The 247,340-nt window shown below is 37.9% G+C and overlaps 4 protein-coding genes across 13 annotated transcripts; all 4 read right to left on the bottom strand.

Annotated features, from left to right (window-relative positions):
- Positions 1-21,786: 21,786 nt before the first annotated feature.
- Positions 21,787-156,222, bottom strand: prkcbb (protein kinase C, beta b). 2 transcript variants are annotated; one of them, XM_079394292.1, is made up of 17 exons: positions 155,855-156,222; positions 154,872-154,903; positions 127,564-127,646; positions 106,240-106,351; positions 102,813-102,941; positions 94,590-94,746; positions 94,316-94,450; positions 86,578-86,674; positions 70,134-70,274; positions 66,192-66,365; positions 59,392-59,483; positions 53,875-53,937; positions 50,829-50,967; positions 49,699-49,779; positions 49,063-49,170; positions 41,049-41,189; positions 21,787-22,542 (listed from the first exon to the last, which is right to left on the bottom strand). In XM_079394292.1, exons 1-17 carry the CDS (start codon positions 156,022-156,024, stop codon positions 22,384-22,386), a joined length of 2,013 nt encoding a protein of 670 aa, XP_079250418.1. In that variant the 5' UTR covers positions 156,025-156,222; the 3' UTR covers positions 21,787-22,383. The 2 variants fall into 2 exon arrangements, with proteins under 2 accessions (XP_079250418.1, XP_079250417.1); XM_079394291.1 differs by lacking the exon at positions 21,787-22,542 and adding an exon at positions 28,667-31,142.
- A 6,478-nt stretch (positions 156,223-162,700) lies between these two features.
- LOC306851990 (SWI/SNF-related matrix-associated actin-dependent regulator of chromatin subfamily E member 1-like) lies at positions 162,701-177,104 on the bottom strand. 8 transcript variants are annotated; one of them, XM_079388545.1, is made up of 11 exons: positions 176,904-177,104; positions 176,005-176,057; positions 175,649-175,692; positions 173,953-174,051; positions 173,142-173,222; positions 172,484-172,615; positions 172,224-172,395; positions 164,282-164,454; positions 164,108-164,209; positions 163,765-164,002; positions 162,701-163,679 (listed from the first exon to the last, which is right to left on the bottom strand). In XM_079388545.1, exons 2-11 carry the CDS (start codon positions 176,009-176,011, stop codon positions 163,465-163,467), a joined length of 1,263 nt encoding a protein of 420 aa, XP_079244671.1. In that variant the 5' UTR covers positions 176,012-176,057; positions 176,904-177,104; the 3' UTR covers positions 162,701-163,464. The 8 variants fall into 8 exon arrangements, with proteins under 8 accessions (XP_079244671.1, XP_079244669.1, XP_079244668.1 ...); XM_079388543.1 differs by having other exon boundaries at positions 173,130-173,222; positions 176,904-177,084; XM_079388542.1 differs by having other exon boundaries at positions 173,130-173,222; positions 173,947-174,051; positions 176,904-176,950.
- A 555-nt stretch (positions 177,105-177,659) lies between these two features.
- ca10b (carbonic anhydrase Xb) lies at positions 177,660-206,823 on the bottom strand. Its single transcript, XM_079380635.1, has 10 exons — positions 206,772-206,823; positions 206,410-206,612; positions 204,224-204,298; positions 189,629-189,771; positions 186,477-186,662; positions 183,713-183,808; positions 179,868-179,940; positions 179,245-179,399; positions 178,661-178,832; positions 177,660-178,446 (listed from the first exon to the last, which is right to left on the bottom strand). The coding sequence occupies exons 2-10, from the start codon at positions 206,465-206,467 to the stop codon at positions 178,424-178,426; spliced, it is 981 nt and encodes a 326-aa protein (XP_079236761.1). The 5' UTR covers positions 206,468-206,612; positions 206,772-206,823; the 3' UTR covers positions 177,660-178,423.
- Positions 206,824-207,013: 190 nt separating this feature from the next.
- On the bottom strand, positions 207,014-245,281 carry LOC306846916 (integrin alpha-3-like). Of its 2 annotated transcripts, none has more exons than XM_079380616.1 (26): positions 245,221-245,281; positions 225,999-226,126; positions 225,374-225,471; positions 225,031-225,268; positions 224,848-224,940; positions 223,180-223,399; positions 222,881-223,074; positions 222,571-222,659; positions 221,471-221,607; positions 221,201-221,278; positions 219,996-220,063; positions 219,704-219,846; positions 219,395-219,544; positions 219,170-219,267; positions 218,750-218,918; positions 217,608-217,685; positions 217,267-217,346; positions 216,750-216,827; positions 216,452-216,554; positions 214,948-215,124; positions 213,884-214,003; positions 213,601-213,714; positions 211,559-211,654; positions 211,266-211,391; positions 209,781-209,934; positions 207,014-209,049 (listed from the first exon to the last, which is right to left on the bottom strand). In XM_079380616.1, the coding sequence occupies exons 3-25, from the start codon at positions 225,434-225,436 to the stop codon at positions 209,824-209,826; spliced, it is 2,823 nt and encodes a 940-aa protein (XP_079236742.1). In that variant the 5' UTR covers positions 225,437-225,471; positions 225,999-226,126; positions 245,221-245,281; the 3' UTR covers positions 207,014-209,049; positions 209,781-209,823. The 2 variants fall into 2 exon arrangements, with proteins under 2 accessions (XP_079236742.1, XP_079236741.1); XM_079380615.1 differs by lacking the exon at positions 245,221-245,281 and adding an exon at positions 242,375-242,754.
- Between the last annotated feature and the right edge of the window lie 2,059 nt (positions 245,282-247,340).

Raw genomic sequence — 247,340 nt, 5'->3', positions numbered from 1 at the left:
GGTGAAAATGACTAAAAACTCTGTACTATGCATGCCAGACCAGTAGTTGGCGATGTCACATTAAAGGAAACATGCCTTTACACAGAGGCGATAATGGTATAATTTTTAAAAACTTTCACTTTTAAAAAAAATAACATTTTCAAAAGTTTGTTTTCGGGCCCCCAAAACGCAGTTGTCATCTCGGCCAAAACACATAAAAAGTTTTCTGTTTCTAGTCAAAAATGTTGAAAAGTTGAAAACGGTGTCATGAAAATACCATAGTATATATGGGCCTGAAATAAAGCCCAGGGCTTTAATACAAGCTCAAGATATTTTCATGTTTTATTCTAAGACATAAAATACATAAGAAACACCTCTTTGTGATTTTCTTATAGTTTAATTTGTCTTTAAAAAAGTGGTTGTTAACAAGTGTCTAAATGAGACTACAGAGGTTTTTGGGGATATTAAACATCATGATGCCAAACAGGAAAACTTTTCCAAACTTCACGGCCTCCTTTGTGTTTGTAATTGCACTTCTGGAAACTTCTCTAACTCAAACTATGAGGATTTTTTTTTTTTTTAATAAAGACTGAAAGAGTTCCCAGAAGCTTAGTGATGATGATATTAAAGTCATGCGACTGTAGTATAGTTCATTTATGTTTAGCCTCTGACAACTCTATTTGGGCTTCAAAACTCATAAAGTTGTTCACATGTGAAGAATATCATGATGAACAATACGCATAAGAATCATAATCTTTTATTGGTCACAGAGCTTATTTTCTGAAATTGATGTTTTTACTAAACAGCTTTATTGCTTGCAAATGTAACATTTTAAGCAAATTTAAACCATTTTAATACCATTTTTAATTTATTCATGTTATTCTCTAGCAAAAATAAGCAAGGCCGTGCTTAAATGCACTAGGTCAGGGCCCATTTTTGCACATTATTTCAAGTTGTGAAATAAATGAGCAGATGAGAAACATAATGTGACACATCACCTCCTGCACTGTGTGAAAATCAGATCAAAGTCTTCCTCCCACTACAGCACACAGTTACATGCTCTCTCACAGAACCACCCTTCGTTTAACATGACATATGCATCTTCACTACCCCTAAATATAGCCTGGAAATGACATTTCTGTTTTACTTTATTGTTATCATTCACTTGGTCCTTACAGTGCATGCATAGGATGGAAACACGCTAGTGTGATTCCCGCCCTTTTCATCAAGAAGAGATGAACAAGCGGGAAGCAGCTTTATCCCCCAGCCTGCTTTTCCTGCTTTCCTCCGACGGAGCCAGCGTCCCCGAAGAACACTGCAATAACAAGACATCAAGCTTTTGAGATGAATCCATTTATTCACCATGTGCCATTTCCTGTGAAGTGATTACGATAACCCCTCTGTTCACATCCCTCTTTAACCTCTCATTCACAGTGGTTCCCCACAGAGGCACTGGGCTTGATTGATCTGGCACTGTATGAATGCACGTGAATGAGCTCCAGATTGTCTTTAAATGGGGATGTGGGGTTTTATGTTAGAGGGACCAGCGCCATGAAGGTCAGTTCACATAGCTGTGTCATTTGCTGATGGAGCTGGAATGCGGTGAGATCGCTCAGCTTTAAGGGTGACAGAGAGGCACAAAGATTCTGTTCCTTCAGTAATAAAGCCAATGACTGAAATAAAGAATTTTATAAGAAACCGACAGCAGAAAAAATCTGTGTATTATGGGCAAACATCGATTTCTCCACATGCAAGCTTTGACTTTGACTGGCTAATTTCCTTATTTTTGCCTTCACTAAATAAAAAGCTGTAAATGAAACGTAAATGTAAATAAAGATTTTCAGAGTATGTTTTACAAGAAAACACTATTTCGGTCTTTCTACTTCAAAATGTTGTGTTTAATTCAACGTGTTACCTTCTGTGTTACATTTTTGAGAAAGACATTTTTGTACATTTTGTACATTCTTGTACAAGTTGTACATTTTATTTTCTGGGTACCTTACATACATTATGTTTTATTTCTTATGTTGATTACGTCCAACTAGGGTTAAAAAAGAAGAGCTAAAATATTTCTTAACATCAATAATAATAATAAAATACATTATTGATTCATAATTTGAATGATTAAATTCACGCTGTGTGGTTTCTGAAATATCTAGCTGTTGTTTTTCATTGTATATCTGAGGCAAACAGTACAAGTTATCGTGTCACTCACAGCATGATATAAAGCCTTCGTCTAGTCAAGAAATTAATATTCATTGTGACTGTGTTTCTGACAGTATAGTGAGACTCTCATTTTGTGGTTTTAATACTCCTTTCTCCCTTGTTCTTGAGAAGACAATCATAATTCTGCTCTTGGTTTGAGGGATAGCAGCTCTCTTTGCAGATATTTGTCACATTCACCATTATATCAGCATTTCATTAGCGTTCATTAAAATTCTCCTTTCAACCCTTTCTTATGGGATTGCAAACTAAATGCATTTTAATTTGCTATGGCAGACCCAAATGCCTTTGAATGTCAAAGACTTTGGCTTCAGCATGCATACTAAGTTACGTCTAACAGTAATCACAGTCGGCTAACATGACGGCGAGTCCTAGTGCAAGACAGTCACCGTGGACAAAACACCCAATCTGGATGGCAAGGACAACAAGAATTTCCATGCTGTCAGAACAAGGTGGCAACAACACCTGCTTCCAAACTTTCTAGTAATTTGTCACATTTAGCAGCTGCGTAAAATAAGTTCTGATGCATTCAAAGGCAGGTTGTACTATAAGGGGGAAATAATAAAGAACGAACAAGAGACAAGCCCATGCAGCAGCTCATGTCGTCCAAGGTGTACCCGGAACGAGTAGAGTACGACATCATCTCCATTAGACCCTGCCTATGTTCTTGGGCATTGTTCCACAGCATCTAATGCCATTAGACAGGAAAAGAAAACCTTACAAACAGTTAAGCTGACAGAATCTGAATGAAAGTGAATGAATAAAAGATAAATATCCGCATGAACGGATAGACACAGAGGGCAAAGCCGGCAGCCCCTCTCATCATAAAGTCTGTGTTGGAGAGGCAGCCCTTGCTGACTGTCTTATCTTATTGAGAGTCTCATTAGCATAGAAATTACTTCAGGCAGAGGAGAGGCAAAGAAGCAGGACCCAGCACAGGTAACTCTCAACTCTCTCTTTCCATTAGTATGGAGAGAAACAGAAAATGTGAGGGGAGGAAAAGTTGAGTAAAAAGACAAAAATGAAGACTGGCAGAGGGCAACGAGAAGGAGCGAAGGGGAGGGGGAAAAGGAACAGAAAAGCGAAATACAATGTAATTTGGATAACCAAGCGATTCCTGCTCTCTTTTGATGGTTTTTTCAAGCCTGCATAAACACTGCAGCCAGCGACCAGTTCTGTACAAGTAGTTCTAAGGGAGAAGTTCTGCAGGAAGATAAAAGGAAGTTACATTTCGTCAAAATAATTGTAAAGTCAGCACAAAATTTTAAACCAAAAAAAGTTATTTCCATGTTGTGCGCACAACATATTTTTAGAAGATATCAGAAAACACTAAAATTCACCTTAAATGTCATTCAATACATTTTTTCCAGGACATGTACAATCTTTCAATGATATGCACTGTAAATATATATATATATATATATATATATATATATATATATATATATTGTAACTTTAACGGTAAAATACAAACAATTTAGTTTGTAAAATGATATTAGTTCTCTTACTATATTCAGTGAAAAATAAACATACTAAACCTTATAGGACATTTCATGTAATTTTGCAGTGGAATACTGCACACACACAAAAAAAGACGTCTTATAATTTACAGTGAAAAACTGTAAATTGGCATCCCTGTGTGATACTGAATATTTAATGTTTGATGGCTTTTATGTTACATCTTATGTTGTAAAATGAATGATTGTTGCATTATTTTAGGGTCAGGTGAGTTACCACGATGGTGTTTTGCCTTTGTGTACACGACACTGTGTGCACCTTCAATATTATTTGTAATGTACTTGTATCTAGCTTTGATTTGGGATGGTTTTTGGTGGTTGTCAGTGTATTATAATGGTTCAAACAGATTTTAGAACTTTTAACCACAAAGTTTTTACTAGAAATTTAAATGCTACTGTATTTTTTATGGTGAAGTTCTGGCAACCACAGCTGCCAGTTTTTTACTTTACTTACTTACTTACTTTTGTCATTTAGCAGACGCTTCTGTTCAAAGCGACTTACAAATAAGAAAAAGTAACTAAAACTAAAAGTTACAACTCTATAAATACTATATACCCACATATTTAAGAAAATAAAGAAATTAAATAAAATTGACACATGCATATAACAACATTTCAATAATAAACATGTAAATGAAAAAAACTAAAATAAAAAGCGATACTTCTATCCCTTGCCGGTGTCCCTGCCCGGTGGAGTCTTTTCAACCATAAATTTCAGATTTTTTTTTAGTCAATGCATTTTGTCCATGAAACAGATTTTCTGGAATCAGATCATCAAATTTTGTTCACATTTGTTTTCCTTTTAATTTCATTTAGGGATTTTGCATGTCACAACATTTCATCAATAATTTTGCCCATTATGTGAATGAGATCTAGAACAGCTTCTTTCAAAGATGAACATTTTTATCGTCAACACCAATGCATTTTGTGACATAGTGTTGACGAAAGGTATTTTCTGAAATGACAAATTTATTCAAATATAAATGGATTAATAGTTGGCATATACTTTCTAAATTCCCACGCACTGAACCCATGCCTGTGGCATTGTTAGCATCATGCTGTACAGCATGAAATGAAAAGTTCAAAATAGTTTTCAGAGTTCTGAATTTTCAACTGATGGAATGCAACTAGAGTATGTTCTTTTCTTGTCACGTAATTCATTCAGCCAATAAATCTAGTCATACTACACATTGCACCCCATACATCTGAAGCTGACTTTGGTGATGAACACCTTCTTAACTTAGAGTTTATGAAGACTCCAAGCTATTACCAGGCAGGCCAGTCTATATCCAGTTTGACAGAGAAATGGGTTGCATGAAGCTCGGTTTAAAGCAAATGCTCTACAGAGGCATTTTGAAGATCTCCATCGAGAACAGCAGTACCCATTCCAATTAGTGCCCCAAAATGGACTCTGTAATGAACATAAACAAACCAGTTTAAAAAGTGCTGTTAGCCTTAATATTTGCTGTAACATGATAATTAATAAGGAAAGACAAAAAACTGCTTTATATTTATCTTGTTAATTATTTTTAGAACCCTGGGGGAAGGTGCCTGTGTCAGAATCATTCATTAATTCTGGGCTGTGGCTTGTAAAGTAGTTTTAGTCACTGCAGAGTGAACATGATAAATAAAGCCACAGGTAGCAGTCAGGTAAAGCCCTGCGGATGAGTCTGCGCTTGCTGAAAGCACCGGAATACAGCCTCTGCTCACCCACACAATCAAAGACCTTCAGAATCGCTTCAGTCTGCGAGCCAACATGTCGAGCAGTGAGAACAAGGGGGACTGGAGACAAATTTTGTCACACAGCGCTGTGCCGTGTAAACACTTTATGTAAGATGTTAAACAGAGCTTCGGTTCAGAAAGACTATAACCTTCATTAAGGTCAAACATCCACAAAAACAGAGCTAAATTTGCATTTACATCGAAAAATGCAGCGTTCCCACGCTGCTTTAGGACAACAGGCTGCCTCGGTCTTGGGTGGGCTCAACCGAAGCACTGAGCTCACTGCAGTTAAGGATATTAACCATGGAGTCTGTCATCATTTGTGAAGTGCATTGACCCTGGACTAAACACACATGCCCTAGTATTGCTCAAATTCATCCTTGTCACCTGCAATGGATGGTTTCTGAACAGCCTCTGATGCAGCGGAGCATCACAGGCCAGGCCACAGGCGGACTGCGCCACTGTTCATTATAACTGCAAAAGTGGAGGGGGAGAAAAAGCATTGTGTTAAGAGAGACAATACAAAGCACTGATGTACCTATTTAATCTAGTATATATATATATATATATATATATATATATATATATATCACAGTCTAGTATGTGACCCTGGATAGCCAAAAATACATTGTATGGGTCAAAATTATCCATTTTTCTTTTATGCCAAAAATCATTAGGACATTAAAGATCATGTTCCATGAAGAAATTTTGTAAATTTCCTACTGTAAGTATATTAAAACTTAGTAATATGCATTGCTAAGAACTTCATTTGGACAACTTTAAAGGTCATTTTCTCAATATTTTGATTTTTTGCACCCTCAGATTCCAGATTTCAAATAGTTGCATCTCAGTCAAATATTGTCTTATCATAACAAACCATTCATCAATGGAAAGCATATTTATTCAGCTTTCAGATGATGTATAAATCTCAATTTCGAAAACTTTACCCTTATGACTGGTTTTGTGGTCCAGGGTCACATATACTATTTAAAATCTAAAGAGGCTTTAGGGCCCAACCACAATAATTATGTATGCAGTAACAGAATACTTAGCTCAAAACTTGTGTCCAGGCCTCATTCCTTAACCCTCAAAGAGCAAAACACTTTAGATGTTTTTAGGAAGTCACCTCCAATAAAAATCGATGATGTATGTATATGTAATTTTGGCTTTAAAAAAGTGAGATGGCAAGCTGAAAGTTTAGTATGTTCCCATCTTTCCACTGGTTACTGAAGATCATTCACAATAGTTCATCTATGATTTACCAAATGGCACCTGTTGTGTGAAAAGGTTAGACACAATTTTCTGTCTTTTATTCATTATTGTATTCATATTTATCCAAGAACTTCAAAGGAAGAAAGAAACAAACAAACAAAGACAGTTTGCTATTTGCTATTGAGCTGCAAGTGTTATAAAGCCGAAATTTATATATATTTAAAAACACCTACTCCACTATACCACAACATTACAAGCCTGCAGCTTTCAGCCAAGAGGTCAGTCTGTGATGTTTAGATCTTAGTTTTTAGTCAGGTTAGACACCACATTAAAGTGAACTCAGATGAAAGTGAGGCTGTGAGGGATAGTTTTAGTCTTTACAATGGCACGCACTATAAAAGTGTTAGATAATGTAATACTCACCATCTTACAATTTTAAAAACTGTTTTCTGGTGTTTTTGTCTAATGATTTCTTTTTTCTCAAAGACGTTTTGTCAGCTGAACAATCTATATATTGTTAAATAACAGTACAATCCATTGAACGCACATCTGTCACTCACCCTGACTGAAGTCTATTGGACAAATGTCTTTGCATTATGCAAATTTGCAGGCCTCCAAACCTTCACATTTGATTGGAGAAAAGTCTTTGTAGTGCTGGATCAATCAACGATATTTTTGGTCCATTTTCCTGGAAGAGAAAGTCGTGACTATTTTAGACTGCAATTTTAAGTGTGTGTATCTAAAAAGTCACTTTTAGTCAACTTTTATAAGTACACTAGCATACAGATGATGTAAAACCTATAGTAAGTATAGTAATTTTTCATGTCAATTTTTTTTTAATGGGGTCTTTAAGAATTGGTGACTCACTGAGGTCCACTGTTCCATTGTTGCAATAGTTTGTAAAAAGAAAAAGAAAAAAGAAATATATACACACACACACACACACACATATATATATATATATATATATATATGTGTGGGATATAATATATGTATAGAAGAAACACTTACTTAAAATTGTTAAATTTGATCCAAAACAGTAAGCTATGGTGGATGACCAAAGGCAGAGACCAAGTTGTGTGATTTTGCTTGTTGACGTTATTGTTGACATTGACAACTTGCCAACATGCTTAATTCAGAACGCCGCAGTTAGACTACGACTTTTCACTATGCAGCTACCTCTGGATGACTAATGGCTATAATGATTTGATGATAATTAAGTGATTTTCACTCGCACAGTGTTATGATGAAAGGGATCATGAAGATAAAAGAGCGAGCGCTGAAAGAATACAGGTAAAAATGTTTCCAAGCATCTCCTGGGAACACAACACGAAGACACCAAAGTCCCAGCGTGTCAGGATGAGCAGAGAGAAAGCCCTCACGCCAGTGTGACAAAAGAATATGAAACGTAGGAGGAGAGCAGAGGGGGGCCGCGGACAGAAAGGGCGGTCTGGAGCGAGATGGCAGCAGATAGGAACAGTGATGGTGAGTGACAGGCTCAGACAGAGGGAGGAGAGTTCACACAGGGATGAAAGGACACTTACATAATCAGAGGCTGGATCATGATCAGGCAGCGCTCGCTCTACCTCGCTGCCTCTTCAGCACGAGCTGCTGTCGGAGAACAACTACATAAACATGAAGAACGCCAATTAAATGTGCCGGAAAGTTTAGGACTCCTCAGAGAGGAGGAAAAAAGAGAGACAAAGCCAGGCTTCTGCTGGTGTATTCCTTCTGAATAACTTATCTATTCATTCTGTACTCTGGGAAATATTTATAGAATAAAAAAGTTTCCTATGAAGTTTTCTATATTTGATGAGTGTTTTTATAATTCAAAAGCTCATAGCTGTACCATGCTCTCTGAAGATTACCACTGATTGACAAACATGGGTGTGCGAAGGCAAGTAATTACTATTCTCTCGCTGTATCATTTTGGGAGTTATGAACTAGACCCCTATAAAAACACCAGTAATTATCAGTTCCAGGGCTCGCAGTAATTAGCATCCCAGATGTTTCATTACTGATCACAATAGCGGAAAGGATCGTTTCTCTCCTTCTATACCTCGCATGAATCCCTTGTGCTTTAAGGGGAGGCGCAGCACAGTGTGCTTGATTCAGATTGCCGAAGCGGCTGAAGTCACTCTGGGTTAAAGCTTCTCAGTGGGTTCGTGATGATGCCATATTATTGAGTTTGCTGGAGGAGAGGGCAGTGGAGGGGCAAGAGCCACTGAAATGGAACAGAATGTCCACGATCAGCATCTCTCCATAAAATACCACTAATATAAGAGCACATCAGCAGGAGAGGAGAGCACTTTCATCCATCTGTATCTATAATGATGCTCAGAGAAGCATAGAGATAAAAACCTCCATTCTTACTCAAAAGAATGTCTCTAGCTAAGCTATAAACAACTCTATTGAAAACAATTAGCTAATATAATCTGAATGTTACCCTAGAAAAAAATAGGTAGTTACATACATGGAAAAGTAATAATATTCATGTGCAATATATTGAATATAGTAAGATGTGATGTGTTCAGATATGCCAACTTATTTTAAAATAAAATCTTTAAACAAGAATAAAAACCTTGTCTGTATGTTGAGAAGCTGTCATATTATCTCATACATATCAAAACACTTTTACAGGACTAATTATGAGAGTATACAAAAGATGTGTTTGTTTGTACTCACGCTGTTGGGAGAACAGGGTTGGGTGATGGAGTGAGTCATTTATGCTGGAACTGCTCCTCCCGATTCAAAACTCAGCTTGAGTCTTTGATTATTGAGACCAGCTAGACTGATCACTGAAAAGAACCGACTCAAATCAGTCCTTGTTCTGATTCTAAACAGCAGACAGAATGCCACAACAGGAAGTGGACAATGCAGTTTGTTCGGACGTTCCAATTGAAAGTGAAAAACCAAATTCCTTTCAGGAATGACCCTCCTATGAGACCGTTAAGGAAGGGTTCACGTGATGAGAATTTCAAGGAAGTAATTTTACCGTTTATAATCATGTGTTCCTGATGGCGCATCCTGGCGATTGGTTTTGAGCACTGAAGTAGGCTAATTTATTTGACAAGTTACCTTACAATTGAGCCAAATAAACCCCAATGTGAAATATCCCTTAAATATTTGGACATTTTTATGTTTATGGTTTTCAAATGAAGAGACGTAAATATTTGGAATAAACTGGAATTAAAAATGCAAGTCTATTTAAAGCAAAACTTAATTTCAACAACAACAAAATCAACTTCCACAAGTTGATATGATTCTTTAGGGTCTTAACAAAAAGTATATAACATACTTTGGTTAAAATTTCTCAATGGTAGTGTAAAAAACACCTTTTTTACCCTGTCAAAATCAGCTCTGTTTTCAGCAAGCCATTCTTGTCCATGTTGCTTTATATGCTAATGAGTTCTGCTGACCCCGCCCCTCTCTTCCGTGGGGTGACGAGCAGACTGTAATCTTTAGGCAAAACTGGCTAACTAGCACATTATTAGCAGGGGCGGTTCTGGGGGTGCCCCCCTGTCAACAAGCTTGGCCCCCTCTTTGACCCCCCTAAATTTGGAATCATGTCACAGCAAACAATTTTGAGTGAAATGCGCAGTTTGTCCTGTAAACTATATATATATACATAAAGAAAAACATCACCAGCTGCTAAATTCAAATCTGCGTTCGCTGGCTGGCACAGAGCCAGAGACGCACACATTTTTAAAGCACTGCATTATAACCAATCACAATCACAATCACATACAATTCTGTTGAGCTTATGAATGCAAGGACCAATCAGTGTTGTTGAATTCTCTGACTAACGTTAATTGTCTCATCAGAAACAACAAAGTGAAGATGAAAGAATGTAAGTAAGATATTAATTTCACAGTGTAAACAGCTTTAGAGATTATTATGGCAGTTTTTGAGAGTGCTTGATCTCCCTGGACTGAGGTGAAAATGTTCTTTGATAATGTAATGATAATGTTCTTTGCTTTCTTTTTCTACAGTGAAAGTGTTATAGGCTAATTAACTTACAGTGTTTTGATTAAATTCACATTAAATACAAAGTCAGTGGTATTAAAAGTATTTTATGGCATGATAACCATATCTGTTACTTAAGAAAAAAAAATGGGCTTTTATGCGTAGTTAATAGATTACGGTATTAGGCTACTTTGCCTATCGCCCATTATAGACCAAATAACATAATCTATGCATTTACTTACACATATTTGAGAATCGAGATATTTCATGATGGGATATATTGAATAAAAAAAAAAATTAATAAATAAAAATAAAACAAATAGAAAAAAAATAAACAATAGACACCATTACAAAATTAGTAATGGTTTTACTGGTTATCATGGGATTTGTATTGGTTTTAGTGGAAACTGTAATGGACCCTGTTTGTCTCTACTGGTAATTGGTTGCCTTATTGGTGGCTTGTTAAAACCAATAAAACCTAATGGAATATTAAAAACACACTACAGAAAACCATTTTTTAATGGTTAAAAGTTGATGGTTTGTAATGTTTGTAATGGTATTTGTAGTGGAAACCATTAAAATGTTCTGTGATGGTTTTATTGTTTTTTTCTTACTGATATAAGCCTATATCAGTTATACAGTGGTATTGTGGCTGCTGTATGTCACATGACAAGCATGAGAGCCCCCCCTTCTCTCGTGCCCCCTCAAAAATAATGAATGCATGATACCACTGACACTACAATACAAAATTATTTGTCAAATAAATGAAACATTTAATATTTAATTTAGTTGAAACTGTTATAGATTACACTCTTAAAAGTGCCGGGTTATTTCTGTAAACACATTGTTGGGTTAATTGTGCTGGGTCATAATTCTGGGTTGTTTGAGGTACTGTAAACACACAGTTGGGTTGTTCATGCTGGGTCAAAAGGACTGCAAGGGGTTATTATGACCCAATCGGTTTGTTTATTTTACCTCTTCATCGTATTTTCTGGGTTCTTCACTCGTCTCGTCGTCAGACGGTCAAGCAACTTGCAGCAAGCAGGATTATAAGGTAAATTAATATGATGATATGATTATTTACCTCTATTTTTAATAAACTGTAGTAAGAGCACACTGATTTCACGGTTAATGTGATATTTGATCTGTCGCTGTGCGAGTTAACGTTAGTATTATTCTGTGAATGAAGTAGCCGCCTACATTTTTTGTTGACAAAGGCCTCAACAATCTCTTTATCGTTATATAAAAGTTTATATATTTATATATATCATTATATATTTCAAGTAAATGCCTGCGACGTGCCGAATCCAACAATAACTTATTTTCGTGTTCTTTTTTCCTCAGGTAAGGTTAGCTGCATTAGCTACCCTTGACGTTAAACCACGATATTACAGGCATGTAATATTATGCTTAAATATTGTTAAATGTAATGTTGTCTACAGTATGTAAAGTTAGACTTAATCTCTCATGGTATTCGAGGTCCTTTTACACTTCCTCTATTTTAGTGAATGCTTGTGTTGCTTTAATCAGGTCAAAAGAGGTTTACCCAGGTTAACAGTAAGTTAGAGAGGCCATGTAAAGTGTTCTTTATATGTTACTGTTAGAAATTATCATTTGTATTTGAGATTGATGAATAATAGGCAGATCACTGGATTTCTAGGGTGGCATACTGTGTGGTTTTGCTAGTTTTTAACCCAGTTTTTCATCCTTATTTTAAAGAATCTGTTTTGCCTCCCAAAAAATGGTGGATTTGCAGCAATGGGTCTAAGTTACAAGCATCCCAGAAAACTTGAAGGAGTTCCCCAGGCTTCTAGAAAAACTTGACATGGTAAGAAGTAATTTTTATTTTATGGTTTCTTTTACAGAAATTTGAAATGGTTAAATTGTTGGTGGGGTTGTGCAGATAGACGACAGAGTGTATTGACGATAGTCAGAGATATCGCTGAGAGCTGATGTCTTTGTCGATGGTCAAGGCGATATTTCAGGAGCTGCCCCACATCTTTAAAATCTGAGCACATTGTTTTCTGTGAGTGTACACAGCAGCAGCACCTCTGCCAGAACGCCACTAACATCTACATATTCCTAATAAATTATATTATGTTTGTCTCAGGAATCATTCATGTAGGCTGACTAAGCCACACTTCAGCCATGCCATTGTCACTTGGTCTGCCTGTGTCATTTGTTTCTGATCCAATCGATTTAAATCCAATCCAATCCGATCCAAGCTATTTAAAGGAATGAAGACATTTTCACAGGTAAAGTGTTTCAATATATCATTTTGATTGGGAGATCAGTTTCACAGTTTACACTGTATTCTTATGGTTTAGATGCTAAAAGGGAGAGTGCTTTCAAAGTCCTGCCCACTCTGCTTCCCCAATCAATATACGAGAATGGAGGAAAGGTCTTCAGACCCACAACCACAGAATCCTGGAAGTCATTCATTTGATGTACAACCTGTAAGTTTTTTTTACTTTTTCTACCCTATACACAGTACTGTGCAAAAGTGTTAGGCCACTAGTATTTTTAACAGTTATTTTTAACTGTTAAAAATACTAGTGGCCTAACACTTTTGTTTTAAGTCAGTTATTTCTATCTTTTTGCTGTAGTGTGTCAGCAGGAAATATCAGTTTACATTTCCAGACATTCATTTTGCCATTAATTGTAATAATCCAGTGAGATTTTAGTGCTCCACACAGAGATCTGATCTGATCATCATCATCAGTCTGTCTGGAATGACATGATGAAATAGAACAAACTGAGACAGACTAAATCCAGAAGAACTGTGGCAACGTCTCCAAAATGCTTCAAGAAACTTACCTGCAAAGCTCATGAGAAACTCTGCTCAAGTGCACAGAGGACAAAAGCTGCTTTAAATTTAAAGGATGATCACACCAAACATTGATTTAATTTAGTTAATAGAAGTTAATTGATAAAGAAAATCTATTTATGACATTATTTTTGACAGCATCCTCATTTTACAGCATTTTTGCACAAGTGTCTAAAACTTTTAACAGCACTGTAACTTTGCAGGTAAGTTTGCAGTGATACATGACATGGTGAAAAATGACTGAATTAATAATACGTTAGGTTAAGATGAATTTTAAAATTGTGCCTGCTAAACGCACAAGGGCCCCTGGCAGTTAACGTGGTCTAGAACCGCCCCTGATCATTAGGAAAGGCGATTTGCAAAGATTCATAATAAATCCTTTTACTCACTTCTTCTTTAGGTGAGGCTGGATCACGAATGATTCGAGCGAACATAGACACATGTAGGCAAATCGGGATCAGCGCATTCCCTTCAAAAACAAAAGTAACATTAATCCTCTGGGTCTTCAGCGGCTCAGATGTCGGGAGTAAATAACGACTGCTATGTTCATTATTACATCCAACAACTAAACACCTCAATCGATAATCCGGGACATCTGCACCGGAGGCAGACAACTCACAGCTCACTCAGGGCGGGTCTAAGGTAAGACGGTCTTGTCAATCAGCTATTGTGGGGGGGTGGGGCTGTACAGAACTACGCCATTCTGACAGGAGTCTCAGAGCAGTCTGATTTGAGAAAGGGGATTTTTTAAAAAAAATTACTTTTATCATTACAGGAAGGATGTGTACACACACTTCTAATACACATTTATGTTCAAACATCTTGTAAAGTGAAATTTGCATCCGATGACCCCTTTAACAGTTGGAAATTTCTTAAAATAGGCTATAAATTTTCACTGTTGTGATACCAAGATAGCTGAATAGGCCTTTTTTTTCACTGTTGCCACGTTTTGAAGTGACACCCCCTCCCTGGATTTTGATAACCAATTTCCCCCAGAATGCGATTGGGCTAATTTTGAGTTGAAATTGGGCTGGTTTGTTACACAGACCAGGCAAGCCTGGTGACATATAACTTAGGGTAGGATCTGCTTAAATAAAAGCATGTAAAGGTGACAAAAAATATAGAAAATTAAAAAATAACGCATAACACTGGGGAGGAAAAAGAGGCATGTTTTTTTAAATGGATGTCAGAGGTGAATCTTCAGTATAATAAACTGCTTTTATGAGGAAACAGCTTAATCACGTAAAGGGATAGTTCATCCAGAAATGAAAATTCTGTCATTAATTACTCACCCACGTCGTTCCAAACCTACAAGACCTTTGTTCATCTTCAAAGGACACAACTTAAGATATTTTTGATGAAATCCGTGAGCTTTCTGACCCTCCAGAGAGATGTAACTGAAATGAACAGAAACACAGTAAGGACATCGGTAAAATAGACTATGTGACATCAGCGATTCAACCGTAGTTTTACGAAGCTGCAAGAATACTTTCTGTGTGCAAATAAAACAAAAATAATGACATTATTCAACAATTCTTCTCCTCCAAACCATGTCTTCCACCACTATCGAGAGTACCTCTGCACGTAAACAACTCATGCGCATGATACTGCTGATGTAGAATATGAGCCTGAATGCTGTAGAACGCTGAGCCTTGTTTACGTGCTGAGGAAAGCAATGCGCATGCGTCGTGGTACTCTTCATAATGGCAGAATATGTGATTTGGAGGAGAAAAATTGTTGAAAAAGTCATTTTTGTTTTGTTTGCATTCAAAAAGTATTCTTGCAGCTTCGTAAAATTACTGTTGAACCTCTGACGTCACATGGACTATTTTACCGATGTCCTTACTACCTTTCTGGAAACATTTCAGTTGCGTTGCTGTCTATGCAGGGTCAGTGAGCTCTTGGATTTCGTCAAAAATATCTTAATTCTTAATCTGTTCCGAAGATGAACAAAGTTTTTACGGGTTAGGAACGACATGAGCGTGAGCAATTAATGACAGAATTTTTGGGTGAACTACCCTTTAATGAATACACAACCTATCAGCTAATCGCCATCATGTTTACGAGAATCATCAACATTATTGATTTATTTTTGTTTGCTTTTATATTTTGCACAGAGAAAATGCAGTTTTATAATAATATAATAATATAATATAATAATAAAGAAAAATCTCATTTAGAGAATACTGAACTCACATCTGTATTGCGGTAAAAATATTATTTAACTACCCAGCTACTTAATCACTATAGTTTCACTGAAAAGCTACAATATGCTACCACCTCACTACTGAGAAATACAGTTCAAGTAATAGCATTGCTACTTTTAGCAACACTGCTGCCTATTCACTGTCTCCTGTGCAGTGTGTTGCAAATATAAAAAGGTAAATGAACATGCTGTTAATGGTTTCCATTTTTCGTCATGTGCTCACAGCCAGTGAAGCCCTCCCCTTCCACACCACGTCTGTGACTGTACACAGGACGTGTGGAAGATCCCTGGAGCCTCTATAACAACTCTCTCGGCTTCATTAGCTCCATGCAGGCCCGCATGCTTGTTTTCATTAAAACAGGAGATTGCTTTTTAAATTGTTTTACCTCTATACGACAGGACAGCCGGAGCACTTATCACAATTAAAGAAAAGAAAAAATGCAAGACTTTCTCTCTCTCTCTCCACGTCTCTATAAGCGAGTGCTACCAAATCCAATAAATCCTTCCGTCATGCATTTCTCCTAAACGTTCTCTAAGATCCAATGAACGAAATAAATATCAGACGCTGGGCCTTTGTCTTTTTTCTTCTCTTCTTCAGAACGAGAGTGCTCTCTGTGGAGGAGAATATCTCTGTGCTTTGGTGTTTGCCATGTGCGAGAGAGCAAATTGTTTTGCAGTTAATTAGGGATCTTCTTTAAAAGCGAGAACAAACAGCACAAGGAGAGAACACTAATTGAGGAAGAACAAAACCAATTCAAATCAATAGCGGCTTTTCTCCATTTGTTTGCTCACCGCACGGGGAGTTGCTGGGAGAATTGAGGGGCATTTAGGGGGGTGGGGGAAGTGGGAGGGAAGCCACCGCTGGGATATAAAGCTCGCTAAAACACACACCATGCACCCGATGCCGCTTTAATTACATCCCATACAAAAAGTGGGAGAAGGGGTGCGTTTATTGGTCTGTAAATCTCACTGCAGGGGCCTGCTAGGGTGTCATTAGAGGATGGATAGGGGGCCGTTGCACAAGGCCCACACACCATGCACTGTGACGCTTAAAAGAAGCATCGTCTATATAGTGGTTGTGCGGTTACATTGTGTACAGCAAGAAAAAAAGCTAGGCTGTGCAGGTAATTACATTAGCAACAGCAGTGAATGTGATGAGGTGAGAATGTGACTAACCTGGCGTGGATATATTAGGAAACTTATGGATATTATATCATATTTACGAATTGAACGCACACGAACATCAGCAAAGTCATAAATACAAGTGGGAATCTCAGAACTTTCTTTAAAAGGTTTGTAAGATATGGTCAAAAAACACATTCTCTTACACCAGGTTATTGTTCATTGGCTACTACAAATATGCCATTCATGGGTTTATCTCCCCTAAAAGTGTAAGCATTGAGCATCCCAGACAAATTTTTTAGAATGTTCCAATCAGATCGGTCAATCTCTTTCCAGCTCAATCAGTAGCAAGAGTTTGCGGCATGGTTACTGTAGCAAGCTTAATTCAGAGGGTGTTTATCTGGTTAACATGGTTGACGTGTTACATGCTATAGTTTTGATTTGGTTACAGAAGTCCAAGCCAAAATTAAAAGTGTATTTTTTGGTTTCATTTGAGACACTGAACTTGTGAAGTTTCTTACTGAGAAGTTAGCTAAACAGAAGGTTTTTTTTGCCACACTTGTAAGCTCTTTAGCTCTTAATTGTCAAACCCCTGATAACATGGCAAGATATTGGAAGAATAATAATAATTGTGTGGGTGTGATGAGTGTAAGGGGTATTTGCAAAGGTTGTCTGAAAATATGCTTCATTTTTATAAATCCGCTAGGCAACACATAGCATATTTCACTTTAAACCCAGGGTTTCAAAGTTGGGGGTGTGTCAGTGAGAAAATATGACAGACATAATCCACCTTATTTTACAACCTTATTATGATTATCTGCCAGAGTTGTGCAACAGTCAGTCAATCTTTGTGGATACCATAGGAATGAATGAGAACAAAACTGAATTCTACCTGCAAAATTATATGACAAAACAGCATTTTCAGTGTAAACTCTAAGAATAGTTAAATCCCAAACTGATGGCAAACATGTAAAAGACTAGCCTACAGATTGTTGATTCATTAAATTACAAACTGTTTTCCTAAGCAGTATACTCAGCGCAGGGAAGCCCTTCCTTCATTGATACCTCAGGTCTCCCTTCCTGCATATCACATTGTTTTTACTAACCTTGGAGGCATGCCTTAAAGCGGCTTTTGGTGCTTCTGGTTCATTTGCAACTAAAGGTAAAACTCTAGAAAAATAACAAAGTGTGGTAAATGGTAAAAATATTTCACTACAAACCATTGTGTTTGTAATTACAATACAATGAAATAAGATAGCATAATGAGCTGTTTTGTACAGCTAAAAATAACTGTAATGGGATGCCATTGGAAGCCTTGCACAGCCTTGAATTTTTTTTTTTCATTTACAATAAAACTAGCTAAATTGCATATACAAAATTCAATAGCATTGTAGAGTTATGATAAAACATCTAACATTTAAATTTACAACACCTTCATAAATTAATTTAGAAGAACAAAAAAGTAAAAGCACACTCAGTGCACATTCTTTACTCAAAATTTAGAAACAGAGTAAATAAATAAATCTTGCAGAATTTTTTGAAGGTACATTGCCATCTTGCTCCGACCAAAGTGACTCGAACGCCCCTGACATTGTAATTACAACTTACCAACTTTTAAATACAAACTTCCCAGGTGGAGTTGAATGCACAATTAGTATCTGTTGTGGATGTGCCAAGCTGATTGCACAAGTAAGTGGGGAGAATATATGGCAATCTCTCTCAAACTGTATGCTGATAAATGACTTGTGGGATGTAGCCATTATGAATCTTATTATTCCATAGCAAGCTTTACTTTGCTGTTTTGTCTTCGTCCATATGTTCTCTTTTTTTTAAGGCCAACTTCGGTCTTTCAGATGGCAGATTCTTTGTCATGGGGGATGATTTTAATTGGATATATATATAAACTCTAAAGGGGTGGAAAAAAAACAGTAAGAGAATAAAAAAGATCAGAACACAGCAATCCCAGACAATGCCTTTGAGGCACATAATGAGCTGTTGTCAAAGGAAAATAATTTCATTAGCTGTCACAATGAAAGCTAAACCAAAAATGCTCACTCAGCACCGAGCCTCAGAGAAAGCACCAAGATGACATTTTGAGAATGAAACCTCCATATTCTCATGTACACACACATTATAGCATCATTATGATTGTGACAGGAAGAGTAGGATTTGGGGTAATTGTTCTCATTCTTGTTTATACCGTTTTGTTTTATCCCAGTCTGGAGTGCTGGACGTGGGTGAGGGAGATCTTCTTGAAGGATCAAATCATGTGGGAGTCAGCTCTGAGTGACGGCAGGCCAGGGGAATAATTTGCGTCCACAGATTGCCCATGACTCCGGTCGCATCATCTCATTTCCCAAACATGAATTTCGGTGGCTGATAAGATGGGTCATTTCTTTGGCAGATAGCATCTTGTGCTTAGCAAAACGCTCACACGGGCCACAGCGTTTCACATGCCTGCAAATACTGTATGTTTGTGTGAGTCATCCAAATATTAATACCTCAAATGCGGTGAACACACGCACACACACACACACACACACACACACTGTACTGTTTTGAATTTTCAAGGCCAATTTAGATGTGACTCCACATTGAACCCAATGTTAACAAGGAAATTGTGTTTTTTATTTAATAAACTAGATGTGTCATGAGAAATGCTAAAGTTCAACTTAAGTGCAAATTATTTATGAACCTTTTAGACAAATTGTCAAACTTTTCTATTCACCTTTTAAGCTACAAGAGAGGAAAACTATTTATTGTTTTTTGAAAAGAAAAAAATATTTTTAAAACCATAAAACCAAAGCTATACAGAAAGACAAGTATAAAATATCTCTAGTCTTTCTCTAAATGGTCAAAATCCAAACAAACTTTATGATTATAAATATCAAGGTATTTTTTTGTTTTAAATAACCACCAGAATGAGCTCATGATTTGATGTCCAGTAATGATATCTTTTCAATTTCATATTCAAAATTGCAAATAGCAATGTTTTCTAGTCCAGGGGATTTAAACTGTTTGATGCCAAGGACCCACTTTCTATCATATAATATAATATAATATAATATAATATAATATAAATGAGAAAAAAAACAATGAATATTAAATATAATTTCATATATTTTAGATGTTATTTTCATATATAATATCTAGTAATATAAGGAGAATAAACACTGAATATTATGTGATATTTATTATAAATACTAGGAAATTATGGCCACGCTATTTTAAGGCCCAATTCTCCCTATTACCAAACTGTTAACGACTTCTGCCTCAAACTCCTAATTTGCTGCTTATTAATGGTTAGTTAGGTAGTTGTTAAATTAAGGTATTGGGTAGGATTAGGGATGTAGAATATGGTCATGCAGAATACATGCTTTAAGTATTAATAAACAGCCAGTATGTGAATAACAGGCATGCTAATAAACAACTAGTTAATAGCGAGAAGCGGTCACTATACTGAAGTGTTACGTGAATTATTAACACAACACTAAATAACTGGATCTTACATTGTCACAGTTTTGAAGCCAGAGTCACAGACTCCCTAGAATCCCCTTGGGGTCCTCAGACCACATTTTAAAGACTTTGTTCTGGTCAACACACACACACACACACACACACCATTACAGAAACCGGACAAAAACACAGTTTTACATTGAATATCTGTATTATAAATAGAACATATTACATATTCTCTCATAAATACATCAATAAGTTATAACTTTAATGGTTTAACTAGCGTCTCATTCAGTATCTATGTGTTTGTGGCTTCTGAGACCTCGCATCCTTTATTCCTGGAGCTGACCTCGAAGTCATAAACTGTTCGGCTGGCAATTAAGCAGACACTCTGCACCCTTAATAATAATAATAATTCATTACATTTGTATAGCGCTTTTCTCCTTAAGCTCGTGAAATTCTCCCTCTAAATCACCTCGCACTCACCCCACGCTCCACAGTGTCAACTGATATATGCCTTTTATTTCTCTTTTTGATAATTGTCCAATCGATACGCAACAGCTTAACTTTTTTCTGCATTATGGGATAGCACTACCTGGCAGCCACACGGTGAGTAAAAAATGAAGGCTAGTGACACTAAGCCCAATCAAAACACTGCAACTATTCACCTCACAGAGACAGCACCGCTACACACACAGCACTAGAGAGGTTAGGAGCTGTACAAGAGTAGGCAGAACAGATCAATCCAGCGCCGCTTATTCAGGAGAAGGCTATCGATTTGTGTGTATCTAATCTCAAAGTCGTTTTCATTAGCGGTTTGACCAGGGATCTTTGAGACACATGAATATGTTTACATAGCTTACTTAAAAAAAAACAAAAAAAAAACAAGATGATGCAGGGGACAAATTACAAGCCATTAATGTGTAGTGATAAATCTGAACATGCAAAACCTTAATAACAGTATGCCTTTATCTTTTAAACGAATGAGAAGGTAGCTAAGAAATGTTTTTTTTTTCTTCAGAAAGTGCTTAGTTACATTATTTACACAAAGCCTATGAGTCATCAGTGCACATAGGTGGCGGACTCGAATCACATTGCTATATACGACTGATCTATAACAAGCGTTTGGAAATGCCAGTATGATTTTTCTGTGATTGAAAACCAGTCTTTTCGCCTGAATGATAGATACATCCAAAAGTATTATGCCTAGAGGATAAACAAACTATTGCAATCATGCAAATTAAGCATTTGAAATCACAGGGATGCTGAAGTCCCTTAGAAAATGGCACATTGTGTTTCGTACAAGGTGCATAGATACACAGTTATGTACTATTTGAATTCTGTATTGCAAGACGGCGTCGACTGCGTTTGATCTATCTGGCTGTTTCTAATCCTCATCCTCAAGGATACAGAAAAACGAACTAGTAGCTTTACAAATCTCCGCTCTGCCCAAACCCAGTGATATGAATCTTCCAGAAATACAGCGTTATGAATGATAATGTCATTTTCACTTTGCAACCATCTTTACTTTTTTTTTTGTTTGTTTGTTTCTTGTTCCCTCTCCCTGAATGTCACAATAGTGCGGACACTTCTGCCAGGGATTCAGCACTTCGCACAGGCTGCACGGGAGTGCCGGCTCAAGTCATGTGTGGGAGGTAATAATATTTTGGTATAATGGGTTTAAGCCACTGAATTAAACATTAGCTCATCTAAAATACAGACCAAACAGGGGGAACAATAATTAACCGCAAATAAATAATTGAAGCACTGAACATTGTTGTTTTTCAAATTGCTCACTCGGGGTTAGTCGTGTTTGTTCCTCGTTTGTTGCATAGGCCACGCTTACTGTCGTATAAACACCAAACACTGAATGCAATCTCAAGCTGGAGGAGAGTTACAGGCTTTCCTGGAAGTGTGAAAGCCAGGAAGAGGGAAACGTTTGACTTGTGGTGAGACTGACTGCTTGAATTCTGGTCCCTTGGAATCATGTCCGAATACCGCACAGCTATATACTGAGGTGGTCCACCTGAGCCCTTTGGTAAAATCCTGTTACAGTAACATGGGTGAGCTTTCATGACCCTGAGCATACATGTCACACACATACAGGCAGACAGAGAGATACACGACCAACAGTCTCTAGTACGCTTGCTCGATTAACCCTGAGTGGGATTGACATACTCCGGGTTGGTGTAGGAGAACCCCAGGAACTCGTCCTGGTCCAGATTCATGATAAACAGCTTGTCGGTGGGTGTGAGATCGATGGCCATTTTTGTGAACTCCCGGTCAAAGTTGCAAGTATCTCGGCTGTTTCGCTGGAAAAGAGAAAGAAGATGGGAGTTAGCTGCATTTACAACAATATTTATAGCTTAAAGGGATCTTAAAGGGGTAGTTCACCCAAAAATGCCAATTCTGTCATTATATACTCATCCGCATGTTGTTTACAAACCTGTTTGATGTTATTTTTTCTACTGAAACACAATGGAAGACATTTTTGAAGAATCGTAATGCAGCTTTTGCCATTTGGTCACATCTGTCAAGCTCCAAAAACACCATAAAAGCAACATTAAAAAGTATCACTCATATCAGAAGTCAATAACACAGAACGTCATTGGTTTTCAGGTGACAAAATTATGTTATGATATCAGACTACCAAGCTATTGTGTGACTTCAGAATATTTGGATTATAACAAATGATCTTTTTGGAGCTTGACAGCACATGGTGATTATGAACTGCCATTCAGAGAAAAAATATTCACTACTCTTCAAAAATTTGGCTTCTGTAAGATTTTTCAATGTTTTTGAAAGAAGTCTCTTATGCTCACCACAGCTGTTTATTTGTTCAAAAATACAGTATAAACTATAACAGTATTTCACAATATTATAATTTAAAATAACTGTATTTCCAGCAGTCTTCAGTGTCACATGATCTTTCAGAAATCATTCTAATATGCTGATTTGCTGCTCAAGAAACATTTCTTATTATTATCAATGTTAAAAACCAGTTGTCCTGCTTAATATTTTTTATACATTTAAAAAATGCATCAAATATAAAGATACCAATTTAAATATAAATATTTAAATAAATATATGCTTATATAAATATAATATAATATAATATATAATAAATATTAAATATAGATATGTGCATAAAAATAACAGCAAATGGCTTTGGATTAACATGAGGAGAGTAAATAAAGACAGTATGTTCATTTTCATCTGAACTGTCCCTTATAATCCACAATTATCCACATTAAATAAGAAGCTGAAAAGTAGACTCCAGGCAAAAGCCCAGCTGTGTTAAAGACTGAAGAGGAATTATGTGCCAAAGAAGAAGGGATTCCGCTTCAGGAGAAGAAGCTATAACACGCAAGCTCTTAAAAAGACGCCCAGGCCACTGATGAAACTCATATCTCACTGACAGTCCCCATCTAGAGCTGCTGTGGGAGACGGCTCGCTGCATTGACACACTGTGCGTTACCATTTCTTTTATGAGATGCTAAAGCGTAGGTACTGCTGGCCTTTCTCTTGTACTCTATATGCCTCTGTCTCTGTCTCTCTCTGCGAGAGGAGTCTAAATGAAAGGGGCAGACAGTTTGTTAGGCCCACAGGCCTGTTCTTACTGGGAGAATTCCTCTCTGCTGCGCTACTGCTGCTGTGGCCTTGTGTGCAAGCGCGCCCGAGGGAAGAGCCAGCCTGGCTCAGAGGACACACACACACACACACACACACATACACATTCAAACACACTGAGTGGGAGGATGGCGAGGGAAAGAGACAGACTAAAAGAAGGAAACAAAGGAGGGAAGGTGGGTCAAAGTTAGCTAGAAAGGGATGGAGGGAATGTGACAGAAGGTGTGGAATAGATGGAGGGGATGGAGAGAAAAAACAGGGAAAAGGAGAGAGGACTGAGCCTACTCTGGGGCTAGACATTGTTAATGCACTGCTTGGCAATGTAAATCCATAAAGGCAAAAGAAAAGCTAGCGTGGGGGGAGGGGTTGCGCTCAATATGCTAAACATCAGTGGAGCAAGAAAGCTTTGGCGACGCAAATACTGCGTACCAATACACAAAATGTACACAGAGCGCTAAGCTATGTTGTCTTGAAGAAATATGTTTGATATAGGGTCGTGGGGCTGTCATCTCAAACTATTGGGGAGAAAAAAACATATTTCTGAATGAACGCCACTACATTGCTGTGTTCAATAAAGTCAATATGGAAGCCTGTTTCTGCCTCAGAGTAAAATAAATGAATAAAAATACATAAAAAGTAACAATTTCTCATACAATTTTGTTCTCACAATTGCATCTTTACATCTGACCACTGTGACTTTCTTATCATTGTGCATTCATATCTCACATTTGTGATTATTTCTCACAATTTCAGCCTTTTATGCCACATTTGTGACTACTTTGCACCTCACTATTTTGACGTTTCTCATAATTTCAACTTTATATCTCAAAGTTGTTACTGTTTCTCATAAATGCAACTTCATATCTCACTATTTTGACTATTTCACACATAACTGTGTTCATCTTGCAATTGTAACTGCTTCTCATAATAAAATCGCCTTTAAAGTTGTCCAAATGAAGTTCTTAGCAATGCATATTACCAATCAAAAATTAAGTTTTGATATATTTAGGAAATTTACAAAATATCTTCATGGAACATGATCTTTACTTAATTTCCTAATGATTTTTGGCATAATTTTGGCCCATACAATGTATTTTTGGCTATTGCTACAAATATACCCCAGCGACAGACTGGTTTTGTGGTCCAGGGTCACATATCTCACAACTGCCACTATCAACTCCGATTTTGTAACAGTTCTGACTATTTCTCATAATTGTGCCTTCATATTACACAATTGTGAACACTCCTTGTAATATCGACTTTATTTCTCACAATTGTGACGGTTTCTCATAGTTGCAATTTACATCTTACTATTTTGTAAATTTCTCCAGATTGCACCTTCATATCACACAAATGCTACTATTTCTCCGAATTTTGACTTTATCCACTTTATTTTTCAATGCGGAAGTAAGCCCTTTTCTGTGAATGTATGAGACTTCAAATAGTCACATTAGCCGCTGTAGGGAAATAACGAGAAGAATAACAACGTGCAATAAAAAGTAAAACTGTTTGCACTACAAACCAGTGTGTTCATAATTAAGATAAGACACGTATCTGCAATATCAAGCAACAAATCGAGCCATTTTGTACAGCTAAAAATAGCTGGAAGCAAATGACACCTGAAGCCAGACCCATAAAATTTACAAATGGCCGCGTCTGCTTATATGGGAAAAACAAGGTGGATCTCTCACAATTTTGGCTATTTCTAGTAATTGCAACTTTATATCTGTATAAATTCTATAACTACAACTTTATTCGTAAGAATTGCAAGACCAGTAGTATAACTGAGACATGCGAGTAAAATGTATTATTTACTCTGAGGAAGAAATAGGATGACTTACTTTCTTATTGCGTGTTCCTGGTCGTATTGTAAACAATTAATCAATGCACATTATTCTGAACCAAAATATTTTTTTTGTCATAATCTTTAATCAAAATGCAATAACGTGCTCTTATTGTGAAACTGTGTTCCTTTTTGCCAATGCTGCAGGCTATTCCAGAATATTTTCTTGTTGAATATCCTGTTTCACTTGAAAATATGTCACGTTCTGGATGTAAAATTGCTTGCAAATGGCAGTTCACACTGACTTTTAGACATCAAGTGAAGCACAGAGAATAATTATGGTGGCCCGGTATATATAAGAGTGCTAACCTTTCTCACAAATTAATCACAGTCTGTTGGATGTTTGCTTGGATAATAAGGCCAAAATTGAAGCCTGTCCTGGAAAAACAATGCAATTCAGTTAAGTTATTATTTCCAGCTAAATAATTCAGCTTTCTGGTCAGTGGCGGGCCTGAGGGAATTGTGGGAAGTGCAGAGTTGTTTTAGGCAGCATAACGCTTGGTATTAAAGAAGCATTCAGTATGTTTTGAAGACAATAAACCAGCAACGACAAAGCAGTGTGATCTCTTTTTTTAAAGGCAATGAACACACCACCTTAAAATGACAAAGAACAGAGACAAGTCGCTTTCAGGTGAGCAAGACAGAGAGAGAGATGAGAGTGTGTCAAAGCACAGCAAAAAGGATTTACAAACAACCAAGATCACAGATGCAGAGAAGACATTTGACTCCAAATATTGGTATGCAGATCACATCAAACAAGAGAAAACTGGGGAAGTGAGACGGTCCAGAAGAGCGTTTGAGATCTCCTGGCACCCCGCACACGGATAAAAACAGCTACAGACAGAAAGAATACAGTAGACAGGAGGAAGATATATGATACAACAACAGAAGCACATTTCCTACCTTATGTCCATTTGCTGGTTCAAGCACACCACAGCACAGCGAAGCACACAAGCCACAACTCCAGAGTGATGGCCACTAGATTACCTGGGCTCTCAAGAGCCAAACAGTTCAGAGAAAAATGGCACTGGGCATTGGCATGGAAACCTCAGGACTGTAGGTCAAGGCAGACGAGATTCTGAATGACTAGTTCTAAATCTAGTAATTATCCTGCAGAGTTAATGAGTCTATAAATCTGGCTACTGTTCCATGTATAAGTGTGATACATTATAAGATACAGTGGGGTCCAAAAGTCTGACAGCCTACAAGCCTGGGATACAAAATTTACTCTAGAAATCTCTAGAAATAAATCATGTTCCTGAATTTTATAAATGTAAACATAAATATAGGAATTAATAATATAAAAACAAAAATATCTAATGATAATAAAAAAATAAAATTATTTAAATTAAAATAACAAAGTTCAATAATTGTGAAAAAATAAATAAGAAATCTGGAAATAATTTAGAAATTTTATATTAAAAAGTGCATTATTAATATAAAAAAATTAAAAATAAATAAAATGTACATACATATTAAATGGCATAAGAAAACAAACAAATAATAAAAAAAATCAATTATGCTCTATTCTAAAATCAATCAGTTATGCTGATAGTATAATTTGTAATGAACAGTATATTCTTCAAAGCACTAAAAGATGACATCACAATTAGCGTCACTCATAAATCCACATTTAGATACCTAAACGGGTAATTGACCTTTGGAGGTATGTGGTGCTGTGTAGTGTTGGGTACCAGGAACTGAAAAAATGTGTGAACCGTTAACATCAGAATGGATATAACAGATCAAAGAGCGTAAAAAGAGCATCCAACAAAATATTTGTCATCCTGAAGCTTCACTAAATGATAAATGACACTAATTAGAGATGAATGATGGTCTCAGTTGACAGGAATATCCATGCTAGCTTGCCATGCTGATGCAGGCCAGTGCCATTCTGTGTTGATTAGATACAGGTCTGTTTGACAAGATGAGATTAGCACGGGCGCACTGAACAGCTCGGTTTCCATAAACAGGCTATGATGCACATTGACATATAAGATAGTGGTGGATGACAGCGGAACATGGGACGTCGACTCGTTGAGAATACCAGGATGAGCCCATTTGAATTTTTCATACAGATATATAGCAGAGATAGAGTTTGAGATGCATGCTGTACCAAAAGCCCCGAAGGGAACGATAATAAAAAAAACAGCTCTCAGGTAGGAGAGAAAAGACGAGAGACATCCAAGGTGTTCATTTTGCCAGACTTTAATTCCAATCGTGATTCTGTAATTTTGTGCGATACTAAGGCACAGAGATTTCTATAAAGGAGCGGATTAGCGGCGAGCTGATGTCAGCGCAAGAAGAGAACAGCAGTATCAAACGCTGACCTGTTTTCAGCTGATAAGCCGCACACACTTCGTGCTAACCGACTCATTTAATTTGAGGCTGCGACATTCAGAATTAATTAGCACTCTTGTGTGGAACACAGACTCAACTGTGTACCGCATATATGTAAACCAGCAAGTTTGAACGATCTCCGAGACCCCCATGCTGATTTTTACGGTGCTACTTACATAAGCAGGCCAACCACCACTCTAATTTTCACAATAAAGGTTCGCAGCATGTTTAATATGGCATATAAAGCGTCTCTCTAGTTTTCACCCACCCTTATGCATGTTCTTCCCATATGTCATTGGCTGAATGGTGGTGGAACAGGATGAAATGTTCTCATGTTACGTAGCAGGCATGAAATATGCAGAGCTTAGCGTGGGCTTGTGCTGCACACAGTCCAAGTTGGTTTTACACGGGCGATGCTCTGAGCAAATTGACAAGACTTCCTCTGCCAAGCAGTTCAGAAACACATACAAATAATGCTTTATGTGATCGAATAAAATGTCGCATCAAGGTCTTAGAATAGAAAACAGTCTTTTGTGTTTCCAGAGTTCACATTACAGGTGAGTTTGAATTTCAAGGGTATATGCACTCAAAACTACAATGAGGGAAACAACGCAAAACCAAACAAAGGCTATTGATGTTTCAGTTTTATTTAAATGCATACTCATGTTTTTTGTGGAAAATACTTTGGCACAAGAAAAGCATTGAGGATGTATGAAGCAAAGCACACAGAAAGGTCAAGAGCACTCGCTAAAACACTAGGTTAGTTTTCTGTAATTCATGCATAAATCTTCTATGCACATTTTATGGTATAGAAAACACAAAAATCCCCCTTTTTCATTTATTTTTATCTACAATACTGACCACATAAAATTCATGACATTTAAGCACATTTGACACATTTTATACATTTTATTTGCTTATGTTATTTTAAGACACTTAAAAAAATTATATCAAAGCCCTACACTGAACTGCTCGCTATATTTTTTTTTGGCAGAAATTACAAATGCACAACATCTTTTTTGTTTGTTTGTTTTAACCAAAAGTGTCTTATCCTGCAAACCACAACATCTGGAAACCTTTGCCATTTTAGAGAGGTTATCCCTTCCCTGAAATTCTATGATATGATGAAGATATGATATGAAACCCCAGTGGTTTCCAATAAAAACCACTGGCCGCTAGTCAGCACGGATAACCTCTCAGGGAACTCTGTTGTCTGAGAGGATCTGACCTGTTTCTGTGGATGTGTGGCTCTTGTGGCCTTTCCAGTTCCATTTAGTGATATGGTATCTGTTCCACACAGGGACTTCGCTGCTGTTACCGCTGACATGAACAGGGCTTGCATTTCTAGACCGACTGTCGTATTGGAGTTGTCAGCATTCTAAATTAGGACACCATATTAAAGCACTGACCAGCCCGTGTTGGACCCATTAACACAACAACAGATAGCTTAAACGGACCCCTACTGTCGCTTATGAGCAATGTTTACACGCTTGAATTGTTTTATTTCCAAAGCTACACCGTCTAATTGTGATGCAATTTATTTGTCGTCTTTATATCCTGTTCTTCTCTTCGCCTTTGAAGCACGATATTGTGTTCCACACAAACATTGTGGTATTCTTTCAGAGTTTTCATGTAGAAAGTTTCAGCATAATATAATGCGGCGAGTCTCTATTGACAAGCTTCAAGATGGAATCATTCAAGCGAAGTGAAGCTATATCAATGCGTCCCAACTAGACTAATTTGCTCATACACAAGCTCTTCAATGAAATCCAGGGTAGAATTTTGAGATATTACCCATGGGTGACTGCTCATTTCTTTGTCATCGTAAACCTCAATGATGTTGAAAAATGCTTCCAGATCGTACCCATTGAAAACATGCATATCTAACAAAGTCCGACAGGTCTTTTAAAGGTTATTGGCTACAGCGCTAGCTCGTTTCTGATATTAGCACTTGTTCTCTTGTCCTGTCTCAATCTGTAATTGTCTCAAGCAGGAGGTAGTTGATATTTAATGTGCCTGTCAAATACCTCTCGATTAAATCCGGCTGACCTTTAAGCAGAAGTCAAGTGTTAAACAAGGAAGAGCCAACAGGAACCATCACAGGAGTCATGCTTCCTGTACATGGGTGAGTGTTTGCTCATGGTGTGAGATGATCAGGCAAAAACAGCAGATCACTACCACAATCAGGCACATCCATTAAGCTCTATTGGCCCATACAAACACGCAAACAGGATACAGGCATCCTAAAAAAGTCAGATTTACTCATGCTTCCAAAAAAAGAAAAAGAAAAACTTTGGTCAAATTCTGTTATCTACTAGTCTGTTCAATGCAAGTCAGAGATTAAAGCAAGACTAGGGTTCACTACGGAGCTAACTAACGACATATGTATCATAAACGTTCGGGCAAAACAAAAACGTCATGCAAAAACCTTTTGAGTTTGCATTCCTTTTGAAACAGGCAAAATGGTTTGAGTATAAAATCAGCAGAATATCACGGTCACAGGCTGGATAAGGAGAGCGAGGCTAGCCGTTGTGCATCTCATATGCGATTCATGCACCTTTAGTGCAAATGGCTGAATCGGAACACCGGCGGTGTCCGAAACACACACATCTGAGGATAGTTTAAAAGAGAGCTATGCAATACACACCACATTCAGGAAAGCTGTAGAGAACAAATAGTATAAATACAGCCTTCAGATTGGAACGTTCCTCCAGCATGGACACACTCAATGGAATGTCGTGAAAGCCGACAACGACCTTCAGGCTAATCTACGAATATCGAAATTTTGCATGCATATGTATATAGATGGTTTAGTTTCTGTGCATGGCTGTTTATATACATACACGTGCCCGTTTTATGGAGTGTATGATACATAAACGTAAGGAGGTTTGATGAAGAGGGGGTTTGATGGAGGGCTGGGTTAGTTTTAGGAGGTCGCCCTTAACTCTGGGCTTCCATGGCAGGGTATTCGGGGTTTATGAAGGAAAAGCCCTCGAACTCGTCTTGGTCGAGGTTCATGATGACCTCCTGGTCTGGAGGGGTGAGAACCGGTGGATGGCGGGTGAAAAAGCGGTCAAAGTTCTCTGCATCCCGGCCACACTGCAGGAGGGAGAGAAGAAGAAGAGAGGCATGTAATGGATGGAGGATGATGAACATGGTCAAGTAGAACGTAAAAGAGAACAAATAAAAGTATGAGAATGGATGTGAATGTAAGGGCTGTGACAGGTACTGTGGATTATTGAACAGCATTTCTGGATACATGGATACCTACAGCATGCTGTGGAATAGACCAGCATACTGTATGTCCCTAAAAGGCTGCTCGAATAGCTTTAGGTGATTGTTTACACTCTTAAATATAAAGGTTCCAAAAGGGAATTTTCAGAAGGATTCCACTGAAGAACCTTTCAGTGGATATTTCTAAAAAGAACCATTTTGTCTTAGTGTGAAAAACTAACTTTGTCAACTAAAAATAACCTTTTGTGCAATGGAAAGATTCCATAGATGTAATTCAAGGGACAACAAAGAACCTTTATTTATAAGAGTATACTCCAAAAATTGAAGTCTGTTATGATTTACTCCCATTCATTGCAGAGCTGTATTTTTTTTTTTTTAAATACCTTCCTCTAAAACAGCAAAAAGCATCATCACAGAATCATACAGGTGGTCCAAAACATTTAAGTGCTATATTTGAAGCCATTTGATCGCTAGAGAAACAGACCGAAATTTAACTCATCATTCACAGAAAATCTTGACTTCACTGAAAACTCTTGAAAAGTACTGATATCTGATTCATGTATAAATAATCATTTCAGACAGATCTTTTATTTATTTTTGAAAAATAAATAAAAAGAGAGTAGAAAACTGATAGGCTCACTGATTCAAAGATCTGTTTGCAGTGGTTAACAGCTCACTGGAGGGGAAGATTATCAGTGAATAATTAATTCAGTTTATTCATCAAGCAATCATACTGCATCCAAAGCCATATGAAAAATAGTGCACGAGTTGTATATTATTCATTTTATGGTGCTTTTATATCTTTTTTCAAAGCTTCAAGATTCAGTCCCCTTTCATCGCAAAAGAGCAAACAGAACATTATCCAAAATATCTTCTTATGCATTCCACAAAAAGAACAACATGAGTAAATGATAACAGAGTCAATCTGACCTAATGAAGCACATTGACCAGCATTTTTTCACTGGTTCACCAGTTGCACCAATATGGGAATTCACATGAGCAAAATTGGAAAAAGCCCAAAACTGGTCTTTTCATCATGGCATTGGGTGAAACTTGGAAAAATATGAATTCATGGAGGCGTGTGTGAGACCTTTACACTCATACTGATACAGAAATATGTTCCAGATGTCAATGGCGTGTTAGGGTGTCATTCATGATGCTTTTGAAAACAACAACAGTGAAAACAATAACAACAGCATTAATGCCACCACAAACACATATGCTTCAAGTCAAATGTCAGCTTTTGAAATTGCACTTCCAGTGACATTTAAATAGCTTGCTCATCATAATGGTAAAAAAACAGGTAAGTCCACGCAAGCGAATCTGTAAATGAGAGTGAAATCCTTTGCACTGTTCACTCATGCGGACCCCTTTACATGGAGAGCATTGATCAGTGGCAGTCCAGCACGATATTAAAACTCACCTTTTACAGCCCGTCATGCAATATTCATGAATAGGACTCAGAAGCAAACCATGAGAAAATTCCAAACCTGGCCAGGTCTCTACCTCTGGCCCATGATGAGGTATCTCTGCACCCTCTCCTTTGGCAAACAATACTGTTGGAGCAGCCACAATGAAAGAATAAAAGCTTAGAGCTGAGGCAGCTCACGATGTGATGCATATTACTGTTCAACATATGCATTATTTTATAACAACATATTGTGGCTGCATATTTTGTGATGTACCATGCGGTCATTAGTGGAGAATCAACACCAGCACTGTAGATCAGACATTTTACATACAGACCCACTGCACAGGACAAAATCACAAGCTTTTGACTTCACAGGAGTTCATGATTTCCACCAATCAGAGTGAAGACCTTGTGAAAGTCTATATAGGGTTCTGCTTCTAAGAAGTACAATGGGAGGGCAATCAACTTTGGGTCCATTCACTACAGCTCCTTCAAAATGGAAGAAATTTACTTGCACAAAACACGTCACAATATACTATGTTTTCCCGTTTTCGCATGTTTTCAGTGTCACAGTATTACATTTAGTGAACTTAAACTTTTTTACAAAAAAGAAAAACATTTCAGAAAATAATGGCACCTATGTAACAGACAGTTGAGTAATTCCATGCCGTAGCACTTAAACTAATGTGAATGCTCATTTCTAACCTCTAGTGTGTGTGACAGACTACTGTTCAAAACACTGGGGTCGGTAAGATTTATTAATGCTTTTAAAGAAGCTCTTATGCTCACCAAGGCTGCATTTATTAGAACAAAAAAATTATTACATTTTAAAATAACTGTTTTAAATTATTTTGAAGTGTAACTTATTCATGTGATGACATTACTGATTTGGTGCACAAGAAAAATACGTCTTATTAATTTTGTGGAAACAATGATACTTTTTGTCTTTCAGAATTCTTTGATGAATAGACGGTTCAAGAGAAAAGCATTATATACATATTTTATAATAAAATTGCACAAATAAGTTAATCCATCACTGCACGATTTTTATTAAGGTTTACAAAAACATGTTAAATGATCACTTTTAACAAGTTTTAAATACAGCCTGTAATAATGTCCTTAAATACAGCCTGTACCTGAAAGCTAGGTAAACAGAAGCATTAGTAACACCAAACCCCTTCAAATAAACACTCCCTACGCCACTGGGCAGCCCAACAAAAGCCTAAGCCTTTAAAAGCCCCATTTCATACAGCATGAAATGACCTCATTTTCTTGACTGTACCATTAGCCCAGAATCCTTAGCGTGGACCTGGCAGCAAACACAATAGCTTTAGATGTGCCTCTGAATTTTCAGCAAGAGGATTCCGACTACCATGTGAATGATTTACAACCAATACATCTTATATAAGACAGAGGTGCAATCAAAGCTCAGACTTTCATGGCAAGTTCACTCACTACCTCTAAATACCAAACAGCCACACACACACACACACACACACAAACACACACAGAGTGACAGACAGTGAGAGCATTGAGGCATATAACATCTGTGTGTGGGAACCATTAAATCACCTCGTGCAGCATCTGTGTACCTCTGCATTCAGAAACCTCTCTAATTTAAACTCAAATAATGGTCCCATGCAGTAACCACCTGACCCCTGTCGCCCCGCCACAGATGCATTAGTATTTCCAAACATGATCAGGGGAGGCTGCGATTTATGGATCTGCCTGCTCTCTTCCATACATGCCATATGCCACCTAGGCAAGTGACCCCACAGAGAGTCAAACAACCTGCATCTCGTTGGCCCCTGAAAATTGAGGGAAAAGCTTTTTGGTGTCCTCCTAAAATCACCTGTCCACAGTCATTAGCATCAGGGGGCCACATCCACTGTGAGCAGCCCTTGCTATTAAAGACACACATGTGACAAGCGGCTTTTCTGAGGACTGCTGTGTTAAACACTGGCCATTTACAACTCGCTCTCTCTCACATGCGTCCATCGCTCACTGACGCAGACCTATTCTCTCTAGCACACACTCTGCTTTTATTTGTGAGAAAAAGTGTTTTTCCTCTGCTGGCTCATATCTCTGAGTGACTGCTGCACATGGGGATGAGGGGAGAGGGAATGAAAGGGAGAATAATTTTCTTTAAAGCAAAAGCTACCGAGCATCACGCTCACACAGCCCATAGTTGTCATTTCTGACTACGACATGCTCTTCAACCTTCACTCTGCACAAAGCCTGTTCAAAAGACCATAGCTCGACCCCAGCGTGAAATGATGGAGTCCTGGTGGCTCCTCAAGATTTCTTTACTAGCTTAAGCCATAAGATGCTTTTATCCATAGCCATTTACAGTGCATTTATTACAGAGACAGTCTCTAGAGATACCAGAGGTTATGTATACACACACACACACATTTTACTTATTATTTTCTATATATATATTATGTACTTTAAGTTTATTTTCATCAAGGTTGCCGTAATATTATGAAATATTAACACAATTTTTAATAATCTTTTTTTCAGTTTTAATATAGTGTAAATGTAATTTATTTCTGTAACGCATCATTACTCTAGTCTTCAGTGTTGCATGATCCATCAGAAATCATTCTAATATGCTGGCTCAGGAAACTTATTATAAAATCTTATTATAATCAATGTTAACAATAGTTGTGATGCTTAATGTTTTTGGGTAAACAATGGTACATTTTTTAAAGATTTTTTTGATGAATAGGAAGTTGAAAAGAACAGTAACTATTTGAAATTGAAATCTTTTAAATGTTTTTCAGTAAATTTTAATCCATTTATAATTATTATAATAATAAATTGATCAAAAGTGACGGTAATAGTTAGAGAGTTAAAGTATTTTATTAATATTTATTTGTGTGTGGATGTGTATATATACACTGTATATCAAACCTAAATATAAACTAAATCTAAATTATAATTCAGTTAATTGACAGAAAAAAACCACACTCACCAGCATTTGCTAGCATGGAAGCCTGCTGGTATAAGCTGGACTTTTCAGAATGAATCTGTCACTCTCTTCACTTGGCTTTGATTCCTTTGCACCTCCACCCATCACTCCTTTGTTCCAGCATGAACGGAGTATGAGGGACAGTGTGTGTAAATGAAAGGGTGAGGTTAAGGTGACCGTGTCCAATCTGCACCGACACCGAGAAGGTGCGGGGTGACATACAGGAAGTGAGAGGCGCTGGCAGCAAAGAGGCTTTCAGAGATCCACCCTCCCGTGACTGGCACACGCGGGCCACCGCTGTCAGTCTTGTACCGCACAGGCAACAACAGTCCATCTGCTGCAGATACAGCCAGAGGCATTCCACCTAGAGCTGGCTGACATCCCAAGCAACAAATCAACAGTCACTTCTCACCTGCCACCAGATAATTCAACAGCACCAGCAGAGAAATGAAGAGCTCCGTATGGTGGCCTTCCCCTCGTTCTGCTCCAAACCTGAGCTGTAAAGTCACTCTGACTGTTTCGAGGCCCACATCCCTCTTCACATCCCCTGGGTCCGATTCCCTAATCCACCACAACGCAGTGATCCCTTGCCAGACAGTGCTGTCACGCTTAATTTCAGAGCCACAGGCTGTGATGTGTAGAGGGACATGCCATCCAAATCCTACGTCAGACTACCGTGTTTCCCAGCGGAGTGAGATCTGGGTGAGGAGGTGCACAGCAGGAATGGGGCAGAATCTAGGGAACTGTCCTTAATGACCAGCCTGACTTCAGCTCTTTAACTACAGGCTCTGGAACTTCAAACGCACATAATAGCTTTGAAAACAACACCTAGTGAGATTCCTCATTGCCTACATAGGCAGCTGCCTTCTAAGGCGGCACTGAAAGTAAGTGATTTTGAAAACTACATACATAGGAATGCGCTCAAGTATCACATGGAACATTCATCTCACACTTGATAGAATAAATATAGACGACATGAGGAACAATGTGACACTTTAATAAGTATAACTACAACATTTTCTGGGTAAAATCATTTTGAATTATAAGCTTATATCATAATCATAGGCCAATATTAGTGATTCTTTTTTAGTTTTTCATTTATTTATGGGGTATGTAATTTTGACATTCATTTGCATTTATTTTATATTACATTTGCCATTATTCACTGATTTAAAGGGATAATGATAAATTATAGTAAACTGTTTTTGGACGTGATTTTACACCTTATTTCAACTCATCTGAAAGTGAATTAACCATATTTCACAGTGTATATTAGTTTGTTTGGATGCCTTAATTCACAAAACAACACTGATAATTTTCATGTTTAATGTAGTATTATTCTTATCTGTGGACAAAATTGAATTTTTAATATTGACCATCTAAAAAAAATATTTTTGATACCGATACAGATAAATGAATTTAAAATTGTGGGGCGAATAATCGCTGCAAATTATTCTGTGGATAAACTGTTTGAATGAATCAAACTTAATCACAAACAATTTCAGACCTTTTTGCAAACCGTCTTTCGGATGAGACGTTAAACCGAGGTCCTGACTCTCTGTGGTCATTAAAAATCCCATGGCACTTCTCGTAAAGAGTAGGGGTTTAACCCCGGTGTCCTGGCCAAATTCCCTCTACTGGCCCTTGTCTATCATGGCCTCCTAATAATCCCTATACGCTTGATTGGCTCTATCACTCTCTCTCCTCTGCACCTGTAGCTGGTGTGTGGTGAGCGCACTGGCGCCGTTGTCCTGTGGCTGCCTTCGCATCATCCAAGTGGATGCTGCACACTGGTGGTGGTTGAGGAGAGACCCCCCCCACATGATTGTAAAGCGCTTTGGGTGTACAGCAATACACAATAAAAAGCGCTATATAAATGCATCATTCATTCATTCATTCATTCATTCATTCATTCATTCATTCATTCATTCAGTTTGGCCAGATAGATTGAGGATTTATCAGTAATATTTTTAGTGGGGCACAGTAATATTTTACTGGGGCTCACAAGGGTCTAGCAACACCACTGCAATGGCATGAAAACAAAGATACCTATTGGAAATCATTTTCAGTGCATTCCTAATTTTTAGTTTTGAATGAATTATATTTGTAATAAATCACATTTAACTTGCATATTCTGACATCCTGCATTTCTTTCTCACTGTGTTTGTTGCAGTGCATTCTGGGATTGCCTTATACTCCTTAAAATGCTGCCCATGAATGCCTCTTACTGTGATTTGGAACAGAGCTAATGTCTGCATGAATTTTTGGTCTCCAGATGAGAAAACACGAGTCTCATTCAGATCATAATTGCCTGAGTTTGTAAATCACAGTTATTTGAATGTCCATCAACCATGCGGCCGTCGTCACGAAGAGGGTCTAAAATCATCCGTCTTTCTGCTCAGCTAATGACACCAGCACACAAACATCCATCTGCTGCTACACAGGCAGCCAACACCACATGAACACTACCCAATCACACACACCTGAACAGTGAGCTATGTATACCTCACTGCTGTTTCAAAGTATAAGTAAGCCTGCAAACTGGGAACAGATTTAGAGAATTTCAGCATTACATCACATGGCTCACCAATGGATGCTCTGCAGTGAACGGGTGCCGTCAGAAAAAGCTATGAAAAACATCACAATAATCTACAAGTAAGTCTAGTCTATCAATTAATGCCTTGTGAAGTGAAAAGCTATGTGTTTGTAAGAAACAAATCAATCCTTAAGGTGTTTTCACTGTAAACATCGCTACCAGTCCATAATCCATAATAATGCTTCCTCCTCTGTTCTGCTTTAACATCAAAATCACATCAACATCACATCAACATATTTGTTTAGAACTGTTTTGGATGGTTTTTGCTTGTAAATGGTACTTGATCTGTGCATATTTCTCTCCCAATTCAGATGGCACAATGTTTTCATTAAAGAAAGTATTCATTGAGAAAGGACACATATTTTAGTCGCAAGCAAAGGTTTTAAAATGTCTTGATGGATTTCTTTATTGCAAACAACTTTTTGTTTCACAAGGTGCTAACTGATGGATTGGAGTGAATTATTGTTCTTTATTGAGAGTTCAAACATGTTTTTTTTTTTATCAGCTGTTTGGATTCTCATTCTGACGGCACCAATTCACTGCAGAGGATCCACAGGTGAGCAAGTAATGTAATGCTAAATTTCTCCAAATCTTTTTTAAAGGACAAACAAACTCATCTACATCTTGGATGGACTGAGAGTGAATAATTCAAATTTCGGGGTAACTATTCCTTTAAATTATCTTAGAAAATATAGTAAAATAAAAACTGAAATTAACTACACTATATACAGTACTGTACAGTAGCATTGTGTTACAACTGGTTACGAAACAAGCAAGAACCAATGAGGTTTGATGTCAAAAATGTTGCTCTGTCAAAAACACTGGCTCAACCAATGATGTGAATTTGGAAGTTAGACTATCTGTTTGCTCCTCCATTGGCGGTATGAAGGAGTTTCAAGGAAACCTGTTTGAAAACCATAATTTTTACAATTCCGTTTGGTGACACTAGTGGGACAGAAATTACACACTTCTGCCATTTCAACTAAAACTAACGCATTCAATTCAAGCGCTAAAGTAAACTTCAGATTTTAAGGTGAAGATGAAGTTAACGGCAGAAGTGAACTCAGTTTTCTAAAATCAACAGGACAATCTGTTCTCTATGAGTGCACCGAGACCTCAATGCCAGGGAGGCGCTGCAGGAAGGAGATCACGTTTAACAGGCCAGTCTGAGTCCGAGTGGGAGGTCAGGAGGGTTGATGTGGAGGGAAGCACTACGCAGCACTGCCCGGGCAATGCCTGCTCCATCTGACAGCTCACACACACACACACACACACGCACACAAGAGAAGCTGTACTCAATAAGGATCTGACTGAGACTGACAAACGTGTCTCAGCTCGGCCGGAGCCCTGGCGCACATGGCACTAATGAAGCTAAGATGCTGCTGTGCCTCTTGCTGTGGTGTGTAAGGAGGACACACAGACCCCTCATTACACCCTACTGCTCTCCACAGCCCTGAAAGTTTGACTTGTCATCTCTGTGCTACTGTACAGAAGAATTTGACTACTTTGACAGTCTTCGAAAACTGTGTCCAGTCAGCCAGTTTGAGCTTGCGCTGTTACAGGTCGCTTAATGTGATTTACACAAGTAAGACATTTTCCTGGATCAACATCTTTTGCTGGTCCTGAGACAACATTCCTTTCAACCAATCACAGCCCTCTGATATTAGGGTTAGGTTTATAGACTGCAGGGTTGAGTGAAATTTAGAATTAGAGAAAAAATAATTAAATTAAGACCCACAGGATGTTGAAATGGAATTTTAATTTGAATGACATGAAGAATTTACTGTTGCAATTCAATGAAACACATATAGCATATTCCAATGCTATAAATATAATACTCATAATACTAATTCAATCCAGTGCAAATTTTGGTTACATTTTATTTTAAGGTGTCCTTGTTACACGTTACATGTACTTACTATTATGATAACAATAATAAATTATGGATAACTACATGCGAGTAACCCTAAACCAAACCCTAATCCTAACCCTAACCATATAGTAAGTACATGTAGTTAATTAATATCACTCAGTACTTATATGTAAAATTACACTGCAACAGGACACCTTAAAATAAAGTGTAACCCAAATTTTGTGACAAAACATAACTGATTTAATAATTAAATGTGTAATTATGCCAATTTACTCCCTGAAATACTTTTTCTAATGTCTACCAACTTTACACAGATAACTAAACTGATCCTAATTTTGCCTTTAATCAAAAATAAATAAACAAAATTTCAACACTATTTTTGATTCAAAACAGATTTTTACTTTATAAAAATATATGCTGATTATTCCATGATCTAATATTTCTAAAAAAAATAGCCTGTATGTTGTATGAACATGATTATGGGTAATTTATACTGAAAAATGTATAACTAAATACACTTACATAAAATACAATTGTATTTTTTTGTAATTGAATTCCCTTTCGATTCTACTTACTGAAATTCAAATTGTAATTTAGTTCAAATAGATTAACTGATGAGTTTGAATCAAGTTAGGTTGAAGTTGGATTGGGGTTAGAACGTTTTTTAGGATTAAGAACATCAATCGGGTTATGGTTGTTGATAGGAATATTTTTCCATCTGTTGATGTAATGTTGTCTTACTTTGGTAAACCATGCCATGCATTATGTGTTAAGTATCAGGCTAAAAAAGATAAAAGGTAATGAAACTCGAATTAAGACTCAAATCTGAAATAACCACCAGGGTTTTAGATAAGTAAGAGAGAGAATGTGTGTGTGTTTGTGTGTGTGTTAGAGGTGAGGTGACTGGCTGGACTTACGGCTTTTGGTTTAAACGGTGGCTGAACTTCCTTGTTCTCCAACTTTTCCCAATCCATGTAACGGAAAAAGCCGTGTTCCCTGATGTCCCGCTCACCCTCAGGACCACAGCCCAGACGCTTGCCTGGGTGTTTGGTCATCAGCTGAAACAGAGGACAACACAATTATGAGAGGACCACTGGTATACAGTTTGGCTGTCAAACAATTAAAAAAAATCTAATTAAATGCATAATACATAGAATAATGAATCAAGTTAATCAGAATTAATAGCATATAATCTATTTTCTAACAGGTTTTATTTACATTACAGCATGAGACAATAGCAGTTTCCACGTTATCACATAATTTATGTACAGGGCATGAGAAATTCTTCATTAATATATTTAAATGAATATAGTATAAGTGTATTAATATATTAAAATAATATCATTAATATATTAAAAGTGTATAGTAGATTAATGTTTAACACTAAGAACACAAATATTTAGTTCAAAATACAGCCAGGGTACCTGCTTGCCCTACTCCAGTAGCGTTTTGTTCAATAATTTTGTTTTATGGGTCAAAAATACAAGTTGCATTAACATCCCTGGAGGGGGTAAAACTAAATCCACAGAAATGAGAATGTCATTACATTTTTTTTTAGGTCAAATAATTTTTACTTTGCAGTTTCAGCACAGCCTCTCCTCATCAACTTCCTCTGCACACCCATCTCTCTCCCTTTTTCCCCTTCACCGACAGCTGTTTTATTCCCCAGCAGAACATGCTATGTTGAATATAACAAAATCGTTTGGCTATTTTATTCCAGTGAGTGACTTTAGCGTGTGTAGGAGAGATTAGGCGAGGGGAAAAGCTCAACAACTTCCCACTTTTTCTTCAGCGCCTCAGTGCGCTTGAAAAATGGATGGCAGCAGAGAAAGTCTTTCCAGGCTCTTGTAAGGCATAGTTGGAGGTGGAGGAGGAGGGGGGGAGATGAAGGTCTCTGCTGACTGGTAGAGCCTTAACCCTCACTGGATCAAGAAGGGACTGGGCCGGGGCCGGTCTGGCTGGGTTGGATCAATCCCTGACCCTGCATGCCTTCTGGACTCATGGCGCTTGCTAAGAGCTGTGTGCTCCACTGCCCTCTGAAGCTTTGTCATCATTGTTGTCATCATTGATGTATACAGCAGAGGCGAGGACACGCTCACTCGCTGTGTGGCAGCTGGGCCATGCTGCCACAGAGACGCAGCTGGCTAATTCTCTCTCTCCATGCATCCATCCATCCAAATCTATCGGTCCAAAAACATGGCTAATTATCTATCTGTAAAATATATCTATAAAACATTATCTGTATTAACTATCTATGCATCTATCCATGCATCATCCATCCATCCATCAATCCATCATTTTCGGCTTGTTTCTGTTTCTGTACAGCTGACTGCTCATATTTCACAGCTGTCCTGCTCTGAACGACAGAGCCGCAGTGTAATCTGACAGCGTGATTCAGGAGAGGCTCTAGAGGCCGAATGGAGCCAAAAACACAAGTGACCTGCAGCATCGGAGTCAAGTCAATTGCTTTATCTCTCCCTCCTGGCCATCTTCAGCCCACTACACACAAGTGTGGCAGGAGTGCTCTTCAGAGAATTCAGCACTGATGCTCTTAAACTTTAACTCAGAGTTAGTGATGGTGACTAGGTTGGTCACATGAAAAACAGACAGCCATATACACTTATGATAATTTATGCCTCATCACTATCCTGACAAATGAATCTAAGATGGTTCATGACCGCAGGTTCAATCTTAAATTAAACGTTTATTGAATTTCCATGGCTATTAGTCTTTCATGGTTACTGGATATGAATTTATATTGGATAATCATTAAAGCATGATTGCAGTGTTTTTACTGGCATGTTAATCTGCATAGAATTTTTTTTAAAGTTACTTTTAAAGTAAGGTAAAAATTACTTTTTACTCTGAAGACTTTTTGGCACATGTGGGTGTGAATTTGGGTGTTCACACTTGGGTATATTTGTTACAATTACCAATCAAGCCTCTTACAGTAACCATAAAAACTGGATATCATACTGTACACTAATGACTGAGGATCACACACTACCAGAATTTCAAGTCATGCTGAAAACAACAAATTCACACAGAAACATGCCTTGTTGCTATTTGATGCATGACAACATTTATAATATCCACCGACTGGATAAAATAATTGTCTGAAGTGAAAAAATGGCAATTTGTGTCCATAATACACAAGAACTAAAAAAATCTAGCCAATAAAATACTATGAATCTGCAAAATATGCAAACAACTATCCCAAAACATAGGATTTTACTTATTTTGAACATGTTTCCACATCTGGAAGTCATTTTTTGGACGCAAGGTGCTGAGCATGCACCATGTTCTACACTCAGATGGCTTGACAGATGGCTGGAGATACCATTGTAATGTTAGTGTATGGTGACAAGCGCTTTCACAAATACAGCATATGCAAAGAGAAAGAGGAAAGGAGAAAGAGAAAGTGAGCGAGAGTCTGCGTGCGAGCTCTAGATTGGCCTTAGTCATGGCGTATCAGCCTGTATCAGGCTTGTGTCCCAAGCCTCTCTCAGCAGTGTGCTGGGCTGTGTTCCATATCAAAGAACCACAGCATCCCACTTTAATCCTCCCCTATCAGAGCTGTACACTCCATCAACACTGATAATACTCTTCAATTAGCACTCAGAGCACCGCAGTCGCACATATCTGCTGTTACTGCTGCTGCACGAGCGCTTCCTGCAATACACCATCCTCTGCTTCTGTCAGCTTCATTAAACAAGTCCTTAAACGCCTCAGGCAGGTTTTTCTTTCTTTTTTTAACACAATATAATTCAGCTACTTTATCATCCTCAGATGCTGTGTTTCAAAACTCAGTGAGTTGTCTATCTATACTTGCCAAAATGTGGAGGTGATGGTACCATACCATAATTATGGTCTGAAACATTGCTTTACATTTATTCGCTATAACAGACACTTTTATGCAGAATTTATCTTTGCTGTTCTACCATTTGAGGTAAAGGAACACGTTTTTCTTACGTTGGGATTAGGATTTTATTTTATTTTTTTCAATTAATTTATACTTTACATCAAGCATGGATTAAATTGATCAAAAGTGACAGTACATATATTATGCTGTCTATATTATATGATGTTACAAAAGATTTAATAAAATTGTGTTCTTTTGAGTAATCTATTCATCAAAGAATACTGAAAAAAGTGAACAAAACACTAGAAAAATATTAAGCACAAGCTGTTTTCAGCATTGATAATAATAAGAAATGTTTCTTGAGCATCAGATCAGCCTATTAGAATGATTTTTGGGATCATGTGACACTGAAGACTTGATAATAACTGGTAATAACTGGTGAAAATTTGCAAGAATAAATTACTTTTTAAAAATATATTACAATAGAAAGCGGTTATTTAGTTTTTTAGTGTATTTTTGATCAAATAAATACAGCCTTAATGAGTATAAGAGACTTCTTAAAAAAAACATTCTTACTGAGTGCATAACATTGTAATAAATAATCACCAAATTCATTTACCATGGCAATTACATGTTTTTTTTTAAAGATTATCATGGTATTACCATGGTATATTGTCTGAAAACCATGAAAAAAATTTGTAATCAGTATTTTTATGCATTACAAATAAACCTATGATGACCAAAAATGCTGTCTAGGTGGGCAGCTCCCTAAGTTTTGGTGCATCAATATACAGCATACATCACATCTTGCAGAGAGAGAGTTTAACACAGTCACTGTGCTGTTCTCTGCATCTGTCGATTTAAGTGGCACAAATGAATATTCCCTCAGCTGATGTTCTGAGCATTAAAGCCTATATCCCCTCAATCCAAACCCCCAGGCTCTACAGAAGTGAAGGGGAGGATTTTCTTTTGCTTTTTTATGGCAGAACAGAGCATCAACATTTTGATTACGACAGGTTCAATTTATCCATCTGTCCTCTGAAAGTCACAAGGCCAGACTAAATTAATCATTCAATTACCATGCTGGAAGAACGATTGCTCCGCTTGGTTAAGGGAAATACCTAATTTATATTGCATGGCTCCATTGTAGCTTTCCTGGCAGGGCGGGTGGCAGCGCCCCGCGCCTAAAGCCGCGCTTGTCCAAACTTATAGGATTTTCCAATCTGTCTTAAATGTCAAGGATTCATTTAGTATTCCTGCTCTATTTTAGGAGATTGTTGGGGAGAGAGCCCTCCAGGATTTGACACACTTACTGCACTGCAGAATTAAGCTATTAGAGAAGTTCAGCAAGCACTTACAGCAGATCCTATGAAGAAGAGAGGAAGACTGAACTCATCAGGACAATGAGCTCTGCAGACAAGCTGAGGAGAAGACAGAGACAGTCAAGGAAGAAGCAGAGAGGACGAGGGTTATGCGAGGGTTATATTTTGTTTATCAGGCTTTACCCAGAAGCATGCTGCATTTTCATGAAGCCAGTCAAAGAGGGGCAGCATTCAGATTCTGAACGCAGAGGGTTGATTCATTATTTAATGTTCACATTAGCATGAATGTATTAGTGCGCAGGTCCCTCTGGAGACACCTGCTCTCACATCTCTCTTTCCACTTTATATTCCAGAACTTGTTGTCCTTCCAGTACCAAAGATTTCCATTGTCCTAACTCAAACAAAATGGGTCACTGCAGCATGCTACAGTAGGCAGAAGATCAGCAAAGCCCAGCAAAAATCGACTTCACACGTCAAACGTCACATTTCACCCCAAAATCAAATGGAAAAAAGTACAATTAATTTGGCAACACTTTTAATTATGCATAAATACATGCAAGTAACCCTAAGCCAAACCCTAATCCTAAAGCTAACCATATAGTAAGTGCATTAATTGATATTACTCTTAAATTTGATATTAACTTAAATGTATAATTACACTGTAACAAGGACACCTTAAAATAAAGTGTAACCATAAATGCTTGCTTTGCATAAAAATTCTATGCATTGTGACTTATTTTCATGCCAATTGAGCATTTTTATTGTAATTTTTATTACTGTAGTCATCCTCTGTAATACTGGTAATTACACATGTAACTTCATGATGCTTTAGCATAATTTTAGGCAGCACAACAAATACTACCATGATGTATACACACGTTATATTTTTATATTAGATCAACTTGGGTAATAAAACAATTAAACATTATTAAACAAAATAATTTTATTTTATTTATTTATTTTTGCATCATGGTAATGCAAACAGGGAAATTGAAAAATAATATCACAATGCAAAAGAAAATCTTAATGTCCACCCAAAATATTAAAAATATATTTAAAGACTGAAAAAATAAATGTTTGAAAATGAAAATCATAATCCAATGCAATATATACATATTTTTATTAATTTATTATTATTTTTTTTATTGCATTACAATAATGACAACTGGGAAGGTTAAAATAAAGGTCTTAAGGTCTTAGAGCGCTACAATTGTCTCAAGTTGTCATATTTTGGGCGGGGTGAAATATGGCCAAGACATGTTGACAGGTGAGATTCACCCGAATAACAGATGTTTCATGTCCCAAGCATCATAAGAATATACCCACACACAAGCCTGGCTTTCATTCTTCTACAAAACACTTTTCTCCTTTTCTCAGCAGCCATATGCTCCACTCTGGCACCGCAGTGACAAGGAGAAAGAACAGAAACATGTAAAGAATAAGCAAATAGGAGAGAGCTCCGAGAGAGCTCCCTTTCGAGCACTTTTTAGGGAATGCGTTATACTATTTACTAAGATGTGTCATGATTTTGTCACTATTTTCTGTTAAACTCTTATTTTGTCAACCAGCACCCAGCTTCTTGTTCCTGATCTCTTAATTCCTTTTTAATTATCCTCATTGGTTTCACCTGTCTCACTAACTATATAAGTCAGTCTCACTCTTACCCCTCTTCCAGATTGTCTCATCAGTTCATTGGTGAACATTCCAGTCTGTTCCTGACTCTGATTCCTGAAGCCTGTGTGAACTCGATCCTGTCTGGAATCTGATTTTTTCTCTCTGCCTGAACCCCCATCAAGAGTCAGTAAGTTTGACTCTTTTTATCTGCTGCTCTGGAAGCTGGATTGTCAGTTCATTTTGCATCAGGATTTTGGATTGTGGAATTATTGTTTGGGATTTGGGACTGGAAAAGAATAGAGGAAGTTGGATCGTCTTTAGTCCTGTTTGTTCTTTACTCTTCTACTACTCTTCAGAACATCTTCTAGAATCCTTTGATAGACTTTACTGTGTGGAGCAGTGGACTGTGCCTCTGTCTGTCACGTGGTGGACTGGGGTTCAGTTCCCAAGCCGGTCACCCCATCCACCTCAAAAGACCATCTAAAACCTGATCAAGGTGATACCAGTAAGCCAGTTCTCACAGTTCCTGCTTGGAAGCGCTCAACTAGCTTGTGATCCTCCAGATCATCTACTCCCATCACTAGCTATTGTTCACCTCACTGTTGCCTGGAGAATACTTGCAAGCATCCTGAGAACTGAAACATTAAGGAAACTGAAAATAAACTCTCTAAAACTTATCCATTTGTGTTTGTCTGTATTTCTGGGTCCACTATAAATTCCCTGACAAGATGCCCTGGGCATTCTGCGGCTTTTGTCTGGTTTTGTTGGGGCAAAAAATCCCAATAAAAAAACATTCATATTCATCCAAAACCAGGCTATCTGTGCTCCAGTATAAGCCTGCAACTAACAGAGCTGAGCTCCTGGGTCCTGCACACAGCCAAGAGTCATTGGCATTCCCACTAAGTGCTGTCTAAGGCCGTATGTTTGTGTGCTTTTATCTGCAGGAGAGAAAATCTCTCAAATAAAGAATTAGATCATGCACTCGCTGCATCACCTGCCAGCGCTCGAGTCTGGAGCAGCACTGGCCTCCTAATAACAAGACAGAGTGAATGAAAGATAGTGATGGAGAGACAGACAGAACTGGCGATTTCTGAGAGGGCCATGTTGATAGGATATGTCAGAGGCTGTGGTATTTTTCAAGGTTGCTGAGAGAAAACTGCGATGACCAGTGCTGCAATGAATATGTGATTCATAATGCATCACATAAAATCATATAATAACTGGACTTTTTTTCATTCAAAGCCACTTGCAGTATGTGAACTGCCGAGACAGTCACCTTGAAAAAACTTCAGTACTTTCTCAGGGACACGCTGATGAGATGGATTGTATCTGCACCTTTCCGGGCCATTAGTCACTCTGAACTGAATTTGATACTTTGGGTTACCTCAGGACAAGGGGACAAGGTGTGACTTGTTAGCATTACCCTGCTGGTAGGTGTTGTAACTACACCATTCTGCTGCATCTCTCTCCATTGACGATCATTTAAAAGAAGGCATGTATTTTGATCAAATAAATTGATGCAATTCCTAATGCATTATGGTCATGAAAAATGGTTAAATAAAAAGTAATTTAAATAATTTATATTAACGTTTAAAGTTTCAGTCAGTAGGATGTTTTTGGAAGAAGTCTCTGTTGCTTACCAAAGCAGAATTTATTTGATCAGAATACAGTAAACGTGTAATTGAAATGTTATAACAATTTAAATTAAATATTTTCTTTGTTTATAAAATGTAATTTATTCCTGTGATTCAAAACTGAATTTTCAGCATCATTACTCCACTCTTCAGTGTCACATGATCCATCAGAAATCATTCAAATACGCAGATTTGATACTCAAGAAACATTTCTTATTATTAAAAATGTTGAAAACATTGTGCTTAATTTTTTTCAAGTTCAACAGCACTTATTTGAAATAGTACTGATATGCATAACATTGCTAAATATTTCTATCACTTTACTGTCATAACTGCAACCTTGTTGAAAACAAATCTGAAAAAATAAATAAATAAATTGAACAGCACTGTATGAAAATGATAAGAATAGTAATCTTCATCAATTCATCATCAATCATCATTAAATTGTGTTGGACATGTTGATATGGTTTCAGGAATTTGATGTATACTGGCTGCTCACCCCTTTGCAGATGGCCACTGCTTCTTTGGACATGGATTTGGGATAGGACACATGATGCTCCATGATGGACTGAAACAGCTCATCCTCATCCTCACCATCAAATGGAGGCTTTGAAAGAGATAGAGAGAGAAGAGACAGTGAAGAAGAGAGGACAATGCTGTTTACTATAAATGGTCAACAATAACAACATGGATCTTGTAACTTGCATAATTTGCAGTTTTTCCATTTGTGTCCCTTTAACACTGGAAGTTTGAAAGTCATCACCATAAAAATGCCTTTCAAGTCTTGTTTGTTTAGCAAAGACTAGAAAAGAGAATTACGACATCCTTTTGTCAGGACAGTTCAGCAGTAGCAGTCTCCGCTGGAAACAATTCAGACTTTTTTTCTTCAGCGTTCAAAGCTTGACTTGTTTCATAACAATTCATAAATAATTGACTGAGCCCGATAGGCATGAAATACTTGCTGTTAGTCTCGGGAGATTTGCAGAACGTAATTAATAAAAACTGACCTTGAGATAGCAAGAGGTCAATTACTGCAAGCAGCAGAGAGGAAATGAAACAGAGCGAATGAGAGAAGGCCCAAAAGGCACAAACCCCTGTCTTGGGCCTTCTTGATCTGGGTTATCCTAACTCTTACCTGGCCAGCCAGCATCTCATAGAGCAGAACTCCAAAAGCCCACCAGTCCACTGACTTTCCATAAGGCTGGTAAGCGATGATCTGAAACAGACACACTCAGAGCGTAAGGCGTAAAAAAACAATTACAAACGAGTGACACTCCAAGGATCTGTAAATATTAAAATCAGTCCCGCCGTGCACTCTGTCAAGAGTTTCAGAAGTGATTATGGTGCTTTCAACATGTGTTACAATGTGTTTTATGTACAGTAAAGTGTCTTTCACACAATAAGAAACATGCAGCTTAAGCTTTGAGGACTAGATGAACTGAAATCCCTTCACTCTTACAGCATGTTGTGTCTTGGTTTGGGAGTGTGTTCACATTTGTTGGCGAGTAAACTCATTTAAAAAATGTAGACATTTTTATAAACTATTTATGTGTTATGTAGGACAGAATTGAGTTTCATAGAAACAACACTGTACAAATTTGTAAGGTTACATGAACTTAAATTAGTCTAATTACTGAATGGTAAATGTGGGTATGTGTGAGATCAAGTGCAGGTACAGTAGTGAAAGCCCTGGGCTACGTTTCCCAAAAGCATTGTAAGCTTAAGTACATCGTAGACCCATTGAAACCAATGGAGTTACGATCAACTTAGGCTTACAGTGCTTTTGGGAAACGCAGCCCTGGTAGATCCGCAAATGTCTATGAAAGTAAAAGTAAAAGTGACATGTGGCCAAGTATGGTGTCCCATACTCGGAATTTGTGCTCTGCATTCAACCCATCCAAGTGCACACACAGCAGTGAGTAGTGAACAAACACACACACCATGAATGCACACTCAGAGCAGTGGGCAGCCATTTTCTTGGGAGCAGTTGAGCGTTCGGTGCCTTGCTCAAGGGTCTCACTTCAGTCATGTTATGGAAGGTGGAAGGTGGAAGAGAGCACTGGACATTCACACCCCCCACCTACAATCCCTGCCGGTAGTGAGACTTGAACCCACAACCTTTGGGTTACAAGACTCTCTAACCATCAGGCCACGACTGCCCCGAATTATACATGCATGAAATATGTAGGCCACTGGTTCTCCTTTTTCATCCAACACTTTGGCACTCATCAAAACACATGTACAGGACCGTCCTCAAGCACTCACCTCAGGGGCGATGTAGTCAGGGGTCCCACAAAAGGTCTTGGTGGTGACTCCATCAAGCATGTTCTCCTTGCACATGCCAAAGTCAGCAATTTTGATATGACCCTCCATGTCCAACATGACATTATCCAACTTTAGATCTCTGATGCACAAAGATGTGAGAGGAGTCAGTGGAGAATACAAACGAGCAAGGAACGACTGTGAAAAGTGAGTGTTACAAATAAATTTTTTTAAATAATTTTTTATAATATACTATATATTTTACAATATCAATATATATATATATATACACAGTATCTCACAGAAGTGAGTACACCCCTCACATTTTTGTAAATATTTTATTATATCTTTTCATGTGGCAACACTGAAGAAATGACACTTTGCTACAATGTAAAGTAGTGAGTGTACAGCTTGTATAACAGTGTAAATGTGCTGTCCCCTCAAAATAACTCAACACACAGCCATTAATGTCTAAAATGCTGGCCACAAAAGTGAGTACACCCCTAAGTGAAAATGTCCAAATTGGGCCCAATTAGCCATTTTCTCTCCCCGGTGTCATGTGACTTGTTAGTGTTACAAGGTCTCAGGTGTGAATGGGAAGCAGGTGTGTTAAATTTGGTGTTAGCGCTCTCACTCTCTCATACTGGTCAATGGAAGTTCAACATGGCACCTCATGGCAAAGAACTCTCTGAGGATCTGAAAAAAAGAACTGTTGCTCTACATAAAGATGGCGTAGGCTATAATAAGATTGCCAAGACCCTGAAACTGAGCTGCAGCACGGTGGTCAAGACCATACAGCGGTTTAACAGGACAGGTTCCACTCAGAACAGGCCTCGCCATGGTCGACCAAAGAAGTTGAGTGCACGTGCTCAGCGTCATATCCAGAGGTTGTATTAGGGAAATAGACGTATGAGTGCTGCCAGCATTGCTGCAGAGGTTGAAGGGGTGGGGGGTAAGCCTGTAAGTGCTCAGACCATACGCCGCACATTGCATCAAATTGGTCTGCATGGCTGTCATCCCAGAAGGAAGCCTCTTCTAAAGATGATGCACAAGAAAGCCTGCAAACAGTTTGCTGAAGACAAGCAGACTAAGGACATGGATTACTGGAACCATGTCCTGTGGTCTGATGAAACCAATATAAACTTATTTGGTTCCGATGGTGTCTAGCGTGTGTGGCAGCAACCAGGTGAGGAGTTCAAAGACAAGTGTGTCTTGCCTACAGTTAAGCATGGTGGTGGGAGTGTCATGGTCTGGGGCTGCATAAGTGCTGCCGGCACTGGGGAGCTACAGTTCATTGAGGGAACCATGAATGCCAACATGTACTGTGACATACTGAAGAAGAGACTGGGTTGCAGGGCAGTATTCCAACATGATAACGACCCCAAACACACCTCCAAGACAACCACTGCCTTGCTAAAGAAGCTGATGGTATAGGCGATGGACTGGCCAAGCATGTCTCCAGACCTAAACCCTATTGAGCATCTGTGGGGCATCCTCAAACGGAAGAGCGCAAGGTCTCTAACATCCACCAGCTCTGTGATGTCGTCATGGAGGAGTGGAAGAGGACTCCAGTGGCAACCTGTGAAGCTCTGGTGAACTCTATGCCCAAGAGGGTTAAGGCAGTGCTGGAAAATAATGGTGGCCACACAAAATATTGACACTTTGGGCCCAATCTGGACATTTTCACTGGGTGTACTCACTTTTGTGGTCAGCGGTTTAGACATTAATGGCTGTGTGTTGAGTTATTTTGAGGGGACAGCAAATTTACACTGTTATACAAGCTGTACACTCACTACTTTACATTGTAGCAAAGTGTCATTTCTTCAGTGTTGTCACATGAAAAGATATAATAAAATATTTACAAAAATGTGAGGGGTGTACTCACTTCTGTGAGATACTATATATATATATATAGTACACTATACTACACACTATACTATAATATAATATATATTGATTTTTTTCAAATAACTTGAAAGTTAAAAGTACACACATACATAGGTAAAATAAACATCAATATTTACCAACACATTTGCATGTGAATCATATTTGTGAATTTGTGTATCAGTCCATTGCAATGAACATTTTAAAATGAACTGCAGAAACTGAATGAATTTGCCACTCCATCACGGTTTTTCAATCCCAAACACTAACATCTTTCTCAAGTTGAAAAAGTTTCTCAAGTCCAACAATGCAGACCTAATGGTCAAACAAAAAGTGTATAAAATCACTGCAATATTCACTAGCTCATTTCATTTCACCAGCAAAATCATCCCAAATACACCATTAATATTCATTGTACCGGCCAACCCTAGCAGCTTTATGAAGAGAAGCACGGGTGAGCTTGATGAAGGAGAAAAAATTGCTCTGTAAAGAATTCATGAGTGCTGTCTGTTTGTAGTGAAAACATGCAATGGAGGTTTTCTGTTAACAGCCTGGATTACAGCTCTACTTCCTGTTTAGGCCACCATCCAGGGGCTCACTCGCTGCACTTGTACAATGAAAAACAATAATGTTTTTTGTAATGCAATGAAACACAAGACAATTCAATACACTTAACTGTTTTATAAAGTCAGAGATACTGTTTAATTAATCACAGCTCAAGATGTCCAATGTTGAGCTGTGATTAATGTAAAGAGCTGATAAAATGTAAAAACTGTAACCTGAATGTAAGTCGCTTTGGATAAAAGCGTCTGCTAAATGCATAAAATGTAAATGTAAAATGTTCTTTGGCCGCTAAAAAATTCTGGAAAGACTTATTGTGTTGTCAGTGTTTCAACTAGCTGAATGATTGTTGCCCAGTTAAACAACAGTGCAATAAATTGAATGCACAGTACTTTCATTCCTCAAGGCCATTTTTTTTGTTTGCGTCAAACTAAATACAGAATCAACTCTAAGTGTGTGTTGCTCTGGAAGCCAGTCATCTAATATCCCAGCACCTCTAAAGACCCTTGTGGTGGCCAACAGTCAATCGTTCTCTTCTCACTTCTAGACTTTTCTCACTTCTATGTGTGACTTACATGTGTGTTGCTGTCTGGGCTTCACTCACCTGTATATAATACCATTCACATGCAGGAAGAATAGGCCTATGGCGATTTCTGCAGCATAAAACCTAAACACACACACACACACACACACACACACATCCGAATCAATATGAACATCTGAGCACAGGAGATGAATCCGTTGTTTTTCTTGGTCAATCTTCATGGCCAAAAGTCAGCCAGGTGGTCATTATCAAAAAAATAAACTCCAACACAAAACAAAGGAGGCCGCATAGTGTGATGAGTCTGTCCAATCAGAATGGAGTATTCCAGACATCTGTCTAATAAATAACATAACAGTCTGATAAAGGTGTGTTTCTGCTGAGAGCACTGAAACTGGAGCTCTGCCCTCAGAAAAGACATAAGAGAGATAAAGCAAGTCAGATATCTGTTATTAATACAAGCACGCAGTAATCTTTTATTCATCAGGTGGCATGTTTGTCAATATCAATTAGCATATCAACTATTTTACTGTCATTCTTTTCAAACATGCTTCCTTTCTTTGGAGGAGTAGAAATGCCACGTAAAGATATCAGTTATCAATTTATTAATTCAAAAATACTTTATTAAAAATGATTAATCCTTTGTTACATTTAACTTTTAAGCATGAATTATATAAAAACATCCAAATGACACGTGATGTATTCAATGTAGGTCACACTTTCTTTTAAGGTCCAATTCTCGCTATTAACAAATTACTAACTATGACTTTGCCTTAATTTAAACTCCTAATTTGCTGCTTATTAATAGTTAGTAAGGTAGTTGTTAAGTTTAGGTATTGTGTAGGATTAGGGATATAGAATATGGTCATGCAGAATATGTGCTTAATAAGTTAATAAAAAGCCAATATGTTAATAACAGGCATGCTAATAAACAACTAGTTAATAGTGGAAATTGGTCCCTATATCAAAGTGTTACATAAATGTATGTATGTGTATGTATGTATGAATGTATGTATGTATGTATGTTTTGTTACACTTTGAACATAAAAAAAAAAAAAAAAACAGCTGTAAATATGTACAGTATATTTGCCAATTTTAAAAGTGGTTGCTTTTACACTACCAGACAAAAACAAAAGTTTTTGAACAGTAAGATGTTTAATGTTTTGTAAAGAATTCTCTTCTGCTCACCAAGCCTGCATTTATTTGATACAAAATACAGCAAAAGCAGTAATATTGTGAATTTTTTTTTCTATATAAAATAACTGCTTTCTATTTGAAAGTGTATTTTATATCTGTGATCAAAGCAACATTTTCAGCTTCATTACTCGAATCTTCAGTCACATGATCCTTCAGAAATCATTCTGATATGCTGATTTGCTGTTCAAGAAACATATATTATTATTATTATTATTATATTTAAAACTGTTGAGTAATTTTTTTTTTCAGGATTCTTTGATGAATAGAAAGATCTAAAGATCAGCATTTATCTGTGTTACGATCCTTGGCATCGTTGTTTTCATGTGTTTTGCTTTGTGTATGTGAGTGTGTATGTGTGCAGGGATTGGCTCTTCATCAAGGAACGTGACTGGTGGATCCTGAAGCGGGTGACTTTAAAAGGGCGGCGCTACCAACACATGGCAACACATGTGGTTATTGTTTGTTTCGATTCGTGATTTATTCTGTTTATCCTACGAAAATTCTCCAGAGCGTAGGATGTCACGTCACACTCTGGAGCAAGGAGCGAGGAGGCGAGGAGCTTTCATCAAACATGGAAGTTATTAATACAAACACTTAGGGACCGCTGGAGACATGGAAGTACACAGAATCACGATCACTGACGATAGGAAGACGATAAGATGACAATAAGACTGGACACAGAGGCAGGGAAACACAGGGCTTAAGAAGGGGAGACTAAACTAGATAATTAATAACACAGGGCTGGGAACTAATGAACTAATAAGCAAAAACGAGAACAGGAATAGGAACTAACCAAATATGGGCACGAGAGGAGGGGAAACACAAGACACAGAGAAACAAAGTCTGACATAGGAGAGGTCTGCTATTTATTTTGATCTGATTTTGCGATGTGTTTTTGTTTAGGGAGATAGGGAAGTTCATCTGTATTTAATTAGGTCATTTATATATTTTTATTTTATTTAGTTCTTTTGTTTGTTATTTTGGCTTTGGGCCTCTCCGAAGCTAATGCTCCTTATATTTCTTATACTCTTCTTTAATAAGTCATTTAATCTTATGTGTTATTTTGGTGATCTGTTGGCTGTGGTCGGAATCCCGTTAACATCAGTTGTTCGCGTCGGGCCGTAACATCTGAAATAAAATGCTTTAAAAACATTATACACTATACCATTCAAAAGCTTGGAGTCAGTATAATTTATTTATTTATTTTTTGTGAAATAAATTATAGAAATTAATACTTTTATTTAGCAATGATGCGTTAAATTGATAAAAAATGATGATAAAGACATTTATAATGTTACAAAAGATTTCTGTTTCAGATAAATTCTGTTCTTCTGAACTTTGTATTCATCTAAGAAACCTGAAAAAATTTAATTAGATTAAATATACAGCTGTTAATACATATATTATTTGTCAGATTCAAAAGTGAATAATTTTATTATAATTAGTGCTATGTTGTTACATTCAACTACATTTCAAACATTAATAGTTGTAAATTAATTTGTCAAATTGAAAATGACAAAGTACATTTTTATTTCTTAATTTAAAATAATTGATTTCTTCATTTTATTTTTAAGTTGTATTCACAATCCTCCATACATTTCTATGTAAATTAGGTTCTTACTTTGAGCTTCATTCACAAAACTCAGCAATAGTCTGCCGCAATTAACACAGTGTTATTACCATCTGTGGTAATAGTCACTATATGGCTTTTCGTTTAAGACGAGATGTTTGTGTACATTTTGTGCATAGCTGTATGTACAGTACTGAGAGAATAAGGGAGGAGGAGCAAAGTAACAAGAAAATAGTCATTGTATCTTAGAAACAATACAGCTGGCTCTCGTTATATCATAATACAAGCAAATAAAATCCTCAGCTGTGTTCCATAACCATTGTGGGCTTTTGCATCTGGAAACCTGGATATATTCCACTTCCAACAGCTACAATGTGCTGCAACGGTTTCATGTCCTCCCTGTCATTGGGCGCTCATAATCACCCTGACCTTTGAACTGCGCTGAGCTCCATACCCAACACAATGACAACGCTGCTCTCCCCCACAGAGACAGGCTAATTCTTTATGATAAAGGGCAGACAGCAAGCTGAAAGTAGAGCAAACAGAGATGAAGCTTGTTAGATGTGGAGACAGAGAGTGGTTCTGAGAGGAGATTACTGCAAAGGTCAGCTCAGTCATCTACTGCCAAGGAGCCACCCATTCTGAGATCACCCTCAAACACCTGTCTGTTTGCTGCTGATTCTTTCTTTTTTCAAATTAGTAACTCCCCTAGAGTTAAACAGTTGAGTTTTACCATTTTTGAATCCATTCAGGCGATCTCTGGGTCTGGCGGTAGCACTTTTAGCTTAGCTTAGCATAGATCATTGAATCAGATTAGACCATTAGCATCTCGCTCAAAAATGACCAAAGAGATTCGATAATTTTCCTATTTAAAGCTTGACTCTTCTGTAGTTGCATCGTGTGCTAAGACCGACGTAAAATGAAATCTTGCGATTTTCTAGGCTGATATGGCTAGGAACTATACTCTCATTCCGGCGTAATAATCAAGGAACTTTGCTGCTGTCCCATGGGTGCAGCAGACGCAATGATATTACGCAGTGCCTGAAAGTAGTCCCCAGCTATATCATAACTAGCTACCTAGCTGGGGACTACTTTCAGGCGCTGCGTCATATTACTGCGCCTGCTACACCCATGGGACGGCAGCAAAGTTCCTTGATTCCTTGAGACTATTTTCAAAAAAGTTTTCCTTTAAATGAACCCAAGCATCAGACTATATCTGACCTGCAACATGCTTTGTGAATGCAAAATACTCTGGGTTCACTTTATTAGTAGAACTAGTCTACATTTGACTAATTCTATGCTAATTTTATTGGATCACTGAATCATTCATTTACCCAATTTGTTAAAAATGCAGTTTCATTCAGGAATGAAACACCATTGAAAGAGACACACAACGGTTCTTCTGTGTGTTTGTATGGAAATATATTTATGTTGGCAAAACAGACAATGTTGTGTCTAAAATAAAATGAGAATATTATCTTAATTTTATTGAACTGTTGTATAAAATTAATATCACATTCGCAGTTGTGCTGATATTCGGTAAAAACTGCACTCTTGTGATGTTATCATATATATGGCTATCATAAGAAATAAATATAAGACAAAAACTGACAAGGGGTATTTTTACTCCAATAACTTGAATTTGGGTTCATTGCAACTACATTCTACCAGGCTATATCACACAGTGAAGTAGTGCACTATCAAGGCATGTGTTTGTTTGGTTTTTGCAAAGAGAGTGGCATAGTTGATAATAGTTAAAACAACAATTATAATATAACTGTAGACAAAACCTATCACAAACCCCTTAACAAAATAAGCTTTCTATCTTTCCTCTTATTAATTTGCCTCAACTCAATACCTCATCACACAATAGGGAGGAGAGATGAATAGATGAATGAAGTGCTGCAGGGATTATGTATGTCTGTAGGCCAAAAACACAGAAATGAGTTAGCATTTTAGCACTTACAGTTCTCCATTGTCCCAAAAGTCAGTGGGTTTTTTTAAGTTTATGTTTAAATGACTGAAGTAAAGTCTATGGTCTCTAGCGAAGCTTAAAAATTTATCAAACTTTTTCATGATGAACAAAACATTTAAGAATCAAGAACTGCTTCGTTGGCCTACAAAAATATGCCATCACTGCAGCACTTCATAGATCTGCAGAAATAGAGCTAAAAAGAAAAAAAGAAGAGTGAAAGAGAAAGTCAGAGATGGGGGAAGAAGGTTGGCCTGGCCTTCATACAGCTAATTACGAATTATGTTGAGTAGACACCTCATATCTCCAACAGAAGGGCACTGAAAGAAAGAGCGGCAGCAGCAAGAGTGGGCCAAACTACTTTGAGGTCACTTTGAAGTGACAACACAGCACAGCGGGAAACAATTTCTGCCCTATGAATGTCCCTCCTTTCCACCCGTCATCTTATTGGGCAATAACAACGAGAGCACCTGTTCGTTCTACAGAGTGTGTTAGCTGGATGAGTTCAACCACATTCAGTTAACTCACACACATTGGTGAGTTCATCGTGAACTAATCAATGTGCTCATCGATTAAATATTCGGTGAGCTCATGGTGAAATAATCAGCTAGCTGACTGGCAAGCTCATCAGTTAGTTCAACTGTTAACACATTCTTTGAGGTCAACAGTTCACATTGGGGAACTCATCAACTTGCTGGTGCATCATCGATTTAAAGGCATCATCGGCCAGTAAGATTAGCCATTCATCCGATTTTGAATTGATGAATCTGAAAATGCCACATCTTTGTGGTGTGGCCACTTGACGGCGCTATGAAGAAACAAAGACGAGAGCTGTACTCACACAGCGTGGGGTTCCTTAAACTTGCCGACCTGCTGGATATGATACATGAGATCCCCACCACTGATGTATTCCATGACAAAGTACAGGCGGTCCTGTAGATACACAGAGACAGTGGGGTAAGAGACAAGAGACAGGACAGTTGAGAAAATCTGACAAGACGGTTGAATTGTCTTGTAACACAGAACGGTTTTAGAAGTTTATTTATTTTCCCCAGTGCTACTTGGGGGTCAAATGAAAAATAGAACACAATAGTAGATTTTGGAAACAATTTTATTATGGTTTCTTAACACTTCTTTAAGTACACGGGCGGATTTAGTGAATTGGGGGCCTCAGGCAAATATAGGAATGGGGCCCTATACATTTGCACACATTTACCTAGATCAGCCTTGAGGTTTCTCTTTTGTCGTGATACTTGCTGCTGCACAATGGTGCCCCATAGTTGAGTCCAATGTTTTCATTTACATGTTATAATGGGATTTTTTCATTTACATTTATTCATTTAGCAGACACTTCGTAGACCACGAAATAGTAATTGATTTACCATTGAGATGCAAGTTAACAAAAAAAAAAAAAAATAATAAAATGATAAACCCCACAATTGAACTTTTAAATCTTTTTAAGAAAAGGGATGAGTCAGAAGTATAAATTATTATATTATTTAAAACAAATTTATTTGGGTGGATTTTCGCATTGGTCTGAACAAAAACTATTTATTGAAAATGCACATTCATTCTCTGCCAGTAGGAGGTGCTTTTGGAATGTCAGAAATATAGCTCATAAATGATACTTTGTCAGGTAAAATGAAAATACCATCGAAACTTTTCTGAAGACAATAAGTTCCCTTCAGAGGTTCATTCATATAAAAACTTGAATTAGCGAGAATGAGAATAGTGTGAAAAAATATAGCCTATAGTGTCGAGGAAAGTCCACTGATGAGTTACCAGCTTAAGCCTACATTTAATTTTAGTCATTTTAACTTAGGGCTGCCAATCGATTAAAATATTTAATCGTGATTAATCACATGTTGTAGTTAATGAGTTAACTTGTGAATAATCGCACATTTTTATTTGTTCTAAATGTACCTTAAATTAATACTTTTCAAGTTTTTAATACTCTAATCAACATGGGCATGGACAAATATGGATGCTTTATGCAATATATAGTTAACATAGAGCATGAAGAGTAGACATGTTTCATAGGTCATAGATATTTTTCCAAGAACTTGTTCATGTCTATTAGACACATGAAAAAAAAACATAGAAATACCATTCCTATTACTTCTCTTTCATTGCACTGAGCAATTTACTAACACAAACCTGTTTACATTTTCGCAGGACAGGGCAGCTCACTTCTGAACATGCAAGATGTACATTTATTATTATTACATTTGTTTACCTCTCTGTGCCACATACTGTATTTCGATGCAGCTAAATTCTCAATATAACTGTTTTCATTGGTATATTTTACTGTTTCTGTTGTCAGACAACGGAATGAATATGAAATATTGACTGAAACGCGACAAATTAAGACTACATAACCAGCTCTCCCTTCCAAGATGTTAATCTGCACAAAAATCCTGATTTATAATCGTGCCGTCTTCTGATAAAATCAAATAGGCTACACATAAGATAAAGACAACAGCTGTGCTGTGATTTCTGCTATACTTGCATGTAAAATTAGAGAAGCAACATATTTGTGTTTTAACTGAAAGCGCAGCTCCTTTCAGCTGCTCGCTGAACAGAGCAGACGCAGACGCAGAGAGAGGTGTGTGCGCGCGCTGGGAAAGAGAGACCTCGCGCTCGTGCGGCAGTCAGCTTCAGATGCATAATATTTCCATTTGCTACAAGCAGGATACACAAGAAGCACGTTCAACTCGGACACGCTGACAGTTGTCGTGGTAATAAACACCGTAAACAGCAACGTTCGCGTGTCTGCGCTTAATGCGCTTCTAGTATATGAAAAGCAATTTAGGGGGCCCTTGTTATTTGGGGGCCCAAGGCAGTCGCCTACCTTTGCCTAATGGGCAAGTTCGCCCCTGTAAGTACAATAGAACACAGTCATGGGTTCATTTCGAATTGGACATGACAAATGAAGTTCCAAACGTAGGATCGGGAGGAGTCTAATCATTCAGTCCTGTCGATCATCATTACAAGCCTATATAAGCAGCTCTCATTGCACAGTCCCAGCGTCAATTATTCTGGCATCCCTCCACCTGCCCATCTCCCCCTCTATTTCTGTGTTTCTCCCTCTAGGTACTACCCCAATTGACCGTTTGCAGAGACCCAGTAGTCCCTCACTGCAGAACAAAGATCCAGGGGGCAGGATTGGATCCATATCTAGGGGGTGGAGATGGGTGGGTTCAGGGATCAGGGGGAGGAGACGGGTAGGTTTAGGTATATGTAAGGTGGGAGGAGTTGGATCTGGATCCAAACTCACCCCCTGGATCTTGTATTCTGCAGTGTGGACCATCTCCAAAGACTGGCCCCCTTAGTTAACATAAATAAACATCAGAAAGTGTTTTATTTCAACCACGGAACACACCATTTTTCAAGTTTAAGTCCACCGAAGTTAATCAACTCTCCTGTCTGATTTGTGGTTAAGGCTTGAAGGGATACAGCTGCGGCTATTGTGCGTGTGCATTTACATATTTTCTGAGCCAACAATCTAACATGAAACCTATGAAAATGGTTTTTAAAAAAGTACATAGAACCACAGTTTCATCACTTTGGAGTGTCGCAGTGACTGTCTTTTTGGAGTAAAGGTAGTTTACTGAATGGGAAGGTGACATGAAGCGACGCAGTTAACCTGCATTGAAAACAGATGAGCGCACATGTGCATATACAGATTTCGAGCGTTTTTTGTCCACAGAATAATAAGAGCACATGTTTTCACATATTATTTTATTATTTAACACTCAGTATTTAACTTAATGGGATACTCCACCCCAAAATGAAAATTGTGTCATTAAATCACTTACCTCCACGTCGTTACAAACCCGTAAAAGCTTTGTTCGTCTTCGGAACATAATTTAAGATATTTTGGTTGAAAACCGGGAGGCTTGTGACTGTCCCATTGACTGGACTGGGTGCGCGGTTTTCATTCAAATCAAGTGTAAACAAACGTAAAAGACGTATCCTTGTGGCGCGGCTGACACAGAAGAGCGTACGCTGATTGCGTCCAGCAGATATTCTCCAAAATGGCGCTACACTGAGCCAGAGGAGACAAATTGATGAATAAAGTCATTGTTTTGTTTTCTTTGCCAGAAAAAGTATTCTCGTCGCTTCATTAAATTCAGATTGAACCACTGATGACAGATGGACTTGGACCTTGACAGTGCAATTTACTTGGCAGTCAATGGGACAGTCACAAGCCTCCCGGTTTTCATCCAAAATATCTTAAATTATGTTCCGAAGACGAATGAAGCTTTTACGGGTTTGGAACGACATGGGGGTAAGTGATTAATGACAAAATGTTCATTTTGGGGTGGAGTAAGCGCTACAAGCCATACAGCTCCGGACATGACATATTTTCTGGTACGCAAAACAAGTAATTTAAAGGAATACCTTAGCTTATTGCCGTTACTGTGGCAGCCAACAACAGCACAGCTTAACCCTCCGCATATTTTTGTATTTAGTTATATTGAAAAATTTTCAATTCAGTCAACCTTTTTTCCTAATTTTAACATGTATTTCTATGGACACAGGCCGTAGCTGTAGGGCTAGATGGCGGATAGCAGCGGTGGGACATAATATCTGCGTTCTGACTGGTCAGATCGCCTGTCAATCCAGCTCTTTGTGAATGGTCAATTGGGGGGTTGAACTCGGCGCTCAAGCCGAACCTTGGGTTCGAGCTTACATTAAGGACAGCAAGCCAAGTTTGTTTACCATTAACCATCAGGAATGGATGGGCAGGCGAACTTGTGAAAAGTAATTTATGGTAAATCAGTAACTGCTATCAGTAACTATTTGTGATTGTCTAAAAAGTATCTGTTCATAAATGTAATTCACTCAGGAACTGGATTTAACATTTCACAAAGTTTTTGATTCACTAAAATGAATTGGCTTATTGGAGTCGTTCATTTGGGAATTGTTTTGAATTTGTTTTGCTCTATATTTCTGATTTACTAAAAAGAACCAGTTTATTTATCCAGGAACTGGGCAATACTGGACACATTTTCAAGTCAAGTCAAGTCACTGTTATTTGTATATACGCTTTTTACAATGCAGATTGTTTCAAAGCAGCTTTACTGTGTTAAAAAGGGAAATAGTGTGCCGTCCTCCTCTGGTCAGGCGTGACCAGCAGTTTAATTCTAGGTTGCAACAAAGTCAGATTGTGCAGAGGACTCATCTTGTAGTTTGTATTTTGTATATTGTATACTGTATTTTTGATTCACTAAAAAAAAGAACTTAAAAAGATCTTTAAAAGATTAATTGACTGATTATTGGATTACACCGTTTGCACTGAATGCTTCCGATTCACTATAGAGAGCTGGGAATTAGAAAGAATTAGTCATGTTGTATGATTCTGATTCACTTTTTAGGAAAATAGAATCTTACAGATATCCTGTATGTTTTTGATTTAATAAAAAAAAAATCAGCTTGTAAGGGTCAATTGTCTGGGACGTGTACTACAACAGGCATGTTGCATATTTTTTCTTTATTAAAAAAGAATCAGCTCATAGGAGTCATTCATTTGGGAACTTGACAGATTTAGTCTGTTTTAGTGTAAGAAACAATTCAGGAAAAAGACAACAATTGACATTGTATATTGTTATATACTTTTGTATATTTTTGATTCACTAAAAGAAACTGGCTCAGACAATTCATTATTCAGTATTAAATGTACTGACATTAATAGTAAGATTTTATGAAATGCCTATGGATTTGTGTATTACTTTTACTGTCACTCAAACCCCTGCAAGAATATTTACTTTTAGTGACACAAGCCTATAATACATTTTTAACAAATCCACACACACACACACACACACACACACACACACACACACACACACATACACATACACAACTGCACATCCACACACTAATATACAAGACAAATCCCAGGGCCAAAATCCAAAGATCAAAACATGCCGGACGTCTTCATATATGCAAGTTTCAGACACATTTTCCCTGGGCTCCATTTTATTGTCTTTCTTCCTGTAATGATGAGGCTTATTTTGCATCAGTTGCGGGTGGTGTAATTTCCTGCAGTGGTGTGTGTGTGTGTGATGGTCAGGGGAATTAGAGTCAGGGAGGATTAAGAGACTGAAAGTGATGAAGAGTGCGAGGGGGAGACGGACTGCTAGGCAGCAGTGCTTAAAGGAGGTCCCATCACTGTCAGGAAGGAAAGAGGGCGGGTGGCGGGAAAGAGTCTTTACCTCACTCCACTACACACCAACTACCTAAACCCCGACAACTACAACACATCAGCATACACAACCTCATACACACACATCTGACTAACTCCCCATTATAGGCTTGAGGATAATCTACATGACTGCAGCTGTTTGGCTGTCAAATACCTCCTGTGACTGATCCCCCTCCATAAAGAAATCCCCTCCCAACACCCCGCTCGAATATCTTGCAAGCTTTATTTTTTTCGTTCTTAACGAACGTGTGTGTGAAGGAGGAGATGATTTAGTGACGTAGTTTCATTTGAGATCCAATGCAGTTCCAGAAAAACAAGGCATAAAAGAGCTTTGGCCACATGACGTCACAATCTTTTCCTCCCCCAGAGTCTCCTCGGTTTCTGACTCAGTCCTCTCTATCCTTTGAATCTCGCTTCCTGTCTCGATTTCTCTGTCTCTCGCTATCTTGCTGTCGGTGACAGGGGCTCATGCGGTGCTCAGTAGGACGTTGAGAGATGGCGATGCTGCCTGTCACAGCTCTGCTGCGGCCACAGATGAGTGTGTAGCGCGCTTCCCCCCTGTGAGCATGTCACATTCACATGACCACACACACACACACACACACACACAAACACACACAAACACGCACAAACACCATTCTTGTCGATGTACAAATTACTGCAGCCTCTAAGCAGCATGTGGGGGATGGGGAGGGATGGATTCCAAGTGTGTGTGTCTGTGTGTGAGTTTGTGTGTGTGTTTGGTCATGTGCTGCAAAATGAAACAGTGACATGTGTGCCCACGCTTCAGCTTATGACGAAGGATATACGTTGAGAAAAGAAAGAGAAGAGAGGAGCAAAAAGGAGATGAGTTGAGATGAAAAGGAGAGCTTACGAGATGCTATGAAAGGGGGAGAGGAGAAGAGATGAGATGAAATGAGAAGAGATAAGAAGATGTGGTAAGGACGAACAAAAGAGAGGAGATAATATGAGATGAAAAAGAGATGAGGAGAAGAATGACCAGATGAGAGGAGAACAGAAGAGGAGAGAAGGGAGAAAACAAGAAAAGAAGATCAGGAGAGGAGTGCAAAAGAGATGACATGAGATGAGATAAGATGAGACGAGACGCATCTACATGAGAGAGAGAAGAACAAAATGAACAACATGAAATGAGATGGAGCAGAAGAGGCGAAAAGAAATGAAGAGGAGAAGAAAAGAGAAGGAGGAGGGATGAAAAGCTGATGAGGAGAGCAGCAGGAGAGAGGACAAGGTGAGATGAGAACTGAATAGACAACGGGAGATTAGACAAGATGAGATGAGACGACAAAATGAGAGGCAAAACGAGACAAGAAGATGAAGAAAGGAGAGCAAAAGAGACGTCATGAGATGAATCTAAGACATGAAATGAAATGAGAGCAGAAGAGATGAGACGAGACGAGAAGCTGCAGTACCATGGTCTGAAAGCAGGAGTGCAGTTGAGTGAGGAAGGGTGGTTTTCCTGCCAAGGCCAACACTCTCTTCTCCACCATAGTGCATTCAACATCATCATCCTGGATCACCACGTCCTTCTTCAGGATCTTTATGGCAAACAGCTCATCACCTCCCTTTCTCTCGGCCAACATCACCTAAGACAGACAAGCAGAGAGAGAGAGAGAGTGTGAAGGTAGCAGGGATGTTCAGAGTTATGCAACCAAACACATAACTGAAGCATTTGAGCGAGCAAGCAGGAGGAAATGAGCAAAGCAATACTGTAACAGCGCATGACCTTCATTTATTAGCAGAAGATACACTGGCCTTTGACTGCAGATCAATACAGCAGCGTTTACACTCATTCTCAGCACTCATATACTAAAGAGTGAGAAAGTTTAAAGAGTAGAGAGAAAGACTGCACTGAGCCAAAGAGCAACAGAAATGAAGGAAAATTAAATAAAAAAGCAAGAGATTAATATCATAAACATTAAAAAGTAAAAACATTTTAATTTAAATGCATAAACATTCTAATACAAATAAAATTTAACCCACATACATTTTCATTAATCCAAAATGAGCAAGAAAGAAAATGGTAAATAAAACTTGCCAGATAGATAACATTAAAACAATCAGAACAGAATGAAAACGTAAAATTAAATGCACTAACATCACTAAATTTAAATAATGCTAATTAACATAAATATTAAAACTAAAGCTAAGCTACAATGTAATATTGTATATTGTAATCTAATATTGAGACATCTGGTAAAACATCTGTTACCATATAAATTTAGCTGAAACATAGATGATCTAGACAAATGAAATCAAACACTGATCTCAATCAATAATACCATTAAAAGGAAAACAAATAAAAGCTTTCAGAGCAGCAACATTTCACGCTTTGCGGTTTTATACTGTGGTGCCTGACTTAACAGTACATCCTTATGCAAATGAAGTACATTTTTTTTCAGTTCTGTAACCATCAAAACTGTGTAGCTTTTCCAATAACAAGCTACGTTTTTCAACAAGTAGCAGCGTAGCACGACAAGGCAGTAAACAAACGCTCTCCTAAAATATCCTCTCTCTCACATATGTAGCGCCAGAAAATCTGATTCTTTGCAGAGAATCTGTCCATGTAAATAAATCAATTCAAAATTTGTTTTTACCAATTTGAGCAGCATTTTAACATTTTTTTTTAGATACAGCAATTTGATATTTTTCAGGTTGTGGAAAGAGTATCTTGACTGTAGCATAACTATTTATGTGTCTCTTGTAGCTTGGAAAGCTACAGATTCAAATTAGCTCCCCAACACTGTTATGCATGTGTGTGATGAATTTAAACCCAATCCAATATGCCTGACACAGCCACAGCACTTCTTGTCACCAAACCAATAGCGCTTCATCAGTGTGTGAAGGCATCTCTCAAATACCTTCCCTCATTCGGCGTCAAGGTCACAGAGAAAAAGCTGACAGAGGAAAAGTAATGCTTGAAGAAACTTTACGGACAGTCTGGCTCTGCCTTTTAGCTCTCTCTTGAAAATAAATGCACATATTGAAATGAGCAGAGTTATTTCAGTGTAAAAGCAGCCCCAGATGGACACCTTGTGACTGGCGATGGGAAAAGAGAAGCGATACACTTCAACGTTACAGAGGACACCATCTGCTCCTCACAGGCTCTACACCCTAACACACACACACACACACACACACACTACTCTGGCAGCATAGCAAGCAGGTCATATCCATTCCAACGCATTCATTACCGCTGCATACCTGTTTAGAAAAGCGCACATCAAACAAAAGGTACACGACTGCACACAGTGCTCCAAAGTCTCAAGGACACTGTCAGCTAGTGCAGCCGCACAAAAGTGTCTGCTGGGCCCTGGATGAGAACTGCTCCAGGATCAGCATATTCAAGGACAGAATCTGATCAATGATCATGTCTCCAACTGTGAGATCTGCATCAAACCCATAATCACACAACTGGACTTGTGAAAGTGTCAGCAACTGTCAGCTTTTGAAGCTCCCTCTGCTGAAGCCTCAGCATCATGGAATCTACAGTGTTTTTGACAAAGTGCTGCCAGTCCCCCAATTTACTCTTCTGAAAGATTTTTTTTAATGGGCATCCTTATTCCAGTAAAACTCTCTCAACATTTTTAAAGGAATAGTTCACTCAAAAATGATAGTTTTGTCAACATTTAGTTGTTCCAAACCAGTATAAGTTGAACACAAAAGAAGATGTTTTGAAGAATGTTGCAGAACCAAACAGTTGTTGTCTACATTGACTTCCATAGTATGAAAAAAATAAAATTAAAAAATACTATGGCAGTCAATGGGGACCAACAGCTGTTTGATTACCAGCATCCTTCAAAATATCTTCTTTCATATCAAACATAAGAAAGAAACTCATACATGTTTGGAATGACATGAGGGTGGGTAAACAATGATTTTTTGGTGAACTATTTTTTTTTTAAAACAAGACGAAAACCTGAGAAGCAAAATTGTGTAAGATACTATGACTTGATTTAAATGTATAGTTCACCCAAAAATGAAAATCCTGTCATTGTTTAGTCACCTTCCATTTGTTCCATACCTGTATGAGTTTCTTTCTTCTGTTGAACACAAGATATTTTGAAGAATGTTTTGTGAATGTTACCAAACAGCTGAGAGTAACCATTGACTTCCACAGTATTTTCTTCCATAATATGGAAGTCAACGGTTTGGATACCAACAATCTTCAAAAATACCTTCTTTGTTCAACAGAAGAAAGAAACTCATATAGTTTTGGAACAACTTGAGAGTGAGTAAAGAAATGGTCATTTTTTAGGTGAACTATTCCTTTAAATGTAATTGTCTTTGGTCATTAATTGGCAAAATTGTCTTTTTTAAAGTGTCAATGTTACATAAGTAACAAGATCGAGTAATGACATTTTGATTCAACAATACAACCTCAAAAATTCACAATGTTATCAATAAACACGCATTCAGAAAAAATATTTTCATTTCATGCAGACTTTAAACCTTACTTTTTCATCCTTAAAGAAAACTTTACATTTTATCCTTTAAAAAAATCTGCCAATTGTATGGCTTGTGACAAATAAATAAATAAATAAATAAATAAATAAATAAATAAAGCCTTTTCTTAAAGGTTTCTTGTTCATTTTCAAACAAACATAATTGAAAAATTACTGACGGTTCAGAGAGAGTCAGTAGTGACGGTTCACTGACTGCTAACTCACGGATGAGTTTAACGCTATTTCTTGAATCTTTTTGACTGCCTCATTAGAAAACACTGCTTATAATAGTTTTTTTATTTTCTTTCAAAAATCAGACGCCACGGCTCACGCTATGCTTATTGTTGCCTACAACAACCACTTCTGTTTAGTTGCAGTCTGGAGCACCAGAATGAGGTAAGAAATGAGCTCTATCATATCTTTTTATCCAAAAATAATTTTAATGTTCTGCAGATTTTTCAGCACTGACTTTGCTATATGAACACGAGTCTACGAGTCTATGCAGAGAACCTCAGTCACATACAGACATCTGTGTATGGCGTTTGGTTGAGAATGAAGGTGCAGCAGTGAACTGGACAGATCAGTCCATCAGACGCAACAGTGAGCCTGACATTTCATTTGTCATGATGTGGACGACATCAAACAGTCTCAGCTAATGATGCTGACAGAGGTCTAGACATATCAATATCATTTTAAAATCATGTTGCCATGGCAACTGGCAGCAGCTGGAACATGAGCCCACTAACCCTCCTATTTCCCCTCTCGCTGTCTTTTAGCCTGCGTTCCAGTAATCTTAGTTGTTTAGAGTGACCTCACAGCTCGAGACTACCTGCTGCTCGAAGCACCAGTGAGCCTACCTGAGACACACAAAGAGAGACACACAGAGCGAAAGAAGATGGCGAGAGTTACCTTTCCAAAGCTACCCTTGCCCAACACCATGAGAAAATTGAAGTCGGACAGTTTCATGCGGTCCCGGTTGCCATTGCTGTCGAATTTGGAGATGGCGTTGGAGGAAGAGCCGTCTGTTTTGCTGGGACCCATTTTAGCTCTCTGTTGGGAATGAGCAAAAAGAAACAATAAGCTTGTGTTAGAGTGGGGTCAGAGACAACAGAGACACACGTTTGTTTTTTCTTGCACGGTGGTGACTTTCAGTTGACTTCTATTATTTTTATACTGAGCTTATGATTTTCTTTCTCCTACTTCTAAAACCAAAATCACAGAAGCCTATACTCTCAGAGAAAAAAGGTACAGAAGCTGTCTCTAGGGCAGTACCCTATCAAAAAGCCCTGATATGTACCATTTAGGTACTAATATACATACTAACATGCATATTTATAGTACTACCAGTAATATGCACCCTTTTAAGGGTAAATAAGGTATAAAGGTGTGCCTTTTGAAAGGGTACTGCCCCAGAGGCAATGTAGGGACACACTAATATTAAATTTCTGGCTTGCATTCTCTGCAATAAGCTGATTATCATTTTCATGTTACGGCTGTAAAATACTCTACTATATTGCCTGAATAAATAAACACATTAATAACTACTTAAGAGCAAGTCAATTTAGGCATCACAACTCTACAATATTTAGTATGAGAAAAGTATATTCATTTTGAGGTTTGTTAAAATTTACATGTAGCAATGTTATTAATAAATGTGTTTTCAAAAAACTTAGTATTTTTACATTTAGATTACATTTACCTTTCAGTGAGCATTACATGACAGCAAAGGTCATCTAAATATAAAAAGAGGGTAATGAGTATGTCATGACATTTAAGATTGAACAATACCGATAAATACAAAAATTCTGATATTAGCTGATAACCATTTTAGTACCAATATATTATTCATCCCTAGATTAAATATATTCATTTAAAAAAAAAAAAAAAACGTATATACAGTATGTATATCCAATACTGACAATACTGATGATAAAACAAAAAATATATAATATTGGCTTACTGTGGTACACATATATTGGAAATAAAAAAGTCCTGCACCAATTTGTACATTATTCTGATCCACCGCAATGTCCAACTGTCCTGAGCGCGTTCACAACATCCAAAAAACAATGAGTTAGGTATACATGGGACAGATCGCTTCCGCGCATGCGTCTACTATGCCAGAGCATGTTAACGTGTCACTCACCGGATGTTGTGAACGCGATCAGGACAGTTGGACATTGCGGTGAATCAGAGGTAAAAAATTATTTAATACTGTTCAGTTTCTTGCACAGTTTCTTGTTCTACTGAAGAAACAAAGTCACCTACATCTTGGATGCCCTGGGGGTAAGCAGATAAACAACAAATTTTCATTTTTGGGAGAACTATCCCTTTAACAAAACATGAAATACAATTTAGACATATCTCACATATATTGTGCATCCATCCAGAAACCTGTTAGCATTTTTATATTTTCATTAAGACATTTACTGTTTATTAAAAGCTAAGCACAAATTCCAAGCCTTCATCTTTAGTCTGCTGACAGCTCATCTGTGACAATAAAGCCTCAATAAAACAGTATCACTTGTGAGACTTAAAACTTTAGCCATCTTGTCTTCATATATGCACACTCTCTCAACGTTTGAGAGAGCAGCAATGAGAAAAGACCAATGAAATAGTGAAAGAGTGCAAGCTTACAGTGAGGCATTGGAAAGTGTGAGTAAATGCAAAAATAACAACTGCTCCATATGTCTCCCCAAGCACCATCGCATCTATATTTCTAGTCTTTTGCTTATTTTCCTCTGATCGTTTGCTGGTCTCCACAATCTCAGGTTTTACTATCCTTGTGGGGACATTTGGGTTTCACGATGTAGGCAAAACCTGGCCCACACACATACAGTACAAACGTACGAATGAGCCACAACCTGACATGACTGACATCTTTTGTTTGTTTCTGGCTGTTGATGTTACTGAATTTCTTAAGCAGGCCTATTCATCACGTCGCTGCTAAATATGTCAAACACATGATTCAGCAAACGCTGGGTAAGCCTGTCATCCAGACTGCAGATGAAGCAATTTTTGACTATTGTGTGCATGTGTCAAAAAGACAGCATGTATCTGTAATACAAAGAGAGATATTAAATATGTCTTTGGAAGCATTTGTAAAACAGCCCTAAAGTGTTTGTTAGACACAGAGGAAGTGGGTGTGTTAAACTGTGGCGGTCTATGTGTGTGTATCTCTCGCTCTCCCTGGGTGAACATTTAGTTTCTGGCAAGGATCTCGCTGCACAAGCTGGCATGCTACAGAATGACAGACGGCCTGTGTAAATGTCTGTGGTTCCTTCTGTATTAAGTGTGTGCGGTCACAGGGCACAGTCATTAGGCCCCGTCGTCTGCAGGCTGAGAGGAAGTATACTGCCGTTTTCCTTGTTCACTAACTTTCTCCTTCACAGTCCACTGAGAACTGATCCATTATCTACAGCTGTGAGCCAATCACACCTACAGCAGCTTGGCAACAGGTCACACACACAGACACACACACATACACACACACACACACACACACACACGGTCTCACACAAGTGCACTAAAAGCTTTTCTCATTCACAACACGTTTGCACAGCACTTTGGCTGACACACAAAACACAAAAGTGCATCAAAATTCCTCACTTACTTTGCTTTTTATGCACTATAGACACTGTTTTAACTTGGTATCTTGTTTTCCTACTCTAAAAATATGTAAAGATGCTTAAAACAAGATACATTTATTTGGACATTTGTCTTGATTTTTACTTGTTTTAGGCATCAAACTCTGCATAATAGTCTGTTTTGTCTGTCCATCTACCTTTTTAAAAAATATCTATGTCTGTTTTTTATATATGTGTATATATATATATATATATATATATATAGAGAGAGAGAGAGAGAGAGAGAGAGAGAGAGAGAGACAAAATTGCTCTGTTGGTTGTGGAGTCAAGACATTTACAAATATGATTAAAAGATGAATATGAGACAAAACTACAGAATGTCACATTTTATTATTGGGTGATTCAACCCATAGATGTTTTACCGGCTAAGAAGTTCAGCACTTTTAGAGTTTCATCCCTCTATCTGATGTGAGCATAAGTATTGGAACAGTTGCCTCAGGTCTTTCTAAGTGATAAGCTGTGTCCTGTTGCATTAATTCTTCAGATATTAAAAACAGTTAATGTGTTGTATCAGTTATATCCATTCCTTCTGTATTCTGAATCTTGCATTCGATGATGACACACACAAACCAGGATGAAGATGAGGGAGCTGACTTTGAGAGAAAAGCAAGCAATTTGGATGCTAAAAGAAAAGAGGAAGTCAATTAGAGCTTTAGCAAAAATAAAGGGCATGGAGAAATCAAGAGTTTGGAAACCACCAGCGACACCAGCAACCAACAACGACCTGATCGGCTGAGAAAACAACAGTAGTTGATGACAGACAAATCATAAAAGCTGTGAAAATGAACCCTAAAAGACATGTCTGTAAAATCACCAACAACTTCCAGAAAGCTGGGGTGATGCTCTGACAATCTACTGTCCTCAGGAGACTTTGACACAGAATTACAGATGCTACACAGCAAGATGCAAACCTCTGACCAGCACCAAAAATAGACCAGGCAAGATTAGAGTTTGCAAAAAAGGTGAGCCAGAAGAGTTTTGGAACTGTGTTTATGGACCGATGAGACAAAGATGAACCTTTATCTAAGTGATGGGAAAGCAAAAACGTGGAGAAAAAAAGGGAACTGCAAATGATCCCAAGCATACAGCCTCATCTGTAAAGCATGGTGGAGGTGGTGTCATGGCATGGGCATGCATGGCTGTCTCTGGAACAGGCCCTCTCAACTTTACTGATGACTTAATGTATGATGACAGTAGCAGAATGAATTTGGAAGGGTACAAAACCATCTTACCTACCAATATTCAAGAAAATGCCACCAGATTCATTGGGAAGTGCTTCATATTGCATCGGGACAATGACCCAAAACACCCTGCCAGTTCAGTCAAGGAATTTATAAGGGCAAAGAAATGGAAAGTCTTAGATTGCCCAAGTCAATCTCCAGATTTAAATCCGATTGAACATGAATTTCACCAGCTGGAGAGGAGAGTAAAGGCAGAAACTCCCCAAAACAAGCAACAATTGGAATTGGCTGCATTAAAGGCTGGGAAAAGTATTTCATAGGATGAGACCAAGAGTCTGGTGATGTCTCTGGGTCATAGACTCACTGCTGTTCAACTGTGCCAATACTTATGCTCACATCAATGAGTGGGATGAACTCTAAAAGTGCTGTTCTTTTTTTTTTTATTTCTTTTTTTTATTAGTGTTGAAACAGCTAATAATAAAATGTGACATTCTGTAGTTCTGTCTCATATTCATCTTTTAATCATATTTGCAAATGTCTTGACTCCACAACCAACAGAGCAATTTTGTCTTTACTGTTACAATACTTATGCAGGGCACTGTATATGTTTGTGTGTGTGTGTGTGTGTATATATATATATATATATATATATATTGTGGCGGGAGGAGCCAACGACAGACACAGTGGGCGTGGCGTCAAGCCTCGGAGAGGTTTTTATTAAACAATATTTAAAATAAAGTGTCCAAAGGGGGAAAAGTGTCCAAAATAAACAGGGATCTGGTGTCCTCGTTGTGCTGCGGGGCTCGTGAAGGAGGGCAGTGTTCAGGGGGGAAGGGTCCAGGTAAGGGGCGGAGTCCGGCGGCCGCACGCGCTCCCGTCTGGAGATCCCGGGGCGCGGGTGACGGCGGCTTCTGTGGCGGCTTCGTCCAACTCCTTCATCCCCGGGTGCTCGACGGGATTCCACGGCCCGGCGTCCTTGCCCGACGGCCGTATCGCGGGTGCAGTGTCGGCCGGACTGCGGGTCCGGCCGCTCGCGTCTCTGACGGCGGCAGGTAGTTCCCTCTACGCTCCCTTTCCTGGACCCACGAGGACACCAGCGTGCATGCACGGGGAAGAGACCGGTCTCTCGAGGAGAGGCGCGCTCGGCGTTTAAACGGCGGCGGTGATGAGGCTCCATTCACGTCAGGTGCGCCTCATCACACGCCGCCAGCCCTGCGTGTTCAGCGCCCCTCCTCTCTCACACACCCACTCCCGTCGGGAGCCTGGTGAAGGGCGGCGAATACGGGACGGGGTGGTGATGATGGACAGGGGGGAGGCAGCCGACTCGTCACATTATATATATATATATATATATATATATATATATATATATATATATATATATATATATATATATATATATATATATATATATATATATATATACATACAGCCATGGCCAAAAATATCAGCACCCTTGGTAAATATGATCAAAGAAGGATATGAAAATTAATCTGCATTGTTAATCCTTTTGATCTTTTATTTAAAACAAATTCACAAACATATAACCTTTCATTGGATAATAAGAATTTAAAATGGGGGGGAAATATCATTATGAAATAAATGTTTTTCTCAAATACACAGTGGACAAAATTATTGGCACCCCTAGAAATTCTTATAAAATATCTCTGAAGTATAATCCCTTTCATATTCACAATTTTGAGCACTCCAGGGTGATTATGAACTTGAAATTATCCAGCCATGGCTTCCCGTTTCACAGAAATATAAATAGGAGGGAAAACAAAGCCCAAATTCCCTTAATCATCCATCACAATGACAAAAACCAAAGAATATATTTCTGATCTGCAGCAAAAAGATAATTGAGGTTCACAAATTAGTTAAGAAAAGAGCTAGAGCAGTGAAAATTCCCATTTCCACCATCAGGGCAATAATTAAGAAGTTTCAATCAACATAAAATGTTATGAATCTGTCTGGACGTGTCTATATCATCCTAATGTCTCCTGATCCGCCATGGCCTACCGTGTCTCCTGATCCGCCATGGCCTCCCGTGTCCCCGGATCCGCCATGGTCTCCCGAGTCTCCAGTCCCGCAATGGCCGCCCGAGTCTCTTGATCCGCCCTGGAGGCTTCCCTTGTCTCCTCCCTGTCCTGACCCTGTTCCAGCCTCCAGGGCGCCCCCCCTCCTCCTCATCACCTGTGTTATATTAATTATCTTGTTTCCTCGTTTGGTCGATCCCTTTATAAGTCCTGAGTTCTCCCCTTGTCTTTTGTCAGATCTTGAGTTTATCAATGGAAAGTTTGTTGAAGCCTAATAAAGATACTCCTTTTTCCTACTCCTTTCGTGCGCTACTTCCACAACATCATTCCGTAATATATATAGAATATATATATATATATATATAGGAATACACAGGAAACGCTTATTTTGTTTACTGTGTTGAGAGGTGCTGAAATCGCGTTTGGTCTCGTACTGTATCGCGTATCTTGTCAGTGTGTGCACTTGCTTGGCCATTTTTAGTTGATAAACAGGAAAGTGGGTCCAGCTGAATTGAAATGGTGATTTATTGGATTGGTATAAAAAAGGTTATTATACCGCGGCAGCGGTCGCAGCAGTCGTCGTGTGAAGCCCTCTTAGTGTAAAGACCGAAGAGTGTAAACACCATCAACTGACCATCAAACGTGCGAGTCCACCGGGCAGGGACACCGGCAAGGGATAGAAGTATCGCTTTTTATTTGAGTTATTTAATTTGTATGTTTATTATTGAAATGTTGTTATATGCATGTGCCAATTTTATTTAATTTCTTTATTTTCTTAAATATGTGGGTATATAGTATTTATAAAGTTGTAACTTTTAGTTTTAGTTACTTTTTCTTATTTGTAAGTCGCTTTGGACAAAAGCGTCTGCTAAATGACAAAAGTAAAGTAAATATATTTACACACACACACACACACACACACACACACACACACACACACACACATATATATAGTGATTTTTTTTCAAATAAAAGATCAAAAGGATTAACAATGCAGATTACTTTTCACAGCTTTCTTTGATCATATTTACCAAGGGTGCCGATATTTTTGGCCATGACTATGTATATATATATATATTATTAAAACATATATATTTATTTAAATATCTATGCACAATTTGTTTAAACATTCATTTAAAACGTATGTCTGTTTTTTAAATATTTAATTAATATTTAATAAAGTATTTGCTTCATATAAATATTTATTTAAATATATATATATTATATATATATATATTTTAATTTTTATTAAATATCTGTCTGTTTGACTATTTTAAAATGTTTTTATTTTTACATAACTACTGAATATAAAATGAAATGAGATTTTTCACCTTTAATAGATGGGACAGAACTGACAGGAAACAACAGAAGGGATATTTTCTAAAAACTATCCAAGACAGATTTGATGTAAATGCCATACTCCAACATGTTAGCACATCTGCTTTGTCCACCAAGTCATCGGATAAACTAATTTCTAACAGCCATTTTATGCAGTGATCTTAAATTGCACATGCCACTGACATCCTGTGATATGTACAAGAGATGACTGTAATTAAAAATATGCAGAGCTGATTTCAATCCCGACACCTTTACAATCATTCCAAGTGAATTTCTACATGCCTCTCACTTTTCCCATGATTCCGCTGCTATTTACCAGCAGAATGAATGTGTAGGATTGCCTGTGTCCCTTCGGCCCATCCCACACGAGCCTGTCTCACTGCCCTCTCTCTCACAGTCTCTTGGAGTACATTCAATTTTAATTTCCAAACTGCTGCCATATTGTGAGGTTGGCATGCGGCTCAGTCTAGCATAGAATTCCATTAACCCACTGCCTACTGTTCAGACGCCACACTTCACACTGTCCCTGCAGACAAACACACGGCCTGGCTGAATCTGCTGCCCAGTGCTCAGTCTCACTCAAACATCCCTGCCTCTTTTTCTGTCTGTCTACCCTCCCTTTATCTAATTTAAAGGGTTCATTATTTACCCACCCTCATGTCATTCCAAACCTGCATAACTGACTTTGTCTGTAGAACACAAAATAAGAAATTTAGAATAATGTACTGGCTGCTCTTTTTAAAAGTTACAATGAATAGGGATTGTAGCCCTCAAGCTTTAAAAAGCACTCAAAACTTAAAGTAGTCAAATGATCTGTTTTATAGATTTCAAACTCACTCTTTCAACATTTCAGTTAACAGCTCATTAGAGGGGAGGAATGTTATTGGACGACTTCAGTTTTGGTCTCTTTCTCACACTATCTGTCACTTTGAATGTACCTTAAATATAAAAGTCTTGAATATACAATTGAACATATAATTGATATAATATGTAGTTGTCTAATAAACCTAGCATTTAATATTACGAATATTGTTGGCTCTTGATGAATTGCTTTGTTTATCCTCTTTTATTAATTGCTTTGGATAAAAGCTTCTGCTAAATGCATTAATTTAAATGTAAATATACTACACAAGTCATATTAACCACTTTTATGATCCTTTAACAACTTGAATATCAATTTATTTAAATATCTGTCTGTGTTGTTTAAATACTTAAAAATCTATGCTTTATTTAAATATTTACTTATTTATTTAAATGTGGTTACTTGAATATTTGTGTTTCTATTTTATTTATTTTTACATAAAATTATATATATATATATATATATATATATATATATACACATACATACATATATTATTATTATTTTTTTTTTTAACTTTAAATTTTGGGACAAACTGACAGGAAACCATAGATATTTTATCTGGAAATATTATTCCTGACTGTTTTGACATTAAACATTCTGGCTCACTGAAGGGGAGGACTGTCCGTGAATGACTAATATTTTGGTCTGTTCCTAACACTGTCGTAACACTTTCGAAAATACTGCATGTCATATGCACAACTTTTATGATCTTTTTATGATGCTTTGTCTCCTTTTTGAAACTTGAAGGGTTCAGTTGCTATTCATTGCAATCACCTGGATTGTTTAACAGAGCAGCCAGCACATTAGTCAAATTATCTCCTTTTGTGCTCCACAGGAAAAATATAAAGTGACACAAGTTTGGAACAACATGAGGGTAATTAAATGATGACAGAATCTTCATTTGTGGCTGAAAAATCCCTCTAATCTTCACAGCTCAGAGTTTTCCCCCCCATCTCTCACTCAGAAGGTCATGGTTCTGTAGATCTGTGGGAAGGGACGTGTGGCCTCTGGGGAAAAGCCATTTGAGAAGCTCTGTTTCGCCGCCAAAACCACGAGTTGAGTGGCGGCATTGATCTCTGCACACACACACACACACACACACACACGCGTGCGCACACAAAATGCTCTCCACCTCCTCCTCCTCCATCGATTGCTGGGCGTGAACATGCGATTAGCTCTGTATCCAGCTAAGAGCCTCATCACTGGACTAAGGCAGTGTTTCTTTTGTAAAAGACAAACATCTCAGCCATATTCTGCTCAGCAGTAAAACCAATGCACATGCACTCACAAAGACATACATCTTCAAACGCACTGCCCGACAGTGGCAACAACTTTTATTTGTCTGATCCAGAATAGACAGGAAGGATGCAAGAGAGGACTCGAGAGAATGGGAAGGGAGGGATAAAAAGGAATGGAGACAAATGCTAATGTGGGTAGATTTCCACTGAGCTGAATGCGTTGCCGTCACTGTGCTTCAGTGCACACAAATTCCGTCATTTCTGCACAGCAGTGTGGAGGGTGGAGTGAGAACGAAGAAAAAAAATAAAGAGCTAAACAGTGAGAGGAAGTCATTTGTTCATAGCGGTGAAATGTGCAGGGAGGTGGTCGCGTCTTGACAGGTCAAATTACAGGTGAATAAAAGTTGAGGAGATGCTATCAACAGGAGGGCGGCTATTAGGTGAGACAACTTAACTGTTCTAATTGCACCTCTGACACACACAGAAATACGCAAACAACCACACAAATAGCATCATGCTGTTTTTCCATAGAGGACTGAAAAGTGGTGCTGGGGAAGAGTTCACTAAAATTAGCCATGCTACCATGCCAGCTCAGCTGTTTTCAAAATACTTATAGATCACTCAGCAGTATTCTCAGAAGACCCTACTTGGCATTCAACATCTTTTTTTTTTTAGCAGTGAACTAAATATTTATTAAATGTTAGTTAAATATTCCTGCTTTTTATTATAAAATTTTGATTCAAGATAAAATTACTGTTTACAAATAAATGATCAATGATGGTACTTCTAGGTTGTTCCACCTCAGAAAATTAAGGCTTTTCCACACTGAGCGCGAAAAAGTGAAACGAATATCGGACGCGATGACACGTTGGAATAAAACAATAGATTTCTATGGATGCTTCCACATAGACCACGAACATTCACGCACCGGAAATGCGAAAGCACGGGCCGTCCAATAAGATTTGAGCATTACATCACGTGGCCAAAACAACTGCTGTTACCCAAAAGGGTGAAAATGGTGGCGCTGTTTGGCATCTTTGCCAAAATGATGTAATGTAGTGACATTTAGCAACCAGTTTTAGCTACTTTCAATTGAAAGCAGTTGGCAACACTGCACCGAAGAAGAGTATCCTGTTAATTCTCTGCTGATTTATGTGATCTGTAGAACAATGTCCATTTTCTTCCACGAGCGCCAGTATTGAGTCAGAGCACTTCACTCTTTTTCTGCACATGAAATATGAAAGCAAATAGACACATGATTATAACAATATATTTTCTGTATGTGTGTTGTTGTTATATGTCTGGACTTTAGTTTTGTACTTTTCAGTTTTTTCTGTCTGTTCCTGAGTTTCCTAATTTGGTTTTAGTTCCCAGCTTGTTTAATCAGTTACCTCATCAAGTCATTATTGGTGAATCCCCGTCACCTGTGTGTTGCCTTAGTTACAGCCTATTTAAAGTACCCGTTCTGTTCAGTCCCTGTTGTTAATGTTACTAGTTCCTACTTTATGTTATTAAACCTGTTGTGTTTTGATATTCCTGTCTGCCTGTCTCTTGTTCTGCCTGCCTGGAGGAATCGTAACAATTGTATGCAGCTCATGGTATTTTTATAGCAATAAAGGATGTTTATGACAAATATTAGCAGTGTAGCGTTATTTAACATACAAAGAAAATAGCTTATTATAGAATCAAAATCAACTATAGATCACAATCGGAAGTTATTACAAGCACTCAATGATGGTTTAAAGTGGGTAAGCAAATACATTAATAATTACATACATTTTCAAGTGTAGCTTGATACTAATTGTACTTCTAATTATATTTTAGGATGTAGCCTATTCTTGTAAGCATTATAGATAGTTTGTGTTTCTGGCATAGAACCAAACTTTATTTATCTTAATTTAATGCTGTATATTGAGCAGCGGACGATGTTAAATCCATATACAGGATACATTTCTGAGGAAAAATGCATTGCTGGTCGGTGCCACCTAGCGTGCAGGTGTGAATTAGCAGAAGGCAAACAATCGTTTTCGCGCTCGGTGTGAAAGCACTGTTTGTAGGCAATTCGTCTCACTTTTTCGCATCACGCTCAGTGTGGAAAGGCGTTTAGATTAAAACATTTTTATTAAGCTGAAAATAAACAAAAAGTGTCTGAACAAAAATGTGCGGAAATGCCGCACTTTAAAAAGAGATTTATGTATTGGTGATTTGAACATCATCAATTTCCATCAGCATTGGTGGATCAGAAAAACTAGTCTAAAATTGATACAAATCGTTAAAAATATTTGCGTTCATCTTTAATGTAGTAAGTACAGATTAGAAATAATACACTGTTGCAATCAATGTTTATCATTGAAGACCAGCAATAACCTTCATGATAATATAATACACTGGTTATAATATAATATAATATAATTAATGTAATATAATATAATACATTTAGAAATAGCTTGATATTCTGATTCAGTAAATGTGTTATCATAGTGTATTGTCTTTTTTATCAGTGCAAAATCATAAAAAATGATTGAGAATGTTTGGATCCAATATCATAATTTATCAAATTTAATGCTATGAATAGCTTAGCTGATGAATTTTTAGTAAAATTGTAAACAGGTGCTTAAACTTATGTTAATGAGTGTGCAAATTTAGCAAAATATAGTTTCAAAGTAAGTAGTTTGTGTGAGAAATGTTTCTTTTTAAGCAATGTAAAGGATTCAAATTTAAAAAAAATGTAAAAGTATGTCGCATCATTGACCCCTGGGTAAGTCGAGTCCATATAAACATTCGTATCCATATAAAACAGGAGTTGATCCAAAATGAGTGTGAGATAATGAGTAATTTCCCCATCTCTGTTTTCATGCTGCGCCAAATCTGGCTATAGCTCACGACGCAGGAACAAAAGTTGACATGAGGCTACAGCTCTGAGCGTTGCGTGATGTGGGCGCTCCGGTCCTCCAGCACAGGAACAGGAGTGACCGGCTCTGAGTTACTGACACGGACCCTGAGGGAGGCCTGCCGGTCAGTCAGTGTGTGCAAGTGTGATGGATCTGCTGGCAGGTAGCCTGATACAGCCCCGGCCTTAATGAGCTCAATGTGAGCACCACCAGGCCAAGCCTTCATCTGCCCCCTCCGCCTTTCAGCAAAGACCTGTCCTAACTGCAAAGACCCCATAGCGAGGAACTGACTCGCTGGCCTTTCTTGCATCTCCCATCCTGATGCTCTCAAATGGAGCCTAAGTATTTTCCCCTTACAACCACTCACAGTCTGGAGTCATGCTGGGTCAATCATTCTCAGCCAACAACAATCGAATACATTGAACATACATCTGAACGAGACACCAGATGTGATGCTAATCTATGAGAGAATTGCTCTAAAGATAGTGAGCTGCCTACAGAGTCAGTGTTTTAAGGCATAACAGACACAAAAGCTGCTCCATAATTTCTAAACAACTTAATTATGTTGCCTTCTAAGTTGTAAAAGTTTGAGTTTATGTAGCAATAATAATAATAAAAAGAGATTGACATAAGTTAAATAAACAGTCAATAAATTGTTATTATATTATTACCAAATTATTTTCATGAATTACAAAGATGATGTGTAACGTGGGTTTTTGGGTTTTGTTTCAAATTCATGTTTTCATGTCTTTTATTTTGGTGTTTAGTCATGGACCCTGTTCAGTCATGTGATTCCCTTGTCTGTGTGTTATGTTCTGATTGGATCTTTGGGTCATGTGTCATGTTCTCATTGGTTGGCTTAGTTATGTGTCCTGTCTCTTATTGGTTGGTTCTTGTCATGTGACCTGTATTGTTTGCTATAAGTAGCCATCATGTTGCCATTAGGCGCGTTCGACTTTAAGCGGCCCTGCGCAGAATGGTCAGTGTATGACATCAAAGTACCGCGAGAGCGATAAGAGAGCAGATGCTTTCGAATGGCTCTCGCGGTACTTTGATGTCATACACTGACCATTCTGCGCAGTGCCGCTTAAAGTCGAACGCGCCTATTGTCTCTTGTCGTGTATTGATGTTGTAACCTGCTGTCGGTGAGTCAAGTCTGTTCAAGTCAAGTCTCTGTTTGGATTATGTTTGGATTTTGGATTGCTTTTGTAAATAATAGGGTTGGGCGATGTCCACCAAATTGACATCGGACGATGTCTACAGTGAAACATCGTGATGGACGATGACATCGAGGGGCGGGGTTAGGGGTGTGCCCGAAGCGTGAATCCGTGTGCAGAAAGGCACGGAAAACAAATAATGCATTATACGGAGCCACTAAAGGGATATTAGCCACTAACTAGTGGTTGCCCATTACATTACAGCACATGAAAGTTACTTACCACACTTACCACATATACACAGAGTAAGGAGAGATGACTGATAGGACAATGGCGAATGATTTGCACATACTGAGCACCACTGACAAATATCTAATTTTGTCAAATGTGTGGTAAGTACTGCCGTTCCGTAGTATAGAGTCCATGTGATCGCGAATCTCGAAAGTGTAAGTGAAATGAGAGCGCGCATTCGAAAGCGGTTTCAATGCCCTGCATATTAGTAGCGGCTCCCTGATGCCCGCAGTTTATATACAGTATAATTACCCAACGATTTAATTGTGAGATAAAGTATTGAAATATATATATATATTGTGTGTGTGTGTATATATATATATATATATATATATATATATATATATATATATATATATATATATTTATCCTCCCATTGCGTAGGCTGTTTATTCCCTTTAGGGGTTCTGTAGTACACTTGGCATCGTCTATCGGCCCAACCCTAGTAAATACAGCTGCACTTGGGTTCTCACTACGCTCGACTCCAGTGGACTGAATGTTACATGATGACTATTACTACTTTATTATTGATATTTTGCGATGATGTTTAAAATGTTTAAAATGTAAAAGTACTAAAAATAAGAGTTTTGTTGAAATGTATAAATGTGTGTAATATATAAAAATAAATAAATAAAATATCAATAAAATAATAATAATAATATTTCACAATACTGTAATGAAGTTACTAGAAAATAAGAGATAAAATTAATAAATTAAATATTTTAATATTATAATTTATATAGTATTATCAAATTTGTCTATATGGACAGAAGCATGTGAGCCAACTAGGTTTTGAAATTAGTCGTGAAAGCTGTATAATTTCTAATTATACAATAATAATAATAATAATTAAGTAAAATTAGTTATTATTAAATACAATTGGTTTATTTACATTTTTAAGTTATTAAAATTTGTCTATATAGACCAAAGGACTTGATGCTGCTCACTAGGTTTCAACAGGAGTCAACACACCTCACCTTTTCAGACCACAAGAACACAGAGACAAAAAAAGACAAGAGAGAGAGAGAGAGAGAGAGAGAGAGAGAGAGAGAAGAAAAGAACAGACTTAAACCAACTTAAGAAGTTTTTCCTCCATGATGTGTGAAATGCCAGCCCACCAGATTAGCTACAGATTGACCATTTCTCACATTTTGAATTATGCATCACACCATGTGTAGGAAAACTGCCAGCTCAGACAAACAGACACACACACACACACACGCACACAGTCCAAGTAGCGCTAAGTTTCGCATTGGGCTGTTCATAAATAATACCATATTGCAGCTGGGTCTGTTCATGGGACCGTTTGAATTATGCAGAGATTTGCACAGTTTGTGCCCCTTTACACACACACACAAAATGCATCCAACATAAATGCCACTCACATCACATACACGCACCAATAGGCACAAACCGACTGTTGAGATCATTTTCACCTATCAACTTTGTGGGAAACATGTCTGAACTACTAACTACTGTGTGCTCTCAAAAGAAAGCGGAAACCAGAGGAAAGGAGACTTTAAAATGTGCCTGAATCAATCTGTGGTGAAGAAAGCCCAGGGATCAGGAGCTTCTTACTGGTACCTCTCAGTCAGCTCTACTCTGTATTCAGATTGGGACATGCGGAGCAGAATGCAGGTTGACGTGAGTGTGATTACTTCGGGAGGACGCTGGGATTTGCCAATGTGTTATTTATGCCAGATTTGTCAGTGAGTGATATATGCTTCATGCACAAAGACCTATCTTTTTTCACTTTACCTGCTCGCACCCAGTAGGGAGAGTCAAAATCAAGATAAAATCAAAAAAGGCTCTATTTACTTTTATACATTCCTGGTCTTATTAGGCATGATTCAAGAGCATGTTATTCAAATTAAGAAGTGTTTGTCCTCATAATCTTTTATCCAAATATAATAACTTAGCTAAATTTACCTCCTTCTTACTTTTCAAACCCTCCCCCAACCATCTGACTCCAGTTTGTTAAGTAACAATGACTTTCATTTTGACTTTAATCCAAAGCAGAAAGGAGAACATTCCACTACCCCAAGTACTGTATGACTACAAGAAACAAAAGGGTGCCAGTGATGGAAAAAGAAAAGCAAAATGCAAAATATGTACAAAACAAAAGTAAAAAGAAAACCAAAACAAACAAACAAAAAACAACCACACATAAAAAAACAAACCAAAAAACACTAAATGAAATGAAACAGCACAAAAACAAAACAAAATAATCCAAATGCAAAACAAAAATAAAAACAGACTAAAACAAAAACAATAAAACAAAGAAAAGCAAAAATGAAATAAAAACAAAGCAAAAAAGAAACAAAAACATAACAACTAGGGGTTGAACGATATGTGCTTTTCAGGGCCAATGCCGATACCAATGATTACAGATCAAGTAGACTGATAACCCATATTTTAAACCGATATATGTCTGGTGTAAAAATTAAAATGAATGCCAAAATTAAGAATAGCAAGGGCTCTGACAAAAACTATAATTGCTTTTAAATCATTTTATCGGCAAATCAGTTTTGAAAATAACCGATATCGATAACCATAAAAATGTTTAATATCATCACCGATAATCAGTCGACCCCTAAAGACACCAATGTTATATAGGCTCTAGGCTTATCTCTCGATAAATAAAACAAACAAACACAACACATACTCTTGCACACCTAAAAAAGCAGGTGAACACACACATTCGCTCACCTCAAACTTCTGTCGGAATTCCTCATTGCCTTCTTCTCCTTCAGGTGGGACAGGTACATTGAAGTACTCACCCTCTTCCTGACTGAGCATCTTAAACCTGCATGTTTGTGTGTGTGTGTATGTGTGTGCATGTGTTTGACAGACAGAAAATAAGGAAGAGTTAGATGAGTGCAGGATCTCTGCAGTCGCATATATGGTTCAGCAACAGAGAAATCAAATCCTCATCTGATAATGGCTCCATCTGGCCGCTATAGGAATTGTGTGCTTCCCTGAAGCGGCACATTTTACGAAATTACCTCAGCTCATTTAGACCATTCATACGACTTACGGTTTCCCTCTCAGCAGGGACGACCTTGACTATGATCATGTGTGAAGAGGAATCCAACCGGTTGGAGTTGCCCCCAAACAGCTTTCAAACGTCTGAGGGACAGCATGATACCTCATTTCATATTTAGCTCTTCTAACATCTGTGCTTCCCGATAGCAGAAAATCAGCTTCCTGTTTAACGGTGTGAGGTGACCATTGCCGGGACCCAACGAGGCGACATGTTCAAAAAGTAACAGACCTACCACTGAAAGCACCCCGCTCAGAGAGAGCAGCAAGCTGGGTTTCCACCTCCTTTATTGCTACTGATGTGATAGGAGGCCCTATGTTCATCTTGCCTCTGGTCTGCGTGGGTGTGTGTGTGTGGTGTTTATGACTGCAGATGAGTCATGGCTGCAGTGCTCTCCCCCTACACTCCTTCCTTCCACATCTAAACCTCCAGAGGCAAGGCAAGGCAAGGCAAGGCAAGGCAAGTTTATTTATATAGCACATTTCATACACCGTGGTAATTCAAAGTGCTTTACATAAAAGAAAGTGAAATAGACATTAAAAATCAATAAAAACATGGAAATAAAAATAATAAAAACAAGGAATTTTAAAATGATATAGAGATTGATTTAAAATAAATTTAAAGAAAATGATTATACATAAAATTCATTGCAGTCAGTTCGGACATATAGCACAGTGCTCATTCAAATGCACAGTTAAACAGATGAGTTTTGAGTCTTGATTTAAATGTGGCTAATGTTTTAGCACATCTGATCTCTTCTGGAAGCTGGTTCCAACTGCGGGCCGCATAATAGCTAAAAGCAGACTCCCCTTGTTTTGTGTGAACCCTTGGTATTTCTAACTGACTCGATCCTAATGATCTGAGTGGTCTGTTCGGTTTATATTCAGTGAGCATATCAGCAATATATTTAGGTCCTGGGCCATTGAGTGACTTATAAACAAGTAAAAGTACTTTAAAATCAATCCTAAATGTAACTGGAAGCCAGTGTAAGGACCTGAGGACTGGTGTGATATGCTCAGATTTTCTGGTTCTAGTCAGAATCCTGGCAGCAGCATTCTGGATGAGCTGCAGTTGTCTAATGGTCTTCTTGGGAAGGCCGGTGAGGAGACCATTACAGTAATCCACCCTGCTGGTGATAACGGCATGAACAAGTTTCTCCAAGTCTTGACTGGAAACAAAACATCTAATTCTTGCAATGTTTTTGAGATGATAGTATGCTGATTTAGTTACTGCTTTGACATGACTACTGAAACTAAGGTCTGTCTCCAGAATCACCCCAAGATTTCTGACTTGATTTTTAGTTGTTTGACCCCTAGAGTCAAGGTATGCATTCACCTTGAGAACTTCATCTTTGTTTCCAAATGCAATGACTTCAGTTTTCTCCTTGTTTAACTGAAGGAAGTTCTGGCACATCCAACTGTTAATTTCAGCAATGCATTGGCAGAGGGTGTCAATGGGGCTGTAGTCATTTGGAGATAAGGCTAGGTAAATCTGGGTATCATCAGCATAGCTGTGATAGGCAATTTGGTTCTTCATCATTATCTGACTTAGTGGGTGCATATACAGGCTAAACAAGAGCGGTGCAAGAATTGAGCCTTGTGGGACTCCACATGTCATGGCCGTCCACTTAGACTTATGCTCTCCTATACTCACATAATAACCTCTCCCTTCTAAGTATGATCTGAACCATTTGAGTGCCATCCCAAAAAGCCCAACCCAGTTTTCCAGTCTCTCTAAGAGTATGTTATGATCGACAGTGTCAAACGCAGCACTAAGATCTAGTAGTACCAGCACTGATATTTTGCCAGAATCAGAATTGAGGCGAATATCATTTATTATCTTAATGAGTGCTGTCTCTGTGCTGTGATGTGCTCGGAAACCAGATTGAAAATTGTCCAGATATCCATTTGACTTTAAGTAGTTGTTCAGCTGATTTAAAAACTACCTTTTCAATAATCTTACCTATGAAAGGAAGATTTGATATGGGTCTATAGTTGCTCAACATGGTGTTATCAAGATTACGCTTTTTCAGAAAGGGCTTAACAACTGCAGTTTTGAGGGAGTTTGGAAAAGTCCCAGAAAGAAGTGAGGCGTTCACCCCTTCTAAGAGATCAGCTTCTAAACAGTTAAGCACATTTTTGAAAAAGGATGTGGGAAGTGTGTCAAGATAGCAGGTTGAAGATTTAAGGTGCTGTACTATTTCTTCCAAAATTTTGTTATCAATTTTTTTAAAAACACAATTTAAAAACACAATTTCCCCCAATACGGGGGGGGGGGGGGGGGGGGGGCGCTCTGGAGGCTGGAGCTGGGCCAGGACAGGGAGGAGACCAGGGAAGCCTCCAGGGCGGATCAGGAGACACGGGAGACCATGGCGGATCAGGAGACACGGGAGGCCATGGCGGATCAGGAGACACGGGAGGCCATGGCGGATCAGGAGACACGGGAGGCCATGGCGGATCAGGAGACACGGGAGGCCATGGTGGATCAGGAGACACGGGAGGCCATGGTGGATCAGGAGACACGGGAGGCCATGGTGGATCAGGAGACACGGGAGGCCATGGTGGATCAGGAGACACGGGAGGCCATGGCGGATCAGGAGACACGGGAGGCCATGGCGGATCCGGGGACACTGGAGGCCATGGCGGATCAGGAGACACGGGAGGCCATGGTGGATCCGGGGACACTGGAGGCCATGGTGGATCAGGAGACACGGGAGGCCATGGCGGATCAGGAGACACGGGAGGCCATGGCGGATCAGGAGACACGGGAGGCACTGGAGGGACTATTTTTTGGGTCGGCTGAGATAGCACAGGGAGCTCCGTGACCTTTGCCTTCGGCCCGGCCACGCAGGACAGGGGTATATAGCCCCCCCCCCCAATTTTCTTGGGGAAGTTCCCTCCAGGGAACAATTGAGGAGAAGCGGGCTCTGTGGAGCGCTCAGGAGGAGTGGGTTCTAGGAGGCGCTCTGGAGGAGCGGGCTCTTGAGGACGCTCGGGAGGAGCGGACATTTGGGGGCGCTCTTGCAGCGTGGATACTTGAGGGCGCTCTTGCAGCGCGGACATTTGGGGGCGCTCTTGCAGCGCTGATACTTGAGGGCACTCTTGCAGCGTCCTGCTTGGTGTGAGAGACCCGGGTTCGAATCCACTGTGAGACATCAATGTGTCCCTGAGCAAGACACTTAACCCCTAGTTGCTCCAGAGGCGTGCGACCTCTGACATATATAGCAATTGTAAGTCGCTTTGGATAAAAGCGTCAGCTAAATGAATAAATGTAAATGTAATGTAAATGCAGCGCGGATACTTGAGGGCGCTCGGGAGGCGCGGAGCTGGACGGGACCAACGGAGATGCAGGAGAGCTGGGCGGAACCAGCGGGAATGCAGGAGAGCTGGGCGGAACCAGCGGGGACGCAGGAGAGCTGGGCGGAACCAGCGAAGACGCAGGAGAGCTGGACGGGACCAGCAGAGACGAAGGAGAGCTGGACGGGACCAGCGGAGACGCAGGAGGGCGTTCTTGCAGCGCAAATTCTCAGGGGTGCTCTGGAAGTGTGACTTCTCGGGGGTACTCTGGGAGCACGGATCCGTATGGGACCAGCAGGGACGCAGGAGAGCTGGGCGGAACCAGCGGGGACGCAGAAGAGCTGGGCGGAACCAGCGAAGACGCAGGAGAGCTGGGCGGAACCAGCGGAGACGAAGGAGGGCACTTGCGAGGAGCAGGCACTGGAGGGCACTGGCGAGGAGCAGGCACTGGAGGGCACTGGCGAGGAGCAGGCACTGGAGGGCACTGGCGAGGAGCAGGCACTGGAGAGAGTACGGGAGCCGAGAACTCCAGAGGCAGAGCCTCATCCAATAACCCCCCCATCTTGTGTCGGCGGAACTATCTTCGCTGTGGACGGCGGAACCATCTTCGCCGCGGGCGGAATCATCATCGCCTCGTACGGCGGCACAATCATCATCGCCCTGGACGGCGGAAACATCATCGCCGCCGGCAGAATCAACATCGCCTAGGACGGCGGAAACATCATCGCCGCGGGCGGAACCCTCATCTTCGCCGTGGACGAAGGGCTGGGGTGAGTCGCGGTCGGTGTGTTGGTTCTGGATCGGGGCAGGACGGTCTCCAGAAACCGGAGGATCCCTTCCCTCCAGCTGAGTCCGGTGGTGTCTACGGGGCGATGGTAATTCGCCCCAATCCAGAACAGGGAGTTCAGCATCGCGTCATCTAGCCCCGTCCATACAGCGAGTCCGCTGAACTCCCTCGCAAACTCTTCCAGCGGTAAATCTCGGTGAGCCAGGGAAATGATGCGATCCGCGAACTCCAGCAGGTAAATAGAAAAACAGATCTTTAACAACATAAGGATTTCAGAGTACAAGGAACCAATCTTCTAACAACGTTAACATAACTAAGACACGACAAACTAGACCAGGGAACTCAAGACTTATAAAGACCAGGAAACAAAAGAGCAAACGAGATAATTAACACAAAACAGGTGACAGGACTAAACGATGATTACTAATTAACTAAACCAGGACAGGAACTACCAAATAAGGTAAACACAGAACTGAACAGAAACTGACACGTAACAACTGTTTTTTTAAACCTAAAAGACTCTTAAGCTCACCAAGGCTGCAATTATTTAATCAAATAAACTGTTCAAACAAACTGCTTGGTGATGGCAAAGCAGGCATTACTTTATTACTACTGATTTGATGCTCAAGAAACATTTTCTATTATCAATGTTTTTTTTTTTGTTTGTTTTAAATCAATGATACATTTATTATCAATGATAAATTCTTTTCAGGATTGTTTGATGGGTAGATACCTTCCATTCAAAATACCTTTAAACATCTTTAATAGAAAACGAGAAATAAAATAAAATAGAAAAATAGAAAAAAATATAAATATTTTGTAACAAATGTCTTTACTGTCACTTCTGATCAATTAAATGCACCCTTTTTGAATAAAATAGTAAGTATATAAAAAGTGACACTAAATTTGAATTCTGGGATTGCCTTTATTGTATATATAAAGGATAAATTTAATGTATTCTACATGTTGGAGATTTTTATGAGTCATGGCTAAACATGGCCATAGGCAGTTAATGATTATTACATGCAGTATAGAGGTCATAAATATTAAATTTCTCACCCTGACTTTCAAAGGTATCCATCCTAGACTTAATATCATCAAATTAAGATGCATGATCCAATGATGTTCTACATGGTTTTGGCATTGAAAAGACAGTTTTACTTCTGCCAATCTATAAATTATCTTGAATTATCAATTAATCTAGAAATCAAATGAGAATAGAACTGAAATATCAGCAATTTAATATCAAGATACAATTAGAAATAACAAAATTAGTGAACAAAATTATTTAAACAATTAAAATGGTCAATAGTCAATTGATTGACCATTTATCTAAAGGTATAACATTTTCACTATTATATAATATAATAAAAAAATAAATGCACAAAATCTATACTACAAGTACTATGTTATCTGAGTGTTGCACAGTGATTAGGTTTGAGTGATTAGACAATCATAATCATTTATTTGTTTTATATCCTGCACATTCATTTTTTTTTTAAACTTCAACAAAGTTGCTCTTTGAGGACATTCTCTCTTCTGACATTCAAACTATCCCTGTTCTCAGATTCTGTGTCCTTTTGCAAACATGAATGAGTGTTGTGCTGAGACAGTGACAGCTCTGACAATGAGATTGTGATCATGTGGATCTGTCCTGACTGAAGGTCCACTGGGGAGCTGAAACGTCTCGCCTCTAATCTGACACTCTGTGCTTTTCTGTCAGGTGGCAGGAAGCAGCCAACACAGTCACAAAGAAGCTCATAACAGCTACAAAACCTCTGAAACACCCTCACGAAACACGTACACACATAATCTGATAAAAGTCACATCTGTAGAGAAAACACACAGAGAGAGGAGACACCGGCTACAGTAGTCAGTAGGGATGTGTACTGTCAGCACAGCCACTGAGAATCAAAACTAAAACTGGGAAACAAAAACAAAACTAGTCGACCTCACTAATCGATCACTTTCTTTGTGTTTCTATTGTGTACTGTTCAATAAATTTATGCTGAAAATGTATGCTTCAAACAGGTGGCTGTTAGTTTAAGGGTAGCATAACATCTTTAAAGGCAATATTTTGGCCTTTTCTGTAACTCAATGAAGAGCAACTTTATGGTTATTATCTTTCAATAGTGGGTTGCACTCTTGAATAGATATAAACTCATTATCTCATGTTTTTTTTTAACAGTAAAAAATAAACAAATCTAATTTTGTGTTCACCTCTACTTCCTTGTTATTTATTTATGTTCATAAACCGTTTATATACAGGTTAATCTTTCTAGGGATTTTTTTCTTCTCCACTGTCTTCTTTATCTTGCAAAATGGTTGTTTGGCCCTATTCTCTGTTAAACTGCTTTGGAACAACATTTATAATGTTAATACAACACAAATAAAATTTAAACTGAAAATGTAAAAACACCTCACGTTTTGTAGAAAAAAAAAGTTAATTCATCATAATATTTAAATAATCTTTTTTGGCTTTAGTATTAGAACAAAAAGAGTAAATTGTTTATATATTATTTAAATGTTGTCTCTTTCATTTTAAACTTAATATTGTTTTCACACACAATAAACAACTTTTTATACATAACATTGCATTTAAAATTAAGGAAAAGGTCTATTGCACGGTGATCATTATTTTGGGGGTCCTTGGCATTTAAAAGTTTAAAAACTCCATCGCAGAAATTAATATATTTTTTACGTTTTCCTAATGCTTACATAACCTTTAAATAATACTATCCCATGACTGTGGGAACTATCTGTTTGGTGGAAAAGAACTACTAGACACTTCTCAGTCTCTAGATACTTGTACTGACTAGACAAAACAGACCAAAAGAAAAAAAAAGATCTAACAACGAGAACACGGAGGACAGAGCAAAGATTTCCTGTGAAAGTGGATCTGACCTTTCTCATTTAACTCACTTCTGTCAAATTACCTGCATGTTTAAGCATTCACAGGGGGCTCATGCGATGCAAAAATACGCAGATCCTAGCTGACAAGAGATGCGTTTAGAGGTGCTCAAAAAGGGACAGAACTGTGTGTGTGAGCAGAAAACAGGAGTGGAGAGCTCTGAAGAGCACTACTGAGGAGGGAGAAAAGACAGACTGAGGACTTCTGAAAGAGCAAGAGTCTTCAAATCCAGGGACGACTGAACCAGTTAGACGCGTGTATAGAATGCTGCATGTCTGCAAATCCCTGTGATATGCAATGCGGTTTAGCTGACACAAGCCTTTTGATATTAGTGTGCACACAATCTATTTGACCATGGGGACTTGCTCGTTTTTACTGATGTATATATGTGTGTCAGCAGGTCTCCTCACCATCCATCCACCCCTTGCTTCTGAAGCTCCGAGATGCCGAAAGACAGAGAGCCCATAAAGTCGTTGCGGCTGGTCAAGTCCCAGTCCCAGATCTCCACAGACAGCCTGCGGTCCTTGTCAGACTCCTTCAGATTACTGTAAGACAGAGCACAGGAGGGAGACAGACAGACAAAGAAATCAAGTTCAACATTTCATTTCGCATTTCTCAGACAAACAAATTACTGATCTGATCTTTTGGCTGTGCCACTGATGTCCAGAGCGAGAGCTTCCTTACAATGTGAAGGTCTCGTTCCACGTGGGATTCAGGCAGCACTTGATAGTCTTGGTCTTCTGTTTGCTCTCACTCTTGGGGTCAGGGATGAGTTTTAGTTTGACGTAGGGGTCAGAGAGTCCATTGGGGTCCATGGGCACCAGGTTCCTCGCCTCTTTAACTGTAACATAGAAATACAGATTATATCAGACATATAAGGACCAACATTTCCCTACTTTCACTCTTTATAGTGTGCAATCAATGCCAAGTGAATCTTAATGTTAAATAAAAAGATACTACAGTACAAATCAACTTTTTGTTGGAGTTTTGATCAATAAATATCACATATGTTAAGCACTGTTTATGTTTTTAAAGTCCAGCATAAAAAACAATGTGTTATTTACAAAGTTATTTTAATGCCTTCCAATACTGTTGAAGTTGACCCTAAACTTTTGAACTCATGTCGTTCCAAACACGTAAGACCTTCGTTCATCTTTGGAACACAAAATAAGATATTTTTTATGAAATCCAAGAGCTCTCTGACCCTCCATAGACAGTATACACACGTTCAAGGCAATTTATATTATTAAATTAGTATTTTATATTATTAAATATTCATATTTTAGGATGTCTTAATATTTTAAAAGAAATAAAGAGATACTGAATAAAAATGGAAAAAAGTTCTGCATAGGATGTCAAGTGTCTGATAAAATCTAAACCACGTGAACCCTTTACCCCTTAAAAGAATTAACTATGGACCCTAGATGTGAGTGAATATCTGTCAGTCATTTATACTTGCATCTCATGAACCCTCATGGCCGTGTGGGGCTACGAATGCACACAGACTATCCCAGTAATTGGGGTTGACCTCAGCATTTGACCAGTACAACAATTAATGCAGGAGGCTGCTGTGGCCTTAAGATTTGTGGGTAGTGTAATTTCCATAATGAGTGGTGTGTGAAGGTAGGCTTAGCTATTCATTAAGACAGCGGTGTACTGCGGCACGGAGACAGGAAGAGAGAGACGGACTTCTGCGTGAACCGTCGTGTTCACAGAGCAGGATTTATTTCGCCAGCTAATAAATGTTATGCACAACATGTTCGTTCTGAAAGCCCTCCACACGGAGCAATTAAGAAAGCGGGATCACTGACCATGTAAGACTATTTGCATGAAGATATCAAAAGCTTTGACCTACAAGATACGCTCAGTTTTGTAGCTCAGAGATGTGGGAAACTCACAATGTTACCTAGTTGATTAAAAAAATACTGATCTCATTTCCATAGTAGCAAATAACACAGTTGATCAATCTAACAGACAAGGGTGTAGACGGCTGTATAGGAATTTATTTAATGTAATAGCAAATAATTAAGCAGCACTGCTCCCTCTAGGTGAAAAACAGCACTGCAACTCAATAGCAAATGGTCTTCTGAGCATTAAGATATCTAGAACTGGATCCTTTAAAGGGACCTTTCACTCAAAAATAAAACAATTATTTCATCATTTACTCACCCTCAAGTCGTTCCAAAACTCCACTGAACACAAAAGAAGATGTATTTCCTGATTATTTACTCACCTCCATGTCATCCAAAATGTTCATGTCTTACTTTCTTCAGTTGCAAAGAAATTCTGTTTTTTGAGAAAAACATTACATGATTTTTCTCCATAGAGTGGACTTCAATGGCGGCCAACAGGTTGAAGGTCCAAATTGCAGTTTCAGTGCAGCTTCAAAGGGCTCTACAGCTGAGGAAAAGGGCTCTTATCTAGCGAAACAATCTGTCATTTTTTTAAGAAAAATACAAATGTATATACTTTTTAACCACAAATGCTCCCATTGAAGTCCACTACATGGAGAACAATCCTGGAATGTTTTTCTCAAACACAATCATTTCTTTGCGACTGAAGAAAGAAAGACAAGAATAGCTTGGATGACATGGGGTTGAGTAAATTATCAGGAAATGTTCATTCTGGAAGTGAACTACTTCTTTATTAATACTTGTAACCAAACAGTTTCTGGTAGCCACCGACTTCCATAGTAAAGAAAAAAAAATCCATAGAAGGGCCATTCCATCGAATGGGTGCCATTTCTGTCCCCAGGATATTATAGGTACGAACATGCATAAAAATGAACTATAAAATACATTGTATTATTAAGCAAAGTGTCCTGCACATTAAATTAACTGCAAAACACTGAAAATATAGCATTTGTACATGTCCCCAGTGTCTAACGCTACATTTGAACATTAAATATAATGTTTAAAATCGTTCAGAAATCATTTTTATGTACCTCTATATCCCATCTGTGATTTAAATACATTTATTTCAAAATAAATTTATAATATTTTGGATAAAACACACATTTTATTCGTGTCCCAGGTTTTCACTCAGTCCTGTTACCCTAACCCATTTCCTCTATAAAAAACTGGGAAAAATCCACAAGACACATTTTCAACATAATATTGCAACATATGGATCTTCTGAAGGCAATGAAATTATCAAAAGCATGTGGTCCTATTTTCTTTTCTGTATATTTGATGATATTGTAACAGTGGCTGGGTGCGTCATTATAAATATACTGTCCTGTTACCAAAATTATTTCTTAGATGTTACTTGTTTATTTTAAAAATACAAATCTGTGGTGAATCACTATAATTTGCTGAGTATTCTCATAATATTAGCATGTACTCCATGTGGCTAGTGTCAGTCCTGTGTCTTGTTTCCCCTTCCTCTCGTGCCCATATTTGGCCTTCCTGTTCCTGTCCTCGTTTGTCATCATTAGTTCCTTTGTCTCCAGCCCTGCTTAATTGCCCCGCACCTGTTTCTGTTCTTCCCTGTTGATTTTCTAGTGTTTATAAGCCCTGTGTTTCCCTGCCCCTGTGTCCGGTATTGTTCGTCTTACCCCAATCTCCATGTTCTGTGTTTTGAGACTTAAATAAAACCTGACGATGGGAAATCTCCGTGTCTCCTCGCTCCTTGCCCCGAGTGCTACGTGACAGCTAGATTATATGTATTTCCTAATTTTATCCTAAAATCTCAATCCTGTTATTTTCAGTCCTGTTTCTCATATACTCATATATCCTATACTTTTATATAGTAACTGAGTAAAAGTAGCAGGAGTGAGTAGTGTAATCAGATTTATTAATGTAAATATTAGGCTACATCCATATTAATCTAGATACATTTGAAAATGCATCTTTTTCTCAACGTTTTGGCCTTCTATCCACACTGAGACAATGCTTTTGCCCCGAGAAAACTCCTGTTACCAGTTTCATTCCTGTTACTAAATAGTTTTTTTTTTTTTTTAAATAAAGTTGATAAATAAATGCCTGGAATGAAGGAATTTGTTGACATAATTTTAAACATCCTTTTTAAAAGTCTGAGAAAAATGCATCCATCTTCCATTTAAAAATTGTGTAAAAAATTAAATAAAGTTACCTGAGATGGACCAATACAGATTTTGAATAGTTCAATATGTGTATTACTAGATTCAGTCTTTAAAAAATACTTTTCTGAAGAGTTTTGGAAGCAAATGGCACCCTTTCGGTGGAATGGCCCAGAAGTCAATGGCTACCGGCAACTGTTTGGTTTCAGCGTTCTTCAAAATATATTCTTTTGTGTTCAGTAGCAGAAAGAACCTCTTACAGATTTGGAACAACTTGAGAGTGAGCAAATAATGACAGGATTTTCATTTTCGAGTGAACTATCCCTTTAAACTGATTTACGCGCAAGATTTATGTCTTAATTCACAAAAAGAAACCGAATAACAAGCAATGACAGCACACTAAACATGGTCACCCAGTTTGCCTCACTAACATTTATCAACCTGCAAATGCTCCTGTGGTCAAATAGAGTGTGAGTGTGAGAAAGATGAAGTGGAAAGGACCTTTTAAAGGCAGAGCGGCCACCTTATTTCCAACCAGGTATTGGTCAATTCATTAGCTTTAAGTGACAGGCCTTTAAAATGCACGACAGGAAGTGGCGCCATTCATCTTACTGTACGCTCAGCAGATCTGCGGCACTGTCGCGTGACATTAAATTATAAAGGACAGCGTGATGGATTAAAAATGTCTTTTGCGCTCAGGGCTGTCTGCGCCTCGGTTCTTTACATGGTGCAGCTCAGCTCATTAGCCACTAGCGGGCTAAAGGCTGTTAGTTAATTCTAAGGGAAAATGGGAGCTGAGGCTCGCGGGGTAAAATGGCCCAGGATTGAGCTTGAAAAGAGGGACGCATGGCTGAATATAGAGCAGTGTGTTGAGGCTAGAGTCACATATACACAGCCGCTGATGCACAGATCCAGGCCTACTGCCCTCCAAAAAGCAGTTCACCCAAGAATTACAATTCTGTATTCACACTCATGTTGTTCCAAAACAGTATGACTTACTTTCTTCTGTGGAACACAAAAGATGATATTTAGAAGAATATGTCTCAATGATTTATTTTTTTTTATTTTTTTTTCAGTTAACACAATGAAAGTCAGAGGGGTTTAATGTTATTTTGGACTGGTTTGGACTTTCAATGTATGAACAAATTTATTTATTTTTTCAAAAGATCTCATTTTGTGTTTTGCAGAACAGAATCGTTCATACAGGTTTGGAAAGACACGAGGGTGAGTGAATGATGATAGAATTTTCATTTTTGCCTGAACAATCCCTTTAACTCCGCTCTGATCAATTTTCTCTTGGGTTTGTCTTTCAGAAATCTCATTTAATTGAGCTCATCTTCTACTCTGAAAATACAACTAAGTGGAAATTAGAACCAGTTGCAAATTCCTCATGGATATAATAGTTTAATATCAAAGATATAATAACAAATAAGTGGAAATTTATCATGGATATAATTGAATAAAAAAGCTATTATCATATAAAACAATCATATAAAGCGTGGAGGGTTTAAAAGGGTCAAGCTAAAGGGACAGATCATACAAAAATGACAGTTCTTTCATCATCCTCATGTCCTTCCAGACCCGTTTTGGACTACAAATGGAGAATATTGAACAATCTTAACAGAACATTTTCCAAAAAGCACTAGAATCGCATCATAAAACATAACTGAAGTCTTCTGAAGTCATACAATAGCTCTCTGTGATGAAAAGACTAGAATTTAAAGTCAAGTTTACACAAATCATCATGCAGCTATCAAATCAAACATGTTGCAGGTTGTCAGATATCAACAACATCAAGTGCCACTGGTTTTTGCATGTGACAATGACACCTTCAGATTTCAGAGCTACATGAATGTTTGATAAATTGAATAATGAACTATGAATTGTTTCTTTATGGAAACAGATGAGTGAAGGCTCTTCCAAACAAATTAAACTTCTGTTTTCTAGTGGAGTTTTGGAACTGCACTGGGTGAACTATTGTCGAGTGAACAAGTGCACACGAGTCTTTTCTCAGCCGGGTTTGTGCTAAGAGAATGAGAATAATGCCCTCTGCTGGATTACCATTTCCTCAGTGTGCTTGTGTTTTTGTTTTGGAGGCCTGTTTGTATTGATGACAAAGAGAGACAGGAAGACTAAGTGTGCTTTCTTGTGTTGCCATGGACACGTGTAATGTAATACAAGTTTACAAGAGTGATCCTATAGAATTTCACAATGAGCTGGAACGCATTTCCCTTCATCACTGTCACATGCTGCATTTTAGACATCAGGGCTATTTTGTTTTTCTTTGTGTCCTTTTCTTAATGCTGCCATCCTTTTTGGATTTAGCTTTTACTTTTTTAATGGACTAGACTATAACTAGACACCTTGCCATCATATTCTGCCACTATGGGAAACAGTTCTTTTATAATGAGTTTTTTTAACAAATAATATTTAATACTGACAACAAGTGGTGTTGCAATACACCAGTGTTGACAATAACCATGATACTTAAAATTGACATACTGATATCATGTTACTGCTAAATTATTCAATCATTTTATAAATAATACAATGCCAGTAGTTGGGACACTTCAACATTGTAGGGTGGTGGTACTGCACTGTAATGCTGGTTTCACCTGTTCTAAAACAGAAGCTACTACTGCCACACAATATCATGTTGGAGGAGATGACAGGCGAAAGCGAGACACTCTACCTGCACCCAAGAAATGTAAACTTGCCATTGTGGCAGTTTTTTGGATTCTGTTAAAAAATACGGGGAGTTATAAACACCAGTCTGCAGGACGTGCTGATCAACAGTAAGTTCTTTTTGTACACTTTTGTACAGTTATGGTTACAAACTCTCTCTGCCTCTCTACTCTTGGATTAATTGGCCACAAAAAGTAAACTAAGTTAAAGGGGTCATCGGATGCGACATGCACATTTACAAGTTGTTTGAACTGAAATGTGTGTTGGCAGTGTATACACAACTACCCTATAATGATAAAGATCCACCCAGTGTTTTTTCTTCTGTATTTTTTTTCTCATTAAATAATTTCCCCTTTCTCATATCAAGCCATTTCCTAATAATGCACTAGTCAACAAGTTCCACGGCTAAAGTAAACAGTATCATGAGAATGGCTCCTCACCCCACAGAAGAGAGGCGCGGGGTGAGTGGAGCTCATTAGCATTTCAAGGAACATTAACTAAAACAGGTTGCTGAAAACAGAGCTGATTTTGACAAGGTAAAAAGGGTGTTGTTTTACACTACCATTGAGAAATTTTAACCAAAGTATGTTACAGAATTTTCATTAAGACCCTAAAGAATCATATCAACTTGGCCATCCGATTAAAAGATGAATTTGACTGATAGCATTTATTTAAAAAAAAAAAAAAACTATACTCATCGCAATAATACCGTTATTGTAAAGAATTTTGGCCAGGATAATTGTGTAATGAAACTCTGACAGCCCTACTGACAACTAATACACTGTTTTAAAGCTTAAAAGGACTAGTTCACCCAAAAATTAGAATTCTGTCATTAATTACTCACCCTCATGTTGTTCCGAACCTATAAGACCTTCATTCATCTTTGGAATAGAAATTAAGATATTTTTGATGAAATCCAAAAGCTTTCTGACCCTCCATAGACGGCAATGAAACTATCACGTTCAAGGCCCAGAAAGGTAGTGAGTACATTGTTAAAATAGTCCATATGACATCAGTGGTTCAACCCTAATTTTATGAAGCTATGAGAATAGCTTTTTTGTTTAGAATTACTTTGTGCTCAAAGAAAACAAAAATAATGACTTTATTCAACTTTCTAATGATAACAATGAATAAAGTCATTATTTTTGTTTTCTTTGAGCACAGAAAGTAATTCTAAACAATGTATTCTCTTACATGTCTGAACAGTACCATGACGCATGTGTGTGTATTGCTCTGCTTGTAAACAAGTCGCAAGTCCGGGTACTATGTCAGAACGCCAGCTCCTGCGTCAGCAGCACCACACACGTGTGTCGTGATACTCTCATGTACATACATCAAAGAATGACAGGGAAGAGAAGAAATTGTTTAATAAAATCGTTATTTTTGGTTTCTTTGTGCACAAAAAGTAATTTCACAACAAAGGTTGAACCACTGAATCACATGGACTATTTTAACGATGTCCTTACTACCTTTCTGGGTCTTGAATGTGTCAGTTATGTTGCAGTCTATGCAGGGTCAGAACACTCAGATTTCATCAAAAATAATTTGTGTTCTGAAGATGAACGAAGGTCTTACAGTTTTAGAATGACATGAGGGTGAGTAAATAATGACAGAATTTTCATCTTTGGGTGATCTATCCAAATCAATAACCTGTTTGTGCTCAGATTACTATGGGAAAGTATGATACAATATTAAATTTTTTGGGGGGATTATGCTCCAGATCCTTGTCCTAGCAGTCAACGCTTGTGTTTAAACACATGAAGCTGTAATGCTAATGAAAATGACAAACACCCGACAAGCAATTTTCATTTTGGGGTATTTCTTTAAATGCAACTGGGTATTTCCAGTGCGATCAGCCCTGAAATGGTGCATGGTAGTCTAAATATATCCTGCTACCTGGTGCTGCTTTGGATTCACCACTAGGAGGAATCAAACACTAAGAATTTCCCTCAAGTCTTCAGAGCAGCACACTTTATGCCTCAACTGAATGTACTCATGCAAGATGTGCCGTATAAAGTGCATTTTTGGCTGTTCTTCAAGGGTCAAACGAAGGCATGTGTGTGGTAACGAGAGGTCCAGGATCCACCAGCGAGTGGTGCACTTTTTAGGAAGCTGTGAGTGAGTGTTTGCTTCCGTGTCATGTGTGCAGCAGTGATGTATGTGAGTGGGCAGTAGTGACTCACTGCTGACGGTGAGCACATTGTTCTTGATCTCTGCGGTGATTTGGATGCGGCCCCTCCTCTCAGTGTGGTCAGTCCCACACAGACTCGGCACGTTGGCCACACAGCGCTTATGGATGTTCATCATGCAGTCTGGTTGGAGGGAGACAGAAAGAGGGAGAGATGTTACACCACAACCCCAACTTACAGATGCGCATTGTGTAAAAGATGATATATGAATCTATATATGAGTGTGACATTTTAAGGGCCAGACAGAAAGGGAAAGTGCTTTCCTTCTACCAAAGGCCTGTTGAGCCAATTCTGTAACTATGAATGGAAGTTCAGCCATCACTCATAAGTCTCCTACCAACATGTAGACTGCATCAAATGTATACTTTGCAAGTAAAGGCAATCCCAGACAGCAAATTTAGAGCCACTTTATTAAGGAAGAATGTATTAAATTGATCAAAAGTGAGAAATATATGTCACAAAAGATTTACATTTTATCAGCATTTGCGCAAAACCATTAAGCAGAACAACTGTTTTCCACACTGATAATAAGAATAATCTTTTGAATACAAAATCAGCGAATCAGAATGACTTCTAAAGGACCATGTGATGCTGAAGACTGGTACAATCATTGCTTAAAAATGTTCCATTATCACTAAATATTAAAATAGAAAACAGATATTTTATTTTTAATTAAAAACTCACAATATTACTGCTTTTCACTGCATTTTTTAATAAAATAAATGCAGAATTGGTGACCTTTTTATTACCTTATATACACGTAAAGGTGAATATCAGTGCCTCAAAGGTACATACAGATAAATGGTAAATATAAGTATTTTTGAAAAGGTAGCAGCCAAATTCTGTACTTGTTTTCTGAGACCGTATTGTACGTTGTATATATTTCAGTTGCTGTTCTAAAAGGTACCTGCTTATGTATACAGTAGACGGGGAGTTGACTCACTAGATATTGGAACAAAGTAACTGTATTTTCTTTTTTTATTTATTAATAATATGTGACCCTGGACCACAAAACCATTCTTAAGTGTCAATTTTTCAAAATTGAGATTTATATATCATCTGAAAGCTGAATAAATAAGCCCTCCATTGATGTATGGTTTGTTAGGATAGGACAATATTAGGCCGAGATACAACTAGGCCTATTTGAAAATCTGGAATCTGAGGGTGCAAAAAAAATAAAAATATTGAGAAAATCGCCTTTAAAGTTGCCCAAATGAAGTTCATAGCAATGCATATTACTAATCAAAAATTAAGTTTGAATATATTTACAGTAGGAAATTTACAAAATATCTTTACTTAATATCCTAATGATTTTTGGCATAAAAGAAAAATCGATAATTTTGACCCATACAATGTATTTTTGGCTATTGCTTCAAATATCCCCCAGCGACTTAAGACTGGTTTTGTGGTCCAGGGTCACATATACAAACCAGAATGAGAACATGAAAACACATATCAATTCAACTTCCCCACCTACCCTCCCTCACCCACCCAACCTAACCCTGCGATCTCTTCAAATGGGGTACATAATGGATAGAAAACTTAACAGAAAACCACAGGAATCATAAAACATAAATCCCAAAAAGTAACTATTTTCTGAAGGTTGTATAATCTGACCGAGAACAAACTAGTCCTCAGGTTGTACTCTCCTGCTAAAATCATCGCCAGCATCATGCGTGCTTTGGATGCTGGTATACTTATTAACAAGCAAGACCATCCAGCTCCATCAGAAATAAATAGACTGGTTGACTACTCTAAACTGATCTACACAGCAGGGTCAGTGGGGGCTGAAGAACAAAGCAGTAGTGAAGATGCTGTGTAGTGAAGATCACAATTATGCTGCTTTTGTTGTGTTGGAGGCCATAGGCCAAAGACAAGCAGCTGGACTCAACATAAGTTTACATATCAAATAGCCAAACAGGCACTCTGGCATTCAGACCACTTCTGAAAATGACTGTGAAACAAGCAAACACACATTCACACACACACTGTACTCTTTCATGCACTGCAGCACTTCTCCACAGTTCAGTCAGAAGTGTGACGGAGCACAAGCCATAGCTGGAGTGTAAACAGTGTAGAGGGCTCCGGAGAAGACGACGCACGCATTGGAAACTAAACAAAGGTAATTATAGCTCTCCCTGTCTGCAACCATAACAACTTTGTGTCAGGTTTCAGGTGATGATGCTGAACACCTCATCTTTACACCACCTGTCAGCTCACTTGCCTACCTGCCTGTCATACATTAATAAGAGTACAGAGCTGCTGGAAAATACGCTGTTATATCAATGAATATTTGTTAGCCAACAATCAGGTGAATATATATGTGCCCTGGAGGCTTGGACAGCTGCTAAGTGAGTGAAGCATTTTGAATGTTTTATGTATTGGACACTGGATAAGAGGCTGGCTAGCGTGAGATGGAAAATCTCTCTTCAGTCAGGTACTTTGTGAGCGGGTCTTCATACAGCCTGGTTATGTTCACAGGATATTCACTTCACAGGGATATGTAACACACACGGGTCGCCCAACCATTATACTAGGGTTGCACGGTATACGGTACAAATGGGATCATAAAATATTGAATAGTAGTAACACTTCGCATAGTTTGAATTCTAACAATGTGCTGCTATTCAGTACAATTCAGCAGTCCTAAGGAACGTGACGTAAAATGTGAGCGCTAACGCTAATGCTAAATTTAATGGTGTCAAAATGCATCATTGCATGATTTGAGCATGAAAAAGTTGAAGGCATTTGTTGTGGAACTTAATTGATTATCATGCCTGTAATATCTGCCAATGTGGGTATTACAATAGATGCAGAGCATGTGAGACTGGGAAAAAAAGAAAGCTCATGCTGCCTACACTCGCTGCTCACTAAGACTGTAATTATATGATCAAAAATACAGAAAAAAAAGGATTTAAAATAACCGTTTTCTATATAATATTTATTCTATTGTGTAATTTATTCCTGTGATGGCTAACCAGAATTTTCAGCATTATTACTCCAGTCTTTAGTGTCACATGACCCTTCAGAAATCATTCAATCATATGCTGATTTAGTGCTCAAGAAACATTATCATCATTGGTAAGTCTTTTTTCAGTCTTTTTCAGTTCAAAAGAACAGCATTTATTTGAAAAAGAATTCTTCTGTAACATTATAAAAGTCGTTACTGTCACTTTTGATCAATTTAATGCATCCTTGCTGAATAAAAATACAAATTTCTACAAAAATTACTTAGTTTTTGTTGGTATAAGACTGAATCCTATATTATGATACCCAGCCAGCCCTACAACATCCATTCCACAAAAAGAATTTGCATCCTGGGATCAGCTTTGGACTATTAAAAACATGTAAAAACCAAAGAAGTGTTCTGCATGGTTGATTATGTGTTATGTTGAAATCAAGGAAAGTTAGAGATACCCACGGTCACATCTCATGCCCTGGTGGATGAGTCCATACAGCAGAGAGCCGCAGTGGTCACAGAAGGTGGGGCTGGAGTATGTGTGGACCTTGAACTTGTGCTTACTGCGCGGGTCCTTCAGAGAGACACAAAAAAGAGAGCAGTCAGCCACGTTAGACATTAATAAGCATTACCAAAAACAAACTGGGAATTATTGTTGACTGCAATAACACAAATACATGGTGCAAAAGTTCTTAAAGGGGAAGTATAATCGAAAAACAAGCAGAAGAGAAATTAATTTAAACAAGTATTTTACATGGTAAAAGCATAGGTGCGGCAAGGAAAAGTGAGTAAGAAAAGTCAGCTTATAGCTTTACAATATTCACATTTTAACCTTTTTTGCTAATTGTGAAAAGAAGTAAACATTCAAAACCAAAAAGTAAAAAAAAACTGTTTAAAAGCAAATGGATTGCTAAAGAACAATACATGTAAAGCACATTTCACACTACAGATGTGCAATAATATACACACACAAACACGCACAGATTTTGTAGATTTTTTTAAGAAATATATAAATATTTAATTCAGCAAGCATGTATTAAATTAATCAAAAGTGACATACTTTTACATTACAAAACATAACTTTATAAACTGTATTAAACTACTAAACTTTATTAAACTATTATACTTTATTATGCTATTTTTATTTTTTCACCAAAACTTTCATCTATTTATCAAATAATTATTTTATAAAAAAATGATTGCGCTTTCCACAAAAATACTAAGCAGCTGTTTTTAACATTGATAACCACAATAAATGTTTCTTGATCGTCAAATCAGTATATCAGAATGATTTCCTAAGTATCTTGACTGGAGTACTGGCTGCTGAAAATTCAGCTTTACTATCACAAGGGGGAAAAAAATCATTTGAAAATATATAAAAAAATAAATAAATGTGATTTTAAAATTAAAACATATTTCACACTATTACTGTTTTTACTGTCTTCATCAAGTGGTGCCTTGGTAAGCATTAAAAACATCTTTTAAAAACTTTATTTTGAACAGTAGTGTATTACACAATTAAACGGAAATAGACAAATAAATAAAGAGCAGTGAGATTTTTCTTGTTTTCAAAATGTGTTCTTTAATATATAAATAAAATGTTAATATTGTTGCGTTCATAAAATATATTATATAGAATAAAATCATATATATAATATTATAATACATAATAATATTGATTAATAGTAAAATGATTATATAATGACCAGAATAGCCTTCCTGTTCGCCTCCCCCCAAGTGATCCATCCATTATTAATTAAGCAGGGGCTCTTTTATGACTTTCTATTCATAAGAAGCTATTTTAATATTCTCCCTCTGAATACAGCTCATGGCGGCGTTGACACTCACACAAAAAGAGAGCAGCTTCCATATGGCCTGTGGCCTGGGCGCACAGAGAGGCCCCAGTGAGCGTATGCCGCCCCCAGAAGCCCACAGGACTGTTACATACTCTTACAGTAGAGGAATATGCAATGAGAATGTAACGGTTTGGTTTCTGTTTAGTTCCCTGTTTTGCCCATATTTGGTTTTCCCAGTCATTAGTTAATTATCTATCATCCTCTTCACCTGTGTTTAATCAATTATCTAGTTAGCTCCTTTGTTCTAGTCCCTTTATAAGTCCTGAGTTTCCCCTCAGTGTTTGTCCATTCTTAAGTTAGTTAATGTCTTATGTGAGTTGATGCCGTTGAATAAAGAATACTCCTTTTGTTTTATTCCTTCGTCGAGCGCCTTATTTGTCACAACCACCCGACGCATAACAGAAGAACGGACCATTACCGAAGACATCATGCTGAGGAGGAGGTTAGATTTGGTTCCCCGGAAGGGAGTTCCGGAGATCCTCAGCTCGCTTCCTCCGTACGCCGCGAGCTTTTGGTTTCCGCCCGCGGCGAAGAGGATTCCGCCTACCGTAAAGGCGATGATTCCGCCCGAGGCGAAGAGGATCCCGCCGAAAATGGCGATGAACGTTGCACCGTCCGCGACGAAGATGGTTTCGCCGCCTACTACGGCTCAGCCCGAGACGCCGATGGAGGAAGGGCAGGTGCCTGTAGGAGTGCTAATTGTATATGAGGGAATGTCATGGACTCCAGTGCCTGCTCCTCGCAAGTGCCCTCTAGTGCCTGCTCCTCGCAAGTGCCCTCCAGTGCCTGCTCCTCGCAAGTGCCCTCCAGTGCCTGCTCCTCGCCAGTGCCCTCTAGTGCCTGTTCCTCGCAAGTACTCTCCTGTATCTCCGCTGGTTCCGCCCAGTTCTCCTGCGTCTCCGCTGGTTCCGCCCAGCTCTCCTACGTCTCCACTGGTCCCGTCCAGCTCTCCTGCGTCTCCGCTGGTCCCGTCCAGCACTCCTGCGTCTCCGCTGGTCCCGTCCAGCACTCCTGCGTCTTCTCTGGTCCTGTCCAGCTCTCCTGCGTCTCCGCTGGTCCCGTCCAGCTCTTCTGCGTCTCCGCTGGTTCCATCCAGCTCTCCTTCGTCTCCGCTGGCTCCATCCAGCTCCGCGCCTCCCGAGCGCCCTCAAGTATCCGCGCTGCAAGAGCGCCCTCAAGTATCCGCGCTGCAAGAGCGCCCCTTTGAATCCGCGCTGCAATCAAGTGTCCGCGCTGCAAGAGCGCCCTCAAGTGTCCGCGCTGCAAGAGCGCCGTCCTACGTCTCTGCTGGTCCCGCGTCCAGCTCTCCTTCGTCTCCGCTGGTTCTGTCCAGCTCCGCGCCTCCCGTGCGCCCCCAAGAGTCCGCGCTGCAAGAGCGCCCCCAAGAGTCTGCTCCTCCAGAGCGCTCCCAAGTGTCCGCTCCTCCAGAGCGCCCCACTGAGCCCGCTCCTCCAGAGCTTCCCACTGAACCCGCTCCTCCAGAGCTTCCCACTGAACCCGCTCCTCCAGAGCTTCCCACAGAGCCCGCTCCTCCAGAGCTTCCCACAGAGCCTGCTCCTCCAGAGCTTCCCACAGAGCCTGCTCCTTCAGTATGGCCCCTAGAGGGGAACACCCCAAAAAAAATTTGGGGGGGGGGGGGGGGGCATATAGTCTCTGCCTGTGTGGCCGGGCCAAGGGCCAAGGCCACTGAGCTCCCTGATCCACCTTGGGCTCCTAAAAGAAATGTTACCAATTGTTTCCAAGTTACCTGACCTGCCAGGGCGTCCCGAGTCTCCTGATCCACCATGGTCTTCCGAGTCTCCAGTCCCGCCATGGCTCCCCGAGTCTCCAGTCCCGCCAAGGCCGTCCAAGCTCCCTGATCCGCCATGGCCGTCCAAGCTCCCTGATCTGCCATGGCCGTCCAGGCTCCCTGATCCGCCATGGCCGTCCAGGCTCCCTGATCCGCCATGGCATTCCAGGTTCCCTGATCCGTCATGGCATCCTGTGTCGCCGGATCCGCAATGGCCTCCCGAGTCTCCAATTCCGCCATGGTCTCCTGATCCGCCCTGGAGGCTTCCCTTGTCTCCTCCCTATCCTGGTCCAGCTCCAGCCTCCAGGGCGCCCCCCCCCCCTCCCCGATTTTACTGTTACGGTGGGGGGCGATATCTGTAACGGTTTGGTTTCTGTTTAGTTCCCTGTTTTGCCCATATTTGGTTTTCCCAGTCATTAGTTAATTATCTATCATCCTCTTCACCAGTGTTTAATCAATTATCTAGTTAGCTCCTTTGTTCTAGTCCCTTTATAAGTCCTGAGTTTCCCTTCAGTGTTTGTCCGTTCTTAAGTTAGTTAATGTCTTATGTGAGTTGATGCCGTTGAATAAAGAATACTCCTTTTGTTTTATTCCTTCGTCGAGCGCCTTATTTGCCACAACCACCCGACGCATAACAGAGAAGAGGTCAGAGTGAATTTACACAGGCTGCCCTCACATCCAAGAGCAAACCGTGTAGGGAAGCAGAGGTGCTGATAAGGCTCTCGGTGTGATGAAATGAGAGAGGAAGTAGGTGGATGAGGTGAGAGAGAGAAAGAGAGCAAGGCTACATGACAATATTACAATACAAATCACAATAAGTAGTTGCAAAGGGGTCAAAGTTAGGCAAGGTCTGTTAGCCTCTGCTAGTAGATACTGTATGCTCTGCAGAGTAAAAGTGTTTTTCTATTCTAATAACAATAGTTTTCTATTTTGTATTTCTATTTTATTCCAGTCTTCAGTGCCAAACTGTCCATCTTAATATTTTTGTGGAAACCATGATACATTTTTTCAGGATTCTTTGATGAATTGAAAGCACCTTTTGTAAGATTATAAATGTTTAAATTAAAGTAAATTATGAATGATTAATTTAATGTGTGCTTGCTGAATAAAAGCATTAATTTCTTTAAAAAAATCTTTGAACAGCAGTGTGCATATTACTAGTATTTAATTTAATAAAATATATATTATCTTTTTTTTCATATATTGCCTAGCTACATTATTACTTGATAGTTTGTCATTTGCTTGAAAACAATGATCTAGTTTCTGGCAAAGATAGCTATACACTTCAAAAGTGTGACAAATCTACTACTTCTCAACTGAATCATGCCACACAGTCCGTTTCTATGCATCATCCATGTATCTATTTCCTTGCTTTTTTCCAAGAGAACAGTTGTGAAAATATCAGTTTGGATGGCACTCTACAAACAACCAAACCTTAGCAACGCATTAGGCAATATAAACAGCATTGACCAAACAACAAAACCTACACGACCCAGTGGGCAATTTGGACAGCAATATGCAAATCACTAGAGCCAGCACACTTTCAAAGCTCAATGGAAAGCAGCTAAGTGCTTAATTAAAATTATAATAACCATCCCAGCTATATTAAACAGCACTGAGGAAGCTTTTGGAAACAGAAGATGGAAGGCGTTTCTATCCATACATCAGTGACAAAGTATAATCAAGCTTTAAAGCCTAGGCCTCCATGAATTATGGACCAAGCTGTCCATTTTCCTTGTGTTTGCCGGCAAAATTTCAAGCGATGATCATGTTTAATGTAATGAAAATTACGGAGCCCATGTGTTCATTCACAAAACTTTTGCTTTGCAATGCAATACTTTGCAACAGAATGTAAAAAGTTTCGCAAGAGAACACGTTAACACTTTATTTGAAGGTGTCCTTGTTACACATTGCATGTACTTACTATTATAAAAAATTATTATGCATAATTACATGCAAGTAACCCAAGCCAAACCTTAATCCTAACCCTAACCATACAGTAAGTACATGTAGTTAATTAATATTACTCAGTGCTTAAATGTATAATTACACTGTAACAAGGACACCTTCAAATAAAGTGTAACCGAGAACATAAAAGCACTGATGTAAACCTAATATAATATATAAGTATAATCTCTGCAAGGAGAGACTTGGTGTTGTTTCAAAACAAAAGAATATATATTGTATCGGCTATCTGCCAAAATGAGTTATCGACATATATCGACATATTGGATATTGGCAAAAATCCAATATCATGAATCCCTAGTAACTGATAAGAATAATGAAACGGGGCTGAGCGAAACTACATACTTTCAATATCATATTTAAGTGGGTTGACTAAATTAACAATTAAATAACGTTTATAGGAATGTTTCAAATGTTTTTGTCTATAGAATGAACATCAGTTGAGTCCAAAACCACATTAGACCACACTGACTTCTATTAAATTGAACACTTGAGGTATTTTTTAAAATCCTCTTTTGTGGTTCAAAGAAGAAAGTCATAAAGGTTTGGAAAAATATGATGAACAAATAATTATATTTTTTTATTTTTGAGTGAACGATGTATTTTTTTAGCCCTATTTCGTGTTCAGTGCATCCTTCTTACATAAATATGTTTTCTAAACAGTTCGGATAAAATATATTGGTGCATCTCATGGCACCACAAACAATTTACAGCACCATGTAAAGCAGCACAGAGAACAATATGATGTGCTCACGTCCATGTGAAGGTCCATTCAAACAAATGAAGGCGCATCAGAGGAGGGCTGTGAAATGCAGATTAGGTGCAGGTGTAAGGGGCTTTTGTAGACTCATCTGAATAGTCTGATGACAATGTCACCCCTGTAGCACTGGCCCATCCGACAAAACACAGACTCACTCATTATAAAGAGAAGAGACACAGTATAATTCATTTGTATTGTAATTCCCTGTCAACTTATACAGATGGGACACAGTGAGCAGGATACAAACAATAACAAACAATAAAAGCCGGTAGATGAAATTAAGCCCAACATATGGGTGCCTGTCCAAACAGAGATCCATAGACAGGAAAAATAGCAAGTGACAGACGCAAATAAAATCATAACACCATCTTTGTGCTAGAACTGATCTAAATGCTTTGATTATTTGTTCATTTATTACAAAAAACATCCTTATCCAAAATATATATTTAACTACAGTGCCATTCAAACAACCTGTCTATTTTGTACCCGATTTAAGGTCTGTATGGGAACATTTGATCCCAATATGTAGGCAAAACCTGAACCCATACACAGGGTGCAGGTGTGGGTTTCTCTGATCCCTTCCCCCTCTTCAAAGCAGATGTTATCATTTAAGGCGCTTTGTTCATCACTGAACCCTCATTAAAATGAAAAGTGAGAGCACAGGAGCTCTGTCTATTCATAAACGTCAAAGGCAAAGAGCAAAGCCAACCAGTCTAAATCTGATCAAGACCCACTGATCACAAAATACTAATGTTCCTTTGCGGACATCACAGAAGATTATACTGACCATCTGACCACAAGCTTTTTTACCAGAATATATCAAATTGTTTATATACCTATATTGTGTGCTGCAGATAACTGAAATAACAAAACTACACTGTACCAGGTTTTCTTGTGTCTGTTCTTTTTAAATGACTCCAACAAACATGCATCTTTTTGTACAAAGCAATCTGAGACATTTTTCCCCAGTGGTTTGTAGATCAGCCTCAATACTGGTTATATACTGATAGACTGAAAAAGAGCTCAGCCTGAGGTTGCAGAGAAAAGATCTTCAAGAGATTGTTCACGTTTTCTACCATCTGAAGTGCAGACTTAATAAATACAGACAGGTTTATTTTTACATTATGTAATTACATCCTCAAGTGTGAGAAAGTGAACTGAAGCTTCTTCAGAGCGGGGAGTGGTGTGTTTGGATTGGCTGAACTTGGTTCCCTCAGACCAATGCAGGTGTTCGGGAAACCAAGAAAAAAAACCCACAAAGCAGTTCACAGGAAACAGCAAGTGTGACACAGGAAAGCACTCTTCTGCACACAACTCTTTAGAAACTCCACCACTAATATGCCAGTGCCTTAACATGCAGTTTGTTTGTCTTTCTTTCTATGTATTGAAAATTGCTCTATATTCAATTTATTTTTATATGCACTATACCAAAATGAATGACACTTAGGATTTTCATGACTTCTCCAGTCATGTCCTGTTGATATGCTGGTCTTCGCTGATTTCATCTAGTCTCCCAGACTGGTCAAACTGGTGTTTAGTTGGGCAACCAGCTGGTCTTCCAGCCTGACTAACTGAAAAGAGCTCAAACCTCTTTTAAACCAACTAAAAAACCAGTCTGACCAAGCTGAGAAAGCAACTAACAAACAAACAAACCTGCTAAAGGTAGTTTTTTCATAAGGGTAAAAATGTAAAATTTTAAATTCCTTAATATTTCCATTTCCACGTTTCCTTTTAAAGGGGTAGTTCGCCCAAAAATGAAAATTCTGTCATTAATTACTCACCCTTATGTCGTTCCAAACCCGTAAGACCTTCGTTCATCTTCAGAACACAAAGATATTTTTGATGAAATCCGAGAGCTTTCTGACCCTCCATAGACAGCAAGGGAATGACCACTTTAAGTTAGTTAGGACATCAATATATTGTTCCATGTGACTTCAGTGGTCCAACATTAATATTATGAAGCTATGGGAATCCTTTTTGTGCTCAAAGAAAACAAAAATAACAAATTTATTCAACAATTTCTTCTCTTCTGTGCCAGACTTAATTTATGACAATATCACAGCACGTGTGTGATGCTGCTGACGCAGGAGCCCGCGTTCTGATGTAGTACTCTTGTGAATAATTTGTTGAATAATATTGTTATTTTTGTTTTCTTTGAGCACAAAAAGTATTATCATAGCTTCATAAATTAAGGTTGAACCACTGATGTCACATGGACTATTTTAATGAAGTCCTTATGACCTTTCTGGACCTCGAATGTGTCAGTTGCGTTGCTGTATATGAAGGGTCAGAAAGCTCTCGGATTTCATCAAAAATATCTTAATTTGTGTTTTGAAGATGAATGTCTTACAGGTTTGGAACGACATGAGGGTGAGTAATTAATTAATTTTTATTTGTTTATCTTTATGTTTTATTGATTGTTCTAGTGATCTGAAAAAAGAGACAAAAAAATCAAGTGAAGCTGCTATACAATGCAAAAAATATTTTTTTGCTGCACTTGAAAAGGTCAAAGTTAAACAGTATGAACTTTGAATGGTGCATTACAATACTTAAGGTACCGCAGCCGCTGATGATTCGCTCCATAACGTCTAATGCACTGAGCAACACTGATGCGAAAGGACCTTAATACTCGATAATTATCTAACCTAAGTTACCATACACTGTGTACAAATGACATTATTTCTGTCATAGAGGAAAACGCTGATGTTTTTTCTATGACAAAGCAACAAAGATTCTTTTCAGATAGAGTGCATGCACAATCCTCCCACTTCCATGCTTCTATCACACAGCACGCAGCGCACTGAGTCATCGAATAATCAGTACTGAATAAGAAGGTGCAAGCAGTTCTGTACAAAGGAGTTCAAATAGAAAGACTGGGGAGGGAGAGGAAACACAGTAGAAATGCATCGCTATAGAGCCCTCCCACCCGGTGGCCTTCAGAGAGTTCCCATGGTGATGGCCAAAGCCCATCGCCCAGCAACAGGCTGGTACCTGTCACAGCGAGAGTTCACGGCGGTTGTCGCGTCTGGCTGAAGGAAAAAAAATACACTTGAGAAAGCTGAACATTTCTGTGTAAAGACACACAAACACATACTTTCACACTTCCATTTCCCCTTTTCTCAAACTATGCACTATTTATGAAGGCATGTTTTTCTTTAGTAGCAGCTGTAGATTATCATCATGTCGGAGAGAGGGGTTGTGGGTAACATTTATCACAGTGTCAGGACCACTGTGATAGAGTTATGCAAAACACAGTTTCTGTGGTTTGCTACAAGAAACGGTTATGGCCAAAAGTTGAAGGCTCTAGTTCATCATGCAATAGTAATAACTAACAATAATGTAAAATAATCTCAATCATTACATATGTGAAATGCATCCAATTCTAGGTCCAATTCTCGCTATTAACAAACTATTAACTACGACTTTTGCTTAAAAAAAACTCCTAATTTACTGCTTATTAATAGTTAGTAAGGTAGTTGTTAAATTTAGGTATTGGTTAGGATTAGAGATGTAGAATATGGTCTTGCAGAATATGTGCTTAATAAGTACTAATAAACAGCCAGTATGTTAATAATAGGCATGCTAATAAGCAATTAGTTAATAGTTAGAATTAGTCCCTATACTAAAGTGCTACCAAATGTTTTAATAAAAAAATGAAAATGATATAAAAACATAAAATGTACAATAAAATATATAATTTTATTCAGTTCACAACCTGAATTGAATTTAAATTCTCCTTGAAACAGTCACAAAAAATTGTTATTTATGGAATATACTGACCAAGCATATCCAAAGGGTTCACATATTTTTCCCACAGTAAGCGCATTTCTTGATACTGAAAGTGGCTGAAAAAGCTAAAGATAATATGGTCTGAGGGACACCAATGTGGTCAAAGAAATTTTTCTCACACACACAGACATCCTCATTTCTGATCACTCCAGCCATGTTTCTTTCTTAATGCTTTGTGACAAGCAATCAGGCGCACTGCTCGGCAACAGAGTGACGTTTGGTTTCTCCTTGAAACGGCTCTTTAAATAACTGCACAACAGCTTATTCACAGAGAGAACAGCACATTCATACAAACAGCTTACATATGAATACACTTCTTCACTCTTTATACCTTCATGCCTACAAGCATGAAGGGTAAATCGCCCAATCAGAGAAAAGTGTGACTGGCGCTGGAAACGTGTTTATGCAAATGCCTGCCCGGCCTTATTAAATCAGTGCCCCATAGGAGCATGCAACCAGTGTGAGAGGGGTATTTATAGATATCACCCACTTCTGGCAGAGCATGTGGTTGCATCCATGACTATCCCAGTGGGATTTCAAATAATGACAGTGGGGAGTGGGAGATGGCGTGGAAATTTCAAATTTCTAGGGTCTTTTTGGGTTTCTCAAAAACATTTAATCGGCTCACAAAATTTCCAAACGAGTTACAGTACAGGCAGTCATTTATCCATAAAAGTTGAATGTGTGAATATATATATATGTGTGTGTGTGTGTGTGTGTGTGTGTGTGTGTGTGTGTGTGTGTGTGTGTGTGTGTGTGTGTGTGTGTGTGTGTATGTATGTATGTATGTGTATATATATATATATATATACAGTATATATATATATATATATATATATATATATATATATATATATATATACACACTATATATATACACACTATATATATATATATATATATATATATATATATATATATATATATATATATATATATATATATATATATATACGCACACACACACACACACACACACACACACACATATATATATATATATATATATATATATATATATATATATATATTAGTGCTGTCAAACGATTAATCGCGATTAACTGCATACAAGAAAGTTTGTTTACATATATGAATGTGTACTGTATATTTATCATGTATATGTGAATACAGACACATGCATGCATATATTTGAGAAAAATATTATGTTTATATATTAAATATATTTATATATAATATAAAATATAATAATATAAATGTATATACATGTAAACATTTACTGAATTTATCAAAATATATACTGAATGTGTGTGTGTGTGTGTGTGTGTGTGTGTATTTATATGTACATAATAAATAAACACAGTACACATACATATATTATGTAAACAAAAACTTTTATTTCCGATGCAATTAGGAAAAACCATGCATTAAGAGCTGGGGCATGAAAACTTTTGAACAGAATGAAGATGTGTATATTTTTCTTGTTTTGCCTAAATATCTTTTTTTTTTTCATTTAGTACTGCCCTTCAGAAGCTACAGAAGATAACTTACTTTTTTTTTTTCAGAAGACAAATTAAGTTAAATTTACCTCGATCTTCAAATTCAAAACGTTTTCACGCCCCGGCTCTTATTGCATGGTTTTTCCTTCTGGAGCATCAGTGAGCGTTTGAACTTTCTGTAATAGTTGCGAGTCCCTCAGTCGTCCTCAGTGTGGAAAGATGAATCTCAAAATAATACAGTCATAGTTGGAAAGGATTCAAATACACACAAATGCTGGGAAACCAAAGAATTTGTGTGACCTGAAGGATTTTTCTGAAGAACAGCAGGCAGTTTAACTATTCAGGACAAACAAGGAACTCATGAGTAACTATCATTAAACAACAACAACAACAACAACAAAAACAGCTGTGAATCATTCAGGTAACAACACAGTATTAAGAACCTCGGTTCGGGGGTCACGGCTCGATACAAGTTCGGTACAACGAGAAAAATACAACAAATCCACTATGTTACGTTTCTTTTCATTTATTTTGAACAGGCAGTAGTACAAATTAAAAAAAATTCCACCTAGATGTGAAAATACTAAATATTATATTAAATTATAATGTTATAAATATAAAATCTGCAGTACATATACATACAAGGAATAAATACTTGAAATATATTTGATTTAGTTAACAAATAAACAAGGGGAAAAAACAGTACAACACGTAACGTATATATGCGGAGTTTCAGTTCATTTTTGTGACACGCTTAATTTGTTCGCTTAATTAGACCTTTTACAGTGATGCATTATTAACAAGACAATAAATGCAGAGTGTTTCAAGTAGTTCTGTCAATCGATTATTAATTGCGTTAATCACAGTCATGAACTTTTAATAGTAGCCTATAGTAGCAGTATGCACTGTCTGCTGAACAATAGTAATATATTTCGGCCACAGTGTCTTCCACGTTAAACCGAACTTTTATTTTGACGGGTTGCCGTAAATACCTTTACAGTTCTGTGTATAGATGATATAACCGTAGTTTTACTCAAATTAAATAGTAAAATGCTTATGAAGTGACTCTCAGAGCAGTCCTCCCAGCCGTTTATAGTTGAACACACCTAGTGCTGCAAGCTTATTGGCTCACTGACGTTGATGAGATTAACTCCTTAGGTATCGAAATTTGGTACCGAACGACAAGACGTTTTTCGATACTTGGTGGTATCGAGGAAATTCAGTCGGTGCCTAAAAAGTATCGAACTCGATACCCAGCCCTAGTTTGTACAGTATATAAAAACCATGGAGAGTCCACCATAAAAGCCAACGTGTGTGTGTGTGCACTGTTGCTCATGCCAGTCAGGTAGCAATGCAGCTAACAAGTTCTGCTCGTGGCAAACAACAGCATTGGAACAATTGGCTTGTCTATTGTAGCCAATTATTCCAGTGGAGCTGTGTGTCTCTGTCTGTAGCATTTTTAAGAGGTGACGATCACCAGGGCTGAGAGGATAAATCGGGAAACTCTCTCACTATTTGACAATGCCTTTTGCGCAACAAAAACTTACCCACAGCAATGTTGATATATCATCAATTTCAATGATTTATTAAGAAAGTGAATTGAACCAACAAGAGAGTGAGGGCTGAGATTTAAAAAAAGGTAGATACTAGATATTTTAGGTTTCCAAAGAAACCAGTGGACGTTAAACACCCTAGATCGAAGGTGTGAAAGGCATTTCTGCTTTCTAAAACCCTTACCGATCAAAGCCAATGGTATTGTCACATTTGACAAACTCCCTTTAACACAAAACACATACTATGGAATAAGACTTGCAAGCAAAAGCAAGTGAAGTGAAGTGAAGTGAAGTGACATACTGCCAAGTATGGTGACCCATACTCGGAATTCGTGCTCTGCATTTAACCCATCCATCATGCACACACACAGCAGTGAACGCACACACACCGTGAACACACACCCGGAGCAGTGTACTCTCATACATCCATGAACCCACCTAAAGTCTGGTTTGGTCTGGTTTTTATTGCACAACTGCAATCAGAGTTGAATTTTAGTGCAATACAGAGTTCTTATGACGTGAATGAGAGTTTAATGAGACTACCGGTACAGAAATCCCTTGGTGAATGTCTAATTAGCCCACTTCTATAATTGAAGCCTAAAAAGAGCCCCTTCGAAAACATCTTTGAGTCCGCCTTGCTTGGCTGTCTTTGACATTGACTATATTTATAACTACAATCCCCTTGGATAGTGGCTCTTCTGAGACTAGTTATCAGATTTACACAAGAAAAAACTAATGACAATGTCACAAGGCCAAAGCTTCATCAAATGCGCATGCAGCTTTGGCGGCACTTCTAGACCGGTGGAGAACAAACGTGAAAACAGAATTAAGCATGAACCTCATCACCGTGGATCTGGAGGAGGATGAAAGTGCGTGTTTCATCTGTATGAATGAGATGAATGGCGAGGCTTCTTAGAGAAGTAGTGGGACAGCGCCAGATTGCTAATGTGGACTGAGGCATGGAAATGTGCTAACGGCATCCCACCAACGTTCTCCATTTTAGATCACTCTGAATTCCTTTGTGGAGCGTCTACCAGCCGTGTCATATCGCCTGTCCCTGCTGGGAGTACTAAATATTACGGTATTCTAGGCAGGGGAGCCGACCTGGGACTTCTAGGGCGCTCCTCTGAGAGCTGAAGGTACGTCTGACTGAGGGAAGGCCGCTGAGAGGGCTGTCAGACGCACAGCACTGAAACTATCACTCTTAAAGAGTTCTCAGGGCACTTGTGAGGAAGTGAAAGAATACAGCATCTTATCTCAAGGCAGAACGGTCCATCTCATAAATGAAGGCTGAAGCCCTTCTGAATACTGTTCTTATATGGTTTTACCGGGGTAAAAGTTAAATTGTTTGCCAATGATGGAGGTAATGTTTACAATACAGAGAAACAATTAAAAATAAAAACTTAATACAAAAAATGTATAAAAAATATGTTTACAATACAGAGAAACAATTGATAAAACTTGGCTTACTGAATATCAGGTCCCTTTCTACAAAATCACTTTTTGTAAACGATTAGATCAATGATCATAACCTAGATTTGCTCTGTTTGACAGAAACATGGCTAAAACCAGATGAATACATTACTTTAAATGAGTCTACCCCCAAGATTACTGCTATAAAAATGAGCCACGTCCAAAAGGTTAGAGAGGGAGGTGTTGCTACAATTTATAGCAATATTCTCAGTATTTCTCAGAGGGCAGGCTTTAAGTATAACTCGTTTGAAGTTAGGGTGCTGCGTATAACATTATCTAGAGAAACACGTGTTATTGATAAATCCCCTATGATGTTTGTACTGGCTACTGTATACAGCCCACCAGGGCACCATACAGACTTTATTAAAGAATTTACTGATTTTCTATCTGAGTTAGTACTGGCTGCAGATAAAGTCTTAATTATTGGCGATTTTAATATCCATGTCAATAATGAAAAAGATGCATTAGGATCAGCATTCATAGACATTCTCAACTCTATTGGGGTTAGACAACACGTTTTACTCATTTTTTAAATCATACACTAGATTTAATACTGTCACATGGAATTGATGTTAGTGGTGTTGAAATTCTGCAGCAAAGCGATGATATCTCAGATCATTATCTAGTCTTGTGTAAACTCCATATAGCTAAAACTGTAAATTCTACTCCTTGTTACAAGTATGGTAGAACCATCACTTCTACCACAAAAGACTGCTTTGTAAGTAATCTTCCTGATTTATCTCAATTCCTCAGCATATCCAACAGCACAGAAAACCTTGATGATGTAACAGAAACTATGGACTCTGTTTTCTAGCACTTTAGATACAGTTGCTCCTTTACGCTTAAGGAAGATCAAAGAAAAGAGTCTGACTCCGTGGTATAATGAGCACACTCGCACCCTAAAGAGATCAGCCTGGAAAATGGAGCGCAGATGGAGGAAAACAAAACCAGAGGTTTTTCGTATAGCTTGGCGGGAAAGTACCCTGTCCTACAGAAAGCATTAAAAACTGCTAGATCTGATTACTTTTCATCTCTTCTAGAAGAAAACAAACATAACCCCTGGTATTTATTCAATACAGTCACTAAATTAACAAAAAATTATCAACAGGTGTTGGCATTTCACAAGAGCACAGCAGTAATGATTTTATGAACTACTTTACTTCCAAGATCGATACTATCAGAGATAAAATTGTAACCATGCAGCCGTCAGCTACAGTATCGCATCAGATGCACTATAGATCCCCTGAGGAACAATTCCACTCATTCTCTACTATAGGAGAGGAAGAATTGTATAAACTTGTTAAATCATCTAAACCAACAACATGTATGTTAGACCCTATTACACCTAAACTACTAAAAGAGCTACTTCCAGAAGTCATAGATCCTCTTTTGGCTATTATTAATTCATCGCTGTCATTAGGATATGTCCCCAAAACCTTTAAATTGGCTGTTATTAAGCCTCTCATTAAAAAAACACAACTTGACCACAAGGATCTAGTTAATTACAGACCGATCTCAAATCTCCCTTTTCTGTCAAAGATACTAGAAAAGGTAGAATCCTCACAATTATATTCCTTCTTAGAGAAAAATGCTGTCTGTGAAGAATTCCAGTCATGATTTAGACCGTATCATAGTACTGAGACTGCTCTCATTAGAGTTACAAATGACCTGCTTCTATCTTCTGATTGTGGTTGTATCTCTTTATTAGTTCTACTGGATCTTAGAGCTGCGTTCGACACTATCGACCACAACATTATTTTAAATAGACTAGAACACTTTGTTGGCATTAGTGGAAGTGCCTTAGCATGGTTCAAATCATACTTATCTGACTAGCATCAGTTCGTAGCAGTGAATGAAGAGGTATCATATCGATCACAAGTGCAGTATGGAGTACCTCAAGGCTCAGTACTAGGGCCGTTACTTTTCACGCTTTACATGTTACCCTTGGGAGATATTATCAGGAGACATGGTGTTAGCTTTCACTGTTATGCTGATGATACTCTGCTCTATATTTCTTCACGGCCTGGTGAAACACACCAAATTGAGAAACTAATGGAATGCATAGTGATATAAAAAACTGGATGACGAATAACTTCTTACTGCTAAATTCTGAAAAAACAAAGGTGTTAATTATCAGACCTAAAACTCCCACATGTAATAACCTAGAACACTATCTAACACTCACTATCTAACACTCAGTTCTTCTTCACCAATTAGGAACCTTGGTGTGCTGTTTGATAGCAATCTTTCATTTGAAAGCCACGTTTCTAGCATCTGTAAAACAGAGTTTTTCCATCTCAAAAACATATCTAAATTGCAACCCATGCTCTCAACGTCAAATGCAGAAATGCTAATTCATGCATTTATGACCTCAAGGTTAGACTATTGTAATGCTTTACTGGGTAGTTGTTCTGCAAGCTTGATCAACAAACTACAGTTGGTCCAAAATGCAGCAGCTAGAGTCCTTACTAGAACCAGGAAGTATGACCATATTAGCTAGGTTCTGTCAACACTGCGCTGGCTTCCTAGCAAACATCGTATAGATTTAAAATCTTGTTAATTACTTATAAAGCCCTGAATGGCTTAGCTCCTTGAGCAAGCTCTTATCACATTATAGTCCTCCACGTCCGCTGTGTTCTCAAAACTCTGGCCGTTTGATAATACCTAGAATATCAAAATCGACTGTGGGCGGCAGATCCTTTTCCTATTTAGCACCCAAACTCTGAAACAATCTACCTAACACTGTTCGGGAGGCAGACACACTCTGTCAGTTTAAATCTAGATTAAAGACACATTTCTTTAACCTGGCTTACACATAACACACTACTACACTTCTGTCATTCAAATCCGCTAAAAGGATTGTTAGGCTGCATTAATTAGATCAACCAGAATCGGGAACACTCCTCATAACACACAATGTACTCGTTATATCGTAAGAAGAATGGCATCTACGCTAATATTTGTCTGTTTCTTTCTTATTCTGTTTCTCAGTCCGTGTCCGGATCAGATGGTGGATTGGCGCCGGAAGATGATGTCTGCGGCCTTGATCGTCGAAGGAGGCCAGACACTTGGATTATCCCCGAGGACATATCCCCAGTGAAGACCTCGACTAAAAATACAATAAAATAACTAAAAATATAATAAAATACCTAACTACATAATACTATTATTGTTAGAAATTGCAACAATATAAAAATAGAAATGTAATACATTTATACATTTAAAATTTTAATTAAATCAATAATTAAACAATAAATAAACAATATTATCCTGGCCAGTGGAGAACTGGCCCCCCGACTGAGCCTGGTTTCTCCCAAGGTTTTTTTCTCCATTCTGTCACAGAGGGAGTTTTGGTTCCTTGCCACTGTCACCTTGCTTTTTAAGTTGGGGACACTTGATTTCTAGCGGCAGTAGTTAAATCAAGTTTTTTCCAACTGAGGCAGCTGGCCAAGATAAAGCCGTATCTTCCAAGGCAACTTTTTGAGACAGTGATCCATGCCTTTGTAACCACTCGGCTGGATTACTGTAATGCATTGTATGTAGGAGTTAGTGGGTCCTCTGTTGCTCGTTTGCAGATGGTCCAAAATGCTGCAGCACGTTTTTTAACTGGAACATGTAAATATGAGCATATTTCCCCCATTTTAGCTTCGCTTCACTAGCTGCCCTTACGTTTTAGGATTCAATTTAAAATTCTTCTATTTGTTTTTAAATCCCTAAATGGGCTTGCCCCACCTTACATTTCTGAGCTGCTACACCCTTACATGCCTACCCGTTCTCTCAGGTCAGCTGATCAGCTGTTCCTGAATGTGCCAAAAACAAAGCGTAAGCTTAGAGGGGACCGTGCCTTTGCTGTGGAATCTGCCCATTAGGCAGGCCTCTTCATTGTCTTTATTTAAAATGTCTCTTAAAACATATCTTTTTTCCTTGGCCTTTGACACCTGATGTTGATTTTTTTTTTTTTTTTTTTTTTTTTTTTTTTTTCGTTTTTGTTGTATTTTATGTTTGTATGAGTTTTATTTTCAGTACTGTTCAGCACTTTGGTCCACTTACATGTTTTTAAAGTGCTTTATAAATAAAGTTTGATTGATTGATTGGTTGATTGATTGATAGCGATTATCGTCAATTTGATTTCACAGATACTATTTAAACTAACTGAGCTAGACAATGACATCACTGAATTCAATAATGAAATGACTTAACTGAAAATTGAGTGTTTAATCTTATTATTATACATAACTGACACTCTATCCTCAAATTTGATACTGTTAAGTGCTTTGACACAATCTGTATTGTTAAAAGCGCTATATAAATAAAGTTGACTTGACTTGAGGTAACAAGTAGTGTATAACAGTCAGATTATGTTGAAAGTAGCAAATAATTGATGCTATTACCTTTCTATTTGTTTATTGACAATATATCCAGAGGTTCTCAAACTAGGGTCTAAGGTCCACTTGGTTAAGAAAGGGGTTCTAGGGTCCAAAAAAATAAAAAAATATGAGAGGGAACCTAAGAGGATTTTATGAAAACAATACAGTAACATTCAAAAGTAAAATTTTTTAAAGGAATTAATACCTTTATTCAGTAAAGAAGCATTCAATTGAAGTAACAGTAAGGACTTTGACATTGTTGTAAAAACTTGGTCCCACTTCATATTAGTTAACTACTATGCACTTACATCAGAAAATAAGTACAATGTACTTATTGTGTTCATATTGCATCGCAAAATACTTCTGCTGGTATTGAGGTGGGATATGGGTAAGGTTAGGCACAGATTTGGTAGTATCAAATTTATAAAACTTGTAAGGGATGGGTTTCAATTACACTATTGTCCCATTAAATGGGAAATTAATTACAGATATAATTACATGTAGGTATTTCTTTTTTAAATATAAGTACAATGTAAAAACATGTTCACAATAGCCACGTTTCCACGTTTTGCCAAAAGTGCGTGCCAGAACCAGTCATGTTTCCACTGTCACTTCAGGGGCTTGATCTTGCCTTGTTAGGGCTTTCTTGGTGCCAATGGCCAGGTATTGTTGGCCCGCCGAAAACCTTGGGCCAAGCAGGCCAGCTTGGGCTCGGGGAGTGGTTATGAACAAACGCAAAGTTTCTCAGAGTCAGAAGAGCATCAGCGGCGTGGATTATTTCATGTAGTTGACAGCTATAACACCAGCATTAAAGACTTTAAAATTATTTAACTCAAAACTCACTTTTCAACAGCAGCGAGTGTTTGAAATAACCTCTGTTTGAGATCCGATGTGGATTATGATCACCATACAAGGCAGACATATTTATGAGCGATGCAAAAGACTATGCAAGCTAGCCATTACCATAGTAAACATGGTTAATATGACCGCTTGAAGAAATCAGACAAATCATATATGCTATCACAATCGTGTATTTATTTAGTAACATTTTATCTGTCAGTAAGTCTCACCTCTTTATACCTGGCTGTCTGATGTTCATATTTAGCTCCACGCATGTCATAAACTATATCAAAATCATAATTTTTGTTTGGGAGCTCCCTCTGCTACTCGGGTCATATTTTTGAAGGAGAATTTATTGAAATGATCATTCTTTCTATATGTGATGTATACTGTGACTACAAATAAACAGGAAACGATGCGACTGAATATGTGTGTCCTCTTTCTCTTGTGAAATAACGGTAAATACCACTTTATTTCTGTGTGACTAATATTCAGTCCTGACAAATTAATTCATTATGATCAATGTATCACTAATTATTGTAAAACTGGTAAAACATTGATGCTTTTGTATTTAAATCTTTACGTAAACAATAAAAACTGCAAAAAATGGCCATGTTTATCATGTTCGTTTTGTGATCGCACTAGTTCCAGTGACTTATTTCTGATTAGTTTTTTGATAACTTCTCTTTGTTGGTGAAATGATAGGGTTGCGTGATGTTGTTCCAGAGAGGTCTGTAAAGGGCGGGTTTTAGTGAAGTGCAGCGGAGCTTCTGGTCTGACGGTGGAAATCCAGTGTGATTTTGGGCTTGGTGCTACAGGTCTGAGCCTATTAGCCCTGCACGGCCCGTTTAAAGCACTGGCCCTACAGTGGAAAAGTGGCTAATAAGTGCATAGTATCAAATGATTAATCTAAATGTAAGTACATAGTAGTTAAGGCCACCTAATATAAAGTGGGACCACATATTCAAATAGTTTGTATTGATGTTAGGTTGTAATAACATTTCACAATGTTGCTGTTTTCTACTATATATTTCAGCATAAGTATATTACTATCCCATGAGGCCACAGGAGAAAAGATGCATAATGATGAACAGGGACATGATGAGTTTGGATTCTATTTAAGCTACATGTGTATACTTATAAAATGTAGTTTTAACTGGTCAAGAAGTTCTTCATTAAAGCATTGAGAATTTATTTATTTTTTCAAAAGATTGGTATCATTCACGTCTTTTACTGAAGTTTTTTTTTTTAAGCCCGTGATGACAATAAATGTAAAATTGATTTCCAGATGACGCAGTAAAATAATTTTGCTGTGAGATTTTTGTTCACAATTCAGAATTTTTTTTCTGTAACTCCTGGTGAAAAATGCTAGTTTAGACAGACAGAGAATCAAGAAGTGGCTGAGAGTGAAGCAGAAATGTATTTTTCATAATTGCATGGATTCAAAGACCAAAGCCATTTCCTATAACTGCACAGCGCCATTCATTCTCCCTTCTGTTCCTGTGAATAGTAATTGTAATGATGTGATTGAGCTGGCATTCTACGTTCACTCTCATCCACAGTAACAAAAAAGCACTCTGGTCCCCCGTTTGGACGCGCTTCCTGTAGCTGTCACTATAGACCGGGTAATTTGTTGATTTAAATGGTTGTATAACTCAGGGGCCCAAGACAAAATGAGTGGAGAAGAAGACTCCAGGAGGAAATCTGAAACGTAGAGGGTTATCGTCACCGCAGCTGTCTCACACACTTCCTCTGTGACAGTACGTCTGATTAGATTTGCCAGAGGATGACAACTTCTGCCCACCTCTATTCTCTGTTCTCTCACATGGGATTGAGAGAGAGACAGACACAGATTGAAGACGGGAGACAAAGAGAAGGGAAGACAGATAGCAGAAGAGTGGAGGAAGGAAGGAAATGGAAGAGATATTTGTACTCACATCTGACGCAGGACCCTTATCTGCTCCGGGGCAGGAGAAGGTGACGAATTCATGGCAACGTTTGTGCACCACGAAGCAGCATACTGAAAGAAGGAAGGAGAGAGACAGACAGACAGATGAGATAAACGGTGAGAATCATAGCTCATGGCACTGACAGACATTCATCTGCTGTGACAAAGATCCTATTTGATTTCAAGTCATGCCATTTGACCCAACCTAAACCCCCCACACATAAACTGCATCGCAATACAACACTGCATGAGGCCTTACTACAACCGTTTAACAAAAAGTGGTACTTGCACACCATGAGTGCTTGTTTATTGCAGTTATTATTAAATAATGAATGGCTTTTGAATTGATTCCTAATTTGTGAGCGCTCCACAGTTGAAACAAAAGAGATGCGTGTGTGTGTGTGTGTGTTATGGGCATTTAAATACTGCTGCTCTGTGTAGCGCACATGTACTACAGATCACCATATTTTCTATTTTTGTTGCAGCGCACACTGACTGCAGCTATTTTTTTCTGAAATAAAATACATGGCAATTAATTCACACATTAAATTTGCCAACAAAATCATTGTATTAAATTATGTCAATTTTGGAGTTCCCTTCATTCCTTCTCCACAAACTGCAATAATTAACTGGTTATATTAGATGTCAAAATCTTTAAGATGTCAAAAAAGCACACATTTTGATATTTTTTTAAACAACTGCTACAACAAAGATGTATGATCAACAAAAATAGAATTTTTGCTTATTCGACTAGCTTAACCAGCAGTACTGGATGCCAAGCATTTTTTGGGTCATTCATAGCATCAGAAACAAACATTCATAAACATGCACAGCTATGTTGGTCCACCAGTTAGACCAGCACCAAACCAGTAAAAGCCAGCATGATATTCAAGCTGGCTGCATTTCCATTTTTGCTAAATCTAGCTTCCACTCATTGTTTACCATTATTGCAAACTTGTTTATACCATCACTGAATTAAACATTTAAAATAGTTTATACACATTTAATTTTGTTAATCTTTTTTAAAAATCCAATATAATATTTTAATGTATATGTGGCAACAATGTAGTATCACTACTGTGTTGTTTGAATGCTTATCACTGCCTGGTTTCACTGGTGTTGGTTGTGTTTAACTTAATATTAGTAGGCAGTATACGGTACTGTATATTACACTGTAAGCAGCTAGTACACAACAACCTGTGACAGCAGCCAATCCGCCTAAAGGCTATAGGAGGTGAATCTAGTCTACTATGCAAATACTGTGCTGTGCTGGACTATACATAAAATGCCCCTCTGTTCACATCACTAATGCCCCTGGAACCTCTGCAGCGCGACACATCCAGGTCATCGTAGTGGCATCGTTCTTCCTGCTGCAGGTTAACGCTCCTATTCACTGAAGGTCACTATGTGCAGGTTATAGGCATTTTCTCATGGGAAATGACATAAGAAGTCTTTCACGTTCACTGTAATCTCTTTCAGAATCTGCACTTTTAGTCTAGCAGCTCTGGCCAAAACACAACAGCCAAACTTCAGACAAGCTGAACCAGCCACTGTCACCCACACACTCCAAATACTCCAGTGAGAAAGTGAGAGATAAAGAAAAACAGATTTGGAAGAGAACTGAAGCATATGATTCAGTGAAGTTTGCTCTTTTCATCTTTGTGATCCTAAAACAGTTTATTAAAAAATAAAATAAAAATAGGCCAAATACAATCTGAGCTAAACATTCAAACAGCGCCTACTGTAGTTACAACAATGTTACAGTTCTTTTGGGCTCTCACATCTTTTTGGATTGGGAACTAGGCAACAGAACAATCAGTCTCTTGTTTAGCTCGTTCGCAGATCTGTGGAAGGACCAGTTCATTATAAAAACAATAATGTGTTAATACACGATTTTACTGTCCATTAGAAACCCTTTTTTTTGAGTCCAAATTTATTACTGAATAATAAGAGAAAGAAGTCAAAATGTATGAAACAAGAAGAATCACATCTTCTCAGATTGTTTTCTTTTAAGAACAAAAGACAGCACTAAGAAAAGTTAGGTTTTTTTTTTAAAACTGAGAAAAATAAATAAATGTGGTAAATAACAGTGCTTGTACAGAGTATTACCAAATTCTCTCCCAAAATAAAAAAGGGGGTGATCAGTTGGAGGGCAAATTGTTTCAGGGAATTGAAGTTATAAACGGTTGCCATTTATCATAGAACGATCCAGAGAATCACTTCAAAACAGGAGTGCTGAATCCTGTGTATCTGAGCCAAAAGCAGACAAAAACACATGATGGATTTCCATCTCGCCTTTTGGCAAACAACTCCTTTTCTCCCCTCTTTTTAGTGCTCAGAATAAAATTTTGATGTGCAAACTATGATCAGCAATTGAGATCGGTCAACACCACTTACATTTTTACACCCTACAGTGGTGATACATTATACACAAGCTTTATTAAAAAGAACACCCCCCCCAAAATGTGATCAATTACTCTTTTACTTTCTTCCTTGAAACAAAATAGCTTTTCTTGGTCAGTTAAAGCTATGCAATTACAATGAATGAGAACTTTCAAAGCCTAAGTACACACACACTATATTACAAGTTTTCTTCAAAAGCATGATGTCTTCACAAATCACACATTGCTACATCTCAAACACTCAAAGGAAGGATCTTCAGTTCACTTTAGAATATTTAAAAGTGCATTCAGCAGTTTGCTGCTAATTTAAAGTTTTACACATTAGGAAATAAGTAGATGAAGAATCATCTGAATGGTGTAAACTCACATCAGTGCACATAATAGATTTCTATAAAAAGTGTTTTAATTATGTATTGTGCGAGTCACACCACAGTGTTTCACTAAAGAGAATCCTCACGCTCATTGGCTGCTGCTTTTGTAGATACACTCGTAGAGAAGAACAGTGTTGTGTAGTGAAAGAGCAAAAATTAGTCAATGGAATACACTTATTTTCACACTTATTACTGGAGAATCAGACATGAAGGCCTGAATACGAATCCCAAGGTTGCTTTATTTATTTTTTTTTTTATGCGTGAGTAACATTGGTTTTGCTGCATCCCTTTAACCCAAGACACTTTACAAGTGTTTCGAAAGGAAAGAAAAGTTCCCTTGTGCATGGTGACCCAGAACCACAATTTCAGTAATTATGCACAAAAGTATTTACAGGTAATTGTACTCTTACTGTCATTAAAAATAAGAACATGAGTTCTTATACTCATGATTATTGGTGGGTTTGCACTGCAATATAAAAATGCTGCAAATATCACCACATTTTTTAAGAAAAGACAGAAAATTCAGTCGTTTTAGACCTCAAAAAAAGTCCAGCAAAATCCAACTGGGCAGTGCAGCATCTAACATCATTGTGGTATCAGTACATAAAGTACAGCAATGCTAACCCTAGCTAAAACCTACTGAACACACCTTTAATAGGGAATATAGCACACAAGACATGGGCTTTCTGAAACCTTTATGCCACTTTTCTAACTATTTATTATAATTGCAGTATGAAAGAGAGTGGCCAGCACATATGTTTTTTTAAAGACATTATGTTAAAGGGATAGTTCACCCAAAAATGAAAATTCCCATTAATTACTCACCCTCATGTCATTCCAAACCCTTAAGATCTTTGTTCATTTTCAGAACGCAAACTAAAATATTTTTGATGAAATCCGAAAGCTTTCTGACCCTGCATAGACAGGAACACAACTGACACGTTCAAGGCCCAGGATATAGTTAAAATAGTCCATGTGCAACTTTAAAGACTGACACGGAAGAGAAGAAATTGTTGAATAAAGTCGTTATTTTTTGTTTTCTTTGCGCACAAAATAATTATTCCCACAGCTTCATAAAATTATGGTTGAACTACTGAAGTCACATTGAATATTTTAATGATGTCCTTACAACCTTTCTGGGCTTGCAGTCTATGGAGGGTCAGAGAGTTCTCAGATTTCATCAAAAATATCTTAATTTGTGTTCTGAAGATGAACGAAGGTCTTATAGGTTTAGAACAACAATAGGTAAGTAAATAATGACAGAATTTTAATTAGATGTAGATGATGACAGACTTAAAATAGTATCTAGACTGGAAGTTTAAATAAATAAATAAATAACGCTGAAATAAAACTCTTGTATTCTGTAGTTTTGTAAATTTCCACAGCACTGAGCAACAATCCACATGCCACAGTTTGAGATCAACTGTCATTCATACAAATTTTAAAAACATCACGCAAAAAAACAGCAACAGTTCCTAATATTTAAATTTTTATAGAAAGAAATCTCTCATCTATCAAGAGGTATAAGCGTTCAGACACAGGAAGTTCTTCTTCTGCTCTTGGTGACAGGGTAAAGATCAACCCAGAGGTGAAGCGCAGACTGCCATCTCCAAGCGGCTCAGTTAAACAGCCTCTCACAGGGCCTATTGAGTGCACGCTTACATAATGGCCAGCCTGATGGAGAAGGATCAGGCCCAGTGGGAGTTTCCCTGACTCTTTCTCTCTCCAGCACTCTTAAATGGTTAGAACGAGATAAAGGCTCATGTAGCAACCCACATCTCTTCCCAGCGAGACTGATCTGGGCCTTCATAATTAAACAGCCCATTAAATATCCATGCCACACTAGCGGCTCAGCGCCTAGCAAACGCAACCATGGTGCACACCCCGTTAAGACACCAAACTTTGTCCCGGCAGATGCCGCTCAGAGTAGCTCGGAGACAAATTCAATTAGCTCGGAAAAGCACAGGCATTAGTCCTCTCCTGCTAGTCAGTCAGTCACTCACAGACAAACAGCAACGGTGCACACCCACATACTCGCACACTTGCAGCTCAAACGCACACACATACACGAGCACGCCCACACAAACACACATGCACTCAACATCCAAGCATATCTGCCTTCTGGACAACTGCGAACCTTTAAAAAGAGCCTCCAGTTATAGCAAGCCGCGTCTGGCCAGAGAAGCCGCGAAAGAACCTTTCACGATTTTAATTCACGGGCACGAGAGATGTGCGAACGATCCCAGAGATGACTGGGAACGTTCATTTTGATATTGAATTCAGCCCTGCTGTCAGGGAGATGCAGATTAGGAGGAAGGGAGTTTGTGCGCTTGTTTACTAGATATGGAACAGCATGCAAAATATATTCCTCGTGGTGCAACATCATTAAGGCTTCATGAACAGAACAAGGTGTTAGAGCTACTAAATTGAATCGAGCTGAAGGAAAGGAAGGATAAACACTTAAAAACAGCCTGTTTTCCCCCACACAACCCTAAAGGAGGAGAATTAAACAGAGTTCATCTGAGTTGACATGGGAAGCCTTGCTCTGTCGAAACAGCCAATCAGAACACCGAGAATGATTTGTGCACAAAGGAGGAAAAACAGTCCTTACTGTTTGGAGGTTGATGAAAATATGAAACATGTTGGAACGGTTAAATACCTAATGTGACTTTTTATCATAGTCTATTATCTGTATCCTGCTAGTGTGCTCCTAAAAGGATGCAAAACAATACTTATTGTGCATTTCTCAGTGACCTTTTCTCAGTCTGCATTTTTGAGCAGAGCATTCAAAAACATGCCGTGATATCATAAAATGATCACTGTTTTTGATTCACACCATCTCAAGAAAACTGCAAATCTGCAGTCAGAATGGATATTTCCAAATTTGACATTCGCGGACATCCAATCCACAATCCATCTCCATCTGAGGGCTTTTCAAGGCTTTTGAAATCTAATGCTGGTTAAAGGGGCAGTTCACCCCAAAATCACCTTCATCTCATTGCAAACTTGTGTGTTCCACAAAGGAAAATCATACAAGATAACAAAAAATGTTTTGGGTGAAATATCTCTAAGTAACTTATCGCACAATGCATAGTCTAGATAGAAACCTTATTTTGCACAGATTCAATCCACTATCTTCTCCCAAAATAACAGTGAATTTAAGATCAGACCAGTTTAAGGACAGTTTATATATAAATAGATTTTTCATTTTGTTTTATGTTTAGCTGCACATTTTATTTTGTTTATATTTAAAATGAATAAATTTTTTAAAAATGATAAGAAATTATTTTAACTGCATTAACTGCGTCTTCATGAAAGTTCAAATTTAAAACAGTTCATAAAAGTATGACTAAGGAAACTGAAACTTAATTTAAAAAATTTTAAAAAAATAGGAAAAGCTTAGGGCAATAACAAAACATTATTCTGATCCTAATTATGTTAATTTGATTATAACCATGACTAAACAACTGGGTTTAACTGTCTGGAAAATTGATTCCCTTTACTGAGGAGACACTCATAAATTATCAATTTAGGATACATAAGACGTGCTGTGAATTCTAACTCATAATTAAATGTTCACACTGTGCAGGTCACACTCGCAATATGAATTTCTACGCTAAAACATACAAGGAGTCACACAGCGTAACACAACAATGAGCAGGAATATTGACAATAACAGCCTAGCTTAGCTCTTACCACAGATCATTAAACACAGATGGATAACAGCCTGATTCAAACAAGCTTGTCTTTCAATCTAAAGTACAAGTTCTTCCTCATTTTAGTAGTGTGATACAATTGTGAAGTCACTACAATGCCAAGGTTACACTTACTTATTTATCTAGCTAAATGAAGACTTCCACATTGACTTTTTATCAGTGGTAGAGAGAAGCTCCAACCTGAAATTACAACATATTAGACATTTATATGCCATTTGAATAGCAAATTACTACATTCACTTGTTTTCTTTCGGGGTGAAATGCGACCAGGACATGTTCTGGTAAAAAATTAACTGTGTGAACCATTTTTGTAACATTAATAAATATTGACAAACACTGTAACAACTGTATTGCTCATTGTAAGTGACTGTTAGATAATGCATAAACTAATGCTAACAAATGGGACATTATTGTAAAATGTTACATAAACCTATTTTTCCTTTCAAAAATGTACATACACAAAGTTTTTACCAAACTTTCAGATTTCACAAACTTCTGGCAAAGTCAAAAACACACACTGAAAGACACAGAGGACGGATGTTAGCTGTGACATTAACTGGATTAGCTGGGCTGATCCTGCGCTCAGTGCTGATGGGACTGTTAAGAGTGAGGCTTCACTGAGATTAGCACATCTGAACATCACAGCAGCACACACAGACCTGCTGTCTAGCACACAATCAACAACAGATGCATCTTACACTTAAAAAAGATGACATGTTGGCCCTCTAAAAAGAGTCAGTGACAAATTTTTAGACACTTTTTTGTTGTATTTTGCTGGCTTTATTGCTCTGTATTCTATTTGTATTATCTGTATGTAAAATCAGAATTTATAACATGACATTAGTGAATTCTTGATTTCAAGATTTTGTCAGATATTTTCAGAAACCATAATTATTTTTATAACAATAAACGGCAAGTGAGTAATATTACAATTCTCAACTATTTTCTAAATAAATTTAAAAAATAAAACACAAAAAACTAAAATCTGCCATTTTAGATGCAACAAGTGAATTTGATGGTAAAGGTAATGTGTAAAAATTGAGAAATAGCCTAAGCTATTCAAAATGACCAATGACCAATCAGTCAAAATGACCAATTAAAAAAAGTTGACAGATAACCTGTATATTGACTGACCTGGTACTAATATATTGCGCATCCCAATTTAGAAAAAAAAAAAAAATTAAAAAAAGGAAAAAATACAAATGTTTGATTGTGAATATACATTAATGTATAATTAAAAATACATATTTTTGTTAACTGAAAGACAATGTATAGACATTTTTACATAAATATATTGTATATTTTATTGTAATTTAATCAAATCATATAAATAAAAGGAAAATGGATATTGCATTTCTTCCATGTTTTTGAATGTTTACTGTGCTTCTGCAACATGGCATCTCGATGTTTCCATTATTAGTGTCATGAAGCTCTTGAGGGCTCAGGGCTCTAGTACTTGACGCGTGCAGCGGTGCATCTCTGCATATTCACACATCATCCCATCACACCAGCCGAGTGTGATCACACTCGCATGCAAACACATCCTAATGCAACAATCATGACCATCACTGCATTGATTCTTTCCTTTATTCCGTGCAGTTCTAGACTGAAAGAGAAGTCTAGAGTTTGTTTGATATCCCTCCACTCCCATATGGCCTTTATATAATACAGCTGCTGAGAACTCAATCAATGAGGCTTCCACCCACCATACATTAGGCCACTCAATAAAGGAGCAGAACAGTTGGTTTTTTCCCCCCAAAACTATTTCTTTTTCATTCTGCTTCTCTTTCTTTCTCACCCCCTCACTTCAATCTATACGCACAGGCTGGCGCTCCATTTTCCAGCTTTACACTGCCCTGGCAGCGGTGCCCGCATGGCGAATCAGTCGCATGCCAATTAAAACTGGCGTTTGTTCCTATTCTCCCTCTCGCTGTCTTTCTAATCTTTCACATTTCTGAGACATTACAGAGAAAGACGTTTCCACACACACCTCATCCAGTCTTCAGCCAAGGCGGCGCTCCCACCAGCCTCGGCGTTCCCTCTTCCTGAAATCTACATAATGAGAAAGAATGGCTTTCACTGCTAATGACTCTCTGGCAGCTGATGTCTGTCACAGCCTTGGCAGAGCGGTTTAAGCTGGCTGAGAGGGAAGTGGAGCCCAGGGCTTCCTGTTAGAACAGGATATACATGCCAGAGACACTGCAAGCACCTGCGTCTCTCAGCTGAGGAAAACAGGTTTTCATCTGAAGATCTGGGGGTAGAATATCATGGCTGCTCACTCTGGCTCTTGGTTATGTTTTTAAAACAGTTTATTTAAATATACCCCGAGAGGCTATGTTTTTTTTATTATTATACTGTGCACATGGCACAGACAGCTTTCCCTGAAGGGAAGTCAATTATGAGTATAGCTAGCATGAAGGATTGAGACAGGTTGAGAGAGTTTTACCTTCAGTTTTGGTTTGATTCCTCTTTCTTTTCCTTAATCAAATGTGACACTTTCCTACATGAATTCCTCCGGAAGGTCCAGCAAGTATTAAATCACAATAAGGAAGACACATTTTTACTGCATTTTTGAGTGAGCGTAAGAAACGTCTTTAAAAATATATATTTAAAAAAAGAATCATTTGAAACACTTCTTTATGATCCTGAATGAACCGATTCACGAAACAGAAACTGACTTTACAAAGCTGTATCACGACAGTTAAGAACATTCTAGGAAAGTGTTGCCTTGTTTCGCTTGACTGTAGAACTGTGCGTGCAATGCAATGTGTCATAAAACAGTAAAGTAGTATTTTGTCACACTACACCACTACATCTTAGTAGGCAGCTTGTTACTAGAAAACCTACACAGTTTTGAAAACAGCTGAGCTGTCATACTACTGAAAATGTAAATCTAATCTAAATGATACTAAATCAAAAAATTTTAATTCTCTCATCACTTACTCACCTTCATGATTTAAGAAAGATGTAACCTCCTGAGACCCTGCATCCTCATATGAGGACGTTATATTTCAGTGAATTTCTCTGAGACTACACATGCCACAGTTTTAAGTCTGGATGTCCTGTATTCAGGGCTTTTCAGAGATACTAAATAATGGGATGTTTCACTATGACAACTCCCTCTCCTTGGTCTTCAAAAAATGTCTGAAATTAATTTAGTGACACTCTTATGGATATATGATAATATTTTGTAATTATCATTTAAATGACTAATTTTTAAACTGTGTGTCATAAATCAACATCTCTGGAAAATGTTGTGGGGTTTCAAATCAATATATGACTTTCTGTTACGAAACAGGATGTTGATTTCATATATTTCCTCACTTGATGACACCGGGGCTAAAAGCATATTTATTACACATTTTGAGAGACACAACAAATGAATAGGAAATAAATTATATTTCAATATTCCTATGAAATATTAAATTTTATTACGAAAATCTTGTCAATTATTACTCCCATTATTACACTTCTTTTTTCATTACATGTTGCCCCAGAAACACATTAATATGCAAATTAGATTTAGTTTACAGATGCATTGTATATAATGAGAAAATCCGTTTATGGCCATTTTACACACATTTTGCAGAAAGAAAAATGGTATATCAACTCATACTGTTATAGCATAGTTGAGAATTACCTTTATACAAAGTTTGGTAAAAAAAAAAAAAAAAATCCTGAAAACTAAAAATGTATTGGTGATTTAAAACAAACAAAATGTTTTTGCCTATGCATGTTCATTCAGGTCTTTTTATTTAATTTTTTTTTTAAAAATGAGTCCCGATATCCTCTACCAAGGACATGACATAACTTATGAATGAAATATATATATTTTTTCCAATGCTCTAAACAATGTAATGACATGAAAAAGTACTTTTTGTTTGTTTTTCTGGGTTTCAGGAGGTTAATTAAAAAAAATCTCAATGAGCACATATAACGCAAATGAATGGGACCATCAAACTTGATACTTCAAAAAACATGCAAAACAAACACAACATAAGTTAATCTTAGCATTTTAGAAGACATTGATTTATCAAGTGGGGTCACATGGATTACCAATGTGTTTGTTTTGCATGGCTTTTGAAGCATCATCTTTTGGGGTCCATACACTTGTATTTTGTGGATATATGGACAGAGATAGATATATAGCAATACACCCAAAGCCAGTTGAAAATGATACATACATGAGACGATTCAAATCAGTTGAGATGTTAAATGAATCACGATAAAGTTAAGGGTGGGCGTTTATATGAATGTACATCTGAGAGGAGCTGTCTTTAGAAAAGGTTAGATATTTTCTTTTCATCTTATCTCCGTATAATGCATATTAAAGTAATATTTAAATGCTCAGCGCTGATTTGTTTACAGCGGCAACCAAGGAAACGCTGTATCGCTGCTGTTTCATAAGCGCCACCTGCTGTCAGAGAGTGAATCTGCATTCTCATTCAGTCCGTCTGCTGTTTTTTTTTCGTGCAGATATGTTTTATGCAGTATAGTTTCACCAAATTAAATTCAGGCCATTCTGTTTTTGCTTCAAATTTCAAAATTATACAATCTAATTTAGATTAAAAACTGCTCATCCTGCATGTATGAAGCATCTTTGTTTAGATTGTGATTAAAATGCAGGATTGCCTCTAATTTTAAATGGGAAAAAAATTTGTTTATATGAAGTTTAGTTTAGTTTTGTTATTTGACATATTTCAGTTTCAAATAAATGTGCAACAATTTGTCTGAGAAATAAAAGGACACATTTTTTAATTTTTAAAAAAAAAAACAATTTAAGAAAATCATATTGTGTAATCAGTATCATGAATCAAATCGCACCTTGAGTTGAGTGCATCCCTAGACACAGATTATTTGTTCTAAAAATCTATGTTAGTGTTCCTCTGATAAAAAGATAAGCAGTGCTAATTTTATTTACAGTTGATACTCCCTAACGCTGATTGTATTACACCAACCAATTTAATCCAGACCTTTATCAAATTTACTGGGTCTTGATTTGAATAACAGAGTAATTTGTGTTTTGAAAGTTAACTGAGGTTAACTTTCATCCCTTCAGCAATGTGTGTGATCTCACACTGAATGAGACCCTCACAGAGGAGAAGAAACCTTTCATCGGACCTTCCATCCAATAAAATGTGCAATTCTCACTCAAGCTCAGGAACATTACAAAGTCAAATAATAGAACAACAACGACAGAGAGAGAGCGAAGAAGAAGGGGAGTGCGAGCGCTGGTAGACAAGCAGTGAACGCTCGCTTTTTTTCAACAGGAGATACGAGTGATTGTTCACAAAGAAAAAAGATATTTGATTTTCACCTTTTCTGCCTGTGGTAATGGGAGTTATGCAAGTGAGTAGGGCCAGCCTACGCTCTAAATAAAAATACCACGGCCCGCTGAGCGCTACGCTGAGCTACCTTACAGAGATGCAGGGATGAGGTCAGTGAGTCAGCCGTCAATCCACAGCTGTCCTCAACTTCTCCTCTCTCACTACACACACACACACACATACCGGCCTCCTCCTCCTCTGTGCTGCGGACTGCAGCTAAACACACCTCGAGTACTGTAAACATGGTGTAGTTCACTAGCACTCTGCCCTGCACTGGATGATGCCGTTTACAAACGTGATAGATGAATCTGAATGATATATGAGGTTGATAGAATCTGCAAGTTTAATGTATGAAATGTGCTTTACTGTACAAGTAAAACTAAGCTAAAGCAAAAACTAAGAGTAAGCTAAACTGCTTGGGTGTTTATATTACACAAAAATGAATTACCCTTGCTGAAAAGTGTAGCATATGTTGTGTTTTGGATACTAGACCCGGACATGGGATACTGGTGTTGGTGTTCTTAACTAATTTCACCAGCAACACTTCACCGTATCAAACATGCTCATGCTAAACAAGAAGCAAATCATCAAAGACCAGCATAAACCAACTCAAACCAACATAAAAAGCAAGGATCGGACAGTAAATTTATCCTGTTCTGAGCTGGTGTTTTTAGCAGGGATGTCTCAAAACCTTGTAAGCAACCTAAAAAACACTGCTGGGCATCATAGGAGAGTTTGATTGATTCAGTAACCAGTGTATGCAACTAAATATTTTTCAATCACTGCTTACAGATTTACAAGGCCTTGCTGCAACTTTAAAGGCAGCATGAATTCTAAATGCATGTTATTGGTCTTATTGCAAACAATTTCTCCCTGCATGCATTTAATTACTTTTTATTTTACCTCGTAATTCTTAATCAAATTGTCAACTCAAACTTCTGGTGAAATGACAGACATGCAGAACTTCTCCACCCATGTAGTCCACTTAAATCAACTGCAAGCTCAACGGTGACAAACACTGGTCCACAGTGCAAAATTACACTTACATGAAACACATACTCGACCAACAGACGGTGACAAAAAGTAACACAAAAATATGGGTAACAGGTAAAATAAGCATTTCAACGAGTCATGGACAATTTCTATCTCTTCAATACTGTGGCGTAAAACATTTTTTTCACTGGAGTCACAGGGTTGAGTTCTGAGGGAGTGTGTGTGTGCGTGTGTTTGCCCCATGACAGGCCCGTGTGTCTACTCTACCCATCCCATCTTTTTGAAGAAGCCTCTCCACTGACTGCTTGTGAATCTGCTGAAGAGTCTCTCCACGCAGCTCACCGCCCCCTCTGGACCATGACCCCCCGGTACACCTGTCCCCCACACAACCCTTCCCCCCGCCACCCACGCAAACACACACACACACACAAGACACACGGATGGATGATAATGCAGAAGTGCAAAAGAATGACTATAATACAAAAGTAAAAAGAGGATATGGCTTATAAAAGAAGAAAGAAAGACAGCAACGTTAAAAAGGGGCATCACAAATTGAACAACAAATAAAAAATATTCTAACCTACACTCCGCATTTACATGAGATACAATTGTGCACTACAAAAAAGAATTACATGGATGAAAGAATACATGAAAGGGTGAGACAAGTTAATAAAAGTACATTTGTTTCAACCTTTAGTCAACAACAAGTCACTATTGATATATTCTACCAAATGCATATTCATAATTGAAAAGATCATTTCCATGTATGAATTTAGCGGATGCTTTTATCCAAAGTAGCTAACAAAAAAAGTAATTATAAAATGCTCTAAAAGCAGCTATTTGAAGATGCCTGTTCAAAAGGGTTTTACCAAATTGACTGAAAAATAAAATAAAATGAAATAAAATAAAATACTCCACCCAATTAATCCAAAATAAGATAATAGTCATTATAAGATATAAAATGAAAATACTTTGTAATATGGATACTGTAACCATTTAGCACAATGGAATAAATCAAAGTATCATGCATGCTATTACCATTACCCTTTGATAAAAATAATTTGACCAATAAAGCAAGGGAGAATAAAACAAATGAAAGAGGTGAGGAATGATTAAGAAGGAGACCATGGATGTAATCTCCATGGAATCTAATCACACATGCAGTGTAACCTCCAAACAACCCACAGATCATGGCTCCAATGACATCAGTATGACCCAGCAGCATTCGGCTACAGCGACAACAGCTGCTTTCAGTACAGCGTGTGCGCTCAATCTACAGTCAGCGACGACAGAGGCATAAACAAATCACACTTCATGACTAGAGTGACTAATTACTGATTTATATTAAAAGCGATGGGTCATTTGTGTAGATTCCAGTTAAAGCAGAGCAGTGATTTCACATGCAACTGATCCAGGATCAGAGGTCAGCAGTCAGCGACGGGCACAGAGATCTGTGATCTGATTTATCTATAAATTCACTGTACACGTGCTAAAAGCCCTCTTCAGACAATACTAGTTTTCCCTGAGGTTAGTTAAATTTGTGTTTGACAGACATTGTTCCTGTCTGAATTGACCATGACTGTATTTTTAACACACACGTGCACACACACAGCACACGCATTATATCTAAAATAAATAGTGTACAGTAGTATCTATACTCTATATTTTCCAATAAATCTCCAATATTGGCAGATAGCAATATATTCACAAATGTCTGCAGATAACTGATGAGATATTTGATGCATCCCAAGATTTGGACATTTTTTGGCAAATTCCTGAATAAAACAACAGTTGGTGGTTCAAGTACAGCTGGCACCCCATCTTACAGGAAAAAGAAAATGAAATCAAATTAAAATCAAATCACTGACTGCTCACATCAGCCACTACAGTATCTTTACTATTGCATTTCATCCCTAAAATAAGTGTAGTCTACATAATTAAAACCTTCAATTAAAAGAATATTCCTGACTTAATATTACTATAACAACTGATCGTGTCATCCATCCATCTATATAGCACGGTCACACTTTATTTTAAGGTCCAATTCTCACTATTAACAAACCATTAGCTATGACTTTTGCCTCAAAAAAACTCCTAATTTGCTGCTTATCAATAGTTAGTAATGCAGTTGTTAAGTTTAGGTACTGGGTAGGATTAGGGATGTAGAATATGGTCTTGCAGAATATGTGCTTTATAAGCACAAATAAACAGTTAATATGTGAATAATAGGCAAGCAACTAGTTAATAGTCAGAGTTGGTCCCTATACTAACATGTTACCATATACAGACCCCAAACTTTTGACTTGCATCACATCATGGGAAATATGAGTTTGGTAACAGTTTTATTTCAGATTATCTGCCTCAAACACTTCCTTTTTTATCAAATTGATCCTGTGATGAAAATAAATCACAAGTGGAAGTTAAAACTGACACTACAACAATTTGAAACCACCAATAGGAAATTAAGATTACTTTGGCACGCGCTCTGACCCAAAAACAATTCTATTTAGCTGAATATAATCTCAAGAAGCAGTGATATTTGGGACAGTGCATCCGCAAGAGTGACAGAGAGAAATAGCGAGAAAGAGAGAGTGCTTCAAAAGTAGTCATGTACTGTGAGGCTACCCATCTCCTGTTGCCTAGCAACTGCAGCAAGCAGTTAAATGGTCCTATGGGTTAAATGGGTTTGAGGAGCACTGTAGCACTATTACTGAAGCCTTCTTACAGGTCTTTACTTCACCAATCATCATCAACACCATCTACACACCCTATTTACTTTCATTCAAGCCAGATCATGCAGAATGTAATGTATAATTATGCATAAACAGAGTACGACATGAATCAGTGCGACACTATGAATCAAAAGTGAGGCATTTCTTGTTCTAACCGCATTTAGTAGAAGTATAAACAGTTCAATGTGGATTAACAGAAACCTAAAAGCATATAAAAATTCTTTCCTCGGGTCTCTAAGGCAATTTGGGCATTTTGGTATCAGCTGAAATGAACAAGAGCATTCAGGTCAGATGTAGAGATTGAATTTATTTATTTAGTAATCATTTATTTATTCCCAGAGTTTGGTATTTTGGAGCTTAAGAAAAAGCAAGATCTAAAAAAAGCAAAGAAAACGTAGATCTCATCAGTGTTAACGCTTGTGAAAGCATTCAATTTAATTCTCATTTGACTTCAATCATAATTTTCTCCTTTCAATCCAAAACCTGGATGAGTCAGTGGAAAGCTTGCATATGCATATTCCCCTGTGTTCTACAGCAGAAAGCCCCATTCAATTGCTGGCCAGAGGGAATTCACTGCATTAACATCGATCAGGCTCATACAATAGCATCAATACCCAGTAGGGTCAATACTAAAAAACTCCAACCATGGTTCAACCGGGCTGTCTAAAAAAGGGGTCTGACCCTCATGCCTTTCTGTGCACTTTCAGAAAACAGAACCTGTTGAACGACTCAAGTGGTTGGTAAAACATCTTAGGCTATATTACGAATGAAGTCATTCAGACAAAGTTTCCAGTAGTGACTGTTCATTCTTTATCAACTCTGTTTACATTGTGACTAAATTACAGAGTGGGTAAAGTTTCAAAAGTTTGGAGGCGCTTTTAATGTTTTTGGAATAAGCCTCTTACATTCATCAAGGCTGCCATTACTCAGTCTTCAGTGTCACATGATGCTCAAGAAACATTTATCATCATTATCAATATTGATAATTAAACTTTAAGCTTAATATTTTTTCAGGATTCTTTGATGAATAGAAGTTCAAAAGAACATGACAGACATGCTGTTTCTGTCAGGTAAAGTAGGCTAATTGTATACCTCGCTGCTTTTTGATATATTTTTAAACATTCAACCAAAGCCTCCCATCTTTGTCAACTCAGGTAAGGCCAGAAGCTGTGCTTAAAAAGAGCCCCTGTGTCCTAACATACTTGCATTTCAATTATAAGTGTGACTGATAGCCTGGGGAAGCTTTTAACCTAGCTGGCCCACTCTGAGATTGCCCATTTTTAATATGCGACTGACAGTGATCCCAGCGGTGAACCTGACTTCACTTTAATACATAAACACCTGCACCTCAAACTGCCTCTCAGTTCAGCTCACCAGCACCGATTCGGCCTCCACTCACAGCTGTACCATCTGTGAACATTTCAGTCTGAATTTCAAAATGATCTTAACCCAAAAACAAAATTCTGTCAGAGCCCTAGCTCTCAAATCTCATTCATATTTTTGAATGTTTCTTCTTTTCTACTTGTAAATGGTGTTGAGTGTGCTGCATTTCTGACTGTCTACTTCTCATATCTATGATCATTCGCTCTAGAGATGCACAATAAATCTATGCATTATCGGTGATGGTACAGATGGTATGAGGCTGTAAGGGATAAACTACAGTCTTAACAATGGTACATACCGTATAAAGGTACTATATTGAAGAGTTTATTTGTTTTTGTTTTTTTGTCAGCTGAACAATTGGTATGCTGTTAAAGTACAGTACAGTCCATTACACACACTGTGCTTCTCATTTTCATTCTTGTCAAACATTAAATTTAAAGTCTATTGGCTAATATTAGTATTTTTTAATTAATCAGTATTGGTCCATATTGGATATTTAATTGCTTATGCTTATTTCCTCTAATTTCACATTTAAACATGACTCATCATCTAATGGTCACTTTAAATTTAAATCTTTAAAAACCCTGAGAATTTAAATGACTAGATTACTAGTAAATGTAATCTTTTGCAACTCTCAAAAATAATATCCATTTTTCATAATTAACAACATTATAATGCTATGTAGACTCACTTGTAGCTAAAGGATTGAGTTACTTTTTTAGTGATTTTTTTATTTTTTTATTTAGACAAAATAGTAGACTATTATTATCAGCAATTTATTGACGTGTGTGTGTGTGTGTGTATAAGCTATAGGTATTTTTTATAGTTATATAGCAGTATAGATATAGATATATTGGCCAGATAATTTTAGATTAGCAGCATCACGCTGTAATCAGGAAGAACTGACAGACTGTTAATGAACAACACACATTTTCTATTTTCAATAGTCTTGTCTTGTCAATTTCTTTTAAGTTCAGCAATACTGAGCAAATAATCTAGGCTGTATATAGACCAAGACAGTTCACTTATTTTAATATGAATGGGAGAAACTGCAATGCACAATATGGTGGAAGTCCCACCTTCTAAATAACAATCTGGAATTGCATTACTGCAGAGGCTGTTAGAAGCTCGGATTCCAACAAAAACGGACTGCATATGCAGCTTGGCAGGGGCAACCTGAAATACATGCTCTTTAATGCTATGTGAGCATGAGAAACAACATTTATGACATGGTTCATGCAAGATTTTATTGATGATTTGAAATGTGTTATTCAACTGTGAGTTCGGAAAACACTTTCAGCATTTCCCCATTCAAGTAACAGAAGTTCGTCTTTCATGCCTGCATTAGCTGCCCAGAGGCATTGCAAATATGGTCACCAAGTGAAATGACTTCCTTTGAAAAGGACTTTGGTAACTCTGCTTTTTAAATAATGTCACGAGGTATTAAAAAACATGTCAGGGAACAGAATTATTGTTTTAGGGTCAACTATGCAGATTACTGGAAAGAAGAAATGCCCAGTCCTTGCTAAAAGCATGGCAGAATTACTTAGCATGTGGAAGTTGTCAGCGAGGTTGATATCTGGACAGCGCAGCTCGGAGTGCTTTCTCTGGAGAAAGGGCTGCACTCGTGTTCTCTGTTCTGACAGCACTCTCAGACTGCGTTCTTAGAATCATTGTCAGTCATTGTGATAACACTGAGACTCAAACACAGAGATACAAGAAGGAATTAGACATGTTGATAGATTTGTGACAGGATCCCACACTCAAAGCACTAGCACAGTTAAGTGGAGGCCTGGGTGGGTGACATACAGCTAAGATGGCAGGTAAATGTTGACATCTCAGATTTACAGATCCCCTTTGAATCTCTCTTCAGTTCTCACAGATGTGGGCGACCACGCTGGAAAAAGCAGAGACTGTTTACATAAAAACAGATGATGAACCAAAGTAGTCCTACCACTGCTCCTACTATAAAGCAGGCACATCTATATCAAGCACAGTGAGTTTTTCCTGCCCATTTAATCATAAAAATCGACATTTAAAACTGGGATAAAAACAATTCTTACTATAGATTCTCTTATTCTGTAGTTAGTTGAATTGACAACAAGATGCATGTTCAAACTTTAAAACTCACTGCCACACTGTAAAGGCCATTCACATTAGGAAAGTTAAGTATAACAATAATTATACTGGCATCCACAACCAATGCAAAACTTTGTACCAATGCATAACTTTCTTTTAATTATGAGTGCATAATCCAGGTATGTCTGCTGCATTAAATGCATGCCATGAGCTCTTTAAAATCAGCTGGAAAAAAATCTGTCACAGTCATCAAATAAGAGGCTAGACACTGCTAAAATTAGACCAAGAACAATGCACAAGCAATATGTAAATAAAAAAGAAACGTAAGACAAAATTTTTTATTTAAAATTCACTAGCAGTACACCAGGATTTCTGGTCCAAGTCAAAATAGTCCCTATGAAATCCTCAGCTATGCCACAGGCCCCTACTTAATGCAATTCTATGGGATACTTCTAGTCTTTTATAGTCCACCAGGCACAAATTATAAGTTGAATTGCTTAGAAAAGTTATAGCACACCTCTCCTCAACAAGACACATGGTTTAATGCATCATTTAGGTGCCTTAGCAAGCACCATTAAACAGTGTAAGTCCTCAAAGTGTCTATCTAGCTGTAGCTCAAACCTGGACTGCCTCACTGATGGAGTGAGATCTCTCATATGGCCCATTTAAAAGTAAGGCCAACTAAAACAAGACGGTCCCCACAGGACCTCCAGCCAGCCAGTTTCAGACACTCAGCTTGTAGCTGCCTCTCCTGTCCTCCTAACCCTCTTTCCAACTTTCAACGGACTCGCCGGCTGGCACACACATCAAATGCAGCGCTGCTACCATCAAACAAAGAGCAGCTGAACAGCCGGCTCGTGAGGTGAAGGTCAAAACTCTTCCAAAAGCTCTCTCATTTAGCCCGAGTACTTTCAGGCCATCAAAACTGAAAACTGACAATGACATAAATATTAAAAGGACTGAAGTTGGTTTCATTTAGGAGAGAAAGCGAATAAGGTCCGGCAGAAGGGAATATCAAGCCTCATGCGTCTTGTCCTCTGGGACACTGGAGCCACAAAGGTCAGACATGTTTGTTCTAAACAAAAGGATCCTGTTCTGCAGTAAACAACCTTGCAGTGTCAATAGAGCAGGAACCCTCCCTTGGGTGGCATGGAAAACACCGCCATGATCTGATCTGGTTGAAAGCACCGGGAGAGGCTAACAGCATTCAGGACTAAATTGAGTTTCAACTGTACTTGCTTAACATGGAGGCACTTTTACAGACAGTTGAATGTCCTTATTGCATTATTACGCGCTTTCTCTTCCTGCAATGTGGCTCTCAGCAGACCTTTTTATTAGGTCCTGAAAGCTGAGCACATGGCCCTTGTTGGGCTCTTCTATCCATGTGTAATTGGCTCTCAACATTCATTAGCTGGTTGAAACATCAGCAATCAGCCGTTGACTATTCAGATTTAACTTCTAACGCAAATGGATTCCAATCGAAATTGGATCATAGCTACAATGGGACTTTTGGGGAATAATTTTTATTTCTATTTGAGTTGAGATGATAAAAGAACACGTGAGATTGGCAGAAGTTAGAAAAACTGGAAATACAGCTGGGCTACATTCACACAGTCAGTGCTGACTTGTATCTACTAACAGATGTGAATCTCAAATTGTCTTGTATATTATTAGCTTCCAACTGTGGATCCAACCACCTCAAGTTGATTCTCAAAATGCAGGTGTGTGATATAAAAATTGAAGGGGGTTAGTTAGGTTATTGAATGCGGTTGTCAGTCTAGTTTATAACCAAAATGTGTGTGACCAGAAGCGTATTTTGCATTCTACATCAGGACTGAAGTAGTGAAACTCAAAAGCTCAAAACAATGTAAAAAATAATACATTTTAAAAATAGCTGGCAGTTATTAAGCCTCTCATTTAAAAAACACAGCTAGATCCTAGTGAACTGGCAACTTATAGACCAGTTTTAAATCTTCTGATGTCTACAATTTTATAAAAGTTGCTGTGCTCCTTCCTGCAAAAAATGATATCTATGAAGCATTTCAGTCGGGTTTCAGGCCCCATCATAGTACAGAAACTAGACTTGTTAAATTTACAAATGATATGCTTCTTGCATCAGAACAAGGCTGCATCTCATTAATAGGTTTACTTGTACTTTATCTTGGTGCTGCATTCGACACTATAGATCATGACATACTCAGATCAATTACAAAACTATATGGGTATTCAAGAACAGGCTTTAAGATGGTTTAGATCCTACCTGTCCGCCCGCTACCATTTTGTTTATTTAAATGGAGAATCATCTCAATTAACACCAGTAAAGTATGGAGTACCACAAGGATCTACCTTAAGCTGTCTGCTATTTTCAATATACACATTGCTCCTTGGTAATATTATTAGAAAAAAATGGGGTTAGTTTCCATTATTATGCTGATGATACTCAACTGTATACTATACATATTTCTATATATTATTTGATCAGTTATATCTGATCAAATGCACATTATCTTTCCTTGCTTGGATTGAACAGGAGCTATGCTAACTTTTCTCTGCTTGCTTTTCTGTTTCTGCAACGGGATGGGAATCCCGAAGTAACTAGGAATAACCTGGCACCATTTTAGAGAGTATCACGATGCATGTACATGCTCTCTTCTGAATGTAAACAAGGCGCAGTGCATGCGTGTTCCGCATCAGCAGCATCACACGCATGTGTTATTTATGTGCAGATCAAAGCATGTGCATGCGTCATGATACTCTACAAAATGGCACCAGGGTGACATGGAGGAGAAGAACTGTTGAATAAAGTCGTTATTTTTGTTTTCTTTGCACACAAAATGTATTCTCGTAGCTTCATAAAATTACAGTTGAACCACTGATGTCACATGGACCATTTTAACTATGTCTTTACTACATTTCTGTGCCTTGATCGTGGTAGTACCCTTGCTGTCTATTGAGTGTTCTCAGATTTCATCAAAAATATCTTAATTTGTGTTCTGAAGATGAATGAAGGTCTTACGGGTTTGGAACATGAGGGTGAGGAATTAATGATATAGTTTTCATTTTTGGGTGAACTATCCCTTTGACTACTAGGAGTCATGAGGCCTTTGAATACTGTTAAGAATATATAATATTTAAATGATAAAATTCACAAATACTGCCTGAATATTCAAAAACTGCTTTAATATTTAAAGGATTAAATAGGTCACACATCATCTCTGTATTTCAGTACAACACTGAGGTAAATTATACTGGTTTCTAGACTAGCGATTTCAGTGAGACTAAAGCATTTACGTTACACTGATGAATTAATGTTAATATGAAATCTATTCTGACTGAAATCAAACTTTTAAAGTGCATGTAATGTACCTAATGAGATCACACAGAGGGCAAATTGAAACTTCTGCCACAGATTTTTCTCCTGAAGGAAAACAGTAATCTCTAATGTGCCGCCTCTAGTGTTTCAGAAAATATATCAATGTCTCAAATTATTGCACAGTGTTGCTACGATATCAAAATCTGCAATCAAACATGAAACATTTCAATAAGAAATCAAACATAGTTTATCAAATTCTTCCAAAACCAAAACTATGCTTTCTATGTTGCTTTTATAGCTCTATACTCTTACTGAGAGTCAACAATTGCCTTATTTGTCCCTGAAACATTTAAGTTGATATTTCAATTGTAAATGACTATCTCTCTTGAGAAAACTCACAGCAAAAAAAAAAAAAAAAGAACTTCCTTGTTAGATACACTGATACACACAGCTTCACTCCTCTCTACAGTAGAATGCAGCAGTGCCTTATGTCGCTATTGATCATTTATATTTTTCCCCTCAAAATGAGGCTACTGTCTGGAACATGCCATTCCAAAGCTGCTAAAATGGAGCAAACACATGAATTATTCTTGCGAGAACAGGGTGATGACGTATATGAATTGATGCCATGTTCTCAGATGATCGAGGTTCTTCTATGTGTTTCATATATTACTGATCTCCCCGAACGCCCACACATACACCCCCCCCCCCCCCCCACCTTATTTAAGCACTGCTTCATGGAACACTTATGCTATTTATAGAGGCTTTAAATGGCCCACACCTTCATATGTGGTTATGTTCTGCCTTTGCAAAGAACAGAGCGAGGTGTAAGACACCCCCCGCATCGCAAATATATAAATGCAATTACAGTCTGCTTCAATTTCCAAGGGCATTTAGGCAGAAGGTGAGTGGTTGGATATATACAAGTGAAATCATCAGGGTGGTTTTGAAAGTTGTTAGGTGTACAAATAATGATAATTGCCGTTAAAGAGACTTTCTGTAAGTCTGAGTGATTCTGATTGGTCAATATCCAACAATATCTTCTCATATCACTACAGTCTCTTTTTCTTACATAATTTAAAATCAAAAATTAATATTTCAAATCAGTTTACTTTTTGTTATAATAATAAATATAATAAGGAGGTAAAATGAACTAATAACAGGTGGTTATCACAAAAATATATATATTTGTGTGTGTGTGTGTGTGTGTGTATACACACACTGAACAAAATTATTCCACAGGCCAACAACTTGATCAACTCTATGGGAAAAAGATGTGTTGCACTGCGTGAGGCAAATGGTGGTCACACCAGATACTGACTGGTTTTCGGACTCCCCCGGACCCTCCCAATACAGTAAAACTGCACATTTTAGAGTGTCCTTTTATTGTGGCCAGCCTAAGGCACACCTGTGCAATAATCATGCTGTCTAATCAGCATCTTGATTTGCCACATCTGTGAGGTGGATTGATTATCTCGGCAAAGGAGAAGTGCTCACTAACACAGATTTAGACAGATTTGTGAACAATATTTGAGAGAAATAGGCCTTTTGTGTACATAGAAAAAGTCTTAGATCTTTGAGTTCAGCTCATGAAAAATGGGGGCAAAAACAAAAGTGTTGCGTTTATAATTTTGTTCAGTGTATATATATATATATATATATATATATATATATATATGTGTGTGTGTGTGAAATATTGTGTATTTCAATTGAAAATTCAAACACTTTTTGGATCTCATTTCTTCTTCTGACCATCTCGCTATCCCATCTCATCTTTCATCCTTTTTCCTCGGTCTCTGTTTCTCTTCCTCAATTCTATCCAGATGTAGCACTTCCTGTCAGCTCTTCTTCAAACTCGTAATTTTGCAATTAAGACTGAGGAGGCAAAAAAGGCTCTCCTAAGCAGCTGGCTCACCATCAAGCTGACAGCAAGAGGAAATCCTCTTTTATTATTTACTCTCTGTTTTCCACACACTGATGATTAAGGAAGAGCCAGATAACAGCTGTGCTGGTATTCCATAAGGAACATGTACACCTTCCTTAGATAGTGTCTTTCACTTTTTCTTCTGGGAACGCACACAAAAATTGCCAGTGAGTGGCCAGCTTGTCTCTTCAGTCTCTTTGCTGCTTAACAGCTGATGGATTCACTTTTACATTAAAAGGTCTTGAAAGCAAAATAATTTCCTGTGTTTTCTAGACACTACAATTCTAAGTTCATCAGTTAGTAATGAAAATAATTGTGAATAGGCTATAATATTGTTTCCTTTGAAGTACTCAATGACCTTTTTCATGGGCAAAATCCAAACAATTGAAAAAAGAAATCCAGGCAATTCGGTGAAAATTTCCCCATGCAGATTTTGCAGTTTTCCCACATTCAATGTCCACACCTTAAATTTAAAGTCAGGGTGACCCAGTAGATTCAGTGTTATGGGTAGCGCATTACAGATAACGTGAGTTATGTAATCAGATTACTTCTTTCAAGTAACAAATAAAGTAACACATTACAGTTACAAAATATTGCAAGTAACTCAAGTTCCTTTGTTTTCCCATTTATTCACTGACATCTCTCCTGTCCCCATGTTGAGAGAAAGGAGTGACGTGCAGAGGCACGTCCTTCAGTCTGAGGCTTAATAATTTCACTTTTCTTGTTAAAGGGCCATTACATTTGCCAAAAATATCATGTTATTAAAAAAACAAATAAGCAAGCCCAAATAAGCAAAAATTAACATAATGCCTTACTTTGTATAAAGAGTAACTAAGTAATGAAACTTATACAAGCTGATCTGTTATTACTCATGCATAATACTACATGGACATGCAAATTACTGAGCTAAAAACAGTTCAGCATAAATACTTAGCAAAAGTGAGTCCTCCAAAACTTCAGAAGTGTATGTTGGATGATTTTTGTATTTTATGATTACTCCCACAATGTTCTGGAATGTTCCAGAAAACACAAGATTTTCCCACTAGAATATTTACAAAAGCAAAATACCTTTAAAACATTGTACAAAGTGTACTACACCAATGATTCATAATTAATAATAAAAGTTCTAAAATGTATTATTGCACCCAAGTAGTACAATAATAATTAGCACCACAGAATTACAGAAGAACCATAAAAAATTAAAATGTAAGATTTCATTGGACAAAAGGCCTTTGATGTCTACAATAAATAATTAAATAAAAACCTCTCTTTTATAAATTAATATAACTTTTCTACCATAACTTTACACAATTGGGGTAGTTGCATTTCATTCATTGAATTTAGAGCCACTGCTGTATAGGCTCATTCTGTACCATGAGCAAAAGTCTATTATTAGTGTTATTTAGGGCATTTTCAGATATGTAGAAAGCGTGCTTTGTCCAAAACAAGAATTTAAAGTTACAATGTTGCATTTTCTTCTTGGTTCGGTTCTTTTTCACAAAAGAACATTTCAAAGTGTACCAAATATGTGTCTATGCAGGCAAAGTGTATATAACGCTTTTCCCTTTATGAATTATGATACAACTTGGTCTTTCTTTCTCAACACAAATGAATCGTTTGGCCAATCTTTAACCAGTTGTTTTGTTGCAGATCTAAGTGCAGTTGTTTTATTCACATATGCCAAAACAAATCGCAATAAGGAAGAAAACATCAGGCATCAGGTTCTGAAACAAATACTCCAAACAAGCTAGGTGTTAAAGCTCCCTTACATGAACAGTAAATAAACTGACATAAAATGTCCAGGTTGCTCTCTTCTATTCAACTAAAGTAAATGGGACTGTCAAGATTAAAAATATATATACATAGTAATAATAATTTTGTGCTATATTCTTTAAATCATTAAACAAAAAGCATTTACAGCTTTACTCTCCAGCAGAGACCCTCAGGTTTCAGCATGTCTGAGCATGACCTTGCAGAAGAATTCCCTACAATCAGTGGAGGGTTGCATCAGGTTTAGAGAAGATTTGAAAATACGACTGAAAGAAAAAGAGCTAGGAACAGAGGAGAAAGATTGAGCAGTGTGTAAAGTCATCATACACTCAACTGTGCACCTGTAATTAGAGCTAGCGCTGAAGCCTGCGGTGGAAAAATGGAGAAGTGCAGCACCGCAGAGGGTGCCATTGACCTGCCGTAATTGCAGTCGCCTTAAAGAACATCCAGTGCCTTTAGTGCGTAAGAGGGGAGCAGGAATTAAAATCACTTTTCCAGGGTAATTTAGATTCATACAGTGAAGAAAACAGCTATCCACAGGTCTTCAGGTACAATGTTAGTGCCAAAACTTCACACTTCCAAGTCATACTGCCTGTGCAAGAGTTTGAAAAAAGATGTCCGGATAGTCTCTTTGCATAACTTGATTTCATATGAGAAATGCCTCTCTTGCTCATACTCCAATGTGAAAGGCGTCTCTCAGAAATTTGATAATTAGACTCATGAGACAAATGGGAGGCATGAACATCTGCAGTGAGGACATCAGATGCTTCAAATCTGAACAATTAAGCAGGTAGAATCAGACTTCTGTTGTTAAAATGATTTGAAAATCTAATTTAAATGAGATATGTAGATAGCGGAGATTGCAGAGAATATCTGGAGGACCATCTATTTTACCAGTGTGCAAATTTCTAGTTTATGAAACGTCCTGTTAATTAGTTTCCATTTTACTGTTGAGATGCTTTGTATAATATCGTAATATCTACTCTATAAAAAGGAAATATACTTGAGGCACCATTTTGAGATTCCCAAGATCATCACACTGGTGGAAACCTCTGGAAAACCTCAAGGCTTCAAAATGGACCTTATAAGTTCATGCAAGACGCTAAACATTGTAAACGCGTCCTCCAGTAACACCATCACAAGGAAAAAGCTTTGAGACATGTCAAATATACATTACTGAAAGTCCTCGAAAAGGATTAACCGTTACTGCAAGACATTTACAAATACCACCACAGGCACTTTGCACTTTCTGAGAGCTTTCAAAATATTTAATGAATAAATTCCTACCTTGACACTGAAATCCTTGTTTCCCAAAACCCCTGAAAGATAAAAGCAAGTGTTCATTGAAAAAATAATAGAACCATCATTTTTTTAAACATTTACACTTGCACTAAATTGCTTTGTGATTTGATTGTTGCCTCATGTAGTATGACTCATTTCTTATTTCCTGTACTGTCTTATACTCTTGTCTTGTCCTACAACAACGATCAAGTCATTTTTTCATTCATATTTTTATATTTTCATTTTACTTTGTACTTTACACCCTTTACTTTGGGAAATCAATAAAGCTGTGGCTCAAAACCAAGTGAGCTCCTACTGAAAAAGCATTTTGCCCATTCTAGGTTTGTTCAGAGTCAGATGAGTCTACATATGATGCCCGTAAAGGAGTGCTGTCTAGATGGACAGCACAATAGGTTTTGAAACAGTGTACAGTGTTACACCTGAACTGCAACAGTAACAGGTCCACCTATATGGAAAGCCATTTTGACATTTATTCCTTAATTTAACTAAAATCTATTTTTGTCACTATACCTTTTTATTTGTTATTCATTTATTTACATTTTTACTACAAACATTTCTAATTTAACTAATATGAAATTCAAATTAACAGCAAAGGAGCAGTTCTGGGAAGACACTACATATAAAAAAACATTTTAAGACACACTGTATACTAGAGCCTCATATATAGATAATAGCATCTCTCTATTAGTAAAAAGAAAATGTTATAGCAAAATTGATTGGCCTACCAGCTGTTGGAATTGTTACTAGTAACTAATGAATGAGTACTAATAGTATGTACTGAATGTGTATTTTAATAAATAGTTGCATGTACATTTGAAGGCTACTAGTCACTCCTGGATTACTTAGTAGTAGCCTACTTTAAAAAAGAAAAGAAAAAAAGAACTAGCAACAAAATACTATTTAGTTTTAATAGCTGAATGTTAAAACAGCTTGCCATACACTTCAGTAAGGCGCGCACAAACTCTTACCAGATAAAGTCCGTGCAGTGGCTGCAGAAAGTAGGCTGCTTGAAGAAGCGAGCGATAAACTTGTGGTCCTTAACTTCGTGAACGTTCTTCTGTCTCAGAGCACCTTGTCGGGCAAAGCCCCTCATGGGTGCGCTGCTCTCCTCTCCATCGCTGTTCGATTGCTCTGCCATTCTCAACGCGGGGAAACTTTGCGCGAGCCTGTACACTGGAGTGAGTTGTGCGGAGTGCGTACATGTAATGCAAAGCTTCAGACTGCGATGAACTCTCGAGCGCGAAGCTTTGCGTCCCTCTCCGCCCAAGTGCCCTCCTTACGCACCGGTACACACACGCACACACACACACACACTGACGCGCTGTTACAAGACTCCTCCCACCCTCCCACTCATTTACCTTTGGCAAGCTTCTGTCAAACCTCTCTCACATTTACACGAAAGAGCTCGACAGCATAATGAAAAGGAGACAATAGGAAACATTTACTAGTAGATAATGAAACGTGAGGCTCATGAAAATGTATATGGCAAGAGAAGTGTCAATCATATAGATAGTCACTGCCTTGTTGATACTGTATAAGTAGAACACCTACTCTAAGTGATAAAGCTTAAAGGTGCACACAGTATTTCTCTTATATCTTTCTAAATACTTTTTATACAAAAACAAATAACACTTTAGAGAAATTATTATAATAATTTACAACCATAAGAGTTAAAGTCTAGACTGTAGTCATCTAGAAAAAACGATTTATTCTACATGGAGCGGGTCGCCCCCTCATAGGCACTAACATGTTGACATCACATGACCAGCTGTAGAAAACGCACAGAATTTTTTCCAAGATTAATTTTGTCTAGATTAAATAGAATGCATGTGCTAAATATTAGAATGAGAGAAACAAAAATGGAACAAAACAAGATGCTTTTGTGTGAAGCTGGAAATTAGTAAAATTAGTAAAAATTCATTGCTGATACATTCACATCCTGGTTAAATTGGGATGATATGAGCCAATTAAAAATTAAACTTAGCGAGTGCACCTTCAACATTTAATTAATTTTAACACTGCATATTCATACCTGAGAAGCAGAGGTGGAAAGTAGCAAATTACATTTACTCGCGTTACTGTAATTGAGTAGCTTTTTTGTGTAGCCTACTTCTACTTTTTAAAGTAATTTTTAAAATCTGTAATTTTACTTTTACTGAAGTATATTTTGTTTGAAGTATTGTACTTCGCTACATTTTAAAACACATTAATTACTGAGTAAAATAAATAAATAAAATCGCTCCCTGAAAACTACTGCAGTAAATAATAGGCAGGAGAACAAACTGACGCTGATCACAAGAAAGATGCAGACGGACAAGACAGGCGTTATGGTGCAGACCCAGCTGAAAACCAAACCCCGTCGTATTCTGCTGAAGTTGAACTCGAATGAAATACAGTCAACCCCTGGCCATGTTTATGCTCTATTATGCAGTGTAAGTTGTTTGCTTAGGGAGACCAAACTAGCAGCTTATAAGGGGAAGTCGTGGCCTAATGGTTAGAGAGTTGGACTCGTAATCCAAAGGTTGCGGGTTCAAGTTTCGGGCCGGCAGGGATTGTAGGTGGGGGGAGTGAATGTCCAGCGCTCTCTCCACCCTCAATACCACGACTGAGGTGCCCTTGAGCAAGGCACCGAACCCACAACTGCTCCCCGAGCACCACAGCATAAATGGCTGCCCACTGCTCCGGGTGTGTGTTCACGGTGTGTGTGTTCACTGCTGTGTGTGTGCACGATGGATGGGTTAAATGCAGAGCACGACTTCCGAGTATGGGTCACCATACTTGGAAGTATGTCACTTCACTTCACTTCACTTATAAAATCAATCCTTCGCAACTTCACAAGCATGCAGAGGTAAGGTTAAAGACCTGCATCATTGCATTGGTGGTTAAAATGAAGCTTTGACAGTTTAGCAAAGGGTTTTGCACAAATTAGCCAAAAAGACAGTGGTGCAGGGTGTGCGATATATATCGTCTGCGACAATATCGTAATTGTTGTTTTAACGATGTGCGATTTTACATTATCAGTATTTAGCCAAAAACCAAACCAAACACTCCTACCGTGTGCGTGAGGTCTAGTAGATTAGACTAGTGCACGCGCATTTAGAGTGCATTCTTTCACTGCGTGATTGAGTTTGTTAAAATGCATTTAAAATTATCACAAAATTTAAGATATAGGTGCAGAAAATGTATATTTCTATAATTTCATACAGTAAATCAATATCACACGAAGAGTGCCGTTTTTCTCCAAAAAATCAGCATGACAGTTCAATAAACAAGAATTTAATTAAGAGACTTGCGTTTTAGACACCATATTGCCTGTTTTTGCTCTATTTCGACAACAAAAATAATATCAAACACAGCCACAGCACTGAGCAACATGTCGGTGCTTCGTTCCTGAATGAATCAACTGATTAAATGATTCGGTTCAGTCGAAATGACTCCCTTATGGTGACAACTACTGGCGGTTTTAATTTCACATTTAAAGTATCTTTTTTTTTTTTTTTTTTTTATCATTTCAAATATGAGTATTCAAAATTGTGTCTTATATATCAAAACATTATTTCTGCATTTGTAACTGCAGGTTAAATACATTCATGTCCTGCATTAAACGGTGTGTAAATACATCTAAATGCCACTTCAGATGAAGCTTCTGTGTTTCCTCTGTATTGCAAAGATGGATTTTGTTGATACTGATTTCATTTGCCTGGGAACAGCCCAAATGTCTTATTATTCTAAATAACTGATTCCTTTAATTAAAGGAATTTAATTATCTAATTTGAGATTTATAGGCCTATCCAATGGGTGTCAAACTCAGTTCCTGGAGAGCTGCAGCCCTGCAGAGTTTAGTTCCAACCCTGCTCCAACACACATACCATCTAGTTTTCAAATAAGCCTAAATGATTAGATTAGTCTAGATATAACCCTGATTGCTATAGCTGGATCAGATGTGTTTAATTAGGGTTATATCTATACTGTGTAGGGCTGTGGCCCGGTTTGACACCCTTGGCCTATCCCATTGTTGCGTCCCTCCCACTGTTAAAAAGTCATTTTAAATGAGCTACTTTTTACTTTTACTTGTACTTAAGTAAAATTTCATTAAGGTAATGGTACTTTTACTTGAGTAAAATATTTTTGTACTCTTTCCACCTCTGCTGAGAACTGATTAGACCATATCAAGATAATTAGGAAATCATTCCTAAATTTAATTAGCCTGTATTTAATTACATATCATATGATAAAATGTGGTGAATTAAGAAAGAATAATTATGTTGTATACAGGGAAGGAACCACCATAGATGATATGTGGATTTCAATTCTGATGTAGGCCTATTTTTTTTATTTTTGTTCATCCGAATCCTGAATATGTGGTAAACTGGACTATATGCATGAAAAAAGCACCAACTCTGTCATTACTTCATATAAAGTACAATTGTCAACAAACCCTCAAGTTAAGAAACCCATTAATGATAATACTTTTACAACTGTACCAAGCATTTTCTTAAGGGGTTTTGATGCAACAGGCTGCAGGTTGTCTGACCTCCTCAAAGCCTGAATCTGCACAGAGAGCAAATGATTTCAGTGGCTGCTCATATAAATTGATGTCTAAGCTTTGTTACATAAGTTTTTGTGTTATGTCCCAGCTGACTTTTTTCAGCAGAGTTGTTTCATTCCTCTTCTGTGATGCACTAACAAGTAGGAGGCAAGGACAACCAGCGGCTGAGAGTACAATGGCACCATGCACTTACCGAGAGAGACTGAGTAACCCTCAGCAGGGAGCTTGAACTTCTTGTGCAGATGCTGTCATTCACCTGTTGATCATATCTAGTGATTCATGCTTGTTGCTGAACCACTGAGACCCCCCCCCCCCCCCCCCCCCCAAAAAAAAAGCTTTGTGAATTTAGTATTTTTTTCATGTCATTACATTGTTTAGAGCATTAGAAAAAAAATTAAAATTAACATTTTAAAAAAATTATATTTTATTAATATTTTTTTCTATGTCCTCTGTAGAGGACACTAGGACTAAGTTTTTCTAAAAATATAATGGCATGAATAGACATCAAAAAGGCTAAAACAATGGGATTTGTTTTTTAAATCACCAATACATTTTTAGGTTTCATGATTTTTTTCTTCTAAACTTTAAGGATGATTCCCAACTATGTTATAAAATATATAACAAAATGATTTGATATACTATTTTGTTTTATGCAATATGTCTGTACAAATTTCCATAAACTGGTTTTCCCTTTAAACACAGTGTATCTATACTGTATCTAATTTGCATATTAATGTGTTGCTGTTGGGACAGCATGTTGAAAAAAAGAATTGTCATAATGGGAGTAATAATTGACCAGATTTTCATAATAATATCTAATATTTAATAACAAAATAGATATATAATTTATTTTCCTATTCAATTGTAATGTCTCCCAAAATGCATAATAAACATCATTTTAGTCCTGGTGTCCTCTACAGTGGACATGTATGAAATGATGTCCTGTTTCATAACAGGAAGTCATATTTGAATTTGAAAACCCATAACATTTTCCTGAGATGTTGCTTTATGACAAACAATTAGAAAATTATTCAGATTTAAATGACAATTACAAAATATAATCATATTTCCATAAGGATGTAAAATGTTTCACTAAATTAAATTTAGCCATCTTTAAAGACCCAGGAGAGGGTGTGGTCATGGTGAAACTTCCAATCATTTAGTATCTCTGTAAAGCCCTGAATGTGCTCTGTACAGGACATCCAGACTTACAACTGTGACATGTGAGGTCTCAGAGAAATTCACTAAAATATAATGTCCACTACAGAGGCAAAAACTCCATAGCTGGGTCTCAGGAGGATATATCAGGGATGCCGCAGTCTATTATATTGGTAATCGATTGTTACGATGATGAATCGAGCATTGTGAGTTTGTGAATGTTTATCAGTCATTCCTGAGACACGGGACAAAGCATGTCCAGCAATTGTAACTGCTATTAGGTTTAAAAATAAAAAATATTTTCAATAAATGGTATGGGGATTAATAATAGAATGTATTTAACACAATTATCCCCTTCAATTTAATTGTATTATTATTATGTGAAATCTATGACACTTATTGTCTTCTCACTACATCTAAAACAGTGTCCACAGAGAAGGGTTCAATCATACATATGCTATATTAATGATGAAAAAGAGCTTGTCTTATGAAAAGCAACACTTAAAGGGGTCATCGGATGCAAAATTCACTTTACAAGTTATTTGAACAAAAATGTGTGTTGGAAGTGTGTGTACACATCCATCCTATAATGATAAAAATCCACCCAGTGGCTCAAAGACACTGTCTTTTCCTGTGCTAAGGGAGTCAGAGGAAACTGTTAAATGCACAACAGCATGTGAGATGGACAGAAATGCAACCCAGAACAGCATAGTTTAATACTGGAGCGGGAGATACAGTGTTAAGGTCACAGAGTTCACCTGTGAGTAGTGATGCCCACAAGCTAACAGCATCCCGAGCAGCTTACCTGCTCTGCGCCCACTGCTAGTGGTTGCCCACGCACACACATCATACCTACAGTACATGCACTGAAATCCTGCGATTTACAGTCTTCTTTGTGAGTTTGTGCATTTTGTGAGAGGTTGCTCAAAACTGGAACCTCATAAACCTATTGATGTAGTTTCTTTGTAAAAATGTATTTGATTTTCAAGCAGATCCAACATTGCAAAGTTTTTCCTTTTTTTTTTTTTGTCAGCAGAGCAAAATTCAACAAGATGAAACACCGCCACCTGCTGTTGGAGTATATGTGTTAAACATACACTCCTAAGGGATGGTTCGTTTAAAAATAAAAATTCTGTTACGTGTTGTTCCAAGCCTGAATAAATTTATTTCTACTGTGAAACATAAGAGAATATATTTTAAGGAATGTATCTGGTTTTTGTGTCTACAATGAAAGCCAATGGTCACCAAAACTGTTCTTTTAAATATCTTCCTTTTATGGTTTATTAAGTCTATACAGGTTTGGAATTGCGTTCTTTATTATTTTTTAGATTTTTGCTAAACTGGTTGTTGCTACAGTTGTTACAAATCCACATCGAGATGAATATGATACATTCAGAACTGGTCCTAAAAATGTCTTCTTGTAACCTTTTCTAGTGTCTGATCTCTGCCTCTCTGTAATGCTCTGGAGTTAAATGGAATGATAAGGAGAGTGGGAGTCTTTTTCCCTATGGTTGCTATGGAGATATCTTTACATAATGATAAATATAGGTTGATCACATCCTTTAAAACACTTGGGATTTCGGTTCTGCTAGATGAAGAGCATGTGCACAAACTCTTAATAGAATAAGTCAATTTAAATTTGTTCATTGTTATTGTATGCTTCCATTACAGTACTTGTTTTTAAATACTTTTCCTCAACTCTCTGCAAATCATTGTCTAAATTGTTTTACGGTCAGCATAATCTAATGTAATGTGAATGCACCTAATAAAAAAGCTAAACCCCAAATAAGACAATACACAACTTTAATATGTCTGGAACTAATATAATGTGCTTATCCACTGAAACAAAAAGCACTGCTGAGTTTAAATGGATCCTGCTACAGAAGGGGGCAAGTTTGAAGGGCTTCATATTAGAGTAGGACTATTTATAGATCCAGAACTTGATTTTACAAAGGTTTTAAATGTTTTTTATATCAGCGACAAAAAACTGGAGTTTTCCAGATTTTGTACATTTCACATCTAATTATGAGTGATTGCAATATGAAACGATTGTATCAGCAGTACAAATAAACTTACCGTATAGACAACCCAACTAGAGACCTGAACTAGTATTCAGCATTTTAATATTAAACAAAGTTTAAAAAAAGAAAACATTAAAATTTCAACAAACTCAAAGCCAAAACCATAAACTACTAAACAAAAGACAAAAAAGGAGCAGATGTTTAAAACAGACATAGAAATCACTTTATTGATGGAATACCTTCCAATAATACAAAAACAATAATCCAGAGGCTTAATGTAATGGCGTTCCATGTAGATATCTGCTCTGTTGCAATGGAAAATCACAAGTCCCAATGGCAGTTTGAGAGAGATAGAAAAAAAGACTACAGCCCACAGACTACTCAACTAAACTATGAAAGGATGAAACAAAAATATACCATAAAATAATCGTGCCGCAGGTAGATAAAACATGGTACGTGACATCAAATAACCTTGCACTTCGGCTTTTCACAAAAGATTGGTGACTGCAGGATGCAAGCAGTACATTTTACTCAACATTTGCCCACTTTACAATGATAAAACAGCTTTTTAATGGCCATAAAGCTTGAGTATTCAAGTGGGCTTGTAACATCAGGGTTAGATGAAGTAAACGTGTGCCTGACTAAATGTGTGGAACGCCAATTAAGATTCTGCTGTCCTTCCAAAACATTTCACTGAAGAACATTCAGGGAGGGGGAAAAAAAGCAATCACGTTTCACTGTTCTCACTCACTGCCTGGCAAGTCATAGGATTACAAATCCTAGAGGACAAATGACTTTATGCAGAGTGAAGTGAGACTTCATAAATGAACATGAAGATTAGGAGCTGGGGTTATTGTGGCTGGGTGGGCAGCCGCTCTTCGGGGGTGTCCGATGCCTGGGGTTCTGCTGGGGGTCCAGAACTGCTCTCAGACGGAGCAGTGCTGTCGCTGGTGCCCTCGTCTGTAGCGCCCTCTGCAGGCTCAGGTTGGGCCGGTTTGTCTGCTGCTGCAGCCGGGGCGCCTTGCTCAGCCTCCTGAGATCCTACAGAAGCTTCAGCCAGAGACTCTGCAGAACAGACATCAGTCAAACATCTTTTATTCTATTTTTGTTGAATATTCAAAGTTAGAGAACATAATGGTGCAGGTCTGACCCGTCTCCATAGGGGTGGGCTTGTCTTCTCCATCCTTGGCCTCGCTGGCAGAGGTTTGTTCAGGGTTGGCATTGGCCTGGGTGCCGGCGGCAGGCTGCTGCTCTTCTTGCGCGGCTCTTTCCACCTGCTCTGCTGCTTCCCGCTCCCTCTCCTCCGCCCTCCGGCGAGCCGCCTCCTCTGCAGCAGCCATTTCGGCTGCCAGCTTCTCCATGTCCACCTCCACTTTCAGACTGCACAGCTACACAAACACAACCCGTACATCAATCACTGGCAGTGCGTTTGGCATTTGAGCTCAGGCTAAACACAAAGGCTATTAGTTCAGCGATCAAACTCAATTTCACACCCGTTTGAGCTCGTTATTGAAGGAGTCTGTGCTCTCCAGGAACCTCCTCTTCTTCTCCTGGTGCCGGTCCTCGATTTGAAGCAGCTCTGCTTCAAGCTTCCTCTGTTTGGAAATCAAGGTACGATGATTAAAGTATGTGTCTTCAGTTTTGTGTTTTTCACATGCCCAACATACCTGGTGCACCATGAGGGATTGGACTTGGCGTTTGAGGACCTGCATGCGAGCAGTGGTCACCACTGAGCGAACATCAGGCACCACAACCTCGCTCAGGATGTCACTGATGAGCCGGTGGTTCCTCTGGAAACGAGCTGCCGCTATATGCTTCATGGAGAACCCGTCGTCATAGTCTACAGAGACATTTCATATTTGAAAGCAAGCAATAGAGAACACAACCAGCGTGCTTTCTCTCAAATGCACAAGTTTCAGAACTTCCTTTCACAATTCAGTGCCATTCAGATGATTGTCTGGAAATAATTATTCAAGGCAAGGCAAGTTTATTTATATAGCACATTTCATACACCGTGGTAATTCAAAGTGCTTTACATAAAAGAAAGTGAAATAGACATTAAAAATCAATAAAAACATGGAAATAAAAATAATAAAAACAAGGAAATTTAAAATGATATAGAAATTGATTTAAAATAAATTTAAAGAAAATTATTATACATAAAATTCATTGCAGTCAGTTCGGACATATAGCACAGTGCTCATTCAACAAATGCATAGTTAAACAGATGAGTTTTGAGTCTTGATTTAAATGTGGCTAATGTTTTAGCACATCTGATCAACTGCGGGCCGCATAATAGCTAAACGCAGACTCCCCTTGTTTTGTGTGAACCCTTGGTATTTCTAACTGACTCGATCCTAATGATCTGAGTGGTCTGTTCGGTTTATATTCAGTGAGCATATCAGCAATATATTTAGGTCCTGGGCCATTGAGTGACTTATAAACAAGTAAAAGTACTTTAAAATCAATCCTAAATGTAACTGGAAGCCAGTGTAAGGACCTGAGGACTGGTGTGATATGCTCAGATTTTCTGGTTCTAGTCAGAATCCTGGCAGCAGCATTCTGGATGAGCTGCAGTTGTCTAATGATGGTCTTGGGAAGGCCGGTGAGGAGACCATTACAGTAATCCACCCTGCTGGTGATAACGGCATGAACAAGTTTCTCCAAGTCTTGACTGGAAACAAAACATCTAATTCTTGCAGTGTTTTCGAGATTATAGTATGCTGATTTAGTTACTGCTTTGACATGACTACTGAAACTAAGGTCTGTCTCCAGAATCATCCCAAGATTTCTGACTTGATTTTTAGTTGTTTGACCCCTAGAGTCAAGGTATGCATTCACCTTGATAACTTCATCTTTGTTTCCAAATGCAATGACTTCAGTTTTCTCCTTGTTTAACTAAAGAAAGTTCTGGCACATCCAACTGTTAATTTCATCAATGCATTGGCAGAGGGTGTCAATGGGGCTGTAGTCATTTGGAGATAAGGCTAGGTAAATCTGGGTATCATCAGCATAGCTGTGATAGGCAATTTGGTTCTTCATCATTATCTGACTTAGTGGGAGCATATACAGGCTAAACAAGAGCGGTGCAAGAATTGAGCCTTGTGGGACTCCACATGTCATGGCCGTCCACTTAGACTTATGCTCTCCTATACTCACATAATAACCTCTCCCTTCTAAGTATGATCTGAACCATTTGAGTGCCATCCCAGAAAGCCCGACCCAGTTTTCCAGTCTCTCTAAGAGTATGTTATGATCGACAGTGTCAAACGCAGCATTAAGATCTAGTAGTACCAGCACTGATATTTTGCCAGAATCAGAATTGAGGCGAATATCATTTATTATCTTAATGAATGCTGTCTCTGTGCTGTGATGTGCTCGGAAACCAGATTGAAAATTGTCCAGATATCCATTTGAGTTTAAGTAGTTGTTCAGCTGATTAAAAACTACCTTTTCAATAATCTTACCTGTGAAAGGAAGATTTGATATGGGTCTATAGTTGCTCAACATGGTGTTATCAAGATTGCGCTTTTTCAGAAAGGGCTTAACAACTGCAGTTTTGAGGGAGTTTGGAAAAGTCCCAGAAAGAAGTGAGGCGTTCACCACTTCTAAGAGATCAGCTTCTAAACAGTAAAGCACATTTTTGAAAAAGGATGTGGGAAGTGTGTCAAGATAGCAGGTTGAAGATTTAAGGTGCTGTACTATTTCTTCCAAAATTTTATCAATTTTTTTTTTAAAAATGCACATAGTCACTTCTTTTTGAAATTGAGGTCGAATCTGTGTGACCTCTGCATAACTTGAGGATGTGCCAATCTCCTTTCTTATATTATTGATCTTCTCAGAAAACAAGGAAGCAAACTCATTGCATTTGCTGTCGGAGAGCATTTCACTGGGAATCTGACTTGGGGGGTTTGTCAGTCTCTCAACAGTTGCAAAAAGAGTGTGAGTGTTGTTTAAGTTACTGTTTATAAGGTTAGAAAAGAAAGTCTGTCTAGCTGTGGCTAGTTCCACATTGAAAGCATGAAGGCTGTCTTTATAGATGCTATAGAATTTCGAGTTTCGTCTTCCGCCACATCCGCTCAGCTTTTCTGCATTGTCTTTTCATGCTCTGAACTGCTGTTGATTTTCTCCAAATTGATTTCTGTTTCCCCGTCTTCTTGCTGACCTTTATCGGGGCAATATCATCAATAACATTCTTAATTTTTGAGTTAAATGACTCCAGGAGAAGATCAACAGGGTCTGCAGAAATGCTTGGTGTTAATGACATTGCCTTCATAAATAGCGCACTTGTGTTCTCGTTAATGCATCTCTTACTGATAGAGACAGATCTAGATTCAGTGGTGACTGAGATCAATATATCAAAGAAAATACAGAAGTGATCAGATAGTGCTACATCCTTAATAACAATGGATGCAATGTTTAGACCTCTACTGATGAGTAAATCTAGAGTGTGTCCACGATTGTGTGTGGGTCCGCGCACATGCTGACTCAGGTCAAAAGTGTTTAAAATAGTTATAAATTTCTTTTGTAGTTTTGATTTCTGCATCATCTATGTGAATATTAAAATCCCCTGCAATAGCAAAACAGTCAAACTCTAAGGAAATCATTGATAACAGTTCAGTGAACTCAAAGGCTGGAGAATATTTTGGAGGCCTGTAAATAATGATAAACAGGGTGTGTGGAGCACCTTTCAGCACAATACCTAGGTGTTCAAAAGACAAATACTGACCAAATGACATTTGCTTGCACTGATAAACATCTTTAAACAGAGCAACTACACCTCTACCTCTCCTAACAGTCCTGCAGACACTTATACAATTAAAGTTAGGAGGGGCCGTTTCATTAAGGACTGTTGCACTGCAGCTGTCTTCTAACCATGTTTCATTTAGAAACATAAAATCCAGGTTGTTTGTGGTTATTAATTCGTTGATCAGAAATGATTTATTTTTAAGTGATCGAATATTTAAAAATGCTAACTTGATGGAATTACATTTTGTCTCTACAGCAGTCTTGGATTGATGCATTATAGGCCGCAGGTTAGATGGGTCAGCCGTACGGCTTGAGAAGGCCTTAGACTTTCTATCCCGTTATAAAACAGAAATATGCTGGGTTCCCGCTTTTTCTATAAACATTTGTGAATGTTCCAATTTATTCAGATAATTACTTCTCAACAGGAGGCTTGTAAAAGAATATTTGAATGGCTTAACCATTACAAACTGAAGACTTTAGATATTCAAACCCCTGGCATTTGCTGAGAGCAATTAAAAAAAAAACAGCAGTGATTTGGGATGTGAAAAACGCTGGAGGAAAATTCTCTCCAGGTATTTGACAATCTCTCTCTGAGAAAACCATATTCAGGAGTTGAGTTTTTTTACTAAATGGTAACAGTAAAAACACTTGTCATTATTACTCCTTAAGGTGCAGATACATTTACCATTAATCAAGTGATTGTTCATGGTCAGAATCGTCATTTTAGCAGAAATGCACGCAATCGGGAATTTAGCATGAGGAAGAAAGATTTCCTCATTTAGACTACACAACAGGTTCAAATTGGTCACAGAGATCTGCTGCATTGACCAACAGAAAGCTGCTTGGTTTGAAAATGAATTCTGTGCTTCATACATTGCTACTCTGTTTTATAGCAATGCACAGAAACGAAAATTCTGGGACAAAACCGAAAATTCTGGATGCACTTGGTAGAGGTCTACAAGCCCATCGGGAACCGACGGGACCCAACACGCTGAATCCATTCGGGCCGGGCTTCGGCCATTTTTTTTTACAGATCGGGCTCGGGCTCATTTAGCTTCTCTTCTTTAATTGTGCCCATATTACGCGCAGAGCACACATGGCGACTGTATGAAATACTGATTATATTATAAATGTTACACATCGCCTACGCAATACGCAATGCATATTCGCATGCATTAGCATACAGGTGACAGTTGACCATGCAGAGCATCAGGGAGAATTTGGAGCGTGGTTACTAATAAAAGTTCCCAATGCTTTGGGAAAAGCTGCATTTTGGATCATCGATGCATTTGATGATGATCCTGACTCGCCGTCTCCTCATTGGATGCGCCTTTAGAGTTTTTCCAGAAGCGCTCCTGCTCAAAACCGAAACTGCCTTTTTCCCCTTTCTTTAATGTCTTTATTGCATGCTTTGTTGATATTTTGAGGGCACACAAATAAAACTAGGCCTTTTACAGTTCCGAACAACGAAGCCTATTACTCTTACCTTTATGAGCAAAAATGACAGCAAATGTTTCCAATGCAAGTGATCGCTCTGGCGCGTCCATGTCCTGTAAAGTGCGCTTCAGCTTGCACTCTCCGCACAAACGACTGGATATGCACCAGTGCACATTAACCTAGGTTAAGCCTTTAAACTAACATTGTGGAGCTGTTTTATAACTATAGATTTAATTTTAGACAAGTCGTGATCATTTGAGAAGGCTAAATATATCAAACATAGGCTATGATCAACTCCCTGTCTGCCGCTGGCCGCTTGGTCCTTACTAAAAAAAAAAACCACATTTAACAAATAAAAAAAAATGCTCCAAACGTTTTTCTAAATTAACTTAAAATAACGAAACGAAATACAGTCACTTTGCCATTTCATACAAAACTGAAGTATTTTAATAGCTGAAACAGTATAAGCTGTTTTGGGAGAAGGGAAAAAAGACGGGCTCGGGTCGTTTTCTGATTAATTCTGATAAACTGTCGGACACGGGCCGGGCTAGGGCCAGGGCCTATATTTTAGGCCCATGCAGGGCTCTAGCTCTTGGCCGAAAACCGGAAAAGCTTTGTAATTATTATTTATTATTTTATTAAACAATATAAAGCAAGTTAACACTTGACTTTAAGGTGCCCATGATACACAAGTTACATGTACTTACTATTATAACAACAATCATTTATTGTTAATTTGTGCTGCGAATTTGAATGCGACTCAGAATTTGTGCTCTGCATTTAACCCATCCAAATGCACACACAGCAGTGAGTAGTGAACACACACACACACACACACTTGGCCATTTATGCTGCGGTGCCCAGGGAGCAGTTGGGGGTTCAGTGCCTTGCTCAAGGGTCTCACCGCAGTCTTGGTATTGAGGATGGTTATTCACTCCCCCCACCTACAATCACTACCGGACTCGAATCCCCGACCTTTGGATTACAAGTCCGACTCTCTATCCATTAGGCCACGATAGCCCCCATAATATTAGTTAATTAATATTACTCCGTACTTAAATGTATAATTATATTGTAACAAGGACACCTTAAAATAAAATGTAACCTAAAGTAATTTTGTAAGACTTTTTAATTTAACTCAATTTTAAATGATACTGAATTAAAAAAAACAAGCCACACTTTTACTGAAAGTAACAAAATAAAACTGGACAGAATTTATATTAATATTGGTAACACTTTACAATAAGTAACATGAACTAAGAATGAACAATACTTCTTTAGCATTTATTAATCTTGATGTTATTTAAAAAATTTACTAATGCCTTATCATAATCAAAAGTTGTGCTTGTTAACAGTTAATGAACTCTCAATTAAAATGAACTAACAATGAACAACTGTATTACTAGCATCAAGAAAGATTAATACTGTAATAAATGTATTGTTCATGTTAGTTAATACATTAACATTAACTAAAGGAACCTTAATATATTATTTTTATTCAGAGGGTAGCGTCATTTTAGCAGTGTTGCCATTACAGTAGCGCTATTGCAAACAGTAACAAATATCCTACATAGAAATTTCCTGTCAGCTCATTATTTGAGCAGACTTCGCGTTTCTGGTGAGCGGTACACGAGCAGAACGCACATTCATAGAGCAGAATTTTGAGCAGTGTTTCACAACGCCCAGTGATGTGTGTATGTATAGCACCAAATGAGAGTAAGAATCGACGTTGGCGAGTATATCAGGGTTCCTACACATTTTCATTTCAAAATTCCATGCTTTTCCAGACTGAAATTTCCAAACCTCTCAGTAGATTTTCAGACCATATTTAACAAATGGTTCATGGAGCATTATTTTCAACTTTATATTTGGTATATAGTACAGTCATCGGCAAATATTTTTATTTTCTCAGGGTTTTTTCATTGATTTTCTTGAAATAACACACAGAGTCCCTAAAATAAAAAATACAGACTTTTACATGCACACAAGAATCTTTTTTGTGCCCTCAAGAAACTATTCACATGTGCAGGTGAATGTTTTGCATGCTTACGCATTACAATTTCTAGTTTTATATAACCTATATTTCCTTTGCGCATCACTGCCATCTTACTATGAATAAAATAATAGTATGTCAAAATTGTGCTTTTCTTTATGGTAGTACCCCTAAAATCAAGGCCTATTGTCCAATTTAACACATCCTATGTGGTGGTGGAGAAACTATGACACGAAATGGGCTGATGGCATAAAATATGCAAGAGTCTATAAAAAAGACTGGTACTGTAAAAAAAAAGTATTTAAGATTTGTCTTTCATTGGGGTAATATGCCATATTTCAAGACCTTAGGTCTCTTTAATGCACACAGCGAAATGGGCTGATGGCACAACAGGTGGCTCAGTGTGCATTGTCCTATATGCTTATTTTCAGCAAAGGCCCTATTTTTTATTTTTGCAAAGATCCTTGAGGCTATGTAATATGGTGCTAAACCCAAAATGCTTATAACCTGCAGTTTGCATAATGAAAAAGTGCACAATGAATTAATTCGGCGATCACTAAACAGCTGCCATGAAACCTCACTTGTACGATACATTTTTTAAAATAAAATTCTTAATTTTCTATTGAAAAAAACTAAATAAGTGCAAAAGTCTGGAAATACTAATATTTTTCCATACTCTGCTTTCTTTTTTCCATACTTTTCCAAACCCCGTAGGAACTCTGGTATATGTAACAGTGTCAGTTGCCAATTGGCGGGTAAAACTTATATAACAATGCAATGTAGTGAGAACAACAGCCAGTTTTAAAAGGGATTCACTGTTTCTGACATAAGCGAATAAAATGATCACAGAGCCACTTTAGACAGTGCACCAGTAGCACTTCAACGGATGAAAACACACAATTATGCCAATATATGCGGTTTTGGCGAGTTACCTTGTAAGCGTAGTCTTAAATGACCGTAAAGAGTTTGGAGAAAATAGGATGTGTGACAGTTCTGTGTCATGTGCATTAGGTTTTAAAGAGACCGCTGTCATTGATGTAAATCAAAGAATAAAAGAAAAAGAGAAATCACTGGACTGCTCTAGTCACTCATTAATAAAGATTAATCTGTATACACATACATATATGTTTCTAGCTGTTTTTTTCTAGAAAATTCAGTGTATCCCTACTGTTTACAAAATAAAAAAAGGATATTTTTCTGCCTTTTTCAAAATTGCGTGGCTGCTCCTTTACGCTTGGAAAGGATTCTGCAAAAATACCACAGTTTCAAATACCAATTGGCCTTTTTTCCCTATTAGCCACAATAGCTCTGAAATATGAAATACTTTGAAATTCAACATTTTTAGACCATGTTGAGAGCTCATATTAAAGTAATATTCAAATAAATCATCTTATTGCCAACTAAAGGTGGCATTAAGACGTCAATCTCACCATCAGGGTCCTCAGCAGGTTGGATGCTCATATAGGGCTCGCCCTTGTCTAGGCGCGACTGTCTCTGCCGGCTCTCTTCTTCTAAAGCAGCTTCCGCACGGTTCTTAGCGTTGACGTACGCCAGGTAGGCCGGGGAGTTGTGGTAGGCTTTCAGAGAGTCATTATACTCGATCTGTGGGGAGAGAAATTGCTTAGTGCTTGACTTCTCGGGAATCTCACTGAAGGAGAGAAAAAAAAAAAAAAAAGTGAAAAAGACAAACCTTCTCTGCTTCGTATTCGTTTAAATAGTCCTGTTTTTCCTCATCAGTGAGGTCCCTCCACATGCCACCGATGATCTTCCCAATCTCCCATAGCTTCAGGTCAGGATTAGAGGCTTTAACTTGGTCCCAAACCTAAGCAGATACAAGTGTCAGTTCAGAGTCGACAGAGCAGTCTGGATTCCTGGACGGAGAGGGTTGCATTTTCCCAAAAAGGATAGAGCACCAATTTTTGCCTTCTATGCAACACTGAAGCACGAATGCAGGACAGGAGAGAAAAATAATTGATTTGAACAGGTTTAGAATCTAAACAATATGTTTAAATGTAAACTATCAAAATGAGCCATCTATTATGGATTCAAATAGCATTAACAAACCTAACTGCCTTACGTTCATCTTTTAAAACACTTTTTGCTCACAACAGAAAGGAAAAGGAGCATATAGTTTATATTCTCAAATGAGTAAATCAGAAACAACAGATATCAGTTTCCCAGCCTTGTTGAAGAGAAGAAAGCAATGAAGCAATGTTGGGGTCTACCATCTGAAGGGGCAGAATCAGACCACTGACTTCCCCTCAACCTTCGAGCTGATCGCAGAAGCGCTCTCCTCAATTTACAAGCAGTAAAAGCAGACACCGTGGGTGTCTTACCTTCCTGCTTACCTTCCGGCTATACCGCATGTAGGGCATCAGCGGCTTGTCGGGCGGTTTGGGCGGCTTAGGAACAGTGATTCCGGAGGAGTTCTGTGGGAGAAGGAAAGAAGCCCACATGGACCGTTAGAGATCACAAAGGGCACATGTGGTCATCACAGAAAACAGTGAACTGTTATAATGGAGCACTATGGAGAGAAAGAGACAGGAGGCAAAGAGCACGGCTGAAAGAAACGATGACAGTGTGAAGCGCTTCGCAAAGGGGGCAGGAGACGTACCTAAATGGCAAACCAAATACAGCACATTAACATTATGCTGACATGGCCATGCATTAAGCTCTTTTACGCCTGAAAATGATTCTGCAGAGGTTTGGATGAAACCAGCCAACAGCTAAAATGCCTCAAGCTTGCTGAGAAGCTGTGCCAAGTTACTGCATTTGGCACGGGCATCTAAAGCCATGCGAGCGGGCGGCCGGTAGCTCTTGTGCATGATGAGGTGATAGGATGGTCGACGGGGGAAAGGGGGAACAGTTCTGAGAAGCAATCACTCTGAAGCTACGATTCATACTGCGTCAATCACACCCATCCAGACATTAGAGAGTGAGTGCTTCACAGAAGCATGAAGATTATGGAAGCTACTCGTTGAGAGCTACAAAACTACCCAAGACTCGACTCTACTACCCGACAGACACCTTCAACTCAAGAGCAAAGCATTTCACTATTTCATATTCAGGCTGTGTAAGTTAGCTTTAGCGTCCTCTCGTCTGGGCTTTTAGTCCCTCGGCTGTCGCTAGGGCCCTAGTTGGCACCGGTCCTACCATTACCCTGTTGTTCCCGCCGGGGTTCCCTCCCAGCCTGTAGTTGTTGTAGGCCAGATGGCTGTATGGGTTGTACCCCACAAACCCAGGCGTGGTGGGCATTTGCTGATGGAGACAAATGAGACAAAACACGAATGAGAAATGACACAAACAAGGGAGGAAGGGACAAAAAAAATGAAAAGGAGAACCTGCTTTCGTTTTCTGTCGTGATTTGCATAAAACATGCAAAAAGCAACAATCTTTGATAGCAGCACAACCCTGGCATTATTCTACATCCATTTGTAGCAAAGCCACAGGCACTATGGGTGGTGGTGGTGGTGGGACGTAATGAGGTGCTAGAAGGCTTTGTTAACTTTAGGGATTCAGATCGGGAGTATTTGTGCCAAATCTCTCGGTGGCGTGTGACCTGAATAATCAGTCTCAAAACTGACAAAAATAACAGTTCTGGGACACTAAAAGTAATTAATTGGGATTTGGATCAAATATTTCAACCGTAAGGGACTCAAGATTTCCAAGGATGTGTGCGGAGCGAAGCATCAATGATAAATCACTGAGAACGGTTCTCTGTATCTATTTTAATGAATAATAATTAAATAATGTGTGAAAGCCTAAGTATAAAAGGAGGCTCACACACTTAATGCTCCAAACAGTGTTTAACGAATAACCAGGGAGGTTTAACATCTCATGAGTCTATAAAGTTAAGGCTGCAGAACATATCTAAATAAAATCTAATTGTGATATGACCAAAAATATATCTCAATAAAATTCTCAAAGCCTGCGATTTAATAAAATGAACACATGCGCTGCGGGTTTCAGAGTGAAGCACGGCACTGTTCATTTACATGCATGCGGCTCATGATACAGTCACAGAAAATGAATCAAGACACTCTTAGATGCTGAAACACCATATCATGGGGTTCACTCCGATCACGTGGAAGTAGCGCATGGGTTTATTTGTACAACAAAAAAAGTTTAATGGTTAAAATTAAAAAAATTAAAGCAAATAGTAGTATTATAAATTCATAAAAGATTTGCAATAAATTTGATTTTTGTCCTTAATTACAATAGTAAATTTCTTATTTTGATTACTACATTTAATTACAACAAAAAGAATTATTAGTCACACTGAATGGATCAAGAACAGTGGGAATGTGGCTTATGGAAAAAGTTGTAAATACAGCCAACTGTGAACACCCACATTTTTTGAGGTTTTCCCCAAATCAGTCAGCTCCAAAAGGAAGGTTAACACAAACACAAACAAAAAGTCAGCTCAAAAGTAATTTTACACCTTTTTAAACATTGTTATATGCATATTCACTTGACAAAATCGCCACAATCATTCTAGAATACTCTCTCAATACTCAACTCTTTCTATTTAACTCAATCTAGACATTTTTTTTCCATAATCACAGAAAAACTAAATATTGAATTCCCCACCCCCACGTCATGCAGCCCTAATGGTTATTTATTAAACACTTTCAGAGCCTAAAGTAAGCGGCATCCTTAGCATCTTACGGATTGACAGAACCTCATAATAGTACTTGTTTGTATAAAACTTCAGAAAAAAATACCAAAAGCCACCCCATGTGATACTGTGTCCTTCCCACAATCCTCTCCTCTCATCTCTAAGAAGCCTACGGTACATGTTTGTGTGATGGAGGGCAGGGGCCATATGGACGATTGGCATGTTCAGTTTACTTACTGTTGTGGGGGCTGGGGTGGGGGTGGGGGTATAGGGTGGCCGCTCTGTGTGAGAGAGATGGGGGAAAAAAAATGAATCAATTTATTTCGAAACTTGATCAAAAATTAATAATCAGCGGTAAAGCCTACTTATTCGTCACATCGGCATCAGTTCAATGTATATAAATCAAGTCACACCAGAAATGTTATGGTCAATTACATCAAGATAAGTACACCCATATTTGCAAAGTGGTAATATCAAATAAATCAATGGTAAAGCATCTTTAGTAAAGTCATTTCTGAAGATCTGATGGGTGAGCTTCAAGGGGGTCTAAACCAACTAAGTGGTCTAATCAATCAGTTGAAATGTGCTCTTACTTGACATCTTGTTTGTAGGATTGAGGATATCAGGCTATCCCCATCATTTGGTTCTGCAATAGGGCAAAAACTTATTAGACGAATAGGCATGCTTTCAATGTACAAAAAAACAACTTCAAGCAGCAAACACCATTATTTCAACCTGCTTTATGATCAAGTCTGACATTTTCTGAACGTTTAACCACAATACACCCACCTGTTTAGCATTAAATGTGAAATTCGAGACAGTGTTTGATTGCCCAGAGTTTGTATACTTGTTATTAATAATAAGATGTGGATTTAAAGAACTACATGAGATATTGTGTTTATGGATCTCAGGCCAGTACTCAATGCGGATAATGGCGAACACAATGAGGCGAGAGAGCTTGCAGATCGCCAAGAGGTTTATTTAAAGATAAATGTATTAAAATGACAGCTGCATGGGGAAAACAACAAATAGTGGTTACTAACACGGAATATAATGAAAATGTGTTGTACTTGGCGAGCATCCCGAGCACATGAATGCGAGTCGGTGAAGATGCTAACATGCAAAATATCAATGAATGAAACTGGCTAACGCTAGCCGAACAACAAAACATTGAGATATCGTATGAAATACAACTTATCTTTGCATTTCAGGCACAACATGCGTTTTAAATTATTTGAATTGCGTTTGACGTTTTCAAAAGCTTTTAATATTTTACAAACACAACCGTGTCATCGAAACAGCATTAGCTAACGTTAGCGCGCTAACGTTAACAGCTAAAGTCGGACAACCGTTTAAGACATTAAAATCTCTATACGTGTCAAAGAACTGGAGTATGTTTGATATATTATTACATTTATTATAACACGGATAAAAAGTTGTTTGTGGAAACTAATAATTCGGAATAAAATACACAAGCATAGCAACCACTCACCCCCAGCTCCTTTGTTCCCTCAATAGTGCTCCGCCAGGATGTGACACATTTTGAGCCGCATCGGACCTGATTCTCCAGCACATTTCCGTCCCCTAGTGGCCATAAGCTAATGCTGTACTGACCAGACGCCAGGAGGAGAGAGAGAATGTGGTCGCTACATGTAAAACCACCCCATTCTGTCTGCTTTAGCAACAAAATGTGCCCAGTTTAGGTAGATTTAGAAAAAAACAACCCAACTTGGTCATATACATACTGTTCAAATGTACTTTATTCAGCAAGGATGAGTTAAATGATCAAGGCAATGGCTGCTAAATACCTGAATGAATCACATTTGAAAACAATGTAATTATTTACTTATACATTTTTAAAACAATGTGGTTTATTTAAAATAGAAAACACTTATTCTAAATTATGCTTTACTGATTTTTTTAACCAAATATGTGCAGCCTTGGTGAGCATAAAAGACTTATTTCAAAAACATCAAAATCTTAAGAGACCCTATATCCACAAAATATTTGATCATATTTATTGGCAAAAACTATTTGCCAGATTTTAAAATCGTTCTCTTTTCAGTATGTTTAATAAATATAAAATCGCTGCTATTTTTTTTTTTTTTTTGTTGTTGTATAAATAATATTTAAATCTAGCATGATTCATACGATCATATTTTAAATTATATATTTGTATTTATGGTACATTTAGATGTAAACGATTACATTGAATGATAACCATACAAGTATAAGAACTGAGACATTTGCAAAACATCACTATTTATTTAAATGCTTATTTCGTTAAATCCACAAAATATAGCAGTTTTTGATGCTAAATCTGACCAGATTTGTGTTTTCTGCAACACACACTTTTAATATTCACCACCCTATAAATATTCATATCATCAATCCATTATATAATCCAACTGAAAGCTTGAGCACTACATCAACAGACTGAATTATTCATTCATTTTATTGACAATCGACTGGCATCATCTTGATACCCATGTCTACGTGATACCCATGATTCAAAAAGTAAAGAGAAACATTGACCATTACCACTTCAAAGATTTATTGGGCAGATATCACTCAATTAATTTAGAACTGTAAACACTTACGTAGAGAAGGCAACATGCTCCGAATAGTCCAAGATATAGGCTTGAAATCCTTTCGTTTGCCTCGTGTCAAAGTAAAGTTTAAATCCCTGTGCATACAGCAAAGGTAGTTTTCCATTCGCTGCAACAAGTCTTGATTGCACCTGCTGTTGAGATGCAAAGAACGAGAGCAGACAGTACTTCAAGACCCAGTGTCACTGAGAACCAGTCCTGTCAAAGCAACTGCTTTCAATGTCTTTGATATATGTTGTTAGAAACATATAAACAAGTATAAAAGTAATTATATTTTTTATTGAAGAGTCCTGTGTTAAGTCCGTTTTCTTCAACTCATTGTATTGTATCCCATTTTCCTGTCTGTTGGCCATATTCTTCAGTTGTTCCCAGACTGTTGTAGTAACTAATCCACGTCAAGCTGTTATTTCAGAAGCCATTCATTCACTGAAAATAGAAGTAGAGACTGTGCTGTCAGATAACTTTCTTTGTGAAGCACAACACTTATTCATAAAGACAAATGTGTCATTTCCATCTGTTTCAAGAGAAATAATCGTAAGTGTCTAATTAGAGCGCTCAGCTTTATTGCGCACAGCATGCATGCAGCAGTGCATTCGTGACACAAAGCTTGCGTATGTTATTGATGGGAAGTGTGACAGACCTCTGTATTGGGGCCTCAGCACACGGTTGTTAGGACAGTCCCGTCTCTGACTGAAGTTGATGTTGGTGCGGATGCAGCGCTGGTGCAGTGGCTGCGTAGGCCGCATGTTGTCACCCATACTGAGGAAGATCTGAGATGGCTGGTTTTGGCTGAGGAGACGAAGGGACTGCATCTGAAAATATAATATAATATAAATTACATTATACATTTATAATAGAATTTTTTTTCAGCTTTTCTTCAGAAAAGATGCATTAAATTGCTCAAAAGTGACAAATATTTTGTAAATGTTCTTACTATTTCAAATATATGCTCTTCTTTTGAAATATCTCTAAAAATCATGAAAAATACCTCATGGATTCTAAAAAAATGTTTTCAACATTGATAATTTCAGCATAGAATGATTTCTGAATGATCATGTGACACTGAAGAATGGAGTAAGGATGCTGAAAATTCAGCTTTGCCATCACAGGAATACATTTTAATATATCATAAAAAAAGAAAACAGTTCTTTTAAAGTGTAATCATTTTTGAAAAAAAAAAAAAAAAAGCTTTTGTAATATTTTAAAGAGTTTTCAGCATTTCACCTCTATCTGCGAGATGTAAATTGGCTTATTCATTAATATCCAGGTTGCTGTCTCAAGGCACGGTGGAATAGTTATCGACCCTTCATATGTGATAAAGCGGGAGGTTTCAGGATACAGCTCCTCAATATTGAGCCCCATCAGTAAGTATGCATCATCTGAAAAGATATGAAACAGTCAGTGGGATGAGGTGAATCACACACACTTACAATAAAATATTCAACAGCTTTGATCAACATTCCTACAGTACAATACTATATTATTATTATTTATTTATTTTTGTTCTGATGGCAATGCTGAGAAATAAAATATCACTTCTTATCCAAGACCACCAGGTGGTAATACAAAGCCAAGTTTGTTTTTCTCATCTTTTTTCATTAAGATTTATGAAAGCCTTTGCAGAAGCAATATTTCACACTCAGACTGTGGAAACCACTTGATGTAATAATACAGATGCAAGCGGTTTTCAATCAAATGTAACTTAATGTTAACAATATTAATATAAATTGAATTTTGTGTTACTAAAAACCATATGAATTTAATTTAATGCCAACAAAAGCAACTTTAATAAGAGCTCCCAAGGCCACTGACATTAACAAAGACATGGGTATTTTGCAGACACTTACGTTTATATGTAATCCTCATAATGGTCTCTCTGTTCAGCATGCGGTTTAGAAATACATTTGTAGGCTCTGAAATCTGAAGTCAAATTTCAAAGAAAACATTACTTAAAGCCTGACATCTGCAGCTTTTCTGATGAGAACGCAGAGTTTCATAAAACATGGTTTTGTTCAAAGCATTAATCACAAATGACATGACCGTTAACTTACTGCTGAGATATTTCATTACAGCTTCACCATATCACAAGTATCATCAATAATAGTCTAGTAGAATTGATTCTAGGGGCATCTGGACGTGTTTTTTTCCATGTACTGAAGATGAATGGCTTTCATCCATGTGCCTTCATTAGCCGCAGAATGCTGGAGATTCCCCATCAACACGATCACTGCGATCTGGGATGAAAGTGAACGGGGAGGCTGCAATACGGCAACACCTTCATCTGAACTGTGGCAGTTCTGCCCCAATTTACACAGTAGTCACGATTCACAGAGTGAGGGAGGCGACACCTGCTGCAATCCGTGAGTCTGATCATGTCATGCTGTGTGATGAGGTTAAATCTCAAGGAATCGCCACCATTATCTCACAGTTTTTAAATGAATTCATTGACTAAATTTTCATTTAAGACCTCTTGAAATTTAAAATCTGCCATTAATATAGTAATTTACATACCTTATAAAGTATATTAAATGTCCTGAACTCTCAGGAATACAAGTAATTCCAGAGCAGCTCCGAACATTGCATTTTATTTTTTAGTTCAAATAGGCCTGCTCTGAAAAAATGGATTAGTGGTTCATTCAATCCTATTCTCGCCTTTCCCAGCATGCACTGGGGCATGAATAATTAATATGGATTGACCATTTGCCAGTTTTATTTACACTTATTTGCAATCATGTGTGTGAAGCCAAACAGACATCAAGCACTTTCAGATCTTCATTACCTGTAAATGTCTCATAGAAAACATAATATTGAACAATTAATGCAAGAACTTAAATATATTTCATAGAGCTTTTTTTTATTTCAACTTAATATTTATTTTATTTTTAAGCGTTAACATAGGAAAAGTACATCTTTTTTTTACACTGCACCTTGCAAGCACACAATGCACACACAATGAGATATTGCAATGCTGATGATTAATAATGAAGATATAACTCTGAATAAATCAATAAAAATCTTTTTGTGGTTATATTGCATCCTGGCTGTCATTATTATAATTTTTTTCTGGTCTGGAATGCACATTTTTGCCCAAAAGAATTTTCTCAGAAATGCATTTTATTCATTTTGCACCAATCAAAAATACGACTGTCATTTGTCATCAAGTAAACTTTGTTTTAAATCATTTAGATTCATACAAATAATTTAATTGTTATGGGGAATTTCTTAAGGAATTGTTTGTTTCCTTCAAGAAACATGAGCAGCATTGATGCATAATGAATGCAGATTATATGAAACAACTGATGCAGAATACTGCAGGCTTATTTTTTTTTTGTTTTACTCGTTATTGAAGTATCTAGATTTTTAGAACTGAGCAAAAACTGATTAAAAGCTAATATAAGTCAATTCTATTAGATTATTATTCCATGTTAAATTCCAAGTATTTATTTACAGTTTATAAGATATAAAATGAAAAACATGAATATACTTTATAACGCTTAAAAAACAATTTCACTCTAAAAAATGCTGGGTTAAATACAACCCAGCGCTGGGTAAAATATGGACAAACTCAGCAATTGGGCTTTCAACCAACAGTTGGGTTATATATTTAATAGGGCCGGGACTCGATTAAAAAAATTAATCTAATTAATTAGAGGCTTTGTAATTAATTAATCGAAATTAATCGCATTTTAATCGCATATAAATATTTGACCTGAGAACAGTGAGAAGTAAGTTTTTTTATATGGATTTTTAAATTTCCCATCCACAGGGCCAACCAAAGCGGTCTCATCAGCTTCTTTGTCCATGTTCACTGTGGTTTGTTTTTGGCTGTTTCTCAATATGCGTTCTTCAGCGATCTTGCGTCCTTGTGTTCTTGTTCTACGTCATCATTAACCGTCGAAGTTCAGTTCCAATTCTCAGGAACGCAAGTACAGAGAATGCATGAAAGTGCCCGGATATGTTCTTGAAACTGAGGATGCATCGAGTGCAGACTTGAGAGAATCGAGCCGTTAGAAATCCCAGAAAACGCTGTGGGTGGCCGGTGTACGGAAGCCTGTAAGCTTTAAAGTCGCTCTCACAAATACTTAACGGCTCTTCAAGTTGAAAGTAAACATTTATCGTTTTGTTTTGGTTAATTTTAATAAAGTTGTAAGACCCGGAGAAAGTCTGCATTTTTATTGGCATATTAAAATGAATCTTAACAATAAAACATATAAGGCTGTAAAATAAAACAATACAATTATATGAAAGTAATATCTATAATAGTATGAAATGTTTTAATAAGTTATGACATTTTGTAATATTTATTGTTCATTGGCCGTTTCTTATGCTGAGACTATGCGGCCAGTTAAGCAGGAATGCAGTAAGTTACAAGCAGTTTTGTGGTGCTTGGAATTCTTTATAATTAATTTAAAAACAAATATTGCCACATTGAAGCCTCAAGAAGGTGTAACTGTTCAAATAACATTGTTTCATTGTAAAATAAAAATAATTATTTTTATATATTCAAGTGTAATATTTCTGTAAAGGCTAGGGACAGAAAAATGGACATGTCCATAGAATGACACATTTATTTATTTATTAATTAATTAAATTGTGTCATGTTTATCAAAATAAAGTGGAAAAATATAGACCCCATTTTATTGATATTTAAATAGTACAGGCTTATGTTGAATATTCTTGTACACACAGACGCTGTATTAAGCAGTACATAAATTATTGAATGTATAGTCTTTCTGTTACCACATGCAAATATCTAAAACGTATTTGACAAATATATCTAACAGAAATAAAGACAGCAAACACTGCGCAAGAGTCGCGGAAATCAGAAAGTACAACTTCTCCGTATATAACTCCTCCCTCGACTTCAAGCGGCAAATCTCGCTGATAGGTATTCGGTAAGTTCATTTGAGATGCCAGACGCCTCGTCTTGAATGAGGACGAGAGTAGAAAGCTGCAGTCACCCTTTAATCGTATTTGTGGCAGACGTATAAGTGTCTGGTTGAACTCCATACTGGTAGCGATAGCGCTTTACTATGCGGGCGGAAGTAAAAATACCCTGCTTCGACTCAAAACGGACGTTGAGTGACGTCATGTGAAAAGGGCCTACTCTCATAAGTGTGCGTTCTGTGTTCTCGCGTCCTTCCGAGTTCGTTCTTCCAAGGAAGCTTGGCAAGACCGGTCTCCACGAGAACGCAAGTCCGTTCTTTGCGTTCTTGGAATTCTGAACGCTAGTTGGTGCTCCAGTATAATCGGTCCGCCGAAACTCATCCAGTGACGTTCCGCGGTGCAAAAATAAGTGCGATTAAAATGCGTTAAAAAAAATTAACGCGTTATTTTTGTGTAATTAATTAATCTAAATTAACGCGTTAAAGTCCCGGCCCTAATATTTAACCTAACCTTCTTGGCAGTACTCCAACCACAGGGTCAAAACAGCCAAATCACTGGGTTTGTTAGTATTTTGCCCAGCACTGTGTTTTATTTAACCCAGAATTTTTTAGAGTGACGTTCAAGCACATTTACATTCAAGTATTTTTAATTAACTGATAATTTGTGCACATTCATATCTAACTGGACATGAACTTCTGATCTCTTAAGTCTATATAATGTTTGCTAAAGATTAATGCAGTTTAAGGCTAATTAATGAATTGTCACCTCTCCATTGTATAAATTTGAAGCAGCTGAGACTACTAACCTTCATGAAGATAGAAACAACTGCTATTCCATTAGGACTCCGGACGGCATCACTGTAATTTAAATACAAATCCTGATTATAATGGATGAGCTGCACCTGTGAAAAGAACAAAAAGAAGTATGACTTCCAGTAAAAAAAAAAAAAAACAAACAAAAAAAAAAAAAGCCTGGATAGCAAACACCTGCTAAGTGTGAATAGGGGCCAAAACATTGTGATTGTATATCTGGCAGTGCTATACTTTTCAAAAAAAATAAAAAGCTGTAATGCATAAAACATCCCCATACATTATATGTATATGGCTGCATATAACTCCATTATGTCAGCTTGTAATCTCACGCGACACTGTAATGAGGGTCAGTACATTAATCTGTATAAATATTTTGCTGTGCTGTGTATAAATTGTTAATGGGAACATTACGAAGCTCCTTTATGCTCCTCCATCCTGCTTTATCGTTCTTTTAGCGCGGCTCAATGAAAGAAGAGAGATGGAACCCAGCAAAGCTGCTGCTTAATTTTCAGTGGCTCAAAATTGCATTGGAACTCATTAGAAAATATGCTTCAGTCATCAGTTATAATGAGCTTGCTAGTCAGCTTCAAAATTAAGTTGTTGGAAAGCTGCTACCCATATAACCTCATTTGGATTAGGAAAATTAAGTGAAGCTGCTGAGGTGAGGTGAGGATCGGAGAGGGCTGCACATCTTTGAGCCACAATAAGGTAAAGTGTAGACTCATTAAAATTATTTGATATTTCTGGCACAGCTTGGTGGTCTTGACCGTTTGAAAGCTGGCTCTTGTAGTACATTAAGAATTGTTTGCTCTGTTTCAGTATGAGGGTCAATGACAAAAGTCTCAAAAACAAAAAGGAGATCTTAAAAAAACAAAAATGTAGATTCAATCGTTTAAATTTCTTAAAAAAAAAACAAAAAAAAAAAACATTGGTATAAACACACACACACACACTTTTTTACGCTTTTGAAGAAGTCTCTAAAGGCTCGTTCACACCAAGCACGATAACTACAAAGATAATGATAACGATATAGTTCTGAAAATTGTTCTCGATATTAAAGAATAGCAGGGTCCACACCACAACTATAACGATAAAAAGCACAGAGAAACGACATTATTGGAATCACTTCCAGAACGATTTTTTTTCCAGCTGCTGAACAATACAAACATTGACATCCAAACAGAATCCATCCTGCTATAAGGAGCTCGAGAATTTAAAGCGGCAGACGCGAGTGCAGTTAGAATAAACAGACGATATTGTTCGGCGGTGTGTACGCTAATATTGTTATCTTTATAGTTATCGTTCTTGGTGTGAACGGGGCTTTATGCTCTCCAAGGCTGTTGGCTGCTTAACAGTTTTGTGGAACATTATAACCTTTAACATAATAATTGTCTTTACGGTCACTTTTTTTAACAATTTATTTTTTGCCATTTTCGTCTCACGATAGAACAGATCATAACTGACAGGAAGCAAACTGGGAGAGAGATGGGGTGGGATTGGGAAAGGTCCTCACATCAGGATTCGAACTTGGGACGCCTGTTGCGCCACAGCGCTGTGCTGTCAAGCGATTAATCGCATCCAAAATAAAAATGTTTGGTTTACATAATATATGTGTGTGTATTGTTTATATTTATTATGTATATATAAATACACACACATACAGCATATATTTTGAAAATATTTGCATGTATATATTTATATTCATATAATTTATATAATACATAAATATTTAATACATAAACTTAACATTTTTATTAAATGCATACATGCATTTGTGTGTATTTATATATTCATAATAAATATACACAGTACACACACATATATTATGATAACAAAATCTTTTATTTTGGATGCAGTTAATCGAAATTAATCATGATAGCACTAAATTTAAGGCATCTTTGTTGAATAAAAGAATAAAAAAATCTTACTGACCTCAAATTTGTTTATAAAATAATTTCTTTTCAATAATTTAATTCTTCTTCATTATTTGACCAGGATTAGTTACTTACATTTTTGACTGTCATATATATATATATATATATATATATATATATATATATTGAAAAGAAGTGACATGCTCATCATAAGCAATTTATTCAAGTCATGGTATGCACGCATTGCATTTTAATATCATTTTTAATAGTGGAATGGATTCAGACAATCCAAGAGAGTCAAAAACTAGGCTCCACAAGAGCTTTAAGAAGCACCTGTGTGATGGATGGGGTTTTCCCTCACTATAAAAATATATATATCCAACTGTGCAATCTGGAAGATGACCCATTGCTTTACGGTTTTATTTAGTCCCTTCTCAAAGCACAATCACGTCTTGAGATGAATTTCCATAATCCTGACTTTGGCCTTTAATCCTGAATAAAAAGACTTTATTAATGCAAACTCAGTGACACTGTACAATGCACACATTTTGTGGGAAATCTTCAATCTTATCACTCCAGTGAAAGTTCCAACAGTTGATTTGGCATTGGAATATTTCTCTCTGATCTCCTCAAATAAGATCTCGATGTGGTCTTTGTCTAAATCTGTTTCATGTAGCCGAAGGAAAATGGTCTCGGAAGTAGATTTTTTATTTTTGGTGCAAAACTGATGCGATAAAAGGGACTAACTTCAGAATTTTGCCTATTTCATTAACTTCAGTGCCAGGACTTCAAGGGGTTGTCACTCCATCCAGGCCTTTGAAGGAAGACAGGTTTAATTGAATCCCACAGAAGTGATGCATTTCCAGGCTCTATGTTGCCTCACCTCTCCAGGGAAGGCCTGGCCGTTGAGCAGGTGCTCGGAGCCGCGACTTTCCTCGGCGCCAAAGTGAAGCCGGATCTCTTCCAGCCTGTAGCTGTAGCTCAGCGGCCCGCCAGAGATGTTCACCAGGTGTGACTTGTCTGGGCGCAGGGACACATGTCGACCCGTGTTATACATCGTTCCACTGACCTGAAAAACAAACCTACACTGTAAACAAGCAGTAAAGAAAACAGATTACTGGAGTATGTTTTACAAGGAAAGAAAAAAGTTTCAAAGTAAACCTTGCACCAAATTAGCTTACAGATCAGAAATTTCATGATAAAATCATATTAAGTGATTCCATGTTTACAGTGAGTACATTTGGGAGGACAAAGGTGAAGCAGTTTTCATCTGGATTGGCTAAAAGGTATTATACACGCTGTTGGACATTGTGCCTCTCACACAGGAAATTCCTGGAAAAACAGGCACGAATGTAATAAACAGACTGTTTGATTCTGATGGACTGAGGTTTTTCTAGGTAAACCTGGTTGTCAGGTGCAACTGCTGAGGTAGGAGTTATGAAGCGAATGCATCGAAGCTGAAAAACGAAAACCTATAAATGGAAAACAACACCTGGAATGCTTTACTTTGTGATAACGTTGCTGCTTAGGATTTCTAATTGAGACCAAAATGTGTCTTGTTACGGCACCTCAGCGATCAGACCATCTTTATAAACAGCTGTGAGAGCATTCAAGAATGTATTCTAATGGGAGATTTCAAATTAGTCGAATATAGTTGGCTCATTTGTGATCTGGAGACAGTTTAAGAACTGCTGATCCCTCAGGAACATGAGAATGAGCAATACATTTAGCCTGACGTCTCATCTGGATAAATTCTTAGCAAGATGTAATTACGATCACTTTGAACTGTAGCCCTGAAATAATTCAGAATAAAATGGCAACTTAAGCTGAACTACAGTACAAGGGGTGACACTCATTATTCACAACATTAATCACTGTCCACCAAAACTCAAAAGACTATGGAAGCCTGTTTCCAACTCAGAGAAAATGTGATGTCAACCTTTTTCCTCATGACTGTGATTTTATTTCACATACAATGTCAGAAAAAAATCGAAAGATTGCAAAAAACGTACATTTAGGGGTACAACAGCTTGTCAGTGGGACAGTACCCTCAAAGGGATGCCTTTGTAACATCTTTACCCCTAAAGGGTGCATATTGCTGCCTTAAAGTAGTAATATGTACTCTTACAGTATTATTATGCAACCTTTAGGGATAAAGAAAGTAGAAAGGTGTCCCTTTGAGGGTACTGACCCAGTGACAAGCTGTTATACCCCTTAAAGGCACAATTTTTGCCATTTTTTTCTGAGCGTGACTTAATATTTGACATTTGTGGCTGATGTTTTTAATTTCAACTTTATCTCTTATAACTGCAACTTTATATCTCACCAGTGTTATTTTTATATTACTTATTTCAAATCGTATAAATATGTATAAAATACATATATTTTAAATGGGCTTTTTATATGATTTTTAATTTTTGCATGTATAATTTGATTGTCATTTTCATCATTTTTGTTATTTTAATATTTCTATTTAGCTTTAATTTGTAGTTATGTCAGTTTTAGTTTTATTCATTTTTAACATTTCAACTTAAACTTACTTTGTTTCAGTTGGAAAAGAAACATAATTTGAACATTTATGTTTTATTTCAGCTTTACTTCAGTGTACAAAAACTTTCTTTAATACTTCAGTACAATAACAACACTATCTCACAGCTGCAATTCACAATGTCACTTTATTTCATATTTTAACCTATACCTCACATTCCCTGAACTCAAGATATATGAGCAAGAGCGAGTAAATCCGATATTTCAATTCAGTAACTTAACGAATAAATATATTAATAAAGGAACGCTTGCAGGTTACATATATAGCTAGTCCATCTAAAAGAGACCATAAACTTTTCCATTACAGCCTTGAGTTTCCATGCATAAATTCCATTATTTAACAGCCCTCCGGTAAGCAATGCCACCAACCAATCAAACGGACTTGAATTCATGGAGAACATTTAGGTTGCCAATGGAATTTTCTCTAGGAATAACATGCAGCTCCCCACATAAGAGAGCACAGTCATAAGAAGCTCAAAGGAGCAATGCATACATAAATGTAATTGGGTCTCCCGAAAATAAGAGTAGGAAAAACCTCCAGAGGAAAACAGCAGTACACTTTTATTTCAGGCTCCTGACTAAGTCTAGGGTACTAATGTATTATTGAGTGAAGATGAACTACGGTATATCATCCATAACCACAACCTCTTAGAGCTTCACTGGAGAATTCGTCACTGACAGCACCTGTCAGCACAGATGGTGAGCCTGCCTAATCTCCCCCAGCAGATGCAAAGCAGCATTAATCATAAAACAGGATGTTAAATGAGGAATTAACTCCTTCCTTTCCCTCTCGCTCGTGGAATAAATCCCCCTTAGCGCTCAAGATCTGTATGACAACAGCCGCCCGAATCCTTTCAGAGGTCAGAGCGATAGCTGATGTATCCCAACCATCTATAATCAAACACTGGATTTGTGTTTGGCAAATGAGTTTAGTCACACTAATCTGCTGACTGACTGCAGGTGCACCTTATTGAAAGCAAATGGCAAGCAATTTTGCACGCCGGAGAGAATTAGCGATCTCATTACAGCACCGTTGTAACAAACTAACAGTAGTGGAGCATTAGCGATCTTCAAAGGCTTAATTTGGAAAGCTTCACTGTTGTGCTTGGCAAAAATAATTGAGGAGCCGCTTCATTGGCCAACAGAGGTGTATAAGAAACTCATCCAATGAATTAAGACTCAGCAACAAACCAAACAAGCTGTCTAAACAACAGCCACAGAAGTAAATACAGAATGTGATTAGATTTGACAAATGGACCGTTAAGATGGGGTTATGCTGTGTGATCCGATCTTGTCAAAATCCTAGTGAATTATGGGACAGTGATCTAAGGTAAATAATGTGTGACTGTCCATCTTCTACCAGTACGAATAATGTGAAAAATAGTTATTTTATGACCTAAAACAGAAATTATAGAAAGGATTATGATGCAACAGTCAATTATATTCTGTGATATTTTAAGAAAGAGCTTTATCCTTTCCAGTACTTACCTTACGTTGCCCTGCATTGAGCCGTAGCGGATTGAGGAAGGGGTCAAAAATCATTCGACTGGTTTCGATGTTGACCGGCGACTGTCTCTTCCCAATCGCGCACAGGTTCCAGGCGGTGTTAACTAGTCCCCAGAAAGATGGCACTAGCAAAATATAAACACAAAAAGTGAAGTGCAGAGCATTAGCTTTAATTTTCAGCCGAAGATTGTTGCGTTTGCCGTTTTGTAATGGGTCATGATCTGATCGGAGGGGGATATGTTTGGGATTATCTCAAATTGCTCATCCCAAATTTCCTCCGTAAACCCCATTCATGGTGTGATGTTATTTTTGAGTTTGGATCTCATGGTTGATATCCTTTGAGACAACCTTTTGACTAGCAATCAATTTTAACACTTAATTACAATGCGCAGCGCCGGTTCTCTGTTGAAAACGAGGTCATTATCGTGCATCCAAATGAAAGAACTGCATGTTAATGCGATCCGCTTTGCAAAAACAAACTCACGGAAAAAAAAGAAACTGATGGGATTAGTCACATTATCCACACAGCCAAAGGACATACTTGACCTTATATGATTCATTTATTCTCTGAGATGTTTCACAGTCCTAGAACAGTAAACAACTTTATTGCTGATTGGAATGACTTTTATTAGTGTATTGAACCTCAAACTTCATTTAATGATGTTTTATTAACAAAGTTCGGGAGGAGCTCGTTCAGATAATTAACACAAGTGGAGAGCACTCCGCAATCAATGGTAAGAGGTATATATACACTCAGCAGTCTCACCTCATTCCATTGACAGTTTGCAACATGTCTCAATGTCTAAGCTCTTCCTCCGACGAAGAAATAAACTTTGCCAGGGATGCACCTGCGCATTCCACCGGTCCCACGACCATACTTCCTACGCCGGACGTCGCACCTGAGCCCCAGGCTTCTTCACGCGGCCGCACACCGGCCCGAACAGCCCTGCGCTCACCAAGACGCCGTGGCCAGTCTTTACCGCCCCCGGCAAGACTTCCATCTTCTTCTCTGGCTTCCTCCTACCGCTCGGCCGTCCCGACGATCCCACCTATCAGGAATTGGACCGTAGCGGGATTAAAACAAGCACTGGGGAATTCAGACGTACAAGCTTCGCGGAAAATGAACAAGGCGGAGCTGTATGATCTGTACGTTTCCTTACAATCAACTCCCAAGACGACCCACAGGCAGAGCAAAGCCCGCAGGGCCCAAAAATCGCCTGCCCAATCACCACCGTCATCTTCCCGCACAGGATCCGGATCGCTTCGCCCATCAAGACGCAGCAACAAGCCTTCAGCGAGCCTGGGCCGCGCACCAGATTCTGCCATGGCACCCCCACCTCTCAATGAGGCCCAGCCCTCCACCACGGCTTCTGCTGCCACAGCGCCGCATACAGCCGGGCCCAGCAGCCTCCCCACAACCACTCAGTTTCATACTCCCGCTGTTTATAACCCTTTTCCTTTTCAGTGGCCTCCAGCTCCTGTCACAGACACTAGCGCAAGGCTATCACCGCTAGCAGCACAGGTCCAACCACCCCAACAGTTTCACCCAACAGGTTACAACCCCGCCCACTTTCAGTGGCCTGCAGCTCCAGTAGCTCAAACAAGCACGGGCCCGCCTCCGCTTGCAGCTCAAGCTCATTTTTCATCATATAATCCTTCCATTCCTCCATATCCTCCAACTAACTTTCCTTTTCAAACCACAGCAGGTCATCCAAGCGCGAGGCCGCCGCCGTCATTTGCAGACCCGGTTTATACCCTTCCCAGTTCTGTTTTACAACATAAATCACCTTATTCTCTGTTCACAGCAACACCGATGCCCGTTCCGTCCAACACCGTCGCTATGGAACCACCAGCAGTATCCCAAAACATCCGCGCACAGATCCTCTCAGGTGCGGATGTAGACCTTTCCTCTCTTCTCTCTCTACTCCCCGCAGCTGAACCAGACCGCCAAATAGATTGCGGGGATTTCTCCGTTACCCTAAAAAACACAAACACTCACTCATCTCGCGTTCTTTCATTTTCTGAATTTTCAATTGCTTTTTCCCATTACACTGAAATCATCGGTTCAGCTTTCCCCCACAGGCGGCGCGAACTGAATGATTATCAAGCAATCATAGCCGAACTCGCGCTGTCCTATGTGGGTGGGCATTTCTTCACATACCATAAACTGTTTTCAGCCAAATTAGTCGAAGACCGCGTCGTGCCCGCAGATTAACCCTTCCTCTCTTCCCTACCCGGGATCAAGCACCTCTAAATCTACCAGCTACGTGCCTCGTGCAGCAACCACCGGCGCAAACCAGGATTCCGCTTTCGACGAAAGCAGACATCCTTGTAACCATTTCAACGCGGGTAAATGTAACAGATCGCGCTGCTGGTTCATGCACATTTGTAGCTTCTGTGGCGGCGCTCATGCCCGCATTGTATGTCCAGTTTACAAATCTGTGAATAAAAAAAAAAATTAAAAAATGATTTGGCGACTTCTGTAAATACTTCACGCATGCAATTCGAACTAGCTCATCACCCGGACGTTGAATTTACTCATTATCTGCTGTCAGGTCTAAAAAACGGATTTAAACCCGGCTTAGAATGCCCGCTCTCCCAAAACATCTCATGTAATAATCTTCAATCCGCCCTCATAGAACCTGAAGTCGTAAGCAAACTGATCAAAAAAGAAGTTGAGTCAGGCTTCATGATTGGCCCGTTTGACAATCCTCCATTTAATCTGTTTCGTATTAGCCCCATCGGAGTGGCTACAAGAAAAACCTGTCAGCCCCGCACAATTCCCCGTTCCCAAGCATAAACAGCTTGATCCCTCTCGATGAATTTTCGCTGAAATACCACGACATAGATCAGGCCATCGACATGATCCAGGTCGGGGTGCTTGGCTTGCAAAAATCGACATTACATCTGCTTTCAAAGTAATGCCCATCCATCCAGATTCATGGCACCTATTTGAAGTTTGCTGGCTCGGGAATTATTATTTTGCAGTGCGTTTAACTTTCGGATGCAAAAGCAGCCCTAAAATTTTCGACATGCTATCAGAAGCCGTCTGCTGGATTTTGTCGAACAACTACGCCATTCCCCACCTCGTTCACCTGCTAGACGATTTTTTAATAATCTCATCTCCCAATGCCATCCCAGCCGCGCACATCCTCACGGTCCAAAACGTTTTTTCTGAGCTAGGAATTCCAATCGCAGAGGAAAAAACCATGGGCCCTGCAACATCCATTGAGTTCCTAGGAATTCATTTGGATTCAGACAAATTCCAAACATCCCTGCCCAAAGACAAAATTGATCGAATAATTCTCGTCTCTTCTACTCTCCTTAAAAAATCAAATTGTTCAAAACGCGAACTCCTATCCCTGCTCGGCCATTTAAACTTCGCAATGCGCATCATTCCGCAGGGCCGTCCCTTCATATCGCACCTCCTCTCACTCGCGTCCTCCGTCCACTCGCTAGAGGACCTAATTTCTATAACTCAAGCATGTCGCGACGAACTTAGGCTATGGTTAACATTTCTAAACCAGTGGAACGGCCTATCCTTTTTCTATAGCAACCTTGTTTCGTCCCCGACCGATATCCAACTGTTCACAGACGCCGCCCCCTCAATCGGTTTCGGGGGATTTTTTTCAAGGCCGTTGGTTCGCGGCTCCGTGGCCACCGCAACTCCAGGATATATCCCAATCCTCAGCTCTATTCGAGCTTTACCCTCTCGTAGTAGCAGCTTTTCTGTGGGGGAAAGAATGGGCTGCTAGTAGCATTTTAGAGCATTGCGACAACGACGCAACAGTGCATTGCATTAACAGGCCGTTCCCATTCACCTGCTCTGATGCCACTCTTAAGGCGTCTCACCTGGATTTCAGCTTGCGACCAATTTATCATAATTGCTAAACACATCCCTGGGTCAGAAAACCAAATCGCTGATTCCCTGTCTCGTTTTCTGTTTCAGAAATTCAGGACGCTGGCTCCAGAGGCGGATCAATTCCCAACTCCAGTACATCGCTATTCAGAACTAATATTCCCGTAACCCACCCGTTAAAACCCCTGCTTGACGCATCGCTCGACACTATCCTCCAAGCGGTTTCTCCCAGGACCCTCCAATCATACGTGACTGCTTGGAGATGTTTCAAAACATTCCACGTCTCTTATAACATGCCTTTCCCTGATTTTTCTCTTCTTTCAATCACCTCTTTTATTTCCTACCTTAATAGCGTTAAGGGCCTTCAAGTCGGGTCCATCAAAGGTTACTTGAGCGGCAACCAGTTTTTCCATAAATTGATGTACGGCGCTCCTTCCCCTGAGATAAACAATTCACAAACCTTCCTCCTGATCAAAGGGATTCAAAGATCCCAGCCCACCCGTCCCGACGCCAGACAACCCATAACGCTAGACATTCTCACCAAATGTATTCACGGCCTCCGCACAGGCTACCAGCCCATCAGTACCGCTCGCACACTCGATGCCATGTTTATCCTAGCCTTTTTTGGTTTTCTTAGATGCTCGGAACTCGCCATCACTTCCAAATTCGACCCAAAAATCCACCCCACCATCTCAGACTTATCAGTACTAGATGGTGAAACCATTTCATATTTGATTAAACAAAGTAAGACCGACCAAACCAAAAAAGGTCATTTCATCTACATCTTTAACCTCTCTTCGCCAATCCAACCATACCAGTCAATTCTGGCATATTTGCAATGGAGAAGCTCTCAGGCTAAAACTCCTCTGGAACCCCTATTCATAGACGAATCCAAAAAACCTGTGACACGTTTTTGGTTCCAGAAACCCCTCAAATCTGTTCTCCAACAGTCAGGCATTCCAGTAAAGAATTTTTCAAGTCACTCTTTCCGTATTGGGGCAGCAACTTCAGCAGCCCAAAAAGGCCTCTCCCAACAGCAGATCCAAGCCCTTGGGAGATGGTCCTCAGATGCTTTCCAAAGCTATATCAGGACCAACCGATTCCACATTAAAAAAGCTCACCAAACCCTCATTGATTAAAAACCCGGGGTGTAAAAAAAAAAAAAAAGAAAAAAAAAAAAAGAAAAAATGAACATTTGGTCTCACAGCGGACACAGCGAGAACTTTCCCCGTAGAGCAGTTACGTTTTCTCTTTCGTCCAGCGAGCATTGGTCTCACAGCGGACGCAGTGTGAGAAAATCTCCCGGTCAAGCTCCCATTTTTTCCTATTCCCTGTTTCCTCTTTCTGTCCAGCGAGCATTTGGTCTCACAGCGGACGCAGTGAGAACTTTCCCGGTAGAGCAGTTACGTTTTCTCTTTCGTCCAGCGAGCATTTGGTCTCACAGCGGACGCAGTGTGAGAAAATCTTCCGGTCAAGCTCTCATTTTCCTCTTTCCTGTTTCCTCTTTCTGTCCAGCGAGCATTGGTCTCACAGCGGAGAAAGAAGGCGCAAACTCTCCCGAACGGTCGCTCCAAATTACAACTGCTCCCCGTTGCAGGCCAGCAGGGCCCGTCAGTCCAGGCACAGTGAGCCACCATCACGGGCCCCCCTGGGCAAACATCCAGACCCTTTTTCGAGATACCAGCCCGCCAAACTCGGCACTCATTTGGGGGGGTCTTTGTTCGGCGGCTGTCCTCTGCCGTTTAGCCTTTTGGGGGGAGTACTCTGGGTTCGGGCCGAACTCTGAGCTCGGAGCCCTCCCCCCGGACAGCACGCCAAATACGCATTAAACTTACCCCTTCAAATTATATGTAAGTGTGAACTCGTGAAATTATGTTTTATTAACAAAGTTCGGGATGAGCTCGTTCAGATAATTAACACAAGTGGAGAGCACTCAGCAATCAATGGCAAGAGGTATATATACACTCAGCAGTCTCACCTCATTCCATTGACAGTTTGCAGCATCCCTCCACCACCCCTTCTCCACGCTTCTAGTCCTAAGCACTTACATGGGGGGGACAGCACGCCAGGTGCTGTCCCCGGGCGTGCTCAGGCGTGCTGTCCCACCGGACAGCACGCCAAATACGCATTAAACTTACCCCTTCAAATTATATGCAAGTGTGTATATGTAACTCGTGAGTCTTATTTAAAATCAACATGACAGATTAAGGGAGGAGCCCAACACCTGTGGTTTAAAGGGATAGTTCAGCTAAAAATTTGATTTTTGTCATTTACCCTCACACTCATGTAATTCCAAACCTGTATAACTTTATTTTGTGAAACACTAAATGTTTCGTAGAATGTTAGAAGACAAACAACATTGGAGACCACTGAATTCAATTGTTTGGACAAAAACAAGCAAACAAAAGACATTTCTCAAAATATCTTCCACAGGAGAATCAGGCATACGGGTTTGAAGCAACATGAAGGTGAGTGAATGGCAGATTTTTGGGTGAACAATTTAACAGAAACATCTAGCGTGAGTGACAGGAGCACGAGAGCAGATGATTTTGTGACCCTGACTGGCCACTGCCAGGTCATCCTCATTAGTTCACCAAGAGCTTGGATACTTCAATGTAATGACAGTATCACCTTTTGTCCCCGTAAACTGAGAATGAAAACAGATTTATCCAGCATGAACAAGTGATCCCCTGGCCTGATTTTCCTCTCATCATGTGCAGCACTGTGGGACTGAAACCAGACTGGGCTACGTGATGTGTTGCTATATTAAATTAGAAGCAGCGAAAACACATCACATCCAAAGATTACTCTATACGAGGAAGCTGTGGAATAACACAAGCTCTTTTCCTTCGAATACATGAAAGCTATTTACGCTGTATTTGTATTTATTTTCAGCATCTTTTTGTACAGTGACCTAAATAAATGATTGTTTCCAAACCCGTGATCTAATAAAGGTGTAATCCTGCTTTTGTCTGGCATCCTAACAGCTACTGAGCTCATTACGTCGAGTCGGTTTTTATTTTTTCACTTCCAAAATGTCTCTCTCGGTGCTTTCTTAAATGTCAAGGACAGACAGAATATGCAACTGCTTATAAAACTGAGGGAGGAACGAGTAAGACATTTGTGCTTATTTAGAAGTAGCCTCAGCTCAGCCTATAATTCAAAATGTAAGATATCAAAATCCTCAGACACTAGTTAGATCATCTTGGATAGGAGAAATACAAACACCGTAAATACGAACACTAATTTTTAAAAATATTTTATTTAATCTAATGACTTCCACGCTCTTTGATGCACCGATATTAAAATCCTGGGGGATTTGATAAGCTGATAATGGACACCAACTGCCTATGTATTTCTGCTAAAATCTCAGTGAGATTCCAACAGTATTCTCCTATAGCAAACTGTGTCATATTTCTATTAACTGTAAATAACAATAACTAATTATATATAATAACCCATTAAAATTAGATACAATATAGTAAACTATAACATTTTCGTAATGAATCCAGAAATAAATTAGCAGGTGAATTGAATAGATTATTGCTTTGTCCTGTTGTGGGACACATCCTCATTTCATTTTTCTTGTAACTGTGCTATACCGGAGGTAAAGGCTAAATATGGAAGCATTTTTTGTACATATTTTTATAAGCTGATAAATAAAGATCATGATTATGACCATTATTAAAACATGAAAAATTATGAACAATATTAAAATTACAAAACGTGGCAACATTGCAATGTATATTATGAAAAATACGCATTCACTGAGTTTTGTAAAGGATTTAATTTAATAGTGTTATTAAATTATTAGTGTTTTTAAAAATGAACTTTAAAGTAAGTGTTAGATGGCATTAAAGGGTTACTCCACCCCAAATTAAAATTGTCATTAAATCACTTAGCCCCATGTCGTTCCAAACTTGTAAAAGCTTCGTTCGCCTTCGGAACACAATTTAAGATATTTTGGATGAAAACCGGGAGGCTTATGACTGTCCCATTGACTGCCAAACAATTAACAATGTCAAGGCCCAGAAAAGTATGAAAGACATCGTCAAAATAGTCCATCTGCCATCAGTGGTTCAACCGTAACGTTATGAAGCTACGAGAACACTTTGTGTACACAAAGAAAACAAAAAGAACAACTTTATTCGTCAACAATTCGTCTTCTCTGCGTCAGCGTAGCGCCATTTTGGAGAGTATCCACTGGACACAAACTGCATACGCTGTTTTCGTTCAAATCAAAGTGTAAACAACAGATACGTCTTCTAAGTTTGTTTACACTTTGATTTGAACGAAAACAGCGTATGCAGTTTGCGTCCAGTGGATACTCTCCAAAATGGCGCTACGCTGACACAGAGAAGACGAATTGTTGAATAAAGTTATTTTTGTTTTCTTTGCGTACAAAAAGTATTCTCGTAGCTTCATAACGTTACGGTTCTATTCTGATGTTGTCTTTCATACTTTTCTGGGCCTTGACAGTGTTAATTGTTTGGCAGTCAGTGGGACAGTCACAAGCCTCCCGGTTTTCATCCAAAATATCTTAAATTGTGTTCCGAAGACGAAAGAAGCTTTTACGGGTTTGGAATGACATGGGGGTAAGTGATTAATGACACAATTTTCATTTTGGGGTGGAGTAACCCTAAACCAAAATAAATAAATAAACTAGGCACAAACATATAAATCTAAGCCAATATTGGTTGTCATATCCAGTATGAACTAATACTGATAATTTAAAAATATCTAATACTGGTCAATAACAATACAGTACCAATATATCGAGCTTTTGGTTTTAAATCAACTATGTAATTCTTTGGAGCCCCCTGCAATTAAGTGAGTGCAATTCACTATTGTAAATATATCGCTGTGGTAATTTCAGTGGATAGCTGTACACATTCATGTGTTGCTGACGTAAAGCAAAATGCACTATTAGCGGATTTTTGCACCCGCTCAGCTCACCAAACTTACATGCTCCAAGACAGGACATTTGGAGAATGCATAGGAATGAAATAAAAGCCATTCACCGTACCATCAGAATGCAAAACAAAACAACAAAACAACAAGAAATTCCAAAAATAAAAAAAGCAACAGCAGCCCGAGTTTGTGTTTGAGGTCCCGCTGAGTCTGTTTGTATTTTTAGCTAAACTCATTCTGAATCCATTGTTTAGGTCCGCAGAGCATTTTGAGTAGAGATCAACCGATATATCGATTTTCCGAGATTTTTCCCGATATGTAAGCATTTTTCCATAATCGGATATCGGTTTTGTAATATCGGATTTGCCGATAAACACCTCCATCTTGTGGACGTTTTGAGAATTGCGCGCAGGATCGCAATTGCAGCGCATCTGAGGGGAGCAACAACAACGGCGTGCAGGTACTTGATTTGCTGTAGTTAGTAAACTATTTAATATTACAGTCATTAATGCACAAATTAGATGTATTACATAAATGCCTGATATGTAGTTTATGCAACTTGGCTCTAAGAAATATGATAAATAAGATACTCTGTCAAGCCCTGTCCCTATAAAGATATAACTTTGCCTGAAATAACACAGCCATGAATTAGTGCATGTTGGAAATAAAAGCGCTGAATTTAATTCTCTCTGTGGTCTATTTAGTCTCGTAAAGTCGGAGTCACGTAGATAATCTGTCAAGTCCTCTCCCAATAAAAACATAACTTTGCATGAATTAAATACAGCCATGAATGATTGCATGTTGGAAATAAAAGCATTAAATTTAATTCTCTCTCTGTTGTCTATATGCTCATCATTAGTCTTGTGAAGCCGCTTTCATATTGCAGTTCACTCAGCGGTTGATGCTCAAGAAATGCTTCAGCACGGCCACTGCATGTAACTTTTAACAAGATTCACTTTTTTGAAGCACCCTAAATTGTATTAACACTTACTATATAACCGTTATTTCGTTTATAAACATCTAAATTAATACAACTCTATGGAAATGAATTATTTATATCTGCAATCGATCGCAGTTTGAGTAGCCTGTAGGTCTGTGTAAATGCATAATAAACCGCGCTGTCAGCAGCATAATTTAGAGCATGCCAGTTGAGAAATGCAATAAAATACAATGCTTGTTATATTCCAATATTCCAGAGAATATTATTCCGTGAATTAACATTATCCAGTGAATTATTCTTCACTCTTTAGCCTATTAAACAGCTTATAAACCTACTAAAACTGTAAACTAAGTTAAAAATTAAGTTGATATGACTCCTGTCTCTATTTTCTCCATTTGAAAACATTAGACTTTCTACGTTTATTTTGCTTACAGCTAATAGTGTTGCTGCTAAAGCTTTTTATAAATAAAATGTTTTTTATTGTTGTAATATGAAGATTAAATTTAATATGACAGAGCTCTAGACTGCGACCAAAATGGTAATTTTTGCGAGTTAAAATTTGACGTGTATCAAAACGTGCGTCTTTGACGTGTGATTTCCTATGAAACGCGCCTTCTTGACGCGCGCTTTGGAGTCACCAAAAACGCGCGTTTTTGACGTGCGTTTATCATAACAGGAAATGGACGTCGAATACGTGCGTTTGGAGTCGGACAAAATGCACGTTCTGAACGTGTTACAGGTAAACCAAACAGGCAGAGCAAACGTCTTTTGAAGTATCCACACAGGCGAAAACAACGTGCTCTTTCTGTAGTGTTCTCAAAATGGCACGCTTCAAAAGCGTGTGCTGACTTCATTGCCCTATTCGGTCATGTGTCCGCTATATCCCCCTGAGACCCCCCCAAAAAAAGCTTTTTTTCATGTCATTACATTATTTAGAGCATTAGAAAAAAATGGAAAATTAAAATTTTTGAAAAGATATATTTTATTCATATTTGTTTCCTAAAAATAAAATGGCATGAATAGACATCAAAAAGGCAAAAACAATGGGATTTTTTTTTTTTTAAATCACCAATACATTTTTAGGTTTCAGGATTTTTTTCTTCTAAACCTTAAGGATGATTCTCAACTTTGTTATAAAATATATAACGAAATGATTTGATATACCATTTTGTTTTATGCAGTATGTGTGTAAAAATTTCCATAAACTGGTTTTCCCATTAAACACAGTGTATCTATACTGTATCTAATTTGCATATTAATGTGTTGCTGTTGGGACAGCATGTTGAAAAAATAATTGTCATAATGGGAGTAATAATTGGCCAGATGTTCATAACAATATATAATATTTCATAAGAAAATTGATATATATAATTTATTTTCCTATTAATTTGTTATGTCTCCCAAAATGCACACTAATTCACTAATTTTGAGCTCTGATGCTACCAGTCTGTCCTATCCAGAGTGATATAGTGATTTTGCTGTAGCAATTGATGAGTGGTAGGCAGATGGCACCCTCATCCTCAGGGATCTGTGCCAGATTTGGCTTTGGGTTCAATACATTAATGAGAACTCTCTCAAAGTGCTTTTTAGGTATGACAGGGGACAAATACAATCAACCGAACAGCGTACAGTACAATGCGAGGCTGAACGCTGCGGTTACATCATACTGAAAGTTGCATAAAGTCTTGCATTTGGAGGCAGCACATTCACTTTAATGCTACAATATTTACATTTTACACATTCTCTTGGCTTTACACATTTCTGCATCAGAGAATATATTCAACAGTGCAGTTTTCCAGATGAAGAGAGAGGAATTAGGAATTGCTTTGTTTGTTCGGATTTGCTTACACAATGATTGTTCATCCCCCGAAGCACAAATGCTGATGGGAGATAGCTGAACATATACATTTAATCACAGTATAATGGTGAATTGCTTCTTCAGTTTCTGTAGTAGCACAAATGAAATCACCCAAAACATCTGACCAGCACTTAATTATGGCTTATTTTTAAATGTTAAAGCAAGCAAAAATCTCCACACTTTACATAGTTGAGGTTTCGAATGAAGACTTAGGCTCACCATTGCTTTTTTGGGATTCTTTGATGAATAGAATGTTTTTACTGCAACTTTTGATTAATTCAATCCATCCATGCAGAACCAAACTTGCTGGCCCCAAACACTGTCTCTGATTTTGTTTGCGAAATATAACGTGTTGTTTTTAGTGCTAGCGAGATGAGTTATCAACATGAATTTCAAAAGCAGAACATGTCATGTAGCAGCTTCAGCGAAACCCTCAGGAGAACAGAAGAGATGTTCTCTTGCAATTAACAATGTAGAAACTTCCTGCCACAGCTATGCAAGCATATAATGAGCGCATGCCAGGACTGAACAGGACTGAAATATTCATTCATGAATATGCGCACATTAAAGAAAAGTTAATCTCTCACTGGAGTGAATTAAAGTCCATGACTGAAAATAGCCAATGCATGTCAATCATGAGACTTTTTGGAGCATCAAATTCAACTGATAGGACAAAATTCTAAAATGAAAAGGGGTTCTTCCTCCTAAACTTAAATGAGTCTCTTAAACCTTTTAATAGTAAGATATGAAAGCTAATTTGTGTGACTGGCATGATCAAAGTGACAGAGTCACATTTTATTCCTGTTATAAGTATGACGAATCAATCATAATGTGCGTCTTTTTTTCCAAATGTTAAACACTTTCTCCTATTGCAGCTTAATATGCAGAGACAGCTATAAAGGACACCAATTTGTCAAGCTGATTCTCCAAAAGCATTCAAAACATTGATTTAAGCATCCAACCACAAGAACACAACAGCACAACAGCAACAGCGACTAAACCAGTGATGTCAGTTTGAGGGCGGGGTCATCTGTTTACCTGGCCAATGGCAGACAGGGGGAGAGGTCAGAAAACAGGTTTAGAAAACAAACATCCTATTTTTTGTTCCATTTGGTGCTGCAGAAATTCCACACTTCATATGTACTATGCCTCATATTTTACAATAAGATAAGATTTAACCGTAACTGATATATTCTTTAACAAGTGAACGCTTCAGGGAAACATTTAAGTAAAAAGGATTACTACTAAAACATAGCCTTTAAGGTGCTCAAACCATTTGGACAAGCAAAAGTGTGTTTTTCCTGTGAGGGCTGTCTTGAAATGAACCCAGACATGCTCTGGGAAAGAGATGACGTTTTTTATTTGAATGCTTTCTCATCTTCTTTCTTTCACAGTCCTTTTTAAATCTCAAGGACATTTACGCAATATAAATCCAGAGTGTTTTTCTCCCTTGCAGAACACTTAGAGAGGTTCATTTATGTGCATTACATATATTTAATAGTAGCTATAGGGCTTACTTGATATCCCCTAGATTGATGCTGCACTACATGTCCTTGTACAGTAAGCAGATCAAACATTACTTTTTTGGAAATATAAAGACCCTTCCTCATGAGTAGGAATTGTATGGTTCTGTCCCCTATAGATATCTTCTTTATTAAAAGCTTTTAAGCATACTAAAAGGATATTATTACAGTCCTTGTCAGTGTTCAAAGGGCTCCTTTGCTGGCTACAAACATTACTCTGACTGACTACATAATGAAATACTTTGAATAAAACTCATAAAGTGTCTCAGACCTCTACTGCAATAGTAAGCATTAATCAGCTGAGACCACAAGCTGTAAAAATAGATTAAGCTATAACCAGGCCCACACGGGATCTGCACCCGCAGAACAAGATATGGGGAGAATTCATTCATCCACCATTCAGTGTTCTGCTCTTGCATGTTCAGTTATTAAAAATTTGGCTAATTTGATTATGATTACAGTTTTTAAAGCTATTCAGCGTAATTCTACATATTTAACACCAGAAAATCCTACCATAAAAATGTCGGTCATGACATATACTATCATTCAAAATTTTATTGTCAGAAAGATTTTAAATGTTTTTTTAACCAAGTCTCCTATGCCCACAAAAGGTGTATTTATTTAAATCACAAATACAGTAAAACAGTAATATTGTGAAATATTATTATGATTCAAAAGAACCGTTTTCTATTTTAATATATTGTCAATTTCTATTTTCCAGTGAAGCAAAGCTGAATCTTCAGCAGCTGTTATCCAGTCTTCAGTGTCACATGAACCTTCAGAAATCATCAATATGCTGATTTGCTGCTCAAGAAACATTTCATAATATTATTATCAATGATGAAAACAGTTGTGCTGCTTAATGTTATAGTGACTGATTTTTCTGTAAATGATAAAATTCAAAAGAACAACATTTATTTGCAATTGATTTTTTTGCAACATTATAAATGTTTTACTATCACTTGCTACAAAAAAAGTACTAACAGTCTGTCTGGGAAACTTGTTTAAAAAAAAAATTATTACTGCACACAATTCTGTTTGGTGGTGCTATCGGCACAAAAAAAAAAAAAAGACATATTTCAGCCTTAAAGTTTACCTTTAAAATAACCTCTATCTTGCTTGCATCATTTAGCGACCTTAAACGTATCCGGTTAACTAATGTGGTGTTGAAAGTTAGCACTACAAAACTCCCCATTTAAGCTCTAAATTACGATGCAGAATGTGCAAAGTACTGTTAAATAACTTTTCACCCTGATTTGTGTTAAATCATCTCCTTCACACCGCATACATACATTAAATGTGTGAATCAAACAGAATAAAATATTAATTGGCACCCTGGAACTTCATGTGCTACATATCAACACACAAAGCCTCTATGAATAAAGCGTCTATCGGCGCATATCTTGTGCGTCTTAGCAGCATGACTCTTGACAAGACACATTCTGCATACTCTCACACGGTTTTCCTTTTCTTTTCTTTTGCTTACCTGGTATAAAGCTCCCCTGGACAACATCTTTGTATGCCCACCAACCATCGTGCAGCTTTGATGGCACTGGCTGTGCTGCGGGAAAAGAAGAGATTCACACATCACTCACCCACTGCTCTTTGAAAATACAGTCACACCTGTAATAGACCCCAGCTCCCCACGGAGAGAAGTTTCTGCTGTCAAATGAGAGGATGAAGTTGTCAGCTTCAAGGCACATTTAAAAAGTCTTTTTGAGGCAAAACTCGATGCATTTGACAAAAAAAAACCCATGCAAATTTATGAAGTCAATATTTGCCTAGCACTGCTTAACTGCACGCAAAAAAAAGCACATTTGTGTGATGATGACAGATGCATCCTGGATGCTCTGCTCTGGGCCTTGTCGGCAGGAAAGTAGGTCACAGAGGCAGCAGACTCCCGCATTCTGAATATCTCACATCACCATTCCCCTCACCTCTCTCCCTCTGGCTTCAGGCTGCGGCTTGCATCATATCCACTGCCAAGTCAAGCACTCAGGGCTGCTCTTTAATACACCACACCACGGCTCTACTCTCAAGCCAGGTCGCTTTGATGTGCACGTCATGAACGGGGCGGAGGATTGGAGCCCAATTTGCTTCCACCCCAATTTATTGACATCTGTATCTGAGATATGAGAAGCTTGTGCACTTTCACTTATGTGAATCGCAGGAAGCCGCTATTTTTGAGGCTACAGTCTGCAGTATCTATAGATATAGAAGCATCGAGAGCTGCGGATTTGCTGTAAGTGCAGGTGCTGAGATTCATATGCCGGGAGATTTGCGAAATGCTGACACTTGAATGGAGCCCCACTACCAATATATCCTGTCTGTTGTGTGTGGCTCCCTGTGCGATACGGAGCTGAACATTAAAGGGCTTGTATATTATTTTACTCCACACGTTTTTGACATGCATGAATCACTTTGATATTATTGGCTGGAATGAGGAAAATAAACCTCACGCTTTTTCTCTCTCTCTCCACACAGCCGTCGCCCCCTTTGTACTAGCCTGGCCTCAGATCACACGTCAACGTCCTTTCAAACATATTACGAGCTTTTCTGTAGAAACCCTTCATGCACATATCCAGCTCTTTGAAGATCTAACTTGTGTTTGCGTTATATCGATGTCCATCCCCTGGAGAAAGGATGACGTCAAACTCTGGACTAACAAAATAAACTGGGTACTTCAATAATGCAGAAGAACAGAAGAACCTCGCAGAATCTAGATGAGCTTTTTACATTGATTTTTTTATACTTTTTTTGTGTGCCTTTTTTCATGTTTTTTTTTATTTGTTGTATTTCTTAGCAATAAAATACATTTTCTTGTGATGTTTAATATCACTATAAGATGTCTGCACTCATTGGAGAACGATTATCTGAGAAGAGAATCACCAAAGATGAAAAAAATTGAGAAGCTGAAACCAGCCTAAGATGGTTTGCTGGTCTCCCAGTTTCAAACCTGTTGGATGATTTTAAAAGGGTTTGGGCACTTTTACCTGAATAGGCTGGTAGGATCCTGTGTACCATCTGAAGACCAGCTTGGCCAGGCTGGAAATCCATCTAAAACCACGCTAAAGATCTGCAAACTATTCTAATCTGGTTTAAGACAATACTCTTCTAATCCCTGGTTATTCTTTTCTCAAAACTGGTGTTTTTTTTTTAGCAAGGAATACAAGAAAACACAGCTATGCAGGAAATGAATTTCATAGGAATCATTTTTTTTCTCTCCAAATCCCTGCTGTTACATTTAAAATCCTTTCATTTTTGAGATGACCACTCTACTGCAGGGGGATGAGCTAAACCCAGCCTAAACTAACTGGTTAGTACAATCTAGTCTCACAGCCTGGTCAAATGGACTGGTTTTGAGTACTTTTCAGATTGGCCAACAGATGACCATCTTGGTTAGGCTGGGAGACCATGTTTTACAGCAAAAGCCTGCATAAACCAGATACAACTAGTCAGTCAGTAAACAATCACTTCAGACAGTAAATTTCCAGCATTGAGCACCAGATGAATTAGGCTATCACTTTCAAACGATACATTCAATTTACAAGCTGTTTAGCTTTGGATGTTTCTACATTATGCCAGCATAATGAAAATGCCGCTATATTAACCACAGAGCTGTTAAACACCTTAAGCGTCCTGACAGAGAGTTCATATGTGAACACAGTTTACCTTCTACAAAGATGACATTAATGTTGAGAATCAGAATGAACTCCCAAACGTGCGGCATTCTTCATTTAGTCCATCAGGTTATTAACTTGATAACACTTGGTCAAAGTCTGAAGCATCATTCCCCGACTCGCGCGCTCCCGTCACTCTCAAATATGAAGAACATCGTCCTCTCCAAAAGACGCGACCCACCGCGCAGATTTACTCTGAAATTTAGCAAACCAAAAACCACTTGTCAGTTCACAGCGCAGAAACTTGCCGACCTGTCGTCTGGTATCGCGAAAACCGAATTGGACCAAAGCAGCGGCTTTATTTATCCATGTTTGTGCTCTTAGGTTAGTCGTGGACGATGTTTGCGGCGTTACCTGAGAGAGCGCGCGGATCTGAGGTTTAGCGTTTGCTAATCCCCCTGCAGGCGGGGCTCGCGCTCCCGTGACGCTCGCTTGAGAATGCGGTTAGTTTTGACATCTATTCAAACTCTAATGCAATTACTTTCCTGCTGGTGTGAGGCTTAACAGGATTAGGAATCATCACATTCCTGTTCATTACTCACAAAATTAGTAACACGAGTGCGCATGTAGGACAAAACACGCAGTCATTGTCTTTTAATAAGCCATCACTTTATTTATTTATTTACTAACGCAGCTTCGAGAGCTAATTAATGCACACGCTTTGATAAACAGCCTTTAGCTGTATATTTAGAGGTCTGTTGACATTTTTTACCAAGTGAACGTTTTAAATACAAATATAAAATCACTGTAGAAACATCTACAAAATCATAACAGGTTATTGGACGCTTTTAGACAAATTTAATAGTCACATTTACAACTGACATAATCCTCCACAAGATCTAAAACTTGACGGTAAAATGAACAACAATCAGGGCATCAAACATAGGCAATACATATGTTCACACACCACAGCCCCTCAGAGTGGAGCTAAAAAAGGCTGAATTTAAAATAGGCTACTGTCCCAATTGCATAGACGAAGAGTATTTGTGTGCATGTCTGTTTACTGTCCTATCCTGCACTGAACGATTCACATTCATCTGTTGAGTCATTTTTCTTTGAAATCCATCAGTTTTCCACATGAACGTGACCTGATGCAAGATAAAAAATATATAAAGCAAGAACGGAATGAGAGGGATAGTGAGTCATGACTGGGCAACAGATTTTTAGCACTATCGGAAAGTCGAAGAGAAAATGCAGAGCTATTTTCAGATACAGGGCACATAACATACAAGTCCTCACACAAACAAATGCGAAAGAATGAAAATCAAGCATAACACAGAGCTCAACAGCAAGGATGAACCACTAGAAAAGTGGATGACAATTTTATACTGATTTCAAATTCACAATCATTGACTTTGTACATCCATTTTTTTGCTTTTCACACTTAAGCGTTTGGCTGTATTCATCTTGTTGGTTAACAAATATACAGTTTTGCAAAATTTGAAAATAAAATGACTTGACAGAATCAAAATGTGCTGAAAACTACATGCCAGTAAGTTTTGCACTGTACGCTGTAAAAATTAAAAAGTTGTAAAAAAATAAATAAAATAAAGATTACCGAGTACACCTTAAAAATACTATTTTAGTCTTTCTACTTTAAACATTCAGGTTTAATTCAATTTGTTACTTGCCGTTTCTTTGTACTTAATTGTAAAACTTCCTAGCAATATGAAAATTGACGAAACAAACATTGTTTTGAAACAGTGTAAACCATGAATTACAGTAGGCCTACATTTCAGCTATATCATTTCCAGCTTGTTGCATGTTGTCTTCTTGAAGTTATAATAAAAATTTTACTCAAAAAATAAAATGTAACATTTAATGAAAAATTATAGCAAATATACAGTAAAAACACATTGCTATTCTCTTAAAAATAAAGGTTAGGCTACTATAGCGGTTTTTGCTGTGATTCCATAGAAGAACTATTTGGATTCCCCAGAGAACCTTTCAGTGGAAAGTTCTTAAAATAACTTTTTTTTCTTAGTGTAAAGAACTTTTTAATGTCTAAATAACATTCTTCCACTACAAAGAATCCTTTGTGCATTGGAAAGATTGCATGGATGTTAAAGGTTCTTCATGGAACCACAGATGCCAATGAAGAACCTTCATTTTTAAGAGCCTAAATATAAAAATGGATCATCCCCCTTTGTGGTGGGTGACAGTGAAAATGTTGGCAGGCCAAGCACAAATCTGAACTACCGAGCCAGCAGGAAAAACCCTTATTGTTGAGCCTGTCAGCATACATAATGCATGTATTCTGTTGAAAAATTGTAACCAAAATAAACATCAACACAGTATGTAATTTCACACAGAGTCTTCTGTATAATCAGGTCAGGTTTGACTGTTTTGAATGAAAATGTTCAATTATATCTGATATTCAGAAGAAGTTCCAATCAAATCAGGTAGAGTTCAGGTAAAGTCCATTCCACTGTCTAAAAAAGACAATTCAAGAGTGCTTTCATCAGTAGTACTGTGTCTTTTCAGTCCAGCTTGTGATCCAGTGTTTCCTATTTTTTGTGGTGTCCACAATTAAAAATCCCTGGTTTACCTGGTACTTTTCCTTCTTACAAATCTTCACGCCTTGGTATTTTGGCATAGTCTGCAAGTAGGCAGCCCGCTTAAAAAAGCCACTCTGTGAGAAAACATAAGAGAGCATTGTGAGCAAGCATCCTACCACATTATTTTACCAGGATTATTATATTGACAAGGTAAGTAGCATGTGTTCAAAGAAGCTTTGAGAAATCCGAGAGCTTCAAATGAAGTAATTTTATGAGATTAACATTAAAAAGCAACTGAGAGAAAGCATTCTTTAAACTCAAGTTAAATTATATAGAGAGCAAATTATTAAGAGATAGAGCAAGTGTGTAAAAATGTATTAAATTCAGCAGCAGATTGTGAGGGGGGAAAAGAAAGCTTGTTATCTCTGTAAGAGAAGATATGATCAGAAGGAGTTTGTTGCTTCAGTTGAAAGCAAGCCCCAAATTGCAAAAAACAAAAAAACAAAAAAGAAAAGAACATGGTAACGCAGAAGGAAGTTATTAGTCTTGTCAAAGCAAGAAAAGGCATTCAGAAGTTGGATTAAAGCAATATACAGTTGATGTTTTAAAACATCATTCTATCTCCAAGATAACAGCATCACAAGCCTGAGGACATAACAAGGAGCCTCACATATCAATTTGTTTCAGGAAAAAAAAACAACCTCTAGACTTTTTGAGAGCAATGATGAGAGTTGAAAACAGACGAGGCAAGCGTTGTGTCTCAAAAGGGAAGAGGAAAGAAAGTATTAGCGGAGCTTGCATGGAATACATTATTGTTAATTAAGCTGAGTGTTTTAGCTAGAGAGCTATTGGCTGTGGCACCTACGAATTCGCTATTTGTGTCAGAGGCCCACAATGGCCAGCGAATCTCAGTCCTCCTCTGTAAGGCGGTCATTTTCAGATGGCTGTGTTTTCATTTCTGCTTTCTGGGCCTTGGCCTCATAAAGCTCTCTGGTGTTGGCCCTCTTGAAGAAACCGCACTGGGAACAGGATTCAGATATGAGCGATCAAACAAAACACAAGGCATGGCTCATGATGGCTGGAGAAATTGATCTAGGCTGGAATCAGCTGCTCTTCTGGTACAAACGTTTTGATACATGTGTGATATGTTTAAAATATATCCATGTGCAGCATCTATCGACACCATAAAACATTCAACATAAAACAAACACATGTAATTTGACTGCAAAACACGGTAAAAATGTGATTTTGGAAGTGAAAAGTATGAATTACATATCATTTATGCTTAAAAAAACTATATTCTATTCAACAAAAAATACACATTCTTTCACAATAATATGGCCTTTAATTTTTTTTTTTACATTTTATTAACAAAAATAATTGTTTTTTATTAACAAAAATTGGGTGATTTTTATTTTGTTTTGTTAAATTTATGAAGTCACTGCATGATGCGTCACATTTGATTATATTATGATAGTTTTTTTGTTATTTAATTCATGCTTACAGCATAATTTTAGTTTCATGTGTGTTACCTGGATGGTGGTTTATGTGTGTAACACTGTTCACTGACTATATGTGACCCGTAAGTGTCAATTTTTCAAAATTGAGATTTTTACGTCAACTGAAAGCTGAATAAGCTTTCCATTGATGTATGGTTTATTAGGATAGGACAATATTTGGCCGAGATACAACTATTTAAAAATCTGGAATCTGAGGGTGCAAAAAATTCTAAATATTGAGAAAATCACCTTTAAAGTTGTCCAAATGAAGTTCTTAGCCATGCATATTACTAATCAAAAATTAAGTTTTGATATATTTATGGTAAGAAATTTACAAAATATCTTCATGGAACATGATGTTTACTTAATATCCTAATGATTTTTGGCATAAAAGAAAAATCAATAATTTTGACCCATACAATGTATTTTTGGCTATTGCTACAAATATACCTGTGCTACTTAAGACTGGTTTTGTGGTCCAGGGTCACATATATGCTCAATTGCTATTGTAAAAGCTTAAATCATTAATTATCATAAAAATCATGTCTACTATTTTAATAAATGTAGGAAGGAATTTCAACATTTTATCAGTTAACAGAATATATGGTTATGATCGGTAAGTTTACAGGCAACAAAGTGCCTCACAGAAAAAGATGATTAAAATGTGTGGCAGTATGTGTTGTTGTTTCTCTCAAGGTTGAGGTAAAAAAAAACTTCACACTTTGTTTATGGATATTTTAGCTTAAATGTGATAAAATAAACTTGTTGTTTGTGTCCTTCCATCTAGAATAACACGCAGATGTGTGAACAAAAGGAAAGTGTGGAGCATCGAAGTACAAAAGGATCCTCACCTTCCACAGGAAAATGATAATCAGACCCAGCAGAATCACTCCTGCCAACGCGGACACAATGATTATCCACAGAGGCACTTCATACTGAAGCTCTTCTGCCTCTGCAGGGTCTATAGCTACTGTAAACTAAACGTAGAAAAGATGTTTACAGTCATTAATCTCTAATGCACCAGAAAACATATACAGGAAACTGCCTCATTTTAATAATTATTTGATTTTCCCTCACTTATGCTAAATGTATGCAAGAGAGAGTTCCAGATAGAAGAGGAAACTCGGAGATGTTGAGTTCATACCTCACGGGTGTAATTGCTCATCTTGATGCTTGGTTTGTCTGTTTTTAGACTCAGTGTGGCTCTACCACTCACAAGGACTCTAGCAGCATTGTAGTCCTGTAAAAAGAGAGCTGCAAAAATGTTATTTTCTGAACTTCAGAATGAGTACAGCACTGCACATTTGGGATGTTACTTTTATTTGGAGTAGTGATGGGTCGGGTCGTTCATGAACGATTCATTCATTGCATCTGTCACGTGGCAAATGAACGAAAGACTAATTATTTGTGCTTCTACTTAGTTCACAATATCTCCTAGTTCACAATATGATAAAAGACTGTGTATGTGAATGTGTATGGGAAATTTTAACTCATTTTGCTGAACAAGAGAGTCAGTAAAATGATCAGTTTTTCCCACCGTTATATTGGACCCACTCAACTCAGGACACGGAGTTCTCTACTAATCAGCTAATGAATTAATTCAGCTGGGTTAAATAAGGGAGACGTCTGAAATGTCCAGTGCTGGTGAGGCTACAGGAACAGATTGAAAACTCCTACAGGGCAACGTTTCTCAAAAATACTGTATCTAAATTGTTCATAGAGACCAGGAGTACTAATAAGGGGCTTTCGCACCACATAGTTCTAGGAACTAACCAGCAGGGTGGTTCCTAGAGAACCAATTTCTCCCTTAGACCATTTTCCTGGTTGCATTTGCACCGGCAGCAGGAACTCTGAAGTGGCCGACAGCGACGTCTTTATTCATGGCATTTACAAACATCAACAACTGGTGAACGGGGGACGCCATGATCGGAGCCATTTCTGTTGTGTGTCGTGGGTTTTGCGATAACGGAGATGGAATGTAAATACACACAAATTATGCGAGTGAAAGAACATGCAAATCAGACTAAATCTCCTATGAACTTGCAGTGTTACGCACTGTATCGAGGCAGAGAAAAGAACACAGTGCTGCAGACAACAGATAAATGCCGTTATCACTGTTTTTCGTGTTCGTGGAGTAAATATTTTTACACGGCTTTTTAAAAATGCAGAGTAACTGGTGTTTCATATGTGTTTGGTCAATCACTGTACACTTACAGAACTTGTTTTAGACTCTAGTCTGAAGAAGGAGCTAATTTAGTTCCCCCAAACGGAGTTCCTAGAACTAAAACCGTTACTAGTTCCTGCTGTGTGAACACACCAAATAGCAGGAACTTCCGCCAAACAATTCTAGAAACTATGAAAAGGTTCCTCCAGTTTGAAAGCCCCTACAGTTTCTGCAGTATTTTGGCCAATGGTTTCCTTTAATGAAACATTGTCCTATACAGTAAATGCTGACAGATATTAAAGTGCTGCTAGAAAAATGTAAATAAGGCATTTGAACATATTTCACAAATTAGATCACAATTACATTTTAAATTTCCACATACATCAGCCCCCAAGACATATTTGGAATAACCCACAGTTAGAAATGTCTAAATGTCATAAATACAAAATATAAATGATCAAACCAAATTATATATTATACATTACACAAAACGATTAAAAATAAAGTTAGGTTTTAGATGATAAAAGAATATATACTGTGTTCAAAGTTAGTAGATGGTTTCCATAGTTAATGTGAAGAAATACTTATTTATAAATATTTTAAGTATTTATATTTATTAAATACTTAATACTTAGGAGATATGACTTCATACATCCACTATCACATGAATGATGTTTTAATCACACTGGGACCATTTAAAAGTAATAGCTTACAAAAGTTAAGGTGGTTCTGAGAAAAAAAAAAGTCTAGTATCATTTATTCGCAGATGCCCCTTTGCTTCTAATGCAAGTTTTAAGTGTCCAAATACTTTTTGGGGCCACTGTATCAACTTTAAGCCAAAGTATATTGCATATTTTGAAGTACTGCACCTGGTGTAACAAAAATGAAACCACTTAAACCCTCATAAACTCGGAAAATTGTCACAAAGCAAGTGTGGGATTTATCCTTGAGAGCCTGGCATGCAACAAGCCTACAGTAATGAGATGAGGATGTGAAGTTTCAAATGAAAGCGGAGCTCTGACCTCAAGCATCGTGCTGTTCCATAAGCGTGCTCTGACAGTGAGATTGGCCGAGGTGTCCATGCCAAGCAAGGGGCAGGCGAATGTCTGACAGAGGGCACTACCTGTGTCACAGTCCTGAGATTGAGAGAGAATGAGCAGTGACAGCCAACACATTCTTAATTTTGTCTTTGTCTAGTCTCTGTTGCATACTACATCATGCAAAGTATCAGAGGAGACATGACATGCCAGTATCATCCAGTTGCCTAGCAACAAAACAATGGTTGAGGGAGATTGATATACTCACCAGGTTGGCAGGAGGTTTCCTCTGGACGGCCCGTGGGTTCGGGAAGGCCTGCGGTTCAGTCTGTTCAGTCTCCGAGGAGGCCTCGTCTCTTTTCCTCCTCCTAATCTTGCGCTCTGACACCTAATCCACAGGAGGTAACACGTCCATCACTTTAACAAGTACTTTATTTTAAGGGCAAAATGCTGCAGAGATGACGTTTTTCAAAAACCTGAAAATGAGTTAGAATATTAGCACACAGAGTTCTCTGGTGTCTGAGCTTAATGGGTTTTTCGATTGGGATTTTTGTTAAAAGCCTGAAATAAGGCTTGTTGTTTATAATTGTACTATTCTAACAAATTTTCAGGGAAAATGTTTATTTTATAGTAGTTTGTCTATAGCCTGTGTTTAGTTTTTGACTTCTGGCAGTTGTATTTTGGCTTCATAAATCATAAGTTTTAAAAGTGTTCATTTGCAAAGATTATCGTCATGAACGAAATATGTGAGAACCATAAATGTGTGTTGGTCACAGAGCTTATTTTCTAATCCATAAAAATTGTCGACGGATCCAGGGAGAGACTAACTTCCAAATTGGCCTACAGAAATATGTCATTTCTGCAGCGCTCTACTGGATTACTTTCCACCACATTACGGTTTCTATGCCATATTAATAAGCATAAATCACCTTGAATTTGAATATTTTGATTGACTTGCTTAGTATGGTGTTTCTGTCTTAGTTAATTCTTTTCTGAGTTCTGGATTTATTTGTAGAGCATCTAGACCTACTAAGCACACGTCGCACTGATTTATAGGCACAGAGAGATAGATAGTCTCTGAACCACCCTCTGCTTCATATTAGGAGATGGACTTTCTCTGAAGTAATTCCCACTAGGCTTTGTACATTGAGCGAGATTGCAGTATGAGCTGTGGGTAATATTGTTCTGGGAGAGGAGGAGGTCTCAGTCCCAGCATGAGTTCTTCTGCTGCTTCTCTCAAGGATTCAAAGGCTGGATTGTGTTAAACTGCTCGGTCATCAACACCGTACTGCAGAAAAACAATCAGTGACCGTCAGACATCTGATCACTTACAGTGAGATTAAGGGGGTTTATGACGTTATTTTCAGGGACACAGAATGGCTTGGAGGTTCCTGTCATCTGAATCTCTGACAGATAAAGCAGCCACTTCTGATTAGCCACAGCATAAGGCCACTGAAAGACCACTTCCAGATACCCCAGATTTCCCAGGGGTTTTCCAGAAAGAACCACCTGTAGACAAAAGAATAAATAAAATAAGTACTTTGAGTAATTGCAAACTGATTGTGTCAAGTAAACCGATTGTGTCTACTGACTTGTCTAGTAAAGAACTTGTTTTAGGTTTTTAAAAAAGAGGTCGCATCACACCACAGCTAGGACAAGCACAGGTATCACACATAGGGTGTGTCACAATTGACAATGACCAAATTGCCAAAGTATTTTCCATTTTGGCAAAATGGTGCCTAGTTTGTTCAAATTCATATTCTCATAAATCTCATCTGTACATTTTCATACAGTCTACTTTTACCCCATTGATGGTTAAAGGGATAGTTCACCCAAAAATTAAAATTCTGTCATTAATTACTTACCCTCATGTCATTCCCATTAGACCTTTGTTCATCTTTGGAACACAAATTAAGATATTTTTGATGAAATCTGAGAGTTTTCTGACCCTCCATAAGACAGCAATGCAAATGATACATTCAAGAACCAGAAAGGTCTTCGACGCGCGTTCACAACAATACCATGACAACACAGAGGTCTATGTAAACATGTCTGGTACTCTTGTAAACATGCGTCGAAGACTCACACGGAAAAGTAGAAACTGTTGAATAAAGTCATTTTTGCGCTCAAACGTTCTCGTAGCTTCATAAAATTAAGTTTAAACCATTGATAATTTGTGTTCCAAAGATAAACGAAGGTCTTACGGGAACGACATGAGGGTGAGTAATTAATGACAATTTTCATTTTTGGGTGAACCATCCTTTTAAGAGGTGGACCTATACGTTTACTCCAATCCAGCTCAGCCAATCAAATTCGAAGATACAGTGTAGCCTTTATTCGAGCTGTTCAAATGACAAGAACTTGTTACAGAAAAATTGCCTATACACAATCTATCTTTTAGTCTTTGTTTGCGTGTTATCTTGATAAATATTTTTTTTTTGAGGTTTTTGTTTTGCATTAGATTCGATGTTTCAAATTTTAGGACACCATATATCATCTTCCTTTTACTTCTGTTGTGCGACCATCTTTACACCATTTCCTAACTAGGCAAGATGTAATAAGTCTGAGATTTTGTCTTAATCAGTTGTGTCTGTGGCAAATAACAAGAGATTTTGTCAGTCGTTTGGTTTCTCCACAGCTCTAGCCTAGCATGAAATTACATTAATCCAAAATCCCACTCCACAATCCTGTATGTTAAACATTAAATATGTTCTCAAAGGCTGTGCTGTGTCACACAGTATTGTTTCCTTACGGTGTGGACAGACAAATTGTCCAACACTGGAGACTTGCCACAATCACAGCTAGTTAAGAATGTAGGCTGTAAAAAACATCTTGCCGTCAAGTTGAATTCCACCGGGCTCCCAATGTCACTGGTACTTTTCATGGCTGATTCTCCTGTTACTTTTCCACTGAATTCTGCCCTAAACTGGGATAAAGGGCTACAAGAAAAATATAAATTTTCATGATTTGAATTTATGTAGCTCTTACTAAAGTTTAATGTCAGGCAAAAAAGTGAAATGTCTGTATAATAATGAAGTGTAACATGAGTCATTCTGACATAGCTTTGAAAAGCGGTACAGAAGACGAAAAGATCTGGTGAAATGCTCTAAGGATAGAAATGACATATAACTCACATATTAAAGAAGGGCTGTAGGACGTACTCAACCATCAGCACTCTCGACAGGGGCCGTAGATCATTCTGATCGCTCCACCTGAAATAAAGATATAATTTTTATTTATTAGTACCTTGAAGCTATTTCATATAATGACTGAAATTACGCAGACTCATACAAATACAAGCTACATATAATATTAAGAAAAAGGGACATGTAAACTTTGAACAGCATAATTGAAGTAATTGTTTTTTTTTTATTCTGTATAATATGTAATATATTTTATGCTTCTTCAGGAAATGAATGAATGAATGAGGTAACGTATCATTAGATTTGATCTCTCGAATTTAAAAAAATCCTAAACATCTTAGAGATTCTGCACAGGTTATGTAAACTTATGAGCACAACTGTTTCTCTTCAGGATTCTGTCTTTAGAAGAGATATTGATTTTTTTGCGAGTTCATTTCCTGCAAAGCATCTCTCCCCAAACATTCAGCCTATTTAAGAATCTGAAAAAAATAATGGAGATTTCTCATACGTTGAGAGCTGCAGTTCAGTCTGAATCTCCTGCATGTCTATTGTGATTCCTGTCGTTTCAAAGGTGATCTCAATCTCCAACTGTGAAGGACAGAAGTACCCACAAAAAAAATAAAGACATCCATCTTCAGATCATTACATCTGCTTCTAGAAATGCTCTTCATTGCAAGACTGTTAATTAAATTCTCCTCCTATTATTACATTCTGTATCCAATAAATACTCCTAAAGTCTCATCCAATACCCGTTTAATATGATTGTTGCAAAATGTCTGCTGTTAAATCCCAGGGTAAGTGTGCTTAAAACCTATGAATGTCAAGTCACTGATACCAATGAAGACTTACCCTCTGATTGCTTTTGAAGGGGTCCCCCAGTGTACACAGAAGATAAGGCACCCCAGGAGATAATTCGACATTCAAGTTCTACAAGGAACAAAAACAAGAACCAAGTAAAATTCTGTTTGCAGTCTAAATACACGAGTACATATACGAATGTTCAAAAATTTGGGCTTGGTAAGATTTTTTTTTTTAGTTTATGAAAGTTTCTTATGCTCACCAAAGCTAGATTTATTTATATACAGTAAAACTAATAATGTGAAATAATTTACATTTGACATAATTGGTTTTTATTTTAATTTATTTGAATATATTATAAATTGTAATTTATTCCTGTGATGATAAAGCTGAATTTTCATCAGTCATTACTCCAGTCTTCAGTGTACACACGATCTTTTAGAATTCATTCTAATATGCTTATTTGCTGCTCAAAAGTTTTATCATCATCAATGTTGTAAACGGTTGTGATGACCTAATATTTTTTGTAGAAAGTGTGATACAATTTTTCAGGATTCTTTAATGAAAAAAAGTTCAAAAAGAACAGAATTTATTCGAAATAGAAATATTTTGTAACACACAAATGCTACTTTTGATACATTTAATGCAACCTTGCTTCCAAACAAAAACAGTCTTACTGACCCCAAACCTTTGAACGGTAGTGTATATGCATGTGTAATATAGAGCAGCAGAGGTTTTCATTGTAAAATTTAAGAGGTCCAAGTATTGGGCTTTATAACTTCTATAAAAGGTTACTAATATGACTTGTACAGCCATGAAATGAAATGTGCATGTAAGGAATACTTAATGTAAATGTCCAAAATGATAGCAGCAGTGTCCTAAATAGCTTTTCCACTAACTGCTGCTATTATACATTGCAAAAAATGTACAGTTGTTGCTTGAAGGAGCTGTAATACAACTATTTCCTAAAGATAGAAACAAAAGATTAAAATTGCATACGCTTTGTTTTACGATTATATTAATTTATGAGAAACATTACCAGATGTTATCAATTCAGGGTCTAGATCTTGGTCATGGTCTGCTAATTGGTAATCTTTGATATAGACTATTACATGAGAAACTGTTATGGACTGTGTATTGAGAACCGTAGAAGGAACTAAGGTATAATTTCTGAGCACATCTATTGATCTTACCTTGGGGTTTAAGCTGGAGAAGCTGAGCGAGGTGGGAATGGTGACATTTAGAGAAGCACTGTAAGCATCTTCTGCTTTCCTGTCCTGTGATGGAACATTAGACACATTCACCATCAACTTCAGCTTCTTTACGTCAGTAGTGTAGTGGAAAATCTGCTGGCCATTCCGCCTGTAGAAGCACACATATTAGCAGTTCACATCACATCTAAGAAGTAATGACAATTTCCATTCAAGTCCAGTCCAGGTGATTGGATCATTGGTGAGTGTTCATGTGCAAAAATGGGTCATACTTGAAAGGACCTAAGAATCACATTGGGTAGATTCTTCCTTTGTAGCATGATGGGAAACATTCAATCAAAAATGTATTTTCTATTCAGTCATCTACTTTCCCTTTCACATGAAGAACGGTAGTGAGCTTACGTGGGGAACAGCATGTTCTGCTCATCTGTGAATGCAGCCGTCATCTGAAGGTTGCTCTCACATTTGTTATCTAATCCACAGGCTTTCTGAATGTGAATCTAAAGAACGAGATGACATTGGTGGAATATAAGCGAGAATGTGAGCAAGCAGTGAAGGGCAGACATCGCATTTCCAATGAAAACATCATTTGTGTTTGAGTGCGGCAAAATATGCTGTCAAAGGTACCTCAGCTCTGTTAGTCAGAGCATCTTTTTGGCTGATCACAGGAAAAGCACTGAGGTCTTCCAACGTCTGCCCGCCTGAGGGAGGAGTCTCCACCAAAGACACCCTCAGCAAGAAAACTACTGGAGCAACCTTGTCTTGGATCGTCTTAGACTGTGAGAGTCAAATGCAGAGGCAATATATCAGAGTTATACAAATCTCTGTATACAATTAGCCCAATCTGATCACAAGCCAAACAACCCACTCAATGATTGTGAGACTTTTGGTCACAAAGTATAAAATGGCATTTCAAAGGATGGCCTTATGTCATACCACTAGCTCGAGTTTCAGAGAATGGCAATCTCCAGACGGATTAACAGACATTTTGCCAGTGTATTTGCCATCTTTGTTGTCAAGGAAACGAACACGAGGGCTCCGAGATGATTGGTGATCGGCTTCTACCGTATATTGAAAAGCTGAGAAAACAACAGATCTTTCTTACAGCTTCTTCATGTTGGACCTGAAGTCTGACAGTCAGAATGTGAAACAGCACATTTTGCATGACAATAATATTTAAAGAGTGTGTATTTATATTTAAGGTAATAAACTGTGATGTGGGACTTACTAATACTCTTCTGGGGACCGGCACTGCCAGTGCTGAAGGTGTAGGACAAACAGACTTCTGCTTTAATACTATATGAGGAAAACACAACAGAATTTACTGATTTTTGTCACAGAGACATTTCAACAATTGTGATTAAAACCCAAACACATAATCAATATTAAGATTACAGCTGTTGCAATCAGATTATGAAAAATATAGATTACAGCATAACATTTAGATCTACTCTAATTACACTATAGTGAAAAATAAACATTTATTTTATGCTAAGTATACTACAAGTACATTTACATATTTATGTGCTTAATAAAAATACCCTGCAGTTGCACTTTTGGTATACTAAACTGGTATACTTAAAGTCTGCTAAATTGAACAACTAATTTTATACTTAATGCACTTTAATTGTGCGGAAGTAGAGCTGAAGTCCAACTAAAAGATATACTGAAGTATATTTGATTGTGCTGAAGTGGAACTATTGCAAGTATACTTCATATCTTTCATTTCAAGACTGATATTAATCATACAATCCTCATCAACAGTGCCTTTAAACACATTTTAGGCTTAATATTAAGAAACGTGCACAGTGCAAGCGATATGTCTCAAGCAATATGTCAGGAAATATGTTAATATATTTGAACTTTACTTAGTATGAAATAAATGTCTTAAATATATTAGTTTTTTACTAGGTTATGCCAAAGGTTTTTATTTACAACCAGTTTTTGTTGACCATTTCATTAATTTGTGCAATTACATGTTTTTAAATGAGTCTATAAACAGTCAGTGTTGACATAATCTGAGATCCATCTATATTTCATGAGTTCGTGTGCCCATATAATCTTAGCATTTGTGGAAAACAGATTTGGCTTAATGTCTGCAATGGAGGGCTCAGAGAGACTATTCTACTCGAGCTCTGATAGCCCCCCTATAGACAGAAGGATAAATGAAATAAATATGCATAGAGGAGATGAGGAGGTGGAGGGATGCCGAAAGAACTAACAACAGAAGTGGTAAGAGGCTGTTTTTATACTTTGAAATTAATTGTAAGATTAGATGGGCGTACTCCTCCCAAAATTAAGTTTTAACTCCACTTTGTTTTGGGAAATAATCGACAGTTATTATTTTGTGCCACTGTAGTCTTCTGAAGTGACTCATTTCCATGTAAACAAACAAGTGTGAAAGTTGGAGCGAGACGTTTGGGGATTCATTACCAGGCATCACAGTCTTCTAGGCTGATAACCTCTGGTGTCACAGTGAAAGAATTCTTTAGGTGAATCACAGGACGTGCTCTTATAAGGGAGAAATTAAAGAAAACACAGTGAGATAAAGCCTGCAGGTCTGAAAAAACTACTAATCAAAGTACACTAATTTACAACTGTGATATAATAACTGATTGATTAATTTTGGACTTTGTCTGCTACATTGATGCTATACAACTAAAATATGTAAAAAAGTAAAATATTGTGACACGATCAAATCACCTTAGCAAGACCACGCGATCATCTAATGATCCAACTGCTATGTCTGGGTATATGTTCCCGTCGACATCCATGCCACCACTGATGGAATAGCCAAACGTCTGGAATCCACCACCTGGGATGTCTTTTCCATCAATGACCTGAGGAATTAATATTAGAGCAATGAACTGACTGTCTAGAAAGCAATCATACAAAATGACAGTCAAATAATCAGTATTAACCTCTAATAGTGTAAAACCAAACCTACACTACAGTTAAAAAGTCTGGGGTAAATACAACTTTTAGGAGTCCTTAGGAATTCATACTTTTATTACGGCAAGGTCAAATGATCCAATGTGACAGAAAAGACATTTATAATGTTAAATGTTAAAATGGTAAAAATGTTTTAATGCATAATTCCTCCATCTTGAGACAACCTCTTTAAAAGTAACTGCTCAAAAACATGGCGCAAAAAATCTCAAGCTGGTCGTGATAAAATGCTTATTAATTGCTTACTGGATGCCTATTATGATTATTACGGTAATCTGCAGGCAGCGCAGACAACCCTAGAAGTGTTTTTATGTGAGTTTATCAGTGAGTCTTCAGCAAGAACACCATTTATTAATTCAGATAAAGATTGTAATTTTCTTCTTATGAAAAAAAAAAAAAAGTCGGTGGCAGTCGTGGTCTAATGGATAGAGAGTTGGACTTGTAACCCGAAGGTCGTGAGTTCGAGTCTCAGGTCAGTGAATAACCAACACTCTCTCCACCCTCAATACCACGACAGAGGTGAGACCCTTGAGCAGGCCACCGAACCTCTAACTGCTCCCTGGGCGCCGCAGCATTGGCTGCCCACTGCTCCGGGTGTATGTTCACTACTGTGTGTACACTTGGATGGGTTAAATGCAAAGCACAAATTCTGAGTGTGGGTCACCATAATTGGCCACAAACTCCTTCCCTTAATTGTATGTTCACTACTGTGTGTACACTTGGATGGGTTAAATGCAAAGCACAAATTCTGAGTATGGGTCACCATAATTGGCCACAAACCCCTTCCCTTAATTGTTTTTAGTAATTGTACATCTTAACACTCTAAATATTTCTTAATATTCCCTTAATCTCACCTGACTAGGCGTTTGGGAAATACCCGTTTTTCTGCCCATCCATATCGATACTCTGCCTGTACTATGATATGGAGCACCAACAGCAAAATCTGTTAAGGAACAGAGGAGTGAGAAACAATCACTGTGAAAATACTTCTTAGTAATGCCACAAGAAGGCAGCAGAGTAAAACGTCCTTGACTATATAATGCACTGCTCTGATGAAGAGCTGCACACAAAAGTGAATTCTTGCAAATAGCCACAAATGACTAAAAGCCACATGCATCTTACATTGTACAGAGTGCAATCAAGCAAAGAAAACCACAAACCTACCTTGAAAGCCATCCTGGTTAACATCACCAATAGCAGCAACAGCCATGCCAAAAGCTGAGTCCTTAAGCCCAGTGAGCACCACGTCAGCTTTGTCACGAAAAGATCCGTTCTGGTTCATATAGACATACACCGCCCCGCCTTCATCTTTTCTCCGGTCGAAATAGAAAGGGGCTCCAACAATCAGATCCTTCCAACTACATGGATAATAATGAGGACAAGTTAAATCTCCATGTCGAGATCTACTGTTTCATTATTGACCTCTAGTTGAGGGGAAACAAAAAGCCAAGAATTGTCTTTACCCATCATTGTTAAGGTCAACAATAGCAATGCTGCTGCCAAAATAGGATCCAACTTGTTCCCCCATGACAGTGGCTTTTATGTTGACTTCTCCACTGACACCAACTTTATTAACTCTTTCAGCCATTATTACAGATCCTTTGGCTTCATCTCTTGGAGCTCCTGTTACTACTGTGTCTTCATCTTTCCTCAACACATTTTGAGCCACAGCTATAGAGTAACCTGGAGAGCAATCAGTCAAAAATAACCAAGTGTAATTTTCTATGTCTACATATTGACACAGTTGACCAAGGAAATTTAAAATTAATTTAAAAAAAGTACATGTAAGCTATACATTTTGTGTTTTAGGAAAGAGGTAAAACAGGGATTAATTATGGAAAATAGATAAAGGTCAGTTAACAGTTCACAACAAATGCTTATAAATAAGAATGTAACATAAATAGTATTATATGTATATATAAATACACATACATACATGCGTTTATTTATGCATACATATATATTTTTCTCAGTTATGTATGTTTTATATTGTATATATAAATATAAGTGATATATTAGGGCTGTCAGTTTATCACGTTAATTTGATTGATTAGTTATGGAAAAATAATGCAATTAAAATATTCTAACACAGTTAATATACCCACCCCACCCCCAATCCTGTACGTCATCTTACATTTCCTGCAGTTAACTGTTGAACTATAGTAGTCCATAAAATTCAAGATACTGGACCAAAAAAGGTGTACAAAAGTATGTAAGCTTTTTGTGAAGAAAAGTACATACTTTTGAGCATGTAGCAGAATAGTATGCAAGCTTTGGGACATAATACTACTTCATCATTATTAGGTCTTTAACAGGCTGCTCTGTTGCTTAGTTACGTGCCCTGTCAATCATCTGGTCACAGTTAACAATCCACATTTTGTTTAATTTTTTTCCCCAATCATACTGAGAGAAATAAAGAGGCATGTTGACCTGCCAGTTGTGCCTTTCATGCTGAGAACTCTGCTCATGTGTTTATATTATGATGCATTTAAAAGTTAATGATAAAATGTATCTTTTTAAAAGTTTATAGTGCTGTTACAGATTAAATATAACAAGGATAACATTCAGGGATTCTGCAGGATTTTTAAGCTCAAATTTAAGACTTTTTAGACCTTTTTTAAGACCTGCACAAATAAAATTAAAACCATATAAGCGGGGTAGGGCGATGTCTTTAGTAACATATTAAACTGTAAAATTACTTTAAAAAAAAAACATGATTTACAGTTCAGATACAAGTTTTCACAAAAAAAAAGTTTTATAAAATTATAAACTTCAAATTTCAGCCTTTAAACAATTTTTTCCGGGATATTTCCTCAGAAAATGAAACTTAACCACAGTGTCCACAATGGCTCAGATGGAGGGAGTCTATGGAGATTCCCATGTTCCTCTTTGGCGCTGACATTGCATAGCCCCAGTAGCTACAGTAATCAGTAACGTTAATGGCGGAGGCGGACCGCTGCTTCTCACTCAGGGCTGTGTCTATGCTTATAGGACAGCGTCACTAATGGGCGGGACTTTTTCCCTTATATAATAGAAATATATTAACAAAAAACATTTCTTCTTGTTTTAGTTGTTGCTGTTGTTTTGAAAACTCAGAAAATCCAGAAAGCATGGTTGCAGCACTGCCTTACCAATGTAAATATTCCCTCTTTTCATGTTTGGAAGTGCGCTCTTCACATCATCAATCTTATCTTCAGGGTTATACCACACCGAAAATGTGTTTCCTGCATATGATGGAAAATTATTAGAGGAGAATGTAACATCATTCTTGCATGTAGAAGCAAAATGTTTACAGGAAAACAAAGTCCCCTAACCTTGCCAGTTGAAGCATCCAGGTGCACCCAGGAAGATCTCCGTCTGAGTGATGGCAGCAGACATTCCAGCAAGACACATGCCTTCACTAGTCTGGTCATCTCTGGGGTTACACACCTCATTGTATGACTGCCATTGAGAGTCTGCAGGGTCATATTGTAAATCATTTCCACGAACATAGCACCTCCCAATCATCCGAAAGTTGGTTGCAAAGTTTCGTATATAACGATGGCCACAAGCCTAGTAAATAGAGTGATGAATACTATGTTAGGATGGTAAGAGCAATGCTTTTGTGCATTGATTTTTCATAGACCAACATAAGAGAGGTCATTGTTATAAACTCACCAGTACACGGCCCCCTGGTTGACTCTGACTGGCTAATGACACACCTAGCCACATCCCATCCATCAAATTATTTTTAGGATATGGTACGTCTTCAGAATCTGCATAACAAAAAAACAATTATTCAGACCTGTTCTTTCTGTAGTACCATGCAGACATGTGGGACACAACAATAGTAAAAATTTTAAAAGCAAATTTAAGTCTGGTATAAATGGTACTGTTATAATTATTATTAATAGTGGAGAGGCATCGTTATATTTCAATTTATACTACTATTACTATTATAATAATAATAAATATTATTGTATTGTTATATATTATTATAAATTACATATGTATTACCGGTAATTAATATTTTAAATATAAATATATTTATCATATTCATATTTTATTCATCATATTTATCATTTATTATATTTATCATAAATCATATTTAATAGTTTTTTAGTTAATACATTTTTTATTAACTTTCTATTTTTCATGAATTTCATAAATTATATAAATGTCATATAATTTCCCCTTTATGCAATGTAGGAGAGTAAACAAACAAACAAACAATAAATAAATAAATAATAAAAAGTTAAGCCCCCAAAAAACTCATGGCTTGTATGATTGTCAGGAAAGTTACTTGAGCTGAGAAGGTTCAGTCTTCTGCAGTCTTTGCGGTCTGCAGTGATTGGACAGGCATATACATCTCCAGTCTCATTGGCTGACACTCCCGACTCTGCTTTCTCCTTCGGTGCTCCTACAAGAAGTCTGAAACATGTGTAAACTTGATTGAGCTCAAGTCTGTCTTGAGGCAGGGTATTATGCCACAGTTGCCGCAGTACCACAGTAATGGCTGTTTGAGACAAAAAAACATTTTTTCACACAGCACTTTCAAGTATAAAGCAGAAATTCTCATCCAGCCTTGTGCCAGGTATTGCTTATATTTTACGGCAGCGGCTATTTGCACCAAGTGCAAATAGCATTTTTTTAGTGACAGATGCTATTTACGTGCATTTATTTAAGTGCAAATAGCAATGGATTCTATTTACACTATGTTAAAATAGCAAGATTTTCTGCTATTTATACTACTTATTGCAAATAGTGGCAATTATCTGCACATCAGTATTGTAGTACATTATAAAACAGTACGCAATAATAACGTACTGAGTGTAAATTATAATTTTAATTCAAATTTATTAAATGGATGCCACCTTATTGGGACAATAAAGCCCTCCCTACACCTACCCTAACCCTACCCGATACTTTATTTTCTTTTTAACTTTGATTATTTCCTTCATTTTTATTGAAAATAAATGCCTTTCTGATGCGATATGAGATTTGAAAAGGGAGAAAAAAAATGTTTGGCAAAAGGTGGGCTCGAACTCGGGTCGATCGCGTCAAAAAGCATGCACCTTACCATCTACGCCACTGAAACTGATGTTGAACTAACTTCTTTTTTTATTGTTGACTAACCCAATCACACGTTAGTGGGCGGAGTTAGTGTAAATAGCCTTTGCCAACAAGATGGGCTATTTGCACTTAGTGTAAATAGACACTCCGATATTTTATACCTTATCCCCAGAATTTAGTGGACACTGCAGATAAACTCCAGCATGTGTAACACTTATCTGTCTGGGCTTGTCGCACTACGTGAACGGATTTTGACTGAAAGGACTTGTCAGAACCCATTACTTCCAGGACACAGTGCAACTATGGACAGAAAATGTTGTTTAAAAAGCTACATGCTTTTAACTATCTGCAGAACCCTGCTGGTAAAAGAGATTAACATAAAGCATCTCAGGGCTCCAGACAAAAAAATAGAGTAAGGAGCCATTGGCTCCTATAAAAGAAAAACTTAGGCGCCAAATTATTTTTTTAGGTGCCACAGAATAAAAGTGGTTTATTTTATTATTATCATTTTATTTTTCCCCCCTATTTTAACATTTCAATCATTTTGTCATGCGTTTATGTCTTATCTTTTCTAGGCTTTATCAGCATTTTAATCCATCTTGTAGATGATCAGGTCGACCGGGGGACTAAGGTTCACTTAAAGTGTGAATTAAATGTCTTTTACAACTTGAAATATACAGTCACAAAGAATTGTTCGTTACACAGAATCTGTACCAATATCATGGACCATAAGCATCACTTGGCCACTGAGTGCAGTGCATCCTATAAATGTTGTCATGTCTTTCACACATTCAGTCTGTTTTTCTTCATTAGTAAAATGCAATTTTATAGGAGGAGTTGAATCATGTACAACAGAATAAGTAAAAATATTAATATGCAACAGCGCATGAATATAGCAAAACGCTCCTCTTTATAGTTATTTTTCTAGCTGACTGATGAGTTTATGGACACGGAGTGGTTATTCTGAGGTAAATGTATTACAATGCAATGTTTACAAGCTTTATACATTTCCTCAGTTTGAAACACAGCTTTTACATAAAACATTTCAGTAAGTTGTACTATAGGCTTTCTTATTGCCTACCTTTTGATCATGTTCATTTCATACTATAGTAGTAAATCGAAATATATAATGGGTTCACTTGCTGCTTTAACTGAGGTGCTAAAGAGATCGCGCCTGAGCATTAAGTGCGATACTCTCCGCTCGCGCGACCCGGACGCATACACGGACCGTGTGGACGCGGGGTACTGGTGTTTATATTACCGAAAGTGTGCGCTTGTGGTCCGCATTAAAGAGCACCCAAACCTCATCATTTGAATTTCGTAGCATTTTAATGCTGATGCTTTGTTTATTAAAAAGTAAGACAGCACAAAGCTTTTTGCGATTACTGGATGGCAAGTGCGCTTCAAATAACAGGAAGTCCATGCATTAACAGAACACAGCATATAGACTAAGATCTCGATAAGAAGATCGACCGGACAAGTGTAAATGCATCTGGTTGTTGAAACCACATATGGTAATTTTACTCCTCCCATAATATTAAAATAATAGACGTGTGAGAGCGTTTTATAGGCTATATGGCATGTTATAGTCAGATATGACAGCGCAATGCAACAAGCATCACCGCGGATGAGTAGCAGAGTATTTCTTCAGCAAGCGACGCGCAAACTGAATGAACCTGAAAGTAAGCCGCAGACGCTCAACACACAATCTTCTTCATTAAAAGTAGCGAGACTAGCCTATCTTTCCAGTGCTGATGCCGCGCGCTCTCTTGATATCGAAATTAGCTGATAATTAATAAAATTATCCATTGCTTTCATTGACGTGAACTCCGTTATATTTGCATATGAAGCGGGAATTGAAGAACGGATTTATATCCGTTTTGCGAAGACACATTTATGTGGCCAAGTGTAAATGGGGAAACGTTTTAACAAATCATATAGATATCCGATCAGAGAAAATGCATGAAGTGACCAGGTGTAAACAGGCCCTTTCAGGTCTCTCTCACTGCGTTCAGCAGACTGTGTGCGGCAGAGACGAGGACTGTTTGAAACTCTTTTCCAGTAAAACTTTGATGCGCATCGTCTTATAATACGTGAACGTAACAAAAGATGTGAGCGCAAAACAATCAGGAAAAAAGTCCTTTCATGCAAATTATATATAGTCGCCAGTGGCGACCTCAGCAAAAACTTCACTCGCAAATTAATATTCGCAGTTTGGAGCCCTGCATCTAAAAACCGGTGAACACATTTTACTCAAATGTTCATTTTCAGACAATATGGTGAATGGATTTGTGTCTACTTCTCTACCTCTCTTTCCATAGGCAAGCTATTAATACATACATTCTTTATCCCTTCCAGGGAAAATTCACTAACTCAAGCTCCACCTATGTAACCGATTTGATTTTGATCACAAAAACAAGGCAGCCTTAAAGATAAGAGTCAGGCCAAATGATACCCACATCTGCCACCATGGAACAGATTTAATCCTCTAGAGCCCTTGAAGAAAGTGAGCAGAATTAAAGCGGCATTTCATTAAACTCTAATCACAAAAATAGATGAATTTTATTTCAATATTTGCGAGAGCACGACAGACAAAATAATGACTAAAGCGGTGCTGCCTGCAAGCTTGATTCATTAATGTTTCATGATTTTTGGAGACACACACCCTAGATGCTATTTTATCCACCTTGCAGCCTGAGGCCTCAAATATTCCACTCTGTGAGGGATGAGATCTCATCAGATCATGACTCGTGTCTAACGGGATTATGAATGGGCTTTAGTGGGTGATGCGGTCATTTCATCTTCTTTAAAATTCTGTTTGGTGAATTTTAACAGGAATGTATTATGCCTGACAGTCTAATCATCACAGATTTCATTCCTTCAACAGAGAACTTGATATTTGCCACAGTGAGTGATATTTTTTGTGTTGTTTTATTCTTGTATGCCAGATCACTACACAGAGACAGTTATAAGTAAGCCCTTTGTAATGCCAAGTTCACACTGCAAGATTTTAGTCTCGATTTTCACTCGCCGACAGGTTTTGCAAAAACGACGACACCCGTGAAATATTTGGCATGCTAAATATCTGGACCAGTCTGCGATTCAAAATCTGCCCGTGTGAAATGAGTTCTGATGCAAAAATACATTGGCGATGATCTACAGCCAATGAGAGCAAGATACAGGGCAGCTGGAAGTTCGGGGAGGAGGTAAAGGCAATAACTTTTGTAGCTTTAAGGATAAATTTGTGTTTAATTTAGAATTTAGTGTTTGACAACATTATTGAATTTCTGTATGTTTCCTACTTGCTGAAGGGCACAGGTAGCTAAACATGGCATTTATTATAATGTTCACTTAAATTAGAAGTTGTTATATTTTAAAATCTAATAAATGTTCAAATTAATAGCTCTCAGTTATACTGTACTGTTGAATGGCTATAGTCAATGGTTAAAAATTAGGAAAAAAATAATTTCATAGAGACCAGTATTGGTATCAGTGATACTCGCCTTCAGTCATAAAAAAAGATGCCACTAAACAAATATTAAAAAAAAAAAAAAACTTTGTCTTTGTTGTTTCTACATTAATTTGAAGATTGAATGTAACATTTTTGCAAAAGTATATCTAAAAACTTCAGTGTTAGGTAGGATCAATCACAATTAGGGGATTGGGATTAATTAAAAAAAGTGTGATTAATTAATTAAATAACGATTTAATTGACTGACAGCGCTAGTTTCAACTGTTTTTGTCCATTTAATGAAAGTCAATGGGGTCCGTTGGGTTCCATTATATGGGCATGAAAAGATATTTTAAAAAGAAAAGTCAGTCATAGAGGTTTGGAATGACGTGGGGTTGAATACTAATGTTTATTTTGGGTGAACTATTCAACTAAATTCACAATTGCATGCCTGTCATATACGCAAATGCTATACAAGTGAACATTATTACTAAAATACACTGCCCCAAGTGAACAACAAACGCACATTCTGAAGTTTCCTTTGTGCTCATTTTGACAACACTTTTCATTTCTGTACTTGTTCATATGCACACATAGACGGACGACGCGTCTCCGCTTCCTTCCATTATAGAAAAGTGAAGCGAATACAGCTCAGTATGGCTGCTGCCATCTTGCGTAAATGACGTCATTTGGAGCCCGAGTCTGCGCAGTAGAGATTCGTTTGGAGCCAGAGTCTGCGCAGTAGAGATTCATTTGGAGCCAGAGTCTGCGCAGAAGAGATTCGTTTGGAGCCAGAGTCTGCGCAGAAGAGATTCGTTTGGAGCCAGAGTCTGCACAGTAGAGATTCGTTTGGAGCCAGAGTCTGCACAGTAGAGATTCGTTTGGAGCCAGAGTCTGCACAGAAGAGATTCGTTTGGAGCCAGAGTCTGCGCAGAAGAGATTCGTTTGGAGCCAGAGTCTGCGCAGAAGAGATTCGTTTGGAGCCAGAGTCTGCACAGTAGAGATTCGTTTGGAGCCAGAGTCTGCACAGAAGAGATTCGTTTGGAGCCAGAGTCTGCGCAGAAGAGATTCGTTTGGAGCCAGAGTCTGCGCAGAAGAGATTCGTTTGGAGCCAGAGTCTGCGCAGTAGTGTCGTGAGGTGGAGCCAGAGTCTGCGCAGAAGAGATTCGTTTGGAGCCAGAGTCTGCGCAGAAGAGATTCGTTTGGAGCCAGAGTCTGCGCAGTAGTGTCGTGAGGTGGAGCCACGGAACCAAACTCCTGCCCAAACTCCCGCAGACCCAATCAACCATAACGACACGCCCTGTTTTTATAGCATCAAATTACTAGCAAAAATCAAACTTATCACAAAAACGAACCATTGAACATATATCAGCGTGATAACAACTACCTTAAATGACCAAAATCATCTTTCGGAAAATTGCATTGGAAGTGTAATTAATTTTTTTACATGGAGAGGGCGGGGTTTATCGCCTGTACTGCAGCCAGCCACCAGGGGGCGATCAAAGAGCCCGCAGCTTCACTTTTCATGACATGTGAGACACACTTGTATGCACCACACATTGTGGTGAGGTAGACTGTGATGAGGACACAGACTGAGGTCAGAGTCAAAGGGAGGGAGGGAGGGAGGGAGGGAGAGGGAGAAGACAAGGAGGGACAATGTGAAAGACAAAAAGGTGAAGAGAAAAACATCCCTCCCTCTCCCTTTGGGTCTAATTTCACTTGGACCCCAATGATTGTCCCCCTCAAACCACCATCACAAACAATCAGCTGGCGTCTCCGCCTCAAATCCTGTCATGTGACTCCAAATTTGCTTTCAGCAAGGACAAGACAGGAAATGAGAAAGTCAAGAGAAGGTGAATGAGCAAGAAAGAATGTCAGACTCTTCCTTGTCGCTGCATGTTCACCACCTTTTATGGGGGCTGTTGCTTATTTTATACGCAAAAAGGGTGTTTGCTTTTGCTTCTGTCTTAAAGGTGCGGAAGCAACAAAATGGCCTGCTTAATTCCAAGCAAAATGAGAGGGTGCTTATTAAAATTGTAATTGAAAACCAAATTATAATAGGTTTTTGTGCCAAAAAAAAAAAAAAGTGTGATTAACTTTATAAATAGACAACATGGGACAAGCCTGACTTATAAAACGGAGCATTTATAGAGAAGCTTCATGCAGTTTGTTTAGTGAATCATACTTCCAGTGCATTACACCTGAGCCCGTTTATGCTTAAACAGATACCAGTTACATGACATGGGTTTTACCCAATCTTTAAATCATCTACAAGTCTAGTGGTGAGCGGCACATACCTCAGAGGCAAGTTTATGAACCACAAGCTGGTTGGGGGTTTGCATTCACTGGTGCTTAATTTCATCGAAGCAGCTCTGTTTGAGTATGACTCAAACCGAATAGATTAATTTAATCTTTTCCACAGCATTAGTCTTCATTTTGCTTTTCTGTCAGATGGAAACATCCTGCAGTATATTTGTACAGCAAATCACACTCAAAGAGATTTCACTTTTATTTCTTGGTCTAGTGAATCTTTTGAAGATATATACTGACATTTGGCATTTTCCTTAAGTTTAGAAGCTGGGATATTTTAATAGAATTACTCGTTTACTTTTTAAAAACCTTTCTAGCCCAATTTATACCTTCTCTGATGATTTACACAGTGATTGTGAACGTTTTTGACTTCGTTAAAAAACACAGCTATGAGTCAGATCACAGAGAACACAACTTCCTGTAACCTGCTGAAGAAGGTGTGTCTGCTTCGACCGTTTCACTGAATTCATATCAGGGCCAGAGTTCACACGTTAAACCTTTGTTTGATGTGTGTGCCTCCAAGCTGTTCTAAAGGCCTGAACTTTCAGTAAATAGTACTTATAAAAAAAGGTCCCACTGGCCACGCTCAGTGTTGGAGACTGTCTGGCCACGAACAAAGAGCTTGATCAGGAGAGAAAAACTTTCTGGCAGTGTTGCACACATTCAAGTTCAGGCAGGTGAAATTCACGTCCCTTATCTCCCACATATTGCTATGAATGAATGGGAAAGCAACCAAAACAGAGTCAGCACTAAGCTGCGCAATAAATGACGTGCAGAGAGAGCTCATTACACTTTCAAGTGAGTGGGTGAGCAGAGATGAGAGGCAGCAGTTTAAGGCATCATATTTGTGCAAAGTTTGTTTCAAAACATAGGCAACGTCATGATGTCTTCTAAGACACCTTCTCTAGACCAAATTCTAGGCAGCACTGCATATGTCCTTTGCAGAGAAGTCAGTCCAATAATGCACTGCACTCAGTGAAAAAAAAATCCATCATGGTAGAAGAAAAAAATGCAACAAACAAAACACTAAAAACAAGTTGAATCTAATTGAAATTGATTATTTTACCCAAAATTTTGCCTGTGTGATGTGTATTCGTAGTTTACTATAAGTTTAGCAAATATGCTAACATCATGTAATTTGCACATATTTGCTTAAAAACTGTTCACATATATACACATACGTATATACATATATAGCTGTTTTTACTGTACACATAAATGCAGCCTTAGTATGCTTACGAGACATCTTTCCAAAACATTACAAATCTCACCATCCTTAAACTAAAGTTTAAATTCACATTTCATAAAACCATTCCTTCTTTCTCATTTATCACATATATTTAAGCCTTTCTTTACAGGAACTGCATGGATCAGAGCTGCTATGGTCACCAAACTGACAATCGCCCTGCAACTAGAACATTCACAAGGTGACAAATCTCATTCTTGACATTCCAGCTGTTACAGATTAATGAATAATATCTAATCCAAAAACCCAGGATGCTCCACATGCACAGGAAGTCATTATCCCTCTAGGCTTTCCAGCCCAGAGGTGAGACAAACCTACTTTACTCCAGCTGAAATTTTTTATGACATGCTGCCTAGACCACTCAATGATTTTAAAGTAGTGGAACCTAAAGTTTTCATAGTGCCTACTACCTAACCTACTTCATTGACAACTCAAGCACCATATTGACATAATTAACTATTATACTCAAACATAACATCATTTTGTTGATTATTACTGGACTTTTCAAGACTTCTCACGATTCACTTGTAGACAAGATGCAAGACTTGATGGATGGGCCTGCCCTGTTTGCCAATGACATTAATGATAACCAACGTTTTTTGACAGGAATTAAAATGATGCCATGAGGGACAGAAGTGCAGAGCGATGCACTTGCATTGCAATCAATCAATGGATTGCAATGCAGTTCAACAACATATCAGTTGTTCGGCTGATGGACCATTTAAAAAAAAAAAAACTCAGTAGACAACAACTTCATAAAACAGTTTTGAATGTTGTGAGTTGGGAAAATTAGAAGAGCTGACAACAGTGTGTGCCATTGTAAAGACACTTAGCATATCCCTCACAGGCATGTTTTCATAGGGTGACCATACGTCCCCTTTTTGGACCTAAAAAAAATGCGTCCAGCCGGGATTTCTTAATCGCCCAAAATGTCCGGGATTCGTCTTTTTAGTCTCGCTCCTGCTGAATTTCTGACTATTGGCGCCTGCTCCCACGTTTCGCTCATAGACTGTAAAAAAAAAAGATGGTAGACACGTCTCCACTTCCTTCCACTATAGAAAAGTGAAGCCAAAGCATCTCAGTATGGCCGCTGCCATCGTGAGTAAATGGCGTCATTTGGAGCCTGAGTCTGCGCAGTAGAGATTCGTTTGGAGCCAGAGTCTGCGCAGAAGTGTCGTGAGGTGGAGCCGTCGTATCAAACTCCCGCCCAAACTCCCGCAGACCCAATCAACCATAACGACACGCCCTGTTTTTATAGCATCAAATTACTAGCTAAAATCAAACTCATCACAAAAACGAACCATTGAACATATATCAGCATGATAACAACTACCTTAAATTACCAAAACCATATTTCGGAAAATTGTATTGGAAGTGTAATTTATTTTTTTATTTTGACTTAAGTCCCATTCGTTTACATGGAGAGGGCGGGGTTTATGACCTGTACTGCAGTCAGCCACCAGGGGGCGATCAAAGAGCCCGCAGCTTCACTTTTAAGGACGTGTGATGCACACGCGGTTTCGATTCCTCGATTTTCGTGTCCACTCCTTTAAACATTCTAATATTGCTAATCAGCATTTAAATCTCTTTTGAAAGAGCGTTCGCGCGGTTTACTTTCACAATCACACGCACTCTTTGTAAAGGGAGCACATCTTACAAGACAAGATATTTGTCTGTGAGGTCAGGATCTGTTGAGCAGCAAATACTCCAGCATGGTCTAGCCAGTCATCTCTCCTTATTCTGGACCTGTGATCAGTCAAATCTTACTCCTGCAGCACTTGTTGAATGCAGGGTTGCCAAGTCTGCGTTTTTTCCACAGAATTGGGCTACTTTAAAACTGTTGCCATGGGTTGATTAAAGGTTTGAAAAGTGGGTTAAAGGTTTAAAATTGCATAAAATTACATTTGACTGAAATGCTTGTATTGAAACATTTTGCATTCTATGATAAAACTTTCACGGACTTTTACATTTACTGTTCCCTTCTGGTGGCATGACCTTCCCAACTCAATCCAAGCAGCTGAGTCCTTAATCATTTTTAAGAAACGGCTGAAAACACATCTCTTTCATCTTCATTTGACCCTCTAACTCTAGCACTCTCTATTCCATTTCTATTCAAACTACTTGTTTTTTTTAAAAAAGAAAAGAGCCTTTAACACTAGCATTCTCTATTCTTTGTCTATTCTTTCTACTTATTTTCTTTTTATTTATTATAAATAATGACCTTCTAACACTAGCGTTCCCTATTTTTTCTATTCTATCGAATTGTTTTATTTTTATTTATTATTAAAAAAAAAATTGCTACCTATACTTTGTTAGGCAAAACCCCACCCCCCACCCACGAACATGGTCACCCTAGTTTTCATCCACTTTAAATTCAACGTGGTGTCTAACCCTATTTAGTGTATTTTTATGTCTTGCTACATGTAAAAGAGAACTAAATATCAATTCAAGCAAAGCTTTATATATCTGTTAATCTGAGTTTAATCTATTTCACTGTGTTAAAGTAAATATAATTGCAAATTTGTTTAGACAGACAGACAATTCCCTTGTCTGACACCTATATCAGTGACATACATAACCTCAGCCGCTAACAGAACAAATAGCACAAGTTAAAATAGACAGGAAATCACACAGGAAATTCACATCACGTTCAGCTTAATTTTACACTAAAACCTGAAATATCGCCTTCTGACAACATCCAGTTTGCAGCAGTTTTCACTGGGGCAGAACATTGTGATTACAAATACATAAATTGAATATAATTATACAGCAGTTAGTAGCAGCCCTCTAATTTGAATGGCCAAGCAGCACATCAGCAAGCCAGTGTACTAACTGCAAGCCATCTGAAATGACTTTGCAGTTCTTGGAAATGTGTAAAATAAAGCACCTCAGGTGATCAGACCAATGATATGTGATATATCTTCTGGTTAATAAGTCTATGGAAAATGTTTAAAGGGTTCATTTGGATGCAAAATTCACTTTACAAGTTGTACACATCCATCCTATAATGATAAAAATCCACCCAGTGTTTTTTTTTTTTTTTTTTTAATCTCCATTTTAAAATCCGCTTTCTCAAATCAGGCTGTTCTGAGAGAACTGACCGTCTTACCTTAGACCCACTCTGAGTGAGCTGAGAGCTGTCCACCATTGTGTCGACTCTGGTGCAGGAGAAGACAAGATGTCTCTGATTAAACAATTGAAGTGTTTTATTGTTGGATGTAGTAATGAATATAGTATCAAACCTATGATTCTATGATAAGTCCTATGATTTCACAAGGCTGTGTTACATCACATCTGCTTCGAAATCAGTGGCGGCTCGTCAGGGAGGCAAGGCAAACATTTTGAGGTGAAAATGGGAGGAGGAGGACGATTTAATGTTAATAAAGTTCACAATTCATTTCAGTTCATGTCTCAAAATGTGTATTTTTTGTTCATAATTTCACAGCTGTAAAATCATAACATGCTACTGAAGTCGGAAAGCGCCGCTTTTCTATCACGAAACGCGAATGTGCCAAATCTGCTGATGTAATTACAACCACTAAGTGATAGTGAAGGGGAGGGGGAGGCCGGGGGCGAGCTGAGCTCTCGTGCCTCTGTTGGTAAAAAAAAATTACCGATTTACCAAGCTGTCATTCAAACAGTGCATATACAAATTAAAAATAAAGGGAGAACACTGGATGTAGACTACAGCAGTCAGCTTAATTAAATGGCAAAACACAGGGGATGGATGCTGCTTCAAAAGATAGGCCAGGTAAGTGAAATTATATTATCTTGCTGTCTGAGTCCTTTTCTTTACGTTTTCTGACTAAAAGCAACCAAAAAGCCATTTTAAGGTGGTTAAGCAAATACTAATATCAGTTGGCAGGGATCCCGAGACCAATTAGTGTGCCTCCCCTATTTTAAAACCCAGGAGCCGCCACTGTTCGAAATATTTCAATTTCAATGGTTCACCATTAGGGGGCAATAAGTGAACCCATGAATCTCTGAGATCGCCCCCTAGTGGCAAACCATTGAAACAGTGTCTACAGTTTCTACCTAATATCAGATCAGTTTTATAAATTTGTTGACCTTGTTAATGAGACATTTGTATAACTTAAGGGGAGGTCTAATGTTATTTCCTGCGTTCATATTTACACTGCTAATGAGTTGGATTCTCATCCTAAACAATGAGTTAGATGTATGATGGAGTATTTCTGTCTCAAAAACACTACTTCAGTGTCTTTTTTGTAAAGTTTTTTAGAGTGTGGCCCTGTATGACATCATAAAGGGCAGAATTCCTTGTATGGGAACTTCTCCAGGAAGAGCGTGCGCCCATCAACCAGAGCGAGAGCAGGAGCACTCCTGATCAATCTTGTCAGCAGCACTGCACAAGACTTGCTCGAGAAGGATTTATCATTGTTTTTAGACCACGAAATCAACAATGTCACCAAAGAAGTGTGTTCTTGGTTGTGAGGAAAGATAACCTTGTTCAGCTTCCCAGAGAACCCAGGGGTTAAGGGAAGAGTGCATGCAGTTTGTTTCTCCGGGGCTGCAATGGAGTTGTGCAAGAGCGTTTGTTTGTTCCCGACATTTCAGTGAAGAATGTTTTATAAACGAATTAAATAAAATTGAATGTTTTATGTCAATGTCACAGCTTGCAGATGATCGCTACGCAAAAGTTTTGTGTGCTTGTGACTCTTTAGCTCCGCTCACAACACACCTCCAGGAGCTTGACTGCTTTCTGAGAGAAGCGTAAAGCTGTATCGGTCTTCTGTATAAATCTGATAAAACTAAAGACTCTTCAGAGATATGAAGGATGCAATACTACTCTATAGGTACTCAAGATTCACATGAGATTGACAGAAACTGTGTGTGTGTGTGTGTGTGTGTATGTTATGTCCACTTTAAAGGAACATTTTACTAGTAGTTAATAGTCTCTTATTGGCCAAGGCTTCTATAAAAAAACTATACTAAAAAAAAAAAAACTAACTAAGCCTTGCAAATTAATGAAAGAACACATATACAGACACTCCATATTTAATGGTATTTGATGATTTGTTAATTGCACTTAATAAATTACACTATTAAAGATTAGCAATCAGTTTGTAAAAGGAGGAGAAGCTTCACTGCACCGAAAGAGCTTTTTTGGGAAAAAACATCTTATTCAATGAATTGACAGCCTATCAACTAATCTTCAATATGTTTACCTTCAAACTAATCACAAACCCTGGAAGTAGCTCGTTGTAGTCCCTACGAGCCGTTTTTGTACGCATTAAACTGCCATAATTTTAAAAGATGATATCCAATTTGCATTGAACTTTCAGCGTTGTAACTTTGCAGATATTGTTACAAAACAAACACAGTAAACAGAGTAAGCAACATAAAAGTCCCAACACAAAAAAGGCACATCATCACCACATAAGGTTTAAATATTTGCTGCAGTTGTTAAGCCAGTAAGTGGATCTCAGATGTGAGAATTTCAGCTTGCGGCTTTGCAGAGAACATGATGAGAAGTTGTCTGTGGTCAAGAGGATCTGAGAACCTTCAGCACGTCAGCAGCTGCAGCTCTAGCTAATGCCATCACAGGAAGGACACAGGTTAGTCTATGAGAGCATGTGAGACAAGTGGCCAAAGATCAAGACGTCCTTGTGTGCCACTGAGCCAGTTCTTTATGGCTTCGACAAGATGATGAATGTCTAGCCAGTCCAATTAATATCATCACGACTGATCTTGTTTCTCAAATTGACGGTGCAGATCAGATCAGGAGGACCTCTGAACGGTTTATGCCTACATAGATCATTAATCACGAGCAGGGACATTTTTTCTCAACACGAAAAGCACAAAACAAATACAAATTACAAATTAAAACCCTTAGTACAAAAACATAGCAGCTTCCTAAACAACTTAAGTGTTTTCTTCATGTTTTTTAAATCACCACCAACCACGAAGATGCAGGGAAGCAGACAACTGCAGTGCTCTCCCTCTGAGGTTCAATCAGGAAGTCAAAAGAAAATGTATTTAGCAACCCAGACAGCCTCACATTAGCTTGGGACGACTCCTCTATTACAAGGGCCGACGCAAACACTGAATCTGTTTTTTCCTTTGTTTGAACGTAGTTGCATTTAATATGACAAAGAGCAAACATTTACACCACACTGTTTTTGAGACTCACAGACCACAAAGAGAAATGGACCAGACCAGACACCACTGCTCTCGTGGTATAGTTTCCAACATCTGTTAACAATGAAGAGACATGTCTTATGATTAATTTAGTCTGCTTTATGTATACTTCATTCATTCTATGTCTGCAGTGTATCCAATACAGTCAAATCAAAGTATTATCAAATCAAAGACAATTTCATTATCTCCATTGTGCTCGCAGAAATGACACACAAAATATGTTGTAGACATATTTGTGGTTTCATTGTGTATATAGCGTTAGGCCTTTATACATATAGAAGTCTATAATGTGTTGTGAATTTTAACATGTTTATAAAATGCTACCTTGTGGCTCCATCATATGCTGACGACTACATTGAAAATCAGGCTGTTCTATTATGGCACCATATAGCGGTCAACAATTAACATGCTTCAGCAATACCTCAGCTTTAAATAAAAGCCACAAAGCACCAAGTATTTTGCCTGAGTGCTCAGAAAACAAACAGCAAACTGTTAAACCACATTATGGTCATATTTATTGGTTATATGCTCAAATGGCATTTCTCAATTAAAGTTGGGCTGTATATTGTGAAAGGGCATTATATCCATCCGTAATCAAAGAAAACAGCCTGCGTGAGTCAATGCAGTTACATGGTTGCCTTTCATTGTGAACTCTGTGGAATTCTAATTTCCCGGGGAGTTGAAAAAGCATTGTGCGCAAACCAGTATCTACCTGTACTACTGTGCAAATTCACGGTTTTTTGCAAAGCTGGCGTTTTTCTACAGCTCCCACTGAGGGTCCGTGAAATTTGTTTTATGTCCCACTATAAAATTAATTTATAGGTGTTAGAGTGGAGATAATATGATGTTGTTGTTGAGCTCAGTCTTCTTGCATACTAGTAACTGAACTCTGTACTAGTTATTGCCTTATGAGGCTGGTGACAGGTCTCACGGCACTCATAAGCTCCAATTCATTTAGTGAGAATCATAAATAAGTTAACTACAAAGCAAAACCTACTGCTTCAGTCATGAGCAAATGGGTCTCAGAGGAAGTTACTGACTGTTATACATGATCGGTTGGTTTACAGAGATATTTCACTGCGGCAGGGGGTAAGTGGTCAATGTGTACAGCTCAGAAGGCCTTAAGCAACACTAGTTATTGTGCTTTGTTTATTCAGTTTCTATGAGCATTTCACAGCTGTTGTTCCTGACTCTTTGTCCAGCTGTACCCATTATGATTTTATTTGTCACTTTTGGTATTAAATCTTACAATGAGAGTTCAAAAATCTAAATTTGAGCAACAGTATTTGAGAACAAAGGCGGCGACATTTGTTGTAGCAACCATAATGGTTATAAAACATTAGACAAGCGGGTGCATGACCTGCCCAGCACTAAGTCACAGTAACGGGCGGCCTTATCACGGTCTCATATCCTCTTGTGAAATGGAGCTTTCATGTTAATCACTTACCTGAGTTAATCAAGTTAATTCAATGCCACAAAAACAGAAACAAGAAAATGATGAAAGCATTTTGACATGAACAATGACAAAATCACATCACAAATTCATATCTTCATTTACATTTAGTCATTTGGCTGACGCTTTTATCCAAAGCGACTTACAATTGGATCTTCATATCACCAGAGTCAAAAGAAAGAAAAAAAAGGTGTGCAGCTTACACTGTAGTAGCAATAATATGTCATTATTGTGTGGCCTAATATAGTAAGGTTAATTCATTACTACTAAATAATATTAGTTGTTTTAGATGCTGCCATGATGTGCATTTGTATTTTTTTCTACAAATATTATGATTTTTGAGTCATGAATATCAATTTTCTTAGATTTTCTCCAATCATCTACTGTGGAATTTTATTAAAAAAGGTTCAAATATATCATATTTTAAAGAAAACTTTGATACAAGTCATGATGACGGTTTAAAGGTGTACTCTGGAAGCTTTTCTGGTCACATGACAACAAAATGTCATCCTGCATGATTCTACTGACTTGGATTTGGTGAACTAGATTGTTTTAAAATAAAATGTCTTTACTGCTTTGTTTATAATAATAATAATTCAATATTTAATTGTTTAAAAAGCTCAACAATTAGGCTACACAATCTTATTTTTCGTTTCTTTCTTTTTTTTTTACACTTTAAACATGTTAAAAAAACATCAAAATGACTTTGAATTTAAAAAATTAAACGTGCTCATGATAGAAAAACATGCATTCGGGTAATATGAATTGCATTTGTGATTTCTTGCATTTAACATGAAGGAACATTACAAAAATAAAAGAAAAAGAAAAATAGGCGTCATTGACCCATAAAAAAAGTAACTGCATTATAAAACCTCGTTAATGAAGAGGTAAAACGCTCAACAGGTGCACAAACTTGAGTACATCTTGTCCTTCTCATGACATTTCACCTGGAGTCGGGTAATAATAATACATTAAAAATATACTTACAGGTGTCTTTTCTCTCCTACGACCTGCTCGTGTAGTGCAACAGAAAGTCCAAACAAACTGCCAGCTGTTTGTCCCTCTTTGACGACTGGAGACCTCGTATCCAAGTTGAACGCTTGACACCAGCGAGCGGCGCTCAACACGAACACCAAGACAAACAAGAGTCTTTGCCGGTAAAATACATTCATTTTTCTAAAAGTCACTCCAATGTTTTTGTTAGGCGACACAGAAACAGAGAGCGGAGGAAGCTAAGTCTGCCAGGGTCTGAACAGGAGCGGATTTGTCAGACGCTGCGAACTGATTGCTCATGTTCGTCCTTCTTTCTTCCGGGGCTCGCGCCAGACAGTCATCGGTGAAAACCTGACTGGAGGGCATTGAAATACAGAGCGCGCGCGCGGGCACCTTGATAGAGGACGGACTCACACGTGCTCGCCCACAGTCACACTTGCATTCTGTTATAATGTCTAGAAAAGGGCTTTTCGCACTTTTTTTTTTAATGTGGTCCCTGAGGGAGGCTTAAGTTGAAGCTGTATATATGGATAAAATAAATTTTTTCCTACTGTGTGTGAAAAACTTTTATTGTAAAAAACATGCTATTTCCCAAATTAAATAATTAGCTTTTATATTTTCATTATACTAAAAACAACATTATTAATCTCCTAAAAAAACTATACTTAAACTGACTGTGTATCCTATATGAACCACAAGAGAAACATTTTAATTTCTATCATTTAAATATACCTGTAGCTATAGCACTTTTCACAGCAGGCTAAATATTCTTCAGAAGCAAGAACAATACGCCAAAATTAGGGATATAGAGATAACATTTATTTATTTATTTACAAAAACTTTTCTTTATTGTTATAGTCTAAAATAGGCTATAGTTTAAAAAAATCTAATTATAAAATACAATTTAATTATAGTTATAGTTTCCAAAAAAAAGGGCTGTCGCAAATAAAATAATGGTGAATAATCTTAAGAAAGTAAAATTCAAGTAAAATGACAGTAATGTCCATTAATTTCCACGAACCCCCTTTGTGCTCAGAAAATCTCTGGTCTGTACAACTTCTGAAGCTTTAATGGAGCTGTTTCTCAAAGGTTAAATTGATGTTCACCACATTCATATCTTCATGATTTATATCATGTAATCTTGATCAGTAAATTACTCTGAATATCTCCATGAGCTGAGTAACACAACCTTTAAAACGCCAAACTGCTTCTATTTTCCTGCTAAAAATTCCTAACATGAACTATCTACATTTTGGCAGATTGGTATGAATTTGTACAGGCTCATTGGTACATGTTTGGACAATCTGCTTACACCCCATTGACAGTTTAAGGGTTGGGTTAGGGAGTGGACCTCTAAAAAGCATAGGTTTTTGTATAATTAACATTGTACAATTTCAAATCGGCACCTTGTAAAATAGTTAATAGAATATTGTATAGCTAGGTTCTATCTAAGCATTAACTGGTAAACCATCTTTGAGCAACAAATCAGCCATCAGCTTATGGTTGTCAGGGTGGTTTTTGGGCTAGTTTGCTGGATTTTCCAGCATGATTTCTCTTGCTCCTCGTATATGAAGTAAATGATTAATTACACTGTAAAAAACCAGCTGTGGTTGCCAGAATAATTTTGTAAAAAATACAGAAAAACTATAAACACATTTACAGAACAAAACTGTAAAATTTACAGTATAAAACTGTAATTTACAAATAGGGAAATTTGAATGTAAACCACTAAATTCAACAACACACACTATTAAAATCTGTTTTGTACTTTTAACATACTGACGACCACCATAATAGTGCAGGTGGTAAAAGAGAAAGCCACGTGAAGAATCAAAGCTCATCACAGGTAGCTTCACCACAAGCAAAGTATATATTAATATATAGAAGGTGCACAGAGTCATTCATGCAAATACAAAACACCATCACGGTAACACACACACGATACTTAAATAATGCAATAAACTTTCATTAAACAACAGAAGTAGTAACATAAAGCCCAAATGTACATGATAACAAAAACTATTAAAAAACATGATTATTTAAACAAAATACTTTCAAATGTGGAGTGTCATGCAGGGAATTCTGGGAATATCAGTTTACAGTTTGACGGTAAATTATACATTGATTTGTTATTTTTACTTCTAAAAACTACAATTAACCGCATTTTACTGAAAATTACATGAAATGTCTGGTTAGATCTTTTACAGTTTGTCCCTGTATATAGTACAGGAACTCACTGTTAACATATTAACAGTTTTTTTCAGTAGCATTTTTACAAAATTTTACTGTTAAAATTACACTTATTTTTTACAGTGTATCTCTGTTTTGAATGCTCTTTTGAATAATAGAAGTGATATGACAACAGCTCAAAGCTTCCACAATAGTTGGTGGGAGAAGTTGTGACTAAACTGCAATAAATCAGTAAAACAACCTTCAAGGCTACAAATATGCAGCTGCTTATAATGCTTATTAATGGAGATCTCTGTCCCAATTTAGAGTCCCCAGATGCCCAAAAAGGGTCAGAAAGGAACCATGGGTTTGTAGGTTTCACTCATTGTTCATGTAGCCATTCTGAGTAATCAGCCCTCCACATTTGCTGACATACTCTCTCTAGCATGCTCCAGGCTACTGACCTAATAAGCCCTGTGTCCTGGAAATCTATGACTTTTGCACATTTTAAAGAATCAGTCATAGCTTGTGGCTTCTCACTCGCCCTCTATTTGGATTCCTTCATGTTAAGCAACATACAGTATGTTGCGATAGAGGTACAGACAAAAATGTGGCCCTCAGCTTGCAATTCATGCAAAGACTTCTCATTTTCTGCCTGCCTGCGTACTTACCTCTTGTGATCTCTCCAAGCGTTGTGTTTGTCCGACTCCTGATTCTCCAGTCAAGAAAGCTGTCTTCAAACAGTGAGGTGTGTGGTCCTCTCTTCGACCACGAGTTCCTGTCAAGACAAGTCAGTCAAGTTATCCAGTCATCTCTTCATCTGAAGTATATCTGCATTCCATACTCACCGTCTCATCCGTTGAATTGCTCTGCTGTCAATAAACATCACTACTTTGTATTAATCCTTTGTGTGAAGTCTGCTTCCCTAACAATTGAAGGATTGTTCCAAGCCGAAGTGCTCAAAACTGACCACTTCAAAGGGCCCTTCAGAATGAATGATTTTGAAGGGCATGACTGATGGAAACTTAGAATAATGGACATTCTTTGCATAGGTTTTAAGGGTTAGTTCACCCAAAAATGAAAATTCTGTCATTACTCACCCTCATGTCGTTCCAAACCCATAAAGCCTTTGTTCATCTTCAGAACAGAAATTAAGATATTTCCGATGAAATCCGAGAGCTTTCTGACCCTGCACAGTAACGCAACTGACACGTTCAAAGCGCAGAAAGGTCGTAATGACATTGTTAATATATATATAGTCCATGTGACATCAGCGGTTAAACCGTAATTTTCTGAAATTACGAGAGCACTTTTTGTGCGCAAAGAAAACAAAGAAAAAGACTTTTGTCAACAATTTCTTCAGATGTCGACGCGCGGTCACAACAGTACCACGACGCTTGCGTGTGCATTCCTCTGCTTACAAACAAGGCACAGCACATCTGGATTCTACATCAAAACTTCAAACGCAGCTCTATCTCTCTTTTCAACCAGATGACCCAACGGTAGCTGCACGGATCTCAGGCTGCCTGGCGGACATCTCGGCATGGATGAAAGAACATCACCTACAGCTCAACCTGGCAAAGACGGAACTTCTGGTCTTCCCTGCCACTCCGACTCTACGGCATGACTTCACGATTCAGTTCGGCTCATCAATGATTACCCCATCAACTTCGGTCAGAAATCTTGGTGTAATCTTTGATGACCAGCTGACCTTCAAAGAGCACATTGCAAAGACTGCTCGTTCCTGCAGGTTTGCACTACACAACATCAGAAAGATCAGGCCCTTTCTGACAGAGCATGCTGCGCAACTTCTTGTCCAGGCCCTGGTTGTTTCTAGACTGGACTACTGCAATGCTCTTCTGGCTGGTCTGCCATCAAACGCAATTAAACCTCTACAAATGATTCAGAATGCAGCGGCACGACTGATCTTCAACGAGCCCAAAAGAGCGCATGTTACACCACTCTTCATCTCCTTGCACTGGCTACCAGTGGCAGCTCGCATCCAGTTCAAGTCACTGATGCTTGCGTACAGATCTACCACAGGCTCTGCACCCTTCTACTTCCACTCACTATTACGAACCTACATCCCCTCCAGAAGTTTGAGATCTGCTAGTGAGCGACGCCTTGTGGTACCATCACAGAGAGGCTCAAAATCACTCTCCAGAACATTCTCGTTCACCATTCCTGGCTGGTGGAATAATCTTCCCACCCCTATCCGGAACGCCGGATCTCTGGCAACCTTCAAGCAACAACTGAAAACTCATCTCTTTCGGCAGTACTTGACTTCATCCTAAACTTAAAAAAAAAAAAAAAAAAACTTTCCTTCTATCTTTCTCTCCACCTACTAGTTTGTACTTATTTGAACAATGACTGAGACTTGGTGTTACGAGCACTTCCTCTGTCTGACTGCCTCTTCAAGATGAATCGCTCTTTGTATTCCCCAATTGTAAGTCGCTTTGGATAAAAGCGTCTGCCAAATGACTAAATGTAAATGTAAATGTAAAACACCAGCTGCTGCGTCAGCAGCAATACACGTATGCATTATGTTACTCTTGTGAATGCGCATCGACTGACACAGAAGAGAAGAACTGTTGAATAAAGTCATTATTATTGTTTTCACTACTGATGTCTCATGGACTATTATATTGATGTTCTTACTGCCTTTCTGGGTACTGAACGTGTGAGTTGCATTGCTGCCTAGGGTCAGAAAGCTCTCGGATTTCATCAAAAATATCTTAATTTGTGCTTCAAAGATGAAGTCGTTTGGAATGACATGAGGGTGAGTAATTAA

The sequence above is a fragment of the Barbus barbus genome, assembly GCF_936440315.1.
Source record: "Barbus barbus genome assembly, chromosome: 3".
NCBI classification, from domain to species: Eukaryota; Metazoa; Chordata; class Actinopteri; order Cypriniformes; family Cyprinidae; genus Barbus; species Barbus barbus.
The sequence above is the reverse complement of the archived record's forward strand: the minus strand, read 5'-3'. Positions and strand labels throughout refer to the sequence as shown.

What these genes read in the sequence shown, in the direction of transcription:
- prkcbb (XM_079394292.1), bottom strand. Translation starts at nt 156,024, where the DNA reads ATGGCAGAGCAATCGAACAGCGATGGAGAGGAGAGCAGCGCACCCATG. An exon ending in TGGAACGAGACCTTCACATT is followed by an intron (nt 94,451 to 94,589) that starts GTAAGGAAGCTC and finishes TCTGTCTTACAG; the next exon opens with TAATCTGAAGGAGTCTGACA. An exon ending in GCAAGGGTAGCTTTGGAAAG is followed by an intron (nt 66,366 to 70,133) that starts GTAACTCTCGCC and finishes TGTCTGTCTTAG; the next exon opens with GTGATGTTGGCCGAGAGAAA.
- LOC306851990 (XM_079388538.1), bottom strand. An exon ending in GCGGGAACAACAGGGTAATG is followed by an intron (nt 173,223 to 173,946) that starts GTAGGACCGGTG and finishes CTTCTCCCACAG; the next exon opens with AACTCCTCCGGAATCACTGT. An exon ending in ACCTGCTGAGGACCCTGATG is followed by an intron (nt 164,455 to 172,223) that starts GTGAGATTGACG and finishes ATGTCTCTGTAG; the next exon opens with ACTATGACGACGGGTTCTCC.
- ca10b (XM_079380635.1), bottom strand. Translation starts at nt 206,467, where the DNA reads ATGCCGCACGTTTGGGAGTTCATTCTGATTCTCAACATTAATGTCATC. An exon ending in GCCAGGCCTTCCCTGGAGAG is followed by an intron (nt 183,809 to 186,476) that starts GTGAGGCAACAT and finishes TTCTTTTCACAG; the next exon opens with GTGCAGCTCATCCATTATAA. An exon ending in TTGTTTCTATCTTCATGAAG is followed by an intron (nt 179,941 to 183,712) that starts GTTAGTAGTCTC and finishes ATTTGACTTCAG; the next exon opens with ATTTCAGAGCCTACAAATGT.
- LOC306846916 (XM_079380615.1), bottom strand. Translation starts at nt 242,559, where the DNA reads ATGAATGTATTTTACCGGCAAAGACTCTTGTTTGTCTTGGTGTTCGTG. An exon ending in CTCTGAAACTCGAGCTAGTG is followed by an intron (nt 219,545 to 219,703) that starts GTATGACATAAG and finishes TGACTCTCACAG; the next exon opens with TCTAAGACGATCCAAGACAA. An exon ending in CGGTGGAATTCAACTTGACG is followed by an intron (nt 215,125 to 216,451) that starts GCAAGATGTTTT and finishes TTTTGTCTACAG; the next exon opens with GTGGTTCTTTCTGGAAAACC.